Raw genomic sequence first — 288,358 nt, forward strand, 5'->3', positions numbered from 1 at the left:
TCTGTTATATGGTACTTATATTGCAAATGTACCTATGCTTATGTAGTTCAAATAAAATATGGAAAACACCATCAGTATATTTTTAAATAAGGTGGCCTTCAAATAATCACATTGTTTGGCTTCATTGCTAATCATTTCTGTGGTCCTGGGCCTTTTTATAATGTAATGAGGGAAGGTTGTCAATAACTTACCTTCCTCACAAAGATATGTTGATAGAATAGAAAACTAAATAATACTTATTTCCAGGATTATTTTATACTTCTGACCTTCAGGATCTTAAGATTGAAGCATTTAAAGATGAAATATCTGCTTCAAAGTCTTCAAAATAAAAGTAGAATTTCAAAATAATGAAGAAATTCAAAGACTACTGGACCTTTCAACTGGGTTATGAAATGCATACCAAAACTTGAATTTCTTGGAGCCCACTTCCGTACTTTTCCGTGACTGATAAGTCTATAATTTGCTACTAAAATGTTGTGATTCCAGTTTCAGAAAGTTGAGCTATAAATTGCTGAGATCTGGGATAAATGGCCAATTATATCAGAACAAATGTCTATTGTTTTATTCAAGGAGGGGGAGAGTTCACTGCACTACTTACTTAGAGTGATTATTTCAAATTTTCTTCCAGAAGAAAAGTCCATGCCACATTTGTGGAAATGGTTAAGTGACCACAGGAACGAAGAATTCAGGGATGATTTAGTGCAGATCATCATGAAAGCTTCCTGGCATGTGCATTTTAAACAGTACTGTGTTGTCTTCAAGTTTGCCAAAGTATAATCTGTGAGCAATTGAGGCAAAATCAAAATCAGAAACCTAGGAGAGTAATATTGTTTTGGAATTGTCAAGCAAAAGACCTTGGTTTGGGTTGTTACGTCTGGAACCAAAATGTCACATGTGGCATGCATCACTTGAAGTTTATTATTTTAACCTTAGACCTCCTTGTTGAAAATTTATGCTTTCAGTGCTTGCATCCCAGTATAAGCATTTCTATTCTATTTTACACAAGTCTGTGCCAGTTACATGGTGAACATGGCAAAACCATAGCTTGGATGGCTTCAAGGCCCCTTCCATGGTTCCGCTTTTGTTGGCACTGCCAAACTCAATTGGTTCGAGGGGGTGCTCAAAAACTAAGGCATGGCACCAGGTAATTAAAACCATTCCCTACACATCTGGAAGAAAACCCAATCTAGTCGCACTCTCTGGTGAAAAAAGAAATCATCCCATGCTATTGCCAGGAGTTGCAGGAAAGTGAAAGTGGTGTCGTTTTACGTTTACAGAGGCATTTAGCATTTTCATGGACAGACCCAAAACTTCTGGTTACAAAGTGTGAAATTCTTATTAAAATTCCTCATAAAACCAGCAGAACACGTATCTAGTGATTGTTCCAAGGCCTCCTTTCCTTCCATTTGTACACTGTTGCAATGATCCCACTGATCCATTCTATTCTCCATAGCAAACAAACCTATCCCACCTTCCCATTCACTGATTGACTTGCCCTAACCAGGAAAATTTTAATTGTTTGTTATTCAAGGTAAGTTCACCTGCAGTGATGTGGCCTCCTTCATGCTGGCATGAGGCAAACTGTCCTCTGGGATCAGGATGAACTTGGGTTGGTCATGGCCCCAGTAGAAGAGATAAAGGTGATGGCAGACAGTGTATATTTTTGCTTTTAAATCTCAACAAAGATTTATAGATTGAGAACTTGATACCATTCATTGTGCAGAATTTGAACCTTCCACATGTAGTTCAAAATTTACTTGCCAGCAATGCATTATATGTCCTTCAAAGTTTCATATCATTTTCAGAGATAATAACATAGCACTTTGCTTTGTGTAAGGTGCTTTTATAAACATGTTAACTCTTATAGTATTAGCTTATGGGGCAGATGGAGTAGGGATTATTTCCTTCACTTTGAAAACAAGGGTTCTGAGGCTCAGAGACGCGAAGTGGTTTACCCAAGGTCACACAGCTTGTAAGAATAGGGCTACTTCTCAAATAGGTTTTCTGACTTCAAATTCTATGTTCTTTCCATTAGCATGTGGTGCCTCTCATGTTTCTTATGTCTTCTTCTCACCAAAAATCTTATTTTGTACACATTTTCTTTTTTTTTTTTTTAAATTTTTTTTTAATTTTTATTTATTTATGATAGTCACAGAGAGAGAGAGAGAGAGAGAGAGGCAGAGGGAGAAGCAGGCTCCATGCACCGGGAGCCTGACGTGGGATTCGATCCCGGGTCTCCAGGATCGCGCCCTGGGCCAAAGGCAGGCGCTAAACCGCTGCGCCACCCAGGGATCCCTTGTACACATTTTCAAAGTAATTCTGATGGAATGCATTTCAAATGCTGTTGACATGGAGCCGGCTGCATGGAAATGAACAGCTTCTCAATCAGGACAGTGCTTGTTATCTTAGGACGCTTGGACTCCTGAAGATCAGTGTGAAATGGTTCCATCCTTCTCTACTTGTCTAAGCATGGCAATTTGCTTAACCTCCTGCTGCAGCATGCACATTTCTGTCATAATATAGGTAGACATTTAAATATATATTTCTAGGTATGCCTGGGTGGCTCAGTAATTGAGCATCTGCATTTGGTGTAGGGTGTGATCCCAGGGTCCTGGGATCGAGTCCCACATCGGGTTCCCCACAGGGAGCCTGCTTCTCCCTCTGCCTGTGTCTCTGCCTCTTTCTGTGTGTCTCTCATGAATAAATAAATAAAATCTTAACAAAATAAATATATATTTCTAATTCTCAAATATAAGCTCCAGGCATTTCAGTTGCTATCACATTCATCTTTGTATGAATATGTACCTTGCCCAATGTCTTGCCTGAAGTAAATGCTCAATGAATCTTCATTAAAAGAAACTGAAGATGATATAGCAGGATTCAGAGTCCAAATGTAGTTCTCTATATGATCTATACCAAGGCTGTCCAATATAACTTTCTGCAATGATGGAAATGCTTCATATCTGGGGTGTCCAATACTATAGCCATTAATGGCTAGTGTGATTGCAGAGTGGAATTTTCAATGTTATTTAATTAAGTAATTTAAATGTAAAGAGCTGTATGTGGCTGATGGTTTCCATATTAGACAGCACAACCCTAAGTTTTTTTATGTTTAAACTTTGTCAGATCCCTAAAATCTGATTGTGTTTAGGTCCTTCCATCCTCTGATGGTTTTCACTGTTTTTGAAGAGGCCACACAGCCAGCCTTGGGCAAGATGAGGAAGGGGTAGGCAGAGATTTTCTTTTGCACCTAAGGTAGGAGGTTTTCACTCCAATTTGAGGCCCTGGGGAGGAGCTGGTCCTGGTCCTGAGTGTTTTCTGGAAAGCAGGAATGACTTGTCTCTTGGAGTTGCAAAGGCTTAGCAGGGGCTCTAGAAGGTGACACACTGGGGATTTCTCAGCTCTAGAGGCTCAGTGACATTTAATCTGGGACTGTAGGAGAGAAAAGCTCCATCGTTTTCTAAGAAAAGCAAATCTTAAGTCAGGAAAAAAGGGGACAGGCAGCTAAGCTTGTTAATCAGATTTCCTCATAGATAGTCTGAGTGGTATTCTATTTGGGATTAGAATCTTTAGATTCTTTCTTCTTAACATGGTAGGCTGTATAAATCACCCTTAACTATTAAGTTATGCACGTCTTCTAATTGTGAAACTTCTAAATTCCTACTCTGAAGTTGTCAGTTTGGAATTAATGAAAACAAAAAACAAAAAACAAACAAAAAAACCCCACCACCACCACCAACAACAAAACCTTCTCTTCTCCCCTATCCCCATAGCAATAGCAGAACCTGCCCAGGAAGAGAGAAATGCTGTTCATACAGGGTGGGCCCCTTTGATCTCAGTGGCTTCTAAGAACTCCCATTCTTCATACTGTGACTTCTGCTAACTGCTCTGGAGGAGGCTAAAGGTTAAACAGAGAACTAGGCAGGAGTGAAATGGCAGCCAAGCGGGAGAGCTCAAGTAGGCCCTTGAACAGATGTCTATGTGTTATGTGACTCAGGGCAACATCCTTTCTTAGGATGTAGACAGTGTTATAAATGCAGATTTTGGGGATTCTTGTGCTCTATTTGAAGTGAAGCAAATATTTAGAAGGTGAAATATTTAGAAAATTCATTGTTAATATTGATGTACTCACAGGTAGCTGTAAAAGCTACTTACAATAAATGAATCCTAAATTTCAGGACTCGAACTGGAGAATTAAGGGTTTGCAATATTATTTGTGAAGGAACGCAAGGGTAACTATTCAAAGGCAGGATTTGCCTCCTGAAGCTTTCTACCTAAGGCTGACAAAACCAGCAGATAGTAACATTCTGTACTGTAAAAGAAACTGGCACTTCAAAATCTGTTCTTCCTCCTTAAAAAATATGTTCAGATGCACACTTTACCTTTCTTTGCTTTTCTAGAAGAGGTGAGAGCTAAGAATTATCTGTACCTTTAGGCATAGGACATAGTTAAGCACACAGAGAGAAGTGACTTGCCTAAGCTCATTGGGCAATCATGTCTCTATCTACATTGGCATTTGAACAGGAAACTTCAAACCAGGAGCCATCAAGCTGGTTCTTCTTAGGAGGAAGATGGTAGCGCTAATCTCCTTGCATCTTTGCAGATGTAAGGGAACCTGTTTATGTAGAATACATAAATAAAGGTGCAAAGAAGGAAAAGAGACCTCAGTCTGATAAAGCTGTTGGAGAAAAGACAAATTAGCTCTGACTTTGGTTCTAATTTCCTAAACTGTTTTTTTAAATTAAGAATTATTTATTTATGAGAGAGAGAGAGAGAGAGAGAGAGAGAATGCATGAGGGTAGAGAGGGCAAAGAGAGAGAAAGAGAGAGACAGAGGGAGAGAGAAACTTACAAAGACTACGCTAAGCATGAATCCAGACATGGGGCTTGATTTCATGATCCTGAGGTCACAATGTGAGCTGAAACAAGAGTTGGACACTTAACTAACTGTGCCACCCAGGTGCCCCATGTTTTTTTTTTTTTTAATATTTTGTATTTGGGGAGGTGGGCAGGGAGATGTGTTAAAAGGGTGATGGAATTAAGGAGGGCACTTGTAGTGATGAGCCCTGAGTGTTGTATGTAAGTGATGAATCATTAAATTCTACAACTAAAACTAATATTACACTGTGTGTTAACTAACTGAAATTTTAACAAAAACGTGAAAAAAAGATTTTAAGTAATTTCTACATAGTATGTGGGGCTCAAACTTACAATCCTGAGATCAAGAGTTATATGCTCTACCGACTGAGCTAGCCAGATGTTCCTGTTTTTTTTTTTTTTTTAATTTTTAAATAAACTTTTCATTTGGGAATAACTTTTTTATTTTTTAAAAAATATTTTATTTATTTATTCATGAGAGACACAGAGAGAGAGAGGCAGAGACAGAGGCAGAGAGAGAAGCAGGCTCCATGCAGGGAGCCTGATGTGGCACTCGATCCCAGGACTCCAGGGATCACGCCCTGAGCTGAAGGTAGACACTCAACCACTGAGCCACCCAGGTGCCTCTTAACTTTAAATGTAAGAGAAGCTGTAAAGAAAAAAGAAAAAGAGAAAAGCTGTAAAGATAATATAGTTTCCATATAATTATCATCCCCTTTCTCCTAATAATAATATTTTATATATGATTTCTTGAGTTTTGCAGTAATTTAAATGCATGAGTACTCCTTAAATAAAGTCTTATTTACAAGTAGTTTTGTTTCTATCACTTTCCTATAGTATTTTTCTAAAATTTACTGCTAAGACAGAATAATCTACATAAAGACTCAATAGTTGAACAGTGGACAGACATTTTGATCATAAAGTCATTGCTGGAGAAAGGGAAAGGAAGAAGAACATTTGATAGTGTGACAAGAGAAATAACTTGAATAACAGAGGGCCTTTTCAGATAGCTTTCAGGAACTACTGAAGCTTTATACTGAGCAATACTGAGATGACAAAGAATTTTGGAATTTTCATGATGTTTTATAGAATAACTACTGAAGGAGATCTGCATTTCCCAAAATCCTTGGGTTTGGGTTTGTTTAATAGTAAGTAGAAACAGAATTAATTGAGGATTACAAAAATTCGGCTAATAATGATGCTCAGCTTTAAAGGTGGAACTCTGAGCAATTGCACACTGTCAAGAAATTTCTTCAGTACTCACTGGAAGTGAATTGTAGATCAGGGCCAAGGATATGAAAGTACATGGGACCCAGGAGTCATAATACCATTGAGAAATGCAACTGATTGAAGAGCACCAGGGGAGGGCAAGGCCAGGTTTCTCTACCATTTAGTGAGGAGTGATAGACACAATGTTGGACTAATATTATAGTTATATTTGTTTAATATTTCAGTTTGTTGAATTTACATTAATACTTAAAGTTACTGTGGAAAGAACCATATGAAGTTTCCAATATTTGTCCATTTAAAAAAATTTTTTTAAATTTATTTATGATAGTCACACAGAGAGAGAGAGAGAGAGGCAGAGACATAGGCAGAGGGAGAAGCAGGCTCCATGCACCAGGAGCCCGATGTGGGATTCGATCCCGGGTCTCCAGGATCGCGCCCTGGGCCAAAGGCAGGCGCCAAACCGCTGCGCCACCCAGGGATCCCTATTTGTCCATTTTGATCCACAAAATGGCATTTTCAGTTATTCAATCTTATACCTAGTAAACTATATGTGGTTAATAACCAAAATTTTCACTTGGTTTTACTTTATATTTTTTTGTTCTTTGAATTTGGAAGTAAAGAACAACTATTTGAGCTTAGGAAAACCCAACTGACATTTGCTATGAAAATATCCAGAGTGGGGGATCCCTGGGTGGTGCAGTGGTTTGGCGCCTGCCTTTGGCCCAGGGCGCGATCCTGGAGACCCGGGATCGAATCCCACGTCGGGCTCCCGGTGCATGGAGCCTGCTTCTCCCTCTGCCTGTGTCTCTGCCTCATTCTCTCTCTCTCTGTGACTATCACAAATAAATAAAATAAAAAAAAAAAAAAAGAAAATATCCAGAGTGGGCAGCAGATGAGCACACTGCTTGTCCAAATGCACTCTTCCTGTGTACTAGATACTGCACACATCCATAGTAACCATTTTATACTTTATCCCCAGGATTAAGCTGGTTCTGTGTATTCAGATTTGTGAATTTTACAGATTTAGTAGTACTTGACATCCACTGCCCCCCTCCACCATCTAGAAGGTAGATCTGAGAATGATTGTTGATCATGATTATCATATTTGATTTTCAACCATAAGGTGGCATCATATCACATTTTATGCCAAAGAAGCAAGCTGTTTTTCTGTTCCCTGAAATGACTAATGCTCTGCACATGTCTTTAGGTTGTGGGTGTAGCATGTTATTAAAGTTTGAAGTTTATAAGCAAATATTAGAAGCTGGCATCTTCATATAGGAGCTTAACATTTTTTTCTTATATTTGATCTTTTTTTTTTAGGCCTGAGAAGTTAGTAATAGAAGAAACTATTACTATAGTAACTAATACTATGTTTTACCTCATTAGAATATGTAAGGCAGTTTCTTGCATATATAGAAGCTTCTCAAAAATATTCATTGCATGATTAAATTAAAATATTCCTTTAATAGGCATTACCCTCGGGAATTCATTTTCTCATTTGTCAAGTTGAATTTACAGCACACTTTTATTGCTATGACCCATTTCTTACCAGAATAAGAAGCTTATTTTCATGAAGAAGTTAAACCCAACTATACACATTTACTTTCCCTACTACCCTTTAAAAATACATTGCTTTTTTTAAAGATACTTTTTATTTTTATTTTGCTTAATTAGACATGCCCAGGAATTGCAAATTACATAAATCTGCTGGTTTTACTTGTTCTAAGTTGCTTGACAGAAAATTCTGGTTTCGTTTTGAAAAACCAAGTAAAGAGTTTGCTTCATCTTTGTCCATAGAAACTTTTTGTATCTTTGTAGAAAACACTGTAAATGCTTTCCAACATAAAACCTCTCTTTCTTTAGATGAAGTGATTTTGTTCTTGGAATTCTTTGTTTATAGTTTTGTGGGAAGTTGGTGCCACTTGGCCTGCAGGGAACACTCCCACAAGGTGTATTGCAGGGCCCCTTAGAAGTCTAGTTAGGAATTCAGAGATTGCAGTAATAAGACTTTGGTCTCCACATTTCTCCACTTGGAGCCCATTCTCATACTGACTGACTATGATCTCACGGCAACAGATTGAAAGTGAAAAAGTGCAAACCGTTAACAAACAATAACTCTGTATTATATAACCAGCTAGAAAGATGTTTCTATTAAATCGATTGAGTGATTGAGGTTTGGCTGTAACCTAGATATTAAATCTCTCCTGCCTTCCAATTCCGCCCCCCCCCAACCCCACCCTGTGGAGCTCTGCTTTTAAAAATAACCATATTGTATTTCTCTCTGCTATCAATAATGTAGGCATTTTATTTATCTTTAATATTTTACTCTTAGAACCAAAGTGAAAAGTCAAGGTGAAATAAGTGGCGTGGCATGAAATAGGGTAAGGAGATATTCCAAAGAAGAAAGTTAAGAAAGGCATGTCTGAAACATGATCTTGGTTTAAACTGAAAGATGAGTCAGAGCCAGCCCTGTAAATATGGCCTTCATTTGGGTAGGTAAAAGATAGGATGGTAATGTCCAAGGAGAACATTCTGGAAAGTGACTAGTCTATGTGACAGCTCTGAGTTGGGAAAGAGCTTCACATGTACTAGAGAGAAGAAATAGAAATAAGTACTACGTGGCCAGAGCAAGGGGGCTGAGGAGAGGGTGCTGGGGATATGGTAAAGTGAATTAGAGAGGTGTGCCAGTGCCACAGACTTTTGGATGTAATGGGAAGCAAGAGAAGTTTTATTTTTTATTTTTTATTTTTTTAATATTTTTTTTTATTTTATTTTATGACAGTCACAGAGAGAGAGAGAGAGAGAGAGAGAGAGAGAGAGGCAGAGACACAGGCAGAGGGAGAAGCAGGCTCCATGCACCAGGAGCCTGACGTGGGATTCGATCCCGGGTCTCCAGGATCGCGCCCTGGGCCAAAGGTAGGCGCCAAACCGCTGCGCCACCCAGGGATCCCAAGAGAAGTTTTAACTAGAGAAATTACCTGATCTTATTTACATCTAAAGAAGATCACTCTGGTTCATCAACAGTGAAATAGAAAAATGTTGTGATATAGTTATACAATGGAATGTTAAATAGCAAGAAAATGAACAATTTGTTGCTACTCACAATAGCATGAAACAACATGCCAGCTCAAATATAAGATTGAGGGGGAAAAGCCAAATGCAAGACACATTGTATGAATTAATTGATGTGATAATTAATTAATTATCCTATTTTTTATTTTGATTTGGGCACTGGTTACACGGATGTGTTCAGTTTGCGAAAATTCATCAACTGTACATTTGTGATTTGTGCACTTTTATGTGTGTATGTTTAACTTAAAAAAAAACATTAAAAAATGGATCACTCTGGTTGAAGAAGAGGGCATCGACAGGAGAGAGTGGAAGCAGGTGGACCATTAGGAGGCTACTGGAGTTTTCCAGATGAAAGATGATGACTTCCACCAGGGAGGTGGTGGAAATGAGAAGTGGGTAGGTTTTAGATCTAATTTGTATTACGGTATAGCATGAAATTGTTGATATTTGACAACTTTTGATCACCTTCAGAGGTGACAATTTCTATGATTCAACTTACTAGGAATAGATTGCAGTGGCATCTTTGACTCATTATTGTTTATCTGTGAGGTATGTGAACTCTTGGTTTTATATCTCTTTCTTTGTGATGTTAAGAATAAAGATTTAGGGTTTTGCTTGAGAACAGATATTGAGTTTTAGCGGTTCCTTTATATTCAAATAACTACATTACTTTCTCTATGATGAGTTACAGGTTTTTTTCTATATTATCTATACTAGGATTTAGTATCAAAACTAGTACCTCTTAAAGTAACTGATTATTCCTGGGATGCAAGGGTGGTTCAACAGTCGTAAAACAATCAATGTGATTGATCACATCAACAAGAGAAAACAAGAACCATATGATCCTCTCAATAGATGCAGAGAAAACATTTCACAAAATACAGCATCCATTCCTGATCAAAACTCTTCAGAGTGTAAGGATAGAGGGAACATTCCTCAGCATCTTAAAAGCCATCTACAAAAAGCCCACAGCAAATATCATTCTCAATGGGGAACAACTGAGAGCCTTTCCCTAAGACCAGGAACACAACAAGGATGTCCACTCTCACCACTGCTATTCAACATAGTACTAGAAGTCCTAGCCTCAGCAATCAGGCAACAAAAAGAAATAAAAGGCATTCAAATTGGCAAAGAATAAGTCAAACTCTCCCTCTTCACAGATGACATGATACTGTACTTAGAAAACCCAAAAGACTCCACCCCAAGATTGCTAGAACTCATACAGCAATTTAGCAGTGTGGCAGGATACAAAATCAATGCCCAGAAATCAGTGGCATTTCTATACACTAACAATGAAACTGAAGAAAGAGAAATTAAGGAATCAATCCCATTTACAATTGTACCCCAGGGATCTCTGGGTGGTGCAGCAGTTTAGCGCCTCCCTTTGGCCCAGGGCGCAATCCTGGAGACCCGGGATCGAATCCCACATCGGGCTCCCAGTGCACGGAGCCTGCTTCTCCCTCTGCCTATGTCTCTGCCTCTCTCTCACTGTGTGCCTATCATAAATAAATTAAAAAAATACAATTGTACCCCAAAGTCTAAGATACCTAGGAATAAACCTAACCAAAGAGATAAAGGATCTATACCCTAAAAACTACAGAACCTTTCTGAAAGAAATTGAGGAAGACACAAAGAGATGGGAAAATATCCCATGTTCATGGATTGGAAGGATTAATGTTGTGAAAATGTCAATGCTACCCTGGGCAATTTACACATTTAATGCAATTCCTATCAAAATACCATGGACTTTCTTCAGAGAGTTGGAACAAATCATCTTAAGCTTTGTGTGGAATCAGAAAAGACCCCAAATAGCCAGGGGAATATTGAAAAGGAAAACCAGAGTCGGGGCCATCACAATGCCGGATTTCAAGTTGTACTATAAAGCTGTGATCATCAAGACAGTGTGGTACTGGCACAAAAACAGACACATAGGTCAATGGAACAGAATAGAGAACCCAGAAATGGGCCCTCAACTGTATGGTCCACTAATATTCGACAAAGCAGGAAAGACTATCCACTGGATAAAGGACAGTCTCTTCAATAAATGGTGCTGGGAACATTGGACAGCCACATGCAGAAGAATGAAACTAGACCATTCTCTTATACTATACACAAAGATCAACTCAAAATGGATGAAAGAGCTAAATGTGAGACAAGAATCCATCAAAATCCTGGAGGAGAACACAGGCAACATCCCTTTTTTTTTTTTTAAAGGTTTTATTTATTTATTCATGAGAAACACAGAGAGGAGATAGAGGGGGGCAGAGACACAGGCAGAGGGAGAAGCAGGCTCCATGCAGGGAGCCTGATGTGGGACTCCATCCCGGGTCTCCAGGATCACACCCTAGGCTGAAGGCGGCACTAAACCTCTGAGCCACCCGGGCTGCCCGGCAACATCCTTTTTTAACTTGGCCCAATAACTTCTTGCAAGATACATCTATGAAGGCAAAGGAAACAAAAGCAAAAATGAACTATTGGGACTTAATCAAGATAAGAAGCTTCTGCACAGCAAAAGAAACAGCCAACAAAACTAAAAGACAACCACAGAATGGGAGAAGAGATTTGCAAATGACCTATCAGATAAAGGGCTAGTATCCAAGATCTATAAAGAACTTATTAAACTCAACACCCAAGAAACAAACAATCTGATCATGAAATGGGCAAAAGACATGAACAGGAATTTCACAGAGGAAGACATAGACATGGCCAACAAGCACATGAGAACATGCTCTGCATCACTGGCCATCAGGGAAATACAAATCGAAACCACAATGAAAAAAAAAAAAAAACAAAAACCACAATGAGATACCACCTCACACCAGTGACAATTGTGAAAATTAACAAGACAGGAAACAACAAATGTTGGAGAGGATGTGGAGAAAGGGGAACCCTCTTGCAATGTTGGTGGGAATGTGAGCTGGTACAGCCACTCTGGAAAAACAATGTGGAGGTTCCTCAAGGAGTTAAAAATAGAGCTAACCTATGACCCAGCAATTGCACTGCTGGGAATTTACCCTAAAGATACTGATGTAGTGAAATGGCAGGACACCTGCACCCCAATGTTTATAGCAGCAATGTTCACAATAGCCAAATTGTGGAAGGAGCCTCAATGTCCATTGAAAGATGAATGGATAAAGAAGATGTGGTATATATGTATATATATGGAATATTACTCAGCCATCAGAAAAGATGAATACTCACCATTTGCTTTGACATGGATGGAACTGGAGGGTATTCTTGAGTGAAGGACAATTATCATCTGGTTTCACTCATATGGGGAATATAAGAAATAGTGAAAGGGGCATCCTGGGTGGCTCAGTAGTTTAGCGCTGCCTTCCGCCCAGGGTGTGATCCTGAAGACCCGTGAGATCGAGTCCCACGTCGGGCTCCCTGCATGGAGCCTGCTTCTTCCTCTGCCTGTGTCTCTGCCTTTCTCTCTGTGTGTCTCTCATGTATAAATAAATAAAATCTTAAAAATGGTGAAAGAGATTATAAAGGAAATAAGGGGAACTGAGTGGGAAAAATTAGGGAAACGAACAAAGGGTCACGGAAGGGGAGGTGGGCGGCAGGTTGAGGTAACTGGGTGACGGGCGCTGAAGAGGGCACTTGATGGGATGAGCACTGGGTGTTATACTATATGTTGGCAAATCGAACTTCAATAAAAACAAAAAACAAAAACAAAATAATATCCTTTATCTAATTTAGAGAAAAATCATCCCAGGTCTACACATGAAAAAATATTGTGCATGCAGTCTTCAACTTCCAAATATATTGATTTTGAAATGTGAAAAAACGTAACTAATATATTAGTATTAGGTCCTACTTTGCTGTGAAGGTTGTGAAGACAAGTAAAAACTTACTTTGTTTTCAAAGTTGGGAGTTAACTGTTCATGCCCTCATACAAAGTATAAATTGTATTTAAGCATATGGATGTTAAATACCAGGTTTATCAGCTTTGCTCCCTCCCCCCAAAAACTAATGTTGTTTTTGGTGTCTGTTTAGGTAGCCTTGTGTGGGTTGTCAGATTTCTGAAGAGAAGCATGGATCAAGAGGCCTCTCACTGGTACAGTAGGGGTTCTGTAAGTTGTGAGCACTGAGGTGCTCAGCTGGGCTGCTGAGATATACAAAGACAGTTGCACAACGAATTCTGACCCTGTAGCCCTTCCTATTATAACTGAATCTTCAGATTCATATCCATCAAATTGACATGTGATAGTCTAAAGAGAAAACAACTTCTGAAATGGTGTATTTACAGTAATTTACTCCCTCATCTGTCACGTTTTCAAATGGCCTACATTTGAGCAAAGCAGAGGCAATATAATACCCATATTCTGAAAGTTGAGAAGATTTAGAGAAAGGTTTTATTTTTTTATTTTTATTTTTTTTAGAGAAAGGTTTTAATTTTATTCTTTTTCTCTTAATATATATCTATGGATATAAATATAGATATATATTTCACACAAACATATAAAGTAAAAGTGGAAGAGGCACATGACATTTGATACAGACATTTTATTTTTTTTTACCAGCTTTGAGTTCATTTCCTCATATCAGAAAAGCATGTCTCCCAGTTAGTATTAGATTTTCAGAAGGCACAGATGGAAAATAGCTAATGGAAATCACTCCAACTAGATTTATTTTGCATCATGCTTCGCTGAGTACAGGAGTCATCTATAAGTTTCTAATTTTTTCCCTGGATACCAGCACAAAATGCAGTCCCCAAAAGAGGAATGAGGTGGATGGGGATACAATCTGCAAACGCATGCTTGAAAGATGCCCTTTCCTATCTAGTTATAGAATGAAATCGATATCAACCCCTAGATTTGTTGACCTGTTGGTGAGATGGAAACTAAAATGTGAAAAAAATGAAAGTTTTCATTGATGATGGATTTTTTTTCTTCTTTCAGATGCAGCTAGTGTGAACAATCTAATGACTAGAAAGATCTTCAGACCTCTATATAGTGCTGAAGAATGTCATGTTGAGAAGGGGCATGCTTTCCCTATATCATTGTGCCTTAATCTTCTTAGATTTTTCTACAAAGAAATCATATTAATCAAATCTCCTTTCTGCTATATGAAAGATGCAGGCTGACTAATGCTCGACTTTGGGTGAAATTGGATATGGAAGAAAATCCTGACTTGAAATAATACCAGACTTTCTATAATCTTGTGTTGTCAGAGTCTTAGTTCAGGACTGCAATTTCCAGCTCAGGTTTTCTGGAATCTTAGTCCTGCCAATGAGTACACACACACACACACACACACACACACACACACACACACAAACTTGAATCTACTTAAACACAAAAAAGAAATATTTGCTTTAAAAAAGGTTTAGCAGGGACGCCTGGGTGGCTCAGCGGTTGAGCGTCTGCCTTTGGCCCAGGGCGTGATCCCGGGATCCGGGATCGAGTCCCGCGTCGGGCTCCCTGCATGGAGCCCGCTTCTCCCTCTGCCTGTGTCTCTGCCTCTCTATGTCTCTCATGAATAAATAAATAAAATCTTAAAAAAATAATAAATTAAAAAGGTTTAGCAGTAGGTTTTATGTATACATCTTCAAATCAAATAAAGAGCAGCAATTGTATGTTCTAGTATAAAAAGGCAGAAATTGGGCAGCCCGGGTAACTCAGCGGTTTAGCGCCGCCTTCAGTCCAGGGCCTGATGCTGGAGACCCGGGATCGAGTCCCATGTCGGGCTCCCTGCATGGAGCCTGCTTCTCCCTCTGCTTCTCTCTCTCTCCCTCTCTCTCTCTCTGTGTTTCTCATGAACAAATAAATCTTAAAAAAAAGAGGCAGAAATTGCTGTTCATGAACTTTTCTGGTTATGAAAGGGTAAAATGTGGGGTGCCTGGGTAGCTCAGTCAGTTTAGAGGCTGCCCTCCACTCAGGTCATGATGCCAGGGTCCTGGGATCGAGCTCCGAGTTGGGCTTCCTGCTTCTCTCTCTACGGCTTGTGCTCTCTCATGATCTTTCTATCAAATAAATAAATAAAATCTGTTTCAAAAAAAGGCAAAATGTGTTTAACATGTAACTTTATTTTTTAAAAACTTAATTCAGAATCTTTATGTGGTTACTTTCTCAAAGTGCTTTTCTTGGGAAGCTATCTACTTGCTTCAACAATTCATCTATTACAGTATTTTAGAATCCTTAGGAAACTTTTTTTTTTTTTTTAGTATTAACATATGTAATTTGAATATCTTTTGGGGAGAGGCTGCATTTTTGTGAAAGTATGAAGTCATTAAGAATAGACAGTCCAGGGATCCCTGGGTGGCACAGTGGTTTAGCGCCTGCCTTTGGCCCAGGGCGCGATCCTGAAGACCCGGGATCGAATCCCACGTCGGGCTCCAGGTGCACGGAGCCTGCTTCTCCCTCTGCCTATGTCTCTGCCTCTCTCTCTCTGTGTGACTATCATAAATAAGTAAAAATTATTAAAAAAAAAAGAATAGATAGTCCAGGGACACGTGGGTGACACAGTTAGTTAAACATCTGCCTTGGGCTCAGGTCATAATCCTGGGGTCCTGGGATCAGGCACTGCATGGGACTCCCTGCTCATGGGAGCCTGCTTTTCCCTCTCCCTCTGCTCCCCGACCCCCACCCGCACCCTTTGGCTCATGCTTTCTCTCTGTCTGTCTCTCAAATAAAATAAATAAATGAGAATAAAATCTTAAAAAATAAATAAAATAAAATCTTAAAAAAAAGAATAGTTCAGAAGTTAACCCATGTGAATATGGTCAATTGATCTTAGACAAGGGTACCAAGATTACACAAAAGGGAAAGGATAGTGTCTTTGTTAAATAGTATTAGGAAAAATGGATATTCACGTGCAAAATAATGCAATTGGAACCTTATTTTACACAATACACAAAAATTAAGTCGAAATGGATTAAAGATTTAAATGTAAGACCTAAAACTATAAAACTCCTAGAAGAAAGCATGGGGGAAACATTTCTTGACATTGGTCTTGGCAATGATTTCTTGGATATGACACCGAAAGCATAGGCAACAAAAGCAAAAATAGATAAATGGGACTATGTCAATCTAAAAAGCTTGTACACAGCAAAGGAAACCATCAACAAAATGTAAAGGTAAATTTTCAAATGGGAGAAAATATTTGCAAACCACCTGTTGAAGGGTTAATATCCCCCACATACAAGAAACTCATTCAACCCGATAGCAAAAAATCATAACCCAACTAAAAATTGGGCATAGGGGCACCTGGGTAGCTCGGTTGGTTAAGTGTACAAATCTTTTTTTTTTTTTTTAAGTGTACAAATCTTGATTTCAGCTCAGGTCACCATATCACAGTCCTGGGACTGAGCCCTGCATTGGGCTTCCCCACCCCCCTCACTCTGCCCCTCTCCTTGCTTGTGTGTGCATGTGTGCATGCTTGCACTCTCTTTCTCTCAAATAAATAAGTCCTTAAAAAAATAAAAGAAAATTGGGCATAGGAACTGAGTAGACATTTTGCCAAGGAAGATATACAAACAGCCAACACATATATGAAAAAGTGTTCAACATCACTAATCATTAGGGAAATGCAAATCAAAGCCACAATGAAATATCACCTCATACTTCTTAGAACGGCTTTATCAAAAAGACAAGAGATAACAAGGGTTGGCAAGGGTGTGGAGAAAGTCATGAGAAAGAAGGAAATTCTGTCATTTGCAACAACATAGAGGAACCTGGGGTAAAGTGAATAGGCCAGACACAGAAGGATCAAAACTACACGTTATCACTTATGTGAGGAATATAACGTGGTCAAACTCAAAGAAGCATCTAGTTGTAGTATCTCTTTAGTCTCCTCCAATCTAGGAAGTTCATTATCTTTTTTTTGTTGCTGTTGTCTTTCATGATCATGACTTTTTAAAAAAGTATTGGCCAATTATTTCATTAAATGTCCTTTAATTTGGGATCCCTGGGTGGATCAGCGGTTTAGCGCCTGCCTTCGGCTGGGGGCGTGATCCTGGAGTCCCGGGATTGAGTCCCACATTCAGCTTCCTGCATAGAGTCTGCTTCTCCCTCTGCTGTGTCTCTGCCTCTCTCCCTCTCTGTGTCTCTCATGAATAAATACATAAAATCTTTAAAAAAATGTCCTTCAATTTGGGTTTGTTGGATATTTTCTCATGATTCAATTCAGGTTTTGCATTTTTTTTTTGCTAAAATACCTTAGAAGTGTTGTAATCTCCTCAGTGCATCACATTGAGGCACATGATTTGGATTTTTCCATCACTGGTGATGTTAACTTTTATTATTTGGTTAAGGTGGTGTCTGCCAGGTTTCTCTACTACAAAATATAGCACTTTTGCCTTTGACGTTTGAAAATGTGATTCAAAAAATATACTGAACAAGAGTAAATATATACAGTCTCTCAAGACCACTTACTGGATGTAGAGTTTTGTTTGCTAAAGAAATCTCATTCATTTTCTGTCAAATGACATTTTGAGGCAATATAAATTTCCTGTTTTTCATCATACTTTTACCCTGAATTTTAGCATCTATTAATTATACTTGCTGAGACAGTTATAAAAGTGGTATTTGCTGTATGGTGACTTTCTATTTCTACTATTTCTTCTACGGTTACAAATGGAATTCTACTGCAAGAAAGAGCTGTCATTATTTATATCAGTAAAGACTGCATAAATTTTTCTTCTATGGGCTATAAACTATTACTATAATTATTTATTTTGTTGTTAAATATTCTCCATATTGGCCATTGGGAGACTCTTCAAGTTTAGAGTTCATATTCTTAACTACTACTTTAAACTCTTTCTTTATAGTTATGCTCATTTACTTTAGATAGGCCCTGTGCAATCCTGTTTTAATAGGTTCTCATTTGCATACACAACAGGTGGCTTATTTTGGCTTCTGAATATGATACTATGTCCTTCTTTTTTTAAAAAAGCAATGCATAATCTGTCATACCCCAGATTCATCTGTCACCCTCTCACAATTTTTGCTATAGACTTTACATATGGACACTTCTCAACTTCAAAGAATATTCATGATAAATATCCTATACAGAAAGTAGGGATTCAGCTATTTTCAGTATTTTTTATTATCTTCAATATGATTTAATTCAACTAACATTTATTTCAAGGCACACTGGAGAGAAAAAAGTAGAATAAAACCTATTCTCTGATCTCAACCAACTTGCTATCAAGTGGGGAAACCAGACATATGTGAAATTATGATGTAAGTGATGTGATATCTATTTGAACAAAATGTTATGTAAACATAAGGAAGGCTGCATTTCATTCCAACTTGGGGGTGCGCTAGGGTGATGGAGGGAACAGGGCAAGGAAGGGGGGCACGTGAGATATTCTCTGAGGTTTACCAAATGAGGATAAAAGATATGAATGTTAATCTGAAGAGAATGTCTGCCAGACAACTCATTTCTTTTGCCATTTGGTCTTTATCTTCATCCTTTTGTGACTGTTTCTTTTTAGTTTCAAAAATCCTGAAAACTAAAGGTCAGAGAGGTCTACATTTTTACAACTAATTGCCAAGACATGGAACTGATGGTGACCTACGGGTGATAACCTAGGAGTGTAATGAGAATGGGTTGGGTTTATATCACTTTGCACTGTAGTATACAGTCCAGTCTTGAGAATGGAGAATCAGGGCAAGCCTGGGCTGGGAATGTCTTCTATAACCCCCTGTTCCGCTATGCTTTTCATTTCTCTTGGCAAAAGTAGAATCACCTCTCCATGTTATCTAGCTGGGTTAAGAAAGAGCTTCTGTCATGTTATCCCTTTTCTAGTTATCTAATCAAGGAAGAGGATAACAAAATTATAGCACAGTGGATTGTATTTTTGAGCAATAAGCAAGTATCAAGAGACAGTTTTTGAAAGGTGATGATAGTGGTAGTGGAGAGAGACTTTTGCAGTGCTTTTCTGTAGAGAGTTGCCTCTTTCGAAGTAGCCTTTTCTCTTTTAACATGCAATGAAACTGCTGCTGGGATGCCCTTTTTTCCCACTGCTTTTGGTACCCAAGGCATTTGTAGCTTCTGAGCACTAGGGGTAAGGCTATTTGGCTCCTAGGGGGTCTCTGCTTAAGTTTTTGATGCCTTGAAATTCTTTAGGCCTCAGGCCTGCCAGAGAGCAGGGCAGAAAACATAGCAGCCTGGGTGAATGAATGCTCAAGTGAGCTTCAGAAGGAGAAAACTGACTCTCACAATCTAGTAGAGCATAAAACAGAAAATGCCATGTGATTTTGTGCAGAAAATAATAGTGAAACTAATTAGCATCATGGAAATGTGGGTATGTGGGTATAAGTCACCTAATTTATAACTGGATAAAAGGTGAACTTAATACATATAAAACCCTTGGAAAAGGATTGGTTCTGAACAAATTCTGAAAATTTTTTATTTATTACTAAATGATTTCTATGATGCTGGCACCAAGAGATTTGGGAATTGTGCCCTCTTATAGTCTTCTTATGAAGAATATGAACACCCAGAAATATGCATATATGGATATAATGGCTTTTCTATGTATAATTCATGTTCACATGTATAATTTATATTCCAACCAAGAGTGTCTGTCTGGATGCTTATTTGTGATTTGAGAAATGAAAAAAATTCTAAAAATATTTTTTAAAGAGAATCAATTCTCATTCTGCATTATTTGTTTTCTTAGTAAATACAGAGAATTAAACATATACTTGATTTGTAAGACAAAAGAAATCAAGGACAGGAGTTCTCCCAAGCTTTTCATAGTGGTTTAAAAATTGTTATTTAAGTCCTGAATTGAAGTTCTTTTGTTAAACATATGTCAGTATATGTATACACATACACACAAATACAAATATACACAGTCTGAAAGATGAACTGGAAATGAGCCTACAAGAAAATAACAACTCAAAAGTGATAACATAATAACATTATCAAAAGTAGTGTTGCATCTGTGGAGTATTTTTGCATTCTATTTGTATCACAATTAATCACCTTTGAGAAGTCTTTTTTGCTTGAGGGGTACATCAAGAGCAAGAGATTGCTTCATTCTTAGTTCCTTAGAGAGTTAGACTGTTTGGCCAGAGTTGTGGAAAAGGGATTGTGTCACAAGTGAAGTTATGGTTTCAGGATGGCTTCCAAATATTCCAGCTTTGGTTATAGGGGTAAAGAGATGAGGATTCTTGAAGTAGTCTTTTTGGTCAAACAATTTAACAGGCAGTGGGTCTGGTGCCAGTGATTCCATTTCTAAAGGATTTGCCTTTGAAGTGTTTGTTCCTCAATATGTTTTTCCAGCCAAACATATGCCTGTGATTTGAAATCAGCTTAAGAATTTTCTTTCACACTTTGGTGTTCATGTTTAGTTTGCTGGCATTAAAAGTGCAAAATAAACTTGTCTGGCTCCTCAAATCCTTACAGTGATTTTGCAACTAAGAGTAATTCTCATGGGTGGAGTTTAGTTATCTCTAGCTCCACATAAACTTTTGAAAGTTGTTTTTTCAATAAATTTATTTCTGTTAAAGGGTTAAAGGAAATTGTGCTCAAGTATTCATATACTTTGCATCTTCTAGAGTCTTCTAGAAAATTATTTCTTATCTGTTAGCTATTGTCTTAGTAGTTTAAAGTTTTCGGTTTGCCAGGGAATATAGGTCTTATTCTTGGTAAGCATTGTGTCTGGCTAGTGGCTCAAAACTCTACTCATTGGATTACTTCTTGAGAATTCATTGAATGCATGGTAGCAAAAGCTTGAAAACATTGAAAACATCTCTGAAAACATTGAAAACATCTCTGTTTTCTGCCTCGTTCCAGAGAGACAAACTCAATGTTTGATAAGACATTGTAGACATTGTGTTCACTGTGGATAAACTGCCTATGATTTTGTTGATTTTTGTGAATGGTCAATGGGATTCAAATGTTGAAGGATGGAGAAAGGGGCCAAAGTGAGAGCATTAGCTTATTAGAGTAACTGAAATGAGATCTCTTAGGAAGGAGCCAAAGGTGGGGTACAGTCTAAACCCTTGGATTCAAAAGTAGGACTTCGGTTTTCTCTTTTAGGGAGCTGATTTTCAGATCCTGAAAGATTAATTCTGACCACTAGAGACCTTTCTAAAGCCCTTCTCTCTTGACAACTAAGTTTGGAAAATCCTAGTCCCACACTGCTATGGACTGCATATTTGTGCCTTCCCAATCCCCCATTCAAACATTGAAGCCCCAATCCTCAATTTGATGGTATTGGAGGTGGAACTTTGGTAGGCATTTCAGGTGGAGCTCTCATGGATGGTCTTTTTAGAAGAGACACAAGAGAGATGTAGGATTTGGCAAGAAGGCAGCCATCTGCAAACCGGGTATCAAATCTCCTGACACCTTGATCTTGGATCTCCCAGCTTCTAGAACTGTGAGAAACAAGTATTTACTGTTTAAGCCATATAGTCTATAGAGTTTTGTTATAGCAGCCTGAACTGAGACATGAAAATTTCAATTGAACTCAATCCTTAACAAAAGCACCAGAGTTTATAGATAAATAGAAGGGTATGAATTGTTTGGGTACTACATGTTTAGAAGTCCAGATCTGGTTCATATGATGCTATTTCTTGGATTTAGGTAACTTAGAATACCCATTGGTCCAGGTCCTTTTTAAATACTCACCTAACTGAGGTGATTCTGATGTCTTGTGGCTCCCATGATAGGTGGTACCTTGTTTCTTTCCTGTAATAAAATCACTGTTGGTCTTGTGAATGGTCATTTGCATTCAAAGGCTGGAGACCAGAGGAAGAGGCTGGAGTAGGTACTTTTCACCTACAAGACTGACTGACTTTGAGAAGTCTACTAGGTTCACACTTCCTCTCAGTGGATCTTCATGGTGCTCAGTGGACCCATTGACATCTGAACCAAGATGACAGACAGACTATTATGGATTCTTCTAGTTGATCATACCTAAGTTAGTAGCTTTGTCCACTTCTCTAGACTCAGGCCTTGGAAGGCCAGCACTTTCAGAGTTATAACATTTATTATGGGTACTTTTAAACATACAATGTGTACTTACAATGATTTTCATTAGGTCAAAAAGCTGTTATTTTGGGAAAAAATTGGCTTTATTTTCCCCATATTCTTTCTTTTTGATTTCATATTATCTCAACTTTTTTTTCCAGCTAAATCAGAATTCCACTCCACCTACTCTTCTTTCAAAAGTCAGCCAATTGCCATTATCGTCAAATGTGGAGGTTGCTTCTACAAGAGGTTGTCTTAATTTATGACATCCAATCATTCAACACACATTTTTGCTAAGCTTTGCATGAAGAAGTAATCAAATAATGATAAATATGGGTTTTGCCCTCAATTTGTGATCTAGGGAGAGACATGACATATTAATAATTAACTCTGATATAATATATTAATTGATATATTATTACTAACACAAATGAAGTGTTATAGGGATACAGAGGAGCTTTGTTCTTCTGGGAATCTGAGACCAGGCAAGAGTACCAATAGGAGACAACATATGTAGTATACCCATCTGTATGTTACTACAGTCTCAGCTTTGAAAGATTGAGGGTTGGTCTAACCATGGTGACCCAACTTGGTAAATGTATTTTTTTGTTCTCTACTAATTGCAACCTCAGAGTCACTATGTGACATTTTATTTTAATAGAAATGGAAATATTGTATTGTATCTCTGCATTGTATTGTAATATATCCTAAGAATAAAAAAAGAAGGAAGAAAAATTGTTACAGTTTTCTATTTGGAATGAAAATTTTAAGAAAGACAGATAGAGAGAGAAGAGAAAAAAGAGAAAGAGGACATTATCATTCCAGAATTTCCCTGTAGGATAGGTTTGGGGTGGCTGTCAGGAGAGGGGAACAGGGGAATTTCTTGTAGCATATGAGTAACCACCCAGTGGTTTTATTTAGGGTTGCATGTTATTTGGGGTGGTTTAGAAGAGGTTACTTGACATTTTTGGTGATGGAGCTCTCAAGTCCGTCCTTGTTTCCAGTGGTGATAAGGTGCTCAAAAAAAAAAAAAAAAAAAAAAAAAAAAAAAAAAAAAAGCAAATACTTTTATTGGGAGGTCATTTACTAACAAGCATTTTCATACAAAGGAATTTTACTCAATTTTAGAATTGAAACCCTGTAATAGAACTTTAGAAAGTTCTGACATGAAAATTTGTTGAAAGGAACTTTATTTGATTCCAAAAGAATGCAGTATCTTATCTTTGATATAATTTAAAGAGATGAGTTTATGTAGCCCAAGAAAACAGTTTCTCTAACCTCAGGGGAACAGAATAAGGTAATCCCCAAATAACACCACAGTTATCCTCTTGTCTTACTAGCTCATTCCCTGCTCTATGCTTTTTGTCTCAGTTCCCGCAGTGCTAGGGGAAAATAGAAACCTGTTCAAGTCTGTCAAGTTGCCTTTAGAACCTTCCTGAAAGCCAACTGGTTAGATGAATCATTAAATGTCTCTCCATTCAGTCTGCTCAGTGCTGCATTGCTCTGGATCATATCCACATTCCTACCTTTGACTCTAAACCAAAGTTAGGACTTGCTTGTTCCTCTTGGCACATTTTCATATCGTGAGCACATTTTGTGATATGTCCATCTGCACCACTATCTAAATAAGAGCAGACTTATGGGGAATGTGGTTGAGAGTTCACTTAAGATCCTTCACATGCTCCTGCCTGCTGCTTCTAGATTAGGAGTCACAAATGAGGTTAATCATGACTGTATTAAATACAGCACAGTGGTCTGGTCATACATTACACCTGGGAGTGTTGAGTACTGCTCTGAATCAAATGCCTGGTATTGTTTTGGTGACCTGAGCTTTAGCTGTGTTGACTTGTCAGGGGAACAAGTCAATGAATCTTAGCTAAATAGTTTGTGGTATATTATTAGGAATGTTAGATAAGGCAGTTTCATGTAACTCCTATCATTGTGCATTCTTGGATTGAAAATAAGCCAATCTCTCAACAGTTTAGAGAGAAAGCCTCAGAACTGGCCCTTTGAACACTATGAAAATGAAAATGATATGTGGAGACACTTGGAAAAGTACTTCTATATCCTCTGACTCGCTAATGTAAAAAGTATGAAACATCTAGATGCTTGCTACAAAAATACAAATGGGAACTAAACCACCAGTTCCAACAGCTGAAGATCTTCCTGCCATTTCCCAGATGTTACCTAAATTATGGAAATCATAACTGCTTTAATTTGATGCATTAATGTATATTCTATAAACCATTATGGAACCTGTGACATTCCCATTCTTCATTCAATAGCAATATTAAGAGAGGAGAAAGAAAATGATTGTTAATATTGATAAACATTTTAATTAATGCCTATTAAAAAAAGGCAAATGCTTGTATGGACATGATTCATTATCAGATTTTTAGAGGGCAAATCTCCAGAGAACCACATGTCAGTTACTTAGAAAGCTTTCCAAGGACCAGTCATCTACTTAATATCTTGCATAAAAGCAATGGTGATTTCATTGGGACTGTTGGAGAACACAAAATGATGTATTGTCAGTAATCTTAATCTTTAATTAATAATGAAAGAGTAACAGTCAAATGGTTTTGCTCTTATTCAACTTTATGATATATTCAGTTAATTGCAACTTATGAATAGCGGTAAAAATTCCAGCCTTAAATTATAAATGATGTTGAAATGTGGCTTCATTATTTAATGCTGGGTCACTGTTAAGCTTTGCCAGCAGCAGAGCTCAACTTTTATTTAAAAAATTTTTTTGTTTACATTTTATTTATTTACTTTTTAGCAAGGTGGGGAGGGGCAGAGAGAATCTTAAGCAGGCTCCACACCCAGCATGGAATTGGATGTAGGGCTTATGATACCATAACCCCAAGATTATGACCTGAGCTGAAATCAAGAGTTGGATGCTCAACTGACTCAGCCACCCAGGTAATGCTCAACTTTTAGTTCCCAGGGAAGAGCAAACATACCCATTATGCAATATGCCACTTTTTAAAAAATTTTTTTTAAATTTTTATTTATTTATGATAGTCACAGAAAGAGAGAGAGAGAGAGAGAGAGAGACAGAGACACAGGCAGAGGGAGAAGCAGGCTCCATGCACTGGAAGCCCGACGTGGGATTTGATCCCAGGTCTCCAGGATCGTGCCCTGGGCCAAAGGCAGGCGCCAAACCACTGCGCCACCCAGGGTTCCCAGTATGCCACTTTGGATACAGGTTTTTGCAAATTCTACTCTTAAGTTTTCAAGTGATGACTCATATGTCTACTCACATGGTAAGGGTAAGTTGTTTGGTTTTACTCCATGGGAAGGGGAATTTGGTTATCAAATTCCTTAATCCTTACAATTTATACTTTGTTTCACAACAGAAAGAAATGGATGGGCAGCTTATGCACCTCACTTGATGAGGTATATTTACCGTTTGGAGGTAGGTCTGTTCATAGGAGAACAACTTTTGTTTAGTAAAAAGCAAATGGCCTGCTCTTTAATAACTGGATAATTAACATCAATTGGATATCACCAAAAGACTATTAATTTTTAAATTTTACTTCATTTTGAGAATTTAGACACCTCTAGGTGTTGTCCAGGTTGAATCTTGTAAGAATAAATTTCTACCATGCTTCTAAATCAAGCTTTCTCAGAATTTAGGAGAAAATGGTACTATTTGGATGTGGTTTTATCATTTCAGCAAGAAAAGCATTGGGACTTACATGGAATTTCAGACTTAATTTGAAGTGTCTTTCCTCTCCCTATCCTTAATCTATTTTATAACCAAGTATATAATATGAAATTCCTCACTATCATAACCTCAGAACATTTGAATGGATTGTCAAAAGAGGTTGTGGAGATGTTCAAGAGCTTAAACAACTTTTGTTCCTTGATGACTTAGAAATTCAGTTGCTTAAAAATGATCATCTCTAGAGATTCTTTCTTGTGCTATGATATTAACATTATACATGAAGCTATTCTTCAGAGATTAAGAAAAGTTAAGATAATTAACTAAAATATTATTTTATTGCTTCACAGCACTCAGGTTCTCCTTAGTCCTGAACTGTTTTCTGATCATTCTGTTTCTGGACTGTGTTAAACATACCTGTTACTCTCATTGCAGAATTCCCTGCTGGGTACACTGGTTTTCAGATGATGACATACATCAGACCATTCTGTCTAATATAGTAAAAAAAAAAATATTTGGAAGGGTGGTTCAGAGTGGGAAGGGAAGCAAGCAAAAGAAAAAAAAGTGTATATTTTTCTAATTGAAAATGCAATGCGTTTCGATTGTGTATGTATTCAAAAGATAAAAAAGTATGAATCATAAAATAACTTTCACTTCTAAGACTTATGTATAACTAGATAAATTTATTTGAAATATATGGACAATCTCTTATCTAAATTATAACACTGCATTATGTATATATTTTAATCTAGATATGACCACCTCGGTGGGTGTCCCTAGGACATAGAATATGCTCTTTTCTCTCTTAATACTTGCATTTCTCTTCTATCACTTATGTTCTTTCTTCACTTTCTTCTTAAAGTCACATGCTTCATTGTTGCCTTTGCAATTATCCCTTCCCAAGCCTGCTCCTGTCTGGCATGGCAGGTCTATGGTCTAGTGCATTGAGGAAGAATCTGCAAAAGAAGAACTGGGGGTAGAGGGGGTGGGAGGCAAGAGGAATGAGAAGAGAGGGGTACAGCCCCTCAACACACACATTTCCATTCCTTTGTATTCTTATATCCTATTGTAGCAGCATTTTTAATTAGTACCTCTAGTGAATGTCTTTTAGACTTTTTTTTACCTCTTTCTGAAATTTTCAGTTGTTTTCTGGGCATTTCCACCTAAATATCCAAGCTCCTGAAACATGATACACAATATTTCATTCTCCTTTCCAACCACATGTTTTCCTTTCAACTTCCCACTTGTGTTAATAGTAACACAGTTAAGTTAGTTACTGGCCTTGAAGTCCAGAAGTCAGTTTTCAGTGGCCATTTTTTCTTACTTGTCCATATCCAAATAGTTCTTAAATCACATCTGTTCTTTTTCATCAACATCTTTTAATTTGCTCCCTTCTTTCTATTCCTGTTGTGACCTCCCCACCAAGTTTGAGGGTTTTTTAAAAAAATACTTTATTTATGTATGTATGTATGTATGTATGTATGTATGTATGTATGTATGTATGAGAGAGAGAGAGAGAGAGAGAGGCAGAGGGAGAAACAGGCTACATGCAGGGAGCACAACGTGAGACTCGATCCCGGGTCTCCAGGATCAGGCCCTGGGCTGAAGGTAGTGCTAAAATGTTGAGCCACCCAGGCTGCCCTAAGTCTGAGTTCTTACTGTCTCTTTCAAGCGCCTAATTGGTTTCTCTACTTCTAGTTTCTTTTACTTCTAAATGGTCTTGTATATTGATACAAAGCTCATTGTATGACTTAATTTAGTGGCTCCTGATTACCTATTCAATGAATACTTATCTTTCAGCCTAGCATTCATAATTGTCTACAGTCTGACCCAAACCCAAAATATCAAAGTAATTTTCCTATACTTGAGATTAGTAGTAAAACATAGACTTTCCAAAAAAGTCTGAATAATAAGAAACACAAGAAGCAAAATAATCAATGATGAAGCACAAAATTATAGGAAAGAATGAAAATCACCAGAATAAGTAAATATAAGGAATGCTGATTATTTAAAGAAACACTAATAAAAATGTCTCTTGGTTTTTAACACGTAGAAGTAAAATATATGGCAAGAGTAGCACAAAGGGCAGGAGGAAGGAAAGGAGTTATACGGTTGATTCATTATTAAGGAAATGGTATAAGTATGAATTCAACTCATAATATTCAAGAATAATGAATTATGTAATGATGTTTAGAAAGCTGATGTATCTTCTACAGGATAGGAGTTATCATTAAAGACTCTTTAGGATCGCCTTTAGGCATTATAGGCATTGGATGGCTTCCTGGTTTGTGGTGAAGTTATGAAAACATTGTATTTGTGTCAGAAAATGTCATGCAACCCTTGCAATATAAGCAAAAGGACAAGTGTCTTTAATATCTTGCATTGGAAGACAGAAAGCGTTTTCTTAAAGATTTATCAAAATCTTTTCTTTAAAAGGATTTTATTTATTTATTCATGAGATACACAGAGACACAGGCAGAGGGAGAAGCAGGCTCCATGCAGGGAGCCTGACATGGGACTTGATCCCGGACTCCAGGATCACGACCTGAGCTGAAGGTGGCGCTAAACCACTTAGCCACCCAGGCTGCCGGATTTATCAAAATCTACAGTAAGTGGAGTTGCCTGAACAAATGAGACCCAGAGACAAAAACGCCATACATTTAGTTGTCACATGTTGATGAAAACACCACATGATATTCTGGAAGATTTAAACACTAATCCTGAAATGCACCAGAAATAAGAAACAATGTAGGGCTTTGCCCTGTCTCAGCCACCAGCTATGAGGAAGGGGAAGAGATATTGCAATCTCTAGGGCAACCACCTAAGAATCCTATAAAGCCAATAGAGGAGCTAAACATGGAATAACATAAAATGTATGATTAATCCAAATGACGACAAGAAGGCAGGGTAAAGAACAAAAGACCAGATGGAACAAATATGTGAGAAATATCAAGTATATAAGTATTAACATCAGTAACGATAGTAAATTAACCGGACTAAACACTCCAACTAAGGTAAATATTGTCAGATTAGACCCAACTAGGTCTTATTTATAGGAGACACTCATTAAATAAAAGTTCATAGATAGGTTTAAAGTAAAATGATGGAAAAATATACCATGAGAACACTAATCAAAGCAAGCTAGTGTGGCTATAATATCAAAGTAGATGTCAAGGCAAAAGAGAAATTACTGAAAAAAAAAAGCTCTTAATGTTGAAAGGTCCAATTCAACAGGAAGAAAACAATCATGCATAATATAACTTCAAATACTGAAAGCAAAATTTTATCAGATTAAATAGACAAATAGATGTTAATACCCTCTTGCAGTTAGTGATTGGCACATTCACAAAAAACTAGTAAGAATATACAAGATTTGAACTACACCATTAAACAACTTGACCTAGCTGACACTCATAGAACACTGCCTGCAGCAACTGCAGAATGGTTGTTCTTTTCAAATGTTCCTGGAGTATTTATAAAAGTGGATTATATGCTGGGACATTAAACAAGTCTCATCAAATTTTAAAGGATCCTACAGAATATTCTTTCACTACAGCAGAATGATTATTATTTATTTATTTATTTATTTATTTATTTATTTATTTATTTATGATAGTCACATACACACACACACACACAGAGGCAGAGATAGAGGCAGAGGGAGAAGCAGGCCCCATGCAGGGAGTCCGTCATGGGATTTGATCCCGGGTCTCCAGGATCGCGCCCTGGGCCAAAGGCAGGCGCCAAACCGCTGCGCCCCCCAGGGATCCCACTACAGCAGAATTAAAATAGAATTCAATAATAGAAAAATGACTAAGGGGCACCCGGGTAGCATAGTTGGTTAGGCATCCAACTCTTGCTTTCACGTCAGGTGGAGATCTCAGGGTTGAGAGCTCAGGGTTGTGATCTCAGGGTCATGAGATCAAGCCCCACATTAGCCTTCCTGCTTAGCGGGGAGTCTACATGAGATTCTCTCTTCCTCTTCCTCTGCTCCTCCTGCTCATGCTTTCTCTATCTAAAATAAATAAGTAAATAAATCTTTAAAAAGTAGAAAAAAGAAAAAGAACTCGAAAATCCTCCAATGTTTGAACATTGCAGCACACCATTATTTTTTAATTTTTAATTTTTTTTAGAGAGAGAGAGAAAGAGAGAATGTGCATGTGAGCAGGAGATAGGGGCAAAGGGAGAGGGAGAAGAAGAGGGAGATCTCATGACTCTGAGATCATGACCTGCCCTGAAACCAAGAGTCAGATGCTTAACTGACTGAGCCACCTAGGCACCCCTAAGCAGCACACTTCTAAATAAGTCTTGGATCAACAAAGAAATTGAAATGGATATAAGAATACATTTGTAAGCATTCATCTCAGAAATCTAGGAAAAAAAGCAAATTGAACCCAATGAAAGTAGGAGGAAGGAAATAATAAAGAGAAGAGCAGAAACCATTGAAGTACAAAGCATTTATTGGTGGAGCACCTGGGTGGCTCAGTCAGTTAGGTGTCAGACTCTTGGTTTTGGCTACGCTCATGATCCACGCAGTCCTAAGATTGAGCCCTATATCAGGCAGAGGGAATCCAACCATGTATAGAGTGGTCTTGTTTCCTCCCCCAAACCCCCGCTCATGTTCTCTCTCTCTCTCAAATAAATAAATAAAATCTTTTTTTTAAAAAGAAGACATTTACTGGTTGCACAAGTTGCTTTTTTCCTAATCTATAAAATAAGGATACAAATCGAACCCACATCCTTGAATTATTGTGGGAATTGGATGAATTAACACATATAAAATTTTTAAAATGGTGCCTATCTTCTAGGAAGCATGGAATTAGCTGCTGCTGTTGCATGTTACTCCCATGACTAATATTCTTACAGGATAAATTGTTAGGCATATGTGCTTGTTTTTTTTTTTTTTAATATGGTAATCACGTGGGCCATAAGGCATCTAGAGGTTCCAAAGCAACTGGTGTCTAGTTTGCCAGTTTACACAGGGACCTTCTTATGCCATGGGAGTTGGCATATGGTGGAGCGCCCTTTTCAGTATAAATCCTGTCACTCCTCTCTGAAAGTCTTCCTATTACAATTAAGGTTAAAATTCAAACTCTCTATCATTATCTGACCTCTGCCCACATCTTTAATAGTATTTCTTTCCCTTTCCTTATTATGTTTCAGATACTTAAGCCTCACAGAGTCTTGCAGTGGCTGTTTCCTCTAACTGCAATAGTATTTCTTCAGCAACTTGCATGGCAAGTTTCTTCTTTTCCAGGAGTCCGCTTAAATGTCACCTTTTCAGAGAGGACTTGTCTGACCACCCTATCTGTGGCTGGATTCCCTCTGCCCTGTGTCGTTCTCTATCCCAGCATCTGTTTTCCTTCATAGACTGTGTCAAAATCTGTAATCTTTCATGTATTTATTTGTATTTTGTCTCACATATTAGACTGTTATCTTTATGAGGTTGGGGGTCCCTGCTTATTTTGTTTAGAGTGCACTGATCGAGTCTAGTATAGTTGTTGGCTCATAATAGGTAGCAAAATTTTTGTTGAATGAATGACTGAATCTGTTAGGGTTGCTTTCTTGAGTGGGGGTTGTACTAAGTGACATCTTCTGTCTTAGGTCTACATTAAAGTCCTGAATCTAAATTGCTTTTTCCTTGGGATAAACTCTAGTAAGTGATAAACTCTAGTAAGAATTAGGCACATTCCTCCACAAGGGTGAATTTATGATGCTACAGGGTCCACTTCTTATTGGAACTGTGGGATAATAACATGTGACCATATTCCTTGAACACTTCTTGTGATTCTTTGCCATGTAAGAATGGCTCCCTCTCCCTAACTTCTTGATCTTACTCCACGTAGAGCTACACGAAAGGGTTTTTAGCAGGCCCAAGATAAAGACAATGCATTAATTAAAATTATGCACTCTCTCTTAATTTTAAATTTGACAAATAACAGGCTTCTGGTTGTCACTAGGCAACATTGTTTAGCGCTAAATTAGATCTCTTGTTATGGTTGCTTAGGCAAGTTGTTTCACTGATCTTAATACTGGTTTTCTTTCTCTGGAAAATATAAATAATCACTGAGAAAGATGGTGTTTCTTTATGAGTGAGTCTTTCTGATATCAGCCTCAGGCTATGAGATGTGGACAGAGAAGTGTGCTCTTCCAGCTGAGATTTCTTCCTCCTGTTGCGCCTGAGTTTTTCACACCTTACCAGCCATATCATTTGCATAGAGACTTCCAGATAAGACCCTACTAAGTGTACAGTGTGGTACCTGACTCTTATTTTGGTGATTCAATTTTTCTTTCTTTTTTTTAATAACTGAAGCCTCCATATAACTAATTGCAGTGTAGTAGTTGCTTTAATTTCTATGGGAATATGTACTTTGCTAATACCAGGGCATTCCTTTTTAGAATGCTATTGCCTTCAGGAGTCACATTTATAATGAGTGATTTAAAACAGACACTTGTTTACCCAGGAGAGGTTTAGATACTATGGAAATCTGGTCTCTATCAGGTATAATACCTGTTAGTTTGAGTGACTGAAAGAAAACCAAGTGAATTTTTTTTTGAGGGGGAGGAAAGAACAAAATAGTATGCCTTTGGATAAATGGAGGTCAACACTGGTTTAAAATTAGGAAAGCTACTTAATATATTTTTGGGGTCTAGGTTCCCAAAGTCCCCTAGCTGCACTGATCTGGTATTTGAAGGTAAGCAATCTTGACACTTGTGGAAAAGAATGTCTTGCTAACATTGTGCAGTGTGTTCCAGGACCTTCTCACATTGCTTTTGTAAGGGCAGTCATTCATCTGGCTCCTTCCTCTTGCAGAGAGTAGCTTTAGACTAGAGAAGTTGAAAATATGATCAACTCAGGTCTAGAGAGCCATTGCTTTTTAGATTACCCTCAATTATTAAATAAGCATGAATCTAAATTTTACATTTGAAGAAATTAATTTTATCCCATAACACTGAGCTCCAAATATAGGAGAAACAAAAGGAAAGCATAACTTTTATTTGAAAAGTTTATGAATCTTCTTGTGAACCCACTAAAACTATGAATCTTATTTCTGAAAGGAGACCATCTCACATATCACTCAAGATGTGACTGCTTATCAGATTTTAGATGTGCATCTGCTCATATTTCTGATTTCCTCAGTTACAATTTCAATTCATCAACTAACCTTAAAAAATCTTCCCAACAAAAACAACTTCCCTTTTTGTAGTTGGCTTCTGTCTTTTCTTTTAAAAAAAGATTTTATTTATTTCTTTGAGAGAGAGAGAGAGGGACAGAGATAGTGAGAGAAAACATGAGCAGGGAGGAGAGAGAGAAGCAGGCAGGGACCCCAACTTGGGACTCAACCAACTGAGCCACCCAGGTGCCCCTAGTTTCTGTCTTTAAGAGATGATGTGATTTTGAGGAAAGCTTTACTATTCTGTTAGTGAGGGCTGGTGTGGGGGAAGATCTATAGAGAGATGTCTATGTATGATGCTTATGGTCACATGACAGATGGAATGAAGACAACAAAGTCTTGTCCTTGGAAGACGAACTACTTGTTAGCAATTCTGCACCTTGGTCCTCTTACCAAAGAGTACATGGCTGTTAGAACTATAGCAAGGCATTTGGGTTTGCAGCCAGGACTGAGTTCAAGTCCTAACACTGCTGTTGACTAGATCTGGGTCATGTCATCATGTAACCTTAAGCTTCAGGGTCGTTACTGTTAAATTTTTTTACTATTAACCATCTCAGCATGTTTTGTGAAGATTTTATGAGATCATGCATAAAAGGGCGAAAAAGGTGATGTGAATGTAATAATTATTATTAGTAGTACCAGCTCTTTATAGTTTTAGTTGGTTTTCTGCCTTAAATTCAATGTTGTTTGATATTAGTTGTCTTTTCTTATTTTGCTGGCAGTAGCAGAAACAGTCAATGGCTAAGCAAACCTTCAATTACAGTCTTTTCTTGGAACTAGCCCAATCTAAATTTCTGCAATATATCTCTACACTACAGGCATTTAAAAGATATAAAAAATGCTACCAGCATCCCCTGGCATGCATAACCTTTGGTCCACCAAATCTGGACTTAGGACTCTGAATAGCATTTCTTTTAGACTCAAAGAATAGACAAATCTAAAAGAAAAAACATAGAATTTTGTCAGTTGGGGCCTATGATGAATCAGTTCTTTATTTTATAATTTTCTTTTTCAAGTTATTTCTAAAAAGAAGCAAGTGATACTTGCTCAATAACTTAGCTACAGGTGCAGGTCTGTGACTATAATATTTAATTGATGGATGTTTGGTTTCCATCTATCAATAGCTTGTCTAAAGGAAATTATATTTAGGAACAATTATCTAAAAGGTATGCTCCCTGCCTGCCCACTTGGGTATTTTATCTTTGGATTTAGCTAGATGACTAAAGGCATATGTTACTTTAGTTTCTAAAGAATGAATGCCCTTCCCTGAACTGTACTAATACATTATGTCCTCAGCTTTTTTTTTTTTAAGGTGTTGCAAGAAAAGGCATATGGAATCAACTTTTGATTTTAGTTAAAATGCTGTTGAGGACGTTGTCTATGTTAGTGTTCCTAATAAAGTAATACATGAGAGGTTTCTTTGGGAATTTAATCCCAGGAAAAGCTTTGTCTTCCCCAAGGTACTCTTTTATAACAATGAGGCTATGTAACTGCTTCATGTGCTTGTTTGTCATTTTAGCTTCCAAGAAGCTTGGAGCAAAATGTGAAGCTTAATTATAGCATTAATGTTTACTTTAATAGCTAGCTTATTTACATATCACTTTTTAAACCTTACTAGATTATTATTCATATTTTTTGCTGTAAGCTATATCAAGTGATTTTTGGAAAGAAGCATGATATAGAGAAATAAAATAGTCGGTATTAATAATAATAGAAGAAAAAAAAGGAAAGGAGGAGAGAAGGGACTAATCTTCATCATCAATATCATAGCAGGGGGCTATAATTACTTATTAATGAAGGAAAAAATAGTAGTTCTTTGCACTTATATTAAAATGCTTTTTAAAAATAATGAAACAAAAAAATGCAGAGAATAATATAACATGCACCCATATACCCACTACCCCAAATTAACAAGTGTTAATATCTGTTATATTTTCTTCAGGTAAAAAACTTTAAAATAATAAAAGTTACAGATATAATCAAAGCCCTCCATTTATTCTTCCCTTCCTTCTATCTCCTCCCTGTCTTGAGGTTATCCTTTATGCTGAAGTGAAATTTCCTATCCGGGCATTTATACATTACTGCATGTATCTGTCTGCAATTTGTTTTTTTTTTTTCTTCCCACATAATTTTTTATTTTTATCCATGTAAATCATTTCATTCGTGTTAATTGTTAAATTCCCTTTTGTGATTACACCACAATGTACTTCATTCCTTTATTGAAGGACATTTAAGATTTTTCCAATTTTCCTTCTATGGCAGATACATATGGCAGATACATTAGTTTCAGTACATACGTGTACTGCCCTGCATGATCCTGTGTACACAAGTGAGAGAGTTCCACTAGGGTATGTGCCTACAAGGAGAATTGTTGGATTATAGGTCTTCATTCATTCAGCAAATAAGCCAGTGCTTACTATGTGCTGCATAATATTCTAGGCAGCTGAAGATTCTATAGTGAATAAGATGGTCACAATTCCTGTTTCCTCTGTTGCATTTCTATACACCAATAATGAAGCAGCAGAAAAAGAAATCAGGAATCAATCCTACTTACAATTGCATGAAAAACTATAAGACACCTACGAATAAATCTAGCTAAAGAAATTTAAGATGTGTACTCTGAAAACTATGAAACATTTATGAAAGAAATTGAAAAGGAGACAAAGAAATGAGAAAGCATTCCACGCTCATGGATTGGAAGAACAAATATTGCCAAAATGTCTATACTACCCAAAACAATTTTCACATTTAATGCAATCCTTATCAAAATACCACCAGCATTTGTCACAGAGCTAGAACAAACAATCCTAGAATAAAACCCTGAATAGCCAAAGCAATTCTGAAAAAGAAAAAAACTGGAGGCCTCATGAGTTTGGATTTTTTTATATGCATATATAAAGCTGTAGTCATCAAGATAGTATGGTACTGGCACAAAAACAGACAGACACATTGATCAATGGAATAGAATAGACCCACAAGTATATGGTCAAACTAATTTTCAATAAAGCAGGAAGGAATATCCAATGGAAGGAAAGACAGTTTCTTCAACAAATGGTGTTGGGAAAACTGGACAGCAACATATAGAAGAATGAAACTGGACCACTTTCTTACACAATACACAAAAATAAATTTAAAAGTGGATGAAAGACCCAAATGTGAGACAAGAATACATCAAAATCCTAGAGGAGAACACAGACAGCAGCCTCTTTGACCCTGGCCATAGCAACTTCTTGCTCTACACATCTTTGGAGGCAAGGGAAACAAAAGGAAATATGAACTCTTGGGACTTTATCAAGATAAAAGCCTTCTCCACAGTGAAGGAAACAGTCCACAAAACTAAAAGGGAGCCTACAGATTGGGAGAAGATATTTGCAAATGACATATCTGATAAAGAACTATAGAACTTACCAAACTTGACACCCAAAAAACAAAAAATCCAATCAAGAAATAGGCAGAAGACACGCATAGACATTTTTCCAAAGAAGACATACACATGGATACCAGGCACATGAAAAGATCTTCAACATCACTCACCATCAGGGAAGTAGAAATCAAAACCATGATAAGATACCACTTCACATCTATTGGAGTGGCTAAAATTAAAAAGACAAGAAACAACAGATGGGGAGGATGTGGAGAAAGGGGAACTCTCTTGCACTGTTGGTGGAAATGCAAATTGGTGCAGCCAATCTGGAGAACAGTTTGGAGTTCCCCAAAAAGTTAAAAATGAAACTAGCCTACAGTCCAGCAACTGTATTAATATGTATTTACCCAAAGAATAAAAAAAATATGGATTTGAAGGGGTGCTATGCACTCCAATGTTTATAGCAGCATTATCAACAATAGCCAAACTCTGGAGGGAGCCAATGGACTGATGAATAGATAAAGAATATGTGGTATATATATAATGAAATATTATTCAGCCATTGAAAAGGATGAAATATTGCCATCTGCAATGACATGGATAGAGCTAGAGTATATTATACTGAGAGAAAGATAAATACCATATCATACATATCACTCCTATGTGGAACTTAAGAAAAAAAGCAGATGAACATATGGGAGGGGAAAAGAAAAAAAGGAGACAGGGAAACAAGCTATAAGTAACTCTTAACAATAGAGAGCAAACCGAGGGTTGGATGGAGGGTGATAGGTTGACAAAGGGGATGGATGGGTGAAGGGTATTAAGGAGGGCACTTTTTGTCATAAGCACTGGGTGTTATATGTAAATGATGAATTACTGAATTCTATTCCAGAAACCAATATTGCACTATACACTAACTAAGAAAATTTAAATTAAAAATTCCTGGTATGATGAAGCTTACTTTCTGGGGGGGGGGGGGGGTGCAGTGGGAAAAAGATGGGCAATAAGCATGATAATGAAACAGTATTCACGTATGTTAGACAATACAAGTGCTCTGGAGAAATACAAACCGAGCAGGTGATAGGACGTGTATTTTGAAGAGGTTTGGAATTTATATAAGATGGTGAAGGGTATTTCATTATGGTTTTAATTTTCATATCTTTTATTATGAGTAATGACAAAGGTCCTTTCATATGCTTAAAACTGTTCATATTTTATATATCCCTTAAAAATTCCTGCATTACCTACTGTTGATTTAAATCCTTTAGATTTAAATGCTCCTTAAATGTGTACAAACTAAAACTAGGCATAAACTTTCTGTGCTTTTAGCTCTTAAAACTTGTAGCTCTTACCAAAACAAATGTACAAATTACATACATCCCTTGCCTCTGCAAAAGCAACAGATTTTAAATTAGCACAAATAATTTCATGGGCTACACATTGTTCGTGATTATGGCTCAGGGTCTGTTGGGTTTGGTCTGCCTTTCCCACCTGGCGCCACAGGATGTTGCAACTCTCTCACTGCTCTTCCCTTTCTGAAGCACTGAAACACCTTTGTTCCTCCAGCACACTGTGAAGTCATCTGGCCCACACTTGGTGCAAAAGCCTCATTTACCTCTGAAGTCTACCTCTGTTCATTGCTAATTAGCTGGAGACAATTAAAATGGGACTACTTGGCACCAGTCTGATTGCAAACACAAAGACAGACTGGGTCTGTGAAGCAGCATTTGGTTATCAGGTGGTTATCCAAATGATTTAGAATATGCATATTTTAACAATGAGGAAAAAATTGGGAAAAAAAACAATAAAACAAATAGGGGATCAGTAACAAAAAAAGAATAGGCTTACTTTAGATTATCAGTGAAATGGATACTACAAATGAATAAATTCTCAATAATGCATCCTGGTTGAAAATATCCAAATCCTCCCAAATGGATCAGCCTACCCAATTTGAGAAACCCTGTTCTTTAGAGCTCATAATGGATCTTGAACACTAACATGGTTTCTGGAATACTCTGGTTTTTTTAGGGCATCACATTATTCAGATGGTTGAGCCACATAAATTAGAAACCTTTGAGTTCTTTTTCCTTGGCTTGCTAGTTTGGAATTGTACCCTGTCTGAAATTCAAAATGGGCTCCTCTTTGTTAAAAGATCAAGCAAAATTTATTATGTTATTCTTCATTTTATGATGTTCACCTCATTGTCAGACTTTCTGGAGACTTTCTTATGTTTCCCTTCGTTCTGAGGTCCAAATATGCAACAGTGGCCTATTTTATTTTAGTAATTGTATTTGTGTTCATTAGCTGAAACTCTCATATCTGTTTGTGCTTGGCACGTGGATGACATATTTAGTGGAAAGATGACTCAAGATCTCCCATTTCTTTTGTTCCTGATTGCTGCTAGATTTGGCTCTGGATTCCTAATGGTGAAGGGCTAATGCATCTGCCCATCTGAATATACGTCAAATTCTTTGTTTCATTATTCACAACTTGAATCATCAAATATTCTTTTTGGCAAGTCAGGGTCATTATATAGATACTGAAAACAGAGTTTATGGTAATACATATTAATAGTGTTGATAGAAATAGCTTTATTGAGAATTTATTACTTGTCTATTAAATGTCATACAAACTAAAAATTAGCAAGTTAGGAAATTTTGATCAAATAAAGGTGAGAAGTTTTTCATTGAACATATATATATGTGTATGTGTGTGCTTGTGCACGTTTATGTACATCATTTCACCATGTGAAATGATAGCTTCTGTAGTTCAAAACAGATAAATACAAGCAATATCATATGGTTCATGTATATATTTATATATATTTCAGATTTCAGCTGCTTTACCAAAGCAGTAACAAAGATAATAATGTCTAGGGTTTTTTTTGTTTAAAAACCAACAATCATGTCAGTCACTTGGGTTTTAAAGCAGAATTTTCTTTACACAAAATATTTTAATCTTGGGGGATAGGTTGGGCAAAACACTGCAATAAGGATGTCCTGTCTTAGAGAAAACCTGGAATGCCTTTGAACTTCATCTAGTTAAATTCTTCCAGGGCTCAGGGCTAATCTACTCATAAAGGCTGCAATCACCATTCTAGCCCACAGTGAAGGGTTCTTTCCTCTGAATTCAGTGATCTTCCTTTGCTACCATTATTTTAGTAAATAATTCTGTATTTCCTTCTTTCTGAATAAATTGTAAACTCCTTGAAAACAGAGACCATGCTTAGACTCTCTGTAGCCGCATGGTGTCTGTTGATTTGGCTGAACTTTTTACTTAAAGAACATTCTGAATAGGATTTAATTATTTAAGTTGCTGGAGTAACAAGAAAATACATTCAGTGGACTAGGAATGTTGCTTCTTGAGAAATCAATCAAGGATCATCCTGCTTTCAAGAACTTTAGTCTCCTTTGGGAGACAATGCAGAAATTCATGAAGAGTTTAGTGAGGCAAAATCATCCATCCATGTTTTAGATTCTTTTAACTGTTCTATTCCAAGCAGAATGGTAAAAGAAAGCTTAGTCCACTCTCTTGTGTCTATGTTGGCTAATTTGAGTGCAGAGATCTTCACCTATTGATTTTGATATGGCAGTGATATACATTTAACTGGCAAATAATTAAAGTCATCCAGTTATCTGATTTGCGCACATAAATTGATAATAGCGTGGCATTTTCCTCAATGGACAAATTTGAAAATACATGCGGATAACCTAGAAGTACAAAAATCTGATTTTTAATATGTTCTAATGCTCAACAACAGTCTTCACAAAAAACAAAACAAAACAAAACAAAACAAAAAACCCTATCTCAAAAGTCAATGACAATTTTTACCACAGCTGAGAAAAGACCTTCAGGTAATTAATGGCAACGCTTCAGGCAACAATTTTTTTTTCCTTTCGTCCTTTCTATTTTTGTAAGAGAATTCAGTGTCCTAAAGAAGAAAGATAATGGTTCACAATCGATGCACATGGACCAGACACCTAATCCGAACTTAACCAAAAAGTCAATATTTAGCTATACCTTATCAGTGTGGAAATGTCAAGCATAGCAAGAGACATGAACAAATTTCCAACTGATTTCTCGTTCCTATGCTTCAGTGTTCAAAGCTGTGTGGCAGAGTTTCAACATCAGATAAGACAAAATAGCCTTTGGAAAAAAAGACAACAAATGACAACACTTGCAGCTGCCAACCCGTGGTCTCTGAGAGGAATACAGAGGTGGGAGGTGCATTCTAATCTCTCCTAGCACATTCCCTTGGTCACCTTCCGGCCTGTGAGATGCTAAGACTTGATCATGACTTGTTGCAGGCAGCCTTTAAGAGGGAGCAACTTGCTGAGTAAAGTCGTAATTTGTTGCTACCCAAGACAACTGACTCAAAATGTTTGCATTCTAAATTTGCCATGGCTGGGAATAGACACATCAGGCAAGGTGAGATGGGATTGGGTCTGTAAAACAGGAGTTCCACTTTGGTTTCTCTGAAGCTACAGCCAGTTGATGGATAGAAAAGAGGTTTTCAGTCTTTTAAGAACTTCAGAACCCTGAAGGATTCCATCTCACTCCACAGGACTCCAGCTGACCTCAGTCATGTAACTGCTGTCGAAAGTTGTATTTTGTTAAACAACAAGGTTACATTGGAAAAATCTGTAATGATACTCAAATTTAATGAGATGGTTGGACTGTCAGCATTGAAACATTTGGTTATGGAAAAAAGGAAATAGTGCAAGAAATAAAGAGAGTGACTTAAATGGCTAAGTATGCATTGTTACTGACTGACTTTTTAAGGAACTGTGGGTGGGCTTGGCATTTCATGGCACACGGAGGACTAGAAATTTCTCACAGAGAAAACACCATTTCTTTTTTTTTTTTTTTAAAGATTCATTTATTTATTCATGAGAGACACACACAGAGAGAGAGGTACAGACATAGGCAGAGAGAGAAGCAAGCTCCCCGCAGGGAGCCTGATACAGGATTTGATCCTGGATCCCAGATCATGCCAAGTCAAAGACAGAGGCTCAACCGCTGAACCACCCAGGCGCCTCAGAAAACACCGTATCATCTAGAAATCCAACTAGAAAGGACCTGCATGAGCTAGATTCACAGAACAATGAGGTGTAAGGGTTCACCAAGGGCAGGGAGCAACAATTCCAAACTAATCACATGGGAAGAGTCCCCTTAGTGCTTGTTAAAAATATAGATTTCCATGACCTTCCCCTACCCAGCCCCTGATGATTCTGATTTAGGGAGACTGCAGTGGGACCTGGGAACCTGTATTTTTGACAAGAGTCCAAGGGCCTTTAATCATCAGACAGATCTGGAAGCACTACTATATAGCAATCTAGCAAAATGCAGGTAGGTTACTTGGTAATGGAATGAATGAATGAAAGAAGGAAACCTTTTTTTCTTAAGGTTTTATTTATTTATTCATGAGAGACACACAGAGAGAGGCAGAGACACAGGCAGAGGGAGAAGCAGGCTCCACGCAGGGAGCCCGATGTGGGACTCTATCCCAGGTCTCCAGGATCACACCCCGGGCTGCAGGCGGCGCCAAACCGCTGAGCCACTGGGGCTGCCTGAAAGAAGGAAACCTTATTGAGCACACCAGAAAGGTAGTCTCAGCCCTCGGTTTTGCTGCACAGTCAATGTGCCAGGGCTCCTGGCCTTGTACAGCTAACTCCCAATCATGGGAGGGATGACCTTCAGAAGTAGCTGATAAAGGTTAGGTTTTTGAATGTCACATGGAATAATACTCCTTCCCTTGTCTTTTGTTGGAATGTCATAGTGACACACACAAAGACTATGTCCTAAAAAAGGAATGAATGCTAAGTGTTTTAAACAGAAAGAAACTTATTTAAGTCTCCCTGAGGAAGAAATCTTTTTCATGTTTCCTGCCATAATAGGTCCCATCAGGCATAAACCATCTTCCCTCTCTCACCTATCCATAAAGGCATAAAGAAGTGGCATTGAGAGCAGTATTCTGATCTCCATGTGGACAATGCAGCTTATAATTTCTGTACATCCAAAAGCAACCTGGTTCTTTCTGTTCTGAAATTGTATGTCACATTGATTTTGCTGTGGTCTCCAGGGGAACCATTTTGTAAACTCTATGGCAAGTAGAGAGGATCTCCCTTCACACAATGTGTGATACCCTGTTACAATAAAAGTGTCAGAAATATGGGTGCTGAGGGAATGGACTATAAATGAGAGGAGGAAAGTTGAACCTGGGCTGTAAGGTCCTCTGATAGAATCTGGACACATGGAAGGCTAAGGGACTGGACAGAGAAGACCCATTCATCCCTTTTGTTTGATTTCAATGGCAGCCTGTCATCACTGTGGGGCTAATTTAGGGTCATCCAATTTCTTTTGAGAGGATAGACAATACACAGGACAAAAGAGCACCAGTGAATATTTTTAAGAACCTTTTTAAAGAAGATCTTATTTGAGAGAGAGCGAGTAAGTGTGCAAGAGCACGAGTGTGGTGGTGTGGTATGGGGTGGTGGCCGCTGGCACTGGGAAAGGGAGACACAGACTCTCCACTGAGCAGGGAGCCCAAATTGGGCTTAATCCCAGGACCCCAGGATTATGACCTGAGCCAAACTCAGATGCTGACTGAGTAACCCAGGTGCCCCAGCTCCAGTGATTTTGCTGAAACTTGTCATGCTTTATCTTTGGGGTTTATTGGGACATTTACTGAGTATTATTGGGGGGAAAGGCCACTAGGTAGAATTAAGGAAGTTTGCAGGATGGGCCAGTAGTGGTTCTTAAACTTTGAGGCATATTAGAGTCATCTAGGCAAGTTTAAAAAATTCAAGTACTTAGGCCTTGCCTGACCAATTCAGTCAAAGTTTCTGGGAACACAATTCAGGCATCACTTAAAAAAATATTTCCTAGGTAGTTCCAGTGTACAGGTCAATTTGGGAATTAGCGATTTCTAGACTGTATACTCTAGATCTTTTTTAGTTATAGGTATTCCCTCTGCTGGAATGGCTCTTCATCTCATCATCTTTTAAAATTCACCACAAATATGTGTCCATTGATAGTTCATTCATTTAGTCAACATTTACTGAAATGCTTCTTCCTCCATGGCATCTGGCACTCAGTGACAACACCTAATACATTTTGATTATTTTAATTATGTATTATTTTTTTTCCTCCATAAACTTTGAGTTCTTTAAAGTCAAGGACTACGTCTTTGATCTTTGTAACACATTTCCTTTATTTCCTTCATTCCTCCAGATTCCCAGCTGGGTGATGCTTATTCCACAGACACTCCGTGTTGAATAACAATGAATTGTGGAAGTGTGGTCACTACACTCAGTGGATTAAAAATTACTATAGTTTGACTTTTTCCTTTCTTAGAGAGGAGGAGAGAGGGAGGGGCAAAGAGAGAAAGAATCTTAGGCAGGCTCCATTCCCAGCATAAAGCCCGACACCAGGCTTGATCTTAAGACCCTGAGATCATGACCTGAACCAAAATCAAGAGTCAGACACTTAACTGACTGAGCCACCCAGGCGCCCCTATAGTTTGACTTTTTGAATTGAAAGTTTTGTTTTTGTTATGCTCTGATTTATTTGTAATGTTCTCAGAGATGCTCATAGCTTTGAGTCCTTTGTTTACAGTAGCATTGAATGATGCTTTCTGGAATGACATACAATGACTCCAAGATCTGTTTCCCAGGCTACACTTGGCATTATGAAATTTTGTATCTCACAAACTTTTGTTTTTTATACTTACCCATTCTGAAGTTCACCTGCCTTTTAGTTCACTTATTCCTTTATCTGACACTTAGGGGCCCTGTAGTGTTAGGCCCCATCCTACCTAGCTAACCTTCATCTGCCCACATAAGTTTTCCAGGCTGGTCAGGCTGGTCTCCAATGTTTCCCAAGTATATCAAGATCATTTTCCTTCCTGCTTATTACTATTATTCTGAGTTGTTCTTGTCCTCCAAGGGCTCACTTCCTCTATGAGTTTTTACTGATTTCTCCAGATTTTTATTTTAAATAAAATCTGTACCATGCAAAGTAGTATTAGCCTTTATTCAGTCTTTTTTTTTTTATTGCCTTTTTCCTTAACAAATGACTGTAGGGATTGTGTATGTACATCTTTCATAGTCCCCATGGCACCTCAGACAAGGAAGGCCATACTCTAGATACTTAATAAATATTTGATTCTTCAGACATTTAATTGAATCATATCTGCCATCTGGTAAAACAGAAGTGTTTAATGCCCAATTTAGAAGATTTGGGAAGGTTTTTTGTGTAGTGGCTTGATTTTTCTATAGAACATAATCTAAGAAAAATGTAACCCCAGATATGGAGCCCTATCATGGGCTGAATTGTGTTCCCCCTCCCCCACTCCCCAACTCATATATTGTAGCATGTCAAAATGTGACTGTATTTGGAGATAGGGCCTTTAAAGAGATGATTAAATTAAAACTATTATGGTGGGCCCTAATCCAATTTGTCTGGTGTCTTCATAAGAAGAGGAAATTTGGAGACACAAAGGGATATAATGAATATAAATGAAAGAACATGTGAGGACATAGCAAGAAGGTGGCCAATCAAGCCAAGGAGAAAGGCTGCAGAAAACAAACCTGACAGCACCTTGATCTTGAACTTCTAGCCTCTAGAACTGTGAAGACACAAGTTTCTGTTGTTTATGCTGCTCAGTCTGTGGTATTTTGTTATGGAAGCCAGAGTAGACTAACACAAATCCTATTTCCTACCTGTCTAGGGTGACTGGGAATCTCTCGGGGACAGATTTGCCAGTTCCCTCTTCTTCTGCCTCAACTGGAAAATTCTTGACCATACCTTCCTGAAACAAAGGATGAAATTGAGAAATAAAGAGAAATTCCTCCTTATCTCCATTTACCTTCCCTGATTTCCCTTAAGTTTTTAAGCTTGGTTCTGCACAAGGAGATCTTGCCCAGAAACTTTTCTTTTTTTTTAGCCTTGGACTCAAGTCACTTCCCAAATGATGAAGTTGGGTAAAGGTAAGGTACACAAGCCTCTGAAATTAATTTTTTGTTTTTCTTCAAGACTCTTTGCTTTCTTGTACATAAATATAGTAGGTTAACTTGTATTTGAGAAAATTGTTACCTGAAAGAAATTGCCTTAGTTTGGGTTTTCTCTAAATCAGATCTGAAGACAAGAATTTAGGGGCAAGTAGTTTATTTTTGAAGTGGTTCCAGGAAGCACTGTGAGATGGTAGAACAGAGATGGTAGGAGAGTCAGAAAAGAGTGCTTTTAGGAGTGGTTACCCTGTGGGCACCTGGGACTCAATCTTGCTAGGGGCTCTCTAAAAAAGTATAGGTCTAGTAAGGGGCAAGGAAGCTGGGGCATTTACCTACCATCCTCCTACCACTTATGGGTGTAAGGTTGGTCCTGGATGAATGAACTCCCACCACTCTGCTTACCCTGGGAGTGGGAAGACCATGCTTCTGCAGGCAGAGCAGGTCCCCAGGTAAAGAGACAGATACTTAAGATAGAAACCGATTGGCTTGTGAATGGAACTGTTTGCCAATAATACAGTAAACCAAAGTTACAGGAGTAGGTCAACAGGATGGATTCTGGTGGGGCACCAAATGTCTGTTACAGAAGACCATAGTTTTCAGATTTGAGGAAGCTGGATGTATGTTCTCTGAAGTTATTACTTTGTTAGGTACTAAAATCTGTTATTTTCAATGCTTTGGGCTTATTGTGGCTAATACCTATTTACCTCCCCAATTCCCATTTTAAAATCATTCTGCCAGAATTTTATTTAATCTTGCAGTTCTACAGCAGCTGTTTTTGGATTGATCCTGATCATTGTCCTCTGGTGGTCTACTAGGAATGTACCTGGAAATACACTCTGTCCTACCTATCCCCCTAAGTCTTCCAAATAAGCCATGTTAGGAAGCAGGGATACTTTAATTTCATTTTAGCAGCCCTGCCTCTGCCCCAAAGTACTTACTTCCTAGTAAGGGATATCTGTGTCGAGGGGGGGATGGTGTCTGAACAAGGCCATAAACCTACACAGTGGCTTCCACTGAGATTCAGCTATGTTCTGGGCATGTTAAAATTACTCCAAGAAGTCTTTTTGTGAAAAGGACTGAAGATTGTAAGGGGTAAGGAAGACAGGAGTGATGGCTTGATTCAGTAACAAGCTTTAGTCATCAGAGGAGAGGGGCCATTCTGAGAATGGTGTGATGTCTATGACTCAAATTTGTCCCTAGCCTGATCTCCCTTTAGATCATATCTCAATTCTTCAGAGAGTTGAGGTGAAAGCTATAAATGAAAACAAAAAGAGTTGTTTTGCTAAAACTCTGTTAGACCTGGAGGTACAAGCAAGATTACTTAGGGACACCTCTAACAGAATGTAATACAATCCAGAAAGAGAGAGAGAGAGAGAGAGAGAGAGAGAGAGAGAGAGAGAAAGAGATTGATTCTCTTTCAGTTCCAAGAGTGTCCATAGAGAGGGTCAGAAAAGGGCAGGAGGAATTAGAAGCCGCAAGGTATCTGACAAGACTTGTTCCTCAGCACAGTGAGATGCTCCCAGGGATTTAGCAGTTATTTGGGCAGTGCTTGATTGATGGGTGTGTCCTGATGAGTTGAGAGGGAAGCCATGAAATCTGAGATAGCTGATTAATGCAACCTCATTTGTTCCCATGGGTTCATGAGGACTGAGTGAACTTTCACTGTACATAAAACATTCTGGTTGATAGGGATAGGTTATTCCATTTATTTCCACAGTCAAGTTTAGGATAGTGATATATGCCTTAGGTACTCAGTAATTTTCACCGAGTGAATTAACTTTACTTACATTTGGTAAACATCAGGAGTGAGCAAGAACTGGAGAACTGTGACAACCATGACAAATTTCTAATACCTTTGGGATGAGGAAGCCATTGATTCTTATTTGCTATGCCTTTACAGAAAGAAATACATGTGATAAGGAAGCATCTATAGGTATCTACAGATATTTACAGATATGAATATACAGAAATATTTAAAGTTTGTGAAAACTTCAGAGAAATCAAGTTACTGCTGAATTGTACTTTCAATTACTCTGAGTTTAGCATAATTTGCTATTGTGTGTCTTGGGCAAGTTATTCAACATCTTCAAATCTCTGAGCCTTGGTTATTCTGTAGAATTGATACAGTATTATCTACCTAGTGATACTCTTGAGAGTAGTGAAGAAGATAATTGTTTGGTACTATGCCTGGGATATGGCAAGCATTTAATAATAATGCTATTATTATTGTTCTCATTACCATATTCTGGATAATCTATGACCATGCTAAGTAAGAACCATTTAGGGAATTGCCTCTACTTTGTTCTTTGGTTTTTAGTTAGTTTTATAAGAATACATACTTAATGTAATCTTCATAACTTAAACTTTTTAAAATAAAGCCTTTGGTGTAGACACTTATATATAGTTTGGAGAAGTTTAGATACATTTTCTATGTCTAGTGGTTTTCACTTATTTATTTTTGACTCCCTTAAACAGAGTATCAACAGATTAATAAGGCTTCATTTCCTCTTCTATCAACTGGGTCATCTTTTCAGCTTTTTGGTTTCAGCTTTTGCTTGTTTGCATCTCTTTCAGGTAAACCAGTACCTAAAACTAGGGTCTATTGTGTACTTTTCTTACTGTCTCCTTTGTACGCTGCTTGAAGAAGGTTTGCTGGAGCTGTGTGAAAGTGCATATTGTCTAGAAGACAGAACTATTTTTAGCTTGAAGGTAGAGTTGTGTTTTTCCTTCTTGGCAAATTCTTTTTCTTTTGATGAAAGCCAAAACTTGGAGCTAGTGGTGACAGGTCAGGGTCTTAATTGCTGTGCTGTTGGAAATAAGGAGATGTTTATTGCTAATCGAGTAAATAGCAAAACTAATTTCAATGATGTAGTAGGATGATGATCCCACTCAGTGGGCTGGTCTTATTAAAATACTTTTTCTAGTGAGCCTGGGAAAACTTGTGAAGTGGTAATAATTAAAATAGCATATGGTCGTTGCAGGAACTTTGTCATACATAAGCAATGTGCTGTGGGCGTGGTAATGAACTACAGGTGTATTTAACGCAAGACTTCTAAACGTGGGGAAGTGGAATTTTGCTTTTTTGCACATACTGGAATGTGTTTTTGCATTTCTGGTATTAAAAAAATAACTTAAGAACTACGTTATTTTTTTTATGCCTTATTTGGAAGCTATACTGGTCAACATAAGAAAATACTTAACTTAAGATCTTCAAAGGCATGCTGTAGAGGTTTGGAAAGCATTTGGTTTGGCTTGAAGCAAGTTTGGCTAGTGAAGTGACAGGCACACAAGAAAGAACAACAGGTGAAAAAATGTGGAGTTTCTTTCATCTTTCAAAGGATTTTCTTGATGAATTGAAACAGCCATGAAAATAAGCACTGGCCTTCATGCCCAGTGGCCTAAAAGTACTTAGAGTGGGCCAAATCAGAATCAGGCAGGGGCCTAATGAAAATCAGGCAACAAGCCTAGGCCTAATTTAATATGTGCTGCCTCCCTCTATTTTTTAAAAAAAATTCCCTTTAGCTCAATTTTTAACAAAAAATCTGGTTTTGTGGTAGAAAGATATTTCTCTTCTTTGATTCAGATAGAGGTTGGTAATGGCTAGCAAAGGCAAACAATGGCATTACTCAGTAGAACCAATGATAATTTTGGTTGCCTAAGTAGATTTTCTTGCTGGTCTATTTCTTTTAAAAACTGCTTATAAAATTAACTGATATATTTCTGGACTAAAGGAAATAATATCTCTTGAAGTGGTTGAATGCAACTCAGAGACAACATTTTTCATTTTGTTTGGGAAAAATATTGCATTTGATTGTAACAATGTTTTAGAGCAGCTTTTAAAGATGTTGACTGAGCTTCAGCAGTTTCCCAAACTTGTTTAAAGGACTCTTCGGGATCTATGAGTCATGTATAATTTTCTGATTATGATCACAAGACAGATGTCTCCATAGAGTTCTGCAAAACTTTAAAACATATTTGAGCAATGTGCAATTGACATAGAGTGGAACATTTTCTCCAATGTCCTAGTTTATAGAGTGGATTCCCCAACTCCTAGGGCCTCAGTTGGGACGTTTTTCTTGCCAGTACCTCCCAGGAAGAAGTTGCTGCTTAGTTTAGCATTTAAATACAAATAAAACTCTTATGTAACTCACAGAGATAACTAAATTATTACAGCACATCTTGGAGATAACTAACTTAATTTATTACAGCATGTCTATGAAGTCCTGGGAGATGCCTAAATTATAATAATTAGTGAGTCTGTTTTGTGTCTTTCTCCAGAAACTTTGTTTAGGGAGCAACTTTTGAAGTCAATGAAAATGCCAGATTTGGAAGAATTCTAGAGGCATGTGTAAGGAAGCAGCGTGGTTGAGAATCAGGATGGATCTGCAGATGGTAGGACATTACCAACAGGTATTGAGCACACGTTGTATAAACAGAGGACAAGACAGTTGAATCCAATGACAGAAAGATCACTCCTTTTAAGGAGAAATATAAATGCACTACTCAGCCACCGTCAAAGGGTAGTCATCAACAACCACTGCCACCATTACCACAACAAACCATACAGTTTCAAAAGAAGGCTGTTCCCCTATTTTCCTTTTGAAATGCTTAATGAAAAGTTGCACAAAAAGTTTCTGTGGATTTGAGGATTTTGGAATAAGCAAGAGGTAGGAACAGAAGCCCGTGAGCTTTGTCTCTACTGGCTTTAATTGTTTTGGTTTCAAGCTTAGCAGCAAAATGCTCCTGCCAAGTGAATGTACGTGAACATGGGCCATTTTCTGCTTTGCTTCACTCAGATGTTTGAAGAAAGATCCTGGTTTGTATCAGTTCGACATCATTTTAGTGTAAAAGGAAACACACCCCTTGAAACAATTAAGGGATCACAATTTATCATTAGAGTGAATAATAGGTTGGCATGTCTATTTAGAATAGGGTTTTAGAAATTAATTACTGGGATAAGTCACAAAATGCTTTGCTGTTTTCTAACAATTAAAGGCTACATTTGACAATTAGATGATGAGAAAATTTCCAGGGAAATATATTTATCATTTATCACTCAGAATGGGGTCAGCAAACTTTCTCTAAAGAGCCAAATAGTAAATATTTTAGATCTTGCACCTTTGTAGCATGAAAGCAGTCACAGACAGTAAATGAAAGTGTGCTTATGTTCTAATAAGACTATGCACTATGTATGATATTTCATTTAATTTTAACATATGTTAATACCTTATTCTTCTTTGATTTTTTAATCCAACTATTTAAAGATGCAAAAACTATTTTTAGCTCTGGGTTGTATAAAAATAGGCAATGAGCCAAATTTGGCCTAAGGGGTGTTGTTTGCTGACTCCTGCTGTAAAAGAGAAGGACTCTGTTATTTACACTAGGATGTCTGAGCATTAATTTAAAGAGCAATGCGTTCCTTAACTTAAAATCATTTTACAATCCTGGTCCAATGATTATTGTTTTTAAAGTGCATTGTTTGGGTTGTTTGAAGACTGTGCTATATGAGGGCTGGCTGTGTGGCATGAGGTTTGACAAATTAAACTTTGACTGTGTTCCTCTCATTATGTTCCACTTCTCTTTATCAGTAAAAGAAACTTGTGTCATTGACTCACTTGTTGCAATGAATAAATCTGTATAATTTTACAAAAGAACAACTGCGTGGATTCTTTTGCCGCCTGAAGACTTGAGTGTTGGGCTCCTCTTTATAAAAGTTTCCATGACAATCTGGCCTGAGAGAATGACAGGTTTGCCCTCATGGGGAATTTCTCATTAAGGAAGCTTTTATTTCACCAGGAAGCTTTATGGGGGCTTAATAGTGGGTCAAAGGGGAGGACCGAATAGGACCGTTTCATAAACCACACCTTATACCCACCCTGCTCTGAAAGGGAGCTTGTTTCCTCCTGTGTGTGGTGATGGGATGATGTTCAGAAGCTAAGAGTTTAGAGAGGACCACCATGCTACCGCAGAGTTCTTGCTTCCTTGGTGGTAACCAAGAGACCCAGATAAAAACCTGTGCTGTTCATATACAGGCTAAGCCAAGAATTATGGGCCTCTAGCTTTTTCTATTGAAAGGCAGCATGTGAAGTAGTAAAGCAAATGGGCTGTGAGCTCGACTGAGCCTTTACCCTGGTTCTACCACTTACTGGCTATGTGACTTTCACCTCTCTGTGCCTCAGAGGGTCATGCAAAAGGGTCATGATAATCATGATGTCTATCTTATAGGATTGTTGTGGGGAGTAAATTACTACATGTAATGTAGTTTGGAACACCTGGCACATTATGGTGAATAATAAATGATAGCTATTATGATAATTTTCTTTATTTTTAGCCTTGAAAGTAATGCAATGTTTACAAACTCTTATTTAAAGGGAGATTCCTTTCCTCTGGCGTAATCATTATGACAATATTCTTCAATCTCTTGCTTTTTCTTTCTCATCCATTATCATTACATCATTCTTCTGATCTATATCTTCCAGCCATCTCAGCCACTCTGTTCTTATACTCAGTTTGGATCCTGGCCTTTATTCTCTTCCTATCCATTGGACTTTGTTATAAACTCAGTGATCTCCTGGGCCTAACTTGAGAAACGCTCATATATGAAGGAAACATTGTTCATTGGGTGTAACCAAATATACAGCCCAGTCTGGATTTCATTGAAAATCTGTAGGTTTTCCAGGGAGGTTTGTAGTAAGCTAATCTCCTGCCCAGGGCTGAGAAGTTGAAGGGATAGAGCCGAATGGGAGAAAACTGGTAGTGTTCTGAATGTAGGCTTTATGTCTCATCCTTCTTTAATAGGGTCCCCCAGGAACCCAGGGGAATGTTCTGTATTCTAAAGATCTTCAATAAATACTTTGTGTTTGACTATATATACTGGGCTTGGGTTCTCTTTCCTGCCAACTGCTTTGTGGGCTGGAGGAGAAAAAGCCTTAATTAAATGTTGCTATGTGCTATTTTAAATCCAGCTGAAGCTTTTTTATCTTTCCTCTTGGGCCTGTGCTTTAGAGCAGGGCTGAAGCATGGACGGTTGTTGAGGGAAGCTTTTATTTTGGTTAATTACTGTCCTGGATTTGCTATTCCTATTTTTTTTGGAGTAAAAGTGAGATGCTATTTTTTGGACTACCCAATCTACAGAAAGTAGGATCTTTTTCCCTAGAGAAGATGAATTGTAGAAATCACGGGCAAAAGCAATTCCAAAATATTTAATTTACTTGCATATGGAAAGGCCACGTTGCATAAGGTTTACATTAGGTCTTTGGGGTTTGCTCTTTGGATGACTCTAAAAAAGCAGTTATTAGCCACATCTGAAACAATGTCTGCATTAAATACCTGATTTTCCCTTAAGAAACACAACATAGACCTGGCTTTCCCCTCATATTTCTCATATTACTCCCTAGGTATCTTATCCATATGAGACACTCTCTTTGGTGTCAAAGGGTGCTTTGTATATGCAAGAAATACCCAGGAAGTAGAGGGAATGAGACTGGGCCCCAAATACAATTTTATTTGATTGAAACAAATGACATTTGCTGTTGTATTAATCCCTTATGCTCTAGGCTCACATAAAGTTCACACTCATTTATTAATGCATCTTTCTTCAGCATACTAGGTTCCTACTGTGTGCAAAGGGTAAAACCAAGCCACATACTTGGACAACAAGGATACACAAATGCCTGTTTCTGTCATTCATTTGAAAGACAAAATATTCTCTGTGGTATTTTTATGGTACATTTTCTGAAATACAACCAGTGACTTTCATGATGATTGTTTATTTTTCTAAGGAAAAGAGAAAGAAGAAAACTAGCATTTTTAGTGCTTACTACATGTTATGCAATGTACATACATGATTTCACGGAATCCTGCACTAACCCTTTAGTATAAGTATTATTATTCCCTGATTACAGGTGAGAAAACTGATGGTGAGGGATTAAATTCTTTGCCTAAAGCCACACAACTGGTAGGCTGTTCATAACCAGGTCTGTCTGTTTTCACTAACCCAAACTGCCTCCCTTCAAGCAGAGATGGTTTTTGTTAGCCACCTGGCAGAAAATGATGACTTGGGATATAGAAAAGTGTCCTCCAGATGTATTTACCTTTTTAAAAAGAAAATGTTATAGAAATGAGTAGGAAAAAATGCTACTTCTTAAAGATTTTAAAAAGTAAAAATCCGAAGCTTAAAAAAAGTGGACACAATTCGATAATTAAAATAAACTGGTATATCGTTCTATACTCCAGAGAATTAGACATGTAAAATGATTATCCTGCAAAGCTAATCAAATCCACAATCTTTGCCAGAGAAGATATAATTTAATAAGCACAATATAAGCTGAAAAAATGAACAAGTGCCTGTTTGGTTTTAAATTTCATGGTGATGATAATATTTTAGAATATTCTTAATTATAAAAGGATTGCCAATGAAGGAATGAGAACTCAGAGGTTCTTGCAAAGGCTTAAGAGCAACCACAAGTTCTTGCTGCAAAGCAGAGACAAAACAATCTTCATTTTTGTGCCAGAATTTCCTTTTGGCTCAGATGACCAGATCTACAAAAGAGAAAATGGGGAGATTTTGCTATTCTAAAAAGGTTTCCTGATGTACTTAGGGAAAAGTTGTAGAAGACATATGAATTCTTTTAAAGTAGGTTATCTGTGCATTTTCTATCTTATTACTGTGCAAAATTCTCCCACTTTTCTCATTTTGGTTTCTATTTTTGTCTGCAAATGGTAACAACTTCTCTATCAAGGTTTTTGAGAGGGTAAAATGAAATGTAAAAGTACTTTGGGATAGATAAAGTTATTCATATGAAATGGTAGGTTCATGCAGACAATATTTTTCAAAATTCTCCAATGTATTTTCCTTTGGTAGTGATACAGTTCTCTCTACTTCATTACCTTCCTTCTATGATTGCCTCAAGGAAGATCAGGAGAATATCACCTTAGGTATGGAAAGGATAAGAAAGGGAGGCAGGTCTTACAGTCAAAAGCAGGAAGTTAAATGCTTCAAATTCTAGGAGGCAGAGAGAGAAGAGAGGAAAGGGGTGGAAGGAAAGAGAGAGGTAGAATAAGAACTTAGCACTTGTGTACTGGCTCAGTGCATGAGAACTCCCAAAGGATGGGTTGAAACCTCCAGGAGGCTTTAGGAGAATCCAGAAGTCCCTTCTCTTTTGAGAAGAGAGCCTATCAGAGAAATTCTGGCCCACCGTGGGCCACCATGATGTGTAAGCAGTAGAGCAGGATTGTGATGGTTCTGAGATAGTGTTTCCGGTTGCTCAGGACCATGCGTGTCATGTACAGGATCCAGGAGTCCTCAGGGACCAAAAGAAGAGAATTCAAACATTTGAGAGAACTGGAGGACTAATTTAGGTCCAAAAATACTCTACCACCCATTAGACAGATGAACATTAGAGAGTTGAATACTTTGGTATTGTTGAGGTAATTGGAAAATCCTCTTGCTCTGTTAGTGGAAGTCTAACCTGGTACAGCTATTCCAGGGAGCTATCTGTATCTAAATACATTTATGTTTTATAAAAATTAGTGTGGACACCTCTAGTGGGGAGGGGAATGGAAATTAGGATGAGAAGTTAAGGTGAAAATAATAAAATTAATAAAACCTGATATAGGCCCGTGAGATCAGAAGGTGGTGTACCATAGACTAAGAGATAGGATTATCTCAACTCTGAACCTTAGGTAAAAAAAACAAAACAAAACAAAACAAAAAACAAAAGCTGCAGTTTGCATATCTGAATCACGGTGAATATATATGGCATTACATAGTATAATTACATTCAGGAGAGGTGGTCCTGCAGGGAGTGACCAGTGTCTGTGAATAAGCTACTCATCCATATCACATCAGCAGATGATTTCAGAATGAGGATGGCATTTAGTAAATTGCTTGTTATTTAGTTCTCCAATGCCCTGGAAGATGAAACATTTACCCCCTGAGACTAATTTTTCACTGACTGATCAAACTCAATGTACTGTTTATGTTCTCTGTAACAGGAATTTTAAAGTACATAAATTTTTAAGCAAGAGTCTGATATCCAAAAGATACATTACTTTCATCTGAAGTAATTTGAAGTTCAACTGGGTGAAATACTGCTACTATTTAAGCTCCTTATTTATAAAATATGGATCCAGTTAATCAAATTTAGAGTGTGAAGTTGGAACTCTCTCTGATGGATTGAGAAGGAAGTCTAACGTTCTTACTTTATTATCCTCTATGGTCTTCATTACTCACTGGTTGCATGTTGGCTGTCACTTTACCTTTCTAGATCTCAGTTTCCTCATCTATAAAATGACTGGACCAGTTCCTTGCTTTCTAAAAATGCTATGATTTCATAGTAACAAAACCAAAAAAGTTGATTAATATTCTACTACATAGAAAGTCCTTCCTGCTGTATTACTAACAGTCTATCAGGGCTTGCCCCAGGGCCAGGAGAAGTTGACAAGCACTAACTCCAAAGGTAGGAATGAGTCATATTCTATTTCCATGCTGTTATCTTGAGGCGCCAGTAGTTTTCAGAATCAGGCATTTTTAAAGTTCCAGTGAATTATTCTTTGAATTATCATTCTTAAGAATAGAATTGGAATAAAGATTTATATGCCGGTGCCTCAGTATAATCCCATTATCAGAGTCCATGGTTCTGGATGGTGTTAGAAGTAAAATTATTACAAGTTTCTTGGGGCACTGCAAGTATAAAAATACCTTGGCTGGTGTGCAAGGTGGACCTATAATATAATAATACCTATACTTTATAATACTTGCACAGACACTGTGCTAAGTGTTTTCCAAATATTTTTTTGTGTGTGTGTTTTCCAAATATTAACTGAATTCTTTTTCACAACAATCCTGTGAGATAGATACTATTATCATTGCTTTTTATGGAGGAGGAATATAAGTACAGAGACATTAAGTAAGTTGCTTAAAGTTTCACAGCTGCAAAGTGGGAGAGATATTTGAACCTAGGCTCTTTAGCTCAAGAGTCCAGTTTTTTTTTTAAAGATTTATTTATTTATTCATGAGAGACAGAGAGAGACAGAGAGAGAGAGAGAGAGAGAAAGAGAGAGAGAGGCAGAGACACAGGCAGAGGGAGAAGCAGGCTCCATGAAGGGAGCCCGACGTGGGACTCGATCCTGGGACTCCAGGATCATGCCCTGGGCTGAAGGCAGGTGCTAAACTGCTGAGCCACCCAGGGCTCAGGGATCCAGGGATCCTCAAGAGTTCACTTTTAACCACTAGGCCTACTTTCTCTCTGATATGTGGTGGAGTTCCAATTTACGTTAAAAACTTGATGCTATACTAGAGATTTTCTGGACTGTATGTTTTCAATAATGTTCCTATTATTCTACCGATGGTCAATTATTGGAGGAAAAACTCCAAAACTCATTGCCTTGGCTTCCTTACTCTCATTCTTCCTTCAACCTGGCCTCTTACAATAGTAGTGTATCTAATATTTATTCAGCTACTCCTCTGTACCAGTCCAAGTGCTTTATGCTTATTCACTTGTTTATTTCTCACGACCTATAGGAGGTTTGCATAATTATGAGCCCCATTGCACTAATGGGCCAGCTGAGGCTCACTGAGGTTATGCATTTTGCTCATGGTTGTATGTCAAGTGAGCTTCTCTAGGAGCGGCCTCTGGTACAAGTGCTACATCCCTTTGCAAGATTGCTCCTAAGGATGCTTACTGACTCTGGGATTCTCCATTCCTAAAGTGGGAGGGGGTCAGATGTCTTTTAACATACTGTCCAGCTTTAATTCTTTATGAGTCTATTATTTATGTGGGTCATGGCTCCCCACTTAGTACTGGCTAAAATAGAATTCAAACCAGGCTCATTAATGCCCATCACCAAGTGATGTGATGAGCACTGGGTGTTAGACGCAACTGAAAAATTATTGAACACACACACACACACACACACACACACAAAACAAACAACAAAACAAACCAGGCTCAAAGATTGGCAACTTTGCCTCTCATGGGCTTTGGCAAATCACAGATCTTGAGCAGGTTAAGCAACAAAACAAAATAATACACAGAAAATTATAATTTTATTTCTTTTCCCAGGAACTATTTTAAATTGAGCATTGTTATTATTTATATTATGCAGACTTTTCTTTCACTAATAAAGCAGTTTTTGAAATAATAAAATTTTCATTAAAAAAGAATGCACAGTTAATCTTTGAATAACATGAGGATAGGGGCATTGACCCCTTCCCAGCAGTTGAAAATCTACATATAACTTTTGACTCCCCCAAAACCTAACTACTAGTAGCCTCCTGTTGACTGGAAGCCTTGTTGATTAATATAAATAGTCGATTAACACATATTTTGTATATTATATATATTATATGCTGTATTCTTACAATAAAGTAAGCTAAAGAAAATATTATTAAGAAAATTACAAGAAAGAAAAAATATATTTACAGTGCTGCACTGTAGTTATTGAAAAAAACCTGTGTATAAGTTGACCCATGCATTTCAAACCCATGTTATTCAAGGGTCAACTGTATTTTATATTAGGGGAGGAGTTGTGTTAAACCAGATGAAGTTTTGCTGGTATTCACATCTTTAAGAAAATCTTCCAAAAGTTGACCCTGAATTTCTAAGCCCTTGAAGCAAATTTTCTTAGAAAAAACTAGCAGGAGAGAGACTGAGGTAGAAAAGAGGTCATGACTAATCGCCTGGGAATGCTTCCTTACCCTTGAAAAGAGGGGAAGAGTGGGGTGAGGAAGTGGGATAGTGTGACCTTGTGATTCTAGATGTCTTGTTTATATTTCCTTATCATGAATCTTGTTGCTCCAAGTAAAGCGTTGGTAAAGTGACTTTAGTCTGCCAGAGAGACTCTTGGCCTTGGTCCAAACCTAACTGAAATATTATCAGAAATACATTCTTTACCATGTATAGCACTTGCAAGTAGTTCTAATGAGGTGCACACATGGTAGCCAATTAGAAAGGATAAGCCGGTGCCTTGGGCAGCAAAGAGCATGCCCTCTCACTATCAGTCATGGAGGGGTTATCCACCAAATGTAGCTTTGTGTGGCATGTCCAGGGGATTGATGCCAAAGTGTTATGTGGGACAGAAATAAGTAGCTTATATGTTTATGAACCTCAGAAAAGCCATTTAGTTTTTGGACTCTTAAGAAAAAAGAAACAGACTTAAGGCTCATTTTATTCTGGGACAAAACTATAACCTATTTAAAATTAAGGATCTAAATTACTTAAAGATAAATGAGTGTATTTAAATGTGGTCACAAGGGAGTATGCCTTGATGGAATATACCTCTGGAAGGAAGCCGTACAAGGCAATTTTCAGAAAGATGAGATGATGGATAGGACAAGAAGGAAGAGTTAGCGGAGGTGACAGGGTGGAGAAGGTAAAAGCTCATGACACATAACGAGCTCACGATACACACACATTCACAGAATGTCTAGAATAGAGATGGCAAAATACACAAAAGTCCAAAATATACTTTAAAACATCAGGTGTTTTATGCTTTTTATTTATATACTGCTTATCTCTAAGGAATTCCAAAAGTTTTGTTTAGAATTTAGATTAGATTTTACAAATGCCAAATTGGCTAGGAAAGCAAAACTTCTGTTTAGAAGTGAGGACACTAGGATATGGAGTGTTTGCATAATTTGCTCATAATCACTTTGTTTGGATTAGGACCACATTCTTTGATTTACCAGTTGAGCAGGTGATGTTCCTCATCTCGGCCATCAGGAGTTACCACATTTCAGCTGAGCACTTGCATTTGACTTTAAATCACAAAACTACAGATTCTAAAAAGATGTTATCTCATTGAACTCCCTGGAATTTTAAACTATATTAACTTTTCCCACCACATAACTTTTCCCACCACATTATCCCTACCCTACCCTTTCCTCACTTGCTTTACATTGGTGGTAACACTGGTTCCATGTTAGCCATATCCAATGATCAGACAGTGTGATTTTTGACTAGGTTGGAGCTCTTAGACAATCATAGTTCCCATTTCTTAGCCACTTGTTATATATGTACTCCCTTATTCAGTAAAAGGCATGGTTGGTGTTCTTCTTTACCTATACTCATCTTTGTGAGCATCATGATCATTTTATCAGACCATTGGGAACATGGAAATCTGCTTTGGTTCTCCTTTGCCCTTGGAGTCTTGAAGGCAGACAGTAAACTGCTCCCATTCCTAGGACCATTTCAAATTAGGAAATCCAGTTGCACTTGACATTTTCTGAGGATGATTTTCTCTTTTGGCAAAATTAAATCTGTTCCCCAGAGTCAGCAACAGTCAAACCTGAAAGGTATAATATGGTAGAACCTGTCTCTGCCCAGAACATTCTGAAATGCTATGGGAAGCCAATGAGCCTACAACACTGTGATCAAGGGTGGCCTCATTGTCACTCTTTGGGGATAATGGAGTTACATTTCTCAGAGGACGCCCTTCCTGTGCTCGTGGGGTTCCTGACAGCTAAATTAGTGCATCCACAAGAGGTCTCACATAAAATTATGTTAAAAACTAATACTAGGAAAATATCTGCTTCTACTGAATACAAGTTTGTTTCCTATTCTCTTATAGTGAGAGTGACTCCACTATCCTATTCCTCTTTGGGATTAGTTGAGAAAGAGCATGATGCTCAGCCATTACAGATCATTTATGTTGTTTCTTTTTTGGTCACAACATGGTACTTCACTTACATTTTCCTCCATCCTTTCCTTTCCTCTTATCCATAAGATGTCTCAATTCTTTGTAGAGAAGGATAACACATAAAGAGCTAAGGTTCACTCTCTGTTTTTCTTCCTTTGATTTTGGCATGAATGTTTCCTTTCTTCTCTGGCTGAATAAAACTTATATTTACTTTTGCCCTCTTACTAAGGACTTGAGAAAAACCATTCAACAAAATCCGTTTTCTTTTCTTCAGCCTGTATTTGAATATATTATGTGCTACTAGAGTAATGGCTTCTTACTGAGTTATATCCTGTAGGGCCAACCTCTGGCTTATAAGCCACGCAGGATCATTGGACCATCCCTCAGGTGTTTGAAGTTAGCAAGGCCTGGTCAGTAGATGAACCTAAAGACTCAAAAGCAGGATACTGGCTGGGCTTAACTGATTCAATTAATTGTATGTATTAGGAAATTTTGCTCAAGAATTTTTGTGCTATCCCCATTATTTCGATTTGAAATCCTGTTCCAGTAAAAGCCATTTTGTTGTTAGTAGCAAAATTTTCTGCATAAAAATCTAGCACAACAATGGTCATTGGCAGTTTAGTAAGATTCAGATGGCACACAAGCCATCTGAAAGATGTAAAATTCTTAGACATGCAATAATAGCTCCCAAATCCTGGCACCACAAAATATCAGCAAATCCCAGGTCTGCTTTTTGCTTCCAGTAGATGCTTTTGATTTTCAGATACATTAAAATTACATAGGAAATATAAATATCCAAAGTAAAAGGCATGTGACAGACACTATTTTACCTGTCCAGGAATTTTTTATACTTTGATGAGAAGAAGATGTGGCAGCCTGGCACATTTGGAATTCCAAAAGTAAAAGAGTGCCCGACAGCCCTTAAAGAAAGATATATTGAATAGAATCATCTCCAATGACTACTGAATATGGTTAGCACAGTGTATCAGGAAACAGAATATTGTCATTTTCTTCTGAGAGTACAAAGTATAGAGGAATCTAATGTTCTTCATAAAAATATTTCTGTATTTATTGTTTATTCCCCTTGGTGACTATTCTCCCAAAATATAAACATACTGTAGTTCCAGAATTTGGATTCAGCCTTAGAGTTTATCTAAATACCATTTGTCTGATGTTCCTTTAATATGGAGATTAAACGCAAACATGAAATTAGCTTCCTTGAAACATTCACTTTGAACTTTGCTTTCCTGCTACCAAGGAGATGATCTTTTGAACAGATGCCCTGCCACATCGATGGTGTGTTCAGAGCTTGGATATGGGCCAGCCTCACTTAACTGTTTTTCTTTATTTAGCTCACTCAATATTATTGGCAGGTTGCTTCCACCAAAACCCCTATTTTCTAAACGATTTTTGACAACTTCAAGTGGGTTCAATATCTTTCATGGAAAGTTGTGCTAACTGGTCAGAAAGATTGAAGTGCCAATTATATCAGCAGCGGTGGGGGAGCTACTTTTGTTTTACTGAGAATATAAGAGGATCTGTGTAGGCCAATAAATATAGTCTATGATGTAACTTTTTTTAAAAAAATTATGTATATGTGTTCGTATGTAATCTCTACACCCAACATGGGGCTTGAACTCATGACCCTGAGATCAAGAGTCACATGTTCTTCTGACTGAGCCAGCCAAGTGTCCCTAGGATGTAACTTTTAGAGTAAAACATAACTGAGAAACTGTTTAACTTACTGTGTTCCTTTCCTGAAAGGTCTTGGAGGACCCTTTTGGATAATTTTAGAATTCTCTAATTAGTTTTATAGCTTAGTGATTAGCATTATCATACTTCCCTTAAAAAGGAGAATTTATTTTTATTTTTAATTATTATTTTTTAAATTTAATTAATTTATTTATGAGAGATACACAGAGAGAGGCAGAGACACAGGCAGAGGGAGAAGCAGGCTCCATGCAAGGAGCCCATTGGGGACTTGATCCTGGGACTTCAGGATCATGCCCTGAGCCGAAGGCAGATGCTCAACTGCTGAGCCACCCAGGCATCCTGAGAATTTAGTTTTATGATGAACATGGATATGTCCTTCTGTATTGGCCAAAAAGGAGAGAAAGTGAATCTGTACTATTCTTTCCTTAATTTTTGGGAACTCAAGCTAATTGGTGGGATAACCCTGTAAGTTAAACTATCAGATGCACTCACTCGAATGTAAAGAGTAAAAAAAACCATGATTCTTGTCATTTTGAGCAAAGAATTATTTGCTTATGAGAAATATTGGTGGTGCGTGTGAACGCAGAAAATTATTACTTTTTTATAAAGCCTGTCAGAGATTGTGAACAACACAGAGTAGACATAGGAAATGTTCTTTCATTCATACTCTGTAAATACATTTCATGATAATAATAATTCATTTTATGAAAATAATTCAATTTATGTATTCTCCGTCCTCAAAATTAAAGTGCCATGTGTTAAACTGTGAGGAGTGAAAGTATTGCCCAACTTTATTAGGCAGCAGAGGAGGGCAAAGCCATAAGAATAGAAATAGTGGGTGCAAAGTTGGGGATTATGGGAAATTCTATGGAAGGAAGGAAAATGGGTAGGCAAAGTAGACAAAAGATGCTCAGGTTGGGATGCCTGGGTGGCTCAGCAGTTGAGCATCTGCCTTTGGCTCAAGGTGTGATCCCAGGTCCTGGGATATAGTCCCGCATTGGACTTCCTATTGGGGAGCCTGCTTCTCCCTCTGCCTATGTCTCTGCCTTTCTCTCTGTGTCTCTCATGAATAAATAAATAAATTAAATCTTTAAAAAAAATGCTCAGGTTGCTGCTTCCTGGGAATTATGAACTGTTAAGTGATTAGTATCATTAGATAGTGCTCAATTGTTGGATTCCAACAATCAGCATTTTAATGACCTCAGACAAAAAAGAAAAAATTCAGGCTGGCATATTATTTCTCTTATTTCCTGTCATTTTAATAGAGAACAATGAAATTAGTAAGACAGTATTTTAAAGATGACTTTATAAAAATAAAAATGTCCATAAAAATACATATACAGTCTTTGGAAATACCCATTTAAATATCAGACTTTATTTGAATTTATGTACTATGTTATGTTCAGAAATTTTATATATTAGTTCACTTAATTAAATGTTTGACCAGTGTCAAAATATCTTTCTTAAATATTGGGTAAAATAAACAATAATAGCAAATCCTCATTGGCAAGGACATAATTTCCTGGCTTGTGGACGGCTATCTTAAAAGAATTATTGTTTTACATTGATTTCTCATTGGTAGCTACCATTTGTTGACCGCTTACTATGTACTAGGCATACTATAAACATTATTTTATTAAATCATTATAACCAGCAGAAACTCATGAGGTTTAGGTAAAATGCCAGAGGCCAGATAGTAAGAGGTGGAGCTAGGTTCATGTCCAGGTCAGCCTGGCTCCCATATTCTGTATGTGTTACCTCTATAGTACTCCCCATCTGGCCATTTTCATTGCAGATATTTTCTTGAAGGCTTCTACCACTTTTCCTTACAATGCCTTGACTACAGATGAGGTACTAATGCTAAAACAAGAAACACATTTCTTCTTGCTTTCCTTGTACATCTTTTTGGCTACATCAGTAGGAATCTGTTCTTAGAGCCCCCAAGGAGACTATGATCTGAGAACTCTGCTTGGAAGCTCTCAGATATATTCTCAGCCTCTACCTTCTGACTTGGTGATAGTAAACAAAAGGAAGATCAACATTAGAGGGTCACCTGTGCAGGGAGAGGGGTTCAGGGCAGAGTAGAGCTGTGGAGCCTTCCTGCAATGCCCTTCTTATTGGTTGGCACCATCTTTACTGAGCTCTGGAGACTCCGGAACAATCTTGCTTAGATGATACGCAGAAGCATTCCAGAAGAAAGAGTGAGACGGATGCTTGAATTTCACAGTGGAGAAGGGCTCTAAGCTTGAGCTATGGGGCTGACACAAACCATAAGAATTGTCCATAGGGAAAAAGAACAGGAAAAACTCTTTGACAGTTCTATTGCTTGATGGTGACCTGTTCTCCACCTTTTGTATTCTTTTCATAAGAAGACATTAAATAGGGATAGAGAAATTTAGAAAAAAAAAATCCTTGGCAATGTGGCTAGCACATGCTTTTAGAATATGGAGAAATCTTATGGCATAGTGAATTTTCTACTGGTATGGATAGAAGCATCTTGACAGTGGGAATCAGCAAAAGGGAAATTCTTGATGCAATACATTAGTACTAGTATTTGACATATTTCTTCCTCCCTTCCTTCTTTCCTTCCTTACTCTGTCCCTTTCATTCATTCGTTCTTTTTTAAAAAAAATTAAGTACCTACTACATATGATTCTATGCTGGTAGCTGGGGATAGAAAGATAAATCATATATGGATCTTACTCTGAATAATGCACTATATTAATATTATATATATAAAGAATATAGCATGATTAATACAGTATTAGGGGAAACTGAACATACAGTAAGTGCCAATGAGATGCTAAAGGAGTTTGACTTTCATTTATTTGTTCATATGATGGATATTTATTAAGGACTCTAGGGATGAGGCATTGGGCCACTGCTGGGGTTACTGATACAAGTTGCCCTCTTGGAGTTCAAAGACCAGTAGAGGATACAGACCTGTATAACCAGGCATTTACAATACAGAATGGACAAGGCTGAATCTCTTTCTTTCAATTAATAATTTTCATGGCTTGCTAAATGCCAAGCATTCCTCAAGGTAGGTTAGATGAATTCACAGAGAAGTCTCTTTTGAGCTAGATTTTGAAGGGTGGGCTTGAACACACAGATGTAAGGAGAAAATAATTCATGCTTGAGAATGTAATCTGTGCCAGGTACTGTCCTAAATTCTTGGCATATGCTTTATTACTCAAGTGTTCCTCATAACATCCCTGTAGTTTGGATACTGTTGCCATTTTAAAAAAAATTATTCAATTTATTCATGAAAGACAGAGAGAGAGAGAGAGAGAGAGAGAGAGAGAGGCAGAGACAGGCAGAAGGGGAAGCAGGCTCCCCAAGGGGAGCCCAATGCAAGACTTGATCCCAAGATCCCAGGATCATGACCTGAACCAAAGGCAGATGGTCAACCACTGAGCCACCCAGGTGCCCCCATTTTTTTTACACATGAAGGAACTCAGGAATAGAGAGGTAGCCCAAAGCCACACCAGGCTTCAAATTCAGGCAGTCTAGCTGAGTCTAATATCACCTTGCTATATATAAAGTCAAGGAAGGGAAAAGTTGAGAGGTGGAGAATAGGAAGGAGTTTAGTTTGACCTAAGATCCAGGTTGTTGTAGAAGACATGTGGGAAATAAATTGGCAAGGCAAATTGAGCCGTATTATAAAAGGCCCTGAGAATCAGAGGGTGAGTATAAATTTCCTTTTGCAGGTAAAGGAGAGCCACTGAAAGTTTCTGGGCAAGGAGTACTGTGAAGATTCAGCCTGGAATCGCTGTGTAAAATAAATGACGACAAGCCAGGAAGAAATGTTAGGGACTGACTGTGGTGGGAATGTGGCTCAGTGACAGTAAGGAGAGACCTACTCAAAGGTGGGGTTCACAGGTCCTTTTAAGAAGACTGAAGTGTCCTGTTAACCTTTGGCCTATGACAGGCAGTGGTGATAAAGGGTTAAATGAATATGCCTGCTATGGAAATTTCTTGGGCATTAACATTTTCCACTCTTCTTGGTTGTATCAAATGTCCTTGTGATGGGAGAAAAAGAACAAACATCAAAAGTACCTTTTAACTTCACAATTCTTTCTAAATTTCTTTAAACTTATAGGCTATACTGCTGATTTGCAGACTTCAAAGTACACGGAAGGATCAGGGTCAGATTGAAAAATTATTTCTTACAGTTTGATAAAATATGCATGTGGATCCTATGACCTGCCACTGAAATTATTTATGTGTTAATGTAACTTTGTAACACTAATTGCACAGTTTAGTGCCCCACCCCCCTCCCCAAAGCTTTTCACTGTAAGTTCTGGTAAATATTTTTTGCTTATTATTTTATGCTGTACTTTACAGATTCCACATGTTGTTTTCATGTGGATTCAAAAATATCAAGTTGTCATTCTTATTTTTTCTTTTTTGGAAGAGGAATTATGGCAAGAAGACCAAGAGTATGATTCCTATGGTGCAATGGTTGAGACTTTGTATTTAACTTGCTGTTAGTTTTTCTTAGTTCTTATTACCTAATATGAACACCATCCAATATACTGTGCTTGTGATAATTTGTTTCTGAAGTAACGGTCTTATGGTTCTACTTTTTCTTTTCTTTTCTTTTTTTTTTTTTTTGGTTTTACTTTTTCAATAGGAGTCACTGCTTTCCTTCCCATGTGGAGACAGGAAACCAACACAGAAAATCAAGAACTGACGCTTTTCCCATAAATTCACCAGGTTTTCTTGGTTTTCACATACTTGTGAGATTCCCATTAAAAACAGTATCAGTGGGCAGACCCGGTGGCGCAGCGGTTTAGCGCCGCCTGCAGCCTAGGACGTGATCCTGGAGACCCTGGATCGAGTCCCATGTCAGGCTCTCTGCATGGAGCCTGCTTCTTCCTCTGCCTGTGTCTCTGCCTCTCTTTCTCTCTCTGTGTCTCTATGAATAAATAAATAAATAAATAATTATGAATAAATAAATAAATAGTCTTTAAAAAAGTAAATAAAAATAGTTTAAAAAAACAGTATCGGAATCTCTATGCGTTTGTGGATTAAAGTCTTGTTTCTTTGGTAGAATAAAATCTTGTTGGAACTGGCAGAAATATACCACCTCATGGTAGTGAATATTATCTATTCTGCAGTTTTTAAATATTGGTCATTTACATTTACCTCTTAGATTTGAATGCTGATATTTACAAGTTCTTAAAGCAGAGGGTTGTCTTCAACTCTAGGTTATGTGATGCCCACACAATTATTTTTTAGCAGTCTCCTCAGCTGCTCCAGAATTTGAGGCAATATTGTGAAATGGTTAAGAAAATAGGCTTTGTAAAAAAAAAAAATAGGCTTTGTGTTTTACCATTACTTCTCAAACTTCAATCTGTGTATGAATCACTGGAGAATCTTTTCAAAGGGAAGACTATAATCAGTAAGTCTTGGATGGGGCCTGAAATTCTGCATTTCTGATAAGTAGGTCTACAGGCCACACTTTAAGTAGCACAGTCTAGGTCCAGTCAGTCCTTGTGTATATATTACTGGCTAATTGTATGACTTTGAGGAAATCACTTAATTGCTCTTTAATTCATTTTCCTCATTTGTCACATACCATAGGGAGGCTGTGAAGATTGAGAAAACATATGCAAAGAGCTTAGCACACTGAAAGTGTTTAACAAAGTAAATGGTAGCTACGTTATTTACCATTGCTTTATAGATAGAATATCACTTAAAAGCTTATTAAGAAGTAAAAAATTTAGTATGGTGACTCAATGTGGTTTGGGAGCAGAAGTTCTTGGTTAAAGTTCTATCTCTTCCATATATTGCTATGGGACAAAGATAGGTCACTTCCTCTCATTTTCATGGGTTTTACTTATTTTTAAAAAGATTTTATTTATTTACTTGAGAGAGAGAGCACGAACAGGGACTAGGGCAGAGGGAGAAGGAGAAGCAGACTCCCTGCTAGGCAGGGAGCCTGATGTGGGGCTCAATCCCAGGACTCTGGGATCATGACCTGAGCTGAAAGCAGACGCTTAACCAACTGAGCCACCCAGAGACCCCTTCATAACTTTTATTTGTAAAATATGAGAGTTGGCCTAGAAATTTGTGAGGTTTCTTTTAACTTGAACCAGTGATTCTATAATCATTCAGTGGAGTATACTATTTTGTTTTTTAAAATGCAGACATAGAATAAGTTGTGTATTCATTTCTTCCGCCTATAAATTCATTTGATTTAAAAAATCCTTAGTAACTTCTCTCCTTGTCCCCTATCTGTTGGTTATTACTTTGATAAAGAGTTCTGAAGGTCTGTTGGGGCTGCATATTGAAGCTATAGACAATTATGAAGTGTCAAAAGAAAGCTCAATCAGGATATTAGAGAAACCACTATGTAGCTGAAGACAAAAATTGCCTTTGGCTGCTTTGTAAAATTATCATATCTGAACCATTATGATAGCTTATAAAGTAATTCAGACTCCCACAGTTGCTTGGATAATTATCTAGAACTTGCCTCCAAATTTCAACCTTAGAGAAAAGGCATCCCCCAAAATACTTCAACCCTAACTGCCAGCACATTCTGAAAATTACATTAAATTATTTAACATGCTAAAGGTATCATGTGTAAGTGGTATCTCCAAAGGGAAAAGATCTTTATTAAGAAAATAAATTGCTACATGGACAGGCATTTGGGAAAACATCTATTATACAAGATTTGTTAGTCATCAAAATTTTCTTTAGCTGCATTATCGGCTTTAGGGTATGAACATGACTTTGTAGTAATGAATAAATAGAAATTTGAAAAGGGAGATAGGAGAGTTGATTTTTATTAATATGGAAATATTCCTATCCATTTCCAAAAAGATTTTGAAGTGGCTGGAAGCTTTGTTAAAAATGCAGCATTGACAAAGAAGTAATAAGATGACTAGTGTTACACACTGCCAATAGGAATGCAAATTTCTGTGACCTCTCTGCAAAGTAACTTGCCAATATTTCTTAAGAGTCTTAAAAATATTAATATTCTTTGATGCACTAATTCTACTTTTGAAATTCTGTCATAAGGAATTAATATAAATGAGGTACAGGCTTATGTTTGAAGATTTTAATCATAATATTTATAATGTGATATGTTAGGCTATAGGTTCCATGAAGGCAGTGAATATGTCTGTATGTGCTCACTATTATATCATTAGTGACTATTGTAATACAGTTTCTGGTACTCAGTAGGCATTTGATAAATATTTACTGAACAAATGACCCTGAGCGTCCAACAATGGGGAAATGGTTAAATAGAAGATGGTGTAGCACATATGATGGAATATTATGCAGTCTTAAAAATGGCTTATGAGGAGTTTTAAATTATATGTTAAACACTCATTTAAAAAGCAGTATAAAACACTATATATGGTCTGAGATAAACTATGTAAAAGTGCATATGTATAAAACTAAGGCTGGAAGAAAAGCCATTAAAATGTTAATAGTGTCTGAATGAATGGTGGGTTGATAGGTGCTATATTTCTTTATTTCTCAAATGTCCATGTTATTTTACATTAAAAGAGTTTCCCCCCCTTAAACGGCAGTATTTTCCTTAAGCAACTGAAAGACTATATAAGGTTATTGTAAGTCTAAGCAAAAAGCCTCTTTTTCTTTTGACTGTATATTGAATTCTTAATTTTCTCTGCTTTAAAATGAGCCAAAGAGAAATAAAGACATACATCCACATTGACTTGCATATAAGTCTTCGTAATAACATTATTTCTAAAGGCTTGCACACAAATGTTCATAGCAGAATTGATAAAGATTTGCATTGGAATGTTCACAGCAATACTACTCATAATGATCAAAAAGTAGAAATGACCCAAATATTTATCAATTGATAAATGCATTAATGAAAATATGGCATATCTGTGCAATGGAATACTACTCAGCAATAAAAAAGGTACTGAGAAAAAAAGGTACTGAGAAGTACTGATATAGGCTACAACATGGATGATTCTTAAAAAGGTTATGCTAAGTGAAAGAAGTTTGATGCAAAAAAACCACATTCTATATGATTCCATTTACATGGAAAATCTAGAAAAGACAAGTCTATAAAGGAGCAAAGTAGATTAGTGGTTGCTAGAACTTGGAGGTAGGAATGGGAAGTAACTGCAAATGGGCATGAGGATCTCACTGGGGTGATGAAAATGCTCTAAAACTAGATTATAGTGATGGTTACAGAACTTGGCAAACTTAATTTAAAAAATCATTCAAATATCCACTGAAAATTGGTGCATTTTTTGATATGTTTTCTTAATGCAGTTAAAAAAAAAAACAACCCATAATGGCACTGGATCAGTAAAAATCCACACAGTGTGAAAATGTAAAAATAATGTATAAAAAGAATATATACAAAGTGCAGGTGTTGTGTATGTAGGGTAACCATGTGTCTTTTTGTTTTATAATAGAAAACTTGCTTTTTTGTTTAGATGTATTAAATAATTCTTTAAGAAAAAAATGAGTCTAAGATAGTCCATAACTTCTGTTATGAAACAAAAATTTGAGGTTTTGTTTACTCTGAAATTCCTGTATTGTATCCACATCATATGAATTTTAGTACCTAATTATTACCCCTACTCCTGCTATGCTTAAGAACACAGCCTTGGGTTTATTCTGGAGGAAGGAACTTCCTTTGATCAGGATTGCATTTTCCCAGCACTCCCCAGCTCATGTGATCCTTCCAATGGAGATTTCCCCTGGGAAGGAGTTTTCTTCAAGTCTGAAAATTCTCTTTGCTAGACAGTTCTTTAGTTCAATTTACAGTGAAGTTAGTAGGTAAGAAAAAAGCCTTTTGAGTTGTTAGCTTGTTTATCGATAGGACAAGTTGTCTTGGCCTCTGTTGGTAAAACAGAGAGAAGTTACAACAGACAAGGGCCCAGGCAGGGCAGATGAAATGCAAAAACCAGACCGGGCTCTCTTCTTTGAGGCACTGTGGGGGGCTTGAGTTACCTAAGGTGGGGATCTGCTCCCCCCCATGCCTTCCCAGTTACAATGTGCCCAACTATAGGATTTCCTCTGCTCCACAAACATTCGGATTCCCTCACTGTTGCTTTGAACATGGCACTCTAATGTAATAGGAGATCCCAATTTGAACAGCAGAGATTGATTTTGCTGTCGTTGCAAAAGGACGGGAGGTAAATGATCCCCTAATGCCTGGACCCTTTAATGAGCGGCGTCTCAGCTTTCTGGATGGTGTCAACTGCCACCAGGAAAGCACAGAAATGGATCTACTTTTACAAAAGAAAAGAGAGGAACTTGCCTTTCATTGACCATTTAGCTGTTATTTTAAACCAAAGTTTACTCTTATTACAGGCTTGCGTTCGTAATTATAAAGGCCTATCCCCTTACATTAACTTCACTCGAGAGCAGTGTGGCACAGGAGAGAAATAGAATCAGATGCAGAGCAAATGTCAAGTCGGCTGTTGGACTCAGCCTGAAGACTGACCTTCAGATTACTCAGTTTATTTTTGAGAAATTTTTGTTCTGGGAGTGAGGTCACTTCTCTTTGTCTTCAATGTCATAACTGTACAGTAAGGGCATTATTTCCTTCCTCCTATTCCTCTGCTCATGGTATTTCCCCCATACATCTTAGTCTTAGTGTGTGCCCAGTGACTTCCAGCTGCCAGGTATCTCTTATTCCTGTGTCTGAACTATTGTTTTTCTGGAACCAAGGATGAAGAATTAGGAAATTAACACATGCTTCCCATCCCCCTCCCCACTCCATCCCTCAGGGGTTGATATATAAATCCAAGTGTGCTTTGGAGACATGGTAGGTTCAGTTCCAGACTACCCCTATAAAGCCAGTATCGCAATAAAGTGAGTCATGAATTTTTTGGTTTCTCGGTGCATATAAAAGTTATGTTTACAGTATACTATAGTCTTTCAGATATGCAATAGCAATATGTCTAAAAAGATGTACATCCCTTAATTAAAAATACTTAATTGCTAAAAATGCTATCATCTGAGCTTTCAGTGAGTCATAATAACCATAGCAAATATAATGATAATGAAAAAGTTCAAAATATTGTGAGATTACCAAACTGTGACACACTGACATCAAATGAGCAAATACTGCTGGAAAAGTGGTGCCAATAGACTTGCTGGGTGCAGGGCTGCTACAAACCTTCAATTTGTAAAAAAATAGGCAGAAAGGAAAGCACAATGCAATGAGGTATGCCTGTATTCCAATTCCCTTGCCCCTTGGGTAGATTATTGTGAAGCATGCATTTTACCCCAGTTCCAGAGTTTTGCTGTAGGATTAAACTTCAGCTAGTTGCTCCCTGTGGCTTTATAGTACATATGTTGGCTCTTTTTCTTCTCTATATCACTTTCCACTTTACCTATGTTCCCTGCACCACCCAAATACACCACTTGCACTAAAATCCTTTTCTCAGGGCCTGCTTCTGGAGAACCTAAACTAAGACACACCCACACTCACTTTAAAGAATAAAGTTGGGTGGGGGGCCAAATTGGAGCTCTGAGTTCTCTAGAGAATTGCCCTCATTCTTCATGGAGTAGGACCTATAGCATTGTAAGAACCTAAATTTCATTACATTATGAATTATAATTCTCTTCTAGTGTGATTGGATGCCCAACCACCATGAATAAAGTATTTTTATGGTAAGTCTGTTCCAAATTCCAAATAACCCACTTCTAGATTAATCTAATGCCCACACAGCTACCTTCAATAATGTTTTTGAAAAAAAAAACCTATATATTTTTCAAAAGCATCAGAATTAATGTGAAATATGGGCAAGACTAGAAACCATGGTCGAACTGAGATAGGTAAAAAATTAAAATGATGACTTTTAAGAAATAATAGGACAATTTCCAGATTAATTGGAACGGAACTCTGATTAGAATTTCTAGATATTTCTGCTCTTCTCTAAGGGTGCTGGGCAAGGGAAGGTGATGTTGGAGCTGGGTCCTAGAGGATGTGGGAATCATCCAGACAAGAGGCATTCTGACTAAGGGAAGCAGGTGTCAAAGACAAAGGTAGGAGACAACTCAGATTGTTCACGCTTCCTCCATTTTAGACCTAAACTTTCCAAATTTTAGCTGAGTACACAGCTGGAGACTATATTTTCCAGCCTAGTGTTAGGACTAGTTCATGCTTATGAGATATGAGCAAAAGTAATGTGGGCTGCCAGTCCCCTTATGGAATTTAGATGAAAAAGAAACATCTGTCTACCATGAATCACTGTATATACTTTATAGTAGCTTAACTATAACTAATACAGTAGGCTTGGAGAGCCACAGACACTATAGTTCAGTATGGCTGGAGTGAGGTGTGAGACAAGAAGGTGATATATGTGGCTAGAAAAATGAAAGGGGCCAGACTATGAAAGGTCCTGTATGCCATGCTAGGGTGGTTGGATTGTTATCCTGAAGCCTGTTTCCAGCCCTTTGAAAGATCTTTGAGCTTGCTTGAGCTCACAGCTGACTATGATTTTTCTTTCTGAGATAAGAAGTATATAGAAGTTGGGGGATCCCTGGGTGGCGCAGCGGTTTGGCCCCTGCCTTTGGCCCAGGGCGCGATTCTGGAGACCCGGGATCGAATCCCACGTCGGGCTCCCGGTGCCTGGAGCCTGCTTCTCCCTCTGCCTATGTCTCTGCCTCTCTCTCTCTCACTGTGTGCCTATCATAAATAAATAAAATGAGAAATAAAAAAAAAGAAGTATATAGAAGTCAAGAATCTCAGATAGGTTTTTAGTATCGCTCCCCTTGCTGTTTCAAGCTTAGTCTCCCTCATAACCCATCTGGTTACTTATGTCTGTTTATTGGCTTATGAGGAGCACGCAGTTTTCTGGAGTGAGTACTGGGGAAAGTAGGGTAAGGTGAGGAGGGACAGGGAGAGATGGGGGGCGGGTGTGTGTGATGGTTTTGGGTAACCCTTCCCTTCTGCTGCTAACATTTTCCTCAGAGTGTTTCCAAGGTATGCAAATCCCCATGCTCACAAGTCTGCCAGAATTCTGAGAAAATGGGAATGTGCCTGGTATTCCAGACTAGTATAATTTAATTTAACCTTGTGTGGAAAAGGGCCAGCAGTCACCCTGGGTCCAGGTCACCTTTCTCACTGTTATAGCACAGGGTTTTCCAGTGCTCTAGAGGAGTTTTAGTGCCTACTGACACTACAAATGGACCATATCATATTCCTCTTATCAATCCAAGCTGGAACTTTATTTAAAAAAGAAAGTCAAGGAAGGGGTACGTGGGTGGCTCAGTCAGTTGAGCAGGTGACTCTTGATTTCAATTCAGCTTGTGATATCAGGGTCCTAGGATTGAACCCCATGTTGGGCTCTGTGCTCAGCAGGGAGTCTGCTTGAGGATTTTCTCCCTCTCCTTCTACCCTTTCCCCTGCTCACTCTTTCTCTCTTTACTAAAATAGGTAAATCAATCTTTAAAAAAAAAGTCAAGGAAAAAATAAAAATATAAAAAAGAAAATACAACATCTTAGGAATATGTGAGCTCACAAGGCATGGACAATTAATCTTTTTTTTTTTTTAATGCAAGTTTTTTGGTTGACACAATTTTGAATCATCATGCCTGAATCCTTCCCTTTCTTTAGTGTGCCCTCAGCTGAAAGAAAGTTTTCTTGTTTGCACTTTAGAATGGTTGGTGTGGGCAGGCCTGGGAAGGCTCAGGGCTGTGAGCAGAGTAAACTCTCTAGGTGGCTGGAGTTGGGAGGTAATCACAATTAATACTCCTTTTCCCTAGGGTGGTCCCTTATCAGAGTTGACCAATGGTAAGACTAAAACTTCCCAGCAGGAAATAACATAAAATCAGTAAAAGCTGATTCCAGAGCTCACATTTCAGTGTTCAAAACTTCAAGAATGGTGGATTGGGATTTGCATCATTGTACATGGTGAAAAAAATAGAAATATTTTAAATTTTTGGTAAAATAAAAATTAAAAATTACCATATTAACTATTTTTAAGCATACAGTTGAGTAGTGTTAAGTATATTCAACCTGTTGTATAATCAACCTCTAGAACTTTCTCATCTTGCAAACTGAAATACTATACTCATTAAACAACTCCCAAGCAATATGTATTTTTCCTAAAATATTTTTTTCACTTCTTTACTTAGCTAACTCATTTTTCAGGCCTTAATTTAGATGTCCTTTTCCTCAGGAAGACTTCCATGACTAATTCTGTTCGTGCTCTCTGTTGTAGGACTTGTTTTATTGAACTGTAATTATTTGTTTAATTTAGATTGTCAGCTCCTCAATGACTGTCTTATTTATTGTTGTCTCCTGAGAGCTTGATATAGTGCCTAGATAAGTAGATGCTGCACAAGGATTTGTTGAATTGCAACTATCTTTAACAAGAAGAGGAAGACTAACACTGATCCAAGTAGAGTGAGTGGGGATGAAGTTTAGACAGGCCACCTTTGCACACAAGATGTGTGATCACAATCTGAATGAATTCTCCAACGACAATAGCCTCAACTTCTCACTACTATTTTTCCCCTGACTCCCTATCAGCACCCTTACTAGTAGTCACAACATGACTTTTACCACTCATACTAAGAGCAAGCCAATTCCACCTATCAAAAGAACCTTTAACTAGAAAAAAACTATACATTTCTATACTCATCACGCTTCAATTATTCCTATCATAACATTTACTACTACAGAATTAATTCTCTTTTACATTTTATTTGAAGCCACATTAATACCAACTCTTATTATCATTACTCAATGAGGAAATCAAACTGAACGACTAAACGCAGGACTTTACTTCCTATTTTATACGCTTATAGGATCTCTACCCTTTATGGTAGCATTACTCTTTATCCAAAACACCATGGGCTCCCTAAATTTCCTCATAATTCAATACTGAATCCAACCTCTATCAAACTCTTGATCCAATGTATTTCTATGACTAGAATGTATGAAAGCATTCAAGTAAAAATACCTCTATATAGACTTCACCTATGACTACCAATTTGTACTTGATTGAAAACAAAAACTTCTCACAAAAACCTTGCTTTCAGGGAAGGGAATTATGGGAACACACATACTTGTGGGTGAAGTAAATAGAATTGGGAATTAGGCAGCCTGAGCTGGAGCCCTGGCTTCTCTGCTAATTATCTTTATTCTTGGACAATTCATGTCATCTCTCTGAATGAAAGTTTTCTCATCTATAAACTGTAGATAAAACAAAACTCACCCCTTATGACACAGAACTCTTGTGATGATATGAAAATACTTTATTAACTATAAATGTATAAGCATTAATTATTAGAACTATACTATTATAGTGAGGTTTGCTATTTAGGGAAGGGCAAGCAAGTTCCCAGAGGCAGACTTGAGAGGCCCCAGGTTCAATTTCTCAGGGAATTCTTTTTGAGGGACCGAGCTGGGCTTTAGAACCTGATTCCCTCAAAGAGAATGGGCAGCTTCATTTGTCTAAACTATATTGGTTGGCCTTCAGGGAGGAAGGAATAAAGGCCTAGCATTAGACACAATAAAAACAAAACAAAACAAAACAAGAGTGGACGCAAGGAGACAAAAGCTGGGGTGAAGGTTGAGGATGTGGCTGAGGTTATTTTTCATGCAAAGTGAACCCAGGCAAGATTGTTTCTTGGACACCACTTTCTTGGTGTCTTGCTCCCAATGAGCCCTTGTTTAAAGTATAGTTGTAGCTTGAAACAGTTTCAAAAAGTCTGAAAAGAGGAGTAAACACTAAAAGGGGGTGGGCCAGAGAGAAGGTCATTCTATCAGCCTGGCTTCTCTGCAATTTCCAGACTGCTTCTCCCTTGTTATAAGAACTATCCACTTAGGGGGTACCATGCAGTTGCTCTTAAATTTAGACTTGGAAAAGTTAAAAGCTGTGAAACCTGATCTGAATAGAAATGTGGTCACAAAGCGTAAAGAACGTCAATGAAAACAGGATTTTAATATTTTAGAAACCATTTCCTCTGCTGCATTGGAAATTCAAATAGAACAGCACGGGGGCATGGGAATTGGAAGCAGAATACGAAACCTACCAGGACAGAAAAGTGAAATAGATATGCCTAGTTTCACCGTCCATCATAAATAAAGAATTGTTAATAAACAGCTCAAATATGGGAAATCCCTCTTTTCCGTTTTAATCCCAAGGAATAAAAAGCAAATTTAAGAACACAGGTGAAGTTTTGAAATTGGGCAATTTTGGCTTAGCTATTGTGCTGTTAATGTTTATGTATTAAAGCATATTCTTGGAAGACGTCTGGAGCCCTTTGCTTTTTTCAAACCACTTTCACATCTACATCTGTTTCTCATTATAATGTCCTCAGATTTAATTATTTTTTTCTGATCACTCACTTTCTCATTAATAAAAAACAATTAATATTATGTGTTTGATTTTATTTCCTCTTTTTTTTTTCCCGTCTCTTTTACGTGTGTATAAGTATGGCTCCTACTCAGTAACACCCAAATGGAGAAGAGTGATTCCTAATGCTAAAAGATCAATAAAATCACTTTTCTTTTGATTCAGAAAATAGGGCTGTCAGTTTGATAGGTGAAAATGTGTATTTGAAATCTGACAAAATGCCAACATATGACATCAAATTGTAGGCCTGGAACACTCCTGCTGAGTAGATCCTCCAGTGACATGTTAGGAATGCATTCACTAGGAAAGCATTCCACCCAACATAGGTCCCTCAAGGTGATTGATTGCCTGATGTGTCTACTTTGTGCTTTGAACTTGAAAAGCCCAATGTAAATACAAAGTATATCATGATGGGGATGGTGTCGAGGATGCTAATGACAGGATGATAGATAAGAACCTTAGTGAAATGTGACTTTAAGCACTTTAACAGAATTCAACATTTTTCCCCTTTCTTTTTGACACAAGGAAATAATGTTTGAATCCACGCAGGAATTCACTAGGTTTGTTTCCAATATGGCATATTACTTTACTCCCATTCATAATGATTTTCAGCTTTTCACACACGGTACACAAATTACTGTTTCCCAGCTCTACATCTGTTTCCCCATCTCTTTGGCTGCCATTAACAACTAGAGAAAAGAATCTATAAAAAAAAATATAGCCTATAGTTATCTCTACACAGATTTAATTTGCCACACCTCAGAAGGAGTTCTTTCTCTTAGATATATTGTGCAACCAAACACTTTGCACACCTCTCCTTGACTTCCAATCAATTTGGAGCCTAAGGCTGGTGTAATCTATTGTTGACAGATATGTTTAATGAGCCTGGCTTTGAGCATTCCTAGCTGTGGGACTGTGGATTAGGTTTTATCTTATTTCACATCTTGATTAATAATCTGGAGGAGGCTTCAACAGGCTAATGGAAAGAAATTTGCAGTGTGAATGAAGCTGGGAGACACTGCAGAGAGAGAGAGGGCAGTTTAGAAAGACCAGTGAGGGGCAGGCAGGTAGGGAGGCCTTGGATGAGCTGGCCTCTCAGCACTGCTCTGCAAAGAGGTAGTGTGGAGGGTGGGTGTGTAGGGAGCTGGAAAGCCAAACCCTTTCCTGGGGTTGCGGGCTTCAGCTTGCATGGCTGCCCAGCAGAACTCTCTTGCAATGTGTTACTTGCTGCTAGTTCATGCCAAATTTGGGAAAATAATCAGAAACATAGGTTTTCCACATTAAGGAGGAAACCAGAATATAGCAGTGTTCAAACAGACCCAGAGGCAGCACTTCCTTAAGGAGTAGGCTGTTGGGAAGTGTTTCATGAGCAGACTTCACCATGAACACACATGGAAACCCCTTGCTCTGACTATGTGAATTAATTTCCCCAACCTATCAAATTGTTCCTCTACTGGAAGAGTAAGGCAACTTAAATCTTCCTCCACTTGGAAGCATTCTCTAATGATCTGAAAAACTGGATCTCTCTGTTAGGAAAACTTAACATAAAAATGTTCTTGGGTGCCTGGCTGGCTAAGTTGGTGGAACACAGAATTCTTGACCTCACGGTTGTGAGTTCCAGTCCCATGTTTGGTGCAGAGATTACTTAAAAATAAAATCTTAAAAAAAATGTTTCCTCTGGTCTGTGAACTCCATTTTTATGAAATTAGTAAAGGCTATGTACTCTGACTTCCTTTTCTTTGGTGATAAAAAGGCTTTCCCCATGTTAAATTATATTGAAGTGGCTCTAATGCCGTAGTGGACTACGAAAGCAAACCAAAATATAAGCCTTGAGTTATAAGGCTTTTATTTTTTGTTTATTGAGTTATAAATAACTCAAGGTTATGAAATAAAAATGGGAAGGACAACCAATCACAAATAGCCAACTAGGCTTTAAGGTATAGCCAATCAAATAATTTCCTTTATTTGATTCTGCACTTTCTCTATATAAGTCTTTCTCGGGCTCCTGTTGGCAGAATATTCTTAACCACTTCTGCTTTAGCACTGCCTGATTCCAACTGAATTTTGCTCAAATAAACTCTTAAAGTTTTAATATGCCTCAGTTTTTCCTAACACCCATAAGATGTGAGTTTCCCCATTGTCTTGAGATTGGTGGCCCAGTACCAAGTGAAAATGGGGCTAGAGAATATAGAGGGTGGCTAATTCATCCTCTGTCATTAGCTTACTGCCTTCTAGTAGTGACTGTCAAGAAGTGAATAAATTATAGTTTTAGAGGAGGAAAGTGAGTAAAGAATACAGACAAGAGATATTCTTTTACAAATAGGGAATAAGAAGAGATTTGACTTATCAAAGTTACCAGGATCCAAATAAGAGGAGTTAGAATGTGAATGGGTCTTTGCTTCTCAGTTCAGCTGACCTCCCTTCCAGGGAATCCCTGAAATACCCAATACTTGAACTGTTGAGCAAATGGAAGTCTAATTGGGATGTCCTGGAGAGATTCACTAGATAGCATATGGATTTTGATTAATTTATTGGTTATAAGACTAGAGATTTTGAAGATTTAGGAAGAGTCTTATTATCTACCCTACAGGATAAAAAAATGCACCAGAGGTGAATAACAAGTTACATTTGGATCACTTCCCTCATAGGAAAGGTTTCTCCTGGAATTTTCAGAGATTCACAAGATACGGGGAAATATTCAGAGAAAGAACACTTTCACTATTATTCCGTGATTTTATTCTTGTAAACTATTTCAAAATTACCTGCCAACTTCAAAGCCATTTATATATTCCAGTTTTTTGGCTTGGTGAATAAAGGAAACTTTCATAACATCTGGAAAGATGAGAATGTCAAGCAAATCATAGTTCCCAATGAAACCATTCTGTTGTAGGCTTTTAACACATTGGTTAACAATCTTAGTGCGTTGTCACTAAAATGATTTGAAGAGAGGCCTTTCATATCACAATTAGCCCACTTCACAGCAAATTTGGAAGATGGGGTGGGGGACTATTAGAAGCAGTAGGAGGGAAAGTATAATAGCAGTAGTTCATGAAAACACTTTCATTTCTTTACCACAGCTTTTACTGCGTATCTGGCAGGTTAACACACCCTGTGGCTGTTTATTCATATTAATATTTATCTGTGAGAAAATGTGGTTGTAGAGTTTAATTTGTTTGAAAGTTGTTCCTATGCCTTGGAATGAAGTATATTGGACAAGTACAAATATAAACATGATTATTTTTATTATCCCTTGGTTTAAACTCTTAACTTCAAAGGACACTGATGAGGGAGGGATTCCTAACACCTAGGAGTTCATGACAGGCCTCTGAAGTACAACTTTTGATAGACTAAATGTGAAAAACATGTCTTGCTCAGGAAAACAGATTTGACCTTTAAAATTTTTATTTTCTATTAAAATAATGCTAGTATGTAGGGTTTTTTTTTTAATAAAAATCGCTCAAAATCTGTGATTTTTATAAGTTTGAAAGCACATGGCCAAGGCTGTGGCAGGCAGAGACAAAAGGAAAAAGCTTACCTGAAGAAAGAAGTAAAATAGTGGGAGGAGAAGTAAAAGAAAAATAAAATCAAGCTGAAATCAAAGGATGGGTAAAAATGTCAATGGAAAAATAGGAGAGTCCCAATCTTCTTGAATATTTTATAGCGAGCTTTAGAGTAAGCTTGATCACCCAAAGGACACACCACAGGGATTAGTGTTCGAAAATGAAAAACAGATGTTGGATGTCAACAGATAATATCCCAGTGGGTGAAGAGCATTTAGGGTGACAGAAAGTAAAACACATTGACAGGGGGTCTCCAGTACTTTGGGTAAACCTTTGATGAGGAATAAGTTTCTTATGCAGCTATCAGAGATTCATTGGAGCAACCCAATGGTTTTTCTAGTTAATAGGCTCTTAAGTGAACAACAGAGGAAAATTAATTAGGCTATGGTCACTTACTGAACATATATGTATGTCACTGTGTGTTGACATAAGTTCTTCTCTAAAGGGGATTATATAACTAAGAATGGTTCATTGATTAACAAATGTCTTTGAGTAGGTTGGCTTGGGTGGAGAAGAATCACTGCTTTTTTCGGCACTGGAACTTCCTCAAAACATCTTCCTGGCCATTATATTTATAAGGTGACTGTACCCTATTTTTACAGTGACTCTTTATTCCCTCACTGTGCTTTATTGTCTTCATAGTATTTGTCTGAAGTTTTGTATATGTGTTGTTTCCTTGCTTATCATGTTTCCTGCACCAGAAAATAAGCTCCATGAAATTAGGGATAATTTTTGTTTTCTTTATCATAAGGTACCTAGTGCTTAGATTAGTGCCTGGCACATGGTTGGAACCTAGTAATGCACCCAGTGATATCTCAGACACAGTATTTAATTTTAGAACTTGAATGAAGAATAAATATGTTAAGTCACTATGATAAACAGAGAAGATAAGAAAGCAGGGAGAAGAGAAGATGGAAGAGAAAGAATTCACAATTTGTACTTCCTTCATGTTTCTTGACTTATGGATTGAGAAAGTACCAACTCTGGGTAGCTGAGTGTAGACAGCCTCTGTCAAGCTGGATGTCCTAGGGAAACTTGCATGAAGGCACAGGAAGGGCTGGAGTTGCTCTTTATTTCACGTGGGACAATTGAGCATGAGATATACCCATGAGCTCATCTCCATCTCATCTTCCTTCCTCTCCTGCTCACCACTTCCAAACAAAAATACCGAGGACTATTGTTCTACTCTCAGAAACTCTGACATTCACAGTTCTGCTAAAATCATTAATCTATCCATTATATAATATATATTTTGATTAAATATGGAGTGTGAGGCTTCCCAAAGTGAACAAGACATAGTTTTAATTCCACATGGACTTATCATTAACAACTAGCAAATCTCTTGCTGCTGTTTTGATTGGTTGAGAGTCTATCCGTGCTTACTATCCTCAATGGAGGGTAATGACCCTATTAGTATCCTCTGGTCTGTAGCTTTGTTCCTTGCTATGGGGTATCAGTGGGAAAGGGGGTAGATATAAGCCTTGAATCTGTTTACTGAAAATTGGATAAGAACTGTGTTTCAAAAATGATTGCCATCTTAAAATTCTTAACAAAATTATTCTGCAAAGCATTTTATTGAGCTCTGTGTCACCCATTTATTTAGTGAGATGGTTTCTGTACTGTGAGGGGTCATGACATCTGTTCACTAGTCAGATTTAAGGGCTACTATGTGCTAGGCACTGGAGAAGCAAAGATGAGGTGGAGAGCACCTCTGTCCTCGAGTTGCTCACAGTCCAGTGGAGGTGACAAACCATGGCCACAAAATAATATGAGAAACATAGAAGTATGTATAAGGACCAGAAATAGCTCAGAAAAGGATGGTTAACTCTCTGAAAAATGAATGGAATAAAGAGCATGGGGAGGTGATCGAAGCCAAGGATCGTTACCTTTTAGAGAAGAGGAGCTACTTAAATCTCTTTCGAGTCTTAAACTCACTGAGATATAAGGGATGAAGGCACCACTCTGGCAGGATGGATGGCAGGTCCAGTTGGTAATGGAGAGCTTGTGAATTGATTCCAAGTTTAGCCCTGTATCCAAATGTTGAGGTTGTGGAGGCCACATCGTTTTAGCATTCAGAGTTTCTTGGGAGATGAATCTAGTCTATAGTTTTCAAAAAAGTAAATCTAATCCATTTTAACCTGACCCTCTGCCCAGTTTCAAGTTAAAAATGTTGTTTCTTTGCAAAGTGATAATGATGAAAATTAGTTGTTTTAGCGCCTTTATTTGGCAGAGATCTAAGAGGAGGTCAGCACAAAAAGCAAAAGGAATCAGGAGTTCCTGGCAAAGTGAAAGGTAGAGATGCAGAAGAAAGAGGGCAGTCACCATAGCAGTTGTTCTTTCAATCTGTGTTCAGTAGATAGATAGGTGGTGAGAAGACAAGAGGGGCTGGAGAGCCTGTGATCAGGGGAACGGTGGGGTACAATGTCTCACATTTGCCCTTTAAAAGCTCTGCTAAGGAGCTGCTCCTTTGAGTTCTTTCACTTACTAGCTTTCATAGGAGTGTTATGAGAATTTAATAGTGATTATACATATGATAGTTGGACAGAGTATCAGGAACATAGCCAATGTCCCCAAAATATTAACTACTATTACTGCTGCTGTTGCTACTACTAATGTTACTAGTAAGTAGTCCCATTATTACTAAACCACCACTAACAACCCCAAAGCAAGACTCGCATCCATCAGCTTTGAGGCAAGAGGAAAGTAGGACCTGAGTTTTGGAGGGGTCTCAGGAAGATATGGGTTTTGCAACAAAGGAGAAAGAACAACCCTAGTATAAAAGCAAAGAGGGACAGGGGAGTTGAATAGCTGCTTAGCTGAGGATGTGGGTAAAGAGGATTTCAGTTAGTTGGGGAGAAGAAAAGCAAACAAAAAGCAGATACCGTAAGAAAATCACTGAAAGATTAAAGTAACTAGGGTGAAGAAGTAATAAAAAAATTAATGTACGAATTATATTGCCAGTACGAATTATATTGCCAAATTATGAACAGAATCTGTATGTCAGTCTTCTGTGACCCTCTCCTTGATTTTTTTCTGTTTATTATTATTTTTTCTTTTCTTTTTTGTATGGAAATTTTTTATTGGAATTCGATTTGCCAACATATAGTGTAACACCCAGTGCTCATCCTGTCAAGTGTCCCCCTCAGTGCCTGTCACCCATCACCCCATCCCCCCACACACCTCCCCTTCATTGTTCATTTCCCAGAGTTAGGAGTCTCTCATGTTGTGTCACCCTCTCTGATTTTTTCCACTCATTTTCTCTCCTTTCCCCTATTATCCCTTACACTATTTTTTATATTCCCCATATGAGTGAATCCATAATGATTGTGTTTCTCCAACTGACTTGCTTCACTCAGCATAATACCCTCCAGTTCCATCCACATCAAAGCAAATGCTGGGTCTTTTCTAATGGCTGAGTAATATTCCATTGTGTATATAGACCACATCCTCTTTATCTATTCATCTTTTGATGGACACCGAGGCTTTTTCCACAGTTTGGCTATTGTGGACATTATTGTGGACATTGCTGCTATAAACATTGGGATGCAGGTGTCCTGCCATTTCATTGCATCTGTATCTTTGGGGTAAATCCCCAGCAGTGCAATTGCTGGGTCACAGGGTAGCTCTATTTTTAACTCTTTGAGGAACCTCCACACAGTTTTCCAGAGTGGCTGCACCAGTTCACATTCCCACCAACAATGCAAGAGGGTTCCCTTTCTCCACATCCTCTCCAACATTTGTTGTTTCCTGTCGTTAATTTTCACCATTCTCACTGGTGTGAGGTGGTGGTTTTGATTTGTATTTCCGTGATGGCCAGTGATGCAGAGCATTTTCTCATATGCTTGTTGGCCATGTCTATGTCTTCCTCTGTGAAATTTCTGTTCATGTCTTCTGCCCATTTCATGATTGGATTGTTTGTTTCTTTGCTGTTGAGTTTAATAAGTTCTTCATAGATCTTGGATACTAGCCCTTTATCTGACAGGTCATTTGCAAATCTCTTCTCCCATTCTGCAGGTTGTGTTTAGTTTTGTTGACTGTTTCTTTTGCTGTACAGAAGCTTCTTATCTTGATTAAGTCCCCATAGTTCAATTTGGTTTTGTTTCCCTTGCCTTCAAGATGCTGCAGAATATTCCGTCTATCCCTACACTCTGGAGAGTTTTGATCAAGAATAGATGCTGTATTTTGTCAAATCCTTTCTCTGCATCTATTGAGAGGATAATATGGTTCTTGTTTTTTCTCTTGTTGATGTGATCTATCACGTTGATTGTTTTACGAGTGTTGAACCAACCTTGCATCCCGGGGATAAATCCCACTTGGCCATGGTGAATAATCTTCTTAATATACTGTTAGATTGTATTGCCTAGGATCTTGTTGAGAATTTTTGCATCTGGTTTCATCAGGGATATTGGTCTATAATTCTCCTTTTTGGTGGAGTCTTTGCTTTTGGAATTAAGGTGATGCTGGTCTCATTGAACAAATTTGGAAGTATTCCATCCCTTTCTATCTTTTGGAACAGCTTTAGTAGAATAGTTATTGTTTCTTCTTTAAACGTTTGATAGAATTCCCCTGGGAAGCCATCTGGCCCTGGACTTTTGTGTCTTGGGACGTTTTTGAAGACTGTTGCAATTTCCCCCCTGGTATTGGCCTGTTCATGTTTTCTATTTATTCCTGTACCAGTTTTGGTGATTTGTGGTTTTCCAGAAATGCATCCATTTCTTCTACATTGCCTTATTGGTGTATAGCTACTCATAATATGTTTTTGAAATCATTTGTATTTCCTTGGTATTGGCTGTGATCTGTCTTCTTTCATTCATGATTTTATTAATATGAGTCTTTTCTCTTTTGTTTTAATAAAGCTGGCTAATGGTTTAACTATCTTATTAATTCTTTCAAAGAACCAACTCCTGGTTTTGTTGATCTGTCCTACAGTTCTTCTGGGCTCTATTTCAAAAATTCTGCTCGAATTTTTATTATCTCTCTTCTGCTTTGTGTAGGTTTTATTTGCTGTTCTTTCTCCAATTACATTAGGTGTAAGGTTAGCTTGTGTATTTGAGTTTTTTCCAATTTTTTCAGGGATGCTTGTATTGTGATGTATTTCCCTCTTAGGACTGCTTTTGTTGTATTCCAAAGATTTTGAGTAGTTGTATCTTCATTTTCATGAGTTTCCATGAATGTTTTTAATTCTTCTCTAATTTCCTGGTTGACCCATTCATCTTTCAGTAGGATGCCTTTTAGCTTCCTCGTGTTGAGTTTCTTTCAAATTTCTTCTTGTGATCGAGTTCTAGTTTCAAAGCATTGTGGTCTGAAAATATGCAGGGGACAATTCCAATCTTTTAGTACTGGTTGAGATCTGATTTGTGACCCAGTATGTGGTCTATTCTGGAGAAAGTTCCATGGGCACTTGGGAAGAATGTGTATTAAGTTGCATTTGGATGCAAAGTTCTGTATATATCTGTGAAATCCATCTGGTCCAGTGTGTCATTTAAAGCCCTTGTTTCTTTGGTGATGTTCTGTTTATAATGTCTGTCATTTGCAGAAAGTGCTGTGTTGAAGTCTCCCAGTATTAGTGTATTATTATCTAAGTATGTCTTTACTTTGGTTATTAATTGATTGATATACTTTGCAGCTTCCACATTAGAGGCATAAATATTCATGATTGTTAGGTCTTCTTCTTGGATAGACCCTTTAAGTATGATATAGTGTCCCTCTTCATCTCTAACAGTCTTTGGGATAAGCTTTAATTTATCTGATATGAGGATTGCTACCTCTAGTTTCTTTGGAGGACCATTTGAATGGTAAAGAGATCTCTAACCCTTCATTTTTAGGCTGGAGATGTCCTTAGGTCTAAAATGAATCTCCTGTAGACAGCAAATAGCTGGGTCTTGCTTTTTTTTATGAATTTAGTGTCATCATAATACCTATTTAGTCCCTGTTTTTGTGGATTATTTCTTTGGGATTCCTCTCTCTTTTACAGGGTCCCCCTTAATATTTCTTGCAGATCTGGTTTGGTGGTCACATATTCTTTCAGTTTCTGTCTATCTTGGAAGCTCTTTATCTCTCCTGTTCTGAATTAGAGCCTTGCTGAATAAAGTATTCTTGGCTGCATGTTCTACTCATTTAGGACCCTGAATATATCCTGGCAGGCCTTTCTGGCCTGCCAGGTATCTGTGGAGAGGTCTGCTGTTAATCTGATATTTCTCCCCATATAAGTTAAGAATCTCTTATCTCTCTTTGCTTTAAGGATTTTATCTTTTGAATTTGCAACTTTCACTATTAAATGTCGAGGTGTTGAATGGTTTTTATTGATTTTGGGGAAGGCTCTCTATCTCCTGGATCTGAATGCCTGTTTCCCTCCACAAATTAGGAAAGTTCTCAGCTATGATTTATTCAAATATGCTTCCTGGCCCTCTGTCCCTCTCAGTGTTTCTGGAACCCCAATTATACATAGATTCTTCCTTCAGAGGCTATCATTTATTTCCCTTAACCTTTCCTCTTGTTTTTCTCTTTTTTCCTCAGTTTCCTTCCTTGCCCTCAACTTGTCTTCTATGTCGCTCACTCTTTCTTCCACCTCATTAACCTTCATCGTTAGGACATTCAGTTTGATTGCATCTCATTTAATTGATTTTTAATTTCGGCTTGATTAGATCTAAATTCTGCAGTCATGAAGTCTCTAGAATATTTTATGCTTTTTTCCAGAGCCACCAGTAGCTTTATAATTGTGCTTCTGAATTGGCTTTCTGACATCGAATTGTAATCCATATTCTGTAACTCTGTGGCAGAGAGTACTGTTTCTGCTTCTTTCTTTCTTTCTTTCTTTCTTTCTTTCTTTCTTTCTTTCTTTCTTTCTTCTTTCTTTCTTTCTTTCTTTCTTTCTTTCTTTCTTTCTTTCTCTTCTGCTTCTTTCTTTTGTGGTGAATTATTCCTTCTAGTCATTTTGCTCAGTGCAGAGTGGCTGTATGAGCAGGCTGAGTGAAGAATATTAACCACGACCCAAGTAAATTTCACCCTAGATGATTCTCTGGGAGAGTAGCAGAGCTGCAGGAAATCGCACATGCACACTTAAAGAACCAGTACACTGTAGGACTTGGTCCAAGACCCAGCACAGAAAGAGCAGTCTGAGGAACACCAGGTCACTGGTGAATTAGCAGAGGATGTAACTCAGGAACAGCCATGTGGAAGAGACATGCAGAACAAGCTATGTGGGAAAGGGCACAAGGTCACCAGGCTCTCGGGACATGCCTCATTTCCTGCACCCCCAGGAATTTGCCCCCTCAGAAAGCTCCGTGACCCTCCTTTTGAGATGAGTATGTCATTGTCAGTTCTTGAAGGTTCAGCATACTTTGGATTTAAATTAAATGTATAAATCTCTTTCTTTCATCTGGGTTAACTAGTTTTGTTTTTGTTTTTGTTTTTTTTTTTTAAGATTTTTAAGCTAGTTTCTTTGCCTTGCGGTTTTAAAAATGATTAACACAAAGATACTAGTAATATCAGTAACATGTAATTATCTTGTTATCTTAATTTGGTTTAAGAAGCAAGAGAGGTGAAAGTAATAAGCTTTACATTAAAGAAGAGGGTGCATAAAATATGCTGGAGCTGGATATATGTACATGATCCCAGAATTTTAGAATTCAATAAATCATTCACTCACTTAACAAACATGGGGTGAGCACTGGGAAATACAGGTAAGAATGAGTTTCAAAGCCTCTGCCTGTAAAGAGTTTATGGTCGGGTAGGTAACGAACATGTACAAATAATTACAATATGATGTGGGAAATAGAGTTTCAAATAACATGTTATAGGAACTAAGAAAAAATGCCTGACCTGCATCGGTGGTCCTCATTGAAGACTTCAAGAGGAAGAATGCAGGATGAATCACCTGAATAGGAATTTTCAGGGTGGATTTAGGAGTTGAGGGTTGAAGGGGTGGATGCAGATGGATTTTTAGGTTAGAAAACTGTCCATAGTGAACATGTTACCTTCTATGTGGAAGGTAGTTCCATGTAGCTGCACACAGGGGGAAATGGCAGATGTGGCTAGGCAGCAGCTAGATCACAAGTGGATTTTTAAGCCTCTGTAACAAATTTAGATTTATCCTATAGGTGCAAAAGCACTTTGATCAGATGGCATTTTATTTTTAAAAATATTTTATTTATTTGAGAGAGAGAGTAAGAGAGCATGAGTGAGGGGAAGGGCAGAGGGAGATTGAGCAAGGAGGCTGAATAGAGCTTGACGTGGAGCTTGATCCCAGGATCCTAATATCATGACCTGAGACAAAGTCAGATACTCAATTGACTGAGCCACCCAGGTGCCCTCATCAGATGGCATTTTAGAAAGATGCTCTGGCACTGATGTGGAGACTAGATTGAAAGGTTTGAGGCTGAAGATGGGAACTTGAAGCAGGAGGCTACTTCATGGTGTAGGTGGGAGTCATAAGTCTTAAATTCAGGCAGTGATAGTGGGTATAGAGAGGAGGGGGAGGGAGAGGAGAAGTATTGTGGGTGGTGATGTTGGGTGCTGGGGATGGAGAAGGGAATTGATTATGTTCTGAATTCTCTCAGGCACTAGGTATATTGGATGCCAATCACCAATTTACATGATCTATATGGCAGGTAAGAGTGAGGCACATTCTTTGAAATATACTCCATTTTTTAAATAAAGATCCATAAAAGGATAGAGGAAAATGCTTGCCCCATACTTCACAATTTCTCCTCTTCTAGACTTTGAGCACTGGGAATGTCATCCCTCAGGCTTCTGCAAATTCAAGACATATATACTCTTCTAGGTCAAACACAAATTCCAATGTTTTCAGAAAGCCTTCTCCACTTCTACACCAGCCAAACGTAATCTATCCACTGATACACTAACATAGCTCTTTTCTTCTGAGAAGCAATATAGGATTGTTTTAAGAATGTGGGTTCTGGAGCCAGACTGTAGGTTTAATTTTGCCTCTACCACATCTGAGTTCTGTGATCTAACCACTCTCTGCTACCATTTTCTCATCTGGAAAAAGGAGCTAATAGTAGTACCTACCTTGCAAGCTTATTTGAATATTAAGCAAGTCCATTTAGATAAAGCAATTCAAATAGTGCCATGCACATAGAAAGGGCTCAATAAATACTGCCTTTTATTGTTATACCTCTTCTGGTACTAAAACCTTCCTACATTGTATTGCAATTACTTATGTAAATATCTCTCTCAACTCTTTGAAGGTAGAAGTCATCTTTTGAATTTCTTTCAGCAACAATCATAATGCCTACACAATGGGTTTTTATTGATCCCCTGAACTATTTTGATTACAGATCTGTTTTGACTACAGAGTTTTCTTGTTTAGGATAAGTCATATCTTTCAACCTATTCCTCCTCCCCCCCCACCCCCTGGGGATTAAAGCATCAGCTGAGTGCTCGAAACAATTTGAAAGTTTATAGTTGATGGTTAAGACATGTTATCATTTGTATTTATGGTTTCCTTGCTGCTGAGTATTTGGTCAGTAACGCAACCACCAATTATTTCATTTTTCTAGTGGGAAATATGATCTTTATGACTTGGTTTCCAGGAATGGTGAAAATTGAGGGCTACTATGCTTTCCCAAAGAATATTAACATATATTATCTCAGATCTCATAATTGCTTCGTTTTTCTACCTATGTCACTGGTACAAAGAGGGACTTGTTACACAACTATCTATCCACATAATAATTGCTTGGTGTAATAATTCTAGACCATATTTTCCCAATTTATTGGTGAGAATATATATCTGGGTCTGTATATCTGGCCTGTAATTTTCTTTTTTTGTAGTGTCCTTGTCTGGCTGCAGTATCAAGGTAATGATAGTCTTATAAAATGAGTTTGGAAGTGCTCCTTCTTATTCAATTTTCAGGCAAAGTCTGGGAAGGATTGGTAATAATTATTCTTTCAGTGTATGGAAGAGTTTGCCAGTGAAGCCATCTGGTCCTGTGCTTTTATTTGTTGGGGAAATTTTCATTATTGATTCAATCTCTTTGCTCAATTGGTCTGTTCATATTTTCTATTATTTCATGGTTTGGGCTTGATAAATTTTATGTTTTTAGGTATTTATCAATTTCCTCTAAGTCATCTTATTTTTTTGGTGTATAATTGCTCCTTGTAGTCTCTCGTGATTCTTTGTATTTCTGTGGTATTAGTTGCAATGTCTCTTCTTTCATTTATGATTTTATTAATTTTAATCAACTATCTTTTTTCTTAGTCTAGATAAAAGTTTGTCAGTGTTGTTTCTTAAAGGAAAACAACTCTTAGTTTCATTGATTTTTATATTGCCTTACTAGTTTCTATTTCACTTATTCCTGCTCTAATCTCTATTTCCTTCCTTCTACTAATGTTGAACTTAGTTTGTTCTTTATCTAGCTCCTGGAGGTGTAAGCTTAGGTTGTTATTTGATAGTTTTTTTTTTATTTAAATTTTTTTCAAATTTTTATTTAACTTATAGTTAGTTAACATGTAGTGTAATATTGGTCTCAGGAGTAGAATTTAGTGATTCATCACTTATATATAATACCCAGTGCTCATCGTAACAAGTGCCTCCTCAATACCAATCATCCATGTAGCCCATCCCCCACTTATCTCCCTTCATCAACCCCCAGTTTGTTCTCTATTGTTAAGAGTCTCTTATGTTTTGTTTCTCTCTCTCTTATTTTCCTTTCTATGTGTTCATCTGTTTTGTTTCTTAAACTCCACACATGAGTGAGATCATATGGTATTTGTCTTTCTCCAACTGACTTACTTCACTTAGCTAACACATTCTAGCTTCATCGATGTTATTACAAATGGCAAGATTTCATTCTTTTGATGGCTTAGTAGTATTCCATTATATATCTCTATATCTATCTATCTATCTATCTATCTATCTATCTATCTATCTATCTTCTTGGTCCATTCATTTGTCAGTGGACTTTTGGGTTCTTTCCATATTTTGGCTATTGTTGATAATATAAACATCAGGGTATATGTATCCCTTCAAATATGTATTTTTGTATCCTTTGGGTAAATACTTAGTAGTGCAATTGCTGGATTGTAGGGTAGTTCTAACTTTATGTAATTTTAGGTAAGTAATTTTTAACTTTATGAGGAACTTCCATACTGTTTTCCAGAGTGGCTGCCCCACTTTGCATTCCCACAAAGAGTATAAGAGTGCTTCCTTTTCTCTGCATCCATGCCAATATCTGTTGTTTCCTGTGTTGTTAATTTTAGCCATTCTGATAGGTGTGATGTGGTATCTCATCATGGTTTTGATTTGTATTTCCCTAATGTTTAGTGATGTTGAGGATCTTTTTATGTGCCTGGTATCAAGTATATGTCTTTTTGGGAAAAATGTCTATTCATGTCTTCTGCCCATTTCTTGACTGGATTATCTGGTTTTTTTTAGGTGTAAATTTTGGTAAGTTCTTTATAGATTTTACATTCTATTCAATTATCAGATATGTGATTTGTGAATATCTTCTCCTATTCTGTAGGCTGCCTTTTGGTTTTATGGATTGTTTCCTTCATTGTGAAGAAGCTTCTTATCTCTATGAAGTCCCAATAGGTCATTTTTGCTTTTGTTTCCCTTGCCTCCAGAGATTTGTCTAGTAAGAAGTTGTGGCCAAGGTCAAAAAGGTTCCTGCCTGTGTTCTCCTTTAGGATTTTGATGGATTCCTGTCTCTCATTTAGGTATTTCATCCATTTTAAATTTCTTTTGTGTATGGTATAAGAAAGTGGTCTAGTATCATTCTTCTTCATGTGGTTGTCCAGTTTTCTAACATCATTTGTTGGAGAAATCATCTTTTTTCCATTGGATATTCCTTTCTGTTTGGTTGAAGAATAGTTGACCACAGAGATGTGGGTCCATTTCTGGGTTCTCTATTCTGTTCCATTGATCAATGGGTGTTTTTGTGCCAGTACCATATTATCTTGATGACTACAGATTTGTAATATGGCTTGAAGTCCAGAATCATGATGTCTCCAGCTTTTCTTTTCTTTTTCAGGATTGCTTTGGATATTTAGAGTCTTTGGTGGTTCAATATAAATCTTAGGATTGTTTGTTCTAGCTCTGTGACAAATGCTAGGGATTTGTCATAGGGATTGCATTAAATGTGTAGATTGCATTACGCAGTGTAGATATTTTAACAGTTTGTTCTTCTAATCCTAAATAGAAAACCTGAACAGACCAATACAGGAAGGAAATTGAAGCAGTCATCAAAAACCTCCCAAGACACAAAAGTCCAGGGCCAGATGGCTTCCCAGGGGAATTCTATCAAACGTTTAAAGAAGAAACAATAACTGTTTTACTAAAGCTGTTCCAAAATATAGAAAGGGATGGAATACTTCCAAACTCGTTTTTTTTTTTTTTTCCAAACTCGTTTGATGAGACCAGCATCACCTTAATTCCAAAAGCAGACAAAGACCTCACCAAGAAGGAGAATTATAGACCAATATCCCTGATGAAACCAGATGCAAAAATTCTCAACAAGATACTAGCCAATAGGATCCAACAGTACATTAAGAAGATTATTCACCATGGCCAAGTGGGATTTATCCCCGGGATGCAAGGCTGGTTCAACACTCGTAAAGCAATCAACATGATAGATCCCATCAATGAGAGAAAAAACAAGAACCATAGGATCCTCTCAATAGATGCATAGAAAACATTTGACAAAATGCAGCATCCATTCCTGATCAAAACTCTTCAGAGTGTAGGGATAGAGGGAACATTCCTCAGCATCTTAAAAGCCATCTACAAAAAGCCCACAGCAAATATCATTCTCAATGGGGAAACACTGGGAGCCTTTCCCCTAAGATCAGGAACATGACAGGGTTGTCCACTCTCACCACTGCTATTCAACATAGTACTAGAAGTCCTAGCCTCAGCAATCAGGCAACAAAAAGAAATAAAAGGCAAAAGGCAAATTCAAATTGGCAAAGAAGTCAAACTCTCCCTCTTCACAGATGACATGATACTGTACTTAGAAAACCCAAAAGACTCCACCCCAAGATTGCTAGAACTCATACAGCAATCTGGCAGTGTGGCAGGATACAAAATCAATGCCCAGAAATCAGTGGCATTTCTATACACTAACAATGAAACTGAAGAAAGAGAAATTAAGGAGTCAATCCCATTTATAATTGCACCCAAAAGCATAAGATACCTAGGAATAAACCTAACCGAAGAGATAAAGGATCTATACCCTAAAAACTACTGAACACTTCTGAAAGAAATTGAGGAAGACACAAAGAGATGGAAAAATATTACATGCTCATGGATTGGAAGAATTAATACTGTGCAAATGTCTATGCTACCCAGGGTAATTTACACACTTAATGCGATCCCTATCAAAATACCATGGACTTTCTTCAGAGAGTTGGAACAAATCATCTTAAGGTTCGTGTGGAATCAGAAAAGACCCCAAGTAGCCAGGGGAATATTGAAAAAGAAAACCAGAGCCGGGGGCATCACAATGCTGGATTTCAAGTTGTACTACAAAGCTGTGGTTAAGACAGTGTGGTACTGGCACAAAAACAGACACATAGATCAATGGAACAGAATAGAGAACCCAGAAATGGGCCCTCAACTGTATGGTCAACTAATATTCAACAAGAAGGAAAGACTATCCACTAGAAAAAGGACAGTCTCTTCAATAAATGGTGCTGGGAACATTGGACAGCCACGTGCAGAAGAATGAAACTAGACCAATCTCTTACACCATACACCAAGATCAACTCAAAATGGATGAAAAATCTAAATGTGAGACAAGAATCCATCAAAATCTTAGAGGAGAACACAGGCAACACCCTTTTTGAACTTGGCCAGAGCAACTTCTTGCAAGATACATCTATGAAGGCAAGGGAAACAAAACCAAATTGAACTATTGGCACTTAATCAAGATAAAAAGCTTCTGCACAACAAAAGAAACAGTCAACAAAACTAAAAGACAACCACAGAATGGGAGAAGAGATTTGCAAATGACCTATCAGATAAAGGGCTAGTATCCAAGATCTATAAAGAACTTATTAAGCTCAACAGCAAAGAAACAAACAATCCAATCATGAAATGGGCAAAAGAAATGAACAGAAATTTCACAGAGGAAGATATAGATATGGCCAAGAAGCACGTGAGAAAATGCTCCGCATCACTTGCTATCAGGGAAATACAAATCAAAACCCTCTTGCACTGTTGGTGGGAATGTGAACTGGTACAGCCACTCTTGAAAACTGTGGAGGTTCCTCAAGGAGTTAAAAATAGACCTGCCCTACGACCCAGCAATTGCACTGCTTGAGATTTACCCCAAAGATACAGATGCAGTGAAATGGCAAGACACCTGCATCCCAATGTTCATAGAAGCAATGTCCACAATAGCCAAACTGTGGAAGGAGCCTTGGTGTCCATCGAAAGGTGAATGGATAAAGAAGATGTGGTCTATGTATACAGTGGAATATTACTCAGCCATCAGAAACGACAAATACCCACCATTTGCTTCAAGGTGGATAGAACTGGAGTGTATAATGCTGAGTGAAGTAAGTCAATTGGAGAAGGACAAACATTATATGGTCTCATTCATTTGGGGAATATAAAAAATAGTGAAAGGGGATAAAGGGGAAAGGAGAGAAAATGAGTGGGAAATATCAGTGAGGCTGACAGAACATGAGAGACACCTAATTCTGGGAAACGAACAAAGGGTAGTGGGAAGGGAGGTGGGCAGGAGGATGGGGTGACTGGGTAACAGGCACTGAGGGGGGCACTTGATGGGTTGAGCACTGGGTGTTTTTTTTAATTTTTTAAATTTTTATTTATTTATGATAGTCACAGAGGGAGAGAGAGAGAGAGAGAGAGAGACAGAGAGAGAGAGACAGAGAGAGACAGAGGGAGAAGCAGGCTCCATGCACCGGGAGCCCGGTGTGGAATTCGATCCCGGGTCTCCAGGATCGCGCCCTGGGTCAAAGACACACGCCAAACCGCTGCACCATCCAGGGATCCCAAGCACTGGGTGTTATGCTATATGTTGGCAAATCGAACTCCAATAAAAAAATATACAAAAACAACAACAACAAAAACCCAGTTTGTTCTAATCCATTTGGTTTTTTTTTTTAAAGATTTTATTTATTTATTCATAAGAGACACAGAGAGAGAGAGAGAGAGAGAGGGAGACAGAGGCAGAGAGAGAGGCAGAGGGAGAAGCAGGTTCCATGCAGGGAGCCCCATGTGGGACTCAATCCCAGGTCTCCAGGATCAGGCCCTGGGCTGAAGGTGGCGCTAAACCGCTGAGCCACCTGGATTGCCCCTAATCCATGAGTTTTGTTTCTCTGTCTCCTCTTCATTTTCTCTCATAAGTGTTTTTATAGTTTTCAGAGTACAGATCTTTTACCCCTTTGGTTAGGTTTAGTCCTAGGTATCTTTGGCACAATTGTAAATTGTTCATGTCGTAATTTATATCTTTTTATATTATATATCCATTAAGAAAATATTGTAACTGTAGTTATCTCATGACTCTTCTCTTTTAACCTGTATTGTAGTGTTCAAAGTGATTTATACACTACCATTACAGTATCAGAGTATTAGAAAGTCTTTACCTTCACTTCTGGAGGACAACTTTGCCATGTAAAGTATTCTTGGTTGGCAGTTTTTTTTCTTTGAATACTTTGAGTATATCATCCCACTCTCTCCTGGCCTGAAAGATTTGTGCTGAGAAATCTGCTGATAACCTTATTGAGGCTCCCTTACATGGAATGAGTCTTTTTTTCCCTGGTTGCTTTCAAAATTCTCTTTGTTTTTTGAGAGTTTTTTGTTTAAATACTACATCTCTAAAGATGCTTGGGTTGAATCTTTTTAGGGATCTTTGAGTTCAAGTACCCAGATGCTCTAAATGTCTCTTAACTCTTCTGTCATTGTAGGTTTTCAGGTATACTTTTTCTATTTTTTTGTTTTTTCTAGCTTCTCCTCCTCTATCATACTGATCAACCACCAGGGTGTGTCAGGCAGGAACTACAGTCTCAAGCTTCTATTTAGACCCTTGTATATGTGTCTGATTGTAAGATCCCATGAACCCGGCAGCTGAATATGGCTGCAGAGGCACAGACTTTCCTCTGAGGTCTGAGGAAGACCACCCAACAGCAGGGGAAACCGAGGCTGAAGTCTACATGGAGGAGGTATTGAAGAACATTCAGCCATGTGGAAACCAGCAGAAAACTATATAATGCTTAAGTTGGAGCAGCTCAAATGATCTGTCTAGTTGTGGCTATCTCCTCTGGTTTTAATGCTTCCTTTTCATGGTCTCATTTTCTGCAGGCAGCAGTTTTTCTGGAGATAAGCCTCTGAAGGTGGTGCTGAGGCAGTGATCATAGGTATTTGGCATCAACCATCATTTCCTGATGTTCCATGCATTTTTTGAAACTCCTTTTTATACTTTCTAAAGCTTCCACATATACTTATGAGTTGGAAAATACTTTCTACCCATTCATAATAGAAATATGTGTGAAGAGAGGGTAACCAGGTGCTAATCCTAAATTTATTTACCTGAGCTTTAGTCTGTTGACCTTAGAGTGTCTATTTTGATGGCCTTGCTATTTTGCCTTTTGCTTTGTCCTTAACTATGGGCGGGGGTGGGGGGGTGGGGTGGGGGTGGGGGTGGGAAGATAGCTGAGGTCACTAAATAAATGATTTCCAGGTAAATGAATTGTTATGTCTCTGAAACTGCTATCAAAGTGATTTCTGCCAATGTTTTTCTAGGAATACACATCAAGATTTTATGTTTTTTTTTTGTTTTTTTTTTAAATTTTATTTTATTTAATTTATTTATGATAAGCACACAGTGAGAGAGAGAGAGAGGCAGAGACATAGGCAGAGGGAGAAGCAGGCTCCATGCACCGGGAGCCCGACGTGGGATTCGATCCCGGGTCTCCAGGATCGCGCCCTGGGCCAAAGGCAGGCGCCAAACCGCTGCGCCACCCAGGGATCCCAAGATTTTATGTTTTTAAGAGCATCTCTGGTTTCTTTAAAAGTAAATATTATTTAACACTATCAATCATTTCATTTTCTCTTCACTTTTTTGGAGTTTTTAACAATAGAAGTTAGTGACACTGATATAGTTTTTTTTTTAAATACTCTGAAATGTAGCTTACCATGGCAAGTAGATTAATTATGTTTATTTTAGTAAAATACACTGTTTAAATTTCATCTTTCCCTTTTCCTGTTTTCCTTATTTTTCCTTCTACTTCCCCTCTATTAGCACTTAGTTCATTAGACTCAACTTCTTGTGTCCCTTTCCTTCATCCATTATTTAATTAGCCCTTAGTATATTGTAGGTGCTCCTTACCTGAACTTACCTTATACTAGGAAGGGCAAAATGTATACAAATTCCATAATGAAGTACCATATGTGGTTAAATACCACAGGAGTTACAAATTGTCTCACGTTCTCATGAGGAGAGACAATCCTATGATAAGTGTTATGATCACTTAATAGTGATCATAATAGAGATTAATGTCTCACAGATCAAGTTTCTAAAAAGACACAGGAACTATCAGAATAAGGATGGTCTAGTTTGGAAAGGTAGGGTGAAGGCAAAACCTATAGGGCCTTGAAGGTTAGACTAAGCGCTGGATTCTATCAGCACATCCATTCTGTGCTTAGGGTGAACCTAATATTGTGCCAGGACATGGCTAGCTTGGAAAACAGACATTGAGTTCATCTGAATGGGGAAAGGGCAGAATGTGGACTGGAAGCTGAGCAGAGTAGTAGGCGCTATCTCTTTTTTGACGAGTCACCCCTGACTGCATGACCTGATGGGAAGAGCAGCCTGTGAGGAGGTAGGTACAGTTAATCAAGGCCACATAGGCAGTGGAGAGCAGAAGCTATAGGGTGGGAGGCCAGAACAGAGAGAGATTCAGGTGGATCCAGATAAGTTCACAAGTGAGCCACATCTTTGTATCTTTTGACTTTCCTCCCATTTCTTTCCCCTATGTTCACTGTCACTTTTGTTTCCTTCCTGCTCTTCCTTCTCTCATCCTTTTCTCCACTCTTCTTGCTTATTTCCCACATATTTTGCCCTGTCCTCTCTCCTCTTTAGTCACTCTCTGATCAACATGAAAAACCTTTCTGCTCTCTGTCTTCATTTGTCCTTTGACCAGCTCTGTCCCAGGTACATTTTTCTTTTCCTCTGGCCCCTGGAATGGGAAGGTATTTTCCACTGTTAGGTAGATGTATGTCTGTAGTTCTAGGGACCCTTCAGAAGTGCCTTCCTGTTTCCTCTAAATCCCACTCTAAAATTTTTGTAGACAGCCTCAACCTTATTCTTGGTTTTAGTGGCCACTCTTAGTATTCAGGTTGGGTTAATATCTGTACTGTACAATTTGTGAAATGCTCTTGGAGTGTGCCCTCTGGTTTCTATACCTTTCACTAAGTTGTTCTTGTTATTCTCCACTTACAATAAATGCAACCATAGGCAATACTAGCTTGTTTAACTTCGAACAGCAGTGGTTCTCTACTGGGTGGTTTTTTCACTAGAGAACATTTGGCATTACCTGGAGACAATTTTGATTGTTACAGTTGAGTATGTGGGATACTGCCGTCTAATGAATAGAGGTCAAGGATTCTGTGAAACATACTGCAATGCACAAGACAGCCCCACCCCCAAAAGAATCATCCAGCTGGAAGCTTGTAGCTAGGTTGAATATGGAAAAAATAACAGGATTAATCAAAATTAAATTCTAATCAATTATGAAAAACAATGGGGGCATCTTGAGATGGCAATTAGTAAATGCGCCTGCATTAATAACAACAAAAAATAATTCTTTGTGCTCTGACTGATTTTTACTTATAACAATTATATTAGCTCTCCTCACTCATATGAACAACCCTGAGTTTGGTAAAAGAAGTATTTTGAATATTAAGAAACTGAAGCATAGAGAATAATATTACTCTCCTTAGGACCCCAAACACAGATTTATGTATTTTCATCCAAGGCAAAAAACACAGGGCTGTTCATACAGCTTAACTGGAGCTATAATGGCAGAAAATAAGGGCAGGAACCAAAGCCGCTGTCACAAAGAAAGGACTCTCCCAGTCCTCTATTTGGTATTTAAAAATAGGAGAGAAAACGGCATAGCTTGAATCTGAGATAATGCTTGCCGCTTTGTGAATGCTCTTACAGTGCATCGCCTTCGAAACAAATTGGCCCTCGTCTACAAAGGTTTCTTTTTTTTCTTTTTTGTACTCTCACAAACTCATTTTTAATGGCTTGTGTGGCATCAGTTGTGCCCCTGAGCTGTAATGAAGCACTCTGCAAGTCACCACACGCAAGTCAGAAATGAATCTCATGGAGAGGAAAAATGCTGGAACGTTAATAGGTTTTAATCCAAGGTAAGCAAACCTATTGAGCCACTACCATGTGCTTTTTAAATCTAAATGTCATGAAATTTTCAGCAGTTTTCTCTTGCCTGCAAATCAGTTCTGGTCCAGAGACAGCCAAATAGGGATCAGAAGGGAAAAATCTAAAATGTGCATAACTGCCCAGGAGCACACCTTGAGGAGTTTACAAGCACCATCCAGGCAAAACAAAGAAATAATTGATGGAGCACAAGGGAAACTGGCTTCGTAGGGCAGGCATCTGAAAAGCCTGTAAGTGCAGCAGACATCTTGCAATATATTTGATCCTATCTTCAATATCTTGGGTGGAGAAGGGGTGTTGAAATCTGAGAGTCTCTGTTATATGGGTTTTCCCCTTAGGTTTTATTTAAGTGGAAAAGCAGTGTTTGTATATTGCACTTTATTGCACTGATACTAGCCAATTTATTGAGTGAGGTTTAATTGCTAAACATTCTATTTTAAACTTCATTTTGCACAGTATCTTGGCAGCTTTTGATGCTTAACCATACAGAAAACAACAATCTCTGAATATTAAAGTAAAACAAATTGGTTTTATGCCGGTGAGACTTTCTGTGTATGTGGGAGTCTGGAGGTATATTTTGAATTTTCTTCCTCTAGCTGGTGGGTGACCATGAAATACAGAGATAGATTTAAGACCTCACCGTCAGGATCTTTGGGGACTATGGTTGCCGGTCCCACTTTCATTATGCTTCTCAATGCCTGATGTGTTAACTACTGTAGTAACTATGGGGATGTTCCTCTTCTCTAATGAAATGGAAAATGTGAACCCAGTCAGAACACATCAGGTTCAATTAGTATAAATTACAAAAATGTTGAGGCCCTACAAAAGAAATTTTAAAATTTAGTTATATTTCCAAGTTTACATTTAGATATCTTCATATAGCTTACTATACACAAAGCATGATTCCAAGGGTTTTATTACTTTTAATAAAAGTTTAAATGACAGAACTGAGGCACAGGGAGGTTAAGTAATTTGCCCAAGGTCACACAGCTTATAGGGAGCATAAGTAGAATCTGAATTTAGACTCTTTCTAGAGCCTTTGTGTACTCCTAACCATTCTATTACACTCCTCAGAACAAGTAGCATGAATATTTAATAGTGAACTGCAGTAACTTTGGAGTTCCTTTGTTGCATTTTCTTATTACCCAAGGCTATAAATAAATTGTAGCTACTCAGAGGAAAAGCCTGAAAAATTTTGGTGCCACTCAAAGTGTAAACCATGACTCCCAATGTGTGCCTCTTTCTCCAGATTTTGCAACTTTCATATAATGAAAATGTTAGTTCTATCAGTATTTTATGGAAACCAAAGCTACAAATGAGTCTTAAACCATAGCCAAAAGTTCTGCTATCCTTGGTCGTAGTTGGGAGAGTCAGGCTAGAGAATAAAATAAAGTTCAATGTGTCCTTCCTAAGGCCTACCGTATTATAAACTTGGGACAGTCACCAGTGGTCCCAATGACTAGTTCCCATCTAGTGGCCTCAGAAAGCAGAAGAAATAGGATATGATATGGAAGGTTAAGGTTCTCACACTTTGATGTCCCTATGAGTCTCTCCCAGAGAACTTATTAAAATGCAAATTCTATTCTGTAGGTCACGGTTGTGTTTAAATATTCTGAATTTTGGGCAGCCTAAGTGGCACAGTGGTTTAGTGCTGCCTTCAGCCCAGGGCCTGATCCTAGAGACCAGGGATCGAATCCCACGTCAGGCTCCCTGAATAGAGCCTGCTTCTCCCTCTGCCTCTGCCTGTGTCTCTGCCTCTCTCTCTCTCTCTCTGTGTCTCTCATTAATAAATAAATAAAATATTTAAAAAGTAAATATTCTGAATTTCCATTACACATCTAGGGATTGCAGGCCATATTTTGAGACAAGGATCTCTAGAATCAAGCAGCAGCATCACCATCACCTGAAAGCTTGTTAGAAATGCAGATTCTTGGGTTCTATTCCAGGCCCACTGAATCAGATTTATATTTTGACAAAATCTTCAAGTGATTTATATTTACTTTTTAGAAGAAATGTAACATTTTATTGTACATGCAACACATGGTTTTAGAAATTTAAAAAAGTGTAAATACATAGAATGAAGATCACATATAAGCCCATCATCCAGAGTGGTTTATATTTTGATCTATGTCCTTTAAGATTACATCTAGAGGCCTAATGCACAGCATAATGATAATAGTCAAAATATTATAAACAAAGTTTCCAAGAGTCTAGATATTAATTGTTCTCAATACAAAATGATAATTACAAGACATGATAGAGGTGTTAATTAATGCTACAGTGGTTATCATATTGTAATACTGATTTATATGTACTTTAATTATTTGAGAACACTAGGGTATTCTTCAAATGATGAAGATGGACATAAATCATTAATACATCTGTAAATGAATTAGTTATGGTGGGAAGGAAGATAGAGAGAATATGAAGTTCTCACTACAAGTTCAATTTAAATCTTTCAAATATCTTTTTTCTTTGTGATAACCTCAATAGCTGAAAAAGTCCTTGGAATACTCTCATTCAAAGTTCATTTGCAAAAGTTTGTAGAATCTTTCATTTAAGAGGAGTTATACATCTCAAGTTGTTTCTCCTTTAGAATTAAGCTATAGTTCAAACAACTTGGACATTTTGAATCCAGAAGAATTACAGGAGTCTCTATCAAAGTCTCCATTTCTGGATAGCAGAATCCTAAGTTCTGAGCCACTTGTGGAATGTGCTAAGGTGCTGTCAGCCAAGACTCAGGATGGCCACCACCTTGTCCCAACCAGAGATGACTGTGGAATTGCACTGAACACTGACCCTTCTCATACCAGTGCTCAGGCCCCTACTGGGCTGAGGAATACAGGTCTAAGTTTCCTCAAGATGACCAGTAGTTACCTGAGGTGGCAGCTGTTGTGGGGCAGATTTGGGGAGGGCCACCTTAGGTTGGGTGGGGGTCAGGGAACAGTGGAGACTGAGAACCCATCCCAGGGAGGTAGAGACGTGGCCAGAGGTGGGACCACACCAAGGCTTCAAACCCCTAAGCATGCTCCATTTTTCCATTGAACTTCATTTACAAAACACTAAATTTAAAGATCAAATTATAAGAATTTCAAGATGGTGATTGCAGAGCATTAAAAACCAGGTGTAAGACCCTTCTAACAACAGGGTCCTATGCAGCTGTACTGGTTAAATACCCACAAAAGCAGCTCTGACTCTGGAAGTTGTCTGGTATCTTTGTGCTTGGGGAATGCACCAGACTTGTTTGTATTGGGTCTGTATGAAGGGCTAAATAATGTTTATGCTAATCAGATAGTTAAATGCCATGGTCCTTCAAGCAGGCCTGGCCCAGCAGCATCAGCATCACCTGTGTGTTAGACATGCAAATTCTCAGGCCCAGCTTCAAAGTATGGAAATAGAATCTCTAGAGGTGGGGCCCAGCAACCTGTGGTTTTAACAAGCCCTCCTGGTGATTCTAATGTAGGCAGAAGTTTGATCTAGTGGTTCTGATCTAACAGTTCTGAAGCTTTCTGCTGAGGAAGAATTTTTTGAAATCACAAATTATTGTTGCAGAATTTTCAACAATTATTTAGATAGAGGTGGTAGTGGCAATGAATTGTGGGTCACATGGGTATTCCCTGAGTTGCATGTTTTCTTCAAGGAGTAAAGATCTGTCCTAGTGGCTGGGAGTTGCAAGGCACCTAATGGCTATTTGGAGGTGGCAGGAAGGCTTATGTAATTGAAGTGCGTCAGAGCACGGTAAGAGTAACAGCAGCACTAGCACGATGGCTTTGTGTTGGGCTTCAGTCCCAGAATGACAGCAATTCATATCCCAGTTCTCCCTCTAACCAACTGGTAAGGTCTCAGAATTATTTACCTTTTCTGAGTTCAGGTATCCTTAGCCATAAAATGGAGATAATAGTGATACTTACTTCCTGGGGTTCTTATGAGGTGTGACTGAACTAATGAGTAGAAGTTATCATAGTGCCAGGCACTCAACAGATGATAGTCATTATACAGGGAATAAAGTTATTACATACTGATCTAATCATATGATAGTTATGTATTTTACATTTTAATTTGGTTGGTAGTGATGATTAATAGATATAAATTGAAACATTCTATTTCTATAAAGGCAATGGAATATATATGCATATGTGACTTATAACAATTCTATTATCAGATTCTCTTTTTCTTCCTTGAGGGTTTCCAGGATTCCACCTGGCCCATCAGAGGGTTAAATTTATTTTTTTCCTGAAGGACTAGCAGCTCTGTTTTTCCCTAGCATTACCTTATTTTTGTGCTGAGCATACATTATTGGATCATAGGCTCTCTTTCTCTTAGCACTCATATTTTCTAAATCAATGATTTGCAAAGTAAAAGGGATTCCCTTAGGTAAATATTTATCGGCAAGGCCATCTTGCCCTGCTTTCTGAGCAGGGGCAAAGACTCCCTTTAAGACGTGTGTTGAGGAGGATGGTGGTATATCGATTTGCTGCCTGCTACTTGCTCCATCATCACATCAATTATAGGGAGAGTGGCATTATCCCTGCTCAGATTTATGTGGGCCTTTCTTTGTGTTTGGGTCTGAAAACCAACTCCAGGCTAATTGTATTCTTGAATAATAAATGAAGATCAAGGTCTGCTTGGTTCTGAATACAAGCCAACCTGAGTGTGAGTTAAATATCAAGTCCAGACTCTCTCTCTCTCTCTCTCTCTCTCTTTTTTTTTTTTTGCAAACACTGCTTCTAGATTAAAAACCAAACAAACAAACAAACAAAGCAATAAAACAATAACCTAAATCCCAAATGATTCAATAGTAAAAGAATACTCTCTTTAGGGACTTTGAGTCCCAGGTGGCATACATCTGGATGCCTTTAGTGTTGCAAGATGTTTAATGCTAACGGCTTAAAACAGTATACTCCAGCTCTCTGGTATCGATTTCCCTCACACTGATTTAGTGTGGGGCCTCTTGGCATCTCTCTACCATTTCTAGCAGCTGAGCTTTGGCCCCAGAGGGCTTTATTTAATGAAAACTTGGGGCTTATACTGTGAGAAAGCTGCCCCAGGAATTGAAGTTGTAGACATCCCGATGGAGAAAACATGAAGACAAGAGTCATGTGCTGGGTCTGTCCAGAGAATGGGATGATGATATGAACCCCCACTAAAGTATTTGTTTTAAAGAGAAGAGGGAGCAGCAGCCTTTCAGATGACTGTTGAAAGTTAACAGAAGCTCTTGTTACTGAAAGATAAAGTGCTTACATGAAATATGTACAAAAGTTGCACTGGGAGAGGGAATCAGAGGGAGGGGAGCCACATATTAAAGAACACTGGCCTACATATTAGAGCTTGGTTACAGACAGTAATGGCCTTCGGGGAGAGTTAAACAGAAACCTTTTTTAGTGTTAACTTTTCATTTTAGAACAATGTTACATTTATAGAAGAACTGTGAAGACAGTACAGAGTTCTCATATGCCCCATACCCAGTTCCCCTATTAGTAATATCTTACATTACTATGATACATTTGTTACAATTAACAAACTTGTATTGAAAAATTATCTTTATTCAGATTTCCTTTGTTTTTAGATAATGCCTTATTTCTGTTCCAATATCTCATCCATATTGCACCTAGATGTCTTATTGCCTAGGACTCCTAAGAGTTTCCCAAACTTTTATTGTTTTGAAGACCTTAACAATTGTGAGGTGTCCTGGTCTGGTATTTCATCAAATGTCCCTGTGGGGATGTGGATTTGTCTCACGCTTTTCTCATGTTTAGACTGGGTTATGTGTTTTTTGGAGGAACATCACAGAGGTGAAGTGCTGTCTTTTATCACATCATTTCAAGGGTACATACTATGCACATAACTTACCAATGTTCATGTAACAGGAGAATTTTTTAAAATGATTTTTATTTATTTATTCATGAGAGACACAGAGAGAGTGGGAGAGGCAGAGACACAGGCAGAGGGAGAAGCAGGCTCCATGCAGGGAGCCCGATGTGGGACTCGATCCTGGGTCTCAAGGATCATGAACTGGGACGAAGGCAGGTGCTAAACCGTTAAGCCACCAGGGCTGCCCTAACAGGAGAATTTTTAAAAAGATTTTATTTATTTATTTTAGAGAGAAAGAGCATACATGAACAGGGGCAAGGGCAGAGGGAGAAGGAGAGAATCCCAAGCAGACCCTGCATTGAGCGCGGAACCAACACTGGGCTTGACCTCATGACCCTGAGATCGTGATCTGAGCAGAAACCAAAAGTCAGATGCTCAACTGCCTGAGCTATCCAGGCACCCCTAACAGAATCATTTCTAACAGAAACTCTGAACTGGAGCATTGGTATTGAATGTCAGGATTAAGAAGATTTTACCTTCCATATGTGGTACATTTTAGTGGAAACTTAAAAGGGACATATAAATGAATCATTAGTAATAATGAACCACATCTGTATCTACCTGATGATGATTTTTTTAAAGATTTTATTTATTCATGAGAGAGAGAGAGAGAGAGAGAGAGAGAGGCACAGACACAGGCAGAGGGGGAAGCAGGCTCCATGCAGAGAGCCTGATGTGGGACTCGATCCTGGGTCTCCAGGATCCACCCTGGGTAAAAGGTGGCACTAAACCACTGAGCCACCTGGACTACTCAGGTGGTGATGATTTTTAAAAAAGATTTTATTTACTTATCCAAGAGAGAGAAGGCAAGAGAGAGCAAGCACACGAGTGGGGTAGGGGTAGAGAGTGAGAAAGAGAAGCAGACTTCCCACTGAGCAGGGAGCCTGCTGTGGCGCTCGATGCCAGGACCCTGGAATCATGACCTGAGCTTAAGGTAGATGCTTAACCAACTGAGCCACCCAGGTGCCCCTGATGATGATTTTTACAAGGAAAAAGATGTTAGTCTTCCTTTTCACAAAAAAATAAGTGATATAAAAAAGTGGACAAGGGTAAGAAAAATATATTTGAGCCCAGTTCCAGTTGCAAATGGGTCCAGTTCCTCAAACTTATTTTTGTTAACATAGCCTTCAGAAAGAACTGAACCCTTACATGTGAGCAGATCCCAAAACCATAAGTCTAGAACTGAGGAATTCCATTCATTCAGAAATCAATCATTAAATAATGAAAGTAGGTAGACAGTGGTCTGACTCTGTGGCTCACTTGTCCAACAGGGTATTGGTTTTTTAAAATAGAAATCAAGAAAAATATCATGGCAAAACAAGGACAATCATAAATTTTTATACGTTCGGTATATGAGTTTCACCTTATTTCTGTCCAGGTTTTGATGTGGTTTGTATAACCGTTATATTTTTTCAGACTCCCATGCCTCAGAAATTAGATCTTTGGTTATTTTAACAAGACTAGACTACCCTTTCATGGCATGGGCTCCAAAGTCACTCATTTGAGTGAATGGAGTGAAAATGAGCATGAAAGACTAAAATGCAATCCTGTTGCTGATGTAGACAACTTCCATGTTGTTGAAGGGTCCAGATAGGAATCTTCTGTTTGGAATGGTTGGGGAAAGAATCTGAAAGGAAGTATTAGTTTGCTAGGGCTACCATAACAAAGTACCATAGACTGGGTGGCTTAAACAGCAGAAATTTATTCTCTTATAGTCCTGGAGGCCAGAAGTCTGAGATTAAGGCATAGGGAAGGTTGTTTCTTCTAAGGTTTCTCTCCTTGGTTTGCAGGTGGCCATCTTCTTTCTCCTTCTGTCTTCACATGGTCTGTGCATGTCTGTGTTCTAATCTCTTCTTATAAAAAGACCAGATATACAGGATTAGGGGCTACCCTAATGACTTCCCTGAGCTTTAATTACTTCTTTAAAGTTCCTATTTCCAAATACAGGCACATTTTGAGATACTAGGAGTTGGGACTTCAACATAAAAATTTTGGAGGGACGCAATTCAGCCCATAACAGGAAGGGTAAAGGATTTGGAAAAGTAGGTGCATTTTTATCCTCTAGACTTTGGTTTCTAGGGGTCTGGAAAGACCAACATTTGGTGCTTACTTTTGTCTACTTCAGGGGATTATGAAAATGGAGAAAAATGTGAAAGACAACAGTTGACGTGTGAAGAAAATGTGCTGTGTGATACAGCTTTGTCGGGGGCCCATTCCCGGAAGTCACCTGTGGTGTTTGCACAGCTGTTCTGTCATTGTCCACATCAGCAGCCTAAAGGCTGATTTCCTGGTAAATTTTCACCTAATTTTCTTTACAACTGCTTTATAAATGATAGTTTAATTTCTGCACTTAAAAAAATGCATCAGCCAGAATGCTGATTTATTAATTTGCAATGAGAAATCTAATAATCTAGTGGACTGGATTCTTCAGCCTCTTGACCAGCACATGCTTTCCCTGCAGGCAAATCTAAGCGGGAAGCCAAATTATCATCAAAAGGTGGCTTGGTGAGCATGGAATCAGGCTAGGGGACTTAGTTATGAGATTTGGCATTCCTGTGCTTTTTATTCTTTACAGCAGTAGCACTGAGCAGCACTGACTTACCACATAGGGCTGGCTGCCTCTGCCCTTGCTATTGCCTCTGACTTTCCATTGTTCCTTCTTGTCAGCTCCTCATCGTGCAGAACCCAGTTCAACCATCTCTCCCTCTGAAAAGCCATAATTTTCCCAGGCAGATGTGGTCCCTCTTCTTCCTTGCCCCTGTAGCACTTCATGCTATGTGGGTTTTGCATTCTATGTTGTGGTTATTTATTTGCTAACCTCTCTCCTCACTGAGCTCTGAGAAACTTGAGTGAAGGGACTTTTTACTGTGTAGAAGCACACGACAAACGGTCAGTGTTCAATAAATACTCAACTGATTAATGGAATAGTTATAATTTATATTACGCTCTAGTTTGTTTTTGCTTTTGCTTCATAGTTTTGAAACATTTCCCAGTAAGTTATTCATAAGGCATGATCCTGCACTAATAGCTGTGAAGTGAGATAGGCAGATGAAAACATGCTTATAGGTCAAATGATTTATCTAACTCTCAATGAATGAATGGACTTTCTACCAAGCCTACTGGTCTTTGTGACTGGTATCTTACCCCCCTTCTGCCCTCCCCATCCTTATCCATGCTTGGATCTCCTTACATCCTTAGTTTGTCTCTTCTTCCCTTAGGATCTTGTGGCTCTTTGAATGCATGCTGTTTTCCTTCTGAAGGGACTGCTTCAGCCCCATCTTAGTGGGATGAGTTCAGCATTCCTCAACTCTGTTCTTCCCTCTTCTCAGGATCCATCCCTCTTCACACAACTCCCACCCAATTTCCAGGTCAAATTCCCATTCCCTCAGAGGTCTAGTTTTTTATTTTTTATTTTTAATATTTTATTTATTTGACACAGAGAAAGAGCAAAGCAGGGGGAGTGGCAGAAGGAGAGGCAGAAGCGGACTCCTTGCTGAGCAGGGAGCCCAATGTGGAGCTCAATCCCAGGACCCTGATATCATGACCTGAACCAAAGGCAGACTCTCAACCGACAGCCACCCAGGTGCCCCAGAAGTCTAGTCTTAAGAAGAAAGCAGTGTGATTAAATTTCATTGATATTAAGATGTTAATACTGCTAGGGGTATTTGTATCTTAAAATTTTAAGAGTGAATTCCTTATAGCACAGTTCTGGATGCAGGTTATATCTAGCCATATTGCCATCTCTCTCTCCTGTGTGTGTATATATATTTGATTGTGTTAACTCTATATTTGGCAAAATTTCTTGGGCCTTTAGAAGCTATTTCTTTATTTTAAAAATAAATTTCTATACCTTGCAGTCCAGATGCTACTACGAATGAGTTCTTCAGAAGATCAGCAACTAGCCATTATAACCTTTGGGGAGACACAGAGCTTCATGGATGAATCATTAGTTCTGAGCCCAGAGAACAAATCTGAAGGACCTTTTCATATCTTATAATTAAATACATTCTGCAGCTTGAAGATAAACATGCTGATCTGACAGTGAGTTAAGGAGGTTTATCAGCATTTGTGCACCTGCAGCGTTACACTAAAAGACATGACTTCATTAAAACTTACTGTGCTTGTGAGAACAATGAGGAATGGTCGTAGGTGTAAAAAAGAAAGACACTACTAGACGGTGGCTTTAAGCTCATCTTTGAAGGGATGAACTCATTCTATCCGACATGTCCAGCTGTGCAAACAGCAGCACCGAGTGAGCTGCAGTTAGCTGTACTAATACACAGGATTAGAACAGAGGCTGGGCCACATATAAATGTTGTGAATGCTTAATATACTTGAACGCTATGAATGCTGCACAGAGGGGGAATGAGAGCCCCAGAAGTGACAGAAGATATTTTGCTAACTGTCATGAAAGGAGATTGTATTTTCAGGGCCTTCTAAAAACATTTCTCTTGCCAGAGACTTTTTGCCTTTCGAGGCCAATGTTTCCCTAGGATGAAAAACAATACAAAACATCAATCTCTCAAAAACCCCACAGGGAGATAACAAGGGTTGCCACAGATACCATTGTTCTTTCCTAAAATCTCAGAATGAGGAAACTCTGTGTGTTTGTGTGAGTGCATGTGTCTATGTATGTGTGTGTTTATACTTTACCAGCAATAGCATCTCAGGTTACAGAACAGGTAGATGGGTGGTCTAGATAGGTATTAACAGTGAGACCCTAAGAGTTCAGGGAACAGGGACAGAGAGGCTGGTCTAGAAGACCTAGTCATGAAGGTACTAAGGAGTGGGCTAAAAGGAAAAAGAATTCAGATTCTAGAAGCCTTTGGCAATAGATTAGAAGAGTCTAGGGAAAAAACAGACATTGACACTGCACCGACTCCATCTGAGGATGTCGTGGTGGGAATTAATTCTTTATATCCTCCATACACCTAAAGGAAGCTGTGGGTAGACTGAGCTGACCTGAGCCCCTTCATAGGGCAGAAGAAAGGGAGAATTCAGTGGAGAGAACCCAAAAAGTCCCAAACATCTTCAGACTCATTTTCCACCCTCTTGGCACTGCCATAGGAACTGAAGAATGGAGGATTCCCTAATACCTTTTTTCTTATTTCCCTAAGACCTCAAATTGATAGTGATTATTGAAACTTTTCTTCAGTAGTGCAGAATATATGTAGGTTGATTTCTCTTAAGAGCTGAATATTATGGGTTTTGCTCATGTCTTAGGATATATTGAACCTCAGGGTGGTCCAAAAAATCATTCTCCCACATCTGATATGTATTTAATACAATATATATAAGTGATTCTAAAAGACTAGGAGTGCTTCTGAAAATTTCACTGCAGTCTGTAATTACACTTGTAAAAATGTTTTTGTCATGTTACACAAAACTTTTACCATCTCTTTGTTCTTTGGTGGAGTGTATGGAGGAGCTAAAACAATCTGTTTGGTGGAATGTATGGAAGAGCTAAAACAATCTGTTTCCAAGGAAAATGTGAGCAGCATGAGATAGAGTCCAGAGATGATGGAAAGGATACAAGTCCATGTTGCAAATCATCACAGTGGTCTTTTAAAAAATACCAGTAAATTTTCTTGAGTGAACATCACACATGCACAGTTGGTGTCTAAACTATAAATTCCTTTAAGAATGTTATTTGCTGCTTTTATATTCCCTATCAACCTCAGCACAGTATATAAGTGTGAAACACACACAACTAGCACAATACTTAAGTATGCTCATGAATTTCTCTAAGTCACATCACACTTAGTCAACCCCCTTGGCAATGTATTCAGGCTTGTCCATTTCCTGAATCACAGATGATATAGCTCAGGATTTATTGGCATGTTGGTCAATAAGTTACTGAAGTTAATCTCCATTTAATGAATCATCAGCAAGGGAGTCAGACAGATGACAAGTGTTCAATTTTCAGAAATCTCTTGCCCAATCTCTCTCTTCCTCCTTTCTTCCTAATTATTGATTTAACGTATGAGTCTCTCCTCCCAATTCTTCAGCCTGCACCCCTGGGAGTTCAGCCTTTTAAAGATGTTCTCATTAGAATCAATAATTCACCATGGCATATTATATAGTGCCCTGAATATCTATAAAGCTGTTCTTTCATGTTGAACATCCTGGGGTGTTCAAATAATTAATTTGACTAACTATAAAGAACAATACCTTCTATTGTGAGTGGTATTAATGTACTATCCACAGAGGCTCATGTATAGACGTGGCTGGGAGACAAGCTCTGCAGGAGACTTTCTCAAGAGGATTTTAATGTTGGGAGTCAGGTAGTTCTGTTCTTGGATCTACATGGAGACACAAAATACAAAAGGACCATTATTTTGTGTAATCGTGATGTGAAATTAGTCAATTACCAATTGACCCAAATACTTTCTTTGGGAATTTATTCTTCCTTCTTCTAATTTTTAAGAGTAAAAGAACTCTTGGAAATGGTTTACCTGATGTCACTAAAGATGCTTGCTTGAAATAGAGCATTCCAAAGACATATTACTCAAAGAGAGAGAAAAACCATAAGAGACACTTAACTCTAGGAAATACACTAAGGGTTGCTGGAATGGAGGTGGGTAGGGGGATGGGGTAACTGGGTGATGGGCATTAAGGAGGGCATGTGATGTGATGAGCACTGGTTGTTATACGCAACTGATAAATTATTGAGTACTACATCTGAAATTAATGATGCTGGCCAAGTGAATTTAAATTAAACAACAATAACAAGAACAAAACCCCAAAAGGCATAATACTGAGACCCAGGAGAAATCCCAGTGTTCTGTCTTTCACATTGATTTAGAACTGTTCTGGTTTCAAAACAGATATTTATACAAAAGTTAAAGACTTAATTAATTCATATTAATGAAGACTATTCATCATCCAACTTGGCTTCCTAAAAAAGGTGATAACAATATGCATATTAACATTTTTTTAAAGATTGATTGATTGGTTGATTTATGATAGACAGAGAGAGAAAGAGAGAGAGAGAGAGGCAGAGACACAGGCAGAGGGAGAAGCAGGCTCCAGGATCGCGCCCTGGGCCAAAGGCAGGTGCTAAACCGCTGAGCCACCCAGGGATCCCCTGCACATTAACATTTTAATTATTGATAAGAAAAATGAAGACTCTCACTTAGTTTGTAGTGAATTAGTAATTAGATAAATAAAACAATATCTTTTAAACTTCTATAATATAAATAAGAGTCAGGGGCCCCAGATTCAGATTCCAGCTCTGCCAAGAACTAATTAAGTGATTTTGAGTAAGTCACTTAACCTAGGCTTGGTTTTCTCAAGCCTATGAAACAGAGATGAGGTCCTTCCATGCTAATAGTCTATATTTCTATTTATGATCATCACTTAGACATTCAACGAATGAATCACTCACTAAATTGGAGTCAAAAAATTCAACAGCCATCATTTTTTTTTTGAATAAATCCCTCAGGCAGGAGATATTTATAGAGCCAAGAGATGAATGAATTATTGTCAAAATATTTATATTCCCTTGTGCAGAATGGTTCAGTGTTTCTCAGGCTGAAAATCTTGCCTTATAGGAAACTGACTCAGAAAATCCAAGTTAGAATGTACATCTATTAATTTCTAGGTCACAGTGTGAAAATTTCTATTGGAAAGCTGGGAGCAGTTCTTTTTTATGTTTTTCCAGCTTTATTGAGATATAATCGATATGTAACATTGTGTAAGTTTAAAATGTATAACCTGAAATATATATTACAAAATGATTACCACCATAGTATTAGCTAACACCTCTGTTACCTCACATAATTTCCATTTCTTTTGTGTAGTGAGGACATTGAAGATCTATTCTCTTAGCAACTTTCAAGTATATAATATGGTAGTAGTAACTATAATCACCACGCTATACATTAGATCCCCAGGACTTACTCATTTTATAACTGAAGTTTGTACCCTTGACCAACATCTCCCCATTTCTCCTACCACTACCACTGGGAAACCAATTTCTTACTTTGTTTCTAGGAGTTCAACTTTCACATATAAGATAGATCATACAGTATTTGTCTTTCTTTGACATATTTGGTACAATGCCCTCAAGATCCATCCATGTTGTTGCAAAGACAGGGTCTCCTTCTTTCTCATGGCTGAATAATATTCTATTGTGTGTATGTTTATCCATTCATCCATTGACAGACATGTAGGTTATTTCCATACCTTGGCTATTGTGAATAATGCTGCAGTGAACATAGGAGTACAGGTATTTTTTTAAATCCTCCTTTCATTTCCTTTGGATATATACCCAGAATAAGGATTGATAGATTATCTATTAGTTCTATTTTTAATTTTTTGAGTGATCTTCATACTGTTTTGCATTGTGGCTGTGCCAATTTGCATCCCCCACTAACAGTGCAAAACTGTTCTTGGGAGCAGTTCTTAAGTCAAAAGTACAGACCTGGAATCACAGTAGCCACAAACTTTAGCCACACAAACCAGCAGGGCAGGCAGTAAGCTGGTAGACAAAAGATGCTGCCTCAGAGATCAGACACACCAAAGTATACTATACCTAACCACGTGAGGATATCCCCACCTGGTAACTCAAGCCACACCCCTTTGCTCTAGATTTGGATGCCATCTTGAACGAAAGCAAAGGACTGAAAAAGATTAAAAAATCTGAGACTGAACTTTCTTTCCTGGAGAAACTAAGCACTACTTCAACCAGATTAGACATTTGTTTTTCTTTCCTGCTATTCAGTAGGTAGCAAGGACTTATTTAGTTATAGGCAAAATAACATAGGTTGCATTTCTAAATTTTTTACGCATCCAAGTGCATGAAATTTGTGCCCCTATTATATAAGATTCCCTGCTGTGGCACAATAGATGATATAAAGACTGTATTTTACAAACTAAAACATTCTTCCATATTTAACATTGGAATCTTAAGCAAAGAAAGACAGTATTTCTCACACAGTTTGTCAAATTTGTCACTAAAAGTCCTTTGTCTCCAAGCATATCAATCTGGGGACTATTCCTAAGAACCCAATTGGTACAACTTTGTGGAGTTAATAAAATTGTGTTCCCACTGGTTTCCATTGCTGTTTTGTGCACAATTCCCCACTGAGTATTTGATGAATTTCTATTCCTTGGGGGCCCCAATTTTTTTTTTTTTTTGTGAGTATGCTGAGGATCCATGTCTTGTCAGAGAGAGGAAGATTATTTCCTCTGATAACATTCCCCTGGCACCTGAGGAGCTTATCACAGCCCTTTATTTGCTTGTTTCTGTTATGTTGGCATGAGTCCAGAGCACTGGGAAAGAAAAGGTTGTGCTTTTACAGGGAACATTTTATTCCCTCTTGGGAAAAGTGAACATGACTCAATGTCAGGAAGAGAAATTCTTCATACAAATAAAGAGAATGAACATCCACCTACCTCTTTTAATAGTTATAACACATTTAATGGTCCTTTTGTATTTTGTTTTCCTGGGAAGCTCAAATTATTTTAGAAAATCTGGTTTCTTGAAACCAAACCTGCTTTAGCCTTTTGGTAAAAAGGGAATTTTTTTTTTTTTCCTCCAAAAGACCTATAGGGCGGGGAGGGTCCAAACAGTGAGGTCCAGTTGAGGGTGGGTTAGTGGGAGGATGATTTCCAAAATAAAATTCCTGAATTGGGTGTGCAAGTTGAACATTATCCTTGTTGAGAAGCTGAAGGTGGGATTTCATTGACTCTAATTCAGCAGTTCCTAGGGGCTCCAAGAACATGCCAACCCTCCAGGTTAAGGATAGTAGCATATTTTGCCTTAACTTCACCTCTGAATGAAAACACATGCTGGCCAATGACCAAAGTAGAGAATTACTTTTTGCTCCCTGTTTTCTCTAGATTCTAGTTTATGCTTATTCCCAGAATGAAGATGCTTCCTGTTGCAGAGATTACTACCCACCCTCTAAAATCTTTTTCGAGGTCATCCACTTTCCTTAGTAATTGAGCTCTCAATTTCTTTTGAGGGACGCATACCATCTTAGAATACATATTATAACCCCCAACCTCCCTTATGGTTATATGTGGCTACCAGATTAGTTCTGGCCAATGGCATATAAATGGATATACAACTTTTGGACATTGTTCTTAATGGGAGTGAGAAATAGTTCTGCCTTCTGTCCTCCTCCTTACTGCCTGGAATGTGGATGTAATGGTTGGAGTTCTAGCAGCTATCACGGACCATAGTCTTGGGAATGGATGCCATGCATGCAGAACAGCAAGGTAAAGGAGGCCAGACATCCTGATACAATGAAGATTCCATTTTATCTCTAGACCACCCACCTATGGACTTCCATATAACAGAGAAATAAAAAACTATATTGTTTAACCCAGTTTTTTTTTAATTTTAATTCTAGTTGGGGCAGCCCGGGGGGCTTAGCGGTTTAGTGCCACCTTCGACCCGGGGCTTGATCCTGGAGACCTGGGATCAAGTCCCACATCAGGCTCCCTGCATGGAGCCTGCGTCTCCCTCTGACTGTGTCTCTGCCTCTCTCTCTCTATGTCTCTTCATGAATAAATAAATAAAATCTTAAAAAAACTTTTTTTAATTCCAGTTATTTTTTTTTAATTCCAGTTATAACCTAATTTTAACTGATATGGTCTTGTAAGCCAGCTGCCTTTATTCAGCTATCAACCATAATTCTATTGTACAAAACAAGACATGTTTTATACAACGGAAAAATTCCTGAACTTTTTTGTTTTGGTAAATTTGAAGATATTTAAAATATAATAATAGTGGTTATAGTTTAAAGAAACCAAACAGGAAGTTCTTTTATAGGGGATTTGCATTTTGTTTGTTATTAAAAAGGCTTAATGATCTAAATCCTGAAACAGAAAAATATATTAGTGGCACTACTGGTAAGATCTAAATAGAGTCTGTAGTTTGGTTAATAGTATTATAGCAATGTTCTTTAGTTTTGATCATTGTATAATGGTTTTGTAGGCATTCACAGTAGTGAACTAGTTAAAGGTTGAAGAGAAACCTAGTACATTTTTCTGGTGGTAAAATATATATAACATACTTAAATGTATAGTTCTGTGGCATTAGTACATTCATATTATTCTTCCACTATCACCATCATCCATTTCTAGACTATTTTTTTTCATCTTCCCCAACTGAAAGTCTGAACACATTAAACACTCACTCCTCATTCTGCCCCATTCCTTCAGCCTCTGGCAATTACCATTCTACTTTCTGTATCTATGAGCTTGACTACTCTAGATACCTCATATAAGTAGAATTATACAGTATTTTGTGATTGGCTCATTTCGTTTCATTTATAATGCCTTTAAGATTCATCCATGGTGTGGTACATATCAAAATTTCATTTCCTTTTTTTTAAGATTTCATTTATTTATTCATGAGAGACACAGAGAGAGAGAGAGAGAGGCAGAGGCAGAGGGAGAAGCAGGCTCCATGCAGGGAGCCCGAGATGGGACTTGATCCTGGGTCTCCAGGATCAGGCCCTGGGCTGAAGGCAGCTCTAACCACTGAAACACCCAGGCTGCCCTTTCCAAGATTATTAATAATTTCTTCTAAACATGATATTAAATGGCTGTATAATACTCCACTTTATGTCAACCATTTCCCACATTTAAAAATTTTTAAATTCAATTTTATTTTCAAAGACAGAGAGCAAGAATAGGGGACGGGGGCAGAGAGAGAGAGAGAGAGAGAGAGAGAGAGAATCTCAATTAGGGTCCATACTCAGCCTGGAGCCTGATGCAGGGCTTGATCTCACTACCCTGAGATCATGACCTGAGCAAAAATCAAGAGCTGGATGCTTAACTGACTGAGTCACTCCAGTGCCCCATTTCCTACATTTTAATTTTTTTTTAATTTTTATTTATTTATGATAGTCACACACAGAGAGAGAGAGAGGCAGAGACATAGGCAGAGGGAGAAGCAGGCTCCATGCACCGGGAGCCCAACGTGGGATTCGATCCTGGGTCTCCAGGATCGCGCCCTGGGCCAAAGGCAGGTGCTAAACGGCTGCGCCACCCAGGGATCCCCCACATTTTAATTTTTTATTTACATCTCTGCCTTTCACTTTATAACCAACACTTTACAAATCAATTTTGCATACAATAATTTGGGTCCCATTCTAGATTATTTGTGAAATATTTGTTCCATATCCTTTATCCATTTATCTCTTGAAGATCCTATTGTTTTTCTTACTAAAAAGATAAAGATAGAAACTGTTTAAAATAACAAAAGTTTATCTTTCATGTTTACATGATTGTAGATACACTTGCATTCTAATACAAAAAGATGGAATCCCTGGGTGGCTCAGTGGTTTAGCACTGACCCAGGGCGTGATCCTGGAGTCCCGGGTTCAAGTCTTACATCGGGCTCCTGGCATGGAGCCTGCTTCTCCCTCTGTCTGTGTCTCTGCCCCTCTCTCTCTCTATGTCTATCAAGAATAAATAAATAAAATCTTAAAAAAATAAAAAATAAAACAAAAAGATAGCTGTTATAATAAAACCAATCATCTGGTCATCTCTATAGAAAATTAATTTTGGCCTTATGCACATAGGATATTAATAAATGGATTGGATTTTTTACTAAAAATACTAGTTGATAATATTGTGTATCGTAACTTTAGTGTTTTAGAATATTTGTATATAGCATGTGAAAATATCACCCTTCTAAGCCAAAACCAATATATTCTCTCAAGGGTGAAGATTTAGGAAAATTAGAAATAGAAGCTCTCCTGCTCTGGAGGCAGTTATTCTGAAATCTTAAATATTATTGTGTTCCAAAATGTTTCCATTTTGAGTTGAACAGATAGGTCTAAAAGAAGATGAAAAGGCATAAAATTCTTTACTCTTGAGCCTTTGAAACTGACAGTTTCTATTGAAAAAAAATTTTTTTAAAGATGCGTGCACCATAGATAAACAAAACAAATGGTTTTTGGATGGAACTGGAGTTTTCAAATGCAATGAGATGTTTAAGAGCTTAAGCAACTCTTAGAAATTTCCCCAAATGGAGGGCAAGGAGAATAATTGTGGAACTAATAAGCTACATGTGAGGGTAGAAGGAAGAGGGACCAACTGGATGCTTCTTTGGGAAGGAGATTGCAACTCCAGTTCCAGATGACTGTATCCAGAGGGGACTCTAACTCCAGCCGCTCGAAGACACATAACTCAATGAAGTTAATCATGATGGTGTTTTTTTATTTTGTTTGCATAGTCAGGCTTTAACTGTGCGTATTGCTTTAAGATTTTTTTCTCTAGGGCAGCCCTGGTGGCGCAGTGGTTTAGCACCGCCTGTAGCCCAGGGTGTGATCCTGGAGACCCTGGATCGAGTCCCACATCAGGCTCTCTCTGTATGATGCCTGCTTCTCCTCTGCCTCTCTCTCTCTGTCTCTATGAATAAATAAATAAAATCTTAAAAAAAATTTTTTTTTCTCTATATAGTGTGTATAATTTTTCTCCCTTTTCAAAGTAACAAAATCTAAGGAAGTCCCCCTAACCCCCCAATCTTAACATTTAATTCTAGGTCAGCTCCTGCAATAGTATCTGGATTTAAGCACACCATTTTTTTAATAACAAATTTATTTTTTATTGGTGTTCAATTTGCCAACATACAGAATAACACCCAGTGCTCATCCCGTCAAGTGCCCACTTCAGTGCCCATCACCCATACACCCCCACCCCCCACCCTCCTCCCCTTCCACCACCCCTAGTTTGTTTCCCAGAGTTAGGAGTCTTCCATGTTCTGTCTCCCTTTCTGATATTTCCTACCCATTTCTTCTCCCTTCCCTTCTATTCCCTTTCACTATTATTTATATTCCCCAAATGAATGAGACCATATAATGTTTGTCCTTCTCCGACTGACTTATTTCACTCAGCATAATACACCCAGTTCTATCCATGTCGAAGCAAATGATGGGTATTTGTCATTTCTAATGGCTGAGTAATATTCCATTGTATACATAAACCACATCTTCTTTATCCATTCATCTTTCGAAGTACACCATTTTGGAGGTGTGCCTGGCTGGCTCAGTTGTTAGAGCACATAACTCTTGATCTTGGAGTCTGAGCCCCATGTTGAAGGTACAGTTTGAGCCCCATGTTGAAGGTAGAGTTTACTTAAAAAAGTATACCATTTTGGAGTTTCAAAAATATGTTTGAAGCAATATTGAAATATAGTAATAAAATTGAAAAATGTACAAAGAACAACTTTTGAAATTTATGACACCAGTAGTAGTTCAGAAGAGACACATGGAGAAAAATGTCTTCAATATAATAGACTTTCAGCAGAAGACTTTTAGGATACCAGAGGTAGATACTGACCTAAAATAGTATTAATAAAGTCCTTTTAACATTTTTTAAAAAAGATGTAACCATTTATTTTATATAGAGAGAGTGCTAGTGGGGGTGGGGCAGAGGGAGAAGGAGAAGGAGAGAAACTCTCAGATGAACACAGAGTCTGAGGCAGGGCTCAATTCCACAACCCTGAAATCATGACCTGAGCTGAAATCAAGAGTCAGAAGCCTAACCAACTGAGCCACCCAGGCACCCCTTAAGATTTTATTTTTAAGTAATTTCTACACCCAATGTGGGGCTTGAACTTACAATCCTAAAATCAAGTGTTGCATGCTCTACCAACTAAGCCAATAATGTCATTTAAGAAGCAGATGAATAGACTAGATGTTTCAACAAGTCCTTTATATAACATAATTAAAAATTTGAAGTATACAAAATATACATTGAGATGACTTTTTCAGAAATACGTATGTCTTCATCTCTTATAAAAGTATGAAGAAAACCACTATTTAAGGCTTATCTCAGAAATATGGAGTAACAATAACTCAGTTCTTAATTAATACATCTGCTGGGCATTGATTTTGTAAAATTTACAGAACATCTCTATGTCACGTTGAATGCTGTGCATAAAGAACATGAACTAGTGGGGGAAATAGGTACTAACAGAGACAATTTTTAAAATAATATGGCAAATGCAACTCATTCATTCACCTATCCATTCATTTGTTCATTCATTATGTACTGCCTGTGGTGGGTGTCAGGTATATAGAGACTAGAAACAAAACAAAACCTATGCCTGATTCTGCTCCTCAGAGAGCTCAAAGTGTGATAAGAGAGGCATTAAACAAATAAACATAGAATTAAGAACTGTGATCACTTTTATGAATAAATACAGCGAGTTTAGAAGGATCTAAGTGAGACTGGGGACATGAAAAGTGAGACTGGGGACATGAAAAGCATCTTTGAGAAAATGGTATTTCAGCTGAGGCCTTATGGATGAGTAGGATTTAGACACACAAAGAGTCAAGGGATGAATGATCTGGGCAAAGGGAGTAGCTTGTCCCAAAGGTCCTGGGGCAGGAATGAGCTTGTCTGGTTTGAGAATCCTAGAGCAGAAGCTTAGAGAATAAGGGTAAAAATAAAGGGCACTGAGGCTGGAGACAGGAAGGGTCAGAGCACCTAGGACCTGGGAGGTCACATTATTGTCAATGTAGGAAAGTCAGTGAAGACACTACAGAGGACCAAACAATCTATAAGTATGACTGAAAAGATCCTTCTGGTTGCTACTCAGTAGAGGAGGGGCCAGTGGAATTGGGAGGACCCGCAGGGAAGCCACCACAGCAGGTCAGGTGGCAGATGAAGAATGCTCAAATTAGGTATGAGCAGTGTGGAAAGAAAGACATGGCTGGATCAGAAATGTGTTTTGGAGGTAGAACTTATGGTATTAGATAATGGAGGTAGAAATGAGGGCAAGAGATGTCAGGTGTCAGGGATAACACAATGATACATGCACAGGGCATTACTGGATCCCTGAGGAGGCACATCCAATTCAGACTGAGGTAGAACGAAGAGAGGTTCAGAAAAAGCTTGCCTGAGCTGAGTCTTAGGGAACCAGTCCAAGTTAGGCAAGGAGAGAAAGTGTGAGTGAGGTGGTGAAGGTTCCAAGTGGAGGGAGCACCTGGGCAAAGGCAAGGAAGGGAGTGTGTGTGTGTGTGTGTGTGTGTGTGTGTACCACACATGGTGGTGGTTTTGTTGAATATAAACTGTGAGACAGGGAGAGATGTGAAGTGAGTTGGGAAAGTGGGCCAAAGACAGATCCTGGAGGGCATTGCAGGACATTTTAGAAGCTTGCATGCCATGAAAAGGCAAGATTTTAAGCAGAAGCATAACCTTGTCCAGTTTGTAATTTACAGAGAAAATTATAGCCATTTTGGAGGATGTTGGAACTTCCTGTAAACTAGCCTTGAGCAGGGGTAATAGCACCAAAGGTGGCCTGGAGTGAATACACTCAAGAAATTTAAAGGTAAAAAGTAAAATTGGTAGACTTGGGTGACCCATAAGTTATGGGAGATGGGGAAGAAAATGGAGTCAAGGTTGAAGCTGAGGTTTCTAGCTTGAGTGGCTGGATAGAGAACATAGGTTTGGGAACAGTTTTGAGGTGTGTGTGTGTGTAGGGGTAGAAGCATGATGAGTTCAGTATCTGTGTGCCTAAAAGAGTAATATAAAACCATGCAGAATACAAAAAGTCAAGAAAGCAACCAAACGATCCTTTACCCAATTTGTGCAAGCTACTCTAAGTGCTGTGAGCACTGTGAGTAGCAATTCCAAATCTCATTTAGAGATGAAGCAATGAGGTGTGCAGAGAATTAGACTCTCTATGCTAAGGGTAACTGCACTCATAAAGTTATAGAAGTAAAGGTCTCTAAGCTTATGAAAGAACTCTTGATGAGGAAGAAGTTGAGAAGCACACATGTGTCACCTCTAGGATTAAATGCTGAGTTACAGGGTTAAAACAATGGGTAATGAAGATACCCAGAAGCCTAAGAACACAATGGACAGAAGTATTTGGGAATTCCTATGGGAAGTATGTGACCAGTATTGAGGACTTCAACGCCATTGTAAATGGCAACGGTTTCTGGCTTGCATGTCAGGATCAAATAGGCTTTTAACCCCCTTCAGATCTGTTATATCCATCAAGATGAGAAACATCAGCAGGGAGTTTATTCTTTGTACTTTTCACTTAGGTATGTTCTAGGCAAATAGTTAGTTGTGCATTTTCATTTCAGAGAAAACCCCATTCCTTCAGCATGTCCAGTTTGATTCTCTTCAGTTTCCATCGTTTCCAAACCTAACTTTTTTTGGATCAGAGGATGAATATGTAGGAGAAATCAGAACAGAATCAAACAACTCACTTCCCTGGGCTGGAAAAATACATATAGTAATATCAAAGCGCAGTAGTCATTTATACATTTATAGTGGCCCAAAGTCACTGACCATGGGAAGAGTTCCTTCACAATCGATGGTGTTTGACTAAAAAATGAGAGAGGGAGAGGGAGAGGGAGAGAGGGAGAGAGAGAGAGAGAGAGCGAGCCTACCTGACTAGCATTTATACCATCTCCCATTAGCAGAATCATCACAGTGACACTGGCCTGAAATCCTTGACTACCAAAGATCTCATTGAAATGGGATATCTTGGCACCATAAGGACACGCAGCATCCAAAACATGGATTCTAATGATAGTTTACTTTAAACATAGTTTATCAGTTCTGGAATGATTGGTGGCACAAGTAAAAATACTGGTAATCCTGGTTTTTAAATGCCAAGAGTTTAATTTAGGTAAGAATCTTTTGTAAGCCTTAAATCCTGGCCTTCTTAAACAGCTTTTTCTTATCCCATATATTCTGTAGAGATAGAGTAAAATTAAAGGCTAAAATGAAGACAAAATGTCCTCCCAGGTTAAGCCTACTTACTTGCTTCCACGTATTAGGTCGATGAATTGGGCTGCTTTTATAGATAAAACTATTTTGAATAGCAACAGTTTTATCTGATTGGACATAAAGTATTGAAATCATTGCAGAAAATCAACAGCCTACACTTGCCTTATAAGCTTCACAAAAACATCTTCCTTAATTTCCTTTGGCAGTGCTTTCCATTGTCTTGGAATTCATTCATTCAGGAAGTTCTTACTACTGACCGAAATCCCTCTCGAATTAATTAAAGGCATTTTACTTTTTCTGTCCAGAAAGACCATTGAAAAGGACAGCTTGTCATTGCTTATTTGAACCCCCTTCATCATTTTGAAGACTGTAATGAAGTGGCCAGTTTCCTTTCTCCAATTTAAATAAAGCCTCACTAGCTTTTCCTCAAGGACCTATTCTCTTTCAATTTTTAGATATTGGTAGCAAGGAGATAGCAGGTATGTGAACTCAGACAAGCACTTAATCGTTTTGGGACTAAGCTTCTTTGTTTGCAAAATAAGAATCTGGAATAAAATCAAATTTGTTCCAACTGCTGCTCTGAAGAACTTTCTTAGGGGATTCTGAGAAGGGGGATGGCTTTTCTATTTGTGTGTGTGTGTGTGTGTGTGTGTGTGTGAGAGAGAGAGAGAGAGAGAGAGAGAGAGAGAAAGAAGGATTACTTCTGTTTTACCCTATTTTTAAAGAGATTTATTTATTTATTTTAGAGAGAGAGCGAGCGAGCACCCCAGTGCATGAGTAGAGGGTGGGGCAGGGAGTGAGGGAGAGAGAGGCAGAGAAGCAGAATTCCTGCTTAGTGCAGAGCATGAAATGGCTGGGCTCAACACAAAGCTGGGATCCCAGGATCCCAAATCATGACCTGAGTCAAAGCCAAGAGTCGGAGACTTAAGCAACTGAGACACTGAGGTGCCCCTGTTCTACTCTATTTTTACCTACAACTACTTAACAAATTTTTTTAAGTTAACATGCTAAGGTCTCTTTTGCTCTCATCCTTCCCCCTTCCCACTCATCCTCATTTGAGCACACATATGCACATACACACATCCTCAAAAAAGAAAATACAGAAGTCTGTTATAAAAAGTATTTTAAAAATCCTAAATAAATTATCAAGCAAAATTTAAGAACATATTTAAAAAATAAAATGCCACAAACAATTTAAATATAAAAATTCAACTAATTATAATTCATTAGTATAGATAACATCTACTGATGAAAAGGAAAACTCTTACAATAATCTCCAAAGATGCTGAAAGTGAATTCAAAATTATAATGTTCATTCTTGATTTTATTTTTTTATTTTTATTTTTTTTTAAGATTTCATTTATTTGACAGAGAGAGAGAGAGAACACAAGCAGGAGGGCAGCAGAGGGAGAGGAAGAAGCAGACTCCCCACTGAGCAGGGAGCCTGACATGGGGCTTGATGCCAGGACCCCGGGACCACAACCTGAGCCGAAGACAGATGCCCAACTGACTGAGCCACCCAGGTGCCCCTTATTCTTGATTTTAAAAATTAAATAGGACTACATGGACATTTCCTTAGCCTGATATATATTTATATATCTCAACTAAGAAGACTGCCTGCTATGTGACTAATAAGGAATCACTAGAAGCGCTCCTTCTAAAGTAAAGAAAAAGGCAAAAACACTCAATCTTACCAAAAATATCTAACATAGGCCTGGAGGCACTAGTCAATGATTTTGAAGAAGAATCAGATTGGGGATTTGAGCAGCCCCTGAAAATCTTATTATAAAACTATTTTAATTAAGAACTATACAGACAACGGAACAGAATACAGAATACAGAAACATCCATACATATATGTAAATCTGAAAAAAGACAGAAATGCCCTTGCAGATCAACAGAGAAGAATGGGTTATTCAGTAAATGGTACCAAGTAGAATTGCCAGATAGAATAGAGGATGCTCAGTTAAATTTGATTTTCTTTCTTTCTTTCTTTCTTTCTTTCTTTCTTTCTTTCTTTCTTTCTTTCTGTCTTTCTTTCTTTCTTCCTTCCTTTCTTTCTTTCTTCCTTTCTTTTTTCTTTTTTTTTTTTTTTTAGATTTTTGTTTATTTATTCATAGAGACACAGAGAGAGAGAGGCAGAGACACAGGCAGAGGGAGAAGGACGCCCCCTACAGGAAGCCTGACGTGGGACTCGATCCAGGGTCTCCAGGATCACACCCCAGGGTGCAGGCGGCGCTAAACCGCTGGGCCACCCGGGCTGCCCTAAATTTGATTTTCATATAAACAACAAATAATTTTTTAGTAAGTAAGTGTGTCCAAAATACTGCATGGGACATACTTATGCTAAAATATTATTCATTTTAATCTGAAATTCAAACTAAACTGGTTATCTGTGTATATTTTTTTATTTGCTAAAATCTGGTAACTCTAGTACCAGGCCAATATATTATTCATGTGAAAAAAAGTTAAAATGGATTTCTACCTTGTGCTCTGCACAAAAACATCAATTCTAAATGAATCAAGTTACCAAATGTGAAAGGCAAAAACTGAAATATAAGGAAAAAACTTTATGATCTCAGAGTAGGGAAGAATTTCCTGAGTAGGACTCAAAGTTGTAAGCCATTTTTTGGAGTCAAAGATTTTTAAATTTGACCAGCAGAAAATGAAACACTTCTCTTTCTCAAAGGCACTAAGAAAATATTTGAAAAGACAAGCTATGAATTGGGAGAAGTTTTTTTGGTAATGCTAATGGCAAAAAAGAATATTCAGAATATATAAAGAATTTCTAAAAGTCAGAAAAATTTCAATGATAAGAATAAAAAAGGAAAAAAGGTAAAAGACAACAAATAGGTAGTTTCTAAAATGAGGAAGCACAATCAGGTTAATTAGAGACATCATTTCATATTATCTAATGGCAAACATACTTGAACAATACTATATTTTGGAAAGGATGTGAAATGATGGGATCATAAATACATTACTGGTGGCCACATAAATTAGCACAACCACTTTGGGAAACATCTAACACTACCTGGACAAATTCAATATGCATATATTCTGCTTACGACGATTCTACTCTGATGTGCATGCATCCCAGAGAAACTCTTGAGTATGTTCATCAGGATGATATGCAGAAATGTTCAATGCAGCCTTATTTGTAAAGGGAAACAAAACAAAACAAAACAAAATCCAAATGCCTATGAGCAGTAGAAAGAACAAATAAATTGTGCTGTTTTATAAAAAAAATAAATATTTTCTAGGAGAGAAAAAGAACAATGTAAACTCTTCCTATTCCCTATAATACATCATGGATTAATATCAAAAGCATAATGATAAAAATAAAAAAGCAAGTCACAGAAGGAGTATATACAATGTGACTCCATTTATATAAAATTCAAAGCAGGCAAAACAAAAGTACACATACAGACACACATACTAAAATGCAGGAGAATTATTACTACAGTTAGTAGAAATCAAATGTTATGTCACTTTTAGTGGGAATCAAAGGATTAGGTCACTTTTCTAGACATGGAGCTTTGGAATAGCTCAAAACTTGATCTTTGTCCTCATTTTGGTTAGAACAATAGGGTGGCCTTAATTCTTTTTTTCCCCCTCCCATCAAGTATGACCATTTCTCTTTCTTTCCTTGGATTCTCTCCTAAGGATACCACCTTAGTTGACTTTGCTTTAAATACTACTTTTAACAATGGGACAAATATGTCTTTTTTTCTATGTATTTCTCTGGAACCTCTTTCTATAATGCTGATGGGTGTGGCATTTCATCCTGCTGCAGTGCCAAATTTTGGCATGTGGAGTATGTTAGGTTAGTTGTAAGGGTAGAGGAGGATGTTGGGATAAAGACGAAGGGGAATGGTGACATATGGTATACACAGAACAGATTTTTCTTTGGTGCCAGGCCATTCACAGTGATCGACTTTTTTTTTTTTTTTTAAATTTTTAAATTTTTATTTATTTATGATAGTCACAGAGAGAGAGAGAGAGGCAGAGACACAGGCAGAGGGAGAAGCAGGCTCCATGCAGGGAGCCCGACGTGGGATTCGATCCCGGGTCTCCAGTATCATGCCCCGGGCCAAAGGCAGGCGCCAAACCGCTGCGCCACCCAGGACAGTGATCGACTTTTAAAAAATGATCCTTACTTGATCCAAATCAGATTATCAGAGGTCTGAATATGGTATAGGGTCAAAGCTTCAGCTAATAATAAAGTACTGTTGTCTTTACTTTCCCTCTTTTGGTACCTTAAAGAAAAAAGGGTTGACTCTGTCAAGGTAGAATTTAATTCTTTTCCACCAATATCCTCAACACATTTTCTAACGATATTATGTTCCTGAATAGAAAAATCTTTGTGAAGATTATTCCCAAATTAAAATACACATTTAATGAGATCTCAACTATACTATCCAGTTCTTTATTTTGATCTTGAAAATCTGATCAAATTGTATATCTTGAAAAATAAATGTGAAAAATATCCAGAAACTATAGAGGAGAAAAGAATAATAAAGAAATTACATTACAAGTTATCAGCACATACTCTGAATCTACAGTAATTAAAATTGTGGTACTGACCCAGAAACAGACAAATTGATCAGTGAATGGAATGAAGGGCCTATAAACTGTATATGTTTAATTTATGATAACATAGGGTAATTGAAATTAATGAGAAATTTAAACAACAAATATCACTGTTATAATTGGATAACAATTTGGGAAAATAGAAGTTAGAGAACTAACAGCATAGTGATAACTGACAGTATAGTAAAAAATAAATTCTAAGTAGTTTAAGCATTTATACATACAAATCTTATAACTTGCAGGAGGAAAGCAAGACTATTTTTACAATCTTGAAGCAAGGATGATCTTCCTTAGCATGTTTTTAAGACTTAGGATATAAAAGGAAGGATGAATAAATTTGACTTAACACAAATTAAAAGCGTTATGAATGGAAAAGGAGGCTATAAACAAAGGTGAAAGTCAAGAGATAAACTGGAAAATATATTTGTAAAAGGGTTGATGTTCTTAATATATTAAAAATAAATAAAGCAAAAAGGAAAAACAACCTAATAGAAAAATGGATAGAGTATTTATTACACAGGCAACTCAAGGAAAAAAAGAAATTCAAATGGTCAATAAGTGCATTAAGAAACACTCAACTTCATTAATAATATGTGCAAAATAAACCATTGGGAATCTATCTATCATCTATCTATCAATCATCTACCCTGTTTGCTGTCTGCCTATTAGATTAGCAAAGATTTAGAAGTCAAGGGTTGTTGAGCATGGACAAACCAGCCATTTCATACATGTTAGTGGAGTTTTTATCTGACATAATATTTTTTGGAAGGTAATTTGGTAATTTGTATCAAAATTTTAAGTGTAGTACCATATTCCCTTTTGCTTAGCAGTTTCCTCTAGAATATACCCTTGTGGAAGATATTGTTCATAGCCTGCACAATAGCCACTTTCCATTCCCCCTTTCTTAAGACTTCTCATTTTCTAAGAGGTGAAATCTATTGGTGAACCCAGAGATGGTGGGCATGAGTCCCCAGACCCAGGCAGGTTGCCTTTACCTATGACTGGTCAAGGGATGGACATACAACACAGTTCTGAGCAGACTCATTAGAGAAACTCTGCTGTGGTATTCCCCTTCCGAGAGAAAACTTTTGATCCCTGGTATTTCCTCCTTGTTGGAATGCTGGTGTGCAGATGTGGTACATGGAGAACATAAGTTAATAGTCAAGGATGGTGGAGTGAAAGGGTTGAAAGAACAATGTTAGTAATTGCTTATCTCTCAATATCTGATTATGTGAGAAAACTCATTTTAAAAATCACTCTTGGCAGGGTTTTTTTTGTTGCTATTGTCACTGCCAGCCAAATACATTCATAATTTATGCAATCCTACAGAAATACCCAAATGTATAAATATGTATGTAAGAGAGTCACAGGTAAGGGTTATTTATAACAGTGAAAAATTTGAAACACCTAAATGTACCTCAATAAGAGACTAGTTAAATAAATGTTAGGATATTAAAAGATTGAATTACAACTCTATGTACTAACTTGGAAATGTGTCTGTAATTTATTATTATTATAAGTAAAAATCAAGCTGCAGAGATACATTTATAATGGTCCCATTTGGGATATACTCATACACACACACACACACACACACACACACACAAACATGAAAGATATGAATCATGAATATAAAAGGTAATAAGCTGCTTTTTGTCTTTTCTGCCAGAAAAGACATAGAGAAGGATTAAAGTATACCAGGACATATTTAGGTTAAGTCATTTATTCCCAAGTTTTAAAAATCATCAGAGACCCTTTATATGACTTTTTCCCCTATAGAATCTATATTCAGAAAAAACTGAGATTTGTTCTAATATTGATCTAAGATGTAACCAATGATCTATGTTCATCAAGATTTGCAATGATACTATGCTATTGTATAAGTGTTTATTTTGGTTGAGTTGTTAAGAAGCAGTAAAGACATAATAATGATTGTTGAACTATTATGTGCCAAGCTTTGTGCTATTTGCTAAGCATTAGGCTAGCACATTTTCTCATTTCATTTCCTAGCACTCAGCATTATCACCATATGACAAATGAAAAAGCTGAGGTTTATAAGTTCCCTAATTGTACAGCTGATAGAATACAAGGCTGTGTGGGTCTAATACTCTCAATGTTTCTACTTTACCCATTGCTAGTAACAAAATTCAACAGTGTCTAAGCATACTCAAGTGTAGAAGCTCATGCCCAAAGATAGCAGGAGGGCACCAGCACGAGCAGGGTGGGCAGAAGTTGAAATTTATGTTTCAGAGAAGCTATGAGGAAATAGGTGGTTGTGAAGTCTACACCGACATCCTGATAATAACAGCCCAAGAAGCAGAACCACAGCACAGCTGGGGTTGACTGTGATTGCAGAACAGATAGGCCAGGATACTGGCAGCCATTGGTCAGTGTGGGCCAAGAGATACAAGTTGTTCTGATGGCAAATTCTAAAGGTGCTAGTGATTATCACTGAGAGTTTTATTCCTCGTGGAAGGAACATTTTCCAGAGCTCTGATATTCATTATCTTCCCTCTTGAACCAAGTCTTTTTCTTACTGAACCCTATTCTGTTAATGGATCCCTAATTCTTTTTATGACTTCCTCCCAAACTCTTGGTTCTCCTCTCTATCCAGTTGGTTTCAAATAATTGTTCAGTGAAAAAATATAAAAATAGCAGTCAGTAATCTGTGGAATTCAGGCAGGTTAAGTAATTGTTCATTCACTATACATCTGTGCTAAATGTCAGCTTAGACATGCTTTCTAACAGGGTAGCCACTAGCCACTTGTACTTATTGAGCATGTGAACTGTGGTAAATGTGACTGAAACTGGAAGCTAAGTTATTTAAAAACTTTAAGTATTTTAAAATCAAAACCAGAAGCAGTGTTAACATTTTTCTATTAAACATAAGTTTATTATTTTGATAGGACGACATTTCACTTGAACCATTGAAAACTTAGCATTCATACTGAGATATACTTTAAGTATAAAACACACACTGGGTTTTGAAAACTTAGTATGAGAAAAAGAATGTGAAATACCTTATTAGTAGTTTTTTACACTGATTATTATATGTTGAAATGATATATACATATGTATATATATATTTGGATACATTGAGTTTGATGAAATATATTATTGAGATTAATCTCACCTGTTTATTTTTACTTTTCAAATATGTCCAGTAACATTTTTTTAATTACACATTTTAAATTTATTTTTAAATTAAAAATTACGTATTGGACAGCACTGGGTTGGACTATAACTCTTTAGTTATCTTTTCACTAAAATTCTTGGATGGTAGTCAGTTCACACAGTTTTTGTTCTCAAAATATTTAGACAACTCAACCCCTATGCAGGTTGTTTCCTTGACACACTGATCTAAATGTCTCCAAGAGGAAGAAACATGTATAGCACTGAAAATAATTTGGAAATAAAAATCTTTGTTTTAGATATCTGTATGCTTCTCTAGAAACTCAATTCACGGCTGAATGCCAACAGGAATTTCAACTAACACTGAGAAATTGTATTGTTCTTTGTCACAGTGCAGGAATTACACTTGATGCTTCCTTCTTAAATTGTCGGTGGATTTCAAGAATCATGTGCTTGAAATTTGAGCGAATTACCAGTAGATGGTGGCCTTGCAACCTTGCAACTGCTAGGACTTTTAGCCTAACTTCACTTTTTTGAAGACCATAAACTTCATGCTACCAAATACTGAATAATTATATGTTGAATGGTTACAAAATTAAACTCACTCTGTTGTCAGATATAAATATGGTTGAGTGTCCTTCAAGTGTCACTATGAAATCTGTGGCTTATGAACATATTCATGTTCCCTTCTTCTTACTTCCCAGCTTGGATGAGGTCAAGTGGCCCCTCTATGCTACCTTGGCCCCACCTAGGTTCATGAAGACCTTGCTGAGCATCCTCCATATGCTCCATCTTGCTCCTGGGCCTGGGAAGTTGACTGTGCCCAAGCTCTGTGCAGGTCCCTTCAGCTCTTACCATGATGGACCTCATGGCAAGCTTTCTATATCTCAACTAATCCATTTGCCATCCTTCTTCTATGGGAGCACGTGGGATCTTTTGGGTTGTCCATTTGAGAGAAAGGGAGGCAGCTCTTTCCTCTGGCGAGACCATTTTACTCTCTACACTGTTAGGTCTACCCTATGCTGGCATAAAACACCCTGCTGGGTGGATTCCTTCCAGGGAACCAAGTGGGGAGCAGAACAGGCACAACTCTGCTTTCAGCCCCCCCACCCACTTCCTACCTTATCTATTATTCGTTCTCTTCCAGGCCAAACACTGGAGAAAGGATACAAGGACTTATGTGTCCTCTTCTTGGTGTCTTCTTTCTCCTACTACTTCCCTCAAACCCTTACTCCAAGTTACTCTCCCTGCCTTCACTCTCTGACTGGATGGAAGGGGCTTTGGTTTCACTCTAGGTTATATTCTCTTTGTTGTATGATCCTCTTTCACAACTCCAGCATCATATCTGAGCCTTAACAAAAATAGAGATGGGAGGAAGATCAACTTACACTAGAATAGCTAATTCAGTAAAGATTTTAAAAATACTGTACTTGACCAAATATATTTTCACATAATTTTATTTGTGAAATGTAATTTGAACACTTTTGGGGAAAGGTCAGATAAGAATTTATGTCCAAGATAGGATTAAATAGACTTTTAAATATCTTTTTAGTATCCTCAGACAAGTGATAGCTTATATAAAAACTGTCTGCTTTGGTCAGTACTGTTTTGTAGCATCTCCACTGCATGAGGTCACAGCTTGCCCAAAGAATCAAAACCATTCTGTTCAGTTTAGAAAACTAGACATTTGGCTTATCTAAATGGGTTGTCTCTCTCCCCTACAGATATAATTATAATAAGATCTCATTCTCTGCTTTTCCTAAGTAAAATCTAAAATCACAGGTCAAATATATGTCTACTGCTCCCTCATTCCTTGTTCCCAGAACTTTTCTTTTTCTATGAAAAGAATTCTAGGGAAGGGATAAATTGTACATGATGGTTCATGATCAGGGCCATGATCTCCCCTGTTACATCCTATTTTTTCTGAGTCTGTTCCAGTTTATAAATAAACACATGTCTGTCTGAGTTCTAGGAAATCTTCCATTCAAAAAAGAAGTTACTGCTATCCCCCTCAGCATTTACCAAAGCTATTAAGGAATTTTGTTTTATATTTCTTGTGTCTCATAACATTCAAATTTATTTTATTTCATTTTACTTGTTTAAATATTTTTAATTAAATAATTAAATCATTTATTTATTTATTTATTTATTTGAGAAAGAAAGAGAAAAAGCACTAGTAGGAGGAGAGGCAGAGGGAGAAGCTGATTCCATACTGAGCAAGGCATCTAGATGCAGGGCTGGACCCCATAACTCTGGGATCATGACCTAAGCTGAAGTAGCTGCTAGCTAATTAACTAAGCCACTCAAGCACCCCTCAAGTTTATTTTAAATAATGTTTTTTCTATTGTTAAAATCAGGCCAGCACCATTAACACATATTGAAAAGAGGCAACAGCTAATATTCAGATTGTATATAGCACTTGGCATAGTGAAAAGTGCTCTAGGTTGAGAATTAGAAAAAAAAAAAAGAGTTCTAGTACAGCTCTGCCATCATTATATATGTATCTGAGCAGCCCTTTTTATTTTGTCTGAATCCAAACTCCTTCTGCCATGAAAGATGAAGTTACATTAACTTTTCTTCTAAGTCTTCAGTTTGATAAAAATCTATGTTTCTAATATCTAGAGGAGGAAAGTGATCACATAGACTGAAAAAGCAGACAAGGAAACATTTGCACCAGCTACCCTCACTTCTAACTATGCCCTTATATATTTCCTGCCAAACCAACAAGGGATATGGACTATCTGGCAGAGTCACCAGGACAAAGGATTAAAGGAAGAAAAAAGGATCCAGATGTTTCCATTTGGGGAAATTGAATTTTCAGACACATCTAATTCAGATGAGCTGTATCCATGGACAATTGAGCCAAAGACATAAAAGTGAATTTTATAATTCAAATGGGTTTTCACGATACCACTTCCCATTCAGCACTCTAATGAATATTATACCCGCCCCCCACCACGTCTGTGATGACATGGTGGGAGTCAAAAGGAAGGACACCCTTAATCGAAAAGTAAATTAAAGCCTTCAGGCCCTCAGCGCTTTGCAGCAGAATTTATTGTATGCCTACTGAGGACAGAGTACTGTTTTGAGTGCTACGATTAAGGGGTACAAAAAGTAAGAATAACGGTACTCCAAAAAGTTCTCAATTTAGTTGAAGAAAACATAAACACAATTAGAACAAAACACTTTATGGTCTCTTAAAAGCCTCATAATACATAGCAACTGTTTTTATGTGCATATTGCATGTTTCCTTTAATCCTTCAAGGTTAGGCTCTCATATAAATTTAATTAATTAAACAAAGAGGAGGGAGCCATCCTACTTGGAAAATTTGATCTTCATCTACCAAGTCTTTTAAATTTTGTGGTAGATTTTTAGCTTAAGAAAAAAATAAGAAACAAGATGGGTAAGTGCATAATTTATCACCAAAACTTTTGGGATTAAAAAGAAGGAATTTAAGAATTACACAAGTAGGGCAGGCATAAGGTAGGACTGTTTTGAGTAAACTGGGATATATCAATACCAATTTAATGAAGACAATAGATATGTCTCAGGGGTGGACATGATTGAACTGAGCTTTACTTTGGGTCAGAATATTGTGGCAGGAAGTACAATGGATTTTTGTAACCTCTCTGGCTGAATGCTTTAGCCAAGCTCTTGCTCGAGCCCAGAAAATTCAAGATGAACTCTGTCACCTACTTTCCCCCCATTCATTGCTTTAAATAACCCTTCATTATTTATTGAGCAACTGCTTTGAGGGCACCGAGTGAATACTTATCTCCTACTAAGTTGCTGGTTGCTGACTTGGGTAAATAATACTTGAATGTGACTGACAATACACAGGTATGTCACCAGGCACTATGTGATAAATTACGAAATAAATTGTACAGAATAATGAGTTGGAAGTTAGGGAGAGGGAGAGATCATGTTAAGATGGGGGAGGTTTGGCTTTAGGAAAAGATGTGGGATTCAAGCTGGATCTTGAGGGATAAGGGAAAAACTGCAATTTATAAAGTGAGTGGTATATTGTGTCTCCCATTTTCTTCCCAATCTGCCAATGATGAACTATTAAATACAGAAACTGACAACCATCAACAATAACAACAACAGTAACAAAAAACCTTGCAACTTGTGGTGTGTTACAAGCTCTACTGCATAAAGCATTTTATAAATCATTGAGAGAAGGATAAACATGGACTAAATAGAAAAATGTACTAAGTATATGAGAGGATAAATAACAAAGAAATGGGAATAGCAGTATACATTTGAACTTATTACATACTTATTAGTATGAAAAAAGTGACAAAAACTTGAACATTTACCTACTTATTAGCATGAAAAAAGTGACAAAACTATTACCTTGGGGCAGTAGGTAGAGGGAATGGTCACTCTTAGAGGTGTTGGTTGGAGAAGGTACATTTAGTCATGTGTATCAATACGCATATATTCTTCACAGCTTTCTTAGAATCTTCTAAGCTAAAACTATTTTGATGATGCTATATAAGTAAAACAGTAGGACCTTTAGGACCTTAATGGTACTCTTCAAGGGACATTCCTTCTTTCCTGTCAATACTCGTCCTTCTTCCCCAAATCAGGAAGTGCGATTATAAAAATAACACTTTTAGAAATCCACCGTAAGGGAGAAAATCAGATGAATGCACAAAGACAGAAGTACAGGTGAGGGTGTTCAACATGGTGCTACTTATATTAATGTGAAAAATTAGAATCAACTAGTAATGCTAGTAATAGGATATTTACTCAATAAATTTTGAGATATCCATATAATGGAACAATACATAATCACTGAGAAGGCTGATGTACATTGATATTCATGAAGATATTTTAAATGAAAAAATCAGGTTGAAAATAGTATGTACAATAAGACCCCATTTATATGTGTATATCTATCTACTTATATATCTATATATGTGTTGATATGATACACTATATGACATATATATATTCATATCTAAGTGGTAATTATAGGAGTAGTCCTGATATTTGGGGGGTTGGTTAGATTTGTTTTCTTTTTTATAATTTATATTACATTATTTGAATTTAAGTCAGTGAACATATGTTGTCTCTATAAGTAAATTATACTATTTTTTAAAAGATTTTATTTATTCATGAGAGACACCGAGAGAGAGAGAGGCAGAGACACAGGCAGAGGGAGAAGCAGGCTCCATGCAGGGAGCCCGAGGTGGGACTCGATCCCGGGACTCCAGGATCACGCCCTGGGCTGAAGGCAGCGCTGAACTGCTGAGCCACCTGGGCTGCCCAGTAAATTATACTATTAAAACAATTAAACCTGATTTAATAAACAATGTCCATATAATATGTACAGAAATGCATTTCCAAGGCTGTTCTTATGGAGATTCTCAATGTAAGCTACCGATGTTCCCCTAAAGCATGATTTAGTGCAAAAACTTCTGAAAAGGTCCTTGTCTTTGCATGTCTCTCTTGATCCAAGGATCTATTTTTGAATATCTAGACATGAAATTTAAGCCATTTCATCCACATATTGTTTATCTAACTAATCTTTTGAAAAAAAATACTGCATTGCAGTAAACAAAATTGTATTTGATGACAACTCCTTGGAGTGCATCTGTTCTATGTAGTTGATTACTCTTAAATCCTTGTGTCTTAGCCATCAATTCTAAGGATGGGATTAACACCCTTTTGTTGAAGATAAGAAGTCTATTAATGTTAGGAGACTATACCTAGAAAGAAGACCACCCAACTCCCTTCTTAGGTAAAAACTCCTTAGAATGACTGAGCTTTTCTACTGAAGTATTTTGAATTCTCTTCAGGGTACAGCAAGGTCCCACTGTTTCACTTACATGGTATCATCAAAATAGTTTTGGCTTAGAAGTTTCTAAGGCCGTTATAAACATGCCAAACCACCTTAAACTCTCTCTTTCCTTCATGTAAAATGAATGCCTCTCAAGAAGCAATGCTAATTCTGTATTTATCATTCCAAATACACTCTATGGCAAGGCACCTAAATGAGGAAATGTGTTCTATGGTATAGTTATTTATAAAGCAGAGCATAAAAAATCTTCCAAAAATATTAATTGTATTTTAGAATAATCAATTCATCTGCAGCCCTATTTTCTGGTGACAAAAACCTACAGGAAACTTATCTGCTAAACTCATTCCTAATTTAAGATAACAAAATAAGCTGTTTGCATAAAAAAGTCTTGTCTATTATAGCTGAAGTTACAATCTAGTTGGGCTAACCAAAGTATAAATACAGTAAGTCAAGTCATGCAAAATAGAACTATAAAAAAATTAAGACCTAGTTAATGTGGTACATTAGACTTTTAGAAAAATCACAAAACAATGAATTTTAGAAAAATCATGCATATATCCCACACATATATTTGCGCGTGCACACACACACACACACACACATACCCTATTGCTAAACTCTATCTATTCCAAACCTACAGAAGAAGATCTCTGGGTGTTGAAGCATGGACATGTGTTATTTTAAATCACTCCCAGCAACTCTGAGGGGCAGCCAGGTTGAGAACCGTTCCTCCAAAAGGCAAGCCATCTGGCCCTACTTAGTGTCACTGGCAAATAAAAGGTGGGCCTTTCACTGTAGGACCAAAAAAATAATAAGCAGTTGAAACAGTATTGGGTTTGGAACCAACTAACTATTGGAGCAAACTTCCCAAAAGACCTCCAAGGTTGAGGGTAGTCATTTCTGGGTTTTGATGAAAATATTTTTTCCTGGAACATTTTTTGCTATTTTTTTTTACTGTAAAAGTGACATATTTACTATAGAAATTATTAAAATAAGCTATAAAGGAGCACAAAGGAGATAATAAAATCACCTGTAATTCTATCAACCAGGTATAAGCACAGCATTGTCTGTATCCTTTCAGATTCTTTTTATATATAAATGGAAATATACAATTAATAACATGCTTTTTAAAATTAGCAATATAAGTAGATATTTTCTCATGTAATATTCTTCTATGAAATGATGTTCAATGGCTACAGAAAATTTCACTTCATAATTATTGCTTTTCTATTTTTGGAAAAGTTATTGCTTTTCTATTTTTGTAAATTTCAGCTTTTCTCTTTATGACTCAAAAATAGTTTGAAATGATTTTCCTTGAATATAAATTTTTTGCACATTTTGAATACTTGCTTAGGAGCCCTAGAAATGGGATTACTGGGGTCAAAACGAATATTCATTAGGCATTTCATACATATTGCTTGACTATCCTTAGGAAAGAAGATACCAATTTTATATTTTGACTACAATTTATAATCCTTGAATCCTTATATATTGGTAACATTAATATTTAGTATTTCATCTTTGCCTGATCATGTCATATTTATTTCTCAATTAGGGAGTTTATCTTATTTTATTGATAAAAACTCTTTGTGTTTCACATGTGTAGTGTAAGGCATATATTCGCCCCCCCCCTTTTTTTTTTACTTAAAAATTTGTCTTTTGGTGTTTTTGGATGGATAAAAGTTGATAACTACTTTTTGAGAACAATTCACAATTCAAATAGACTTACAAAATAGAGTCAATCATTGAAGGATCATTAATATAGGAAGAATGAGGCACTCCCATCCTATATTGGACCACTCCATGATCCAAATCTAGGGATCTTTCTCACCTAACATCTAGTTTAGCAAAAAGCATTTATATCTCAATATGAATTTAAGTCAGTGTTTGATAACTCAAGGGGTACTCAGATTTTTAGCCTTGTCTCTAGGTAAGCACTGTGACTTATTAAAGAAATTTTAGGCACTGAGGAATAGGGTAGAGGAGGTAAAATCAATTCTGTATTTATTTAATTGTAGATGTAATGTAAGTCACTAAATTAGCCAAGCATCAATTGCGTATGTATAAGGACAGCTGTTGTGAATATGCTATATTGCAAATCATATTTTTAAAAAATTTAGTGATGAACATGTATGCCTTATTTTATTTATTTAATAATAAGAATATAACATAAGACTTTTTCCTATGTATAGCTGAGACTTGGGGATAAAATGACTGGCTCAGATTCTTCAGTGGGGTATTTTATATGACAGAAATTAAAATTCAGAATGGCCTACTATAAATTCAATGTTTAGTGAAGGAGCTAATATTTTTTAAAAGCTTCTGAATATTAAAAAAAGACATAGGAGCCAAAATAAAGTAAAAAGAAATAAGCCAGAGAGTTTTCCAAAATCTAATTGAAGCATGTACATGGTTGAGGATGAATATAGCTACATATTTAATGGAATTCTTGGTTTTCTTTTCTTTTCTATATTTTAGAGCCTTCATATTTGTTTGCAATATTTTATCACTGCATAAGGATTTTATTTCATGTGGTTGAGAGGCTGGTTTTCTTTTAATAATCCCTATATTGAAACATATTTCTATATAATCAAAAGTACACACACATATGTATATATAATTTATTTTTGAGTTAGGGTCTTTAATCAACATGGCTTGATTATACTTCGGTTTTAAAGTTAATGTTCCTTGCACGTTAGCAATTTGTTAAACACAGAAATCTGAAGTTATGGATTTGTTTTTCTCCACTACATAACATCATGGCACATATATATTTATGATACTACCTGTCCCTTTCTCCACACTACTATTGGCCTTTATTTGAAGTCACTTGCATGTGGCACAGGAACTAAAAAATGTGATTAAGAAGTTGGAAATGGAAATTAATAGAAACTGAGAAGGAGAAATATAAGGAGGACAAAATTGGACACTGTGGTAGACTCATTTTATCTTAGGAGAGTAGAGGAGGAAGGTCCTTGTAATACTGTGGAGAAATCAGGAGGTGAAGGGGTCAAGCATACTATTCACCTCTCCACCCAGTGTCCATAGAGTATGGCTCCAAAGAGTGTAACTCTGACATATAAGCACAGTGACTGAGACAGCTTCTTGGAAGGATCAATAAGTGCTGGATAGGACTCAAATCTGACATGGCAATGAAATATGACTCTGTTAGAAAGAACCAGATCTAATAGCAACACTGGGCAAGATACTGTGTGATTGGAAGGTTTACATTTATAGAGATTCTATCTGATAGTGGAACAAGGTAAGGAATGAAAGGTGGGAGAGAGGATTATTGTTGGAGATGCCATTACATCCAGCTGAGATTCTGATATGGATATTTTTTCCGTAACATAGACTCCAAGAAAAGAGCATGGGACAAGATTTAGTAGACAAAAGGGAAGTCAGATATTTACCTGTGGCCTATTTACTGATTATATTCATTGCTCTATTTTTTGTTTATTTTTATCCTCACTACAATACCCCCTTACAAATACTTTTTCACTTCCTGGAAGTATTTGGGTAAACACAGCTGCATGAACTGTACTTGCTTAAAATCCATGACCACAACTATAGAAGGAATATTCAGATTCCATCCTCTTGGTCAATACTCTTCCCTCTTTCCCATATCAGGAAGTGAGAATTTGTTCTTCAACTTTGTTCTTAATTTTTAAGATTCTTTGGAATACTCTGGGATCCTTTCATTTCAATACCAGTTAGGACTTTGACAGGGATTACATTAAATCTGCAGATAAGTTTGGGAAATGTTGCCATCTTAACAATATTAAGTCTTCTGATCCATGAACATATGTTGTCTTTCCATTTACTTAGGTGTTATTTCATTTCTTTCAACAATATTTTGGAGTTTTCAGACTGCAAGTTTGGACTTCCTTTGTTAAATTATTCCTAAGTATTTTATTCTTTTTGATATTATTATACTTGGAATTGTTTCCTTAATTTTAATTTTGGATTGCTCATTGCAAGTAAATAAAAATATAATTTGTTTTGTATATTGATCTTGTATTCTGCAACCCTGTTGAACTTGCTTATTAGTTCTAATAGTTTTTAATTTAATGGTTTCCTTAGGACTTTCTACATATAAGATTATCAGCATCTGCAAACAAAAATAGTTTTACTTTTTGCTTTTCAAATTGGATAATCTTTACTCCATTTTCTTGCTTAATTACCTGTCTAGACTCTCCAATACAATGTTGAATAGAGGTACTGAGGGGAAATATTCTTGACTTGTTCTGGGTCTCGGCTGTTCTTTAAGTCTGATGAAGTCTTAGCTTGTTGTTCTTTCAGGTGATTCACCTACACTTTCATAAAATGCTCATGTGAGTCAGATGACCAATATTCTAGATAAAGATTCTTAACTTTATATTGACAAGAAGAATCCGGAGAACCTATCAGTTCCCAAAACTGAATCACAAAGAAATAAAAATTTTTAACAGACCAATTACTAGCAAGGAAATGGAATCAGTAATCAAAAAAACCCCAACAAATATAAGTCCAGGACCAGACAGCTTCCCAGGTGAATTCTACCAAATATTTAAGGAAGAGTTAATACCTATTCTTCTCAAACTATCCCAAAAAATAAAAGAGAAAGGAAAGCTTCCAAATTCATTCTATGAGTAAGAATTACCCTGATAAAGACACTACAAAAAGAGAACTACAGGCCAATATCTTTGATGAGCACTGACGCAAAAATCCTCAACAAAATATTAGCAAACTAAATCCAACAACACATTAAAAATTAATTCACCATAATCAAGTGGGTTTTATTACCAGGGTGCAAGGGTGCTTTGATGTTAACAAATCAATCAATATGGTACATCATATCAATAAGAGAAAGGATAAAAACCATATGACGACCTCAATATATGCAGAAAACACATTTGATAAAATATGACATTAATTCGCTAAAAAAAACCCTCAACAAAGTAGATTTGAGGGAATATACCTCCACATAACAAAGACCATATATGAAAAATCCAGTTAATATCACATTCAATGGTAAAGAATTCAGAGATTTTCCACTAAGGTCAGGAACAAGACAAGGATGTCCACTTTCACCACTTTTATTCAACCTAGTACTAGGAAGTCCTAGTTACAGCAATCAGTCAAGAAGAATAAAAAAAAGGCATCCAAATTGGTAAGGAAGAAGTAAAACTTTCACTATTTGCAGATGACATGGTAATATATACAGAAAACACAAAAGACTCCACCAAAAAACTACTAGAATGGATAAATGAATTCAGTAAAGTTTCAGGATACAAAATCAATATATAAGAATATGCTACATTTCTATAGTAATGAAGTAATAGAAAGAGAAATTAAGAAAACAATCCCATTTACAATTGCATTGAAAATAACAAAATATCCAGGACTAAACTTAACCAAGTAATTGAAAGATCTATACTCTGAAAACTATAAAACACTGATAAAAGAAACCGGAGACAACACAAACGAATGGAAAGATATTCCATACTCATGGATTGAGAGAACAACTATTGTTAAAATGTCCATACTACACAAAGCAATCTACATATTTAATAAAATCTCTATCAAAATGCCAATAACATTTTTCATGGACCTGGAACAAATAATCCTACAATTTGAATGGAACCACAAAAGACCCCCAATAGCCAAAGCAATCTTGAAAAGGAAGAACAAAGCTGGAGGTATCACAATCCCAGATTTCAAGATATAAAACAAAGCTGTAGTAATCAAAACAGTACGGTAGTAGTACCAAAAACATACCTAGATCAATGGAACAGAATAGAGAGCCCATAAATAAACCTATGATTATATAGTCAATCTATGACAAAGGGAAAAGACAATCTCTTAAACAAATGGTGTTAGGAAAACTGGGTAACTAGATGCAAAGGAATGAAACTGGATGACTAAAAGACAACTTGCTGAATGGGAGAAGATATCTGCACATAGTATATCCAATAAAAGGTTATTCAAAATATAAAGAACTTAGAGATCTAGGAAATTAAGATGATGGAGTAGGAGGAGGACCTTGAACTACCTTTGCCTTTTGAATACAGCTAGATCAACATCCAACTATTTTGAACAACTAGGAAGATGATCTGAGGATTAAGAAAACAATCTGCACTGTTTGGAGGTCGAAAATGTGGTAGATTCCAGGTCTGGAGCCATGAAATTGTGGGGGAGGGAAGACCGCACAGCTGCAACGGGGAGGGAATCCTTTTTGAGGAGCAAAGTCAGGGAGAGGAAGAAAGCAGGAGAGAGTGCAGCAGGTAGGGATCACACAATAATCCGCAGTGAGGAGAGCCCTGGGTCACACAGAGAGAGATTGATCCCCTTCAGGGAGTGCATTTGGAAGACAATATTTTGCCTCTCCAAGGACAAAAAGCCAGCTGGGAGCCATTGAGCAGTGCTCAACAGTAGGGTCAGAGGTGTGTGCAGAGGGCAGAAAACCTCTTAACAACTTTTCTCTGTGAGTCACAATAAGCTTAAACCTCTGTGTGTGCCAGAGTGGCTGCTTTTCAGCTTCAGAACTGAGAAGAAAGCAGAGACAAGAGCAGATTGCAGATAACCTGGCCACCACTTTTCACTGTCTGCCACAATAGACTCAAGCCTCTGCGACTGCTTTTCTGGGACAGAATGTGCAGTAGGGGACTGCGTTGAGCGCAGAAGGCGGATAACCTGGTTCCAGCTTTTCGCGGAGTTTTACAATCAACTCTACGTCTGCAAAAGTATGGCGAGACTGCTTTTCAGGATGGGACAGTGCTGGGTATGCCCAGAGCCTCCTCACCGGGGGGCTGGGAGTGGGCCTGCACCTTAGTAGGCCCTTTAAAACTTGGAGTTTTGAATCCCAGCCACAGACCAGAGATAAAATACAGGAGATCTGTGGCTCCAGGTGTGCAGATGGCTCGGGCACAGACAGGTTAAGGACAAGGAACTGATGAAAGCTTAGGACACAGGAGATTGTTCACTTTTCTAAGAGGGCCTCCTGAGCAGTGGTGGCTGGGAGTTATGCTCCCCAGGGACAAAGTGGGGGTGACGCCATATTCCTCCTCCTCTACCACCGTCCCTTCTCCTATCCACCAGCACAGTCAACCTTCAAAGACAAACACAAGGCTTCCGGTGGTGGCTAGAGTCCCCTACACTAAACGCGGTCCCCACCCCACCCCCAGTGCCTGGCAGGAGCAAGGGCAAGTCAGTTTATGAGCCAGCCCAGCAGGCCTCTCCCTCAGAAGACCAAGAAGGCCCAGACTCCTGCATCTACCGAGTCTACTAACTAAAGACTGCTCCAAAACATCAGCTTCCAGTGGAAACAGGACTTGGCTTGCTTCTCTTTATTTTTCTCTTTTCCTAATTTTAAAGATTTATTTTTTATTTTTTATCTTTTATTTTAGATATATTCCTTTTTATCTTTTCTCTTTTAACTTTTTTTTGGTATCAGAATTAAAAATTTTTGTTCATTTGTTGGTTTGTTTCCTTCTCTTAGTTTTTTGATCGGGCTTCTTTTTTTTTTTTCCTCTTTTCTTCTTTACCTACTATTTTTTCCTTCTTTCTTATTTTTTAGAATCAAACTTATAGTTCATTGTTTGCAGTTCTGTTCCTTTTCCTTTTCTCTTATCTTGGATCAGGCTTTTTTGTTTGTTTTCTGTTTTGTTTTTTTTTTTTTTTTCTATTTTCTTTTACAGGCTTATCTTGACAAAGCACACCTATTAAAGGTTCAAACTCTCCCCACTATGAGCAAGGAGGAACTCTGTAGAGGAAGGACCAGTGGGAAAGCAGCCAAAACACAACAGCAGAGTGTACACAGCATATACCAGAAACAATTCCTGAAGTTTTTGTAGTAGTTATTGTTATTATTTTCTCTTTCTTTTTATTTCCTCTTTTCTTTTCTGGCCAAAATGATGAGATGGGCAAATTTACTCCAAAAAAAAAAAAAAAAAAAAAAAAAAAAAAAAGAACAAGAGGTAGTACTTACTGCCAGGGATTTAATCAATATGGATATAAGTAAGATGTCTGAACTAGAATTTAAAACAATAATTATAAAGCTACAAGCTGGGCTTGGAAAAAAAGTGTAGAAGACACTAGAGAATCTCTTCCTGTAGAAATAAGAGAACTAAAATGTAGTCAGGCTGCAATTAAAAATGCAATTACCAAGATGCATTCCCTGGCTTTAAAAACAAAGATGAACGAGGCAGAAGAGAGAGTGAGTGATATAGAAGATAAAATGATGGAAAATAAGGAAGCTGAAAAGGAGAGAGAAAGAAAACTACTGGATCATGAAGGAAGACAGAGAACTCAGCTATTCTGTAAAGCAAAATAGTACCCAGATAATAGGAGTCCCAGAAGATGAAAAGAGAGAGAGAGACAGAAGTTTTACTTGAACAAATTACAGCTGAGAACTTCCCTAAGCTGGGAGAGGAAACACGGATTCAAGTCCAGGAGGCACAGAGAATCCCCTCATAATCAATAAAAATAGGTCAACACCTTGACATATAATAGTGAAGCTTGTAAATTTCAAAGATAAATAGAAAATCCTGAAAACAGCTCGAAACAAGAGGTCCTTAATCTGTAAGGGTAGAAACAAGGCTGGCAGCAGATTTGTCCACAGAGAACTGGCAGGCCAGAAAGCACTGGCATGATATATTCAACATGCTAAATGGGAAATAATATGCAGCCAAGAATACTTTATCCAACAAGGCTGTCATTCAGAATAAAAGGAGAGATGAAGAGTTTCTAGGACAAACAAAAACTAAAGAAATTTGTGAACACTGAACCAGCCCTATAAGAAATATTAAAGGAGATCCTTTGAGCAGAGAAAGCCCAAAAATAACAAGGACCAGAAATGAACAGAGACAATATACAGGAACAGTGACTTTACAGGTAATGCAATGACACTAACTTAGTATCTTTCAACAACTACTCTGAATGCAAATGGACTAAATGTGCCAATCAAAAGACATAGGGTATCAGAATGGATAAAAACAAAAACAAAAACAAAAACAAAACAAAACAAAAAAACCCAAGACCCATCATATGCTGCTTACAAGAAGCTCATTTTAGACCAAAGATACCTCCAGATTGAAAGAGAGAGGGTGGAGAAATATTTGTTATGCTAATGGACATCAAAAGAAAGCTGGGGTAGCAATCTATATCAGACAAACTAGATTTTAAAACAAAGACTGTAATAAGAGATGAAAAAGGGTGATATAAGAAAAGGGTCTATTCAACAAGAAAATTCTAACAATTGTAAATATTTATGCCCTTAACTTGGGAACAGTCAAACATACAAACCAATTAATAATAAAATTAAAGAAATGCATTGATAATAATACAAAAAGTAGGGGACTTTAACAACCCAGAGAGCAATGAACAGATCATATAAACAGAGGTCAACAAGGAAACAAGGGCTTTGAATGACACACTGGAACAAATGGACTTATTAACAGATATATTCAGAACATTTCAACCTAAAACAAGAATATACATTCATCTGGAGTGTTCATGGAGTATTCCCCATAACAGATCACATACTGGGTCACAAATCAGGTCTCAATAAGTAGAGGTTATACCATGCATATTTTCAGACCACAATGCTTTAAACTTGAAATCAATCACAAGAAAAAATTTGGAAAAACCACAAATACATGGAGGTTAAAGAGCATCCTACTCAAGAATGAATGAATAAACAGGAAATTAAAGAAGAATTTAAAAAATACATGCAAGTAAATGAAAATGAAAACACAATTCAGAACCCCTGGGTTGCAGCAAAGGCTAAGAGGGAAGTATACTGCAATACAGGTCTTTCTCAAGGAACAAGAAAAGTCTTATATATACAATCTAACCTTATGCCTAAGGGAGGTGGGAAAAAACAGCAAATAAAGACTAAATCCATGAGGAGAAGAGAAATTAAGATTAGAGAAGAAATCGATGATATAGAAATTAAAAAAAAAACAATAGAACAGATCAACAAAACTGGGAGCTGGTTCTTTGAAAGAATTAATGAGATTGAGAAACCTCTAGCCAGATTTATCAAAAAGAAAAGAGAAAGGACTCAAATAAATAAAATTATGAATGAAAGAGGAGAGGTCATAACCAATACCAAAGAAATCCTAACAATGATAAGAAAATATTATGAGCAATTATATGCCAACAAATTAGGCAATCCGGAAGAAGTGGATGCCTTCCTAGAAACATAAACTACCAAAACTGAAATAAGAAGAAATAGAAAATCTGAATGGACCCATAACCAGCAAAGAAATTGAATCAGTAATAAAAAATCTCCCAAGAAACAAGAGTCCAGGGCCACATGATTTCCCAATGGAATTCTACTAAACATTTAAAGAAGAATTAATACCTATTCTTCTGAAACTGAAATAAAAATGGAAGGAAAAGACCTCATTAAAGAGGAGAATTACAGACCATTTTCCCTGATGAAGATGGATGCCAAAATTCTCACTAGGATACTAGCTAATAGGATCCAACAGTACATTAAAAGGATTATTCACCGCGACTAAGTGGGATTTATTCCTGGGTTGCAAGGGTGGTTTGACCACAAATCAATCAATGTGACACACCACATAAATAAAAGTCAAGAACCATATGATGGTCTCAATAGATGCAGGAAAAGCATTTGACAAAATATGGCATCCTTTCTTCTTTCTTGATAAAAATTCTCAGTGCTGGATCCCTGGGTGGCGCAGTGGTTTGGCGCCTGCCTTTGGCCCAGGGCGCGATCCTGGAGACCCGGGATCGAATCCCACATCGGGCTCCCTGCATGGAGCCTGCTTCTCCCTCTGCCTGTGTCTCTGCCTCTCTCTCTCTCTCTGTGTGACTATCATAAATAAATAAATAAATATACAAAAAATATTTAAAAAAAAAATTCTCAGTGCTGTAGGGATAGAGGTAACATATTATAAAAGCTCAATATTATAAAAGCCATATACAAAAAACCCACAGTGAATATCATCCTCAATGGCAAAAAACTGAGAGCTTTTCCCGAAAGTCAGGGATACAACGGGGCTGTCCATTCTCACCACTGTTCTTTAACATAGTACTGGAAATCCTACCTCAGCAATTAGAAAACAAAAAGAAATAAAAGGCATCCAAATTGGCAAAGAAGTAGTCAAATTTCCACTCTTCATAGATGACATGATACTCTATGTAGAAAAGAGCCAAAAGGCTCCACCCCAAAATTGCTAGAACTGATACAGGAATCCAGTAAAGTTGCAGGGTACAAAATCAATGCACAGAAGTCAACTGCATCTCTATACACTAACAATGAGGCTGAAGGAAGGGAAATCAAGGAATCAATCGCATTTTCAGTTGCACCAAAATTCCTAAGATATCTAGGAATAAATCTAGCCCAAGAGGTAAAGGATCTATACTTTGAAAACTAAAGAACACTTATGAAAGAAATTGAGGAAGACACAAAAAAATGGAAAAGCATTCCATGCCCATGAATTAGAGGAACAAATATTGTGAAAATGTCTATGCTATCCAAAGCAATTCACATTCAATGCAATCCTTACCAAAATACCATAAACATTTTTCACAGAACCGGAACTAACAATACTAAAATTGTATGGTACCAGAAAAGACCCTGAATAGCCAAAGGAATGTTGAAAAAGAAAACCAAAGCTGGTGGCATCACAATTCTGGACTTTAAGCTATATTACAAAGCTGTAACTATCAAGACAGTAAGGTAATAGCACAAAAACAAACACACAGATCAATGAAACAGAACAGAGAATCCAGAAATGGACCCTCAACTCTCTGCAACTAATCTTTGTCAAAGCAGGAAAAGATATCCAACAGCAAAAAGACAGTCCCTTCAACAAATGGTGCTGGGAAAATTGGATAGCCACAGGAAGAAGAATGAAACTGGACCACTTTCTTACACTATACACTAAAATAAATTCAAAATGGATGAAAGACCTAAATGTGGGACAGGAATCTGTCAAAAGCCTAGAGAACACAGGCAGCAACTTCCTTGACATTGGCCATGCAACTTCTTGCTAGACACATCTCCATAGGCAAGAGAAACAAAAGCAAAAATGATAAAAATCTTTTGCACAGCAAAGGAAATAGTCCCTAAAGCTAAAAGGCAACCTATGGAATGGGAGAATATATTTGCAAATGTCTTATCAGATAAAGGGCTAGTATCCAAAATCTATCATGAACTTATCAAACTCAACATCCAAAAACAAAAGTCCAGTTAAGAAATGGGCAGAAGACATGAACAGACTTTCTCCAAAGTAGACATACAAATGGCTAATAGGCACATGAAAAAAGGTTCCACATCATTTATCATTAGGGAATACAAATCAAAATCACAATGAGGTGCCACCTCATACTGGTCGACTGGCTAAAATTAACAAATCAGAAAGCAACAGATGTTGGTGAGAATGCAGAGAAAGGAGAACCCTCATACACTGTTGGTGGGAATGTAAGCTGGTGCAGCCACTCTGGAAAACAGTATGGAGTTTCCTCAAAAAGTTAAAAATAGAGCTACTCTATGACCCAGCAATTGCACTACTAAGTATTTATTCAGAGGATACAAACACAGTGATTCAAAGAGGCACCTGCACCCCAATGTTTGTAGCAGCAATGTCCACAATAGCCAAACTATGGAAAGAGCCCAATGTCCATTGACAGATGAATGGATAATGAAGATGTGGTATATTTATATACAATGGAATATTTCTCAGCCATCAAAAGGAATGAAATGTTTGCATTTGCAACAATGTGGATGGAGTTAGTGTGTATTATGCTAATCAAAGTATATAAGTGAGAGAAAGATAAATACCATGCTATTTCATTCATATGTGGAATTTAAGAAACAAAACAGGAAAATAGGGGAAGGGAAGGAAAAACAAAATAAGACAAAAACAGAGAAGGAGGCAAACCATAAGAGACTATTAACTATAGGGAATAAACTCAGGGTTGCTGGAGGAGGTGGCCGGGTAGGAGGATGGGATAATTAGGTGATGGGCATTAAGGAGGGCACTGGGTGTTGTATGCAACTGATGAATCACTAAATTCTACCTCTGGAACTAATAATACACTATATGTTAATTAAATTGAATTTAAATAAAAATTTAAAAATTAATTAATTAATTAAAGAACTTCTACAATTCAACACCAAAAAATATAAACCACCCAATTTAAAAATGGGCAGAAGACATAAACAGATATTTCTCCAAAGAAGATATACAGATTGCCAACAGACACATGAAAAATGCTCCATATCACTCATCATCAGAGAAATGCAAATCAAGACCATAAAGAGATACTACCTCATGAGTGCAGCCTATAATAGATACTAGATTATTGTACTCTGTTTTTGAAAGTCTAGATAGTGTCTCCAGAACATCTGAACCAATGCATATCTTTATTTTCACATATTTCATATTTCTACTAATTTCACTAATGAAAGCCCATTTATAACACTTATTATACTAATTATCCAAAAATTTGGTGTTGGTTAGAAATAATAATAGTTAAAGTATTTGTAGAGTACTTTAGATTTAGAGCATAGATTTCCTGATATAATATTATCCAAATACCCTAGTTTAATTCTGAATTAGGACAATTAACTGTCCCTAGAGTGAAGCTCAAATTAACACATGAACATGTGCACACACTCGTACATGTGCACGCATAATCATCATATCCCTAGTGATTTGAAATGGAAGAAGCAGCATTATTAAGTTAGATAATAAGAATAGTACAAACCTCCTTCAGAGACTCCTAAGCAATGCCAGCTTCATGGGAGTGTGACCTGTACAGTCACACAGGGCTCCCAAGTGCCCTCAATTTGTTCCCATCATCTTGAAATTTTTAGTAATTTGAACAAGGGATGTCACATTTTCATTTGTATTGTCTCCTGCAAATTATGAAGCCTGTCCTATTTTTAAGAGCCATTCTCTCTGTAAGAGGATTTTCTATGAAACTTGCGGCCTGTTTTCTCTTTGAAAAAAGTCAATAGTGCCAGCATCTTGCTTTCCATTTTTTTCATTTTCACCTCTAGGCCTGGACAAAAACAAGGGCAGAGGAGTAAATGGCTTTTAAAGGGCAGTGTAGTATTGAAAACCTTGACAAAAGTTCCATTAGAGGGTTCAGACTCGTTCTTATCATTCTGGAATTGCCTCACACATTTCCTGCCTAATGCCTGATTAAATGCCACCATTTTAGTCAGGTATCTTCTTGTCATTTATTCTGCCCCTAATTGCAGAAGTTTGCTTTTTCTTTCTGATTTTTTAAAAAAAATTCTGTCTACTTTTTAGATTATAGTTTGAGGTACCATTATTAAAGCATAATGCCAAGCAGAGATAGGAAGGTTTCCAGCAGATCTTTAATAATCCAGGGCAAGTCCTTTTTGAAAGAAAGAAATAGAAGGAAAATTTATAAAGAGCAATGGTTGGCATTGGCCAAGCAGGGAATACCTCTGCTTTCCTGCCACACCATTATGGTGAGGGAGAATCCTGGGGAAAATGAGGATAAGCCAGGTCTTAGGAGACCCAAGTCTAGGACCAGCTACATAATTTGCGGGACCCAGTGCAAAATGAAAAATGTGGGGCCTCTTGTTCAAAAATGATTAATTTTAAGACCCTGACAGCAGGACAATAAGCCTCTGGGTTGCCCTTCTGAGAAATATGAGGCCTGTTTACCTGTGTACAGGTCACATATCCATGAAGTTGACCCTGCCCTAGTCATTCATTCAATAAAGTTATACTGTTCCTACGAGTCACATTTTCTTATCCTGAAAACTTTGCAGAATAAAAAAAGCCAGTTCCTTAGACAACTCCTTAGGGCAAACCAGTTTTACTCAGGCTCAACCAGTGAGTCCCCCATGTCCTTGTGAAAGCAAATGGGAAGGAGGACATTGGTGTGGGTTGAAGTTGGGTTCTCCAGAAAACAGACTCTGAAATAGAGCTTGGTATGCAGACATTTACATTAACACCCAAGGAAGGGATGGTAAAGAAGCAGGACTAAGCAGAGTGAGCAGCTTGACTGAAATGCAGGCTGAACAATAGCCTTAGCCTATGTCATGGTGAAGCTACAGAGATAGAATGACCCCCATATTGTCCTGAGCTGGGAGGAGATGGCCAGCCTTTATACTCCTACATGGATCAGCTGCTGGATGGGTGCAGCCACATAAAGAGGCCTGACCGTGGGAGAGGTGGCTTCAGAGCTAAGGTAAACCCTACAGGACAAGACAGCTAATGTTGGGCATCAGCAGCACTCCCAGCTGCTGGAGCAATAGGCCTTCCTTAAAGAGGATCTGGGTAGCTGCATCAGTTTCCATTCCAGTGTGTATGTGGAAATTCTCACCCTCAGATTGGAGGGTTCAAGATCAGCCTTTTTAATTGTCAGTGGGTATGAATTTCACAGTCACAAAATTAGGCATGGAAAAAATATCACTTTCCTTCTATCTACAACTAAGAGGACCACCATTCTGGTTTGCTTTGCCCAAGATTTTTCAGGTTTTAGCAGTGAAAATCCCACAGCCTAGTGTAAATTGAAACAGTCGGTCACCTTATTTCAACTCAATTTAATTTTTTTATTTCAAATCCAAAGCCCTCATTTTCAATTGAGATCAGAAAATTGAATCTGGGATTTTCTCACTCCATTGAGAGATTTTAGTTGTAAGTTTAAAGCACAGTCTATTCAGGAGTTTTCACTCTCTCAAAGTTCTTTCACTCTCCTCCTTCCTGACACTGATTCTAAACTCCCAGGGCTGAGGGCAATTGCCATAAAGAGTATTTGTGGTAAGAAGTGGCTGATTTTAGCCTCTGCAGTCTCTATCTTCTGCAGGCCTCCTGCTCCAGCTGGAACTCATCCATGGTTCCTGGGTGTCTTTGGCTGTGTTCTTTTGCCCCTTGTGTCCATGTGTTCATGTATGTACATGTATGATGTCTACAATCTTTGAAAAACTTCCAGATCTATACAGTTGTGCCCTCTTCAGCCTTTTCATCCAAACCATGAACATCATCTTTTCACCCTGACCCAGCTCTTCTCTGTCCTTGTGGGCTGATCAAGAGCAAAGATCAAGAGCAAAGAGAGGGATATCATTTTATGAGGCTTCAGGAAATACTCGGGCTTGTAGTAGCACTCTGCTCTATGTGCTTCATAGCTACAGCTGTCTCCAGTTCTTCTGCTTATGTGCCAAGAGGAATAATGGCAAAGCTGCCCACACCTAGAGTTCCAGGTAGGACTAATAGTAGACCCAGTGCCTTTCTCTCTTGGAGAAAACTTTGCTTTGATTAGTTTCCTGTCCCCGGTAGGGACACAGGTTTTATCTACCCTAGCCTCTTCAACTTTCATCTATTTTGTCACTCTACTTTTCCAGACTCACACTAACATACTGCTAAAGAATAATTTCTCTGGTATAGGTGGGAGTAGTAGGGTAGAGTTTTTGTAGGTGATCAAAGTTAACTTGTTATCAGTTTAAAATGTTGATAGCAGCTTAAAAAACTCAATTATATCTATAAGATGGTTTACGTAAGCCTCACAGTAACCACAAAGCAAAAGCCAACAGTAGATATGAAAAAGATAAAGAAAAGGGAATCAAAGCATATCACTATGGAAAATCATCAATTAATTTACAATAGAAGATGGTAAACAAAGGAAAAAAGGAAAAGGGGACTACAAAATAGCCAGAAAACAATTAATAAGATGGCATTAGTAAGCCCTTACTTATCAATAATTACTTCAAATGTAAATAAATTGAAATCTCTAATTGAAAGGCATATAGTGGCTGAATGGATATAAAAACAAAATCCAACTATATGCTGCCTATGAGAGACTCACTTCAGCTTAAGGACACACATAGGCTAAAAGTGAAATACTGGAAAAATATATTTAATTCAAATGGAAATGAAAAGAGAGCAGGAGTAGCTAAATTTTTATCAGACAAAAAGACCTTAAGTCATAAGCTGTAAGAAGAAACAAAGTCCTTATACAACAAGGAAGAGCTTAATTCATCAATAGTATATAACAACTGTAAATATATATGCATCCAACATTGGAGCACCTAAATATATTGAGTAAATACTAGTAGATCTGAAGAAAGAAATAGATAACAATGCAACAATAGTGGAGAAATTCAATGCTCCGTTTCAAATAAGAAAATGATCTGATCATTTAGACAGAATATTAATAAGGAAACATGGGACTTGAACTATACTGCAGACCAAATATACTTAACATAAAAATACAGAACATTCCATCCAAGAGTTGCAAAATACTCATTCTTCTCAACTGGACATGAAATATTCTCCAGGTTAGATCATGTTAAGCCACAAAAGTCTTTGCAAATTAAAAAAAAAAAGACTGAAATCATACCAAGTAACTTTTCTGACCACAATGGTATGAAATAGAAATCAGTAACAGGAAGAAAGTGGGAAAATTCACAGATATGTGGAAATTAAGCAGCATACTCCTCAATAAACAATGGGCCATGGCCAACAAGCACACGAGAAAATGCTCCGCATCACTTGCCATCAGGGAAATACAAATCAAAACCACAATGAGATACCACCTTGGGGAAAATTAACAAGGCAGGAAACCACAAATGTTGGAGAGGATATGGAGAAAGGGGAACCCTCCTGCACTGTTGGTGGGAATGTGAACTGGTGCAGCCACTCTGGAAAACTGTGTGGAGGTTCCTCAAAGAGTTAAAAATAGATCTGCCCTACGACCCAGCAATTGCACTGCTGGAGATTTACCCCAAAGATACAGATGCAATGAAACGCCAGGTCACCTGCACCCCGATGTTTATAGCAGCAATGGCCACAATAGCCAAACTGTGGAAGGAGCCTCAGTGTCCATCAAAAGATGAATGGATAAAGAAGATGTGGTTTATGTATACAATGGAGTATTGCTCAGCCATTAGAAACAACAAATACCCACCATTTGCTTCGAAGTGGATGGAACTAGAGGGTATTATGCTGAGTGAAATAAGTCAATGGAGAAGGACAAACATTTTATGGTCTCATTCATTTGGGGAATATAAAAAATAATGAAAGGGAATAAAGGGGAAAGGAGAAAAATGAGTGGGAAATATCAGAAAGGGAGACAGAACATGAGAGACTCCTAACTCTGGGAAACGAACTGGGGGTGAAGGGGAGGTGGGCGGGCGGTGGGGGTGACTGGGTGACAGGGACTGAGGGGGGCACTTAATGGGATGAGCACTGGGTGTTATTCTATATGTTGGCAAATTGAACACCAATAAAAAATAAATTTATAAAAAAATAAATAAATAAAAATGTTCTTCTTTAAAAAAATTAAAAAATAACCAATGGGTCAAAGAAGAAACAAAAATGGAAATAAGACAATGTCTTGAAACAAACAAAAATGGAAACACAACATACCAACATTTACGGAATACAGTAAAAGCAATTCTAAATAGAATAGTTATAGTAATAATGCCCCACATTAAGAAACAAGAAAGATTTCAGATTAACAAGCTAACCTTGCACCTCCAGGAACTAAGAAAAGAAGAACAAAGTTCAAAGTTAGCAGAAGGAAAAAATTAAAAAGATCAAAACAGAAGTAAATGAAATAGAGATCAGAAACTATAAAAAAGATCAATGAGGGATCCCTGGGTGGCGCAGCGGTTTGGCGCCTGCCTTTAGCCCAGGGCGCGATCCTGGAGACCCAGGATCAAATCCCACGTCGGGCTCCCGGTGCATGGAGCCTGCTTCTCCCTCTGCCTGTGTCTCTGCCTCTCTCTCTCTCTCTGTGTGACTATCATAAATAAATAAAAATTAAAAAAAAAATAAAAAAGATCAATGAAATTAAGACTGATTTTTGGAAAAGATAAACAAAATGACAAACCTTACTAGACTAAGAACAAAAGAAAAGGCTCAAATAAATAATGTTTAAAATGAAAGAGTAGACTTTATAATTGATACCATAGAAATACAAAGGCTCATAAGAGATGCTATGGACAATTACACCTCTCAAAACTGGATAACCTAAAGGAAATGGATACACTGCTAGAAACATAAAACTTAGTATGACTGTATCATGAAGAAACAGAAAATCTGAATAGACATATAATGAGTAAGATTGAATCAGTAATGAAAAGTTTCACAACAAATAAAAGCCCAGGACCAAATGGCTCCATTGACTAATTCAACCAAACATTTAAAGAACTAATACTAATCTTTCTCAAACTCTTTCAAAAATGGAAAGGAAAGGAACAGTGCCAAACTCATTTTAAGAAACTAGCATTACCTGGATGCCTGGGTGGCTCAGCGGTTGAGTGTCTGCCTTTGGCTCAGAGCGTGATACGGGAGTCCTGGGATCAAGTTCCACATCAGGCTCCCTGCATGGAGCCTGCTTCTCCCACTGCCTATGTCTCTGCCTCTCTCTCTCTCTCTCTGTTTCTCATGAATAAATAAATAAAATATTTTTAAAAAGTAATATTACCCTGATATAAAAGCCAGATAAGGACAATATAAGGAAAGAAAGACTATAGGTCAATATTGCTGATTATTATAGATGCAAAAATTCTCACTATAATACTAGCAAGCTGAATTCAACAGCACATTAAAAGAATCATAAACATGATCAAATAGGATTTATCTCTGGGACATACGGAGGGTTCAACATATACAAATCAATAAATGTGAAACACCACATTAATAGAACATAAGATAAAATCATATGATCTCAATAAATGCAGAAAAAGCTTTTATACAACATCCTTTAATGATAAACACTCTCAACAAACTGGGTATAGAAAGAACATGCCTAGACATAATAAAGGCCATTTATGACAAAAGCTAACATCATGCTCAAGAATTCATTTTTGCTTTTGTTTCCCTTGCCTTCATAGATGCATCTTGCAAGAAGTTGCTGTGGCCAAGTTCAAAAAGGGTGTTGCCTGTGTTCTCCTCTAGGATTTTGATGAATTCTTGTCTCACATTTAGATCTTTCATCCATTTTGAGTTGATCTTGGTGTATGGTGTAAGAGAATGGTCTAGTTTCATTTTTCTGCACGTGGCTGTCCAATGTTCCCAGCACCATTTATTGAAGAGACTGTCCTTTATCCAGTGGATAGTCTTTCCTGCTTTGTCAAATATTAGTGGACCATACAGTTGAGGGCCCATTTCTGGGTTTTCTATTCTGTTCCATTGATCTATGTGTCTGTTTTTGTACCAGTACCCACTGTCTTGATGACCACAGCTTTGTAGTACAACCTGAAATCTGGCATTGTGATGTCCCCCAGCTCTGGTTTTCTTTTTCAATACTCCCCTGGCTATTTGGAGTCTTTTCTGATTCCACACAAATCTTAAGATGATTTGTTTCAACTCTCTGAAGAAAGTCCATGGTATTTTGATAGGGATTGTATTAAATGTGTAAATTGCCCTGGGTAGCATAAACATTTGCACAATATTAATTCTTCCAATCCATGAGCATGTAATATTTTTCCATCTCTTTGTGTCTTCCTCAATTTCTTTCAGAAGTGTTCAGTAGTTTTTAGGGTATAGATCCTTTATCTCTTTGTTAGGTTTATTCCAAGGTATCTTATGCTTTAGGGTGTAATTGTAAATGGGATTGACTCCTTAATTTCTCTTTCTTCAGTTTCATTGTTAGTGTATAGAAATGCCACTGATTTCTGGGCATTGATTTTGTATCCTGCCACACTGCCAGATTGCTGTATGAGTTCTAGCAATCTTGGGGTGGAGTTTTTTTGGGTTTTTTTAGGTACAATATCTGTGAAATCCATCTGGTCCAATGTATCATTTAAAGCTTTTGTTTCTTTGGAGATGTTGTGCTTAGAATATCTGTCATTTGCAGAAAGTGCCATGTTGAAGTCTCCCAGTATTAGTGTATTAATGTCTAAGTATGTCTTTACTTTGGTTATTAATTGATTGATAGACTTGACCGCTCCCACATTAGGGGCATAAATATTCATCATTGTTAGGTCCTCTTGTTGGATAGATTCTTTAAGTATGATATAGTGTCCCTCTTCATCTCTTACTACAGTCTTTGGGGTAAACTTTAATTTATTTGATATGAGGATTGCTACCTCTGGTTTCTTTTGAGGACCATTTGAATGGTAAATGTTTCTCCAACCTTTTATTTTTCAGGCTGTAGATGTCCTTAGGTCTAAAATGAGTGTCTTGTAGACAGTAAATAGATGGGTCTTGCTTTCTTATCCAGTCTGAAACCCTGCACCTTTTGATGGGATCATTATTAAGCCCATTCACGTTCAGAGTTACTATTGAAAGATATGAACTTAGTGTCATCATAATACCTATTCAGTTCCTGTTTTTGTGGGTTATTTCTTTGGGCGTCCTCTTTCTTTTACAGAGTCCTCCTTAATATTTCCTGCAGAGCTGGTTTGGTGGTCACATATTCTTTCAGTCTCTGCTTATCTTGGAAGCTCTTTATTGCTCCTTCTACTCTGAATGAGAGCGTTGCTGGATAAAGTATTCTTGGCTGCGTGTTCTTCTCATTTAGGACCCTGAATATATCTTGCCCACCCTTTCTGGCCTCCTCAGTCTCTGGAGAGGTCTGCTGTTAATCTAATATTTCTCCCCATATAAGTTAGGGATCTCTTGTCTGTTGCTGCTTTGAGGATTTTCTCTTTATCTTTGGAATTTGCAAGTTTCACTATTAGATGTCGAGGTGTTGAATGGTGTTTGTTGACTTAAGGGGGTACCACTCTATCTCCTGGATCTGAACGCCTGTTTCCCTCCCCAAGTTAGGGAAGTTCTCTGCTATGATTTGTTCAAATACACCTTCTGGACCCCTGTCCATTTCGGCGCCCTCTGGAACCCCAATTAAATGTAGATTTTTCCTTCTGAGGCTGTCATTTATTTCCCTTAACCTTTCCTTATGATATTTTAATTGTTTCTTTTTTCCCTTAGCTTCCTTCCTTGCCATCAACTTGTCTTTTTTCCTCAGCTTCCTTCCTTGACATAAACTTGTCTTCTATGTCACTTACTTGTTCTTCTACCTCATTAACCCTCTTCGTTAGGTCCTCCAGTTTGGATTGCCTATTTAATTTATTTAATTGATTTTTAATTTTGGCCTGACTAGATCTAAATTCTGCAGTCATGAAGTCTCTTGAATCCTTTGTGCTTTTTTACAGAGCCACCAGGAGCTTTATAATTGTGCTTCTGGGGATCCCTGGGTGGCGCAGCGGTTTGGCGCCTGCCTTTGGCCCAGGGCGCGATCCTGGAGACCCGGGATCGAATCCCACGTCGGGCTCCCAGTGCATGGAGCCTGCTTCTCCCTCTGCCTGTGTCTCTGCCTCATTCTCTCTCTCTCTCTGTGACTATCACAAATAAATAAAAATTAAAAAAAAATTGTGCTTCTGAATTGACTTTCTGACATCGAATTGTAATCCATATTCTGTAACTCTGTGGCAGAGAGTACTGTTTCTGATTCTTTGTTTTGTGGTGAGTTCCTCTTTCTAGTCATTTTGCTCAATGGAGAGTGGCTAAAAATGAGTTGTACTTGTTAGAAGTGCAAACTTTTCTCTCTGTAGCATTCCAGCTGTTCTCTCTTTAAATCTCAGGCTGAATTCGTAGGTGTTCAGGATGATTTGAAAGTTATCTAGGTAAGTTGGTGGGGACAGGTGACTTGGGGACCCTCCTCTTCCGCCATCTTGTCCCACCCCCCCTCATCTACAGATTCTATGCAATATGTATCAAAATGCCAAAGGCACTTTTTATAGAAATAGAAAAAACTATCCTGAAATTCATATGGAACCACAAAAGACCCTGAATAGCCAAAGTAATCCTGAGAAAGAAGAATCAAGCTGGAGGCATGACACTTCCTGTTTTCAAACTATATAACAAACCTATAGTAGTCAAAACGCTATGGGACTAGCATAAAAACAGACACATAGACAAATGGAACACAACTAAAAACTTGGAAATAAACTCTCACATATATAGTCATTTAATATTTGACAAGGAAGCCAAGAATACTCAATGAGGAAAGGATAGTTTCTTCAATAAATGATATTGGAAAAACTGGATATCCACATGCAAACAAATGAAATTAGAGTACTATCTTATACCACTCACAAAAATTTACTCAAAATAGGTTAAAGACTTAAATGTGAGACCTGAAACCATAAACTCCTAGAAGAAAACAAGGAAAATCTTGACATTGGCCTTGACAACAGTTTTTTGGATGTGATACCAAAAGCACAAGCAACAAAAGTAGAAATTAGAAAGGAGAAGTACATCAAACTAAACAGCTTTTATACAATAAAATAAACAATCAACAAAATGAAAAGACAACCTGCGAAAAAGAAGAAAGTATATTTGCAAAACATATATCTGAGAAGGGATTAATATCTGAAATGCATAAAGACTTCATATAACTCAATAACAAAAAACCAAACAGTCCAATTTAAACATGGGCAAAGGACCTAAGTAGACATTTTTCTAAAGAAGACATACAAATGGGCAACAGATAAATGAAAAGATGCTCTTCATCACTAATGATCAGGAAATGCAAACAAAACCACATTGAATACCTTAACTTTAAACCATCATGGTGTATACTTTAACCTTAAACAATATGTCAATTATATCTCAGTAAAGCTAGGGAGAATAAAAAAAACATCATTTCTTTCTTTTCTTAAAAGATTTTATTTTGGGCAGCCCCGGTGGTGCAGCAGTTTAGCCTGCAGCCCAGGGCGTGATCCTGGAGACCCTGGATCAAGTCCCATGTCACGCTCTCTGCATCGTGCCTGCTTCTCCTTCTGCCTGTGTCTCTGCCTCCCTCTCTCTCTCTCTCACTGTGTGTGTGTCTCTATGAATAAATAAATAAAGTCTTTAAAAAAAACAAATGGTTTCTTTAAAAAAAAAAAGATTTTATTTTTAAGTAATCTCTGCACCGAGTGCAGAACTCAAACTCACAACCTCGAGATCAAGAGTCACATGTTCACTGTGCCAGACAGGTGCTCCAAATGTCATTTCTTTATAAACTTCCTTTTCCTTTCTCTCTTGCTTAAGGTTGTTTATTTTTTTTTTGAAATATGTTATTTATTTAGAGGTGTGTGTGCATTCAAGAGTAGGGGCAGGAGGGGCAAAGGGAGAGAAAGAGAGAGAGTATCTCAGGCCCACTCACTGAATATGGAGCCTGACCAAGGGACTCAACCTCATGACCCTGAGATCATGACCTGAGCTGAAATCAAGAGTAACATGCTTAACTGACCGAGCCACCCAGGTACCCCTAAAGTTTCTTTTTAATGTCTTGGGGTAGAATGTGAAATTGATCACAGGTTCATCTTATCTATTATCATTTGTTTTCCATCTTGTATGTGCAACAAACTTTATGAACTTGAAATGGAATTTGTAACTTTCAGTAGTGTGCTAGAGCCAGGTCATCCTAGCTCATGAAAGCTAATTGTTAGCATCTCTTCCTAAATCCACTTTATGTGAAGTCTCATTGGTAGCTTGAAATCATCCATCCTGAGATTATTCACACTACAGAAACCAACAAACACCACAAATCAGGGTTTTTTTCCTTTTCTTTTCTTTTTTAGATTTTATTTATTTATTAATGAGAGAGAGAGAGAGAGAGAGAGAGAGGCAGAGACATAGGCAGAGGGAGAAGCAGACTCCATGCAGGGAGCCCACTGTGGGACTCAATCCTGGGATGCCAGGATCATGCCCTGAGCCGAAGGCAGATGCTTAACTGCTGAGCCACCCAGGTGTCCCAGCGCTCTTTTTCTAGAGAGCCATTTGTTGAACATTTACCAGCACACCATTGCTTCAGTTTAAGCTCTGAACTGATAAATTTTTTCCTGGGGTTAATGCAGACTTATATCTCATGGAACTAAAATTTATAATCATAGGAGGAGTAAAGAAGAAGAAAGGAACAGAGAATCAGCTAATATTTCAAGTTACTAATCAATGGGCCCTTCACAGATGTGTAATCATCCTCTGTTCCCTGTCACTCTAGTTCCCATTGCCTTTTAATTGCAAACTGAGGTACACTTACTTTTTCAGAAGAGAAATTTTTTTTTAAGATTTTATTTATTTATTCATGAGAGACGCAGAGAGAGAGAGAGAGAGGGGCAGAGACACAGGCAGGAGGAGAAGCAGGCTCCATGCACGGGGAGCCCGACGTGGGATTCGATCCCTGGTCTCCAGGATAGTGCCCTGGGCCAAAGGCAGGCTCCAAACGGCTGCGCCACCCAGGGTTCCCCAGAAGAGAAATTAATACAAAAGATTAAGCATTAAATAGTCTAGCACCCAAGAGTTCTTGTCTAAGGCAATAATTTTTCCTTCTTTATTTTTTCTCAATTCTAATGAGTTTCTTTACTGGAGTATCACAAGAGATTCTGATTCTGTTAAAATTCTGGCCAAGAGCTTCATGTGCAGAGGGCGGTTAATTGATGGATCAGGCTTTAGGAAAGTTAAACAGGTAAGTTCCAGGACTACCCAGTACAATCATGCAATTAGGGGGTAAATCATTTACACGAATGAAACAAATAATACACCCAATATTTTAAAAGTGGATCTTGATTATATCTTACTACAAATATCATACAATTAACTCCTGTCTCTAGAAGAAATATTGAGCCCTCAGATTATAACCCATTTGTTTAGATGATATTTGATATAAAAAATTTCAGTTGGGCAGAATAATTTTGATAGTCCTTTTATCAAAATATCAGACTCTATTCTGAAACTTCTATTTATCCATTCATTTGACAAACATCTATTTGGTACCTGTAGGTACCTGGCTCTGTTATCCATTGTAGAAATATAAAGGTGCACAACACAAACAAGACTTCTGCTATTGATGGAGCTTATATACTAGCTAGGAGGAAATGACACATACACATGCAGACAATCAAAATAGGCAGATGTAGTAAAGCATGACAGGGTGGATCCAAGTTATAATGCATGGTCAGAGAGGCTCCTCTGAGAAGTTGATATTTAGGCTGAAGTCTGAATGACAAGAAATAGGAAGCCATGCTAAGATAAGGGGAAGAGCTGTTTGGAAAGAGGAGACAGCCAGATAGCCAGTGCAGAGGCCTCAAGGCAAGAATGAGTTTGCCATTTCAGGGACCAAAAAGTTAGCTAGTGTAGTTGGAGCATAGTGGGCAGGGTGGAGGCTATTTGAAATGAAGCGAAATATTTAATCAGGAGGCAGACTACAGAGACTTCATGCCCAGACGCTAGCTCAGACATCTAGAAAAGAAGTAAGAACTGGGATTAGACTCCTTGCCATATCACTTCATTTTCTTTAATAGACCTAAATCTGGTGGCTTAGACTAGAGTGGTGCTAGTAGAGAAGAGAAGATATGAATTAGAGGATAAATCAAAATGACCTGCTAATAGATTCTAAAAAATGAGAAGTCAAGAAATCAAGGCTAACATATAGACTTTTTGCTTAAGCGTATGCATGGATGGTGATGTTGATGGTGTAACTTAGTGAATTAGGAAATTCCATGGAGTAGCATCTTTTATAAGGAATCATGAGTTCTATTTCAGTCACACTAAGTAACTAATACCTATTTGACATTGTATATTGTCTGTAACCAGTTTTAAAATACTTCAGCATTGACAATATGCTAAAATGTGTGTGAAATGTGTGTGTATTTGTGTGTGTCCGTGTATGTATTTCAACACTAGTTTTGGCACTTACCTTAATTTTCAAAATGGTTCTTTAAATCCTCAAGCATTTTGACCTTGCCTGTGCCTGCTCCAAGCCAGGGGTTCTCTACTCACCCCACGACCAATGAGATGCTCTGCACATTGATGCTGACTGAGCAGACATGGACAGAGCAGTGGTGTCCAGGCTAATTAGGGCTGCTATTTCTGCTCCTACTTATGTAGATTTGATATTCAAATCAAACAACTGTTGTAACACTTTCAAGTAATTCCTCCCAAGATACCTAGACTGCCCCAAATCCAGCTAATGTCACCACCATGGTAACTGGAGGTACTCTGTAGTCAATAGCTGGTTTTTTTTATGGTCTCATTTTCCTTTCTACATCTCTCTGTCAAGAGACTCAGACCAAGAAATATCTATACTTCCCCATGTTCTAAATTCAATCCAAATGGTGTCTAGGCACCCAGTGTGACAAGTTAAAAACAGATCTTCATTGAATCTGCTAATTCCACATGTCATTTTATTGACACAGAAAATGTTGAGGATCCCAAATTTCACTGGGTTGAAGAACACGTGAAGGGTTTGACTAGACGAGGAATATCTAGTAAATCTACTAGAATTTCATGTACACGATGAAGAGACAACATCCAAGATTAGTTAAGTCAGTACTACTCTTGGACCTGACTCTGAGCAAGACTTGGACCCAAGACCCTATACTTTAGAGGGCTCAGTTCTGACCCTTTTCCAGCTCAACTCCAATCTGAGGGGCCAAGAAGACATGCCCTCTCAGACAAATGACCAGGTGGCTAAGCCCCAGAATTCCTTGCCCAGATGGCCCAGACCTGCTCCCAGAGAAGGGCAGCCATCTTCCTTAGGTACCTTTTCCCAAGGGTGAATCTCACTACCAGTATGGTCCCTCTAAGGCCTAAGGTTTGGTCAAGGGGCAGCCATTTAGGTGTGGCCAGAGAGGGTGCTGATGACAGAGCTTTGACACGTGGGCTAAACTGGTATCTCCTCAGCTGTTTGTATGAGATCCCTTGCTGTTCCAGAGGGAGTGGAAGGAAGAAGAGCTCAGGATGAACTAGAGACATGTTTCTCTCACATTGCCAATTGTAGACAGGGATTTCAAGGACTCTAGAGGTTCTAAATTATAACGTGGCTTTTCAGGTCATTACTGAAAGCGTATTTGTGATGGTAGGATCAAACCTATTTTATTTAGCAGTTTGCAGCTTGATTTATAACATAAAACTCTAGACTTAATGTATGAGGGTTTCCATTTCTATTCTTACCATTAGTTCTACAAACATTAGTCGCAGACCTGGATGGCAGGCAGCAAAGAAAGTATTCTTTCCATAAAGATGTTGAATATCAGATTCCTCATAAAGTTTTATACTTCAGCTACTCTAACTTCACGCATGTGTATGTATATGTAAACGATATTTATATATCTTGACAAAGACAGTTACTGGTTTGATTAGTGGAATACAACAGCTTTTTAGGATGTAATTTCAAGTACATATCTGCTCCAAAGGTTTCTTAATTTAATAAGAATATTGTTTTTCTTACAACACTGTACTACTAAAATTTGTGTTTACATAACAAAAAAGTTTAATCTTTAATGTTGAATTTTTTACCTGAGCCTATAATAGCATTCACAAAATATCAGAACAAATATCCAAAAGGTGTATTTTGTTTTCATGAACTGAATAAAGAAAAACAAACCTTTACTGTAATCTATTTTCTCTAGGACACTGCTATAAAACTTGCCTCATTGAACTGTTTGCACAGTTCTTCTACTAATGGAGCCAACACCTGAACAGTTACCACTTCACTTTTCCTATGTCCAAAAGGAAACTTGGAATCAAGTGGGTGAAGCTAATGAAAACAAACAATCATTTGAGGTAAATGAAAAGTCATGCTTCACTGAGTAATATGTAAATGCCCTTTCTGCTGGCACGCATTTGGTCATTTTTGGATATAGTTGTAAACTAACTTCTAACTTTTGGGATAAATTCTGGTACATCTTCAGAACATTTGTGTCTTCCGGATTTCATGTGGTCAATGGGGTCACTTAGGTGTGAGCTCATTTAGCCAATGGCAATACATAAGCCTGGGATGGCTACTTGATATCTGTGGCTAAGTGACCTTCAGTCTATTCGTTTTGCCGCTGAAAATAATTTAAAAGCTGTCTGATTGACTAGGATGTTTTGGTCATTTAGGTATAATGACAGAGCTGGGCAGGCCAGGGGACAAAAGACCTAGCACAGGGCATGTACTCAATCAATATTTCAATAAAAGAAGCCATTGTTGGAGGTGTTACTGAAAGCCACCAACTTCCTCTGGGCTGTTTTCTTTGTAACATCAGTGATTTCAGAATAGCTTCCATGGCTATGTGTTTAATAAAGAATTGAAAATAATGTCAGTACTTTCTTGAAAGTCACGAAATGTCCTTGTATCATTCAAAGTGTCAATAAACAACTGCCTCATTAGAATATAAGAATCACAAAATTTTGCAAGGAAGTTTCTAGCAAAAAAAGAGAGACAGACCATTTATCTCAGGATCACTGGGTAAACTGCTGGGCAAAGACCTGCCAAGCAGTCTACTGTTCCTGGAATGCTGATGACAGCTTTTGCTTCTGCTTGACATGTCAAGCTAAGTAGCTAAATGTGGATATTTGATACTGTTTGATGTCCTAATCAGATGCTTATTCGATCGAAGACACTGCCAAATTTTGCAGAGTGTAGAAATTGAAATTCTAGTCGCTAATGTTATTTTTAGCTTGCTCTTCAGTTCTAGGCTTTAAGTTGATTGTTTTTAAGGCATTTAATTAAGTAGATGAATAGGAACATTATGGGACAGTGGTTAACATTAGGATTGGTGTGACGTTCTTTCGTTGCTCACCATATCCTGACTCAAACTTTTTTTATTTTTATTTTTTCAGCACTGAGGAGAGCTGATATTACCATGTATATTTAGTCTGTCCCAAAAATGTCCCAAGATGTATTTTCTCAAAGGACATAAATACCCATATTAGACATGAGGAGAATTTTTTTTGTTAGTTCTTAAGGGGTAGGATGGTGTTTGTGTGTCCTGAAATGTATTTGCTTAAGTTCTCTGACAGAATAGAATAACTTGTGTTGCTATGAAAATAACACAGATTGGAAAAAAGCATGTTAGCACAGGCTTTACCAAAGAGATTGTTCTATGGAATATGAATCACATGTGCTGTTCCATGAAAGGAGGGGAGGGTTCCGTGGCTAGGACCTTCCCACCACACTTTCTTCTTGGAGGTTCCCAACATTTGTTAATAAAGATTTTGATTGGTCCTGTTATGAAGAAACCTTTTAAATTTGTTTAGCTTGGAGTTTTCTAAGGCTTTCTAGAGTTTTTCATGAAGCTCTCATTTTGCATTACTTCCCAAAGAAACGTTGTAGTGGTATAATATTTCTTTAAGTCTGTTTTCTTGCATTCACTGGGCTAAGATTTACTTTTTACATTTCCAAGACATTATTTTCTATTTATTTTATATATACCAAATCTAGATGTATTTTCTTTTAGTTTTTTTTTTCCAACAGGCTATGATTACCCCTCTAAATGCTCTTAGTTTCATGTGATCTTAAAAAATCAATGACTTTCTCTCTTTCCAGAGGTCATGACTTTCTGTTATCCAGTCTCATTTTTTACCTTTCCTTGCTACTTGGTTTTCAAAGCTTTGTTATCTTCTATCCCACAGTAGAACCACTCCAATTCAGCTGGCATTTGACCAGTTTGTTTTTCTCATTCCCAATTCTCTTACCCCCAAATGTCATTTTGCTTTCAGACTTGATCATACATAAACACTGAATTTGCATCTGTCATTCCAATAAAATGAAAACATTCCAGATTATGGATATAATCTCTTGACAGAGCAATACTGACTTTATTCACTTTTTTCCCCCTGACTAATAGAATTTACTATACTTTTTTTTTCCTGTAGTGCAAGTCTCAAAACCTAATGAAAGTGTTGAATCATATGAAAAAGAAAAAAAAAAAAAAAAGAAAGTGTTGAATCCAGGCTAGCAATCTTAGTGGCCCAAACTTCTGCCCTGTTGTAGCAGTGAAAATTGAATCATTCAATTCACTCAATTGTGAGTACTTTCAACATGCTAGGTTGGGATACAATGATAAAAACAACACAGGGAGTCCCCTGCTTTTATGAAATATAGGTGAGAATGTTATAGTGCATAATATAGTTTTTAAAAAATGTGTCTTGATTCAATTTTGAGGCCTGGCTTAGAAGCCAGTCAGTCCCTGTTTTGAGCAGCTCAAGTCCACATACCAGTGACTTCCCTTATGGAACTCTTATACTCCTGGTATCTATGCAGCAGGCCTAATTGCCCCTGGGCCAAGTACCAGACAACTAGAAACAGCCCCTAAGTCCTGGAGCCTGTGAAATTATTCAAATCATTTCACTCACAGGGAGCTTGCTCAACCTAGCTAACTCCACTCTATTTGCCATACAAAAACTGCCCCCACCACTGGGTGTAAGCCGCTATGTGGCCCTGCCTGGCAGCCTGCTCTCATTTGGCAAGTAACAAAAAGTTCTGCTTTTTATCTATCCAAGTGTCGGTGTGTTGTGTCCTGTCATCAAAGAAGACTTAAATCTAATAAAACATAGCTGCAAGCAAAATTTTGCTTTTTCTTTCTTATTGTTATGAAAATTTCAAAGGACTTAAAATAGAGGTACTAATTGGTGGTGAAAAAGAAGTGGGATCAGGATTTTAAGAGCAGAGAATTCTTTTTTAAAAAAATTAACTTGAATAATTTAATTCCCCTCACCAAGGACTTTAGCAGATTAACACATCCCATATATTCATTTATTGTTGGCAACCTTATTGAGCATTTGCTGTGGCCCTGGTTTTATACTGCTCTAGAAGGTATGCAAGAAAAGAAAATGTTTCCTTCTCTTGAGAAATCTGCTGATTAATTAAGAGGACATGACATGCACCTAAAATGATTTCAGAGACAAAATCAAGTATGTAGTAATATAACTAACCCATCTATAAGTCCAAAAATTGACAAAGAACTAGAGAAATACAGTTTCTTACAATTTTCAAGGATATCTAAATTTAAAATGATTTTTAACTTTTCCACTTATTTTGCTGGAAGGATGCTTGCATTACTGCACTTTTTCTCAGGTCAGTCTGCCCAGTTCTGAAACCCTTTCTCTGGGGCACACAGGGCCTGGCTGTTTCCAGCCTGCTATGAAAAGTTCAGATGCTTTGGAGTCCTGTGCATTTTGAGCTGAGGCAGGTAACAAGGTTCTCTCAAGGGAAGGATTTTGAAGGAATGTGTTGACAGTTCTGATCAGGTGAAGCTATTTCTTTTAGAACTTGGGTGTGTTTCAAAAAGAAAATGGTTTCAGTTTAAATCCATTTGCAATACCAATCTTCCTGGCTGGGGAATTGAATGCTTAGCTAATTCATTTTTGAGGGGTAGGCTTCCGTGTGTTTAAATGACTGACTGGTCTGGAAGTTGGGTTTCTCCAGAAGGCATTTCATGTTGATCCAGTCTTCAGGGGAACTCACACTTGTCTGAAGAGAGCAGAGGCTATAGCTGATCAAGCCCCTACCCTTTCTCTAGACTCACTCTCCCATGGCTTTCCATCATTCCTACACTACTTCTTACTGAACATCTACCCTATGTAAAGGACTACAGTGGCCTCTGCAGGGGATGCCAAGTATGCCAACAGAGATGAGACATGGATTCTGTTCAAGGCAGAATGTGGGCATAGCCATAAAAAGACATAAAGTGTTGTATACATTGAAGTGAAGGAGTCACTTCCAATTGGGTGGATTAGAGAGAGCTTTACAGAGAAAATAACACTTGAGCTGGTACTTGGAGAACAGGTCTGATTTTTCAGCAAGAGAAGGAATTAGCAAACTATAGCCTTGGGTCAAATCTGTCCCCCAAACGTGTTTTATAAATAAAGTTGCATTGGAACTCAGCCATGCCCATTCACTGATGTCTATGGGTGCTTTCATGCAACAATAGTGGAGTTGAGTAATTGTGACAGAGATTATATAGCTCCCAAAGACTAAAAAATTTTACTCCCTGGCTTTTTTCAGAAAAAGTGTATTGCCACTGGGTTAAAGTCAGTTACTTGAGGGATTTGATATATGGCCTTGATATTTGGACTTGATGTAGGCCAAAATATAGGACTTCCTTTGGCAGACATTCTAGAAACAGAATGCTTCTGAGCCTTGGGAGTGTCTGAGTGTTCACAATGATACTGAACTTCAGGACATGGAGTCGGGTGGATGGACTGTGGAAGACAGGTGCTATGGGTAGGAAGAAAAAGTCAGAGACTCATGTTGTCACCTCTGTGAACAATAATGAATGTGGATTACAGGGGTGTCTGAGACAAAAAGGGGAGGATACAAAAGACACTGCCCTGAATAAAGCCCTGGCAGGGAGGACTGAAGGGAAGGGAGCAGTAAGGATGACTCTAGGGTCTTGAGTCTAGGTAACCAGGAATGTCAGTGATCCCTTCTTTGAAAATATGTCAACTTGAACAGGACAAATTGGATATTCCTTCCATTATACCCTAATTAGAAGGAGAAATAAAGCTGGAGGGCCCCATCCCTCCAGGGCAGCTGGCACTGGGAAAAGAGGTGGTCAGAAGCTATTGTTACAGAGGAGCAAGACTGACAGGCTTGCTTATGGAAAAATATGTTACTAGATAGGAAACTAGCTTATGCTGTCTCTGAGAAGAAATATTGTATGAGTTGGAGGAGTGTTTTTATGTTCTAAGTTATCTTGCAGAATTGCTGGATAAAATACAAATTGCCTGATTAAATTTGAATTTCAGGTGATCCCTGGGTGGCTCAGTGGTTTAGCACCTGCCTTTGGCCCAGGGTGTGATCCTGGAGTCCCCAGATTGAGTCCCGCATCCGGCTCCCTGCATGGAGCCTGCTTCTCCCTCTGCCTGTGTCTCTGTCTCTCTCTCTCTCTCTCTCTCTCTCTGTATGTCTCTCATGAATAAATAAATACAATCTTTAAAAAAATAAATAAATTTGAATTTCAGATCAACAAGGAATAATTTTGAGTGTGTAGAAGTATATCTCATATATTACACGGGACGTACTGTTACTAAAAAATTATTTCTTCTTGATCTGAAATTCGTATGTAACTGAGCATCAATTTCAGATCAATAATGAATAATTTTTGGTGTAGGTCCCAAGTAGGGGATATATTTATATTAAAAATCATGTGTTGCTTATCTAAAATTCCAATTTAATTGTTATTTTTTCTTCTAAATCTGACAACCCTAGTTGTAAGAAAGCCAAAGTTTTCACTTTTGAGGAGATGGAACAAGAATTAGAGCACCTGTATTTACTTTCCCTCAGAGGAGTAGAGTTGACTCTTTCAGCTCTTCAGGAGCCTACAACCAAGCAGAAATAGCTCAGTGAACATCAGGATAGAATATGAGATACTGTTTCAGAATGTGGACAGAGGACAGATCAAGAGTGTGGCAAGGTAAAGTTTCCAGCAATGGTGGCTGGGGCATCCAACTGAGGGAGCTGAATAAGGAGTAAAGAGTGTTTGGATTAGAGAGAGAAAGTTCAAGACAGGGATAGTTTCCTTAGAGGATGCTCCTTTCAAAGTCCTAATTCTGGAAGGAATTTTCTCAGGGTAGAACAAAGCAACAACTCCTCCTAACGAAATGTCCCAGCTTCTATCACACTGGCTACAATGTGGACGTATGCCTACCTCATATCTCTGAATCTTTGATATGTTGGTTTAGTGGAGAGATGAACATTATTCACCTCAGTTATTTCATAGAATTGTATGATCATGAATTTTATGTATCAACCTAGCTAGGCTATATAGTACAAACACCATCGACATTGCTGTGGAAGTATTTTTCAGATGTGATTAACATTTAAGTCAGTAGACTGAGTAAAACAGACTAGCCTCCATAATGTGAGTAGTCCTCATACAATCAGTTGAAGGCCTTAAAAAAAAAAAAAAGGCTGAGGTCTCTAGAAGAGGAGGGAATTTTGCCTGTAGGCTACCTTTGGACTCAAGACTAGAACACTGATGCCTATCTAAATTTTTGGCCTGATGGATTGTCTTGCAGATTTTGGACTTGGTCTGCCCCCACAAATTCATTAGCCAATCACTTAAAATAAAAAATGAATCTCTCTGTCATATACATATATACATTCTATTTGTTCTTTTCTTCTGGAAAACTCTAATATAGGCAAGTGCACAGGTGATTCTGGAGTAGTGCAGACTACTTCTTCTGATTCTCACTTCCTCTGATTCTCACTAGTACCATAAAGAGCCACTGCTGGTTTGCCCCAGCACCAGATTCCTTTCCTCAACCCCAAGCCTGAGCAACAGTAAGACCAAACACCAGATGATTAAGATACGCTTCTTCACTTTGGTGAAGGCAGAACCCACCACATCTGGTTACACAATGAAGAGTCATCATATACATGGGAAGAAGGCTATTCCCCATCGCTAGATGGGCACAGCCTTGGCCCTGGAATTCTGGGGAGTGAGGCTGTGCCCTTTGACCTCAAGCATGCCCTCAACACAGCAGCTACAGAGTATGCTCTTAAAATCATGTGTCTAAGAAGTTAGCTTCACCGTATTTCTTTTCCTCTTTGTCCAGTGTCCTCACTGGTGAGATGATACAGACAAAGGCAGGTTTACATTAAAAATCTTTAGTGGATGGAATTATTTGTTTGCCTCTCCCCCCAGCTCCCTAGCAACAGCTATATCATCCTTTTATAAATCGTTTCATGGAAATTTTAGCTTTTCTGTGTAGGTCTGTTTTTATCTTCCTATATCTCCACCCCTGCCCTCCCCTTCCCCCGCCCTCCTTTTCCTCTCTCTGTCTGTGTCACTCTGCATGTTTTTTTTCTTGTGGTGTGATTTCCTACATTAGCCACTGTCCCATTTCTTTGATTCTTTCTTGGCAATAAGAGAGTTAGAGCACCACTATGCAGCAAGCAGTCCTGCTTCCCTGCTACCTTAAAAATAATAATGTTTCATGGTGACAAATGGATATAGTTCATAATGAAAGTAAAATGCTTAGCAGACAAGGGTCAGATTTCTCTTCCTGGCAAAAACAGAGAGTGGCTTGAGAATCTCTAAAGAAAGGAATATGTATGTGGGGATAGTTGGTGATATTTGCCAGGTGGACATATCCACTGTTTTATTCTTAATTTAGCCCCTGTGAATCTCAAGAGTAAGTTCTCAAAGTCAAAACTGGTTATTCTTAATTTTCTTAAAGACGAAAGAAGGTTTTGCTATTATCCTAAGAAGCTTAAAAATATTAGCAGATTTTAAAACCTAGTTTCACATTTGCTATCTTTTTTTTTGGTAAAAAATTAAAAACAAAAATAAGACAATCTGAATTAATGAAGGCATATAATCCTTTTGGTGCCCTAGCAGCTGAATTTTCTACACTGTGCCAGAAAAAGCCCAATTAAAGTTAAAAAAAGAAAAAAAGAAAGAAAATGACTTTTCTAGACCTCCTTTTCCTCCCGACCACTAAAAGGAGGAACCCTCCTCCCCCCATATCCAAGAAACCTTCTAACCAAATGCTGTTTGCATGAGCATGTGTGCATGTCTGTTTTGAACACTACACGTGTGCCTTCCCCTGGGTGCAGATGGCTACTCCAGGAGCAGCACACATGGGATGTGTATGCCTGAAAGTTGGCTTGCTGGTGCGCATGGAAAGAAGAAAACAAGAGAGTGAGGTAAAAACCACACAAGCCTAAATCAAAAGCAACTGTTCTACCACAAGGAAAGTAGGCGGACCTTGCTTTGTGCACACATCATTCTTTTCACCGCCCAGACTGATCTTTGAAATAAAGTAAAGAAGCATGGCAAACTAACTGAAACATAGGTAGAAATAATATATTTGGGTTTCAGAAAGAAAAAAAGTAACCTGGCATAGCTTGAAAGGCACCCATTTCATAACAACACATGTGCAAAGAATTACAATAATTGCAGTGCACACATCGGTAACAGACAGAGTGAACAATGAATATTAAAAACACATTCTTAGAGCTGGCCCCGTGGCTTGGCAGCAGTGCACAGCATGGAGACCTGCACGGGAGTCAAAGAAAGGCTCTCGGCTTCCAGAGCTGTCAGAGCTTGGCATGATCTGAGAAGAAAAGAAGAGGGTGGAAGGTGTCAGAGATTGTCCCCATCAGGGTGACTCCCATCACTCAGGGGCAGAGCCCTAGGATGGCTTCAGGAGGGTTTCACAGAGGAAGTCTGCCTTTAGTCCTTTGAGGCCTAGTTCAGAGCTGACTTTGAGCCAGGCTAAGAAGGAGGAGGGATGATGCTAGAGAACAAACAGAAGGTAATGCTGGGAACACCCAGAGAGTACCCTGGACAAGCATCCCAGGCTTCTCTCTCAAGGCTCGCCTAAAGCATGACCTAGCATGATGAACTTCACTGCTGCGGAGACATAAACTGGGAAAATGTTTATCTTCTGTGGACTAAGTACATTGATCTGCCTTTTTCCCTTCAATATTTGCTATGTGGTGGCATTGAAGTCTGTAGGGGGATGAATTCTCCTGGTGGTACGTTCCAGAGCCTTCAAAGGCACATTAACCAAACATTCAAGGTACACAATGATCTTTTCACTGCGAATCCCTTCCATTGTTAGCAAAGACAAAAGGCCCTTCTCTTAAGTACAGCTTTGGTTTTGAATGTTCAGATTTTGCCTCTCACCACTGGCAAGGAATTGACTCTTGAATCCTTAGAACTCTGGCAATGAGAGAGGCCAGACTGTGAGAATCTCTAACCAGAGAGTTTGGTTCACATACTGGGAGTCGAGGCCCTTGGATTCTTAAAATGTGGGTCATGAACATAAGAGGGGTCAGTGAAGTAGAATTCAGGGAGATCCATAAACTTGGATGGGAAAAAAATGACATCTTTATTTTTGCTAATCTCTAAAATTTAGCATTCCTTTATTGATAAATGTAGAAAACAAACCACAATATTAGTAATACTTAGGACTTTGTCACCAGTAAAAAGCATGGATATTTTCATGTCACTTCACTGTTGTTTCAGATATCTCCAATTATTAAGCTCATCACTACTTGGAATTATGGTAATTATTAGACCTGTCACAAGAGCTTGTTATTTTATGCGTTAGTGATGAAGTATATAGCATAATAAAATACTTCGATAGCCATATTTTAATGTATTTGGTTTCCCTTGACACATTATGTGCTATATTCTTTTTTAAAAGATTTGTCTGAGAAGGGATCCACAGACCACTTGTCCACACTTGCCAGAGGATTCTATGGCACACACAACATTCTACTGAACTCCAGAAGGACCCAGTCTCTGAAGCAGTCATGAGAAGCTGGGCCTTCCACACAGTGAATTCCATAGTGGGCTGGCCTCATGTGTGTCTCTACACATGGGAGACAGACAGAAAAGGCAAACATATGTCTCCAGACACAGCACTGAGGATTTAACAAAGGAACTTCTCACTTGTCCACTCTTTAGATATGTTCAACAAATGTTAGCATTTGCAAGATGAAAATTTGCCTTTTCTCTTCAATGATTTGGAGAACTCCAAAATAATTTCATGAGAAAGAAAATAAAATAAACCCTTCAAACAACTTCTTCAATTTCTCCAGATGCTGGCCAAGAGTGTTTGCCACTGAATCACAATTGATTGGGTGGAGGCTGATGATGAACTGACTATATTTACCAGTTTTTGTACCAAGGATGGAAGGACAGAGAACAGTTATGAGAGGTGAAAAAATCAGATACTACAAATCAACATAGTGGTGATATGTCTTAAATCAAGGAGTCCACTAAGAGAACTGACACCCATAAATGTCACAGAGGCAAATTAGGAAGTCCCTTATATTTACTTGTCCTCATGATAAAGGAGAGGAGTAGTTTAGAGATAAAAGCAATGATTCATCTGATTTATCAAAACCTGAAATCAAAAAAAAAAAAAAAAAAACCCAAAAAACAAAAACAAAAAAAAAGCAAGCAAAAAACCAAACCACCAACAACCCAGAAACAAACTAACAAACAAATATGAAATCCTTTTGAACTCTTGTGCTCATGAAGAATCTAGCACTAGAAGGCATACTGGCTGAAACAGGACTACTCATAATTTTCAAAAATAAAATCCCCAGCACCTGGCATACAAGGGACAAATATTGCCCGAAGGAAAATTTATAAAATATTAGTAATCTTCATAGACAGCCTTTTTTTTAACTCAGAGAGAAATATTAAGTTTTGTTAGAGTTAATATAGTCATAAAAGAAAGTTAAGAGACATAAAGATAGGTGGATAGATAATTTCATAAAACCTAGATCTGTTATATTTCACATACTATATTTGTTTTTAAAATATATTTATCACTTAATTCTCTCAATATTTCCATGCTCAAGTTTTTCAGATGGGGGCAAGTTTAAAGAATAAGTAACTTGACTAAGGTCATAGAGCTAGTCAGTGGGATTTAAACTCAGGTTTATCTGACCCCTAAAGCCAATATTCCATTATTTCAAGTGGTTCCAATTATAGAAATATCACTGTGATTGAATTCTTAAAGCCCAAGAAGTTGTTACAGGAGTTGAAAGCTCAAATTTCAAGTCAGGAACATAAATGGCAATATTGATAAAAGAACCTTCATGATAGCAAACAAAATTGTTCCTTATATGCAGAAAGTCAAATGGGCTTGTCCATCTAGTTTAATATTAACTTAAGTAAATATAGAGCAAGCACTGGGATTTAAGAGCTCCTTGATGATTTCATTTGCCAAGAGAGAAGTTCCCTGTACCTATTGTCAGAATGTGAAACTGTCATCTCTGTTCCCTGTTTATAGGAAATAGGAGAACTTGTCTGGTGTATGAGACCAACTTTTTTAGGTTCAACATGCATTTCTGTGCCAACTGCCATCCCTTACCTATTGTATCTGCAGAGCATCAACGTTAGAGGTTAGACCACAATCAGAGCTATGAATAATCAGGGAAAAAGTAACAAAAGACAATCTCAAGGTCATGTCAGGATATCCATCAGGGAACTGTTGTTCTTCATGATCCATATGAATCTTTCTCTTTCAAGTAAAGCCATGATGAGAGAGTGAATGTATTTTAGCCTTTTTAAATATAATTCTTCTTGGGACGCCTAGATGGATCAGTCAGTTAAGCATCCGACTCTTGGTTTGGGCTCAGGTCATGATCTCAGGGTCCTAGAATTAAGCCCCTCATCAGGCTCTGTGCTCAGTGGGGAGTCTGACTGCTTGAGATTCTCTCTCTCCTTCTCCCTCTGTCTTTCCCCTTGTTCGTGCATGCTTGCTCTCTCTCTCTAAAATAAATAAATAAATCTTTAAAAAAGAACAATTTCTCTGCATCAAATCACAGCAAGATATTGTAGTCTACAAGCTATAGATATCAGACACCACTTTGGGATGCTCACCAAGGCCTTATCCAGATCTAACTTTCTCTGATTACAGGAAGTTAACAATTGCCAAGATAGAAAATCTTCCATCAGGGTCTTCATAAGGTCCTATAGCTGTCAGAACTTAAAGGGCCCTTGACTTGAGTTTGGTTATGTGAGACTACCCCTGGGTTCTTTCATGCTGCAGGAGTTATTCAGTCAGTATGAATAACTGGGACAAGTTATAGGATTTCAAAGACCAAGTAAATAACTTACGATCAGAAAATTCAATTTGTTCACGAAGTGGAGAAAGGCATCCTGCCATTAAGCAGTCAGATGGAAAACATGCAAACCACAGTTTGTGGAACAGAAAAGAACATTAAAAGTCCTTGCCCAGAAGCACAGGCAAGTGCAGAAAATATACTCAGCAAAGTCAACATGTCTATTGTAAATGTGGGAAGCAGGAGCCACAACATTGGAATTCTAAACTGTGAAATAACCAGCGACATCACTCATAGGCCAATCCCTCCAATGAGGAGCACTGAGGAGTCTACAAAATTCACGCATGAGATGGATCTGGAAAGAAGACTCTAATCAAGTAAAAATGCTCTCTGGGTCAGGCACAGCCATGTGGCAAATTCCAGTGACAGGCAAAGGCAGCACAAGGCACAATTTGAGACGGCTACCTTTTGCTCTTAGGTAAAAAGTTAAGATCTTCTCTGGATATAAAATAAAAAGTTCATAATAAAGCACATATGAAATATTGCTGTAAAGGATCCAGAGAATTGCTATGAATTAGGTGGTAGCAAAAATAATATTTGCATTAAGAATCACTTGTATAGGGGCATCTGGGTGGTTCAGTCGGTTAAATGTTCGACTCTTGATTATGGCTCAGGTCATGATCTTAGGATCCTGGAATAAAGCCCCGGTGAAGTTCCACACTCAGCAGGGAGTCTGCTTGAAGATTTCTCTCCCTCTCCTCCTACCCCTCCCCCCTTGTACGCAAGCTCTCTCTCAAATAAATAATAGATCTTAAAAAAAGAATCACTTATATATTCAAAAGTGGATATTACCTAGTACACAACCTGGCTGCTTTTTATTGCTTTCTTATCCTGGTGTTACTTCTTTTCCATATCAAGGAAACTGTGGTATATAAAATCAGACCCCATTAATACTGACACTGCTTTGGCTTCTCTTGCAATAATAAGGTAGTGTATCAGGGTCTCTACTAGTCCATTTGCTACTTCTATGCAAATCTGAGAAAGAACTTCCCTTCTTCCAGTGGATGCAGTCCCATGCTGGAGTATGCAGTTTGGGAAACAGAATGTGGGCTTTATTTCAGTCCCACTCACTCTAAGTTGTATACCTTCATGCATTCCCAGGTACAATGTCCTTTCAGTCTCTAAAGGGTGGGGGCTGCTAGATATGAGGTTCTGTGATACATCAGTGGGTGCTGCAGGTGCTCTTGGTGCCTGGTCATATGTCCTCAGTCACCTGAAGCTTCAGTGTTCAAGCTCCCTATATAAGCTAAGACTTCTTAACCTCATGCTCCTGAATCTCCCTGCCTGAGGGCTTTTTCTACCTTCAGGACAGAAGACAAGACAGGGATTAATGTCCGGGGGCAGACTTGAATCAAAGAGGGCTAGAATGGAGTTGGTGGGCACATTCCCCAGCCTACTCACCCCTAGGTGAGTCACACTGAGTGTACTGGTGTGGTGTGTCATAAGGTCCTTAGCAAGCCTGAGCCCCATTTGGCCAGAGTTGGCCATCTGTTTATCAACACACTCTCTGTTGACTTTATTTCCTTCCTTCATTTCTTTACTCCCTCTCCATTTTTCTCCTAGGGTCACGTGCCAAATCCTTCCACCCAAATCCTTATCTCTGAGTCTGCTTTTGAGGGAACCCAAAATAAGACACTGGGCTTTTCACTGTAAATCTAACTCTTGGCTTGATGCACCTGCCAATGTTTATAGAGGTTTAAATCTAATTCAATCAGCACATGAAATTCTTCATGAATAGAAATACTCTTTCACAGATCAGGTAACTTTAAGAAAGGAACAAACTGCACCATAAAGAAAAAAGAAGCAAAATAGTCACCTAGAGAACTTACAATGACAAAAGATTTCCACAACGGTCTTAAAGAAAATGTATTCAAAGGAAGAAGACCACCTACTCCTGGCAGTCAGCAGGGGAGGAAGATTGGGGGAAAAAACTCAATGATTGTGCTTATCAGTATCTATGTAACAGAACAATCCCACGTTTAGTGGGCCTACCTTACTGGTGAGTTTGGGAATACTGAATGAATAAAGGGGCAAGAGCACAATTCTTTGAACTCACTGCAGGAGTTTGCCAGAGACTGGCCAGAAAAAGAAGCAAATGGGTGTGGGGAAAGACACAGACAGAACAGGTGCTGCTAAATCCATCCATCAAGTTTTGAAGTTAGTCCTCAAATCTGTGGGGACTCAATCAAACATTTATGGAGCTTGTGCTATATTGATATATGCTAAAAAAATTTAAAAAAATATTGATATATGCTGAGTACAGTGCTGGGCACTGCCTGACTGGGGCCTAAGAGAGAAGTAGACATAAATTTCATCCAGAAGGAACTTGCAGATTAGTAAAGAACATAAGACATGCTAAGACATTTGGCACAAGCCAAAATAACCATCCATAAAAACAACTGCCTACTAGACTCTAAGAATCTAAAGAGCAGGACTGTATTTTCTAATTTTTTATATGGTCTGCAAGACAGTGCCTTGAATATGGTAGGTTTCCATAGATGGGTAGTATTTGAATAACCCAAAGAAGAATCTTATTCTATAACACAAAATTTCATGCAAAGGCAGAAACCCATTGTGGCTGGGAGGATATAGTAAGGCTTCATGGAAGAAGGGGCATTGGAGCTGATTGACAGTTCCAAAATAAAATATACCCAAGTAAAATGGACTCTTGAATTTTCCTTTGTTTGTTGGCAGGGATCTGTGCTCCAGTTTGAAGATTTGTCTATCCTTCCATTACTTCTCGCTAATAGATGCATAGTCAACTTTGACCTTTTAATATTTTTTAAATGGGTTGCTGTTAAAACATTCTCAGTCAGAGCCTTTTCATCTCTTCACATCAATGGAAGGATATTATTTCACTGCTTTTACTGCAGCTGAGGGAACATTGTTAGTTTATTTTTCATTGTTGTTCATAGATATACTTACAAACACAAGGATTTATTTGAATATGAGGAACAAAAAAAAGAAGGAAAATGTGCCCTATTTGGGAAAGCCAAGCCTCTCAAAGAGAAAACAAGAGACTGCCAAGTAGATTTGTGTCTTAACTTGTGATTCTTCTTCTGGCTCCCCACTTATAGCCACCCTACTCCTTCACACCCTCACTCACTTTGTTTCTGCTAGGAATCATAACAGTAGTCACTCTGTGTAAGACATGGGAACAGCATGGGTTTCTATGGAAGACCTTTACTTAGGGAAATCCTTGGATATGCAGCTGTCCCTATTGATCCAACAGGATCATCACCTACCAGGTGGATAGACTTTTTCATTAATTGGCCAACCACATGAAATTGTCATTTCTGTGGGTCAACAAATGGTTGAAAAAAAGCAGTTTTATATGGTTCAAAGTCATATTTTGTAGGACAACTAATTCACCAACTAAGAGAACAAAAAAATGAATAAATAAATCTTGAGGCTTTTCTTCTCTGATCTCCATTCTGGTTTTGAAATCTGTCCACATAGCAGGGATGTGCTGTATGAAAATTCCTAACAAGTCTAATGAAGACACCACAGGCAGAGTAAATTTGAATCCTCTCAGTCCATGAACAACGATGGGCGAGCAATGTCAGAGAACAGACCTGTTCTTAGATCAATCTAACGGTCACACCTCTCTGGACTCTTCCCAGTGGTATTGCCAGAAAGCTGATTCAAGTTCTTGCCCTTCTGTGATCAGCCAACTTGTCTGTCTCCCACTCTCTTACTTCTGGACACAGAGAAATCCCTTTATTTTGATGTCTTTCCAGGTTTCTTCAAAGCTACTTTGCTTCTTGAACTCCCTTCTCTTCGTTTACCTCTCCAATGAACTTAGGTTCTAAATGTTTAGGCTTTTGCTACATATTTAGCCTTGGAGACTTTCTGCTTACTGATTATAAAATTTACCCTTGGGGTAAGATAAAGCAAAGTCTGCTTACCTAGTAGTGGGAGGAAAAAGTGGAGGAAACAGTGATTAATATCACAAATGATTTAGTCACAAGGAGAATTTATTGCAGAGTGGTTGGGGTTAGAAATATACAAGAGTTTCTCTTTACTAATTTTACCTGGGTGAAACTTTAATTCTCTTGATGCCTTAGAGTACTTCACGACCAAAAGAAGATCCTGGAATCATTTGCTTCCAGGCCCTCCTCCTCCCGGTAAAGAAATTAGCACCTGCATTCCACGAAGGATGCAAGGCTAGTGTGGGTTTGTAAAACAGGTTTGGGTTGGTTCTACATTGTCTGAACTGGTTCATGACAAATAATTCCAACAAAAGCACAAGAATCATTTCTAGACATTTAGGATCAGAGCAGGGCAAGCCAAGGGAACTTCCTCTCTGAGTCCTGAGATATGGCTTCCTCTTTTTTTTTGACTCTTAGAGCCATTCAAAATTTTTGTTTCAAGACTCTTTCAGGCTCTTTGCTGCCCATTCACATGCGGGTGGCACTGGTTTATGTTTAAGTGGTTTGTTTTGTTTTTACTTCACTTTCTGTTTGCCCAGTTACCTAGGTGATTGATTCGGCTTTTTAAAAACCCACTTTTAGTAGCCTTACCTTTCCATGCACCATTGACAGCAAATATTTCAAGCCTGAGTCAGAAAGCCACTGTCTTCGAGGAGATCACCATGATGCAGACTTGTCTTCATTGGTGTTCTTTTCTGCGTGAGATCCTGCCAAGGAAGTATCTAAACAGGTAAGCTAAAAAAAAAACAACAAAAACCAAAAAACAAAAAAACAAAACAAAACAAAAAAACAGGTAAGCTAGAGAACCTGGAGTTTCAGCTCAGACTTCTGACAGTGCATGCAAAAGTGCACCTGGATGATTGAGAGAAGGCAGTCAGCAACAGAAACTAAAAGCCTAGTTGACATAACTCTGCTCCATAATTGTCAGTTAAACAATATTGTTTTCTGACATCTACTTGGAAAAGTAGACAAGAGGGCCACACCAGAGGAATACATATCAATGAGAAAAACTGTGCTGGATAAGAAATGAGAGATAATAAAAATGGACTAAAGTATCCTGTGGAGTTAAGAAGCAATACAACATTTATGAATAAATCTTCATTTGGGATGAGAATCTGAATGCCAAGAAAAACAAACTTGCAGCTCACTAAGTTAGGACATGTTCTTTTCTTAGTTACTTGGTGTGTAAGAGGAGGTAAGGAGATTTCTAGCTTGTCGGGAAGAAAAGCCTTCATAGAGAAAGAAAGAGGGCAGGCTTAGGCTTGTTGGTGGGGCTGAGCTGCGAGCAGATGAAAAACTAAAACAACAATCACAATGATGAAATGATTCTAAATGGCCTCAGAAGGATTTGGAATGCAGCCCCATATATGCTATCTGACCATTTAATCTCTCTGTGTGAAAGAAGAACCCAACATGACTTTTCTTCTTCTACTCTGCGCAAAAGGTGATAGAGGTTGAAAGACAGCAGTGAATGGCACCTCACCTCATAAGTATGAAATTGAAAGGTACTGAAAAACCAGAGGAAAATCTTATTTTTGGACATCTCTTCAGTACCACAATTATACAATGTCAAACTTGAGGTCACAGACTTAGCAAGCTTTTCCACTTACAGAAAAAAAAGTTACTTGGAGAGATCTTAACCCCTCCCCCTTTTAAACTAAGAGCTCTTAAGCAAATAAGGTCCTAGGATTCTGGGGCCATTTTCAAATCTTTTTTTTAAGATTTTATTTATTTATTCATGAGAGACACAGAGAGGCAGAGACATAGGCAGAGGGAGAAGCAGGCTCCCTGCAAAGACTCAATTCCAGGACCCCAGGATCACAACCATGAGTCAAAGGCAGATGCTCAACCACTGAAGCACCCAGGTGCCCCACCATTTCCAAATCTTGAGCTTGTTCTCTGTCCAAATCAGTGTAGGCAATTTTTCTCCTCATAGACTACCTCAGGTAGAATGTAATTCTTTTTTTTTTCAAATTGTTATTTAAATTCTAGTTAGTTAGCATATGGTGTAATATTGGTTTCAGGAGTAGAATTTAGTGATTCATCACTTACATATAACACCCAGTGCTCAACACAATAGGTGGGTAGGATGTGATTTTTAGCACTGCTTCACAGCAGAAAGGGGGCCTGTCTCTGGGCTTGGGAAGGGATGAGACTAGAAATCCATTACCCAGAGCAGAACACAGATCTTGCTTCAGTCATTGGTCCTCTCCTTTTACCATTGCAATTTGGATAGTTTGACAGATACTGCAATTTTCCCAGGGTAGATCATCTTCAGATACTGATAGTACATCAAAGGAATGAAGTTGCTTACTATGGAGAAAGAACATGACTTTAAAGACAGGAAGTGAATAACTGTAAAAGGGATATTTTAACAAGTGATAAAAATAGATATTTTTTGTTATTTCCTCTTGCATAAAAAGACAATTAGGAAAATGAATCAAAGTTCTAGCTGGACTACAAGCATGTGCCTCAGAAACAGCTTCTGATGGTTCAATCTGTTTCTCTTTTTCATGGCTAGCTCCCTTCCCACACCTACCATCTCCTAGTCCTGGTATCTTTGGTGAACAGTATGGCAGAGGAGAAAGAACCAAAGTTTTGAAACCTTGGGCATATTACCACAATATGTGCTCCATAACTAAGAAATTTCATTTCCTTGGATGAACTGCTTAACCTGTCTGAACCTCAATTATCTTATCAGTGAATTGGGGATATTCATACTTTCCCTATACCAAAGCTTGCTGTGAGAATCAACTATAAGAACACAAAAGGAAGACCTCTGGCAACTGAAGAGTGCTGTGTACAAGTGTGAATTCTAAAAAAATCAAGTTGTAAGGCTGGCATTCTGTAGAACACTGCTTCCCTGCATAGAAGATCCAATTAACCATAAAACGTAAAGAGATGAGTGATGACACTTTTAAGAGCTGTTATAAGTATCTGTGGATTTCTACTTTTTGTGAGGCCTTCATATGAAAATAGATACCTTTTCTAGGAGGAGGCACAATGTTGCCCTACACTCTGCTATTTTTCCCTATATCAACTTCAAGATCTTTTTTAATGTGCTGATTTTTTAAAAATTGAGATATAATTGACCTGTAACATTACTTCCAGCTATACAATGTAGATTCAATATATGCATAGATTGAAAAATGATCATAATCATAAGTCTAGTTAATATCCATCACCACACAGTTACAAATATTTTATCTTGTGATGAGAATTTTTAAGATCTACTACCTTAGCAACTTTGGAGTATACAATACAGTATTACTAACTATAGAATATTCTTTAAGCCCAGTTCCCATGAAGGAGAGCAACTCCCCTTAATCTTCTCAACAAATGAGATGTTATAGTTACTTTTATCAAAGGTATGTTGTTGGGACCATGCAGGAGAAAATGCTTGTTTTCCATTGACATCTGGCACATTTTTATAAATCTCAAGCCCTAGGTTCTTTAGATTTCAGACTCTATAAATCAATTTCATTAAAGCAAAGAAGCAGAAGGAAAAAAAAACCCACATCACCCTGGAACGAATCTAAAGGCAGTGAGGTTTGTTTCTACCTTTACCCTGTCCCACCATCTCAGACTTACATGCCTTTGCCCTTGGGCCAAATTTGGGATAGAGTTGGGAGGAGGCAATGGATGTCAGAGGAAACATACATTTTATTTTATATTCACACAAATCTCTTCTTCAACTTTTATTACAGGCATGTGAGCTCTCTATGCAGGAGGAAATTTTGAATGAACTTAGCTTTTAGTGACCAGGAGTGGAAACATAAAAAGAGCTATTCAGCCTCTCTGGTTTCAGAGATAAGTACAAAGGGTAACTGGCATTAAGTCTGTAGTAATAGCTGCTCTAAGTACTGACCATGATTTGAATCTCTTGATAACTGATTCTGAGGAGGCTAGAATATTTATCAAGCCATTAAGAGAGGCTGTTTCTTGCTGATAAGATGCCTACAACTGATGAGGTCCATCTGAAGACACAGATGAGGCTGGGCTGAATTTATAGCCATTTGCAGTGAGAGCAAAAAATGTTCTCCTTAAGAACTTCATGAGACATTCATCAGCAAAATTATCAATCTGTCTCCTGGGGCCATGCTATAGAATCTTCATGAAACAGGTTTGGTGAATCCTGGCATATAAGGTGATTGGATACAACACTTAGACTTGGCCAGAAAGTCACAGTTTCCCTGATTTGGAGGCTGAGGAAGTAGGAAGTGAAACGAATGAGACAAGAGTTATTAATCTATGGATCTCACTTTTCAGAAAAATCTCAGACTGAATTGTAACATGCCAGATATATAATTCATCCTATGCTTAAAAAATGCAATCACTCATTTTATTCAACTCAAGGGCCTTATTTTGGCTCATTACTATAGAGGGAGAAGTTGCAATACAGGCAATATTAAAGTTAAAAAACAAACAGCAATAAGGCACTTTTTCCCCTCCTTGTGAAGTTTTGCAGCCATGTGTAACCTCAGTGCCAGCCTTTACATTCTGTTTTTTTAAAAAATCAACGTTGACTATATCACATTAAAATATATGACTCAAGCAGATTTTGAAATTTAAACTTGTTTTTCCAGATTGATTCTATTTTTAAACTAAAACTAAATGAGAGGCAGATATGTGAACCATGTGATTGGATGGCCTCTTCTGCAGACTGGTGGGCCATTTCCCTTAATATCTCTTTAATGGACCACCTTTCCTACCTTCTCCTTGGTTGATTTTCAAAAGCATATACATTTGCTTAATTGGAAACACAAAATTTCCCCCTTTCTAGGCTCAAACTATCTGCTTCCCAGCATTTGCCTAAAGCCTGCTTATAAGAAATAATATTTATGGAGGACTCCCTGAAAATAGCAGTTATTTTATTCTACTTGATATTCTAGATTTTTGTCTCTGGATCAAACCAAATCAGCAGAGAAATGGCTGTTTGCTTCTTACTGTATTTCCCCTGCCCTTGAAGAATAATTTTTAGAATTGTGGATTGGTGTTCCAGCTCTGGCCTGCTTTGAAGAATTCTCTAACAAATAGCCGAACGTGATTTGCTGCTGTAAGGCTGGCTGTGGTAGACGGCATCGATTGTCTCCCATCCCTTCCCCCATCCCACCCAAATCTCTACTCTAGTAGAAGGAGAGTCAATCCTCCCAGATAGCTAAAGTAAGTGTGTGTGTGTGTGTGTGTGTGTGTGTGTGCGCGCGCGCACGCGCACATGTATCTATGCATGCACGGGCACGTGTGTGTACATGTGTAGACGTATGTTCTGAGCATCTGCTATATTGTCTTTTCATCAACACTTGTGGCTTATCTGGCCTTTTTTTCAGCTTTGGTCATGAAGATTCAAAGCCACCCCTGTGGCCTACCTTTGGGCTACAAGGCATAGACTGGAGCCACACAGCCTGGGTTTGAATTCTACTCCATCAACTGTGGCTTCACTGAATATTAGGATATTAGAAACAATAACAGAGATAATCTAATACTCATTTGTCTCTCCTGGAGCCCTTTCTTTTCTCCTACTGTGAATGTTACCCAAGTGCCTCTCACGTCTTCAAAGTACCGGAGGGATTCACGACAAAAGTACTCTGAGTTCAAACCCGAATTCTTGTTCTTCTGCCTCTTTCTTGGCAGCGTGTGAACAAAGGACCACAAGATGGATGGGATCTCTGCATCTGTGAGGCGGCTGCTGCATGGGCAACCTGAACCCCTTCCTTGGAGGCCCCACTCCTAGTCCCCACAGGGTAGCTGTGCCCGGGAGAGAGAGTATGAGCTCCAGAAGGCTTGCGCTTTGCTTCGGAAGCAGCGGGAACCAAAGAGAAAAATCTTTCTTCTTTTCTGATGGGCCTTGCTCCAGAACAGAAATTTCAGATGCTAGAGTCTCAGTTTGGGATTTGCTTGAGAGCTCAGCCCTTATATTGGCACTAAACAGATAAAATATTAAGCACCAGTGTGCTCCCCAAATCATTAGCAGCTAGTCCACAGGTAATGAATTCAGCCTTAGGCTATTTGGAGCCTGTTGTTTTTATTTCCTACCCATAGCACACACTTTTCAGTAATGAACTGTCCCTGCACAAAATGAGGGACATATACTATGTCCCCAGAAGGCTTGGAATGCCTCATTTCTGCCAGAAACGATGACCCGGAGGGCTCCAAATCCTCCATCAGGAGAAGGGAGGAAGAAAAGATAGTCACATAGCTGTCTAGCCTTGCTGACTGGCTGAATGAGAAAACTCTATTTCTTAAGTCAAATTACAGATTTGAAACAATTTAGAGTGTTTTTCAAAGTCTACAAAAATGGATCAAAATTAAATGGCACAATTTTTTCTGTTTCTATGATTATTTTAAATCCCTTTACTAGTTGGCCATTGTTTTTCACTTCTTATACAACCCTAGGAGGCTGGTGGCTTTGGCCCCTATCATTTTTGGGCTCCTGTTGGAGAAGCCAAGTCTCAGGAGAAGTTAAATGGATTTCCAGAGATCTCCTGACAAGTGAATGGAGACAGATTTTGAAGGTGGTCTTAGTTGCCTGGTCTGGTATTGAAACTTCCAAGTTCCTAGTAGTCTAAACTCAATAAAACAGTCCTCTGCAAAAAAGATTAAATGGGGAAGAGCAATTCACTTTACATAGGATACCCAAATATTTTTAGCAAAAGGGAGAAGCACATTTCCAATTTAGACAAGGAATCAGCTAGACAAATTATGCAACTCCATGTGTGTTGCTGAATTAAAAGGCTTTGGAATAGCATAAGTTCCATTCACTAAACTATCAAAGAAACTTTGTTTCATGTACATTTGTGATCATGGGTGTTTGTGTGTGGTGGTTATATCACCAGAATTTGGTTGCCCTTTGGAATATAAATATCATACAGTTTAAATACAAGGTATTATTTGAAACTTGTTTCTTGGCATTAGACTCATGAAGTCAGCTACTAGTTATTTCCTGCCTGGCCTTTACAAAGGCTGTATTGGTCTTTTAGTTCAGTACTCTGAATCATAGTGAGGGATTGTAGTGATTGTGTTTAAGAAATTATCTTCAAATATGCAAAACAGTAAGTTAGTGTGGAGTAAACTAGGCTATTTGATCTTTAAATCAAGAAAAAAATTGAAAAAAAAATAGAATGAGGGATAAGGATGGGAAGACAAAATAATTCTCTTCTAATGTAATATATTGATAAATCCATTTCAGGATGAATATTATTAAGGCTCAAGGCTGAACAAGGGCAATGTAATGAGGCAGAACTGTTTAACAAGTGTGTGAATGAATTTTTTTCAGTGATTATCAGGTATCAGGACTATCTCTATCATGATTGAAAACCCAACCCAAACTGATTCAAGTCAAGAAGAAATTTATCTGCTAATGCAACAAGCCATTCGAGACAAATATGGTTTCAAGCAAGGTTTTAGTTGGCAGGGACACCAGGACCCAGTCTCTCTAACTTAGAGCTTAGCTCTGCTCTCTGTTACGTGTTAGATTCATTCTTGGGCTTCATGGGGTTTCGAGGAGGTTATAGTAAGTATTTCCTCTCATTATGCTCAGCTTAAACTACAGAAGTTTCACTAAAAGTTTCATGGCATCTCACCGTCTCTGATGCCTTTCCCTGAACCCATCACTGTGGCCAGTGGCACCTGAAGTTCTGACTGGCTGGACCTATGCCACATGGTGTCTACAGAGCTGGGTGTGGAGTCCATTCTGCCGTTACTACTATGAAGTGAGAAGGGAGGAGAACAAACCCTCCAAACAGAATAGGGAACTGTTAAATAAGGAAGGTGAACGAACACCAGAAGGCCAAAATCCCATTTCTATTAACATAGCATTGTCATTAACGATAGTAATAAAGGAAAAATACATTGCATTTTCACAGCTTTGGTGTATTTGCATTTGCTCTCTCTGCCTGAAACACATTTCCACCACCTCTGTGAAGAAGAGCTTCCTGATACCCTGACTTTGTGCCACTTACTTACATAGTTTATCTCCTTTATGTAACTGGGTTTATTTACTTTTCTTTTTTTTTTTATTTATTTTTTTTAATTTTTTTATTTATTTATGATAGTCACAGAGAGAGAGAGAGAGAGGCAGAGACATAGGCAGAGGGAGAAGCAGGCTCCATGCACTGGGAGCCGGATGTGGGATTCGATCCTGGGTCTTCAGGATCGCGCCCTGGGCCAAAGGCAGGCACCAAACCGCTGCGCCACCCAGGGATCCCGGTTTATTTACTTTTCTATTCGCTGTCTCTTCCCACTAGAATTATGCTCCTTGTTTATATTACTCACTTCTGAGTCCCTAGCATCTAGAACAGTGCCTGACACACCATACATAAAGGATCAATAAATGTTTGTTGAATAAATGTCTGGGGCACAGAAAGAACAAAGTGTGTTAGAGATAAAAAACACCCACTTTGCCAAATAAAGACAATAATGTGAGTCACTGCCACTCCACCCAGAGATTCTGAATTTTTTGTGTACAATAGGCTCTTCTGGCAGTCTGGTGAAGCCTATGGACCTCTTCTAAGAATATTTTAAAATGCATCAATAAATGCATAGTTTTTTCAACCAACATTAAGTATTTAGGAATATAGCTATTAAATTAAAATACATGGCTTCTTTATTAACATAGAAAATAAAATTTAGTAATGGACCTAATAACTAACATGATTTTATTTTTGTAAAGTTTTATTTATTTATTGAAGAGAGAGTACAGAAAAAGAGAGAGAGAGGGAGAAAGAGAGAGAGGGAGGGCATAAGCAGGAGGGAGAGGCAGAGGGAGAGGGAAAAGCAGGTTCCCCCCTGAGCAGGGAGCTTGATGCAGGGCTCAATCCCAGAACTCTGGGATCACAACCTGAGCCGAAGGCAGACATCCAACTGACTGAGCCACCAAGGTACCCCACCTAACATGATTTTAAAGTAATGCTGATAGTAAACAATATTTCAAGATAGCTGCAACACCTATAATGTGATGAAATATGTGTGATTCTTAGCATATTTATAACAAAATCACAGGTATGCTAATACTACTGTAGCTTGCTGGCTACTATTACAATTAAAGGAAATATGGGCAGCCCAGGTGGCTCAGTGGTTTACTGCCATCTTCAGCCCAGGGTGTGATCCTGGAAACCCAAGATCGAGTCCCATGTCAGGCTCCCTGCATGGAGCCTGCTTCTTCCTCTGTCTGTGTCTCTCCCTCTCTCTCTCCCTCTCTCTCTCTCTCTCTCCCCCTCTCTCTGTGTGTCTTTCACGAATAAATAAAATCTTTAACAAAAATAAAGAAAATGCTAAACTTCATTAGATGTTAGTGAAAATGAAGATGTAAGGTTTTCCCCATCTAAGTTGATGCGCCCCTGTATTCCATCTATAGACCTCCTGGGTGGGGGTTATAGACAAAAGGGTACCAACTTTTAGTTGTAAAATAAATAAGCTCTGGGGATATAATATACATCATGGTAACTTAGTTAATAATCCTGTATTGTATACCTGAAAGTTGCTAAGAGAGTAGATCTTAAAAGTTCTCATCAGAAGAAAAATTTGTAACTATGTGTGGTGATGGATGTTAACTAGACTTACTGTGATCATTTGTATATGTACATATACAAATCTTGAATGATTATGTTGTACATTTGAAAGTAAAATTCCAGTGACTGTGATACAATGCACCTACATCTCTGATCTTATGTTTTATCCTAATTTCTTTATCTGTCTCTGTAGCTTGTACCAAATTCCATAGGGGAAGAGATTCACCCACTTACTTACTGATAGTTTGGAAAGATGTAAAGGGATGAACATCACAGATTTCATTCTTTCTTCTCACTCTTGATTTTTAAAAAAATCATCACCCAACAAAGGAAGGGCCCAAAAGAGAAACAAAAAATTCAGAAGGTACACAGAAAGCCACCTGTGATGCTCCTCAAACTGGAAGATGAGGCTGTGTGAGTGAATGCATCTATTTCAATAACGGTCTCAAAGAGATATTTAAAAATTTACTTTCCTCGAACTCTAGGACGAACTGTGATCCTCACACAAACTTTTTCTTGATTCTTCTAAGTATCACTAAGAATTTAGTGACATGGTTATAACTAAAATTTTTTTTTAAAGATTTTATTTATTTATTTATTTATTTATTTATTTATTTATTTATTCATGACAGACAGAGAGAGAGAGAGAGAGAGGCAGAGACACAGGCAAAGGGAGAAGCAGGCTCCTCACAGGGAGCCCAATGTGGGACGCCGGGATCACGCCCTGAGCTGAAGGCAGATGCTCAATCGCTGAGCCTCTTAGGCATCCCAGTATAACTACGAATTTTTAAACACTGAAGTCTAGTAATTTTTAACGTAAGGTTTGCACTTTCAGGTGTTTTCAACAATATCTATTCCAGCAGGGGTAAGACATTTATAGGAGACCAAATGTGATCTTCCTCTCTGGAGTCCAGATATGTTTCTGAGCCAAATTCTCCCAGAGTCCATTACTTTATGGTAAGCAGGAGAGTGTCTGATTATCTGCAGTCATTTTTGATGCATGGAGGTCAAAATTCTCTCCACCAAGGTTCCCAAAAAGCCTGAGGCTCTCTTGTCCATGGTCTACAGCAGCCTTTACCCTTAGGAGAAGGATGAAGGAATGAAGTGGGACTAAGTTTCTGTCAATCCCTAAATAATCACTATGCATTTCAGGAAATAGCCTGAAATGGCAAAATATGGTTTCTGTGATGGTTATGTTTGTGGGTGATGAAAAACCAACAAGTTTCATGATTACCAGAGCAGTACCACATCTGAAAAAATGTAATATGAGGTATGAGGTATAATGCTAAGTGAAATAAGTCAGTCAGAGAAAGAAATACCATATGATCTCACTCATATGTGGAATTTAAGAAACAAAACAAATGAACAAAGATAAAAAAGAGACAACCCAAAAAACAGATTCTTAACTTCAGAGAACACACTGATGGTTACTAAAGAGGAGGTGGATGGGGTGGATGTGTGAAACAGGTGATGGGGATTAAGATATACTTATGATGATCAATGAATAATGCACAGAATTGTCAAATCACCATACTGTACACCTAAAAACTAATATAACACTGTATATTAATTATATTAAAATTAAAATTTTAATACTATATTTTAAAAAGTAGTGTGAAACAGTATCTGTTTTGCTATTATTTTGTGCTGAAACTTTTTATTTTTTTTTAAAGATTTTATTTATTTATTTGAGACAGGGAGAGAGAAGCACAAGAAGTGGGAGGGGCAGAGGGAGAGGTAGAAGCAGACTATCCACTGAGCAGAGAGCCCAATATGGGGCTTGATCCCAGGACCCTAAGATCATTACCTGAGCTGAAGCCAGACTCTTAACCAACTGAACCACCCAGGTGCCCCTGTTCTGAAACTTTTTATACAGATTTTTTTTCACTGAGTCAGGCAACAACATTAATTCTTGGCTTGATGACATCTCTTTAGCATATTATTAATTATGAAAAGATAATTCAGCAGGTTGGTGTTAAAAATACAGAAATCAGGTGTCTTAAATGTAATTTTAGCTATGACTGAATAATCAGATTGAAGCTTTTATATCCACAGTATTAGAGTTTATTGAACTTCTCCTAAGCCTTATAATGAATGAACTATCTCTGTACTTAGATATCAATAAAATAGTTTTTCATTAAAAATGCATTGAGTAGTTAAAAACAGTGGAGAATTTCTCAATGTGATTCAGTTTATGCTGCATGCAAGCAGAATGTCAGATCTTTATATATGAACTTCAAAAGTTACCATGGAAAATTAAATTATAGCAGAAACTTATAAATTCTGGTGAGTATAAAAGGGCATAGGAAAAGGGAAAAAGCAAATTGGGTTTAGTAAACAATTTGATCTTTACGTTCTTTTAAAATAACTTTTAAAATATACACTGTCTTGGCTCCTCAGAAATAGTTTTTAGGTACAAACTATTGGAGGGAACTTTGAATATTACTCTTTTTTTAATTCTTAATTTTCATTCATAACTAGCAAAACCTACTTCTAAATGATTAGGAGGTTCAAATCCTCAAAAATTTTCTTGACAACAATATAACATTCTATAAAAATCTTGGTTATCTCATGAATTCAACTTATAAACACATTTTTAATGAATCATAGATTGTTGCTGAATTGTCCACAAGATAGTTTTTAATTGTTGCAAAACCTAACTCTACTTTAAAATCACTGCAGAATTTCTCTAAAGGAACTAGAGGGAACCCAACACAATGAGACTGAGGCACAGTTCTCCAGGCATATTAAATACTTGCTCAGCTGTCTATGCCCTCAGTTAACCTAATATTTGAATGTGCAGGAGGCATTCTTTTGTGGGATTTCAATGTCAGATTTATGGGAACAGATTCTGAGTCACCAGGTGCTATGGCCAGAAAAGAGAATCAATTTCTTTACTTTGTGTCTCTCGTGGGTTGTGAGAAACATGTAACAAAAACACCAAGGAGTTTACTAGGAGTTTACTACTAGGAGTTTACTACTAGGAGTAGAGTTTACTACTAGGAGTTTACTACTCAATTTGCTAATATATGTAGATGACATAGAAATGTCTAGAAAGTAACTGTGAAATCATACATTTTGTCCTATTATTAAAAACATAGTTTATAATAAAACACAAATATGTGCATATATAAAATAGAGTAGTGCTATTTGGTAGGTTTCTCCAGAGGTGTTTCTATGTTTTTTACTGTCCAGTCACCTGCGTTTGATTAATTGATTGATCTGGCAATACCACTCTTGATTCTCTGCACTTTTACTTTTTAGGTCAGGTCCAGAGTACCAAATGCTAACTCAGTAGGCTCACTCCCATTTCTTCACTCTCCCTGGTTCTAGCAAGAACAGATAGGAATGGAGTGGCATTAATATCAAATACTACCTGAATACCTTTTACATGCTTGATTTCATACTTATTACTGTGGATGAGAGAATGATAAATAAAGCATGGTCCTAGTTCTCAAAAGCTTGCAGCCTAGTGAAGGGGATCAATACCTAAACCTTGGGATTAGAAAGATAAGGCCTGGCCATTTGTACTTTTGACCAGCACCAGAGATGAAATGCAGTTTATGCCAAATTTAATAATCATGACTTCAGAATGGGTTTATAAACTTTATAAGGTTTTTTTTTTTTAAGATTTATTTATTTATTTATTTGAGAGAGAGAGAGAGAGAGAGCATATGTGTGCACGAGTTAGGGAAGGGGCAGAGGGAGAGAATCTCAAGCAGATTCCCCACTGAGCATGGAGTCAGATGCAGGGCTTGATCTCACAAGCCTGAGATCATGATCTGAGATGAAATCAAGAGTCAGATACTTAACTGACTGCATCACACAGGCACCCCTCAATTTCACAAGGTTTTACCAGATAACAAACTTACCAGTAAGTTACCAATAGCCAAAAATATAATTTTTCTGGTGTGGGCCACTGGTTCTGAGATAATTTATTTGGTTAGATGCTCAAGAACTCCTTCATTCTTTCCCCATAAGGCAAAATAAACACCGTCAGCTTTAAAGTAACTTGATATAATCTCTCCCTCTTACAAGCTTCTAATTCCTCGATGTATTCAGGAAACAATTTGAGGATTTTTACTAAGAGAAGAATGTTTGGAGCCCTATTGGTTTAACTCAGTTAGTTCTTAAGAGACAAAGGAGATATTGCACTATGTTGACTGGAAAGCTCAACCAGAAAGGAATTTATTTTTACAACCTAGGGCCTCACACTTACCTCAGAAATCCTAAAGAATACATCACAGCCTCAACAACTTGGACAAGGATGCTGAGAAAAATTACTATGGATGCTTCCTCTTGCCCAAATGCTACAAAGTGAGTATAAGCTTCATTTTTCACTCATAGCCAGAGATGGGCATTGTTGTAAATACTGAAGTATTTAGGACAGTATTACCATAGCATCTAGGGCCTTTATCAGTGGTTCTCAAACCTGGCTTCATCCCAAATGCAAATCTATCCCATACTCTTAAATCAATGTCTGGGCAGATGGAAAGGTAAAACAACAGGATTTGATTCTAATGTGTAGCCAGGTTGAGACCCATAGTGTTAGGCCACCTGAATGTGAAATTGTTTTGTGAGTACCCTGAGTATGCTCAAAGTATGGGGGGTGATGCTAAGACTTTCTTGGTCTTCCTTATGATATTTTTTCAGTGGTCAGTTCTTTTACAGTGTTCCTTTCTTTAGCAGAAAGCTTTGTCCTCTTGAATCTGTAGGCAGAGAATGATAATCCTTCACATTTTGAGACATGGTGAGCATATAAATTGATCTGCAGGTGCTGTGAAGCAGGAAGCAGAAGCTTCCTGGCACTGCTGACTGCTGGGTCAATAGAGTTTTCTGCCTGCATTTTTGATTCTGGTTTTGGTGATAAAAGGATGTTCTCCTACAAACGAAGACCTTTCTTCTGGCCAAAACATTGATCAAAGTTGCATCATTCATCAAGATTTATTATATGCTTAATTATGTCTTGCAAAAAAAGATGTGTTGGAATTCTAACTCCTGGTACCTTAGAATGTGACCTTACTTGGAAGTAGGGTCTTTAGAGAGGTTATCAAATTAACATGCAGTCATTAGGGCAGGCTCTAATCCAATAGGACTAGTATCTTTAGAAAAAAGAGGATAGGGACGCCTGGGTGGCTCAGTGGTTGAGCATCTGCCTTTGGCTCAGGGCATGATCCTGGAGTCCCGGGATCGAGTCCCACATCGGGCTCCCTGCATGGAGCCTGCTTCTCCCTCTGCCTATGTCTCTGCCTCTCTCTTTCTGTGTCTCTCATTAATAAATAAGTAAAAATCTTTAAAAAAAAAAAAAGAAAAAGAAAAAAGGGGATATGTGCACAAAGAAATAGACACAGAGGATGCCATGTGAGGATTGGACTTACATTGCCACAAGTCAACAAATCACCAGAAGCTGGAAGAGAAGCCTGCAACTGATCCCTCCCTAATGCCTTCAGAGGCAGAATGACCTTGCTAGACTAAGACTTCTAGCTTCCACAACTGTGAGACAATAAATATCTGTTGTGTAAGTCACTCAGTTTGTGGTGCTGTGTTAAGACATACCTAGCAAATGAATACAACTTACCAGATTAGAGAATTTGTAAATAATGTTTTGTATTCTTACAGCTACACACTTTTTAATTGCCTACAAAGGGCACAACATACATTATCATATTACTAGCTCTCCAGACATAGCACTCCTGAGACTGGCCTTGAAGGGTCAATGGGAGTTCAAAAGTCAGAGAATTTGGGGTGGAGGTGAGGCCAAGGAAGCAAGAGAAACAAAGATATATGGGGAAAGGTAGAATGTGCTCCTGAAATAAAATAATAACGCTTATTTGGAGTGTACATATAAGTGAAAGGGAACAGTGAGGGCAAACACTGTAGAGTTACGCTACAGTCAAGGGCCTTGAATACCAGTCAGAAGGTTTTGTGTACAACCTGGCTCTTGACAGGCCGCTGGGAGATGATAGTTCTTAAGCAAGGGTGTTACATACCAGAAATGTATTTGAAGAGGTGCCTCTAACAGCATGTTCTGGAATAGATTCATCTAGGAGAAACACTGGAAGCAGAGACTGAGCTGAAAGAAGTGATTGCAATAGGCCAGGGAAGTGATAGTGGGGACAGAAAGGATGACGCTCCAGATGCATTACCACAAAGGAAGAAAGATATGCAGGAACTTCAGGCATGTGACAGACTATATGGAAATGTCTTAGGCACAAAGTGGGATTTTCTTGCCTGTTACATCACACCTCTGTGTGCCTGGGCGTAAAGCTAGCCTACAGAGGCTCTGAAGTTAGAAAGAGAATCAGGAGTCTGACATACCAGGATCTAAGCAGGAAACCCCTCAATGGTACTTATAACTTGGGACATTCAGGAAATGTGACAAGGGACATGGCACTGTGCGACGCCAGTCAAGTCAGCATCTATATCATAGGGTACATACACATGAGCAAGAGCATCTAGAATCTTTTAGTTCTACCCAAAGGCATCTGCTACATTGACAGTTATACCATCTAGTCAAGAGTCACCAGACACATGCATGAATCACAACTTAAGTTACTTTCCTTCTGTACAAAACAGCCATTTGTTAGTTTCCACACTTCAATCATTTTCTTATCACTTTCTCCCCCAGCCAAAATAAACCCCCAGCAAAGCAAGGCAACTCCCTTTGCACACATAGAAAAGTCATAGGTCTCATGGATGACTAGAGTTTTCCTCATCTATAGTGCATGACAGCTGCCTAATCTGCTTAGGCAGCTCAGCGCTCACAGGTAAGTTAGATGTGACAGTGCCAACTGGATGGATTACAGTGTTCAACATCGGGTCACTCTTTCACTTGAAATTCTTTGTGAATATGGACAAGTCTGGAGCCACAGAAGCAGAGTAATCCTTCACCCTAGGCTCTGCAGGCTGAACCAGCTCTGTGGCTGCCTGGCTCCCTCCTCCAGGCATTAGACATCACTCACCTAGCATTTTAGTCCTGTCCTGAGGACATAGTAGCTTTTTGTCTGCTGATAGGAAATTCAAGTGTGGGAAGCCCTGTATTAGGGGATGCTGGGGGCTATGAGCCGCTGTTCTGAGGGTCTACCATCACTTTGGGAAAGACAGCAGCTCCCTCAGCTACCCTGTAAGGCAATCTTGAATCCTAAATGCTCACAGAGCTGAACTTTGCATCTGGTTTGTACCTTCCCAACAAATGCATAAGAACAAGACCTTAGCCTATTCCTGCTGCCATTGTCATAACCTGAAACATGCACAGCTGAAGCATTTTTTAATAAAAGCAATTTGCATAAAGGATCAAGGATTTGATGGTAATGTAGAAAATGATGTATACTCCATTGTTTTTCAGGGGTCCACTGGAAGGCAGTACCAAAGTAGAAGTCAGAAAAATGATTGAAAATGTGAGTGTTGTGAGCCAGATAGTGTATCTATCTCTGATAGCCTTAGAAGTGGGGAAATTCACAATATACTACTGCTTGGTGAATGTAGTGTGTGTATGTGTGTGTGTGTGTGTGTGTGTGTGTGTGTGTGTGTGTGTGCCGAGGGGGGCGGAGAGAGAGAGACAGTCAGAGAAAGAGGGAGGGAAGAATGAGATAGGCAGAAGAAACAGTGGTAACAGATGGAGAGAGATGCCTCCTGGCTTCGCAGTTTTCGGTTCCAGCAATCGGTGAATCTTTATTTCATCCCTGCCCTTATATCCCAAAAGGTACCCTTATATTCTTCTAGTAATTTGCCCATTTTGTATTTCAGCTAGCTCAAGTAGGTTTCAGTTATTCACAGTCTAAGGGCCTTAACAAATTCTGGGTGTTTCTCATGATGTACCCAGCTAATTCTCACTAAAATATAACTGCAGTAGCCTTTTTCCCTTTCTCAGAAAAATATAAGTTAATGAAGGATCTCCTTGATTTTATGTTTTTCTCTCACAAACTATTTCTCAAACCACTGGCACTTGTGACGTCTTGCCTGGTTGTGAACACTAGCAGATGACAAAATGAATAAGCTGAGAAATGTTAATAGGAAAACTGAGAAATAGTTCCTTGTGCTTAGTGTACAACTTGTTCCACCAGATAGGCGGCAATAATCATTCTATACTGTGTATATGTATTTATATACATATGTATTTATATGTACACATAAGATGTATATCTATAACACAGTCACATTTTTAGCTGGTAAAGCAGATCCTAGCTTTATATGTTAGAATTAAACAGACCAATAGGGGTTTGGGCATCTGACCAAGTTTGGGAACTGCTGCCTTAGATTAACCTAAATTTCCCCTGTTTCCTTCATTCTCACCTTCCCAAGGCACTACAGAGTCATACAGGCAATCTGTCTCTCCTACCACTGTTTTATCCCCTACCAGCCCAATTTTGAGGCTTTCACAATGGGAGCATCCTCCTAACACACACTGGTACTGCACCTTCAAGAGGTATCTGTCATGTATGGCACAGAGGGCCAGAGCTTCGAAGCATGTTTAATTGGGAGAAGAGTTGTTTCATACAATGACCTTGAGGGTGGGAGGCCAGATTATGAGAGCTGTAGTGTGGATTTCTTAGAGTTCTGCTCAATCATGGGTCAGTCCCTATGGAGAACACCTACTTATTAGATCGCTTCTTTGTCTGGCTTAGAGATTCTGTTTTTTTTTTTTTTTTTTTTTTTTTTGTTAGGTTTGTGATTGGGGTTTACGATGTCTTATTAAATATAATGAAGTTTTTCACATCAATTAAACATAGGGCTGACTCATTAGAGGCTTTTCATAAGATGTCTATTGAACTTCCCATAAATAGTGTTTTGATAATAAAAGATAATTTTTATGTTTGTGGAATTCAAGACTATGTTGATTTTTTCCTTTCTACTCATATGTTTTAATGAAGAGTTAAATGCTAATTATCGAATCTCCCTTTTCATGAGTATCTCTGTTGCTCATGTACTTAACTGGCAAGTTCAATATTAATGAAGCTTAGTTTTCCATAAATAAGGAAATCTGGCAATTATAACTCTATTTGCTAAAATTTCAAAGGAACCAGTTTTCCCTTGGGAAGGTCATTTATTTATTCATTCTAATTTGGCATTTAAAATGCTGTTGTTTATTGGATCTTCCTCATAGTTCTTATGGTTTAGAAAATCACACTGCTCTAAACAGAGTCCTTTTCTTTCATTTGGCATTTATAGATAGCATTCAGATAAACAAAATCTTTGTCTTTAAAGCCACTTTCCCCCAAGTTCTCTGCTACACTAATATATTTGAGAATTTATCTTTTGTAGAGCTAATTATGTGTTAGGATAAACATGAAATAATTTTATAAGATCTTTCTACTAAATGTGAATTTCCAGACATAATTTAGGATGTGTTATTTTGCTTAGTGATTTTGATTACTCCCCCTTTGACTACTCTTTCACTTCTAGTTCTTCTGGGCCTTTCTCCTAGTGAATTTGTTCTTCTAGTGGTTCCCTCAAGTCCGTGCTAATGGGAGGATAAGGGACAAGGGTGGAGTGGGCAAGCACCATTCACGAAATCATTTCAAAGTACTCATGCCTGGACCCAGCCTCAGATATTTGATTGGTCTGGGGTGATATCCAACATGTGTATTTTAAAAAAACTCTCCCAATGCCTGCGTGGTTCAGTGGTTGAATGTCTACCTTTGGCTCAGGGCGTGGTCTCAGAGTCCCCGGGTTGAGTCTCAGGATTGAGTCCCACATCAAGCTCCCCTCAAGGAGCCTGCTTCTCTCTCTCTGCCTATGTCTCTACCTCTCTGTGTTTCTCATGAATAAATAAATAAATAAATAAAATCCTTCAAAAAAGTAACCCCCCCCCAGGTAATTAATTCTTATACACTCCCCTGATTTGGAATCACTGTTCTCTTGGCTCCTTCTGTCCTTGGTATAGACATCCAGTATCTTTTTCTCTTCAATTTCTACAATTACAACTTATAGAACTATTTATACATTGGGCTTATGCAAGTTCTATCTAATATTTCCTAATTTTAATTCACTTTATTTTAATTTAAATTCTGTTAGTTACCATACTGTGTCAATTCACTTTGTATACTGCATTCATGTTAATTTGTATACTGCATTCATGTTAATTCATGTCTTTAAAAAGTTGTTTTATTCTTATTGCAAAGTAATATGCCATAAAATTTTCAAAACTCAGAAGTATAAATATGACACATAAAGTAGGAGTTACTTATAATCATATCCCCAGATCTAACCAGATCCAATCAGGAAAACAAACCACTATGGCCATTTAAAATAGAAAGGGAGTGGGGCTCTTGGGTGGCTCAGTGGTTGTGCATCTGCCTTTGGCTCAGGTCATGATCCTGGGGTCCTGGGATCGAGTCCCACATCAGGCTCCCCGCAGGGAGCCTGCTTCTCTCTCTGCCTATGTTTCCACCTCTCTCTGTGTCTCTCATGAATAAATAAATAAAATCTTTAAAAAATAATAAATAATAAAATAGAAAGGGGGTGACTGGGTGGATTAGTCAGTGCAGCATGCAAATCTTGATCTCAGGGTTGTGAGTTCAAGCCCCACATTCTGTGTAGAGACTACTTAAAAAATAAAATCTTAAAAAAAATAGAACTTAATGCAGCTACTTCATTATAGCAGCAATGAAAGAAGATGAGAAGTTTACCAAGGCTCAATGAGGAAACTCAGTGATTGGTGATATCAGGAGGCTACTCAGGTCCTAAATTGAAAGAAAAAGGAAGAGGTAGTGCTGTCACAACTCAGGGGGCAGGGTCACCTAGGAGGAGGTAAGAACAGATGCCAAAGAATTGATCCAGCTGTTGTGGGAGAAGTCTGAGAAAAAGAAAGTGGTGAAAACATTCTGGCTTTCCTTTCCACCCACTAATTTTACATGACAAATCCAGCCTGTGGGATTAGCCCCACTATGATACAGAGAAGGGAAAAGGCAAAAAAAAAAAAAAAAAAAATGGGTGTGAGGACAAATAGACATTGCCATCATTCACAGTTTTCTGTAAGAGTGATTATTTCAAAGTATGGCTCTAATTACATGGCTACTCATTAATAATTGGTTTTGGCTTTGCATTAATGCCTATGTAAAGCCAAATTCCTAGATCCTCAAAAATATGACATTTTCCAAACTTTAGAATCTTCTCAATATGCACTATGTTTTGCATGGCATCCTCTCTCTCAAAAAGGTCTCCCGACCCTGCCTCAATTACCCTATACTTTCTTTAAGATCCACTTAAAGTTTTATCTTCCACATGGAGTCTCTTTTAATCACCAGAGCTCTTTGTGAATATTTCTTTCGCAGAGCTATATTTATTGCTAGTCTCATTCATTTGGCATATTGCAAAATCTATTTTTACCACATTATATGAGTTTTTAGGTATCTGTCCTATTTCTACAACTAGATTTAAATGCCCTTTAAGGCAAAGAACATCCATGTAGCTTTTTGCATTCCCAGAACATAGTTCAATGCTCATAATATGGTGGATATTCAGTATGTTTACATTGTGGTTGATGCTCTTGTTCTGGCTGACACTGTGATCAAAAGAATTTTTGGAACTTATTTCTTTTCAAATACAGAGACAGTCATTATTATAAATCTTTCAATAAAATTCTAATGTACAAATAGCCAGATAGAAATTATAAACTTAAATCAATTCAGGATGTTACGTTAAGCACAGATGAAGACAATCTAATTAACGTTGTGACCCAACTCTACCTAGAGTTGATTGTAGGAGAAGTCTTTACCTTACTGTAACTACCATATAACTACTATACAGAGAAAAAAAGAAATAAACAATGTAAAATAATATGATATTTGGTCTCCAAAATTTTGTTTTACATAATGTTCAGAATGCAATGAGGAAGAAAGGAGGGGAGGAGGAAAGTGCGACCTAAAATCAAGAGAAAACATAGCAAATGGAAGCAGACACACAGATGACTCTGTTTTAAGAATCAGTCAACAAACCTTTAAAATATTATGAATGTATTAAAGAATTTACAAGGAACATAGACATTAAGGATGATAGGTGGGATAAATTAGTAAAGAAATGAAAACTATTAAAAAAGAGCCAAATGGAAATCCTTTAGCTAAAATATTCAATATACATATATAAAATAAATTCACAAAGTATGCTATAGCAGTTTGGATATTACTTAAGAAAGAATTAGTAAACTTCAAGATAGCTCAATAGAAATTTTTCAAGCTGAGAAAGAACTAACCAGGATCGATACTCTGCGAGAAAATATCAAGAAGACTAACATACATATAATTGGAGTCCTGAAAGATGAGGAAAGAATAAGACAGAAATATATTTAAATAAATACTTGCTGAAAAATTTCCAAATAACAAAATGCACAAACTGGGTGATTTAAACAATAGAAATGTATTTCCCACAGTTCTGGAGGCTGGGAAGTCTAAATCAAGGTTCTGACCAATTAAGTCCTGGTAATTAAGTCCTGTCTTATAAACAGCTGCATTCTCACTTTATCCTCACATGGCCTTTCCTTGGTGCTTGCATTCAGGGGGAGAGAGAGAGTGTGAGAGCAAAAGTGTGTGTGTGTGAGAGAGAGACACAGAGAGAGAGAGAGAGAGATCTCCCTTTTCTTATAAGGACCCAGTCTATCAGATGGGGGCTTTACCTTTATCTCATTTAACCTGAATTACCTCCTAAAGATCCTATCTCCAAATACTATCACATTGGGTGTTAACATTTCAACATACGAACTTTGAGAGACACAGTTCAGTCCATAGCAGGTATATTCATCCAGTGGAATACTATTAACAATAAAAAAAGAAAGAATTACTGATTTTCATAGACATTATGAATGAAAAAAGCCACATATTTAGGAATATATACATTAGATTTCATTTAGATGCTAACAGAAATCAAAGAATATTTGACTGTGGGTGTTGGGGGTGGGGTGGGGTGGTTAACTGGGAATGGGCCACAAGGGAAACTTCTGGAGTAATGGCAATGCTATGTCTGGACTGGAGTGATAGTTACATGAGTGTATATATTTGTCAAAATATATTGACTATACATTTAAGATCTGTGTATTTTATTGCATTTAAGTTCTATCTTAAAGAAAAGGTAACTAAAAACAAATAGCTGTGTTGTTATACCTTAACAAATAAAGGCAATGTTCCCTGGTGATCTTGATGTACTCCTAGGTTAGGGAGCACTATTCATAGAGATTTTTCCATTTTAACTGTTTTTATAAGTGATAAAGGAGTAGGGGATTTCAGATCAACACTTTTATTGTATGCCTTCATAAAACAGATTCTCCAATTCACAGATGCAAATAAGAGAAAAGGACTTGTTCCAGGTCACATTACTAACCAATTAATTATGAGATGGGAACCATATTTCTAGCTTCCAAGTTTAGACTATTTGGTATTAAAGAAAAAAAAATAGTACAGCGCACAAAATAGGTATAAAGGGGTTCAGGGTGCTAGAACTTACTGTCTCTCAGGATATGATCCTAAATCAGCATTTGAGTTGTGAGGAGCAATTTAGGAACAGGCAGATTTTCTGTGGTACTGAAAAAGGCTTGTGCTGACCGCATAGAGGCATGGAATGTGATCTCAGCAGAAAGTGTCTCCAACCTTCAGCAATCCTTCTCAGTCCTGTAATTCTACCCAGGTATTTCTCTGAGACTCTCAAGTCTTTCCTTCTAGGGAAGGGCTTTTCCAAGCTTAACCTCTGAAGCACCATTAGCATTTTCCTTTCTAAGGCATTTTCGATGAATGTTTCACCACACATCTTTGAATTCTTTAGAGGCAGGGATCATGGCTCACGCATCTAGCACAATACTGGGGGGCTGAATGTTTGTGGCATCACTGTAGGTATCTAACAATGAAGAAGAACCCATCCTCCTTTTCATTAGTGGCAGCTTGCACTATTACGCAAGTACTTTGACGCAGCTTCATGAACTGCAGAATTAAATCTGCAACCACAAAAGAAAGAAGCTGATTTCTCATGGCCCTTTTGTAACTTCAGGAAGGTTTTGGGAAGTCTCTAAATTAAATTTAACTGTTGAGCACAGGCTGAACTTAAAATCCTCATCTGTTTTAAGTCATCCCCTCCCTCCCAGACGCTGTACACTCATACAGGGTCTGAATCCTAAGTGCTTTGGCTGAAGACATATGCTCTGTGTGAAAGGCCAAGGAGCCCGAGGGGCCGAAATTACTTTACTGCCTGCATCACCACATTCCTTTTCTTTGAATTCACTCCGATGAAAACCACTGAGTAGATGTAGAATGTCCTACACAGAGCAGTGGGGTCCCATCAGGCCACAAAGGTGGGTGGAAAGAGCACAGCCCCACAAGGAATGTTTGGCATTATTATTCAGGAAGGAAAACAGGAAGATGGTAAGAAAAACTTCTTTCTCCACAACAATATGCTAAAAATCTACTTCAAATTGAGGGTGTAATTGGCATCTACCTTGAAGCCAAACAAACCCCATGGTAATTAATTTTTAAAATTTGTGCTCTGGCATTGACTGCACCAATTATCTCACTGGTACTCACTGAACCTTCCTGAACACAAGAGAAATACATTTGTTAAACAGGATAGCTGTTGTAACAACCCACTGATATTTGGGGGTATGTCTGAGATAAGATTTCATTTCTTGCTCATATCACTGTCTAATGAGGATAAGGAGGGAAAAGGGTGCTATACACAGGAGGTTTAGGGGCTAGGTCTATCAGTGACCTTACACATTCCTGCCCACATTCTATTGGCCATAATTCAGTCATATGGCTTCAACCAACTTCAGAGGAGGCTGGAAAATGTGGTTTAGTTTTAGGCCGAGAAGAAAAAAGAAAAGAGGTTTAATGAACATATAGCACTGTTTCTACCACATTATACAACAGTAGGTGGAAATGATATAAATAATACCCTTACTAAGATACTTAAACATCTACTGACAAATAGGAAAGAGTATGTTCCATTCTAACCTTCTCAGGTGGTAGTGGTGTGGATTCTGGGGTAGTAATTGCAGACAGTGGCCCAGCCACTTCTGTACCACTTCATGACCAATGCCTGCTCCTGAAACTACATTTGACAACTGGCATGGATTATATAATGGTTGCACAGTACAGCCTTTCGCTGAAGTACTAAGATCATACATATTTTAAGAGCTATGCAAAGCCTTTAGCTGATCAGGAGACAGGACAGAGGACTCCATTACAGGATTTCTAAACTATTGTTGTATTCTTCTACTTTCTAATATTATACCACTAAGCAGAGTCATTAGTCAATTTATACCATTTTAATTAAAATAGAAGATAGCAAAGATCAACAAGAAAGTAATGCTTTCAAATTTCCATTTCAAGGATGCCTCATGGCTCAGTGGTTGAGCATCTGCCTTCAGCTCAGGTCGTGATCCTGGGATCCTGGGATCGAGTCTTGCATTGGGCTGTCCGCAGGAAGCCTGCTTCTCCCTCTGCCTGTGTCTCTGCCTCTCTCTCTCTGTCTCTCATGAATAAATAAATAAAATCTTTTTTTTTTTTTGTAATTTCTGTTTCATAGTTAGGTGGTAGCAGTTCCAAAACTAAGTCAGAAGCATATGTTAGGAATGAGGCCCTCAACTGGTGCAGGTTGGTAGGACACAGAAAAGTAGGTCCAGATCTGGAACTCCGGGCAGGGAAGGAAGACATGGCTGGGAGTTCCTGGCAGCATGGGAGAAGCCTAGGGGTTAGGGAGTCCCTGGAAAAGTTGGAAGTACAGAGAAAGTTCCAGAAGCAGAGTTCTTAGGTGCTATTTTAGGTGTCTTGAGGCAGATATTTCCAATTTGATCGGCCTCCCTTGATCTCAGTGCAATGTCTGGGTGAAGAACCTAGTGAATTCCCTATATTTATCCCTCAACTGGATTTTCATAGCTAATCTGGCATCCAAAATATACAAGTACTGTTTTAGGCCATGCTCCAGTCAAACCATCTTCAAGTTTCCCTGGAGGTTCTTTATCAAAGACTTGACATAGAGTTGCAGGATTATAGTGGCTAACAGGTGATAACTAGAAACCTGGGCCATCATCTCTTCCTGCCAGAGCTGTCACTCCCAGGAAAGTCACAATTTCATTTCTTAATGAGATCTAGCATTCTGTTCCAAGGGCATTTTTAGTTCTCACTGCTCTGTATGTTGTACTATGGCACTGATTGAATAATTGTGAGGGGTCCTGGCCTGCACATTCCCATGTGGTTAATTGCAACAGCATGTGGCAGAAGTCCTTACTGAATACGTAATCTGATACCACTAATATGATGGTGTCAGGTGCATAAAATGCTCCAGATAGTTGGATTTTTTTTCCTGTGAAATAAATTACTTCATTGGGAGTTTGGAAACTTGCCCAATAGTTTTTGAGAGCAGGAAAAAGTTCTCTCTTTGCCATTAAAGCCCTTAGGGCCTCTTGCAAATAAAAGCCCCTGCAGGGGCACCTGGCTGGCTCAGTGGGTAAAGCATGCAACTCTTGATCTTGGAGTCATGAGATCTAATCCCACACTGGGGGTAGTTCTTTAAAAAAATTGAAAACAGAGGAAAATAGAGAAAATCAATAAAAACTCCTCTAATATGGGCCTGTATGAGAGAGTGCTCCATTGCACTCTTGTCATGTACTCTGTACTTTGTATAGGCAGGAAGAAGAGAAGCATAGCAGACACCGCACACAGAGTGATGAGGATAAAACTGATTGAAAGAAGACAGTAAAAGGAGAGGAAAGGCTAGTAGGCCTTAAGAGCAGGGAGGAAAAAGTAACACAGATAAAGACATTTGAAAGAAAGAACTAAGTGTGTATCATTCACTTGAAATGAATATAAGAAGTATAAAAATCACTCCACAAATATGAAGCCCCAAGTCAGAAAAGGGATTACCTATCAGATGCCATTTATTAGACCAATAAACAGATACCATCATTACCAGTGGGCAAGGCACATAACCTCCCTCAGTCTCAGTTTCCTCTTATGCAATATGGGGACACTAATAGTGTCTACCTAAAAGAGTTATTTTGAGATTGCTAATAGATGATATATGTAACGTACTTAGAACAGAAATCATCCTAGAGGGAGAGCTCAATCCAGTTTAGTGATGATAATGGTGATGATGACGAAGATGATGGAAGACACTGAAGAAGATGCCAAAAGAATCAAGCCAATGTATTCTACTTCAAACTAATGAAATGCATTTAAAGGAAGTAAGAGTTCATTAGATTTTAAAATTACTGGGACATTTCCAGTCCCCCAGAAAAGCTATATAGTAACCACAGTTATTTGCAGATTTTCCACCTCTCTTGCAATCTTATGATCCCAAACACATGGACAAAGAAGAAAATAAAAGGAGAAATGCCAACACCTGCATGTTTGGAATATATAGTTACAGTGTTGGAGGAAACATCAAGAAATCATCTTTTATGGAGAACTGCATTTAAACTTCCAAGACAGATGAGTATCTCTCCTGTTCTTAAGGATTTTTAAAGGTGTGTCTTTTCTTTTTAATAGTTGGGTTCAGGGTCTAATTATCTAGATGTTTAACTTAAACACCATTTATATCTGGTTCTGATCTCCCTGGCAATGTACAACAGCTAGAGTTCTAGAAAATAATCCATGACCCATAGGGTTAGAAGATAGGAATAACATTCATATTATAACCTAGCTGTGCTAAACCAGGCTTAGCACAGATTCCTAAAGGTGAGCTTAAGGTCGGGTGTCATCTGCCTTCAATCAGGGATGTTTGTGGGGGAAATGAGAAGTGTGTCATGCCACAATGCAGTCCAGATGTCTGAAGAACCTCCAGGGAAGAGAATCAAGAGGCAGTAATGCAAAGCAGTTGGAGTTCAAGGTGACGCATGTGGGCAGCTCTGGATTGGTCTACATAGACATCAAAATAGCCAGAAAAGAGTAGAAGTCCCATAGTGGAAGTTCAGTCTGGACAGTCCCTTTGGGACTCTTTTTAGGAACACTCTTTGATCCACGATAGAGCTGAACATGAATTCAACTATGAGGGACCTACTGTTGCTTCCATGAACTCCTTCAGAGCTCTATTTTGCAGGCATTTTCCACCTCTATGGACCTCCACTAGATCTCCCCTAGGGTCTCCACCCACCTCTAAAATTGAGGAGAACAAATCTGAACCCTGGGCTATAATTAGAGTCTGACTCATGGTGCATGAAGGCCAAGGATGTCTCTTCAGGTGTTACATGCCAAATGTCTTGATAATCTACCAGGCAATCCACTCCCCCACAACAAACAAATAAAACAAGAGCACACTTTCCCTGACACATATGCATCATGCATTCCAATATGTGGATCTTTTCTAATTACTTGAATCTAATTACTTGAATCATTCTTTATGTTTTAGTTGTATAGTTTTCTGGGGGTTCTTTTTTTTGTATATTCTTTTAATTGGAGTTCGATTTGCCAACATATAGTATAACACCCAGTGCTCATCCCGTCAAGTGCCCCCCTCAGTCCCCGTCACCCAGTCACTCCATCCCCCGCCCACCTCCCCTTCCAATACCCCTTGTTTGTTTTCCAGAGTTAGGAGTCTCTCATGTTCTGTCACCTTCCCTGATAGTTTTCTGGGGGTTCTTAAGCATATAATTTGCATCCAACTAGGGAAACAGGCCACATATCTTTTATTTTTATTTCCCTTTATTATGGTATTTCTTTTTTTGTATATTTTTTTAATTGGAGTTCGATTTGCCAACATATAGTGTAACACTCAGTGCTCATTCTGTCAAATGCCCCTCTCAGTGCATGATGTCATCCAATCACCCCTCCCCCCGCTAAACCCTACTCACACCATAAGTGAATGGCAAATGCTTGTTGAGCCCATGAATGAATAAGGCATTAAAAAAAATCTTCCACTTTTTTGCTTAAACTGATTTTTATTTCAGATCCTAGACCAGGGGCTTTAATTCACCAATATGCTTTCACACAGCTGGATGCAATACCTTTGGTTTCCTGGTACCATCTGCTGGCTAAGTTGTCCCCTAAAGGCCAAAAAACATAAAACAAAGGAACATTGGAAAAACAGGGAGGGAGGTGTGGGAAGTGGACAGGAAGAGGTGTTTAAGGGAAATGGTGTACATTAGCAGATGTCACAAAGATTTATTTCTTTTTCTATGGGGATTTACTCTAGTAACAAACTCTGCTTTCAGGATATTTTCCAAAAAAGCGCCTGGAGCATTTATCATTTGCTATGGGGACTGCTTCATTGGCAAAACTTTCTTTCTGTGATTTAGATTCAGATTTTAGACTTGAAATATTAAGAGAAACACCTTAACATTGGATGGACAGTGAATATATAAAGCTTAGGGCGGAGGACAGAGTTGTCAAAATAATTTGTCTAGATACCTTTTTCAAAAGCATTGTTTTCCCCACTTCTCACCCCTGGAGCAACCACATCAAGGAAGTATAAAGAGTGAAGGCCTCAGACCCTCTGTGTGGTAGGGAAATGCAAGAGATCTGAGCTCTAAGCATGTGTTTTAGGCTGCGATTTGGGACCAGTGCCCAGACAACAGGTCCTGTAGTGTTCCTGAGGGACCATCCTCAGTATTAAGGCTCTGAGGGTTGCCAACCAGCAGGGAAGCCCTTGTGTGAGCTTTACTCTTAGAAGACAATAAATCCTCTCTGATTAATTCCAGACCACCCCTCCTTTCCCAGTCAGAGATGTAAATTTTCCTCAAAAATAGTTTTGAAGATGAAGAATGCTTTGAAGAGTTTAAAAAGGGGAAGCCATTAAAAATTTTTTGCTAGGTATCTATTTATTCTACAAATAAGTATGCCATAAAGGTGATTCATGACATTTTTGTTTGGATACTGTCAATAAAAATATAGGATGGTAATTATCATAACCTTAAAGTAGAGAAAAATCAAGGGACACACAGGAGGTTATTGCGAAATGTAGCAAAATACAAGTTCGGAGGTTATTGAATAAGTGTTTATAGAGATTTCACAGGGAGTAATAGAAATCTGAATTCTATTCTCCAAAAAAAATATATATACATTTTAGTTAAGGTACTGGTAGCTGCTATAACAGACAAACCCCACAGCTTCACTGGCTTTCATAAAATTTTTTTTTTTACTCATGTGATAGTCCAATAGTGTGGATATTACTGGTTAACGGAGCACAAGGTGGAAGGCACAGTTATTATTCAGGGACCCAGGCTCAGTGGCTCTGCCATCATCAATGTGCCTTCCAAGATGTCCTGGATACCAACACAAGCCAATGGATGAGGAAAGAGATACCACAGAAGGACTATATGCTTCTGACACATAACACTTATGCTCAGATTCCACTGATGAGTACTCATCACAGGGCCCATTCAAACGGGCATAGGGCCAAGATTGTAGTCTCTGACCAGGCAGCCACCTCCTTGCCAAAACTGTCTATTCTGGAAGGGGGAGCCTGAACCCACTGGGATACAGGCATCTCTTCTATGAGAAGAATTAGGAAATGGAAGAAGCAACAAAGTCAAGTTTATAAAGCCATTTTAGAGTTCTGGTTGTTCCTTAACCCCCCAAACCCTACCACTCAGTGATTTAGTCTTTTTGGTTAACAGTTTCCCCATCTACAAAGTCCAGATCACAATTACAGCTCACAGGATAGCAGTGAGGCCTAAATATAACACTAAATGTAAGGGTCTTCATCAACCAGAAAGGGCTATCTGGTGCTCCTGCAGCTGTGGATAAGCAGAGCTGATTTTTAAAAATTAGATTTACTACGTATTTCTGAAGGCTTACTACTCAAGCCACTGGCTAATTCATGACTGAAGAAAAATACGTTCCTGCAGCTTATATGATATGTAATTATTACATGAGAAAAGACCGTGCATTTTAAAAAGTACAATTTGTAAATTTGGGGTTGGAGTAATGGAAAGAAAATCTGGTTTCTAATTGCAGCTCTGACACTGGCCAAGCCAACTGACTGCAAGCTGGCTAATTCATCTGCCTGGGTTCAAATTTCCTGAGGCAAAAAGAGAGTGGTTAGCTAAATGGTCCTTTCCCAATCATGAATTAGATATTCTGAAGATGAAACTCATCTAAATGACTTATTCACATTATCAGATTACAATCATGAGGAAGTCAGTGGAGAAAAAACACCCAACTCATATAAATTTAGGGATAATATTTTCAAAACTTGAGGAAAAAAAGAATTCATTTTCTAAATGTCATGAATGACTTAATTACTATATTTAGACAGATCAAGTGTTTCAAAACTTTGTTGTATCATTTGCCCCTAAATTCTCTTTCTGGTCTTGATTTTACATTTTCTTCTTGAGCTAACATGAGGGAAAGTAGTGTGTAAAATACAGATATGACTGCATAGACATGATTTCAATGGCATATGAGCATAAAACATTGAATTAGAGATGGTGTATGTGAAATGCCTGCTATAGGGTCTGGTACATAGAAGAGTATCAATAAATGGCAACTATTAACTGCTTTTATTATACAATCAATGATCACATACCTTACACTCTCTGTACTGTGCTAAGTAATAAAGATTAAAAGACAACTAAGAAATGGTCCTTATTTAGGAGGATGTACAGACTAGATGAAGAGACAGGGCAGGCTAATAAACAGAACTGACATGTGCCAAGTCCTAAACCACTGTTAGTAATACGCCCAATGTGACTGATAGGTATTTCATAATGTAGATATCATATCTAAGTAATAGCCATCACCCAAATTTGTATTTCTGGATGATCCTTTTATTTGCAAAAAGTTTTATTGGTGTTTTGCAATATGTATTATGGTAACAATGGGGGACCAGTCAATTTTCTTCCATTTACAGAGTAAGAACTGAGATGAAAAAAAAAATCCAACATTTTTGTAAGGTTATGCATGAGGGGCTTTGCAGATGGAGGATCAGAAATCAGATGTGTTGATACCTATGCTTGTATTCATCTCTTTATGTCCCATTGGAGTTCAGAGGAATAAGATTCACTTAAGAACTGAGTCTTATTTTTCTGTCTCTTAAAATTCATTACACTTATTCTAAAAACACTGATGGTTCAAATGAACACTGGAAACTGCCTGCACCTTTCATCTCCTTGAAATCACGCCAGAAAAAGCCTCCAGCATGCTCAACTCTAGTTTACGTTTTCTAAAGTTTCTTCCTCCCTGGATGATGATAGTGAGAATCATCACTTCTTAACACACAAATGACTCCAGAAATTTCTGCACTTCAAAGTGAATCCTTTATTCACCTGAGTGTTTAACTGTGTCAATGTGCTCTCATTATCAGATTTAATTGAATAATTCAACAAGGAAATGTGCCCAGTGCACATATTATACAGATGTGTTTGCCAAAGTTATCTTGGCTTGTGGGAGAGAACAACCCTCTGATGCCCTGAGTTATTTAGAAAGGCCATCACAGAGGTCAATATATGATGAGCGAGATAGATACCCATAGCAATATGTGAATATCGAAATCATCCCTAGTTTATTTTCCCATCATATTGATGGGCTGCTTCACTCATACTGGAGTTATATAAGTGAACAGCTGGTCACAAGGAAGTTGTACTTATCCTCCCACTAGATGGAATGTTATTCTTGGTCAACATAAAGCCTGTCAAAAGGGGCTGTACACTAATGTGTACACTAAGCCTTGCATGTGTAAAGACCTTGCTAAGTTCCTGACTTGCTAATAGAAACCAATTGAAACATTTCTGATCTAATGGGAAGATGCAGATACATTTCCACTACATTTACCCAAGTGTGGTTGCAAAATATATACAGTACAAACATTTTCTTTGCCAATTCATATGGAGACTTGATTAAACTGGATAATCAGATATAAGTTGAATTAAACCTATTATGTACCACATAAAATATAGAACATGCAAAAATAATTTATTATTAGACTCTTGTAGTACTCAGGTTTTTGCTGCAATAATGCTATATAACAAACAACCTCCCAAATTTCAGTTGACTTGTAACAACAAACATTGGTTTCTTGCTCATAGGTCTGTGGATAGGGTATAATTCAGCTGGATTTGGTTGGTTGAGGTTCAGCTGGACTTGGTACCAGGAATATGGGCTAGATTCAGGTCTATTCCATATGTCTCTTCATTCTGGAACTCTGAAAAAGCTGTGGGTCCCTGGGACAATGCATTTTCACAATGGATGGCAAGAATACAAGAAGGCAAACCAAACCACACATACACATTAGAAGTCTGGTTGAATGTAGTTCCTATTATGTCCTCTTACATTTTATTGGCCAAACAAGTCACCTGGCCAAACTCCAAACTAATGACACTGGGAAATGTCCCTGCTAAAAATACGTCTGGGCTGAGGAGGCAGGAAAGAATGGTGAAGGCATAATATAATTTACCACAGCTGGTTACTGTAAGCTGCTGAATGAAGTTTAGGCAAACTGAACCACAAGAAAATTCAACCAATCAGAATTAATTGTGTATTATTAAAAATATTAAATAAAGGTATTTTTAATTCTCTTTAAATCATTATGGCACATGATTTCCCTTCCATTGATTTGACAGGGTAATTCAGGGTTTTGGAGTCAGAATACATGTATTCTAAAACAATAAAGTCACTGCTCAGCATCAAATGAGGCTTTTTTAGGTCAGACTTTTGTGGAAAACAGATTCCCAAATTCCAAATCCTCTTTCACATATCAAAAACAGAACTTGGAAATCTTAATGTCAATTTTTATTATAGGATATAGATAGAAAGAGCTTATGATAAAACAAAAATGAAGTTCCTAGCTGTATCAGTCAAGTTTTCCCGAGAAACAAACCAGTAAGAGATATACATACATATATACATGCATATATTTATGTGTGTGTGTGTGTGTGTGTGTGTGTGTGTGTGTGTGTGTATAAAGAGATTTATTTCAAGGAATTGGCTTCTGTGATTTTGGGGACTGGCAAGTTCAGTTGAAAGGCAGACTGAGGGACGCCTGGGTGGCTCAGCGGTTGAGCATCTGCCTTTGACTCAGGGCGTGATCCTGGAGTCCCGGGATCAAGTCCCACATTGGGTTCCCTGCATGGAGCCTGCTTCTCTCTGCCTATGTCTCTGCCTCCTCTCTCTCTGTCTCTCATGAATAAATAAAATCTTAAAAAAAAAAAAAAAAGAAAGGCAGACTGAAATGCTGAATATCTCTCAGGTAGGAGCTGATGCTGCAGTCTTGAAGCAGAGTGTCTTCTTCCTCAGTGAAACCTTAATGTTGCTTTTAAGGCCTTTTCAATTTATTGGATGAGGCCCATCTACAGGATTGAAGATAATTTCCTTTACTTAAAGTCAAAAGATTAGATTGTAGATGCTAATCACATCTACAAAATACTTTTACCATAACCCCAAGAACAGTGTTTGAATAACTGAGTACAACTGCTAAGCCAAGCTGACACATAAAACTAACCATCATGGCAACAGCTGAGGGAAAGCTTTGATGTCTCAGTAAGAATTCCTAGCACTCCTACTTTCACATGGCCTGTATTTAGTATACAAAGAATCCAAAAATTCCCAACTAGACTGGTCTAAGAGATAAAAGATGAAGGCATAATGTCCCATTTAAATTATCTGAGCATCATTTCTAAGGCTTCATTTACTCATCTTTCTTAGAACTAGTGTGGCTAACAGGAGGAGAGAGCCTTGAATTTTTCTAGAAGTTCAAGTGTGTGGTCAAGCACATTAATTCCATCTCTAAACTATCAGGTTTCTGCAAGATTGGGCTGTTATAGATAAATTTTATTGATGAATCTATTTTTTATGTAACATTTAGAATAGAAATGTCAATTTTGGATTTTTCAGTTTAAGAGTAGTTGAACAAGCATATACTTTAATACAGAGTGTGTTTTTTTCTGCTTGGACTTTATAGTCAATGAGATGCAATTAATAAGGAATGCTATCTTTAATTTTATTTATTAGCACTTAATAAGTACAGATACCATAATTACATAAGTTCTGTACCTGATACAATTGCACCTTTGATATTAGCATGGCTTATATTTAATTACAATCATACAAGTTTGTGAGTATAATTTTAAAATAAATGGGGACTATTTCCATCAGGCCTCACTGATGGAATTGTCATCAATATTTTTTTTTAAGATTTTATTTATTTATTCATGAGAGACACAGAGAGAGAGAGAATGAGGCAGAGACACAGGCAAAGGGAGAAGCAGGCTCCATGCAGGGAGCCCAATGTGGGATTCGATCCTGGGACTCCAGGATCTCGCTCTGGGCTGAAGGCAGGCACTAAACCACTGAGCCACCCAGGGATCCCTCAGTATTTTTTTAATGTGAAAATGTGCATATATACACATATAGAGTCAAATATCATTGTACACAGAATTAATGAAAATAGGCTTCAAAAGGATTTCTAGTTGATTTTTAAAAAGCAAACTATTTTTAAAAAATATTTAATTTATTTATTCATGAGACACACACAGAGAGAGGCAGAGACATAGGCAGAGGGACAAGCAGGCTCCTTGTGGGGAGCCTGATGTGGGACTCGATTCTGGGATCCTGGATCATGACCTGTGCCACAGGCAGATGCTCAACTGTTGAGCCACCCAGGTGACTCAAAAAGCAAACTATTAATGAAATATAACAGCCATGGATATTTTTTGCTTAATAAAAAATTTTGAAATATAAAGCAAAAATTAGTGGAATTAAGTAGATTGGACCTTGTCAAGATGAAAAAAAAAATGTGTTTCAAGGACGCTACCAAGAAAGTGAAAATACAATTTACAGAATGGGAGAAAATATTTGTAAATCATATACCTGATAATGAATTGGTATTTAGAATGTGCAAATGCCTCTAAAAATTCAACAACAAAAAGACATAATTTAGAATTAGGCAGATAATTTAAATTGCCATTTCCCCAAAGATATACAAATGGCCAACAAGCACATAAAAAGATGATCAATATTATTAGTCATTAGCAAAATGTAAATTAAAACCACAATGAGATACCATTTCATACCCACTAGAATGGCTATAATAAAGAAGACAGAAAATAAAAAGAGTTTGTGAGGATGTAGAGAAATTAGAACCCTCATTTATTGATAATGGGAATGTGAAATGGTACAGTCACTCTCCAAAAGAGTTTGGCATTGATTCAAAATGTTACACATACACTATATCATACTTAAAGGATCTATTCAACAAGAGGACTTAACAATCCTCAATATATATGCCCCGAATGTGGGAGCTGCCAAATATATAAATCAATTATTAACCAAAGTGAAGAAATACTTAGATAATAATACACTTATACTTGGTGACTTCAATCTAGTTCTTTCTATACTCGATAGGTCTTCTAAGCACAACATCTCCAAAGAAACGAGAGCTTTAAATGATACACTGGACCAGATGGATTTCACAGATATCTACAGAACTTTACATCCAAACTCAACTGAATACACATTCTTCTCAAGCGCACATGGAACTTTCTCCAGAATAGACCACATATTGGGTCACAAATCGGGTCTGAACCGATACCAAAAGATTGGGATTGTCCCCTGCATATTCTCAGACCACAATGCCTTGAAATTAGAACTAAATCACAACAAGAAGTTTGGAAGGACCTCAAACACGTGGAGGTTAAGGACCATCCTGCTAAAAGATAAAAGGGTCAACCAGGAAATTAAGGAAGAATTAAAAAGATTCATGGAAACTAATGAGAATGAAGATACAACCGTTCAAAATCTTTGGGATGCAGCAAAAGCAGTCCTAAGGGGGAAATACATCGCAATACAAGCATCCATTCAAAAACTGGAAAGAACTCAAATACAAAAGCTAACCTTACACATAAAGGAGTTAGAGAAAAAACAGCAAATAGATCCTACACCCAAGAGAAGAAGGGAGTTAATAAAGATTCGAGCAGAACTCAACGAAATCGAGACCAGAAGAACTGTGGAACAGATCAACAGAACCAGGAGTTGGTTCTTTGAAAGAATTAATAAGATAGATAAACCATTAGCCAGCCTTATTAAAAAGAAGAAAGAGAAGACTCAAATTAATAAAATCATGAATGAGAAAGGAGAGATCACTACCAACACCAAGGAAATACAAACGATTTTAAAAACATATTATGAACAGCTATACGCCAATAAATTAGGCAATCTAGAAGAAATGGACGCATTCCTGGAAAGCCACAAACTACCAAAACTGGAACAGGAAGAAATAGAAAACCTGAACAGGCCAATAACCAGGGAGGAAATTGAAGCAGTCATCAAAAACCTCCCAAGACACAAGAGTCCAGGGCCAGATGGCTTCCCAGGGGAATTTTATCAAACGTTTAAAGAAGAAACCATACCTATCCTCCTAAAGCTGTTTGGAAAGATAGAAAGAGATGGAGTACTTCCAAATTCGTTCTATGAGGCCAGCATCACCTTAATTCCAAAACCAAAGACCCCACCAAAAAGGCGAATTACAAACCAATATCCCTGATGAACATGGATGCAAAAATTCTCAACAAGATACTGGCCAATAGGATCCAACAGTACATTAAGAAAATTATTCACCATGACCAAGTAGGATTTATCCCTGGGACACAAGGCTGGTTCAACACCCGTAAAACAATCAATGTGATTCATCATATCAGCAAGAGAAAAACCAAGAACCATATGATCCTCTCATTGGATGCAGAGAAAGCATTTGACAAAATACAGCATCCATTCCTGATCAAAACTCTTCAGAGTGTAGGGATAGAGGGAACATTCCTCGACATCTTAAAAGCCATCTATGAAAATCCCACAGCAAATATCATTCTCAATGGGGAAGCACTGGGAGCCTTTCCCCTAAGATCAGGAACAAGACAGGGATGTCCACTCTCACCACTGCTGTTCAACATAGTACTGGAAGTCCTAGCCTCAGCAATCAGACAACAAAAAGACATTAAAGGCATTCAAATTGGCAAAGAAGAAGTCAAACTCTCCCTCTTCGCCGATGACATGATACTCTACATAGAAAACCCAAAAGTCTCCACCCCAAGATTGCTAGAACTCATACAGCAATTCGGTAGCGTGGCAGGATACAAAATCAATGCCCAGAAATCAATGGCATTTCTATACACTAACAATGAGACTGAAGAAAGAGAAATTAAGGAGTCAATCTCATTTACAATTGCACCCAAAAGCATAAGATACCTAGGAATAAACCTAACAAAGAGATAAAGGATCTATACCCTAAAAACTACTGAACACTTCTGAAAGAAATTGAGGAAGACACAAAGAGATGGAAAAATATTCCATGCTCATGGATTGGCAGAATTAATATTGTGAAAATGTCAATGTTACCCAGGGCAATATACACGTTTAATGCAATCCCTATCAAAATACCATGGACTTTCTTCAGATAGTTAGAACAAATTATTTTAAGATTTGTGTGGAATCAGAAAAGACCCCGAATAGCCAGGGGAATTTTAAAAAAGAAAACCATATCTGGGGGCATCACAATGCCAGATTTCAGGTTGTACTACAAAGCTGTGGTCATCAAGACAGTGTGGTACTGGCACAAAAACAGACACATAGATCAGTGGAACAGAATAGAGAATCCAGAAGTGGACCCTGAACTTTATGGGCAACTAATATTCGATAAAGGAGGAAAGACTATCCATTGGAAGAAAGACAGTCTCTTCAATAAATGGTGCTGGGAAAATTGGACATCCACATGCAGAAGAATGAAACTAGACCACTCTCTTTCACCATACACAAAGATAAACTCAAAATGGATGAAAGATCTAAATGTGAGACAAGATTCCATCAAAATCCTAGAGAAGAACACAGGCAACACCCTTTTTGAACTCGGCCATAGTAACTTCTTGCAAGATACATCCACGAAGGCAAAAGAAACAAAAGCAAAAATGAACTATTGGGACTTCATCAAGATAAGAAGCTTTTGCACAGCAAAGGATACAGTCAACAAAACTCAAAGACAACCTACAGAATGGGAGAAGATATTTGCAAATGACATATCAGATAAAGGGCTAGTTTCCAAGATCTATAAAGAACTTCTTAAACTCAACACCAAAGAAAGAAACAATCCAATCATGAAATGGGCAAAAGACATGAACAGAAATCTCACAGAGGAAGACATAGACATGGCCAACATGCATATGAGAAAATGCTCTGCATCACTTGCCATCAGGGAAATACAAATCAAAACCACAATGAGATACCACCTCACACCAGTGAGAATGGGGAAAATTAACAAGGCAGGAAACAACAAATGTTGGAGAGGATGCGGAGAAAAGGGAACCCTCATACACTGTTGGTGGGAATGTGAACTGGTGCAGCCACTCTGGAAAACTGTGTGGAGGTTCCTCAAACAGTTAAAAATATACCTGCCCTACGACCCAGCAATTGCACTGTTGGGGATTTACCCCAAAGATACAGATGCAATGAAACACTGGGACACCTGCACCCCAATGTTTATAGCAGCAATGGCCACGATAGCCAAACTGTGGAAGGAGCCTCGGTGTCCAACGAAAGATGAATGGATAAAGAAGATGTGGTTTATGTATACAATGGAATATTACTCAGCTATTAGAAATGACAAATACCCACCATTTGCTTCAACGTGGATGGAACTGGAGGGTATTATGCTGAGTGAAGTAAGTCAGTCAGAGAAGGACAAACATTATATGTTCTCATTCATTTGGGGAATATAAATAATAGTGAAAGGGAATATAAGGGAAGGGAGAAGAAATGTGTGGGAAATATCAGAAAGGGAGACAGAACGTAAAGACTGCTAACTCTGGGAAACGAACTAGGGGTGGTGGAAGGGGAGGAGGGCGGGGGGTGGGAGTGAATGGGTGACGGGCACTGGGGGGTTATTCTGTATGTTAGTAAATTGAACACCAATAAAAAATAAATTAAAAAAAAATCCAGAATACCATAAAAAAAAAAAAATGTTACACATACAGCTATCATGTGACCCAGCAATCCCCCCCCACATATATACTCAAGACAAATGAAAACATATATCCATACAAAAACAAGTAACATGAAGATTCATAAAAGCTTATTCATTACAGCTAAAAAAGTAGAAACAACACAAGTATCCATCAACTGATGAATGTGGTATATCCATACAATGAAATATTATCTGGCAATAAAAAGAATGAAGTAGGGATCCCTGGGTGGCGCAGCGGTTTGGCGCCTGCCTTTGGCCCAGGGCGCGATCCTGGAGACCCGGGATCGAGTCCCACGTCGGGCTCCCGGTGCATGGAGCCTGCTTCTCCCTCTGCCTGTGTCTCTGCCTCTCTCTCTCTCTCTCTCTCTTTCTCTGTGACTATCATAAATAAATAAAAATTAAAAAAAAATAAAAAAAATAAAAAAATAAAAAGAATGAAGTATGGATATATGCTACAATGTAGAGGATCCTTGGAAACATTATTCTAAGTGAAAGAAGCTAGATGCAAAAGTCCAAATACAGGGGCTCCTGGATGGCTCAGTCAGTTAAGTGTCCAACTCTTGATTTGGCTCAGGTCATGATCTCCCAGGACCCATTATTGGGTCCTGGGATAGAGCCCAGAGTCAGGATCTGCACTCAGTGCAGAGTCTGCTTGTCTCTTTCTCCCTCTGCGCCTCCTGCCGCTTGCTCTCTCCTTTTCTCAAAAAAATAAATAAATCTTATTCAAAAAATCCAAATACCGTATTCTCTATTTATAGACACAGAGTAGATCAGTGTCATTATCAGTAGACACTTTCATTATCAGTGTCTGGGGAGAGGGGAGGGAATGGGCAGTGACTACTAATGGGTATGGAGTTAATTGCACAAATGTTGGGGCACCTGGGTGGCTCAGTCAGTTAAGCATATGCCTTCAGTTCAGGTCATGATCTGGGGTCCTGGGATCAAACCCAGTGTTGAGCTTCCTACTCAGTAGGAAGCCTGTTTCTCCCTCTCCCTCTGCCCACTCCCCTGCTTGTGCCCTTTGTCTCTCTCAAATTAAAAAAAAAAAAATCTTAAAAGAATAGCACAAGTGTCTAAATGCCCGAAAATTCTCTGAATTGTATACTTTATGGCATGAGAATTATAAGCAAATAAAAAAATAACTTGTAGAACTATAAGGATAAAATTGACAAACCCATGGTTAAAAGGAAAATTCTATCTTGCTTTCTTCAGAGATTGGCAGATCAAGAAGATAATAAGAATAAAGAAAATTGCAACGGCATAATCAACAAACTTGAACTGACTGATTTCTTTTAACTTTGTATCCCTTAGAACAGAGATATGCATATTCTTTTCAAATACGAAGTCATACACAATGACTCACTAATAAAAGTTAATCATGTATTAGTAGAAATAAATAAAAATTCCAAAAGCTCATCAATACAGACACATTCATTAGTAACAATGCAATAAAGTTAGAAATTAATGAATTAAGTGAATGTAAAAAATTATCTATACCCTGGAAAATACTTCTAAATAACTTGAGTTCAAGAAAATAAAAATTAAGCCACAAAATATTTTGTAACTAAATAGCAGCAAAAATGTTTTATATCAAATCTTAGGGGATGCAGCCAAAGAGAGAATTAAGAAAAATTTTAAAATCTTAAGTATAATTTTATTTTAGGTTATAAAAAGTTATGAAAAGAAATTGACTAAGTTTTAAAGTTAAGGAAAGAAAAAAGAAGGAAGGAATGATTAAAAATAAGAGAAGATGTTAAGGACACCAAAAATAAATGGCAAAGATAATCACAAAAATAAATCTCATTATTTGAAAATACAAACACCAAAAGACAGACATTGACAGGAGCCAAAGAAAAAAGAGATACCCAAATAATAAGATCAGGAACAAAAATAGAATGTACACAGGATAATAAAATATGATAAGAAGAAATACCAATAAATGTAAATATCAATGAAATGGATGCTTTTAAAGGAAATATAAATTATAAAAACTGGCCCAGTATAATATTTGAATAGACCAAGACCAGAAAAATAAAAATGGTAGTTATTGATACATCTTTACAAAAAGCACTAGGCTGTCAACTCTTCAAATAATATAGTCAATTCTTATTATTTTGGTAGTTATGCTCTATAAAGTTACTACTAACTGAAATAGTGAATTCTGAATCACTGCTCCAGAAGAAAATACAGGATTAAGTTCCTGTGAACCTCTGGCCACAACATTTTCATCAACTGATCAATATATAATTTTGTTTTATGTATTTTTCTGTTTAAAGACATTTTATTAAATACTTATTATTAAGTTATTAACACTGAACTCATGGCAAAAACTTAGACCTGAACAAAATTTATTTAGCACACAGATTTTCTCCATAAGGCACACCAGACCCTTCTTGTGCTAAGAATATAAGACAGCATGCTGACACTATGCTTGGGGGCCATTTTAGACTGCAAAATCACCAACACAAAAAAAGCACAAAAATGCAAAGAAACATGGCACTGAGCAGACAACAACAACAACAAAAAAAACACTTGAACACAGTATTAGAGCTAAAACAAGAAGGCAACACATTGCCTTGTTCAACTTCCACTATGAACATGTATGTAGGGTGACTCAAATTCTTCACTTCTCTTTCTGTTTGCAAATGACTACAAAGGTACTGCCAGTATTGACTTTGGGGTTACAGATCAATTTTAGTCTATAGGTAAATTCACAAATACAGAAAACACAAATAATGAGGATTAACTGCAAATTCTAATGTATTGAATTGCTCCAAGACTTAGAAAAATATGAAGAATTATGCCACTCAACTTAATCTTGATGCCAAATTAAGCTGACAACCACAGAAGAAAAGATAATTATAGGCCTATTCTATTATAAATAAAGAATCCAAAATGTTATACAAAATATTAGCAAACTGAATCCAGTAGGAGATTAAAAGAACAAAATATTAGTAATATGTTTGGCTGAGGAATTCAAGGATGGTTCAAAACCAGAAAATACATTGGTATAATAATCAACACTTTAAAGAAATAAAACAGTATTAACTCAATAGGTATAGGAAAAATATTTGATAATATTTAACATTCAATCATGATGAAAAATTTTCTACAAATTTCTTAGCAAACAAGGACTTGCTATAACACTTGGCCATCAGCTTGAGGAAAAAGTTAACATAAGAGGATAACAAAGCAGATGGACTTCCATAAAAGCAGAGCTGGAACTTGACATGCTATACCTGCTGCTACTCTATCTTGGTACTTCCTGGTATGTAAAATAATATATTCTTATATTATTCAAGACAATTTTAGTCATGTGCTTTGGTTACTTCCTAAGAAAAGCAAGACCTAAAACAGTGAAAAATTTCATATGATATGATTACCTACCTATCTAACTACAACAAAAAAGAATCTCATAACTATTGCAACCAATAAGAAGGTTTAATAAAGGATATAGGGATGGCATCTATTAATCAATAGCTTGAGTGTTATCATAAACTTGGAGTAAACAAAGTTTTTAAAATTTATCAAAAAAAGCAAAAACCATCAAGAAAAATAAATCAGACTATATCAAAGGATATTAAAAGAGTCTTCAGTGAGAGAAAATATTGGCAATACATATATCTGACAAAAGACCCATATCCAAGATATATAAAGAACTCCTATAAAGGATAAGAAAAATACAGACAACAAAAAAGAAAAATGAGCAAAAGGCTTACCCAGTTACTTCATAGATTATATCCAAATGGTCAACACATACTTGGAAACGTGTCTGGCTTCATTAGTCATTACAGAAGAGCAAATTAAAGCCATGGCATGGTAGTACTACACACTACAACACTAAATGGCTAAAATGAAAAAGGCACAGAATATCAAGTATTGGTAGGGATGCAGAACAACTGGAACTCTGAAATGCTAATAGGTTATGTAGGTTAAAGTGGAACTCTCATACAGCGATGGTAGAACTATAAATTGGTTCAACCACTGTAAACGTGTGTTTGGCAGTACCTATTAAACTTATGACCAAGCCATTCTATTCCTTCATATGTAACCAACAAAAATAGATAAGCAATTTCAAAAGTACAAGACATATTTATAGAATGTTTATTGAAGTACTATTTGTAATAGCCCCAAACTACCTAGTGATCATTAAATAGGGTGGATAAATAAATTGTGGCATATTAGCAAAAAAAAAATTCTACTTAGCAATAAGAATGTACATATGTCAACTATACACAATAAAGGTGAATCTTGCAAACATGATGTGGGATGAAAGAAGCCAGACATGGAAGAGTTCATAATGTCTGAGTCCAGTAAAATGAAATTCAAAAACATGTAAAATTATTCCATGGTGTTAGAAGTCAGGGTATTGGTTACCCTTGGGATAGAGGCAATGGTGGGAAGAAAGCATGAAGGATGCATCTTTTCTTAACCTGGGTGCTCTATTGAATTTGTGAAACTGTAATAACTATATACTTTCCTGCAGATAAACTTTCTTCAATAAAATCATCCCCCAGAGACTACTACAATAAAACAAAACCCAAGAATTTTCCTATACACAAATACTAGATATTAAATGTATTAGAAGAAAATATTTCATTCAAAATAGTAATAAAAATATTATTACCTAATAACAAATCTATAAGAAATTTTATACACATTTTTAAAACAAAGATTCTTTTTAGTAAATAAAGATATATTCTATGTCTATAGATGAGGAAACTCCCTGTAGTTCAATAGTTCAGTTATGCCTGCAGAAATAGGGCCACAGTGTGAACAACCCTTCTGTTATTCCCCTCAACATGGGCATCTCTGAGATAAATGAGAGATTAGTGCCAGCTCTGAGACCTAGAGCAGCTCAGATTGTTGAAGAACCTTACATTTAAGGGAAGGTTGGAAGGACAGCAGAAAATGTATGGATATTATCTGACATTTTACTTGATAAATAATAAAGGGAAATTGAAACTCCCTGCCTAGTGTCTATGTCCTGGCATGTGATTTCCATTTCACTACATCTATAAAAAGTTCAAAGTATGTGTAGCCCAGAAAGAATAAATAGCTCTAATTCTGGCATCTGCCAAAGACAATACAAGGTCCATACTCTGCTAGATATTAAGGCACATCATAGAACTCTAGAAGATTAAAAAGTGTGGAATTATCATAGGAGTAAGCAAATAACCAGTGGAATAGAATAGAGAATTAAGAAACAGACTCACATAATGGTGAATTCTCCATTCTGTGAGAATGGAGAATTAAGAAACAGACTCACTCAAACTTTTGCTTAGTAGGACTAATCTGCTTAATTTATCACGAATTCAATGTGATCAACTGAACAAGGTACAATTATTATCTGTCATCCACACTGTTTCTATACCTGCTTTACCTCTGAATTCCAGTTTTAGAACAGTTCTAACTGAAGGAAAAATATACTGACTACTCCATGTTCAACTGATATTAAATAAAATATTTGTTATTGTCCCCAAACACTATTTTTCTATATTCCATTTTAATTGGTTTTTGTTAAAGATGAAAAACAACAACAAAAGAACTAATATCACTTATGATATCTAAGAAAGATCATAAAAATAAATCTTATTACAGAAATTGTTTTTGTGGTAGAAACTGACATGAGTGAATACTAATGGGTTGAGTGTTACAAGAGCTGTAGGTCTGTAGGGGATGAAACCTCAGCATCAGCCCAAGGCTGGGTGGGGCCGGGGAGTGGGTGGTATATGGCTTTGATTTTACTACTGTCCTCACCAGCTGATACTGCACTGACAATCAGAGAAGAGCATCGCTGGATTCTGCTCCCTGTGCCTGCTTGATTCCCAACTCTTCAAGGGATCATTAGAAACAAGAATTCACAAAATTCATTGAGTCTAACACATGTAAGTCACTGGAATATGTTTGAGGAAATGTTTCTGACTGTGAAAATATCCACAATTTAATGAAAGGGGATAAAGACAAGCAAAAACAAAACAAAACAAAACATTGCAATTGGGAAGCTCTTCTTTCCAACAGTGTGAATCAGAAGTAGGCTCTGGAATTTGGAGAAAGCCAGATCATTTTTATCTGGCTTCTTAGGGCCCCATATCTAGGAGGAAATTTGAAAATTCTCCCTAATTAGCTCTGAGATGTTACAAATCGACTTTTTTCCCCTCTTCAAATACAATATGCAGTGTCCTTACTGTTTGTAATAAAATAGATCTAAATTACAGTTAATACAAATAAGAAATTCCTGCTTGTGGCCAAGAGGAGGGCATACTTTACATACAAAAATGGGGAAGGTCCATCACTTGGCTAAATGTTAAGGAAAACTAGAAAAGGCAGCATAGTGGGTAAGAGACTAAGAGATGGGAGGTACTATTCTCTGAGAATAAAGTAAGTGAGAAACAGGTTGCAGGGCTTTAGAAATGTAAGGGGGCATATGGAACTGATTCCTTCTGAGAAATTTAAAATGTTTTGCAAATATAGATAAATCCTTATATCATTTTTTTAATTTGGATTTTTTAAACTTTCCCACTAAGTAGCATCTTTTATTATAGAACATAATGAAAAGAGTGATGCCAGTTCCCCTGTTCTCTGTTCCGTAATAGGGCAGAACCAGTTCTCAAGCTTAATTCTTTCATAAAATGATCCATATTTGGTATGAAGGTCAGAAATAGAAAGACAAAAGAAGCCTCCTCTTGCTTTTCCATTGCCATTTAAGTTTGTATTTTAGGATTTCATTTGTATTTTATGCCTTCAGTTTTTCTTTACCACATTTATAGAAAACTTTGAGATAGTAAAAGTTTCCTTATATCAGAATAAAGACAAGGCTCCAGACAGCAAACATATTTGGATCCGTAACATTTCTATCCTTGAAACTAATCTAATGCAAAACTGGATTTTCAACAATGTAAAAACAAAGCAAGCACTGCTGAGAGCCCTAAAGAGTCCCAGATTGTCAGAGAGAGGAAATTCCTTTCTTTTCCACAGAGGATCAATCATCCTGAAATGCCTGCTCTAAATTCTAGTAGCAGTGAAATAATCACTCACCTGATGTAGTGTTTCTTAATACTAGGGTATGTTTACTTTCTTCTTGAAGTCTAAGTTATCCAACTATAAATCACTTCAAAGAGAAATCAGGGCAGTAGCTAAATATTCTGATTGAAAATTCTTCAACAGTCTACATTATATAATAATTTTGTTGAAATTTGCCTGTTATATACACATATTTTGCAAATTTTAAATAATCTCTCTCTTTTTTCATCTGCTTGTTTTGCTGCTTTTAGGGTTTGTTTGTTTTTTTTAATAGGAACAACAACAACAAAAAAAGAACAACAACAAAAAATGGGAACAGAAAAAAAATTCTATCCAAAACCATAGATCCAATTATTTCCTCATGATAGCACTTATTTATTTTTCATTAAATATCATTTTTCATTAAATTTCACTTAAAATCCCCTCAATGTTCATCGAGGAAAATTAGAAAACACAGATAAACAGAAAGAAAAACATTAAATCAAAAGTAATCAACTAGAAATAATAGAAATTTTGCTATGATCTGTTCAAATGCTTTTACATTTGTGTGAATGTGTGTATATGGGATATTTTAATGGGTTTCCTCTATACACAGCTACATTTTTTTCAGCTGGCTTTTTTCTTTTTAAACTTGATTTAATATAAACATCTTTCCATGTTAGTACATACACTTCTGCATTAGTTTAATGGTTGTATTGAATTCTTAAGAGTTGTTGAAGTCATTTTTGTTTTCATTGAACTAAGTATTTCATTCTCATGTAGTTTTTTCTTTGACCCATTGGTGTTTAAGAGTGTGTTGTTAATTCCCATTGGTGTAAAGAGTGTGGTGTTTAAGAGTGTGTTGCATATGTTGCCTGGGTATCTCAATCGATAAGTGACCATTCTTGATTTTGGCTCAGGTCATGATCTTAGGATCATGAGATTGAGCCCTGGTTTGTGGCTCTGCACTGTGCATGGAGCCTGCCTGAGATTCTCTCTCCCTCTCCCTCCGCTCTTCTCCACCTCCCATTCACTTGCATATGTACATGCTCTCTCTCTCTCAAAAAAAAATGTGTTGTTTAATTTCTATATATTTGTGAATTTCATTTTTCTTTAAATTACTGATTTCTAGTTTCATTCCATTGTGGTCTGAGAAGATACGTTGTATAATTTCAATCTTTTAAAATTTGAGACTCATTTTGTGGCCTAACATATATTCTAATTTGGAGAATGTTCCAAGTGTACTTGAGAAGAATATGTATTCTTTGTTGTTGAATACAATGTCCTGTATATGTCGGTTAGGTCTAGTTGGTCTATAATATTGCTCCAGTCTTCTATTTTCTTATTAATCTTCAGTCTAGTTGTATTCATTGTTGTAAGTATGGCATATGTAAGTCTCTAACTATTAGTATAGAACTGCTTATTTCTCTCCTCAGTTCTGTCAGTTTTTGCTTCACATATGTCAGGGCTCTGTTAGGTATAGTATATATAATTATGTCTTCTTGATGTGTTGGCTCTTTTGTCAATATATAATGTCCTTGTGTCATGTAATAGTTTTTGACCTAAAACCTATTTTATCTGATACAGTATAGCAACCCCAGCTTTCTTTTGCTTACTATTTGCATAGAATATATTTTTTCCATCCCTTTACTTACAGTCTATTTGTGCCTTTGTACCTAAAGTGAATCTCTTGTAGACAGCATATAGTAGGATCATTTTTAACCCATTCTGTCAACCTCTAATTTAACTGGAGAGTTTAATCCATTTATATATAAAAAGACTGACTCTTGGGACACCTGGCTGGCTCAGTGGTTGAGCATCTGCCTTCAGCTCAGGGTGTGATCCTGGAGTCCCAAGGATGAGTCCCACATAGGGCTTCTTGCATAGAGCCTGCTTACCCTCCCTCTGCCTATGTCTCTACCTCTCTGTCTCTCATGAATAAGTAAATAAAATCTTTAAAAAAAATAAAGAGACTGACTCTCTGGGAATAAAGTTCTTTGTTTCTATCAGCATCAGGAATCCATACCAGAGTTGTGGGCTGTTGTCCTCACGACTGTTGTGCCATGGAAGGTTGGGTGGGGCCAAGGTAAGTTAAAACACCACAAAACTTTCCCACTGGGTTTTAACTTGATTAAGCACTTAATTGGCTGCTGTAAATCTTTGATTATCTTTCATAGTTCTGACAAACTTGATTTTGACAGTTTTAGCCAGGCTTTTCAAGGTTTCTATTGAGGATGGGCCCTTGGAGTTTCCTATTCTGCCATTTTCACAGGCATTCTTTTCATTGTTTTAAAATATTCTTTCCTATTATATGTTATTCTAACCTTAATTTATTTAACAAATATCATATTTGTGGATATTTATGACGACATAAAATTGGTGCTATTATAAATAACTCTACAGTGAATACACTTTATATACTGTTTATCTTCATGATAATTTCTACATAAGGAATGCTGCATTTTAGGAATAAAAAATACAAATTTAGAGTGTTACTAGATAGAGGACAATTAACAAAAATAGAAGAAAAAATCTCAGAACACTGCTAACATTTCAGGAGTCAAATCTTACACCTGTAAGGGTTTTATGATAAGGCGTTTGAATAAATTAGTTCATATAAATAGAATGAGTTACATATAATTATTTTGTAATGCAATATTATTATTACTTTCCAGGAAGATATGTCAATTCAAAGCCTTTATGGATCAAGATGAGAACAATAATTAATCAGCCAAAAATGGATTAACTAAAATGTTTTCAAATTGAGACCCTGGTGGATCTACTTTATTAGGAAATGATTAACTTATAATCAGCTTATTAATTTCCATTTCTTTGTGTTTTCAAAGAGAATTTATGCCAGTGAAATATAATGAAACTAAAATTTTGCGACATTATAAATTTTCTTAAACCTCTACCTAGATTCTGCGGAGTTCAAATAGTGGAATTCAAAGTTCTTTTCATAAGCTATGAAAACTCAAAATTTAGGAAATTTAATGCATCATTGTTTTTTGTTCCTCTGAAATTTGATTCCATGATTTTCTTTTCCCTCTCGATTTCAAAAGAGAATTGCTTAAGAACCAAGAGAAAGATTGTTTTGACAGTACTTTCGTCCAACAGGAAGCTCTGTAAATATTCAAAGAAATTTCATTCCTCAAATATTGCCAAGTTTTTTGCAACTTAGATACTGTGATAGGCATAATCAGGTCAATCCCCCCTCTTTCAGCATTCAGAGTTCCCACTGTCAAAAATAAAATTAAAAATTAAAAATAATTTTAAAAGGCAAGAAAAGAGAAATAATGAATCATCAGCTTGGGATGGAAAATCTTAGTTGTATATCCTGCTGAAACCTCTGTAATTTTTTATTTTCCTTGAATGGTTAGGTGGGGACAATAGATTGAAAGAGCATTATGAGTCAAGATTCTGGGTTCTACTTTTATTTCCGTGTTCTTCCATCTAGTTGAACTTCCCTATCAACCAAATGCTGAGATTTTGAGTGTATTGTTGGGCAAATGTTTATATAGGCTTAAGATTCTTGGATTAAAGATGCTATAAAAGAAAAGAATATTATTAGTATTACTCATGAGAAATAGTTTTAGTGCTGATTTTGGCAGGGTCTGGCTGCTTTCATGTTGGCTAGCAAAGAAAAGTCAACACACATTCTTCAAGCACATTTCTCTGTACTAGGTACTAACAGCATAAGAGCTATCAGGCTTGGAATTAAGAATGCTTCCTTTTGAAATGGATAATTAAATAAAAGCAGTCTTTCTCATGAATATAACACAAGTAATTTGCCTAGTCTTGATTAAATCCTTGGTAGAATGTTGGGCACTAGTAGATCCTCAATAAAGACTTGTTGATTGATTCCCACCCCCGTCATACCTGGTTAATTTTATCCTTTATCCAACCCACCTGAAATAAGCAGATTATCCAGGAAGAGTCTTTTAATAATAATAATAAAGACTTCTAATACTAATAATTATTATAATTTCTCTGCTCTGAGTTTCACATTTCCTTCCAGAGAAATTTATAAGGAATGGCAATGTATCAGCAAAACTACAGGTTTCGAAGAATTTTCACAGAGGCAAAAGTGTGAAGGGAAGTTATTATTTTTAAAATATTTATTTATTTATTTATTTATTTATTTATTTATTTATGAGAGAAAGAGCACAAGCAAGAGGGGCAGAAGGAGAGGGAGAAACATCTCAAGCAGACTCCGCACTATCTCACAATCCTGAGATCACAACCTTAGTGGAAACCAAGAGTCCAATGCTCAACCAAACTGTACCACCCAGGCACCCTTGATTGTGGGTTATCAATTATTAAGAGTTTCTGTCACTCAAATTTTCAATTCAAATGCTTTCAGCTACAGGTTAACAGGAAACCTCTATTAAGCTGGTTTCTCAAGGCTTTATCTCAACCTCTCTGACACTTCCTTTAGCTCTGCAATGCTTGCATGTGAATTCCTTCTCAGGTAGACATCAAGATGGCTGCAGCAGTTCTGGGCATCATATGTAGACATAGTTCTGTCCACAGGAAGAAAAGGTGCCATATCTTCTTTGTGAAATTTTGGGAGCAAGGAAATCCTTCCCAGAAACCCCAGTTCCTCTTAGCAGACCTTCTTCCCCCATCAATAATTGGCTAGAATCAGGTCACATGCCCTTCCTAAACCACACACTGGCAAGCTGAATGGGGTTAGCATGATTGGTAGATTTAACTGGATAGGGAAAAATTTATGCTTGGAGACTGCCACCACGATACTTTTCCTGAGGAGTATTTAGTTCCAATTTCTATAACATAAATCCTCTTAAGTACATATTCCATAATTTATCAATCCAGAATACCCTGTAATCTCAGTATGTTTGAGTATACTGGAGTTGCCAATATTTTTTTAATAACTAAAACATTAACATCACCTAGTATTAAGAGTTTCTCTTCATAGAATCTGTATTTTATGAATTCTACAAGAATAAAACTAAAGGACACAACCAAAAAGATGTCAAGTGTCCCTAGCTTTAAATACTTTTGCTATAGGCTCTAGATCTGGAATTTCTCAACCAAGGTTACTTCTCAACTGTCAAGGCAAAAAAGAGGACTGGAAGGGCAGATACTTTAAGGCCTTAAACCTTTCTATGCCAATAGCATTTTTACTGGTCAAATTAATTCACACTAGAATAATAAAAACAGCACCAGACAGGGTCCTGGGGAACACCCAGCATTGCTATATGCAGATGTGTTCTCTTATAACTAAGGAACTTTTCTCTATATGACCTTATGCTTACGAGTAACAGGCGGTTCTGGACTGGTGTCTCTAATGCCCTCCAAAAAATCATGATACTGCATCCTTTAATTTCTGCTATATTTCCTTGGAAGGAGCTACTAACAAGGAGAGAAATTGCTTCAAAGCAGATAACCCTGGAGAGAAAAACCCCAAATGAACAGTACTTGCTTGATCATCTCTGAAATAATTGCCTCTCTGAATGACCTGATGACTGAAAACATTGTTATTCTTAAGGTCCAGATAAAAGAGTGTCCAGATTTCAAATACATTTATCAGTATGTATGTGGTAGAGGACAGAGGAAAATGAAGCATCTTTTATGGGAAAATATAAATAAAATACTATGGAAAACACTGCAATTTTCAACTCTCTTTAGTTTATGAAGCATTGCTATTTGCGCTCATTTGATCTTTACCACAACTGATGATGTAGAAAGAAGATATGTCATGGTCCTCATATTACAATTGAAGAATAAGACGCAGAGACCCCAGAGGTATAAAGTTATACTGACAGAGCAAAAGACTTGGATCTTTTCAATAGAGAACTATCTTTAGGGGATTCTACCTATTTTTTAAAACCATTAACATGGGGATCCCTGGGTGGCGCAGCAGTTTAGCGCCTGCTTTTGGCCCAGGGCGCGATCCTGGAGACCCGGGATGGAGTCCCACGTTAGGCTCCCAGTGCATGGAGCCTGCTTCTCCCTCTGCCTGCGTCTCTGCCTCTCTCTCTGTGTTTGACTATCATAAATTAAAAAAAAAAAAATTAAAAAAAAGAAAAAAATAAAATAAAACCATTAACATGTTCATATTTGTAAGATACTTTTAAACTATAGGAACTGTTACACAAACAACTTCTGTAAAGTTTTTAGGTAGGGATTCTCACTTATTCCTTCAATAAATACTTACTGACTACATACCATGTACCACACAAGCTTAATAATGTCTTCAAAAGGGAACCCTCCTGCTCTGTTGGTGGGAATGTGAACTGGTGCAGCCACTCTGGAAAACTGTGTGGAGGTTCCTCAAAGAGTTAAAAATAGATCTGCCCTAGACCCAGCAATTGCACTGCTGGGGATTTACCCCAAAGATACAGATGCAGTGAAACGGCAGGACACCTGCACCCCGATGTTTCTAGCAGCAATGTCCACAATAGCCAAACTGTGGAAGGAGCCTCGGTGTCCATCGAAAGATGAATGGATAAAGAAGATGTGGTTTATGTATACAATGGAATATTACTCAGCTATTAGAAATGACAAATACCTACCATTTGCTTCGACGTGGATGGAACTGGAGGGTATTATGCTGAGTGAAATAAGTCGATCGGAAAAGAGCAAACATTGTATGGTCTCTTTCATTTGGGGAATATAAAAAATAGTGAAAGGGAATAAAGGGGAAAGGAGAAAAGATGAGTGGGAAATATCAGAAAGGGAGACAGAACATGAGAGACTCCTAACTCTGGGAAACGAACTGGGGGTGGTAGGAGGGGAGGTGGGCAGGGGGTGGGGGTGACTGGGTGTCGGGCACTGAGGTGGGCACTTGATGGGATGAGCACTGGGTGTTATTCTATATGTTAGTAAATTGAACACCAATAAAAAATAAATTTATTAAAAAATAATAATGTCTCGGGATCCCTGGGTGGCGCAGCGGTTTGGCGCCTGCCTTTGGCCCAGGGCGCGATCCTGGAGACGCGGGATCGAATCCCACGTCAGGCTCCCGGTGCATGGAGCCTGCTTCTCCCTCTGCCTGTGTCTCTGCCTCTCTCTCTCTCTCTCTCTGTGACTATCATAAATAAATAAAATCTTTAAAAATAATAATAATAATAATAATAATAATAATAATAATGTCTCCATATTGAAGTATGTTTATTCCTATCTCCCAGTCATCCCTCTAGGTTGAAGAGTCTTCTGGTTCTGAGATATTTTTATCTTGAGTTTAAATCTCTTCTTTGGGCCAGTACCATCCTGTCTTGATGATCACAGCTTTGTAATACAGCTTGAAATCCAGCAGTGTGATGCTCCTGGCTCTGGTTTTCTTTCTCAATATTCCGCTGGCTATTCAGGGTCTTTTCTGATTCCATAAAAATCTTAAGATGATTTGTTCCAACTCTCTGATGAAAGTCCATGGTATTTTGATAGGGATTGCATTGAATGTGTGAATTGCCCTGGGTAGCATTGACATTTTCACAATACTTATTATTCCAATCCATGAGCATGGAATGTTTTTCCATCTCTTTGTGTCTTCCTCAATTTCTTTCAGAAGTTTTTAGGGTATAGATCCTTTACCTCTTTGGTTAGGTTTATTCCTACATATCTTATGCTTTTGGGTGCAATTGTAACTAGGATTGATTCCTTAATTTCTCTTTCTTCAGTCTCATTGTTAGCGACACAAAAACAAACACATAGATCAATGGAACAGGATAAAGAACCCAGAAATGGGCCCTCAACTCTGGTCAACTAATATTTGACAAGGCAGGAAAGAATATCCACTGGAAAAAGGCCAATCTCTTCAACAAATAGTGTTGGGAAAATTGGACAGCCATGTGCAGGAGAATGAAACTAGACCATTCTCTTACACCATACACCAAGATCAACTCAAAATGGTTGAAAGACCTAAATATGAGACAAGAATCCATCAAAATCCAGGAGGAGAACACAGGCAACAGCCTTTTTCAACTTGGCCCAATAACTTCTTGCAAGATACATCTGTGAAGGCAAAGGAAACAAAAGCAAAAATGAACTATTGGGACTTAATCAGGATTAAAAGCTTCTTCACAGAAAAAGAAACAGTCAACAAAACTAAAAGACAACCTACAGAATGGGAGAACAGATTTGCAAATGACGTATCAGATAAAGGGCTAGTATCCAAGATCTATAAAAACTTACTAAACTTAATACCCAAGAAACAAACAGTCCAATCATGAAAGGGGCAGAAGACATGAACAGAAATTTCACAGAGAAAGACATAGACATGGCCAACAAGCACATGAGAAAATGCTCCACATCACTGGCCATCAGGGAAATACAAATCAAAACCACAATGAGATACCACCTCACACCCGTGAGAATGGCAAAAATTAACAAGATAGGAAACCACAAATGTTGGAGAGGATGTGGAGAAGGGGGAACCCTCTCGCATTGTTGATGGGAATGCAAACTGGTGCACCCATTCTGGAAAACAGTGTGGAGGTTTCTCAAAGAGTTAAAAATAGAGCTACCCTATGACCCAGCAATTGCACGACTGGGTATTTACTCCAAAGACACAGATGTAGTCAAATGCCGGGACACCTGCACCCCAGTGTTTATAGCTGCAATGTCCACAATAGCCAAACTGTGGAAGGAGCCATGATGTCCTTTGACAGATGAATGGATAAAGAAGATGTGGTCTATATATACAATGGAATATTACTCAGACATTAGAAAAGATGAATACCCACCATTTGCTCTGACGTGGTATTATGCTGAGTGAAGTAAGTCCCTCTGAGAAGGACAATCATCATATGTTTCACTTATATGGGGAATATAAGAAATAGTGAAAGGGATTGTAAGGGAAAAGAGGGGAACTGAGTGAGAAAAGTTAGGGAGGGTGACAAACCATGAAAGATTCCTAACTCTGGGAAACGAACAAAGGGTTGCGGAAGAGGAGGTGGGCAGGGGGTTGGGGTAACTGGGTGATGGGCAATCAGGAGGGCACTTATAGGATGAGCACTGGGTGTTATACTATATGCTGGCAAATTAAACTTCAATAAAAACAAAAATAAATAAATTTCTTCTTTGGATTTAGAATTAAATGATTATTCTAATCTTTCTAAGTCTATGCCTTTAAAATAGGAAATAAAATAACCTAAGAGCTAAGAGCAAGGCATTTGCCCCATTCCATACTTAATACCATCTTGGCAGGATACCTAGTGGAGTTTTTCACAAAAGTACCTGCATAGTCAGAGACAGAAATAATTTACGTTACTCCAATGAACTTCAAGTTGCTACACTTATTTAGCTACAAAATCTCCAGGACAGATGAATGCTGCTTTTTTAAGGTACCTTAAATACCACTACTCTTAATCTTTTTAACATGGTATCAAGTTGTCTATGTAAATTCACCAATTTGAATTATGATGAATCCATGCTCATGCCAGACACCTAAGTAGCAAAGGAACTTTCAGAATGGTAGTTTAACTCCTCGTGTGTGTGTGTGTGTGTGTGTGTGTGTGTGTGTGTGTGTGTAACTTAACCCCTCTTGGTCCAAGAAAAAAAAAATGCCATGGTGTAAGATGGAAACGAGTCCTGGCAGGTAACAGTAAAACCAATGTTTTCTCCACAGACCATGATGATACTTGTAATTACTGTCACCTAAATCAAAATGATTAAAGTAAAATCATGTCCTTCCAGATGCTCAGCATACACTTCCTCACAGTAAATTAAAATCACCATTAAGCATCTGAAGTGCCTATAAATTGAACCACAGCTGCAAGAAAAGTCACTAAATTGTGAATTTGTTATACCATATGTTATTGTACCAGTGTGGGTTATTTTTTTCCCCAAGACCCCGATTGCCCCCAATGGGATAATTTTTTAAAGAATGACATTGACTTGTACTCAAAGCTACTCCATGACTAAGAGGTAGCAAACCAAATTTTAAAAAACCTACTTTGGCTTATAAGAGCTTTTAAAGATAAAATTAGTCCCATGTTTCAGGTGTGAACTGTTGAAAGAGTCTACTGTTTATCATAAACATCTCTTTCCCCTCCCCCACTCCAACACATAAACACACACACACAAACACACACACACACACACCCCACAACAATAGCATCAAGATATAGAGAGCTCAGGCAACACCCTTTTTGAACTTGGCCTCAGCAACTTCTTGCAAGATATATCTATGAAGGCAAGGGAAACAAAAGCAAAAATGAATTATTGGGACTTAAGGTAAAAAGCTTCTGCACAGCAAAAGAAACAGTCAACAAAACTAAAAGACAACCTACAGAATGGGAGAGGATATTTGCAAATGACCTATCAGATAAAGGGCTAGTATCCAAGATCTATAAAAAAACTTACTAAACTTAATACTCAAGAAACAAACAATGCAATCATGAAATGGGCAGAAGAACAGAAATTTCACAAAGGAAGACATATATATGGCCAACAAGCACATGAGAAAATGCTCTGCATCACTGGCCATCAGGGAAATACAAATCAAAACCACAATGAGATACCACCTCACACCAGTGAGAATGGGGAAAATTAACAAGGCAGGAAACAACAAATGTTGGAGAGGATGCGGAGAAAAGGGAACCCTCATACACTGTTGGTGGGAATGTGAACTGGTGCAGCCACTCTGGAAAACTGTGTGGAGTTCCTCAAAGAGTTAAAAATAAACCTACCCTACGACCCAGTAATTGCACTGCTGGGGATTTACCCCAAAGATACAGATGGAGTGAAACACGGGAACATCTGCACCCCGATGTTTCTAGCAGCCATGTCCGCAATAGCCAAACTGTGAAAGGAGCCTCCGTGTCCATCGAAAGATGAATGGATAAAGCTGTGGTCTATGTATACAATGGAATATTACTCAGCCATTAGAAACGACAAATACCCACCATTTGCTTCGACATGGATGGAACTGGAGGGTATTATGCTGAGTGAAATAAGTCAGTCGGAGGACAAACATTATATGGTCTCATTCATTTGGGGAATACAAAAATTAGTGAAAGGGAGTTAAGGGGAAAGGAGAAAAAATGAATGAAAAGATCAGTGAGGGTGACAGAACATGAGAGACTCCTAACTCTGGGAAACGAACTAGGGGTAGTGGAAGGGGAGGTGGGCGGGGGGTTGGGCTGACTGGGTGATGGGCACTGAGGGGGACACTTGATGGGATGAGCACTGGGTGATATGCTATATGTTGGCAAATAGAACTCCAATTTAAAAAAAAAGATATAGAGAGCTTGTCTTAAGTGACGTTAGGGTAATTCTAAAACTACTATTTAAAAAATATTTCCATTCCTTACCATAAATGGAGCTATCTGCCAAGAAAACAGATTTGTTTAACTATGATCTGGTTTCCTTCAAGTGTCCATGCCTCTTTTCCAATGGAGAAATAGACAAATGGTGGCCAAACAATACAAAAATAAGGGAGATAGGGCATCTGGATAATCCACAAAGACAATTATGACTCTGAATTGCCCAATTGGATTGCCCTTTTGACTAGCTTCAAAATATTATAGAAACTTCTTGGGTGATTCTATATGCGAATATATGGGTGATTCACTGAGAACAGGCACAGAAGATTCTCCTATAGATGTCTCAGTCATTTTAAAAACCCAGAAATTAAAGTAAATTGCTTCCTGAATAGGCCATCAAGAGTGAGTTTCCTAATCAGTTAGGTCTATAAAATGATGTATAAAAATGGAAATTTGAACTAGTACAAATTCAAAATTTGAAAATTCAAGTATATTCTGATTATTTTTATCTTTGAAGGTGCTTTCTATAAACCAGGCAATATATCTTTTGTAACCACTTAGTCTGGGATAATGGTAGAGAAAGCTGGGACTGGTTATTGAACATTTGTCCTTCATAGAAAATGACTTCCCATCTGGTATTCTAGCAAAATGTATGTCACTTATTATATCTTCCTGGGAATCTTTTCGAACATTTTCACAATTTCTAAGACATAGTCTAATAATCAATTATTCTTAGAGACTGGAGGCCAATTTCCATGGAGGCAAAATTGCGGACTCCGCCTTCTATAAACTTTTTAAAGCTCTGATTCTCACACCAATGCATATTAGAATCAGTTAAGAAGTTTCTGGGAAAAAAATGCCAGTGCTTGAGCCCAACATCAAAAACAATTAAAATGACAATCTTGGGCATGTAACCCAATTATCAGTACTTTTTAAAAGCTTCCCAGATGACACTAATGTACAGCGAGGGGTGAGAGCTTCTGATTTGGTCTAATACATTACTTTACTGATGAGAATATGAGAGTTCAGAGAAGTTAAATGTTTAATTCCAGGTAACACAGCTTAGTTAATATCAGAGTTATGATTAATACCTCTCTCTGATTTCCTATGTGCAGCCACATTTTTATGTCAAGAACAATGTCATCAGGCATGTTTAACTTTATTATCAACTCTTTGTATTTTTTATATACAATAAAATGTACAAGTTTTACTATGCAGTTTGATGAGTTTGTTTCATTGTACATAACTACGTAACTACCTCCCTAATCATGATCTGGAACATATTCACAAGTCCCAGAGACTAGGACGTACATATGTTTGTGGGACCATATTCGGCCTGCAACACCCTCCCACACATACTAGATCTTTATGCTACTACTGTCATTCTTTTAACTTCTATATCTGTTATAAATTCCACTTGACAATATTATTAATTTTTCTTTAAAATCAGCTGTCTTTCATAAAAGGCCACAAATTATATAATTTCATTTGTATGAGATGTCAGAATAGGCAAACTGAGAGACAGAGAAAATAATTTAGTGCTTTCCAGGGGCTGAGGTTGTGAGTGGAGGATGAGGAGACTGCTACCAGGTACAGTGCTGCTTTTTGAGGTGATAAAATGTTCTGGGATTGGACAGTGGTGATAGTTTCACAACCTTGTGAATATATTTAGAATTACTATTTACTTTAAAAGGGTGAACTTTATGATATGCAAATGATATACCAACTGGAAAAACAGAGGGAAAAAGCACTTGTCTTAGTAGGAAATTACAAAGAGAAAAAAAAAGCAGCTTTTTCACCAGTCTCTCTCTATAAGGAATCAGACCAGCTGGCCTGTTTCTGGCACTACCACATACTGTACTAGAGGCTATATTGAGCAATCCTGAAAACAGGAAGTATAAATGCCTGAATGGACATTAAACTATAGATACAAACCCAGTTCAAAAAGAATAATGAAGTTAATATTATTAATATTAGTATTTGAAGATAATTCCATTGCCTCTGTTTAGTTTAGGGCTAAGTCATATATATATATATATATATATATATATATATATATATATATATACACACACACACACACACACACATATATGTATACACACATATACAAGGTTTTATATATACACATATATACAAGTATACTTTATAACATATATATTTGATTAATATATATTAGATAAAAATATATGTAATATATAATGTACATTAACCTCCAACATATAGCTTAAAATATTTTTACATATATTATGATTTCTTTTTATTTCCCTGTTGCACTGACTAGACGTTCAATAAAATACTGAAGAGCAATGGTAATAGCGTACATCCTTGTCTTATTCTTGACCTTAGGGGGAAAGCACTCAATATTTCACCAGTAAGCATAATGTTAGTTACAGACTTTTTTAGCTTTTAGTCTACTGGGTTAAGAAAGCATCTTTCTGTTCCTAGCTTGCTCTTTGTCTAGTTTTTAATTATCTTAATAAATTATTATCATGTAGAAACAACTCCATAGTGTCTCAGATATAGTATCAAATTTAATCACTCAGTACATAGTAAGATCTATGTGGTAGATACTATTTTTAGGTACAAGGATCCAAAGAAAAATAAGATATAGTGCTTGTCATGTACCACTTCACAGTAAAAATGCTATGGGATTATTAAGGATACAAAATATGACTTCAGTAGAATGGAATCAAGGAAGGATTCAGAGAAAGTAATATTTGAGTTAAATGTTGGAGGCAGACAAGATGAGCAAAGAACATTCTGGGAGAAATCGCAGCTTGGAAATGTGAAAGAACACGGAGTGTGAATAACAGTGTTACCTCAAAAGGAGCATTGAGGAAAGGTGATGGGACATGAGGCCAGAAGGGAAGGACTGTAGCACAGTGTAGGCTATAAAGTAAATTATGGAACTTCTTAATAAATTTAGACTGGATCCTGTAGACAAAGAGGAGCCATTGAAGTATTTTAGAAAAATCGTTCTGCTGATAGTGTAGGTGTTAAAACAGATGATGATTACAGTTGAGAAACTAGTTAGCCAGTGGTGAGGATTTAAAATAGGGAAGATATACTCAAGAGAAAAGGGTATCATACAGTGAGATTTAGGGATTAGGAACAACTGAACTGATTGTCTAGATGGAGGCAGAAGGTGAGGGAGAGGAGGAATCAAGTGTTTCCTTCCTGGTTACCTAGGTGGCTAGTAACCTAAACAAAGCTACTGGGAATTTGGAAGGGTTCAGTTCTGGATATGCTGAGGCTGAAAGAGGCTACCAAATGGGATGTCTAAAAAGAGGCTGAAAATGTTGGCCCCACACTTCCAGTTATGATTTAGGATCAGTCCTGGTGAAGTCTCTGATCCAGAAGATGGATTAGTGAAATAAATCTAGGATCGGTGCTAACAATTTGAGGGATTTACAGCAAACTGTAGCCCTAGAAGGGCTGTCAGGCACCATGCTTTCCCCCATTTAGTAGTTAGGATCTTTAACCCACATGTGGACTGGCCATCAGTTGGGTTCCAAGTCTCCTTAAGTCACTCTTTTCTGGGCTTTGGTCCTGAATTATCCTGGCCTATATTTAACTTTAACACAAATAACGGAAGAACCTCCTTGAGGTCTCATTCTCCTACAATACAACCAAAAGAAAACTCAAATACAATTCTAGGAGACTTAGAAGAGTTATGTGGGTGACTTCTGAAGGAATTATTGAATGAGGGGCATGGGGCTTGAAAAGTGTATCACATAGCAAAATAACTTAAAATTTCTCTTTATGCATCCATCACTTCAAAGACTCTACATTAACTAAAACTCTCTCCTCTTACCCTTCCTCACATGTTCTCAATACCCACTGCCTGTAGTCTACTCCTTGCTACTTTGGTATCTATTTCTATAGGGATAGTACACACACACACACACACACACACACACACACACACACCATGAATCATTACTGATTCCCAAATCTCTCCCAGGTGAGGATGAGAGGAAACAGATATATATTAGGTATGTGTGTATTTCGTTGAAATGTAATAATTAAATGCAGATTTATACCTGGCTAACAAGAAGTGGAAAAAGTAGGGATCTTGTGTAGAAATGAGAAGACTCAACAAGGTTTGGGATTAAAGGAGAAGGCAGGCTGCTGCAAGTAGGAAGTAAATGTGGGCAGGAGGAGGATGGTCATGAGAAACAGCATAGCTGGAATGTTATACTTTATTAGACAGAAAGATTCACAAAGGATTCACATCAAGAAAGAACTCTCAATATATAGCCCTCGACTGATAAAGTCTCATTCCTTTCTCTCTCTTGGTGGGTTGTGGGAGGAAATGGGAAAATTCCATCTTGCTTGGTGAAGTAGTCTCAGCCATAAGGGGTTCATGGACCCTCTGTGGTGATCAAAATGTGTGGGGACATGGGTGTTTGGTGGGGTGGTCAGGGAAACCCTTACAGGATGATTGGGAAATCATGACCTTTCCTGTTCAAATACTCCTCGCCTGGCTAGTCTTCCCCAGACCAGACACAAACACCAGAATTCAAAGAAAGAATGCACATTCCTTTTAGAAAAGGTCAGAAAGTTCTCATTGAGTAATACCACCCAGAAACACTAGATTTTGTTTCCCTGATACCACAAAAGGGGGTGATGGGCATTTACAGACTCAGACCTTCAGAAGGAAGGTATACTCCACACGGATTGTCCTTTTTTTCTAACTCCTTTTCACTCTCCTCAATTTCCTCTCTTGACATTTTATAGCTCCTTCTAGACCCTCAGTCCAGTGTTCATATCCATCCTTTAGCAATCTTTATTGGTCTTCACTGGAGTTTCCTTCCCTATGTTCTTTCTGGTATCATGAACTCAAGTTTTTCAGGCTTTGCAGACTCCAAAGGAGAATGAGCATGCTCTGAATTTATACAATGAAGAGACAGAAAATGCCTTGATTCAATTTCTCTACTAGCGAGAATTGTAGCTGACTTCTTCTGGCCCTAAGAAGCAAGCATATGCATCAAAGCAAGCATTCATTTTCACTCACCACACACTCTCTCCAGCCCAACCCCAAAACCTCACCAACTAGTTTTATATGAAGAAAGCATATTTCATGGGAAACCGTAAGGCTGACATCATCATGCTAAGGAGCATTTGGCCCCCTTCATTATGAGAGTTACAACTTGAGTATGAATGACTCCATTTATTATGAATGGTTCCATCTGCAGGTGGCTCTCACTCCAATTAGGCTCCTCTCTCATGAAAGAAATAGATCAGCATGCATTTGTTAGGTCTCAGTCCATTTTGCAACAATAGCTGCCATTTATTGATATGTAATTCATTTTGCACACTTAATCCTATGTGATCCTTACAGTGACCCAGCAAGGCTCACATTGTTAAATATTTCATGAAGAAACTGAGGCTCAGAGAGTTAGAAAATTGTCCAAGGTCTCACAGATGGTGAACAATGGAGCTGGTATTTGAGCCTAGATCTATCTGTCTCCAAAATCCATGATCATATCACTGTATTGTGTTACCTCTTAGCATGAGGTGAGCAGAGATGAAACCAAAGGAAATATCACAGGATTCTGGACTTTTAAACCAGATGTCCATGTGCTTGTTAGCTTTTTAGGGGGAAAAGTGAAGCAGAATCCTTTACTCTTCTTCTCTTCCTTTCATTTTAAAACACCAGTAGTAAACACAGAAGAATCAGAAATAATAGTGTAAAACTGCCTCAAACCAATGTCTTGGGTAAATAGCTATGAAAATATTCAATTGTTTTGTGATCCCATTTAGAGTGAACATTATATTTATAGCTTTTTCCCTGAATACACATTAAGGTAATATTGAACTTTCGGTAAAAATTATACCATACATCTGTGCTGACAGCATGTTTCCTGAACACAAATCTTTATCTACTACTTTCAGCTTTCAATATTTTCTCCAAAGTAGTAAGTTAGGACATTAAAAGGCCCAGAAAGAAATGTAAAACAGATGGGATTAGATTTCTGTGGGGAATGACAGCCATATTGAATTTAATGGAAACTAGCTAGAAAGAGGTCTAAGAGGAAAACCCATGAAGTATACATAGGAAGGGGCTTGGCTTGGGATGGAATTTCAAAAGTATACAACATTTGACTTATAACTGTAGGTTGTCCTTGAAGTTAGATGTTCTTTGAGATGGAGTAAGCAATTGGTCATGGGCCCTTACCATGATATAGAGCAAATATTTTCAGTCAGTGAACTGATGAATAGCCAAGCATTGGTATTTTGTGAGTTTAAGATTTATTCCTTTCACTTCCCATGATGAGCAAATAAAAGGCTAGAACTCTGACCTAGGAAGAGGTCCTAGAATCTGTGGTTAAGGCATTGTTTGTGGCTGTGGTCATGGGACAAAGGAGAAGTAAATTTGGAGAGCTGGAATGAACTGAACTCAGGGAACAAAAGTCCACTAAAGTTTGAAGGAACAGCAAGTGGCTTGGCCTTGCCTGTTCAGGAGGCTGAACTTGGAGGCAATGCTTAGAGGGACTCTTTTCTGTAGTCTTAGCTAATAGCCAAGAAGAAAGGTACAGGGGGAGTCTACAATTAGCACAGGATAGTATTGGCACAGCATACATCCTTAGACAATATAACATGCAAACCTTTTTCTTTCCTGTTTATTCAATCTCTGCATCTTTACTGTACTATTGCCACCAGTATTTAAATATTCCTAGGCCTCTCCTGTTTAATAATAAGAAAAGAAATCCTATTTAATGTTTTTCTTTTCATCCACCATCCCTCCCTTTTCTCTTCACAACAAAATTTCCCAAAACTCTATATCCTCACATTTCTTCACATTCCATTAAAGACTCATTGCATCTTGGCCTTTGTTTGGCCTTTCTTTCTAGAGTTGCCTGTGATCATGATACTACTAAATTCAGCAGAAAAATTTCAGTTCTCATCCTGTCTGGTGCTCAGCAGCATTAACCTCCACCCCTTTGCCATTAATCACTCCCTCCATCTTGAAACACCCTCTTCACTTGGATTCTATTCCCCCTCCTCCCCTTCCCCACTTTCCAGGTTTTCCTTGTCTTCTCTGGCGGCTCTTAGTCAGCTTCTTCGCCAGTTCTCCTCTTCCAACCACTAAATGTTAGAGTTGGTTAGAGGTCAGTGGCATGTCCTCTTTTTTCACTTTATATTTTTTGCCAGGTCATCTTCTTTTTACCATAACCTGAATTGCCAGTGCTGATGCCAGACTTCTCCTCTGAGCCCTAGGTAGATATCTAATTGCTTATGCAACATTTCTCTTGGACCAAAGGTCCTTAAACTCATGATGTGTAAGTCTAAATTTATTATCTTTCCTTTCACATGTGGTTCTGTCCAGTGTGATCTCAGTGAATGGCATTAATACTCACTCAGTTGCTCAAAAGCTATGTGGAAGTCATCTTGACAGTTTCTCCTTCCTTGTACTACATACCCAATTCATTAGCAAGTAATACAGACATTTACATCTTAAATATATCCTCAATCCTTTCATTTCCATTTTCCTTTATCTACACAGTCAATATCCCAATCCAGAAAATCATGATTTCTTACCATGGCACTGCAATAGCATTTCAACCTCACTTTTACTAATCCTTCACATCTAGTCTATGTATCTTTCCAAAAAAAAAAAAAAAAAAATCATGACCACATTCCTACCTTCCTACTTTCATATGTGGTTAAAACCATTCAAAAGCATTTCCTTTGCTTTGGGGTTAAAGAGCCACATTCTTGACATACTCTATAATCATGCATAATCTGGCCTCTACTTACCTTGCTCCATTCTAACTCCATTCTTCTCTCATCTTCTGCACATGGCATTCTTTTTATTCCTTGATCCCTCCATGTTTTCTCTTCCTCAAGGTCTTGACACACATATTTTCCCCTTGTCCTACAACATTTTCCAATCACCGTTCATTTGTCCAGAGCAGACTCTTGCAGAAGACCAGTATGCGCTTGCAATTCATACTTTGAAGAACTAAAATGCTGCCCTATTCTCTGGGCTAAGCCTTTTTATGCTTTGTGAACCCCAAGTAGATCCACATGCTTTTAATAACACATATTAATAATAACACTCAGGCCATTTTCATTCCTCCGATAAGTTACCAAACTTAAAAAGTCAGAGCACCTGGTTGGCTCAGTCAATTAAGCATCTGACTATTGATTTTGTCTCAGGTCATAATCTCAGGGTCTTGGGATCAAGCCCTGCTTTGGGCTCCACGTCTGCTTGTCCCTTTCCCTCAACTCCCCTTCCTCAAATAAAATATTTTTATTTTAAAAAATAAAATCTCTTTTAAAATGGCAACATAAAACACTACAACTTCCTTGGAGTTTTATTAATTTCTTCATATTTAACAGACCACTGCAGATTAGCAAAGATTTAAACTGTGTCATTCTTAACCAGTTAAGTAGGAAGTTTTAAACAAAGACTAGTTGCTGAGCAATATGAAATGATTCTATATTATATAACAATATTTGCAATAAATGTTATTTCCTTACCATATACTTTAAAATGATATTGACCAGAAGGAGGTAAAACAAAACTCAGCCTCTGGCCCTCTTGATGCCAAGCAAGTTGAAATAATAGGTCTTGGTTCTAAGAAAAGGCTTGAAGCAGACAAGGAGAACAAGTTAATGAGACCCTGTAATCTGATCCCCAGTAGTCATAGACAGCTGTTCCCAGAGCCCCAATGAACCCCATACCTTTCTAGATCATGGACTGGCACAATCTGACCTCCGGTAGGCTCAGGCAAGTCCTGACACCAGAGAAACGGCTTTGCTGGTGTAAATAACAGGGATCTGTTATCATGAGATTACCTGTCTGCAAAATGCCTATTTATCTTCATTATGTTGCTTTTCAGGGAGGAAGAAGAGGTGAGTATTGGTGTGTAAGTTGATGGAGTCACAAAAAGAGAGAATGGAATCTCAGACCCAGAGTGAAACTCAGTGGGTTTATTCAACAGCCAAATGGAGCTCACAATGCTGGTTGCCAGTGCTGCACTCTCTTTAGTACTATAAGCAAGTATTCAGGAAATAATGCAAAGATGAATTCATACTTGGAATTACAATGTCATAGTTCGTGCAGAAGATAAGATAGTAGTTTTTATCTGGTAGTTTCAATCTGATAATTTTTATCAACTCATCTATTTATCTTTTCATTCATTCACTAACTACTTGAGGAGGCATAGACTATAGAGTGGTGAATAAAATAGACTCTATAGCTACCCTGATGGGCATTTGAGTCATGGGGCAGACTACAAGATAAACGTTAAAATAAATATGATTAAAAGTGTAATGAACACTACAGAATGGAAGAAAAAGTTACCACAAGGGAAAATAACAGGAGGAACTTGCTTCAGAGACAGAAAGATGTCTTTTAAACTGACACATGAAGAAGGAAATGGAACCAACCATGAAGAGGAGGTGCAATGGGGATAGCTGATCATTTTCATTTTTTATCTTGATTTTAATATGAAATATAAATCTGAAGGGAAATATAATTATGAAATACTCTTTTAATACAATTATGAAATACTCTTTTAATCAAAATCAAATAATTCCAAAATATGTTTTTAAAAAGTGCCTTTTTTTGCCTGTCTCCCTACAAAAAGTTCATTCTCTGGAAGGAAGTATGGTTAACAGGTGAGTGTGTTTGAACAATTATAACCTGATCATTTCCCATCTGTGGAAGCATACAAACTGGAAGGCTCTTTGGAAAGAATGAGCAGACTGACCCTCAAGTAACAAAGGCAGCATATTACTAATGTCAGAACATCTTTGCAATATATATCAGTATGCTTCGAATTGCATGATAATTTGCATCTGTGAATAATCAGGGGACATAAAGTTCTGTACAATCTGCATTCTGATAATCATGTTTCCAGATCTTTCAGAAACTTACTTGAAATAAAGTTTATAACTATTATCTTTTGAAAATCACTAGAGCCAGTAAAAATTTTTACTGCTTGTTTTGGCAGCTCAAATCTTGGTTTTGGGTCATTCAAGTTGCCTTTGCTTTTGCTCACATTTGATTGACTTTGCAATGGTGGTGAATTCAGAAATTTTTTTTGAAAGCTGCAAAGTGGACATATAAGGCATATCACATTACTAAATGATAATAAACAGATGACACGCAGAATATCAAATTGATATTACTCTGTATTTCACTATATCAAAAATACACTTCAAAACAGCCTGGATTAATTTTAAAACATAGTTTAAAAAAAAAGAAAAGAAAAGTCAATTACAGATCCATGATATATCCCATGAGGAGAAATAAATCCAAATTTCTAAAATAGAGAATGCTGAGTTAGCTCAGCTTCATGTGAACTGCAAAGTATATCAGGACCAAGAGTTATTTATTTCCTAACAGAGTGCTATATGCAGTGAGTCTGAATTATGAGGAGTTCTGGGCCTCAAGGGAAGTGCAACCACAGGGAAAGAAAAGTCATAGTCCAGAGACATGTGTCCATGACCCTCCAAGAAGAACCCAAAATGTTTGACTTATTTTTTAACTATTTACAGAATCATTAAATATCATACACATGTAGAAAAGTGACAGAATCTAAATACGTATCCAATAAGTCACCTGTGTGACTATAAACCGGAGCAGGAAACATGACCAATATCTCTACAGAGAACAAATTTATGGTTACCAGAAGGGATGGGGGTGGGGGATGGGCAAAATGCGTTTAGGGAGAGACACAGAATGAATAAATCATGGGGATAAAAGCCACAGCATAAGGAAAATAGCACAATAGTATTGTGATAGTGTATGTGGTGATAGATGGTAGCTATGCTTGTGGTAAACATAAACTTGTTCAACCACTATATTGTATACTTGAAACTAATGTAACATTGTATGTAAACTATATCCACAAAAAAAAAGGGGGGGGGGGGACCATTACCAATGTCCCAGAAGTTCCCATGTATTCCTTTCCAATCCCAATTTCCTTCCTTCCCTCAAAAGTTACCACTTTTCTGACTTTTCTGATTATCAATACTTCTCTTTTCTTAATACTTTTGACACCTAATTATGTATTCTTAAACACAGAGAATAGTAAGGCCTGTTTTTGAGTTTTATATAAATAGATTCATACTCTAAGTGTCCTTTTGTGTCTAGCTTCTATCACTTGACATCATGCATTGCATGTGGCTGAGAGTCATTTATTTTCATTGCTATAAAATATTCCATTGTATGCTATAGAGTAACTTTTTTATCCTTTCTGATATTGAGGGGAATGTAGGTAATTTGTATATTTTAGAAATAATGTTGCTGTGGACATTCTTGTACATTTTTCCTGGTGCACTTATGCAAAAGGGTATACACTTATGGGTGGGATTGCTGGGTCATGGGTCATACATATATTTAATGTAACTAGAAACTGTCAAAGTGATTGCATCAATTTATACTTCCACAAGGAATGCAATAAAGTTGCCATTGTTTCATATCATCCCTATATTTGCTATTATCAGACTTAATTTTTGCCAATTTGGTGGGAATACAATGTTACAAGATTAACTTCTATATTTCTTAGAAATTATATGCACTATTAATTAAATCTAATTTTTATAAATAGAAAATAGAAACAAGAACAGAGAAAAGAAAAAATAGGTATTTTATTGATACCAAAGTGAATATTAGATTAAATAAGGCAGTGTGGCAATCGGTGTATTACTCTTTCAACTGAACTCATTATTCCAACTCTATAATTTAGGGATGAAGCAAGAATAGAAAGAGTATGCCTGACACCTTGTAATTTTTGCCTATCTTAGTAAATACAGTTAAACTGATGATAAAATAAATGTTCTGCCAAATGTTAAATGTGATCTCTTTTACATGGATATGTTGCACTCTTTATTGTTTTCCATTGATTTGTCTATTCTAGTGATTATTCCACACTCTTTGCCACTAGTTTGTATGATTGTCTTGCTATCTAGTAGGGCATGGCATTTGTCTTAGATTAGAGCCATTTGTCTTAAGTTAGAGCCATTTTCCCCCCTCTCCTTTGATTCTTAAAAAAAAAAAAGTAATAAGAAAAAGAAACATAATGAGGTAGAAATTATACAACATTAAGACACAGGCACTGAATAGAGAATTTTACTTTCCCCTTATGTCTTATCAAGCAGAAAGCCAAGTAATAATCAATCATATTTTATAGTTCTACCTCCAACTCTGTTGAATGTGAGATTCTTCTATAGTCTTGAGTCTGACCTACTCTGAACCCTAGAGCTGTCATTGCTCTTTGATCATGGGGTGGACTACAGATGACAACTGGTTCACACTTGCAGCCAAGTTCCTGCAGGCATGACTGAGCTATTGAACTACAGGGATTTTTCTCCTCTATGAACATTGTATATATCTTCATTCACTTAAGAATTGGGGGGATCGGGTGACTGGGTGACAGGCACTGAGGGGGGCACTTGAGGGGATAAGCACTGGGTGTTATACTATATGTTGGTAAATCGAACTTCACTAGAAAAAAAAGGAATTGTTTTCACATGTCTTTAAAATCTCTTATGAGTATGTTCTTAGGTGTAATATAAGCAAGATTTTTCTTCTATTACTTGTTTATTATTTCTGCTGTTACTGATTTTTTATTGCATCAATCTTTTGGGAGGGAGTTCATTAAAGAAATGCATTCTACATTAGACTGAATGTCTGTATCTTCTTCAAATTCATATGTTGAAACCTAATCCCCAATGTGATGATATTTGGAAGTGAAACCTTTGGGAGGTGATTAGCTCATGAGGACAGGGCCCTCATGAATGGGATTAGTGACCCTATAAAAGAGACTCCAATGATAGAACATAGCCCACATTACAAACACCTGCTTCTGTTAGTCCAGTTTGGGAGCACTAGTGGAAACATTAATGGAGAACAGCTGGGTTTCAGTGGCATTTTTCCTCCTCTCATATCCCAGGAAATTGGGCAGCTCTCTGCTCACCTTCCAAGACTCCAACATTTCCCTCAGTGATATAGTGGGGGAAAATGTAGTCAGTGATTCCTGGGGAATCACTCTGCTGTCAAAGTTAAAAAAAAAAATTACTGTCCTAATCATGTCCTTCTCCTGCATACCATCCCCGCACCCCCTCCCACATGCCCTGCCCAAGCCTGTTTCAGTGCTTTGAACAAAAGATGGTCTGAATCCAAATACTATTACGGAAATCTTTACAAATCTAGCAAAATTTGGTCTGAAATTCTTCCAAATCTCTAGCAATCACAGTAAGGCAACATACCTATGGCTCTTTGATTGATTTTCAGTATACTCTCTGTATCTTTCAAGTTAGTATTAAAAAGCTGTCTTTTTAAAGTAACAATATCGGGCAGCTTGGGTGGCTCAGTGGTTTGGCACCGCCTTCAGCCCAGGGCGTGATCCTGGAGATCCCGGATCGAGTCTCATGTTGGGCTCCCTGCATGGAGCCTGCTTCTTCCTCTGCCTGGCTCTCTCTGTGTGTCTCTCATAAGTAAATTAATAAAATCTTTAAAATAAAATAAAGTAACAGTATCTTTGTTAAGGAAAGCTTTTCATTAAAGGTATCAGAGAGCTATTAAAGACTTCTGAGGGAATAATGGCTGACTGAATGAAGCTACCCATGAAACCCTATAACTCTTTTTATCTAAAGGATTTCTCTCTTCAGTTTCCAAACTAAGCAACCTACATTGCATTTATGAATAACTACCATTAAGTTGGTCTCTACCTGCATTACCACTGAAAATAAACCACTGTAGTGTTTCCACAGTGAAATCATCGGAATCCTATTCATTTCTAAGTCTTATATGATGTGTCACCTTTCCAAGCTACCAGACAGATACTCAAAATCCATTTTTATGTGCACATACTCTATTACTCCCATCTTGTCATGAATTTTGATTCCTGTGATGCCTCTGTTTCTTCTTAGGGAAATTCAGTGCAGAGAGCCCAAATATGTGGATCCTATTATTATAAACCACACTACTCAATTGCAACTAAATGCTTTGCTTTTTTGTAAAATAAAGGAAAACAAAGCCAGCCACTTGTACTAAGAGCTTTAAATATCTGTTCTTTCATCTTGTGACCATGGATTTCCTCTTGACTAAGTTTCCAGGAAAGAGGCAGATGAGCCTATCAAACACATAGTGAATATTAGGATCCAGAAGCTAAATGATGATAAAGAGATAAGTTTCCCTGTTGGACTCATACAGTGATGTCTAATGAAGCAGGTAGATCCCAGAATAATCATTAGAAGCAACCACACGGAGAGATAATGGAGTCAGACATTGTTCTGACATCATACTTTCTGGCCAAGGTTTACATGGAACATTTTTTATTTTTTAAATTTTTAAATTTTTTAAATTTAAATTCAATTTAATTAATATATACTGCATAATTAGCTTCAGAGGTAGAATTCAGTGATTCATCAATTGCATATAATACCCAGTGCTCATTACTTCAAGTGCCCTCCTTAATGCCCATCATCCAGTCACCCCATCTCCCCATCCAATTCCCCTCCAGTAACCCCCAATTTGTTCCCTAGAGTTAAGAGTCTCTTATGGTTTGCCTCTCTCTCTGTTTTTGTCTTATCTTATTTTTCCTTCCCTTTGACTATGTTCATCTGTTTTTTTCTTAAATTCCACAAATATCATATGACATTTGTCTTTCTCTGACTTACTTTGCTTAGTATAATATGCACTAACTCCATCCATGTTGTTGCAAATGGCAAGATTTCATTTTTTGATGGCTGAGTAATATTCCAGTGTGTGTGTGTGTGTGTGTGTATACACACATCTTCTTTATCCATTCATCTGTCAATGGACACTTGGGCTCTCTCCAGAGTTCGGCTATTGTTGATTATAATGCTGCTATAAACATTGGGGTGCTTATGCCCCTTTGAATCACCATTTTTGTATCTTCTGGGTAAATACCTAGTAGTGCAATTGCTAGGTCATATTGTAGCTCTATTTTTGACTTTTTGAGGAACCTCCATACTATTTCCCAGAGTGGCTGCACCACCTTGCATTCGCACCAAGAGTGTAAGAGGGTTCCCCTTTCTCTACATCCTCACCAACATCTGTTGTTTCCTGACTTGTGGTTTTGATTTGTCGAGTGATGTGGAGATTTTTTCATGTGTCTGTTGGCCATTTGCATGTCTTCTTTGGAGAAATGTCTGTTCATGTCTTCTGCCCATTTCTTGACTGGATTTTTTGTTTTTTGGGGTGTTGAGTTTGATAACTTCTTTACAGATTTTGGACACTAGCCCTTTATCTGCTAAAATATCTGCAAATATCTTCTCCCATTCCATAGGTTGCTGTTTAGTTTTGTTGACTGTTTCCTTTCTTGTGCAAAAGCTTTTTATCTTGATGAAGTCCCAATAGTTAATTTTTTCTCTTGTTTCTCTTGCCTTTGGAGATGTGTTTAGCAAGAAATTGCTCTGACCAAGGTCAAAGAAGTTGCTGCCTGTGTTCTCCTCTAGAATTTTGATGAATTTCTGCTTCACATTTAGGTATTATATCCATTTTGAGTTTTTTTTTAGTGTATGGTGTAAGAAAGTAGCCCAGTTGCGCTCTTTTGTATATGGCTGTCCAATGTTCCCAACATCATTTCTTAAAGAGACTGTCTTTATTCTGTTGGATATTCTTTCCTGTCTTGTTGAAGCATAGCTGACCAAAAAGTTGAGGGTCCATTTCTGGGTTCTCCATTCTGTTTCACTGATCTATATCTGTTTTTGTACCACTACCATACTGTCTTGATGATTACAGCTTTTTAATACATGTAACACTTTTTATAAGCAGTCTATTGTGAACTTTCTTAGCAACATATTGTTGGCATCTAGGTCATGACTACAGTCAGGCACTTTGATTGTTGGTTGACCAAATAAAATTGCAACATTCCACAGTGATTTTATTCTAAACCTGTTCATATGGGATAAACATTTGCCATATACTCTTGAGCAGCACAAACATGGAGAACCTACCAGCATCTTAAACTTAGCACAATGCTTGGCACACAGTGGAAACAACAAATGTTTACTGAATAAGTGACTGAATGAATGTCACAGTGAATCTGGTTCTCTCCCAAAAATCTTCTAGTCTTCAGTTTGCTGTTATAGGACTGACCTCTTATGTGAGGAAGGGAAGCTGAAGTCAGAGTTCTCTGAGAAGTTTCCATTCTACTTCCCTAACTGTTCAGTATAGGCCAGAAAGTCCTAATTCCTTTTCCAGCCAAATGGCATCAGAGCCAATAAGGATCCCATAGGGATGATCTGATGGAGGGAGATATGTACAGAACTGTAAGAATTCCAAAGTTAGGGGAGTGAGTCAAGCTCACAGTTGGTGGTGGTGGGAGGAACCTGTGGGTTACTTTCTAATAATCCAGAAAGAGGAATCAAGATAGATACTCCAAACCCAGAGTCAGGAGAGGATGTGGGAGACCAGGGAAAAGGTCAAGAAAATATGGGGACCAGGAAACCACAGAGTCAAGAAAAAGAGAGAACTTGGTGGTAAGTGGAGGTCATGTACAGTTACCTAGGTTCTTTGTATGCTTGTGCAGTATGGTGTTGGACGATTCCCAGGCCTGTTAGGCTAATGACACAGGACAGAACAGACATGACCTGGGATCCTATACAATCAGCACCTGTTTTTTAGTAACCAGAGCAGTGAGTCTGGGATCTGTCGATAGTTCAGTGGACATAGACTTGGTGGGCTTTTAGGTCTAGAATCAAAACATGGAAAGCAACCTGTCCCTCATTTCTTTACAAAGCCTTAGGGAAAAGGACGTGGGTGAATGTAAGTAGAGAAAAAAACAGAGTGAGTTCCTGGTGCCTAAGATGACTCAGTAATAACAAAGCCAGCCTTGCAGCTACAGATTTTGCTCATTAAGCTTCAGAAATAAACATTTTTTTATTTTCAAGGAAAGGACAATGAAAATGACCTATCCAGTAGTTTTCCTAAATTAATTCACTACTTGGAAACTAATCACTCTGTGATTAATTTTTCTGACTAAATCTTGATTTCTTCCATGCAAATCTGCCCATTAAGTTATTATGATATCCAATCAGTATATAATATAATATGACATAGTATAATATTAGAATAGGGGTTTCAATTACTATTGAGTAGAAGTGTTAATTACTCAGAAAATAATCATGATGCTCATAGACATAATCTTGTGGAAAAAGAAACATCCCTCTGGTATTATCAATAAATAAGTTGCTCTTTCACTTCTTTGTGGGAAATCCTGTTTTGGGACATTCAAAGAGTCAACTGAAGGTGTCTCTTCCTCTCCTGTGCTTTGGGCCTTCTTCCCTCAGTCACTGCGGGCAGCATATCCAGCAATGACAGTATCTCTTGCACCCCTGTGTGGCACTTTCCTCTAGGACCCTGGGATTCTGTGAGCCAGATGGGACTAACTCAGCATCTGTTTACCAGATCTCTCTAGGCGAAGGGTAGCTTCCAATATCCAGCTTGTTTTGCCTTGCTACTCAGGGCATCAGAGCCAGCCAAAAAAATGAAATTGCCTTACTATGTTTGACTCTGAAATTCTCTAGATTTATTTAAATGTGTGAATAGAATGAGAAACTCCATTTGTTTAATTGACTAATATCCCCAACTACATTGTGCCTTGTTAATTTCCATACTGATAATGCTACATTTGGCAGACACATCTTTGTTTTTCTTTTTTTTTCTTTTTCCTTAGACCTGTTCTTTATCTTCTTTTCTTTGTGTAAAAGGTATGTACTGGCTTTGTGAAATCCCTGTAGCAAGTTGTGAATGATGTATGAAGTGAAAAGTCTTTACTCAGGGCACAGTAGGAAGACAGAAAATGCTGCGTATTCACTGCTGGGTTGAGTTTTTGACTGTGTGCTGGAGTCAGAAGATATCCCACATTCATCCTATACTGCCTCGAAATCCCAGGAGTTCTCAACTGGGTGGCCAAGGGCACAATCCTACAGAAAGGCAGAGAGATGAATTTATTGACCTCCAAAGGTCCTTCTTGGCACTGTGATTCTGCATTCACTACAGGTAGGGTTTTTTCCACTATTTTTAACAAAAAGAAGAAGAAGAAGAAGAAGAAGAAGAAGAAGAAGAAGAAGAAGAAGAAGAAGAAGAAGAAGGAGAAGAAGACAAAAAACAAGAATAGGAATCCAGATTCTGAGTCCAGAGTGTAGAAAATTAACCCATTCCCTGGCCTGTGATATAGGAAGATAGAGGAAGAAGGTTGGTAATTATTAACAGTCTACAAGATAATATCAATGGAGAGGATATGTTTCTCTACCCTGGCTTGAGATAGAATATTTTTATGCCTTGAAGGGCCAAAAAGAGAGCTAGCATTGTATTTATGCACTATTTTCCTTCCAAGGAACCAGAACTCTGAGAATTAACGGTTTTCTGGTGAGCCGAATGTCACATTAGCACATGATCTAAAATTATACCATGTTTCAAAACTAGATGCCTAATTATCCAACAAACATCTTTATACAACCAGGTTGACATTATCCATTTTTGATTTATGGATTAACTATGGTTCAGGTGCAGCAGAGATGTGGGGACATACACCCACAGGGGAGGGGAGGTGAATAATTAGGCCCTGGCTAATTACCGCTAAAGTAACTTCCTTGAAAACAGAGGAGGATAGGAAATCAGCTCTGGTTGCAAGGAATGGAAGCAGAAGGGACAGAGTCCTCCCACTCAGCCTCTTATTAATTTCTTTCTCCTAACAGGAAGCCCAGAAATTTTAAGCCTGGAGTCCTCTCTTTTGAGTTGGGGTAGGAGAAGTACTAAGCAACTGTTCCTTCAGTGTTAAGCAATTTTTGAGATTGAGCAAGTTGTAGATCATGCTGCTCCTTAACAACACGTATGGCAATGCTGAATAACTGAGCAATAACTCTAGTTTTGTTTCTATGTTTGATTTTTTTGTTTTACATGACTACTCTTCCATGCCTCTCCCAATCTCACTTGCCCCACTCAATGAGAGTTGACTACTTTACCTCTGTCATCTTAGAGGATAGGCAATTATTATCCAAGCTGATAGAGTCACTGACTTTCCAAATTTCACCTTTTCACAAACTCCTCAGGCATTAATGATTAGGTTTTAGACATTCCATTCAAAGTCAGACTATCTTTAGACACATGATTGAAGAAAGGATTAACTATGGCCTACCATACCCTCAGGCTTGTGCTTGAATGACCATCCTATACCCTCATTTACAATGAGTATAGTGAATCTAGGAGACCCACAAGGAGAAGAGAGGCCTTAAATAAAGTGTGGTTAAAGAAACTATGGATTCTTTAATCTTAAAGAGGATAAAGCAGAGACACAGCAATAGTTTTCAAGAATAAGAAAAGAGATTCCAGAGAGTATGGGGAGCTATGGTGTTGAAATCATTCTGGAAAGAAGGAATGAGCTCAATGAACACTGGGAGATTTGTGTAAAAGTCATTATAAATCATTCACCTAATTCTTACCAGCTCTTGCCTTTGATATGAACAAGTTTTATTTTATTCTTTGGATCAGTTATCTCTGGGTACTTAAAATAATAGAAAATTCTCAAAAGGGGAATACCTTGTAAAATAGTTGGGGGAAGTATGTTCTGAGGACTTTGAGGAATAATATTGCTTTTTCTTGGTTGTTCAGAAGGGAAAGCAGATAGATAGATATTACTTACAGCTCCAAACAGTTTGATGAGTCTGCTTTGGGGAAATAGCTAGTCTGTATCCGTGTGTGATTTTTGTGTAGTAGTAAAATGATATTGGGGCATTTCAAGTTCCCATTTCATAATTTTTTTGTTCCATGCCATTTGCCTTTACCTTCTTTCTAAATGAAACCTGATCCCTGCAAGCCTCTTCACATGCCTGTAGAATTCTATTTCATATTTTCTCCTTCTATCCCTCTCGATGACTATTAGGTATTCACTTATCCATCAACTCCCTGTCAACATTCTAGCCAACAAATACATAAACCAAAATGATGAAAAGAAAAAGGGGGTGTTAGTAGAGGGGCCTGCCATTTAAGTTAAAACAATCTATTTTATCTACAAGAGGAAATCTAATCTTAGGGCTCCCTATGTGGCTAGAAATATATTTTCTTACTGAGACTTTTCTCTCATTGTACGTAGCATGAAAATAACTGGTCCAAAAAATAAAATGAAACCTCTCTGTATCAAAAGCAAGTGCCTTAAGCAAAGGTGAAAACAAACCTTAAGACGCTAGGTTTGTCTGCTCTCAAAATTCAGCAGGATTCTATCACTCGGCACATCATGAAAATATGAATTAAATTTTACAAAAAAAAAATGACTGTGGGCTCTGGGTCCATTAGAAGCATATTAAACTGTTGAGATATAAACACTTTTCTCTCTAGTAGTAAAGATCAAACAGAATCCTGAATGCAAATTTACCCCCTCTTCTCCAATAGATCATTTCCAACAAGACAAATGCATGAGGAAGTAGTTGAAAGCCTCGCAGCCTTAGAAAGAGACAGCTGGTATAGGTCTGTCACCATGCCACTACTTGGGTTCATCAATGGCAGTACGGGCAACGGGCAATGAATTTCACTGAACTTATATCTATCATCATTCTTAAAGCATTCAACACACACATCACATCCTCCAAACAGTGCTACTTGATGGAAGCACAACCTATTCATACCCTCAGCAGTGACAGATCACACCAGTCCATGACTTGGGAGATTGTAGAGCACCTCCTCCAAGCTTCGCACCAGCCCTCAGTGATTTCTTACAGATATTTACTTTTGCACATGGCATATAGAACATTAAAAGGGTTTTTGAAAAATCCCTCAGTTTTTTAACTTCTGAAGGATTATTAACTTCAAAGTCTGAAGAAATGTCGCCCTTCTATCTTTGGAAATGCCAGGAGCCTTTGCATATCCCTACCACAGGACCAAGCAACCCCCAGCAGAGAAGAACGATTACTGCCTCGGTGGCAAGAGGATGGCTTTTGATCTCTTAACATATTGGAAATTACTTAAAGGTAAGCCATCTGCTAGCTGAGGAACAAAAACAGATTACATCACACCCTGCTAGAAAGATTGTGTTAAATCCTGTATATCAAGGCGTTTAATAATTCTATATTAAGTCAGCTAATAGGATTAGGTACACATTTTCTTTAGGCTTATTTCCTCAACTATTAAAAAAAAACTTTTTGTGTGTTTGACGATCTGCAAAATTCAAGAGTATTCCACTGTGAATAAAGAGGGTTCTTTCAAGAGGAGGCATTTCTTCAGATCACCAGTGCTCTCCAAAGAGATATACAGCAAAAGTGCCTTTTCAGAGCAGTTGGGGGTAGAAGTGGGGAAGAAATCACTGCACTTCTGTTATTGCTAATATGATTTATTGCCTGTGCATTATAAACTTTCATACTTCCATTGTTCTTCTTCAACTGGTCAGGAGTGAGATCCAGGTTGGTGGGCAAGGTAAGAGGGCCTGCTCCCCTCATTACAAGCAGTTAATGGTAACTATGGCTGACAGTTCACAATAAGGTTGGTGTGGCACAAGCATTGAGGGTAATAAACTAATAAGCCTTGATTAATCAGAGCTAAAGCATCTTAAGACTGGATACTCCCAGCTTTAAAAAAGTTTGCACTCTAAAATTATGCAATGCAAGAAAGTTTGCATTCTAAAATTATACCATACCCAAACCAAATGTACTGTCCTCCCTATCTCCGGTAAACTCTAAGTCATGTGGAGAATGATGACATGTGGAGAATAAAAAGAAAGGGTATTCTTTATTCTTTGCCCCTTCTTTCACTAATTTGGCTAGTGTTACTCTACAATCCCAGAGCATTAAATATGCACATGATATAACTAACCTCCATTCACCGCATCTAAATCTTTTATAAGAGGTTCATTTACTTCCTCTGTTAATACTGAGAACTGCATAGTTTTAGCAGTGACAGCAACAAGCACCTTTATCTCTCAATGGTTCTTAAAGTAGTTCTTTAAAACAAAAAAGTTCTCCATTCTTCTGAGATAAGGTAGTTCTTATCTTGGTGACAACAGAAGGATACAAATAATCATTAAGACCAAATATAATACAGGATTAAACCCATTTAGAAACCAACATCATGTGTTGTGTATTAAAAGTACTTGAGAAGTTTTTTTTATTGAGTTATATTTCCAAAAGATTACTAGAAATAATTGCCATGATTTTGCCTCAATTACTGGATACAGAATAAGATGAACTTAATAAGAATATCAATGGCCCAAACATTTAGCTGTTGTATATTATACCGTGATGAAAATGGTCTAAGCTTTCTTTGTGTGCTCTTTACAAACATACTAAGCACAGTTAATCATAAATCTAATACTAGCTATCATATATTGAGGTATTTTGTTAGCACTTTGAAAGCATTGCCTCTAAACCTCACAGTGTTTTTGAGAGGTGGATATTATCACTCCCTGTTTATGGTAAGAAAACTGAAATTCAAAGTGGTTTAAAAGCATCTGCAGCAAATTAGGAATAAGGAATCAAACTAGGGTTTTGATACCAAAATCCATGTTTTTTCTCGCAACACCTAGCTGTCCCCAGACTGATACCCCAAGATATCAGGCAGTCTTGCTTCTCACATAGTGATGTGGTTCATCTTTGTGTCCAATCTCTGAATGAATGGACAGAATGAAGCCATTTCCTTTGAGATGCTCAGGATTCAATCAGGGTTCTCATATTATGCTTCTTCAGGCCCATCTCCACTGTGTTTCTCCAGGATACTGATGTTCTTTCTATTAGTTTGAGGTAGCCAAATGAAATACCCCAAAGTATTTCTTTGTCATTAGCCATCAACTTTAAATTTTCAACTTTACATTTCTCTCTGGCATTTAAAAAACCTTTCATAATCTTGTTTGCCAACAAATCCTAGTGGAGGACAAAACAAATGTCCAAACAAACTCAAAATAAGAGAAAAAGTTAGGAATATGATGAAAAATATCTCATACATTACTCATTACTGAAATTGAGAAAGCTATATATAATAATACAATCATATTACCTGCTAGCTGAATTATTCCCAGGTAAGAGGGAATTAAATATGTAATAGTACTCAAATATCTATTGAATATATATGTTAGCATTTATATTAGAGTAGTACTAACTATAATAAACACTCAAATTTTAGTGTCTTTATTTATCAGTCATATAAAGTACAATGTAGGATTCCTATAAGGGTAGCCTTCCATGTATTCACCCAGGATTACAGGTTCTTTCTATGTTATGGCTCTGCGATCTTTAATACGTGGCCTTAGGGTCACTAGACCCATCAGCATTAAGATGAGGAAAGAGGAAGAAGTATGGAGAAAAGCTGTGGATATGTCTATGGACCAGGAAGGGAATTGGTGTCCATCTCTCTACTGACTTTCCATTGACTAAAAGTCAGTCATATGGTTATATCCAACTGCAAGGGATGCTGGAAAATCTAGTCTAACTAGATTAGACTAGTAACTATGTATTCAGGAAGAAGAGAAAATAGATTTGGTGATAAAATGTCAGTCTCTTCTATGCTACTCTGAAATAAGAATTACTCTTAGAATCAAAACATAGATCTATGAATTTCATTCAGATTGAAATACCTGCCCCAGACTACCAATTCTATTGGACTGCTAAAAATTAGAGGAACTACCACAGCATAATGCCATTCTGATTTGATGAATACTACTAAAGCATGAGAACTCCTTCTAAAAATGTCACTTATCCTTATATTATTTTTTTCTTATTTTTCACAGCTCTAGCATCTAGTAAACTCAAGCACCTAGAACTCATTGAACATATACGTTCAATGAATGAATGGCCTTTTGGGGTTGACTATGCATCTTTCACATTACTTGATCAAGATTATGGCCCAAATATAGTGAATCAACTCTATTTTTGTTGCTGCTATTATGGAATCAATCATGGCTACACTTACTCATCACTCCAAAAATGTGCTTTAATTCTACTCGATAACACATCCTCTGGGAACATGAAATATTTTATTAAAGCCTGCCCTTGCTTATTTAGACTTCTGGAAATAAATAAGCAGCCATGTTGTATAATGGAAAAAAGCAGAGAAGAGCCTTGGTTGATTGACAATGTCAGCCTTCATTTTAGGCAAGTTACTCATTCCCTCTGAGCTTCAGTTTCCTCATGTAGAAAGTGAAAACAATAGCATTCACCTTCCAGGGTTCTAAGTACAGCAATTTATATAAAAAAGAACCAGAATATAGTAGGCATTGAATAAAGGGTAGTCACTGTTATCATCTGTAATAATAATGATTGATGGTTTATAATGCTAGCCTTCATAATAAAAATTATAAACATCATGCAGTTTTGTTTGCTATTAGATGTGTTACATAAGAAAGCCTAACATTCACTGAACACCAGAAGAGAGTCTAAATAGAGCACAAGTTTCTCCATCCTGTTATCTAAGTCCCTATTGAGTAGATATAACCCTGGGGACAGATGACCATCCATCAGAGGCCAAATCAGCTTAAAGCTCGAGCTGCCACTTTAGCCTCTATTTGCACTGGATTGAGTCAATGTAATTTGGGCTTCTGCAAGCACAAACAGCCAGCAAACCAATAAAGCTCTTAGGACTCATAGTCCCACACAGACTTATTAAAGTATCTTATCTATTTCAATACCTGCCAGCAGGTGTGGAATATTAGAATTTGTGTTCTGGGAATCCACTGCTGTCTTGAATTAGTGACCCTGGCTCAGAAATGACATATTTTTATAACGAAATAGACTGGTATATAACACTCTAAAAGACAGGAATGGCCTTCGGCTAATACAGATCAATTTCTATTCAGCTTCAATCACCATTTAATTACTGCTGACTTCTTTAACCTTTCTTACTTCCTTTATGGATTATATTCCTTTCCACTCTACCACCATTTACTTTATTTGGTGGCATATCAAACTTAAAATTGTACGATAAGATTTCACATTTTTCTTCTGTTTTTTATTGTGCTGAATTTATTTAGAAACAAATTATTTCCTCAAGGAGAAGAAATTTTAATGAGCTGGCTTTTTACTTTATATTCATTTCTCAGATCTTGTAAAAAAGAGCACTCTGATTTCCTCCATCACATGTTTCAGAATAATGGAACCCTATCATTTTCTTTAACATTCCTACAATATTTGCTTGTATAGACATATGCTGTATAATAAATTGCATTTTAAAAGGAAAAACTAAACCTTAAAGTGAAGACAAACCTTAAAGTGAAGACAAACCACAAAGGTGGGTTAACAAAGTGATTGAAGGAATTGGTTTCTTTCTGAGTCTTCATTTTTATCTTCACTGATCCAGGCATTCAAATGTAGAGGAAAGAACTTGAACTTCAGAGTTAGATACTTCCTGGGCCAAAACCTGGCTTTGCTACTTATAAGCTGTATGTTCTTTGGCAAAATTCTTAACTGATCTGAAACTGTCTCTTTATCTGGAAACTAGAAATGATTATTCTACCTCTGCAGATCATCACGATGACTAAATAGAATGAAATATGTAAAGTGCCTGGCATATACATTCTTTCCCAGCAAATGAGTACATATGAACCTACCAGCATGACAGCCTAAGCTTGGGTTCTCCTGAAAGGGGAGCCTGAGGCAAAGGTTTCTGTATTACTATTTTCCCAGCTTGCAGGGAGCTGGAGTGGGGGCGAGAGGAGTGAAGCAGGGAATGATTGTACATAATCAAGAGAACTGCACTAAGGCAGTTTTCCTGATACTGGACATACTCCTCCATGGCTATATTCTGTAGCAGCTACTCTAACTCCACATTGTCATCAGGGTTGATTACAATTGCCTATACAATAACTCCCTTTTTTTCTTCTGGTTCACTGGCATGATGAGTCCACAATGTGGTAGTTCAAGGTTCAAGTTCAGTGGAAACTTTTCTATGTACCTAGTAGAAGTGTCCCTCCCACTTCTCCATTCCACAGTGGAAACCAGGACCTTAAGTTTATAGGGACAAAAAGTATAAATTTTACAAGAGAGCTGCTATCTCTACAGTGTGAATATAAACTGCCTTTGATCTTTCCTCCTCATGGGCACTGAGAACAACATATTCACAGACTCATTGTCTCATATCTCGGGGCCCTTTTAATCCACTGGCAAAAAAAGATAACACATTTGTCATAGCAGATGTGATTGGGGGACTGCCTGGTTAATTTATGATAGTTTTGTATCATTTATCATGATCTCTCAGGATTATTCAGGGCCGGACAGGTAAACTGAACCAGGGATATGACGGTGACCATCACATTTGTATCCTTCAAGTCTGACAATAGCACCAACCTCTGTAATTCCACCTGGGATGCAGTGTTACTTTTGATTTACAATCTTGGCCAGGGATAGAGGCAGTTCCTACCATAATAAACCTTATACCATTGAGTTGGGAACAAGTATGAGGGTTTTATCAGCTGATAAATATATTTATCCCAATGATACACTGAGAATATGAGAAATAACCTCAAGAGGAGTATATAAATACTATGCACCCACCATGAGACAGCCTTGAGCCAAAACACTACTGTGATAATGTAGCTCAGATGAGCTTCTCACTCTAACTGGATATTCTTGATGGCACTTCAGCTCCCTTAGTATCATTTCAGCCATGATTCTTCATCTAATAGACTTTAAATGTCCTTTCAACAGTGCAAGCGTTACTCTAACAAATGGCCACGGGCCACTTAGGAGAAGAATCAGAGAAATAGCCTGTATACACTTGTGACTATACTGAAGAGTCCTTCCTCAAGGGATACTAAACTTCCCACTAATCCTTGAATTCTGGGTCCATGAGTGGATTTAGACTTGGAAACTGGGTGATAGGCTATGATTTTCTACCACATTGGTCGATATTAGTATTCTCTTCACAGAGCTTCAAGACCCACCTCAACAGACTATTAGGACTGTTTCCAGGGGTTCTTTGTAGGATATTAAATCCCAATCATGGATGAGTATCTCATATCAGTAAATTTTCTTCTATCCTTATATTCTGATTTCCTCACTCCAGTTGAAAACCCTCAAGTGCATTCCTACATGTGTAGTCCCTATTCATACCAGATCATATTAGCAAGTTTCTGCAGCTGTTTTGGTATATAAGCTAGTCTCTCCAGGAGTAGAGCTTGGGCAAGGTAGAGACTTCATCTTGGTCAACAGTTTGGAGGCTATGAAGGATCCTGAGGGCATATATTGAGGGAAAAAATGATCATTTTATGAGGCAATTGCTTTAGAGGAAGTCCTTGAACAGTCTTAAGCAGGCAGCCACTTCTATCCTCTATACTAGAGGGTCTCTGAGGGTTCAGTGGGAGCTCAAAATTCTCAGGCTGGCTCATCTAAATATTTCCTTTCTCTCTTTTCCTGCCAAGGTCCTGATTTTGATGTAGGAGATTTCTTGAGGCTGCATATTCACTCTACTTTGTGGTTTTGCCACCCTTACAATTAAATCCTGGGCTTGATTTTCAGCATGATCTTCCCTATGTTTCTGGGCGATGATCATTTCCACCCAAGCTGCTATAGAGGATTTATGGCTTTTGCAGCTTAGTTTGAGTTGAAAGTTGGTTTCCCTGAGTCTTTCTTTTAATTTCTAAGTCTTCCAGTGCATTTAACAGCAGTCATGTCTATTTCATAATTTCTATCTTTATCATCTTATCCATGCTTTTAACTACCATGGCCCCTCATTTACCACCTGCATCTCAGCCCAATTACCCACAAGGGAAAGTCTTAGTTATCATAATGACACTACATGCCAGGTGTTACCACCACCATATCTTCTGATGGTAGTAGGGTCTTTCTAATCTAGATCCAAAATACCCTCCTGAATCAGGACTGGAGCCACTCTAGTATCAATTATCTTGGCCCTGGTTCTCCAGAAAGCAAGCTCGAACCAAAGCCTTATATCACACAACTTTATTAAGGAGTATAATCCAGAATAAGGAATATTGAGAAGTATGAAACAGAGAAGAATGGAGGAAAATACAAGTAGGATGATCAAACCAGCTACTGCTATGTTTAATTTATTGCTTGATGTTGCAAGGCCATACTCTGAGAAGCCATATAACTGCTTCTCAGAACAATCTTTCTAGAGGAAGAAAGCAGAAATAAACCAATTTATGGGCTTCTGTTACCACTGATCAAATTTTCATCCCAGGGTGAGTGCTACCTCCATTGCATTTCCAGGTTGTATTTGCCTGGGTACCTAGCAGGGTCCTATGGCATTCTAAACTTCTTCACTAACCTTTGGCAGGAGGTACAAAGTAAGGGCATAGAACACAATCCCATCAGGTTGAGCCTGAAACCATGTAGAACTAGTCAGTACAGTAATGGCTGGAGTTAAGACAGGAAAGACAAAAAGAACTGGAAGTAGTGCATGCCAGGTGTCTGATACAAGAGTTTTTCCAGCTTCCTTGGATAAGAAACATAGCATTATAGAAGCACACTCTCTATTTCTATGTAATCTCAAACAAATAAAGAAAACTGCTTCTAAAAAAAAGCAATTAAAGGTTAAAGGTCTATGAGCTCACTCAGTTTTCCCTCCAAAAAGAATCTTGTTATGGAGTATGTTATAGCTATGTCTCCTTTTAGTCTCCTATTGGTCAGGTACTGTTAGTTCCATATGAAGAAAACTGAAGTTCAGAGAGTCCATGCTTTACAGAGGTAATATAGCAAGTGGAAAATATGGATACATAGTCTAATTTATTTACCCAGGAAGTGTAAATATGTTGTTGTTGTTGTTTCTTTTTGGTGTACTATAGAACCAATTCATCATTTCTCTCCTTTCTAGAAATTCTTTCTCACGATTTTTACCTTTGTAAACATGCTCCTGTAATACTTGTTCATATATCAAAATGAGTCTTTAAGCTAGGGCTCTAAAATAAGTTGGTCTTTAAAACATTTTCTATTTTCAATTTTATCTTCCTTGGTCTGCTTGCTTGTTTTCAGTATAGAAGAGACTTGAGTGGAGGTAACAAATGAGGATGGTCCAGGCAAACTGGTAGCAACATCAACCATGTCTATATGACAGCAAGTCCTGTTCTGCTATTTGTATTTAGCTCATCATTTCTGATCATTGTACACATTACTCCAAAGTCTTTTTCAAGAAAAGGACCATGCCTTCTATCCCTGTATTTCCCTCAGCCTCTAGGTAGTTATCCAGACATAGCAGCTGCTCTATGTAACTTTGTTGATAGAATACATAAAAAGTCCGTCCCCAAACATATGAGGGAGCGTCCCTCTTTCCCCCCTTGAGGTAAGGCTAGCTTTGCAGGCTATATATTTTACAAAATGCCCTTTGCTAAATGAAGTAATTTTCAAATGAGTAGAGTAACCTCAGACATTAGGAAGACAATTAGGGAGAACTTTGTAGAAAATGATTTTTATATAATCCTCCGGGGGGCTTCATGACATCTCAAGCCTCTTTTCAAAAATATCAAGTACACATATGATGGTACTAAGGCAGCTAAGAAAATATAAAGACTCAACTGTCTTTTTTCTAACAGCCCTAATAGTTTTGTAGCGGCACTAAAAGAGTCCTTGAAGGGAACGTGTAATTTACCTCTGGGCTTGGGAATGTGAGGCTAGTGTCATTAGCCAGTTCTTCCCTGGGTGACTCGTAACCATTTCTGTGAAGTCCGCCTCCTTTGTGGTTAATGAGCCCCAGGAGTGGGAGCTGTTAAACACTCACCCAAGAGTTAACCTCTACTGTGCCTGCAGCCTCTATTGCAGTAGTCAGTGCCAAGCAAGAGAAAACAGGAGTCTTGACTTGCTCCTAAGGGTGGAGTCACAATGAGACACTGGTTTCACCAGAACCTTTGATGCTATTGCTATTTTCATTTTCTTCATCAATATTTTTCAAGACTTCCCATCAGCAACAGAGAACTCAAAATCAGGGGAATCAATTGATTTTTCCTAATTGTTCTTAGTTTTTGAAACCTTCAGCACATTCTCAAACCAATGCAAGGGGTACTGGTAAAGTGATGGGATCTGGAGTCCAGATGCCTGTGTTCAAATCTGCTTCTGCCACTTACTGGCTGTGTGATAGTGGACTTGTTACTTACCCTTCCCATACTTTAGTTTCTTTATACATAAAATGCATATAGAAATAGGACACACCTAATAGGATCATTGTAAGAAATAAATAAAACATATAGCTCAGCACCTGTCACATAGTAAGTGCTCAGTTAACAGGAGCTATTACTATTTGACACTGTAAGCTGGAATCACTTCCCAAAGACTTCTGTGAGTGCATCTGAGAAATGGCACACAAGGAACAGCTTCCCTGAAAAGATTTAGTTGTGAGAAGAGTATATTTCTAGAACTGCTTTAAATTTTTCAGGTCTCGTATTTTTTTCCTCTTGTAAAAAAGGAGGTCACTGTTTCTTTAAGACTGGCAAGTACTATTCATCACAAATCACAGAGAGAACTTAAATGAATATTCCTTTCTTCATATTTCCTCAAAGGATCAATCCTTCTTTTGGATCAGTCCTTCTTAGACTCCAGCTAAGAAACCTTATTGACATGGTGCCACTCTCCCTCCACCCTGAATTGGTATTATTTGCAATGCAGTCACTCTAGGCTCTCACTGCAGTGTGAATTATTTTCTCAAAGAGGATAGGGTCAACATTGCTTGGCAGAGTAGTCTTTAGTAGTAGTTCTTAGTAACACTGTTATTAAAGGTAATTCACCTTTTGAGCCAACCAAACCATTTGTTTCTCTGAGCATCATCTCTCTTACAGTCCACATTTATGACCACTGATTCAAAAATCCAGCACAAGCTAGTGTATCTAAAAATATGCAAAAATAGATTTATACATAAAGACTCATAAAATACTTCTAGTATGTAGGTATGAATGGCACATATGCATATATTATATGCCTTTTTATACAGAGAGAGGCTTGGTCTTTTTATTTTGCTTGCAGCAAGTTCTTATCTACCTTTTGGTCTAATAATTAAACAATTAAGGTCATTTATGATAATTAAATATTACAACAAAGTGGCAAGTAGGCATTAACTCACTTGAGAAACATGTTCTATTTCAGAGCCAACACAACCACGCAGTAGCCGAAGTCAGGAAAGCATTCAAACTTGGCTCACAGCTCAGTGTAGCATCCTTACAGACAGACAGGTCTCCAGTTACTGCATCAGAAATGGGAAAGGCAGCCCCATGATCAGGCTGAGCCAGTAGAAATGTTATCACCACTCTGCTTACCTTCACTTATAAGTGGTTCGGGAGATGCCAATTCTTTGTGCCACTTTTGAGGATTAGGAAAAGGGTGTACATTTGCCCAGCTCTTCCACAAGCATTAAAAAGGATTCTTCATTTATCTTAAACTCTGTCGTGTAGAATATTAAGACTGTTGGGCTTAAATTAGAGGAAGGAAAATCCATCCTCTTGGAATCCTTGTCTTATCTGCTCATCCTACTCTGAGCTCAAACATACATTATGAATATCAGCTTTGGAACCTGAGAAATTAAGGGTTGCATTTCTCATATAGTTCCTGAGAGGAGAAGAAGTGAGATACTCCAAGTGGCCATACTCCAACCCAAACCAGCCAGCCAGTTATTTGTCTGCTGTGTGCTGCCCCAGCCCTACCTGCAGCTGTGACTGATCAGGGCTGAGTGCTTTCAGTGCAGGACAGAAGAATCAGAAGGTTTGATAACATCTCAGGAAGACCATGCTCCCCTTCATTGGCCAGCTAGATGATAGAGAAAATTTCACATTCCTCATTTTAAGTCATTGAAGGCCTATAGAAAAATTATAATACCTGGGGAGGGTGATGATCATACCAGTTATAAGCCACTGCTGCTGTTGATGACAATAACAATACAATAATAATAGTTCTACTTGAGTAGGCCATAATTATTTACAATACAATGTTTTAGGTATTACAGTTTGACTTTAAAGTACATACTCTTATGGGCTACATCCAATTGCCTAAGTAACCTTATCATATTCTGATGTATTAAATCTCTTACTGGTTATCTATAAGATCTTGAGGAAAAGGAACAGAGAATATTAAAGTTTTGTTCAGACAGATGATCTGGCAAGATCCAGAGCTTTAGTAACAAAGGTAGGGTGATGTTAGGGAGAAAAACTGTTTACAGAGGTCAGAAGTTACCACGAGGGTGCCACTAGTTACTCAGGGACAAAAATGAGAAGGGAGTGCCTGAGAAATAAGATATACAGATGAAAAATCTCCATTGCCAGATATCATCTGGATTGCAGCTTTGCCTGCAGGTATTGGGGTTCAATTTGAAGCCCTAGTCCAAGCTTGGCTCCGAAGAAGATACTATTTTTCTATTAATTCCAGTCATTTTAGTAATAGTAGAGAGGATATTTTGTACAACTTCATAAATAAATCAGGGCAAATATTCTAAGGGTATAAAGTCATCATCAAAGCCTTTGTTACCAAAGAACTTGTGTTACACCCTTTGTTGTATTTAGGATATGAGAAGGACTTGTGGAAAGATTGAGAGATATATTGGAAATGCAATATTCTCAAACATGGGGTTTGTTCTCTAAAAGTCATCATGTTTTCTACACCATGGTTTCTACTCAATACCAAAGAGGCTGTGGGTAATCACATTCCCATAACCCACAATTTTGTCAACGACTACCATCAACACCAGCTGACAGAAATTGGTGAAGAGTCAAATATGGCTGGTTGTAATGGACTGGTTGCCAATTAAATACTGTCAAACTCATAGTCTTTGCTCAGGTTCCTTATCAACAATAATAGAACCCAGAACAGGAAGATGTCTGTCTTTGGTGTGAAACTGGAACTCCGGAGGAAGGATTTTTCTCATCTACCTCCTCTAGAAAAGATCTCAGAAATAGGGCTATGGTGAAAACAGGAAACAAAGCAGCGGTGTTCGGTTTTGCAGAGTACATGAAAGTTATTACTTGACTCTTTGTCTACAGATTGAGGCAATTGGTTTGAGACAACCAGGATTTTTAAAATGCTTCTCTAGAGCCAAAACATATCACTTGTGAAATGTGAAATCATAAGATTGGAACACACATGCACACACACTCTCTTTTTAAAACTTGCACTATATAATGAATATAGTTGGACCTTTTGTTCTTTAACAGATAATTCTTACCAACACTCAGAATTTAAAGTTGACCAGTTGTACAAGGGAAAAGGGGAAATGGATGGTGGTATAGAGAAGTGTGAAGGGAGATAAACCCTTCTGCAAACTCAGAGTTGAAAGCCTCAGGTTACTAGACCCTCCAGTGTTAAGAAAAGGTACCTCGTCTTTTGAATCAAGTCAGACCAACAGATGACTCAGTCGCTCCACTCTCAGATTGAGGTCTTTGAAAATTCTTTTTTTAAAGCTCTGATTTTTAATGTTCAACTGACATTTTTATTGATTTAACATTCCATTCTTCAAAATGTTTTCGGGAAATTAATATTTGGCCTACTTGGTAGATTGCCAATTTGGGGCAGGGCTGAAAGGATGGTGGCCACTGTGTTCCACTTTAATTCTATCCAATACCAAAGATGTCATGTGGAGACAGTTATTTAACACTATTCTAGTCCCAAGCACAATGTGAAATTTCTCTCAGCAGAATCAAGTGAGAGGCTATGGGGTAATTCTCTAGGAGCCTGGGCTCATAGCTTTTTTCCAGAGAGGCCTCCATTTCCTCATTTGTAAAAGGACAGGAATAGCTTCCTGTGATCCCTTTCCAACTCTGATTTTTATCCCAGTTGACATTTTAAAAACTTGAAGTGTTTAAAAAGGATTATCTATTCTCCTGAATGTCTATAGTACCTTCTTGAGGTGCTCAAAACATAATTTCTTATTCATTTTCACCAGGTAAAGGATAGGTAAGACTAACCACATGACCTCAGTTCAAAGAGTTTGAAAGTAACAGCCAGAAATATTTTTTGTATTTGACAATAAAACAAAAGAAGGAGGCAAAACCAAAATGCTGAGTAATTCAGTGTTAGTCCTGAGTGAAAGTGAATTTAGGAAAGTCCATCACTGACCTGTAATCAAATCCCATTTCTGATTGTTCCTTGTTCCGTAGAGAAAGGTTATTTTTCTGTCACATTAGTGATTTTTTAAAACACCTCCCAAACATTGCATTTGAATAGCGTCTAGAAAATGAAAAATTGTCCTGATCCTAAGGTGGAATCTTAGGAAACAAAGGTACAGAGTTTGGCCTAACAAATGCATAGGCCACCACACCTGCCTCCGTATCTCCACTTAGTAAATAAAATTCAAAGACAGTGATTGGAAATAAACAAAATACAAAACTCTTCCTTCCCTTCTGTAACAACTGCCCCAGGCTGGCAACTCATTTTTCTCGGAAACCGTCATGATAAAGAAATAAGTGCCATAACCCATTCCTTTCTATCTCCTCATATGCTTTTTGCTTCTATCCGTCAAAATTCTCTCAAAGTTGGGGTGACTGAGGGGCCCAGCTGGTTGAGCATCTCATTCTTGATATCAGCTCAGGTCTTGGTCTTGGGGTCATGAGTTCAAGCCTTCTGTTGGGTTCCATGCTGGGTGTGGAGCCTACTTAAAAAAAAATTCTCTCAAGGTTTTCTGATTATCTCTAATTTGCTGCTTCTCCAAAGAGAAGCTATGCCCAATGGTAACCTAAGACATATCTGATCAGTGCAAACATTATTAATTTCATTAATCTACCTCTAACTGCCTTTTCTATTTATGAAGGGAAAATCAAAGCTCTGGGAAATAAACTACAAATAGCCCCACAATAGTAGCAGGATGGCATTTCAAAAGAAGGCATCAAAGAAAGCTCACCAACAGTGATACTTTTTCCTAATGGTTCTGGAAGGATAATTAAGTTGTTTATCACCTTTGATGCTTATAACCCTAACACAGGTGTTCCCTAGAAACCAATTAAAAATACTTACAGCTGATAAAGAGTGCCTCTTAGCTCAACAAATTTACTAATAATTCCAATCCCATTTGGAAAAAAATCTTGTCAGGTCTTTTGACACCAAAAGGCAACTTTCACACTCATTTACACTTCAGTGCCCATAGTGATAAGCACACACAGGGTATTTACTCAGCCTCCCTTGATCTCAATAGTGGAGACCTCCAGAAAGCTTCCCTTGGCTATTGAATGACAACTTTAGTTTCAAAGTATGAAGTGTGCTCAGTAGCTTGCAATTTCCTTTGAAAGGAAATAGACAAGGGATATCTCAGATGATACCTTTGCCTAATTGTTAGGAAATAATGGTGCCTTGAATTTAACTCTCACTCTGTAACTTTAGTGGACACCAAGTTGATTTTTTAGTTTCTTCAGGGACTCATGGAAGAGGAAAAGGGTTCCTTGTGAAAATCCTAGATGGTAACAGATGGCTTCTGTGGCCAACTCATAAAAGGTGGCTCTCAGCAGATAGTATGGTCAGGACGCATGTGTTTCTTTATATGATAGAGCAGTTGGTCCACCAAGCCCCCAACCCTGGTGTCACCCACATCCGTTGACTATAATGCTGGAAACTGTCTATAGTAGGCCTTTTTAAATTTTTATTATCTTTTTAGGCCTTTTAGATATAGTTGAAAATTTCATTGAGAAAGTTCCTGATTCTTGTGTCTGAGGGCTCACACTGGTAAACTAGTTTAAGCTCCCTTCATCTGCATCAGTCTTTTTTTTTTTTAAGATTTATTTATTCATTTGAGAGAGAGAGAGCATGAGCAAGAGCGGCAAAGGCAGAGAGAATCCCAAGCTGCACTAAGTGTGGAGCCCGATGCAGGGCTTGATCCCAAGACCCTAAGATCATGACATGAGCTGAAACCAAGAGGTGGATGCCCAACCAACTGCATCACCTAGGTATCCCTGCCTCACACTCATTATGACTGGCTCTTCCATACCTTTGGAACTATGATATTTCTCAGGTCACTTTCTTTCTCATTCTCTCTCCAGTTGGGCAAGAAGTGTGATTTGGGATGCAGGCACTCCTACCTCTGCCATTAAAGAGTGGTGTGACTTTGCTGATTTCCTTCTTCTCTCTGAACTTTCATTTCCTCATTTGGAGGGTAAGAATTAGGCCAGATGATGTGTGAAGGACCTATTAGCCCTAAATTTTATACGATGTTTTTGACAGATGGCTGGTGGCTGATTTCATATGAAACTTGATTTATTAATAATTCACATTTTAAGCTTGTTATTCGGTAATCAGTTTCTCATCTAGCCCTCCTGAGTAGAGTTACATTTAAGGATCTCATTCTTGGCCAGCATTGCTGCAGTTGAGAGAATGAGGAAGATAGTAGCATGAGATAAGACTGGAAAGAGAGAAAAGAGAGAGAGAGGGAGAGAGAGAGAGAGAGAGAAACCAAGAAACAAATTCTTCACTATACAGAACAAACTGATGGTTCCCAGAGGGGATCGGGGTAAAGGATGAGTGAAATAGGCGATGCGATTAAGGAGTGCACTTGTAGTGATGAACACTGGGTGATGTACAGAACTGTTGAATCAATACTATATTATTGTATACCTGAAACTAAATAACACTGTATGTTAACTGCACTGAAATAAAAAAAAAAATTTAAAGACTGGAAAGAGAGGTTGCAGCCTCTTAGGAAGAATTTTCAACAGACAGAAAAGTAATTTTAGATGTAAATGTGGAGAGCAGATTAGAAGGGAGTCTGAGTCAGTAAATGTAGCTCTTTTGGTTAAGAAGGCACCACAGTGCTCTAGCAAGTGGTAATATTCCTTTGTACTAGGTGACTATGGAAGTAAAAAGAGATGCATGGATTCAAGAGCTATGTGGGAGGTGAGATTTATAGGAGTCGAGGATGACTTTCAGGCTTGTAGCATAAGATGCATGGAGATGTCATTCACCCAAGATGTGGAACAACAGAAGAGGACTAGGGGTAGAGTAAGCAGAGGATGTCTTAAATTCAGTCTTCAACAACTGACTTTGAGACATCCTGTGGAGATGTCAACTAAGCAGCTAGATATACAGGTCTAGAACTAAGAGAGGAGTTTTAGGCTGGATGTACAAATTAGGAGTCATTAGTATATATGTCACTGAAGCCCAGGGCATAGATGAAGTTACCTGGGGGAAAGAACATAGAATGAGAAGAGAGGAGGGCCTAAACTAACACCCAATTTTAATGGCCAGGTAGGGAAGGATCAACTGGCAATGGATACTAAGAAGGAGTGATTATGAAGGTAGAAGAAAGACAGTAAGGTACAGCTCCTGAAATAAGGGGCTTATTTCAGGAAGCAGGGAGTAGTCAATCAAATCTTGTTGAGAGATTAGATGGGGGTAAAAAAAAGTGTTACTGTGATTTAATAACATAGAAGTAGTTGGTGACCTTAGCCAGAGCTGTTTTGGGGGAATAAGAGTGGAGCCAGACTGGAGTGGAAATAGGAGGAATCAAGAGATGAAGTCACAGGGACAATGAAATTTAAGAACTCTTACAAAATCTGGTTCTGAAGTCAGGGAGAGAGATGAAGGAATAGATCTAGGGTGATTGTGGGGTTGAGGGACAATTATTTTAAAAGGAGAGAGACTCAAGCATGTATTTATTCCATAAACATTTATTGTACATACCTTGCGTTAAACCCTGTTTTAGGCAATAGGGAGGCAGCAAAGAATTTGAAAATCTCTGATGCTATGGAAGCTACATTCTAGTGAGGAGAGAGCAGAACATAGACAATAAACAAACATATAAGTATATAATACATTCAGTGGTGATAATGTGTACAGACAAATAAAGAAAGGTGATAGAAACTATCTGAAGAGGGGAGTACTTATATTTAATACAGTGGATGGTCAAGAAAGAACTCTGGTGTATGGTTGCCAGATTTAGCAAATAAAGATACAGGATACGTAGCTACATTCAAATTTTAGGTAAACCACAAATACTTTTTCAGAACAAGTATATTCCATGCAATACCTACAACATATTTATACTAAAATATTACTTGTTTACCCTGTATTTAATGTGACAAGCCCACTCTGGTGAGACGACATTTTCAATGTTTAATGTCAGTTTGGGAACTCTGTGGTTAAAGGATTAGTTGACTCCTATAAAGGAGAGAAAGGGAAGCTATACTCAAAAGTGGTATAAAGCCCCTGAGTATCATTAAGGGATGGATCCAAAGCCCAGATGGCAGGGGTTACTCTAGACAAGAGAAGAAAGGGGATGTGTATGCATGGGCAATGGTTTATAAACATGGTAGGGGCAAGCGGCAGGCTTCCTGGGTGATATCTTTGATGTTTCTAGATGAACACATTGGAAAGACAGGGGTTGAGAGGGAGAGATGTGTGGGCAAGGGAATGGGTTGGAAGTTGAAGAGAACAGAGATATGAAAAGAGGAAGAACATGAGTTGGCCTAACAGGTTCAGAGCTCTAAGATCATTAATGAAGTTGATTATTCAATCTCCATTACCAACACTGAACACCCTGAAGGTAAGGGTGGGGAGAAGATCAATCTACTTCCCCCAGCCCTCCCACCACCTCTGCCTCCTTACCCCCCATCCCCAGTGACAGAACTTGCTAAATACTTACTCCCAGCATCTTTGCCCCAGGGGTTCTGTAGAGAATTGGGCCCATTAAGCATTTAAGCTATTTTCCTTTAGTTGGAAAAGATTGTTGCCACTGGAGAAGCTACTTTAATAGTCCTACTTAGGAAAGGAGATGAATATGAAGATAACATCAAACGAGCCATTTATGAAGCATTTAATTTTGACACCAACTTCATCTACACAGCCTGAAGTAAACTGGAGATTTGGCAATTAACCCGCTAATTTGAACAATATTGACAGCCAGTCTGTGCAGATAACACAGGGAACTTGACTTTTAGTGTTTTGGCTTTGTCTCTGTTGTGGTTAGGTTTCTGCCTTTTACAGGGTCCTTCAGTGTGGCATCTTTCTTTTAGTTGCACACATTGCATTTAAGAAAGAGGTAAAACATTTTAAACGAGTTAAAACATATTTTATTCATTATTAACACTTTACATTTCAAAATCATATTGTTGCATTTTTAACAAGCATAAAAATTGCTTTGCATTATTTCATTTATATGCAGAACATTTTTACGACATGTGCTTTCATGTTTCATAAACATGAGACTGAATACAGAACTCCTTTCCAGAGTGAGAGTAATGTTGAGCATAACCTTTTGTGTGAAGATTGGCTTCCATGGACCATTACAGTGCTCCCATCCGTGCAAATCAAGAGCTCAGCAGGCAGCAGCATTTAGTGACATTTCCTTTCCACTTACAAACACTTGAGTGCACGTGAGATCAGTTGTTCAACAGGAGAGGTGTGAAAGTTCACCAATCGTGAAAGGATATATTTGGGGTGGAGGGAGTTCAGTGCAAAGAGCTTCACTCTTCCCCTTCTTTCAGGGTGAGCACAGCACTGGGAGCTTTTAGATGCACGTTTTTAGCACTGTGTCTAAGTGAATTTAAATGGAGAGAAGAGACTAAATGTCAAAAACCTTTATTCAGTGACCTAGAACCAAAAGAAATTTGATATTCAAATATTTGATATTTGGCCTTGTTAGCTTTCTTGGGTCCTGTTCTTTATGCATCTCTCCCTGGACTCACTTCTACATGACGTAGACCTGGGTTTCCACATTGTTTGTAACCATCTCATACAAATGCATTTTTAAGCAAAAGTAAGTCTTCCAGAGATTGTGGAGGAAGCTGGGAGCAGAGGAAATTTTTCTTCAGGCCACATGTCAGGAAATGTTGTTTTGTACATGTGAGAGAGAAGGCCTGGTTCTGAGCCAGCCTTCTGGATGTTCAAGATCACTGTGGTTGATCAAAATCCCGTGATGATATGCTGCCTGGTTGTAGCTGGGATCTTTGTGTCTTCTGCCGAGTTGAAAATTCAGATGTATAAGAATCCTGAATAGTTAACATTATCCATTGGACCTAAGCTGTTGCACTGGGCCACACTGGTGGGTCACAATCACTTGGGAACAAAGTGCCAAAAATTTGTACATCCGAAGAAATTAAAGATAATCCCTATGTTGATGTCACTTTCTCTCATTTGCATTCCTATGTGTTTTCTTGACTGAACAAAGTGATGTTGCCACTTCATATAGCATATGTATGTCTGTGACCATGAGCTATATGCGTGAACAATATCCACCATGAAAGATATGAAGGAATAAAGGTAAAGAATGACCATCAGCATTAGCAGAAGGCTACCTCATGTCCAGAGGCCTGCTAGTGGGGGTCCATTTGGAGACATGACCTCAAAGATCTAACAGGTAGCCAATAGTTTTGTACTTTTACCAGAGTGGTGGGGAGCAGCAGAGGCCACCTACCTTTGAACCTCTGTCTTTCAGCCCTCAGACAAGAAAAAGGATTGCACTGTGTTTTTTTGAGACTGCAAACCCAGATTCTCCAACTCTGTCTTTAGGAGAGGGTTCTATTAAGCATCAATGCTTTCCCTAAGTCATGGGAAAAAGGCAAATTTTGTTGCTTGCCCAGTCAAAATGAGGTGGAAAATGATCTGATTAGTCAATGTTAATTAGCTAATATGAGGAATTTGGAAAATTAAGGCCACGACACACATATTCCCCTTAGAAGCAGATTGCTGGTCCTAATACATAGGTAAGAACTTTATTGCTCCACTTTATTTTAAATTCATAAATAGTATATCAGAGATGGAAAATTTAGCTTCCATTTTCTTAGTAAAAATTCTGAATTTTTACTCCACTTCTAGTACAGAAGCAATTAAAACATAACAGAGAAAAAAAAGTTCATCTTTATTCTATGTATCAGATGATATCAATACATCGTTCTTTCACATACTTAAACTTTCAATTCACTTATAAAAGTAAGGTGTGGGATTTAAAATTTTTATTTTAGAATATAAGTTACCAGCTAAATAAATAGAGACAACTCATCAGATAAAAAATAGATTTCCCCCTTTGAGAGAAACCGTTAGATGTTGCATCATACATTCGATTATGAACAGCAAAGAAACTATCACTACTTTTTGTATATACCTCAAAAAGTACGGTTAAGTTATGGATGGCTTAACTATTTTGTGTTTTTCTGCATTTTTCAACTGAAAAACGTTAAAAAACATTGTCTTCATTTTGAGGATGAAAAAGCAAGGCTCAGAGATTTAAAATGACTTTTGCAAAGTCATGCATCTTAGTCCTAGAATCCAGACTTCCTGATTCTCCAGCCACTGCGTTGGCTGCCATATCCCCCAACCAGAGCAGCTGACCTGTACAATAGATTGGGGAAGGGAATAATCACAAGCTTCAAACTATCGCTTGCTGTGCTATCACCTTAAGACTTCTTGGTCTACACGAGGGGTGTTTTAGCCTAGTTAACATATAAAAATATAAAATAAAAGTTGCTAGTTAACATATACCAGTATAAAATAAAAGTTGCTAAATGCCTGCATTTTCTCCTTTTGGGAAGAAGGTAGCCTAGTTGACTGTGTCCAGATGGAAATCCAGAAGTCTGTGTTCCTACCCAAGTTGTGTGTGTTGAGTAAGCCACCTGAACATTATATCTCTGTTTCCTCACCTGTAAAAACATTGTACTGACCTACTTTCTAGGGATAGCTGGGTGAGCTAGTTCATGATTCAAAACTTTGAAAATACAAAGCTTCATTGAAATTGCCAAGAGTCCCTCCTGGCTTACACCTTCCTTCTCATGCCCTTCTCTGGCATGTAAGCCCTGTAAGACTCAGTATTTTTCTATGTCTGAACCAAAAGTCTACAAAATTAAGCAGTAATTTTCAAATTGTAAATATGTCCCTTGGTATTTGGTTCAAATAAGAATGCAGTCATTGTTTCTCCAAAACTTGAATGCAAAATATACATATGTGTATGTGTTTGTGTATATGCATATGTTTAACATAACTGGGTAGAAGCCCATTGGACTTGGAGGCAGCATCATGTGGACACTTCCTCTGGGTTCGTTTGACATTGTGAAGCTTAACATTACCTGGAAAATAAGAAAATAGTGGTACAGTCTTAAGTGGAGAGATTATTTCCCATCTCTCTGCTGGGAAGTAGAGACAAAGTATCAACAAAGCACCCTGGAAATAAGGAAGAAAAAGAGATCAGGGAAGGTAAGCCAAGAGTTTGCATGAGCTGTTTTCACCAACTAAAATATCATTGAGTGAAAGGAAAAGCCTCTACCAAAAGCAGAGTTCCTCCTCCTGCCACCCCACCTCAAACCCTGACAGGGCTGGCTGACAGACGATGAAAAGGCAATGTGTGTGGTCACATTATAGGCCCAACCATGGAACACTAAAATACCGGTATGACATGGATTGGAGGGATCCCAGCCTTCTAAATTACAGCTGGAATCCTCTTCAGCTGCTCTCTCTTCTTTCATATTTGAGTATTTTCAAAATTTTCTCAATGTTGATCTTGAGTTTTTGGTTAGTGGAAATGTTTTTCTCCATATATTTCACTTTCCTTGGGCCATAAACATCTTATAACTCTCCCAATACCTACAACAGTGTTCTGTGTATAGCTGGCAATTGTGAATGACTAATAAAAATAGTTCTAGATGTTATCCAATAGGTCAGATGTTCTGTTTCTGGGATTATATCTCCAGATTCTTGCCAGTTTACTCTGGCAATGTATATGCTTTTTTGTTTAGGGGGCTTTCTTTGGTTAATGACCATCCCTAGCATACTCATGACGATCCCACAAGACCTGTCTTAAGCAAAAGAGAATTAAGTCTCCTTTTCTGATATGCTCCCAGATTCTTTTAAGTTATTTTCTCAGATTTTTTAGGAAGAAAGGAATCCCTTCTAGTCTACTCACCCAGGATATTTCTGTAGTGTCTCCTTAACTTCTCCCTGAAATGGGCTCCCAGTCTCTGGTTGAAGCCCTCCAGGGACAGGGACCACAATCCCTCATGAGGCAGCCCTTCCTCTCTTTGAACAACTCTATCTTATAGAAAAGTCTCTAATACATTGAGTGGGAATATGTCCATCCTGGATTTCTGCCTCATGTAGCCAGGGAGAATTAGCCTAATGACCCTTATGTGTCTTTCCCATCTCATAAACCATACCCAAGACTCCTCTCCTCCTAGTTAAACAGTCTTGCTTCCTTCTAGCTTGGCTCCTATAGGTGTCATGCCCTATAGGGCAGAAATGAAATTCTATGACTCCTAAAATCCTGGAACAGACATGTTTATGGAATAGATGTGACCATTCCACATCTCCTCTCCTTTGTGCTTGACGAACCCATGCCCAGTACTTCTGTTGAAGGCAGATACTATGAATGTGCGCCCAGGCAAAGAGACCTTTCTTCCTACCATTGCCCTGGATGCTTCACACTTGTTCCCTCTCTGAGGCATGAGCACGAGTGAAGCTTGGCATGAGGACTGAGGATAACAACACTAATGCCCCAATTTCTTATTATACTATAGCCTCTACTCTAGGAGCTCATAATTCAAAATATAAGGAGAACCATATTTTCCTCTAATGTAAGATCTAAGTTTAATTTAACTAGTAAGAGTAAATACAAATCACCTAAATGTTTCTGGGTATGGTATACAACATGGTCAGAGACCATCAATCTTCTTCATCACTGGATATACCCATAAAGACAGCCAGAGGAAACAAACCAGGGCTAGTGGTGGGTTTTGTTTCTTATTTTGATTTAAAGTTAGTCATGGAATTATAGCCTATGGAGATTAAAGCACTTAACACGTCACTGACTCCATTCCTTAACTAATAAAGTAGAAATAATTAAGTAGTATGTTCTATTCCCTTTGGGCTCATGCAGCAAATATTTTGATTCAGAACAGTCTGTGTAAGACTAGGCATATTTAAGTGCAGTTTATGTGAAGTATCTTATAATCTTTGATCCTGGGATAAACAATGAGAATCATCTAGGGCTGCAGCTACCTAGTGCAGAAAATTAAAGTATTGGTTTGTAATATTCAGTTAATCTGATCCCCCAATGTCTTCTCATCAGCTTCTCCAGTTAGATCACCCTCTAGGCTCCACCTGTATTCCTTGGCAGCAAAGCCAGCAAAACTAAGGTGTTGTTAAAACTCCATTTTGACACATTTTCATTAGCTGAATCTCCAACCATAAGAACAAATCACTTCCAACTTACACATGCTCAACAAATAAAACTCAAAAGTATAGTATAGGGTCTTCTGCCTTTGGTACATTTCCTTCTCTCCTCTTTCTACCAGACATTGGGCTAGGCACTGGGGCTACAAAGTGAACAAGCTCTGATCTCTGCCTTGACAGTTGAGATAAGGTAAAGAATCAGCTGTGAAAACCCAGTGCTCTGACTGCTCGAATAGAGGATGCTGAGGCATACAGGGGAGAAGAGGAGAGACGAAGGGCTAGGGTGTGAGGATGGGATGGAAAGCTTTGAGACAGACCTGATCTTTAAACTAAAACTTGAAAGATAAGTAGGAGTCAGCCTGATAGTTGAAGAAGGGCAGTAAGGGCGGAGGGAACAGCACATCCAAAGGCATGACTGGAGAGGTAGGAGGAAAATCAGGACAGAGAGGTGGCACACAAAAAAAAAGCTAGGAAGAAGAGAGTGTCAAATGGCAGAGGGTCAAATAAGTGCAGGATTGAAATGTGTTCCCTGATTAGTTCCCCAGAGGGGCCCTGAGGCTCTTGTCTCTGCAATAAGCCTATGGCAGTTGGAACATCGATTGCATGGAATTGCACAAGGCTGGGGAGATCTAGGAGACCCTCAAATCCAGCCTTCCTTCCAGGGTGGGAACCTTTCTATGGGCTTCTGATGGAGACTTTCAGTCTAGGCTTGATCACTTCCAGAGTCAAGGAGCCCCACCAAATCTCACAGCCAAGCCAATTACAGAGGTTAACAAGTTCTTTACACAGAGAGAGACTGGGGCCTGATATATGAGAATAGATGCCCCTGATTCTGTGTACTTTAACTTCAAAATGTGGCTTTCCCCAGCTGTTGGAATTGTTCTCCATTTTACCTTGAAATCAAAATACCTGATAAGTCACAATAGCTACCTACCATTTATTGAACACCTATTATACATCAGACTCAGGATAGTGTCAGGGGCTTCATGTGTATTTTCTCAGTTAATCCTCCTAGCAACTCTTATTAAGGTAGGTGTACAGATATAGTTCTTTTTTTCTGTAAAACACAGAAACAGATTCAGCTAATTTATGCAAGAATATAACCTGTTGGAAGAACATAGGGTAGTTCACAGAATTCAAGAAGATGAACCACCAGGCCTCAGGAAATGTGGGCAACAGGAACTAATGGACAGTCCCTTCATAATACCATCCTCAGAAGCAATCAGCTCCAAACATCTTCCACCCTTGTGTTACCCCACTCAGGGCTGAAATTCCAGGGAGGTAAAATTTGACTGCCCAGGGGATAGTCAGGCCACCTTGATTAACACCAAGACTCTACTTGACTTGGGGGAAATCAAGGTGCTTTTAATAGAACAGGGAGAGAGAAATCTGAGTGGACATAAACAACAGTTGTCCATTAGTACAGGTGATATTTTTTCCTTTAGACACATCAGGAAGCTGCAACTCAGAGAAGCCAAGCAACTCTCCGAAGATTACACAGACAATAAATGACATGGCCAGGATTTCAACCGAAGCCTACAAAGTCCAGATGTCTCCCATTCTTCCTGGCTGCCTATTTGCCTGAACTGCTTTGGAGTCAAGCCATGCCTGGTAGGCTGAATCCTCCCTGTCAAGTCCCAGAGCTGGGTCTGTCTCCTCAGTTCCCATGTCAGTTCCTAGGAGAGGGCTCCAAAAACATCTTCCTATTCCCTCACATAAGCCTATCCTGCTATGAGGAAATTGCCATGCTCTGTTGCCCTAGTGGGAGACAAGAGAATATTAAACCACAATCTGTCTCTCTAATGTCTACCCGTTGACTGTTTTTCTCTTGGTAGAACACATAATACTGCCTTCTCTACATGCTAACCTTCCAAATATTTGAAAAGAGCTATCTCTCCCACCCAGATCTTCTCTTCACAAAGCTAAATATCCCTGTTCCTTTATTGATTTTTCATACTGCTATCCTATATAACTATATGGGGATATTTTCCATATGTTGGTTAATTCTCCAAGATTTACATCAGATGAGAATCTGGCCCTGTATAAAAAGAAACCATTTCCTCTTGCTTTCTCTTTTCTGATTCATTAGATTTCATATAAACCTTTCTGATGACTACCTGCTGTTTTCAGATTCAGCTGCAACCCAATATGACTCACTAGGCAAAATTCTCATTCTCCAGTCTTCATTTATCTTTTCCCACCAACACTGGGTCCCAAATAGCACCCTTCAGAAGCTACAGCCAATGGGCAATATATGTCCATAAAAAACACCAAATTTGATTCCTTCCCATGTTTTAGTTTATATGTAGTCATATGACTTTTTAAAATCAAGGTTATTGTTCAATGTAAATAATTCTAAGTTTGAACAGCTGTAATCACATCCTCCAAAGAAAATACCCTGAAACGTTGTTGAAGCTGTTATATGCCAGACCCTTCCCCCTAAATCTCTTGAATTTTTCTTTCCACTTTAAAAAAAAAGTAGAGATTTGAAAATTATTTTGAAGTGTTGAGCATTTGTAGGGCACTTCCTCAAAAAGGCATTAGTTATGCTGTTTCTGAAACAAAGTGTCTGATTATATAAACAGTCATGGAACCTCAAAGCTTGAGTTGGAAGAAAGAGAAAAAAAAGGAGAATTGCAAATGTAGGGAAAGCAGTTTAGGATTTTTCTGGTCAGGATCTAATAATCAGACAACTCAGAAGACTTGAGCTGGCATAATATAAAATTAAATAGTGGAAGAACTGGACTGAATGAAACCATCTCCTAGGCTTAGCATCTGATAAGCCACAGTCAAATATTCATCTTTTTGCTCTTCAGAAGATGTTTCCAAATCTACCATTTATAATCTGCACATCATAGAAAATGAACTGACCTGAAAGAGTGATACTTTATTGTCTGGACTCTGCTGATAACAAATTACTGCATGATGTTGAAGGTCTCTTCCACAAAACCATTGGTCAGTGACCATTTCTCTAGGGAAATCATCTTTAATAGTCTTGGTAAAAAGACAAGGTAGTTTCTATTTCTATATTGTGTTGTTCCATCTAGAACAAAGGGACAAAGCATTTCTCTCAGTTTTCTGTTTGACTGGACTTAATATGTGCAGGCTGAAGAACAAATTGCCAAGTGGAGCTGTTTGCTTATGTGGTCACTCACCATCAGGTTTATGGAATGATGAATCTCAGAATTAGAAGGCTCATTAGAAGTTATCTGATACAAACCTCTGAGGCAAAAATGCCTCCACAAGACCACTGAGCAATGGTAGTTAAAATGGTGGCTATTTCAGTACATAGGGGTAGGACTCCTGCCACCTTCCAAAGCAGCTCATTTTATTCTGAGATGTTTCAAAATGTTATACCTTTTCTGTATTCAACAGATATCTAACTCCTGTTGGTCTAGCCGCGGAGAATATACTTGCAATGTCCCTAAGCATTTCAATATCGTTCAATTGCTGTATATATCACATAATTCCCAGACTCTTAACTTCCTTCGTCACCTTTTTAGTGCATACCTCATTTTGTTCCAAATCTTTATGAATAATTAGAATCTAGTCTTTCTACTGGGTGAGCATTCCAGATTTGTAGAGGTCTAGAGTTCAAGCTTTATGAAAGCAAGAGTTATATTTGTTTCACCAGCAACTAGTGATGCCTAAAATGTTGTAGGTACTCAAATGGTATTTTCTGAATGAATGACTCTTTGACTTTTTCTTTAGTTGCCTTGGGTAGCAACAAGGAATGTCAAAAGTCCACTCTTCTCATAATTGATGGGAAATCATGCTCTTTGTGTTTTAATTTGAATAAAGAAAAGACTCTTGCAGGCAGAGCCAGGTTAGACTTGGCTGATAACTTTTACTTTAAAATGTTAAACTACATGGAAACACCATTACCAGAGAATAATTCAAGCATTGGGCAACTTTGCCTCAACATGTGTTACACTGATGTTTTCAAGTACCTTTATGATTCATTTAACTTTCTAGGACCTTTTGATTAACAAGAGAAAAATTCATACATCAGCAAGAAGAGGAACTTTGGAATTTTGCCTTACTCAATGTGTTAAGTAATCACCTAAATTTGCAGAAGACCACTTCTGGCATCTGGCTACATAGCTGAACTGGTAATTCACTATTTGCATTGCTGCATACCCCTCTAAGTGACTTTTGGGATGGGTGTGTATGTGAGTGATTCCAGTGGAGTGAAACATAGCTGTCAAATTTTTTATGTTCATTTGAAAAGCACATAACACAAAAGCCCTGTGATTTCATCTCAACAGTTCCAGCCTCCATGAACAGACTTTGGCTTGTCCTTGACCAACAGGAAATCCAGGTCTTATCTCCACCACACCAAAATGCAGTACAAGATTTCTCTGGAAAGTACTATAGATCAGCAGGCACCTCCCATTGAGAACAAGAAAACAATCTATTAATGGGATTTGTTGTCCCTCCTACCACTTCCAGTGTTGGTAAAATTAGGCTACTACAAACATATTTTTCTGTAGTGCATTCATACTGGGCTTGCTCTTACGCTTGCTCTCTCATTTTGTATGTGTGTGTGTACATGTGCACTTGGTTTCATTTTACACTTTCATAAATAGCTGTAAGACTGCAGAAGGCATGGCCAATCAGTCCTCCAGTTCTGGCAAGGAATTACAAACCAAAGGAAATCAGCTTTAAAAGCTTTTTTGGCCTCTCATATTATTATTAAGCTGAGCCTAATGAGGATATTGGAGAAGGAGGGGAAAGGCAGTGGTATACTTTCTGAAGAACTAACCTGAAACTATTTAGAGACATGGTATATACAGTTTCTGTTTAAAAAAAAAAAAGAGTTCTCAATACCTTCTTCTCTTCCTAAGGTTTGAAATAATCCTTAAAGCCAATATAATTACAACATTTATTCCTAGTCAACATCTATTTTGTTAGCTTTCTCCAACCTCAAACTTGTATATCCTCCAACACTAGAAACCACCTCATTTAAACTAAAAAAAAAATAAAATAAAATACTGTAAAACAAAAGGCCCTTAATCATATATGGTTCTAATTTTTAGCAAAGACCAACAGCTTGTAGCAGAAAAACAGAAATTAAGTAACTAACAACAAAATCTGTTCTTTACTTGGTGATCTTGGACTGACCTAAGATAACTTCTGTTGTTGTAACTGGGAAGCAATATCTATTAGAGGGATAAGATTCTGTCTGTAAAGAAATGATTATAATTCACAGTGAAGATTAAACATTCACTAAAAAGTTTTTCATTTTTCCTAAATTTCCTAGACCAAAACCTCACTAATTCTATTTCTGCAGTTCCCACAGAAAGATTTCACTAAGAGTTTTGGCTGTCTTTCTTCCAGTTCCTATTGCTGTTGGTTGGAACGCTCTGCAGCAATCTGACTCACTCTAAGCACTGAGAATAGGAGCCTCCACCTTGTGAAGTTCAAGGCTTCTATAAAAGAAGGCCAGACAGTAGAACCACAACTGGTTAAAGG

The sequence above is a fragment of the Canis lupus genome, chromosome 18, assembly GCF_048164855.1.
Source record: "Canis lupus baileyi chromosome 18, mCanLup2.hap1, whole genome shotgun sequence".
Lineage (NCBI taxonomy): Eukaryota > Metazoa > Chordata > Mammalia > Carnivora > Canidae > Canis > Canis lupus.